The following is a 288358-nucleotide window of genomic DNA, read 5'->3' on the forward strand; positions in this document are numbered from 1 at the left end:
TGGTGTGTGATTGGGTGGGTGTGGAGTGTGGGTGGATGTGGCATGTGGGTGGGTGTGTGGTGTGTGGCTGGGTGTTTATGTGTGGTATGTGGGTGGGTGAGTTGCATGTGGCTGGGTGGCTTGTGTGTGTATGTGTGGCTGGATGGGTGTGGCACATGGCTGAGTGTGGGTGTGGTATGTGTCTGGATGTGTCTGCATGTGGGTACATGGGTGTGCATGGGGGGTGTGTGGCTGTGTGTGGCTGTGTGTGTGTGGCATTTGGCTGGGTGGGTGCATGTGTGGCTTGGTGGCAGTGGCATGTGGGCATGGTGTGTGGCTGTGTGTGTGGTGTGTGAGTGGATGTGTATGGCATGTGGCTGGGTGGGTAGGTGTGGGTGGGTGGCATCTGGCTGGGTGTGTGTGTGTGGCATCTGGCTGGGTGTGGATGGGTGTGTGTGTGGTATGTGGCTCTGTGTGTGTAGATGGCTGTGGGTGACGGGTGTCTGGGTGAGTGTTTATGTGGTGTGTGGATCAGTGTGTGTGTGTGTGTTGCGTGCCTGTCTGGGTGTGTGTGTGTGTGTCTGTGGCTGAGTGTGTGTGTATGTGGTGTGTGGCTTGGTGGGTTTGTGGTATGTGGCTGTGTGTGTGTGTGGCATGTGGCATGTGACTGTGTGTGTTTGGACTGTATGTGTCAGGTGTGGGGAGTGCATGGGGCTGGATACAGAGCTGGAGCAGGGGGTTGCATGCGGCCAGATGCAGAGTGGCAGCATCCCGGGGTGGTGGGTGGTGCTGCTCTGTCCCCACTGTCCGGCCATCATTCTTGATGGGCACTTTGCTATTTATTATATATTGGGCAAGGAAAGTTTCAGATATATGGTGACTTGCAATAATGTAGATGCTGGAGGAGAACCCTGGCAATGATAGTCTAATAATGGACAACAAACAGTAGTAGAAAATTACTCTAATATTTGGTTCCAGCACTGAGTCTGACTAGATGGTTCACTTGTTGAACAACAGACTACCACATGAAACATTCAGCTTCTGTTTTAGGGAAATACATTTCTAGCCCTATTACAGGGTAAAGCTTGGAAATGTCAAAACTCTGCTTGGGGTTTGACCCAAGATGTACGGAAGTCCAGGGGAGTCTTTCCATTAACAGGCTACGGGACTGAGGTCCATTGGCCCAATTCTGCTCCAATTGTGGTTAATGGCAAAACTCTTTGATTTCAATACAAGATCAAGTTCATGGAGCCCATAGTGGAATTTAAAGTTAACACCATGGCGTGGAACCCCTATAGAAAGCCATAAATAAAAACTGCTTTTCCTGAACTGTTTTCCATTTGGTGTATGAATGCAGACCCTGTTGTCCCATACAATATACTATGGTGTGTGTGTATGTGTAATACATATATATATGCTAGTAAATTGCCTGTCATGAATGACAGAGTGTTTAAGGGACTGTTTACATACCCTCCTCCCCCACGTCTGCCTCCCGCTCACCTTCTGAGGCTGGCTATGTAAACAGTTCTTCCACTGCTACCACCTCCTTCTCCAGCCTCCAGCATGGCAGCTCCCTCCTCCCCAGCCACCACCACCTCTGCCTCCTCCCACAAAGCAGCAGGGATTCCCCCATCTGAGGAAGCAGTGGCAGCTCCCTCCACCCTCGCGTACCCACCTCTGCCTTCTCCCATGGAGTAGTAGGGCTTCTATCTGCCTGAAAAAACAGTGGTGGCAGTGGTAGCGGTGGCTCCCTCCCCCCCGGCCCTCCTGCTTTCATCTCTGCTTCCTCTTGTGGAGCAGCTGGGCTTCCCTCCGCCTGATATATATACAGTCAGACCTCAAGTTATGTGAGGGATACATTCCTGAAAAGCACCACGTAAGTTGAAACTGTGTAACTTGAGACATTAAGTCAATGGAAAATAGGGGGATAGGGACCTTGAACCCAGATTTGATAACACTATTTTATAATAAAAGGATATTTAAACACAAAATGGAATTAATAGCCTTAATAAAACCTTTACTCCCAGTTACATGCTCATACAGAGACAGAGCTTTAGCCCTAATTGCCACACTGTCCTGCTCCTTTTGTAGTCATCATTTCATTGATCCAAAGATTAAGGAGTTTCTCAACCTTATCTAAATGAGGAATTCTAGTCACCAATAACATTCTTGAACTCACCAGGGTTGTCGTTTTCCCACAGTCTCTAATTTTTTGCTCACTTTTTTTAATGGTACACAGTTGATTCACTTAAACTGGGAATAGCAATGCAGTGCTATTGCCTTCTCTTAATTTATCAAGGATTTGTATTTTCTGGGCCAGGGTGATAGACTTATGTGCTCTTTTGGGCACAACGTCAAAGGCTTTCTTTGACAACATTTTCACAAATATTCAGGGGTTAACGTAACCAAAAATGATGGACAATCTTGGAGGAGACAACAAGTGATGCTAATGCTATGTAAGCAGACTTCAAACTAACAACGTCTCTACCAAAAACAGTGTAAACGTGAAGCAGGGTATCACACAAGTTGAAACATAGTCATGTTATATAAAGCTTGTATACTTGAATCAGTGTGACTCAAAACTATGTAACTGGGGGTCCAACTGTAATCCAATAAATCAAAATATTAATTTCTCACACTGCACACTACATGAGACAGATATTAAGACAAAATTCCTTCAAACTATATATACACACCATAAAATATATCGTATAGGACCCCATTGTCCCCATAAACTATAATCTTAGTACTTTCAGTCTGTTTCCACCATTGCTTGTGTCTTATCTATGGGAGAGATAAAAGTAATTATTAGCTTATTTTCATAATTATTGCTTTAACTTTTTAATATATCCAGTAATAAACTGGATAATGTGAGCAGTTCAGAAAGACTATGCAAACTACAAGAAATCATATAACTGAGGACTCAGCTGGTGTTGCTTATTTTGGACCTTTAGATCAACATAGATTTTAAAGTTCCACTTGAACTTAATTTTTTTTTTAAATATATAAATTAAATTAGCAAGAAAAAAGAGAAAAAAGAAATGAATTAGTGATTTAAAATTTTATATCTGAATACTTGATATTAGACTGGACCTTATGGGGAAGAGGGAGGCAAATAATACTTTATTGTCCTGTTGTCTCCAAACTATTTCTGAAAATTTTGCACTGAATTTACTGATTAGGTTTGGATAATTCTGTTTGCCCCCTCAATCCTCTGTGGATTTATTGAAAACTGGTATCTGGGCACCATCTCCTATACCTAATACATAGTTTCATAGTTTAATAATTGGTAGGGTCGGAAGGGACCTGAGCAGATCAGCAAGTCTGACTCCCTGCCATGTCAGGAAAAAGTACTGGGGTCAAACGACCCCAACAAGATGTTCATCTAACCTCCTCTTAAAGACCCCCAGGGTAGGAGGCAGTACCACTTTGCTTGGAAGTTGGTTCCAGATCCTAGCTGCCCTGACCGTAAAGTAGCGCCTCCTGATGTCTAGTCTGAATCTACCCTCTGCCAGCTTCTGACTCTTATTTCTAGTCACTCCTAGTAGTGCTCGGGGAAACATGGACTCCCCCAATGCCTGCTGGTCCCCTCTGATTAGTTTGTAACAGGCCACTAGATCTCCCCTCAACCTTCCCTTGTGGTGGCTGAACAAGTTCAGGTCCCTTAGCCTCTCCTCGTAAGGCCTGCACTGCTGCCCCCGATCATGTGAGTGGCCCTCCTCTGGACCCTCTCCATGTTGTCCACATCCCTCTTGAAGTGTGGTGCCCAGAACTGGACACAGTACTCCAACTGCAACCTGACCAGTGTTACACAGAGGGGGAGTATCACCTGCTTGGACCTGCTTGAGATGCATCTGTGGATGCATGACAAGGTACGGTTGGCCTTTCTGATTGCATCCCCATACAGCCGGCCCATGTTCATTTTGGCATCAATGATGACTCCAAGATCCTTTTCTGCCTCTGCACTGATGAGAAGGGAGTTCCCCATTCTGTAGGTATGCAGCTGGTTCTTCCTTCCTGGGTGCATCAGCTTGCACTTGTCAGTGTTGAAACCCATCCTGTTCTCATCTACCCACCCCTGTAACCTGTCTAGGTCTGATTGCAGCCTATTCCTCCCTTCTAGTGTGCCCACATCCCCCCACATCTCAGTGTTGTCAGCAAATTTGAACAGAGTGGTTTTTATCCCCTTGTCCACGTCACTGATGAAGATGTTGAACAGTGTGGGCCTGAGGACCAAGCTGCAGTGCCCATATCCCTCCAGGTTGAAAATGACCCATCCAGCACCACTCTCTGGGTGTGGCCCTCCAGCCAGTTAGCAACCCATTTGACTGTGTAGGTGTTGATACCACAGTTCCCTAGTTTTTTAATGAGAAGAGGGTGAGAGATAGTGTCGAAGGCCTTCCTAAAGTCCAGAAATACTATGTCCATTGCTACCTCTGCGTCTAACGATTTTGTGACCTGGTCATAGAAAGCCACCAGGGTGGTCTGACAGAACCTACCTCTAATTAATCCATGTTGGTTGCCCCAAGCATAATCTCCCCTGCTGGCCTCTCTTGGGCACGTGCCAGGATAATTCTAACAGCTTACCCAGGATCGAGGTAAGACTAACTAGCCTATAGTTTCCTGGGTCCTCCTTCCTCCCTTTTTTGAAAATGGGAACCACATTGGCCCTCTTCCAGTCCTCTGGCACCACACCATAGCACCACAAGTGCTTGTGAAGCCATGCCAGGGGTCCCACAATGACCTCAGCAAATTCTGTCAGCACTCTGGGATGGAGATCATCAGGACATGCTGATTTAAATATGTCCAGTCCCTCCAGAAGTTCTCTGACTAGATTCTCACTGACCATTGGCCTGGGTGCGCCTCCCCTGGGGCCTGAGGGGGTCTCGGGGGGGGGGGGGGACTGATCTGGTCCCTGCTCAGGAAAATGGAGGCAAAGAAATTGTAAAATAAGTTAGCTTTGTTATCTGGTGTGACGACCAGATTTCCTAGCATGTCTTGCAGGGGCCCCATGTTACCCAGTACCTTATTTTTGCCCTGTATGAATATAAAAAAATACATTTAAAGCAATGGTGCTCAACGTTTTGCTCAACCAGATGAGCAGCATGTGGCTGGCCTGTGGGCTGGATTGGACCCCATGTGGCAGGGCACTGTTGGTGCCTGCCACTTTAAGACCAAAGCTAAGCAGCCAGGAGGTGCTTGATTAAGGCAGCCATTTTCAATCTCTGGCTTCCTATATAAAGAGCTCAGTTTCCTGCTGGCTGGCCAGGTATCAACACTGCCTGGATGCAAGGCTGCTTGAATCATTCTGGAGGTAAGGGAGGAGCTGTAGAAGATGGCTAGGAGGCTCCTGGTCCTGGGCATGACCTAAAATTGCACCCTGCTGGGAGTTAGTGGCCTGGTGGGGCTCTCAGTGGTGTGGGAGCCCCCAGGAAATGCTAAGCCAGTGATCACCCTGGTGAAAGGCTGGAAGGGGAACCATAACCCTAGCCCTCACCTTTGGGTGGGTTTGCGTAACACCGAAGGCAGCTGGGGCCAGGTACGGCTGTAGCCATCTGAGCTCTGTGGGGTACAAGAACGCAAGAAGGGAGAGCCGGGGCCAGGCACATCTGTGGCCATCTGAGCCCTGTGGGGTGCAAGACCCTGTGGAAAAATAGTTGGGGCCAGGCATGGCTATAGCCACCTAAGCCAACTGGGGAGGGAAGCCCCATAGCCTTGAGTGAAGGGGGTGGTGTGGAGCCCCAGTGAGGGGGTGGAGATGAGGAGCCCCAGGAGGGGAAGAAGAGCTAGAGGACTGAGTGCCTAGTCTGTTTACATGTAAAGAGTTGCTCCTGGAAGGGTCCAGAGTAAGCTTACACCCAGTTGAGTAATTGGCTGGCCACTACCCCAGTGAGGGTCATGGGAAAGGCCCAACAGATAATATGTCTGCCACCTGAGGAATGGACCAGCTAAGCCTATGGCCTAAGGGGCCCGCTCCAAGAAGGAGCAAGGCAGCATAAGTTGGTGATGCATGAAAGAGACCCTGTGTGAGAGAGTGGAGTGTGTGAGGCCCAAGTGAGAGGAGAACGATATGAATATGCACGTGACAGAAGCCTGATGGCACAGCCTAGGCTTGGTCCAGCTGTAGGCTGGGAGCACTGTAACATCTGGATACCATCTGTGAGGCATGGGCTATGGTGTGGGGGAGGTTCAGAGCTGCAGATAGTGCACCCTGGCATGAGGTCATAAAATGCGCTGCCTCCCTCTTAATTAACATCCTAATTAATAAGAACAAGGCATGGCAGAAGAGTCAGGTTGGTGGCATGCCCAAAGGCAAGTGGTGAACCTAGCACTGTGTCTAGGTGGGGAGCCGCACTTTGCCACACCCCATACTATCTCCAACTGGTTCCATGTCCCTGGAGTGGATCCCACCCACTGAGACTGGGTTCCTGTGCCCTGTACTGCCCTTGCTCACCAGGACTAGGCCTTGCACTGCCCCTACACCCTGTGTTGTCCTGCACACTAGAGCTGTGCAAAACAGCACTCTCCTGTTTCAACTTCCATGTTGACGTTTTGATGGGACAGTGTTTCACTTTGAATTCTGTTTCATTTCAAAATCACTGTTATGTTTTGTTTTAGTCAAAATTGGTTTGCTGTATTGATGCTGTTTCGACGCTTCACCCATAGGCTATAATGGAGAGGCACAAAACTGCCTATAACTTTGTCATTTCTTTCCTGATTCAGATTAAACTTGCAGGGATGGTAGCCACATCAGATTCAATTAATCCTGCCAAGTTTCAAGGAGACAGGTACAGGGATTTCTGGGAAACTTTACTTCAAATGGCCATTAACAGCAAGCATCTCTCTGAAGCTCTGGGTGATCTTGCTCACCCTTGCAACGTGCCTCCCTTTCTGTCTGCCTTTTCCCCACTGTTCCAGGGTGGCCTGCCTCTGCTTTGGAGGCATGGGGGCTTTGGAGTGAGAGGGAGACTTCCCTTTGGGCACACTCCCACTGGTTCCAGGCTGAGGAGGAGGAAGGAGAAGGTGCATCAGCATCCCCGTGATGCTCGTGTGTTTTGTTCCCTTGCCCTAGCTGTTTTTGGCTCAGCAGTACAGGCAGATAGTGTATGTGGGATCATCTGCCAGTTCAAAATGACCCTAGGCTACACTACCCGCTCACTTCTGGGGTGCAGGTACATGTGTGGATGCTGCAACTTCTACCTCCTCAGCAGGCAGAGGCACAGCAACAGGAGGAGTGGACTCAGCTGAGCTGCTTGCCTCCACAATCTCTACCTCAGCCTCCTCTAAAGTGCCTTCTGGGGAAGACCTGGCTCAAGGGGAAACTTAAGGGGTGTGGAGCACAAACTTAGCAGATTCCCCCTCCTTCCCCAGAATTTCCCTTGCTAGGGCACTCAGATCCAGATCCAGCTCTTCCTCTGGCACTAGAAGGGTCAGCATAGGAAGTGAAATGGGGATGGAGGAGATCATCGTGCTGGTGCTACTGCTTCTTGTCATGGTGGTGGGAGGAGGTTATGGCTGGTGCTCTTGGAGGAGATAGAGACTCAGGCACAGGCAGTGGCACTGACACTGGTCCCCTCTCCTTGCTGCCTGTATAACTTGAAGCCTTATGCCTGCTAGTTGTAGGAAGGAGGCTGCATCTCAGTTTGGGGTGGGGAGGGGAGGGGAACTTACACCTCTCTCTCTACCCCCTCTTCTGCCCCTCCTTGATGGCTTGCCAGCTGCCTTTACAGCTGCCTTCATGGTGCGTTTCATAGTGTCTTGTCTTTATAAAAATATATAAATTTATATGTGCTTTCCTATATAAAGTTATATATTATTATATGCAGGGCAGGTCTTTTTTTACCACCAACCTCATCTCGTTTTATCATCAGGTGCCTTGACATTATATACCTTGACTTAAAAAGCTTTCGATATGGTATCCCACGATGTTCTTGCAAAAAAATTGAAAGACTGTGGGCTTAACTGTGAGACAATTAGGTGGATAGGAAACTGGCTTCAGGGTAGGACCCAGAGAGTTCTAATAAATGTATCTGTGTCATCTTGGTGGGAAGTGGCCGGTGGTGTCCTGCAGGGGTCAGTGCTTGGTCCAGTGCTTTTCAACATCATCAATGATTTGGACACAGGGGAAAATGAACTCACTGGCCAAGTTCACCAATGACACCAAGTTATGGGGAAACGTAGTCACGTTGAGAGAGAGAGGCTACAGATACAGATGGACTTAGACAGGCTTGCAAGTTGGGCAGACAGAAACAAGATGAAGATTAACATCAAGCAATGTAAAGTGTTCCACCTGGGGATGAATAATCCCCTCCACATGTACAGGCTTGTCAACACCAACCTGACTAGCACTACAAATGAAAAGAATCTAGGGTAATAATAGACCACAGTTAGAACATGAGCCAGCAGTACAATGCTGTAGCCAGCAAGGCTAACAATACCCTGGCATGCATCAATTGATGCATCTGCAGCAAAACCAAAGAAATGATTCTCCCACCCTACTTGGCATTGGTGTGACTGCAGCTGGAGTATTGCATCCAGTTCTGGGGGATGCACTTTAACAAGGATGTGGTAAGCTTGAGAGCATCCAGAAAAGGGCCACCTGCACGATCAGAGACTTGCACAGCAAGCCATATGAAGAGAGGCTGAGGGATTTTAGACTCTTCAGCCTGAAGAAAAAGGCTCAGAGGGGACTTGGTAGCAGCTTACTGCTACATCAGAGGCATATATCAAGGGTTCAGTGAACAACTATTCACCAGGGCACCCTTGGGAAAAGTAGGAGTAATGGTTACAAATTCCTCGAAGCCCATTTCAGGCTCAACCTTAGGAAAAACTGCTTCACAACTAGGGTATCCAGACTGTGGAATAAGCTCCCTCCAGAGGTGGTGCAATCATGTACTCTGAAGGTCTTCAAGAGGAGGCTAGATGGTCACCTTGCTAGGGTCACCTGACCCCAGTTGTCTTTCCTGCTTGTGCAGGGGGCTAATCCCAATGATCTTCTGAGGTCCCTTCCAGCCTTACAATCTATGAAAAAAAACTTTTTCTCTGTAAGGGTCACCAGAACCTGGAACAGACTCCCAGCCAAGGTTGTACATTCACCATCCTTGGAGGTATTCAAGATGAGGCTGAATAAGCTTGTTGAGCTTGTCTGAGCCTAATAACTTGCTGCCCATGGCAGGGGACTGGATTTGATGATCTTGCAAGTCCCTTGCAGTCCTTTTCTATGATTCTCAGTGGCTTGGATGTGAGGAGCCAGCACTAGTATTTAGAGCCTGACCAGATGCCAGAGTCAAGAGCTGAGAACCATTATCATTAGTGAGCAAGACAGACATGAATATAAGGGGTGTAGGAATTGGGTGCCAGAGCTGGTATCACAGCCAAAGAACTGGAATTAAGTCAGCGTACAAGCTCAGAAAGAGATTTTGTACAGGCAGTTCACAAGGATTCCTACTGGTTCTAATGCTCTATCTGGGGTAAGGTCAGTTTCTTGGCAGCACAGAAACCTATGACTGTCAAATGGGCAACTCATGCCAAGCTGAAATGATGGCTTACCGCACATCTTTCCTGTTAGCTTTGTTGAAGTACATAAATATTCTTTGAGAGTCAAAGAAATGTTATAGCTGGGGGCTTAAGACATTAATCTATTAAGCACCTGGGTTCTAGTCAATTCCTGTTCCAATGAGCATGAACTCCAGAATATCCTGTAGCATGATGGTTACAATGTTCTGATGAGAGCTTCATTACCCCATCAGGTGCTGAAGGAAATGGAAGTAGAATCGCATATTACTGGGGTGAGTGCTCCAAACATCAGACTGTTGAGTAGAAGGGGACTGCATGATCTATTCCAGGTTATGAATGGTGCCTAAGTCTAACTCTTCATTTGTAGTGCTTTATTTTTTATAAAAAGAATACTTGACAAAAATCCTTGTGTTGCGGCTCAAGAAAATACTTTGTTTGTTCCATGGTGTTTTGTTTGTTTTTTTGTTTGTTTTGGCTAGAAAAATCTTTATAAAGAAGTTTTAACCATACTTTCCCCATTTTTTTTCAATTTCAGTTAACAAACAAATGGAAAAAAACAACAACAAAGTTGTGCATAGACCTAGTCAGTACCCATAGAGACAAAAAGCCAATAAGAAGCATTCTTCATTATTCTTTCTTTTTGATGTGTAGGACTGAGATACCTTCCTAGTTGAGAGACAAGATTTTTGCCATCACTCTTAAGGTTTTGAGGTGCAAAACCCTGCACAACTCTTAAGGTTTTGAGGTGCAATCTGTCTCCCAGAAGCTTAGCTGTTGCCAAATTACCATGAGTAATTCTGATATATTTTAATTTGCTGTATTTCTATATGTTTTAAATGATATAAAATGACTTGGTTTCCCCCTGTAATTTGTATTTTCCCCTGATCATTGCTATAATGCTGAAATGCCTTCTGTCTCCTGCCTTTATAAGACCATCATCTCCCTCTGATGGATTTACAAGTGACAATCTGCTGGGATATCATTTTAAAGGACAAAATTATATTTAATATGAATAGGCAAAACTACTTGCAAGGTTCATATGTTGCCATAAGAAGTATCCATAAGGAGATATTGCAATGTTCAAACCCCATAGGGTTCTATTTTTTAGAACTGAATTCTCTTTGAACAGAATAACTTATCCTCAACTAGTAAAAATCATGCAGTGTCAGATCTGTATAATTGTGTTGGTAGATATACAATCTCATCACTTAAAAAATATAGTACTGCTGCTTCAAAAGCTGAAGTTCTGTTTCCTCCTCTGAGGAAAGGAGGCCTGCAGCTATGTTTGTAGTTTAAAATCTTCACTTTCATTGTTTTTAATTTTAAAATGCCTCCTGGTTTTAAAGCAAAATTCAAAGCAACATTTTTTTTAAATTAAAAGGAAGTATTTAAAATTTTATATATGACTACAGGGGATTCTCTGCTTGAAAGATTAAAACCACAGCAACATGGAGGATGCTCACAAGTTTATGGCCAAGCAGCTTTAAGTTCTATAGGAAAAGTAAGGGTAGGGTAGCATCTAAGGGACTCATTTAAAACTCTTTCCAAGGCATAAGGTTTCACAGGGGACAGGCTATTTCACCAGATGCCAGTGGCGATGTGTAGAGGGTGCACGTGCACCACCTGAGAGCGCTGGTGCACCCCCTGACAGCCGGCATTCCCCACTTAGGTGACGGGCAGGTGGGAGTGCTGGTGCCTCCCTCCTCCCTGCCCCCCAAAAGCACTGGCTGGGGACAGGAGGCACCAGAAACACCACTGGCACTTCTGGGCATGCCGCTGACACTTCTGGATCAGTGCAATTGGCTGTGGAGTAACCCCCTCCACCCGGTCACAGACTGACTGCTGTGGGGGCAAGTGCCCCCGCAACTCAGGAGGTACCAGTCACTCATGTGACTGGTCCCATTGGATGGTAGGCACCTGTGTTTCCTCCCTTCATGAAGATATGATAGTGAGGTAGCTGTCTTTGTATAAAATCCTAGACCATCTTAATTAGCCTTATGACTGTGTCTCCTCTGTGGGTATGTTGAAAAATGATCCTCATATAGGGTCCTTCTATCTTTTTTTGGTCCAACATAAACTTTGGGGATCAGGTCATGGTTTTTAATATACAGTACAACCAATACAAACATTATGTATTGCCAAAACCATAAATTTCTGCAGCTCTACAAGTCAAGATAATGAAAACTGCTGGTGCAAGAGAGGAAATGTTGATGAGGGTTGTAAATAAATAAGGACATGGTCAGACAGTTTGTGCACAGTAAACCAATTCAATGGGGACAAATCTGTGAATAGAAATGATCAGTGCACTGCATCTGCTATTTTTGTCACATCATCTCTGTCTGCCGTAGTAACAGGAACCTAGTTTTAATCAAGTGTAGAATGTTAAAATGGAAGACTGAATGGGTCAAGATGTGGTTTAATTAAAGTCTATTTTTTCATGTAGACTAGTCAAACTTGGATAAGATACATTTGTGGTGTACTTTGGAAGTCAATATATATGTGTTTGGGTTTTGGCAATATTATGTGCACAAATTGTGTCCTGTAGTTAATTAATTGCATACTGAAAATGCTTGTAACCATCAGGACCAATCATTACATTTCAGAATATGGCTACTGACTCTTAAGCAGTTTTATAGAAGGGTGGAAGATGGAAAGCTGTTTCTGAGGAAATAATTTCCTCTTTGAAATGGGAAGATGCTCAGAAGAGGTGTTTCTTTTGTTCTATTTCTCTAGATATTTAGAATAACTCTTTGGCTGTATCAAAACAAATACTTTCAGTGAATAGAATTTACATACATGGTTATCTATCAAAGACAGGTCAGTTGTTTGTAAGTCAGATGTATAATGACTACCAGGTTCAATAAACACAGGTGTAAATGAATGAGAAGTACTAAACAAGAGACTTTAATTGTGGAACAGTAGGCAATTTCTGCAGACCATTTGTCTCTAATTATCTCCTAATTACCAATTCTAAATTAGGGATCATTTCTAAATTATAACTTTTATCACTAGAAGAAGAGCTTCATACTAATGGAAATGAGGCTTCTTCTGTCAGTGGTTATTAATTTCCATTCCCCTTTTATAAAAAAAAAAAAACCCAAAACCCAACAACAAAAAATGAAACCATTAAGTCTGTACAATGAAGAACCAGGAATTGCCAAAACTAAAACCCTATGGTCCAGACTAACCTAACACCTTCTGCATGTACATTACAGTACAACACTGAATATTTGGATCTTATGCTATTTCTATATAACAAAACATATTTTATTTTAGGGAACAAGAGAGCATTGTTCATTACAAGACAGAATCATAGAAAAGACCTGGAAGAGACCTCAGGAAGTCATCAGTTCTAATCTTCTGATCAAGGTAGGTTCATCCCTTCACAAACTATTTTAGACAAAGGTTTATGTAACTTCCTCTTATATTTCCAATGATGGAAATTCTGCAACCTCTATAGGTAGCCATTCTAATGGCTGGCTACCCTTATAGAGAGAAGCTTCTTCCTAGTATCCAAGTGAATTTTTCCTTCTTGCAATTTAAGAACATTACTCTTTCTCCCATGTCTTCCACCTATCTTCAGATACTTGAAAACTGTTATCAAATCTCAGTGTTTTCTTTTAAACAGTCTAAGCTTTCCTTCTAAGTAATGTTTCTTAGAACTCTAATAATTATTGTTATTTTCCACTGAACTCTCTCCAATGTTTCCACATTTTTCTTGACATTTAGTACCCCAAAACTGAACATAGTGCACCAGGTAAGGCTGCATTGGTGCTGAATAAAGTAAAAGAATCACTTCCCTTGACTTGTAAGTGATGTTTCTGTTAATATAGCTGAATATGCTTCTTGCTTTTTCTTGTACCAAGATCACACTGGCTCATACTTAATCTTCAGTCCACTATAACCTTAGATCCTTCTCTCCAGCAATGGATACAGGGCATAAAGGAACTGCTCACCATAGTGTATAAATATTGCATGTCATCCACAATTTCCACAACCATACAACTTATGGTTGAAGGGCTCCTGTATGGTACCAAGTGTCCACAAATTTCCTTGATCTCTCAATATTAATACAGTCTTTGGATTTAGTTAAACAGGTGCTCATTTCAACTAGCTATTGAGAAGTCTGACTTTATACTATCCATATGTAATGAGGAGGTAGGAACCTGGGTGTTATCTGTATTCTGCTAGCATTTTATGCCATATTCTCTTATTAGAAGGTTTCATGTAACCATGAAAGTCCCTTTACACATAGTTTAGAAGAGGTGTTTGAGAAGGAGATGGCAGTGATTTCTTTTTGTTTTGTGATGCAGCATTCCTATTTATCAACAGAGAAAGTAAAGGAGGCAGTTCTTGCATTTCTTACACCACGCTCTACACTATGAAGTTCTTCCAGCAAAACTTTAAGTCCATGCGTACTAACCATCCCTCTAAACACATTCACTCTACAAATAGAGTTGCTCTGTCTCTGCTGAGTGAAGTAAAACTTCTGGAGCCACCAAGTAGCCAGTTAAATTCTGAGGAAAAAATGGATGATTAAGTACAACATTTCTGTTAGAAGAATAAGTGAAAAATTTGCCCTTAAGAAAACAACAACACATTTTTTTCCAAGTGACTCTTCTGGCTGAATATTGATTTCATGCAGACACCTTTGTACCTAATTAGTGACTGTCATCAATCTTAGAGTGCCATTTGTAGATCACAGGCAAGTGTTTGTTCTCTATAGAGTATGGGATCTCTAATTCTGGGTCACTAATCATTTCTAAATGAAACCATTAGTATATTAAAATTCACAAAATAATTTTAGTTTGTGAACTAAAATTGCATTTCTGTTTTTTTCTTTAGTGTAATATATCTTTAATTTCAAAGATTATTTAAGGGAAAAGAAAATTGTATAATGTGAAAAGATCAAAAAACATAGTGTCTTAAATTCTTTAAGTCTTCATTTCTTTTCTTAGAGAATATATTATACAGTTTCTAAACAAATCCCTTTGTCACATTATGTAGCTTTGATGGATGCCAGAAAAAGAGGTCAAGATAGATGTTTACAGATTGTTCACAGTAACAAATTTTTCAGCTGACAGTCTGAACAGGCTTCATTGGCTTGTCAAATTTATTTATATCTGACAGTCTTGATCCTAGACAAACAGCTTTAGTATGCTAGCAATATTATTGCTACAATTATATTTGACACTTTCTAATGTATATATGGAAATCACAAAATATTTTGCATTCTGAGTTCCAGTATATGCTTTTAAGCTGCTAAACTTATTCACATTTTGAAATGGGATGCTTTACATAAAGTTGTTTAGTGTCAGTGGATGTAGTACCTTGATAGGCTTTGGCAATAAGCACCCTTATTATTTATATGCAATACTTTAATTGTTGGTGATAGAGATCAATGAGAAACACACAGCTAACATACTTTACGAAGTTTGTTTGCTTTATGGAAAGTTTGAAGAGGAAAAAAGTAGCCTTGTCACTCAGACATTGGCTGAAAGTTAAATATTTGTTTCATATGAGACAAGAGAGGGTTTAGTGGTGAAGACAGATCTCATCAGCTTGTTTAGAATGCTCATGTAACTCAATTCTCAAATCTTCCAGTCAGCTCTACAGGTTGAACCACACGCGAAAAACACCTAGAAAATAAAGCCTACCATCTATTTTATATGTCAGTGTTACATAGTGGGAGGGGAAAATATTATCTCAGAGCAGCAGAATGCTATCAGTGGCTCTAGGGAAAACAGATAGGTAGACGAAGTAAGTTTGTTCAACTCTGTGCCAAATCTTGGAATCATAGGAGAGATTGTTTATAACAAGTATAAACAAAAGGATGACTTGGCATGCTGTAAGGACAACTTGGTGTGATGTATTTTGCTAGAAACAACTTAAAATGATGTTTCTTGAAACAGCTGTTCATGCAACTTAATTATTCTCAGAATAATACCTTCTCTCATTTAAAATTAATTCCATCATGACTTCATTTGTATAGGTAGTTGCATACTTCTGAAATGACACCTTGGCTTGAGAAGCATTTAATTACAAAGGAAAAACTCTGGTTTAAAATGCAGTAATATTCTAGTATTAACAGCCTGATTTTATCTCTTGGTCTAAACTCATTTCACCTTTTTTCTTAACAGTATAGATACTAAAATATTTTGAAAGACTCTTATGATGGTTTTAAAGTATCACAGAAAAGAACCCAGATCAACAATATTTTTGGGCTTCAATTGCATTCACAGTGGCTCACATTATTTGTTAAAGAGCTGTCAAGCACTTGAACCTTTGCTGTGGATCTAATTTATGAATTAAAGTATTTAAATGGCTTATCAACTTCAAGCAAATTCTTTTTTTGCAATTCTGAAATGTCTTTAGTGTACCTCTGTGTCTCTTTCAACTTTTCTGGTTTCCAAAAGGCCATCTAAGCAACAGATGACACCATTTAACTCCTGTGTACTTGACTCATTGATTCCTTAAATACTGCAGGTGTGCTGGCTGGACTGTGTAGAAAATGTTCATTCCTTTGGGCATGTTTATAATAAAGATTTTTTTTTTTAATCTGGCTTTTATATTACCTGCTCATACATTGGGGAAAAAAACAGTTTTGGAAGCTTCACGTAATTGCTAATTTTGGGAAGACTGATGCATTTAGAATAATTTTATAGACAGTACAACTTATTACTGTTTCCTCACTTTTGGGAAGGCCAGTGTGTGTGTGTGTGTGTGTGTGTGTATTTACAATTTACAACTTACTGTGGGTAGAGAGACTTCAGTGCTACAATGGTTAGCCTTGGAAGCAGAGGAGTTTATAGAATTAAGTAAATTGAAGTACTCAAAATTAAAAAGGTGCATTAAATGACCAGTCACTCATTTAGACATGGTAGTGAGACAAGAGAACAACAGTTCACACTGGGAAGTTAATGGCAAATTATGTAAAGTAATTGAAAAGGGAATGTTTTTATACAGAATGAAGTTACCCATGGAATTCATTACCCCAGGAGGTCATGGGGTCAAGTATCGGAGCAGGAATTTTTAAAAGGCTTGATAACTTTATGACCAATACTAATATTTGTAACCTTTTAAGCTGTAATGAAGTAATTGGATATCTTGCTTCCCAATGGCCGCTCAATGCAGCAGGTGTCAGGAAGGATTTTCTTGTGTATTACCAAGAAGTGTTAGAAGTTAGGTTGTGGCACTGAAGCCATGAAATGCTCGGACAGGAATAATCCATTCTCTGTAGAGAATATTTATCGAATACAGCAATTCACAGTTTTAAGCATAAAACAAAGACACAACAGAAAACTCTGCCTAAGTCAAGGCACAACAAAATGGGACACTGAAACAACCTAAACTCTGCCTCAGTTTAAAACACAGCAAAATAAGATAAAGAAACAACAGAAGATCTTGCTTAAGCCTTACATAGTCCTGAGGACAGAGCGTATCTTTACATCCAGGTATTCAGAAGGTTTTCTAGGGTCCACAGTTCTTCAGGGGAGGGCAGCAGTTCCAAAGGTTTTGTTTTTGCTTGTGTTTTTTATGGGCAATTCACACCCCTCCTCCCCCATGGTTGCCTTGATAACAGCACATCCTTTGCCCCTTCTGTCTTCCATATCCTTTGCTGTTCATTCTTGTCTTTCACAGGTTTCCCTTTGAAAGGTAGTCCCCTGCATCCTTCATCTACATAAGTTATCTATTCAATATTATCTTCCATCGGTCCCAAATACTTTGCCATACACTTGTCAACACCTGTGTACAACCTGAATACCTGTCCACCTATATCATGGTGATTTTTTTGGTCATCTTTGAGCCCTCAAATAAAATCCACTATGAAAAGGAGGTTACTGAACTTCATGGACCACTTCAAAACATTCACTTGTTTTTCCATAATCTTGGTCATTATATTTACAGGCTGCTGAATTGTTTGTGATCTTCTTGAAATAAAAAGTAACTTGCCCCCTTGTCACTAGTAGCACTTTGAATGAAGATAGGATTTTTCACCCAAAGTACCTGGATTGTTTTACAAACACAAATTAACTCTTAGAGTATTAGGGACAGAATAACTGAGGGGTGCATCAGACTCCAAACTATCTTTCTCCTTTAATTTTTGGTCACCAAAAATTCTCTTTTCTCATTTTCCTACGCTGCCCATGAATGCAGTTGAGAATTTAACTGTATTTTCCAAGGACAGAAACATTAGCGTAACTAAGGGTGTGTGAGGGATGCAACCATGCTAGGAACCAAGTTAGGAAGGGTGCCAGAATTGCCTTCTACCTCTGGTGAGCCTATGCCTAGCAGCATTGCTATGCTGGGAAATTAGTTCCCAGCTGCTGTTGCTTTAAAAGAAACAGAGCCAGGGAAGCCAGAGCACATATGGAGGCAGCTGCTCAACCCAGACTGTTTATAATTTCCCAGTATCAGTAGGGTTTCTGCCCCCTTCCCCCTGTACTTTAGGACTTGCACCATATGCCTTGCCACCCGCTTCCTCTACGCAGGAAGAGCATGTCTCCTCCATACTGTCCCAAGCACTGACTTGGCTTGTTATACCACTGCATAAGTGTCCAATGGTGGGCTTTCCCCCAAAAGTCCCCCCCATCTGTGGTAGTGGCTTGTCTCTATCGGTCTAGGTGTCATCAATCTCTGGAGCTCATCACTTGTCTGAGCTGCTTTTTTTCCTTTTCTTCCTTTCTGACTCTATCTTCTACACCAAGACAACTTTAGCACTTCAGCTAACAAGCCAAAGTCTACCTCAATGTCTTGATGACCCCTCCCACACATCCACGATCTCACCTGCCACGACTTGTTGTTACGGGAGAAACTAGAATGCCGGGGCATGTGGGTCTTGACGGTTTGGCTCTTGCAATTTGTCTTAGTGTAGTGAGGGCTCCACCAACCCCTACACCCTCACCCGTTCCACTGGGTAGTAATTCAATTGTCTCCAGAATCTGCCTTTGAGCAGTAAAAAAAAAAAATGCTCCGTGGGTCTCTAGGTCTGGCTACTCAGTATTCCCAATGGGCCTGGTTGTACCTCGCCTGGCTGACACCTGGCACAGACCTGCCAGTAATCACGGCCAGTCTTTTCCCTGGCTTATTGTCCTGATAACTGTAAATGCACTATCCGGGGTGACTTTCTTCTCACCCTAACTAAAAGGAGAACAAAAAAACACACTGGCACTTCTTCTGCCCTTGTGGTCCCAACTTTGTGGTACCCTTTTTCTTCAGCCCTGCTATTAGGGACTTTATAGTACCTTCTAACTGCCTCCTGGCAGTTTCTATTTCTCTGGGGGCATTTCCCTCAGGGTTCTGTCCCCTGGCAGCTCCCTCCACAGAGTTACTTCCCTTAAGCCCGATCTCCCTTGCTTCCTTAGCGCCTCCGGCTCTCCCTGCCATCTCACTACCTGAGTCAGTCTCTTCCAGTTTCCTGTGTTGTTCTTTTGCTTGCCCCTCGTCTTCTTCTATCCTGGAGTTCTGGCTGACTCCCTCTCCCCTCCTGAAACACCGGGTAAAGAATGAGCCCTGAGATGTACTTTGCAATACAGGTGGGGCCATTTTACTTCTCTGGGGCTTTTCTCTCTCCTCACAATGAGGCCTTGCTAATTACTGAAATACCTAACCATGAGTTTCTGTGAGAAATGTGTACATTTAAAAGTCAACAAAGTCAGTGAAAAATCTAAATTCAGAAGTAACTTTACAATGAAGAACATTATCAGTGTTATACTGGGGGACTACAAAGCAGCACCAATGTCCAGCTAATGGTATGTAGTGCTAAAAATTACAAATATTGGTGCTGGGACAATTGTTTAAAACAACTATCAGTGTGGTTTTACACATCAGAAAGATGATGGACAGGGGCTTTTCAGAATAACTTCTGTAAAGAAAAGTCATGGCAAGACTCCCAACATGAATACTATAAGTGCTCAGTGTACAGTTTGACAATATGAGCCATGTGAGGACTGATAGAGGCTAAGAACAGATTAAATTGAATCAGAAGTGAATAGACATTTACCTTTGACTCAGGAAATGCAGCCTCATCCCTGCAGTGGCTCAGGCCAGAAGCTGGGCAGGGGGTGGAGCACTAGAGCACAGCTCTCTGCCTGTGTTTCCACTACCTCTTCCTGCTGACCCCAAGGTTTCTGGAATTTGCAGTCAAAAATCAAAGCAGCAGGACTCTGCAAGTTTGCTCATCACTTCATTTTCCTGCTTCCAGGTGCCTCTGAGATTTGTAGTCCACAGTTGCAACCAGTAATAATTTTGAGTAGGGAGAGGGGTGTTTAACCCCCCTCCCTAACCCCAGACTGCAGCCACGTTTTGTTTGGGGATGGAGGAATCCCTTCCCACCGCAGACTAGGCTGCATCCCCAGCAGGGCTTTCCCCCCGACCCCCTTGTCAGCCACCCCTCACTGTTCCAACTAGGGAGCAGAGGGGCAGGGCCAGCCCTGATCTCTGGAGCAGACAGTTTCTGTTCACTTAAACCAGTTTGTGTAACTCCTGTCCCTAGTCAGAGAGAGTGAAAGAGCTTGAGATATGAATGAGAGTATACAGGCATTTTTCATAATAACAATAGAAAAATAACACTGAACAACAATGAGATGCACAATTAAACCTGAAAACTGGAAAGCCTGATATATTCCTGTACTGTCCAGAAGCCCAGGCTGAGACTTGCCACACTGGCCATGTCTATACTGTTTTTTTCCTTCCCACTACCTTGCCACTGAGGAAATAAGTCCTGCCAACCTACTTCCATTTGAACATACCAAAGATAAGTAATTAGGTGATGTAAAAAGCTCAGCTGCACTCTCCTGAGACAATGAGCCTGCAGCTCTAAGTAGGTATTCAGGTATGCACAATTCTGCTTGTGAGCAGTTTTACATTGTCTATTTTCTAATGCTTGATAGGCCCCTGTGGGAGTGAATAGAAAAAAGCTTATTTTTTCAGTGATATGCCCAGGGTCAAAAGGGAGGCAGTATAGATTTTGGTAGACACTGTATATGCATGTATGTTTCCCCCACTCATTAATTTTTGAATGTAAGTAGTGTTCTAATAAATGAGAGAGAAGTAATTTTGAAAGAGTTTGAGGCACTGACAAGAGAATGACCTCCCCAATTTCCCACAGCAGGTGAGTAGCCAAAATGGGAAAGCATCTATAGAAAGATTTGAAAAGGAATGGCCTGTTTGTATGCATTACCACATCCATAGCTGTTTGTAAAGAAGAAATACCAGTCTTTTGCAACTAGATCTAGTTCCATACCCAAACTTTTGAGGTATCATCTAACACATCCCATTTTATGCAAAAACTAAGGCTCACTTTCTTTTCATAAGTCCCACCTCAGTTCTGAGATGCTTACCTGTGCAGTCCTGATATATAATGTTTCATACAATGGCTATGAAGTTATATGAGTCCATAATGCATAATTCCAAAATGTATAGGTTCCAAATTTTAATAAAAGAAATACATTAGTCTAGGTAGTGATATATTGATTTGAGAGTTTTGGCACCTTTAAGCAAGAAAAAGTGAACAGGGATGTTTTAGAGCACAGAAGTACTCTGAACCATCTTTTCAGCCTCTTCAGCTGCCATACAGACTGAATATAAGCATGCTTCTAGGAAACAAATGTAAATCCAAGTAAAATGATGTCCTGGAGGACTAAAAGGGCAAGAGGTTTGTCAGCTGCTTAACCATGTGACTGACCCAGAAGTAGCTTCAAAGCTGCCAACACAAACTGCCTGGAGGAGCCTGCCAACATGTCAGATGGTGCTGCTAGAAAAAAGATTTTCCTAGCTTAGCAGCTGTGTCCTGTGATTGCCATTCAAAGGAATGGAGCAGAAATGTTTCAGTATGGTAAGAAAATTGTCTCGTCCCCAAGGTGCTTTACTTAATTTAAGAAAAAACAGAAAAGCAGTCTGAAAATATTACAGTTTGAGGAGAAAGTAGTGCATCAGGTTGTGAGTGCCTATAATAGTCTCTTTCCAAAGGTACAGAATAAACATATACTCTTCTCAGGTGACATAGGCATTTTAATGAAATACATAGAAGCTGAGACCTGAATGGCAACCCATTACTGCTGGGAATGGATTCTATAAAAAGACATTTCAAAACTTTTTTTTTTGTTTGCAAACTGTCACTTTCCACCTTGATTTTAAGGGTAAATGCAGAGATAAATCCCCTCCCTAAACCTTACCAGCCAAGGTGGTTTTTTTTTTATAGTGTAACATGCATCTTTGCACCATTCATAGTTCATGACATAATGTAACATGACTAGTAACACTCAACATGACAAGTGGTAGCTCAATAGCCTAGTTTGAACAAACAGAAGGGAGGGAAAATAGATTGAGGATAACCTATATTTTAAATAAAGTGTTAATTTTCATTTACCAGGATGTCTGTATGTTTGCAAGAAAATGGGCGCATGATAAGCAGCATCTCAATCCAGGTCTTAATTTCCTTACAACTTGAGTATCCCCACTGATTTCAGTAAGAATACTTTAAGTAAAATTTAAATTGGTAAGGGTATCAAAATCTGTTTATTAGTGGTAACGTTTACAACTATGCTTTATATAAAGTGTTCTAATCCAGGATCCTGTTTTTCTCTGTTTAAAAATTGCAAATTCTTTGATTAAAACCCAACATCTGTATTTTTTTTTTTTACAATTAAAATGAAACACACACACATATATAGTAGTTTCATTTTAATTGTGAAAAAACACAGATTTTGGGTTTTTATCTCTCTCTCATCTCTTGTAGACATGCTCTTTATTGCTTACAGTAAACTGAATCATCTCAAGAGTTTGGATCAAGAGATCTTATTTTCAACAACCAGTTCTAAGAGGCCTGTGCTACCTGCCAAAACAAGTTCCTAACATTATACTATACCATTTGATTATTAGTTATAACCAGGGATCTGGGTTTTCTGTTGGCTGTGGAAAGACATGGTAAAATGCAGATTTTTTTCTTTGTAAGGTAGGTGTAGGCTGTGGGTTGGGAGTAAGGGGCTACAGCAGGGCCAGGAGGCTGCAGGTTGGGAGTGGGGGCAATGGCATGGGCAGGGCACCTGCATATCAGGGCTGCTCAGCACAACAAAGCAGGGGGAGGGAGGGCAGTCACAGCTGGATACGGGTCCTGGTGAGTGAAGGGGGTGCAAGCCTTGGCGCAAGCAACCTGCTCCAGCTGAGCAGGAGGCATGCTTTATTGTCCCCCAGCTTCTGGCCTGACACATAAATGGCAGGAGAAGTGATTGTGAGATCACACATTAGATCATTTCACACATTACAGCCCATACAGGGGGCACCTGGGATTGCCATCCTGGGCACACCCTGTACCATCAAATAGGGGACTCAGTCTTGGCTGTATGGGGCACAGCTGGGACCGCATGTCTCATCAGCTGCAGGACTGCAGTCTCCCAGCTGCAGGGTGTCTGCTAGGTACCTTGCAGCTGGGAGTTTACAGTGGCTGCAGTCTCCCAGTCACCATTCACCCCTGAGACTAGGCGATGGCATCCATGCCCCACCACTGCTGGAACCCAGAGTCCCGCAGCTTCTAGCGCTGTAGGGGCTGAGTCCCCTCAGCTACAAGACTCCAGGTGGGCATGAGGCACCCCTGCAGCTGGGAGCCCTGTCTGCTGACAGAGCTCCCAGCCACAGGGGAGAGCCTGGCACTTGTGCAAATTAAAGCTGGATGGCAACCAGCTATAAAGTTAGTACACATTTTCAAGGTCTTACTTTATACTTGGTTGGACCGCTTATGGTTTGATAGGTCCTTTGCACATGTAGCTAGTCTCAGTGTAAATCAATATCTAAAACATGTAGAGGGGCCTTACAAAAGGAATATAACTTAAGGAGTGAAATAGGGCCATATAATAAATATTTGGGGCTTGTGCTTATGTGGACCTAGCTGACTTTTATATTCATCAGCTGCCTACAGATGTGAAAAAAACCAGAACAAAGAGCCAGTGCTTTACCAGAAGAGGCAGTCCATTAGTTTGATGCAGCTCTGTAGTGTCTGTGTAGATCAGGCACTTTAGCAGGATTTTTTTGGTACTTTTATCCAATAGCTGGTCAAATCAGCAGTTAGATAAAAGCACCAAAAAAACCGTGCTGAAGCACCCGATCTATGCAGATGTTGAGTGAGCCGGGTCAAACTAGCACAACAACCCTTCAGGGCATGCACTGGGCTTAGTGCATGCAATTAAGTTTTAATGTAGTTATATGCAAACATACTAGGATGTTCTTAACTTTGCAAACTATCTTAATCACTTATCCCCACACACAGCCCATGGGCATACATAGAACTCTAATACCCAGCTTCTGACTTCTATTTTTTAACCACAAAGGTACCTATACTCACCTCCCCCTCCAACCCCCCCCCAAAAAAAAGCCAAATTAGATGGAAGGGAATCCTACAGTTCTCTAATGCACATTGAAATGTGTTAGCAGTTGCAATTACTGCCAGTTTAAACTCTACTGTCACTACTAAAACACTGAGTGTAGTACTTGATAGCTTGAGATGGTTGAGGAAACTTCCATGGATAGAACAAGAATTATTAATGAACAATCAGGATAATACTCATCTTACTAATATGTAGATATTAGTACTATACATATTTAATAGAAGTTTTAAGACTTGCTAAGTTTTAAATAGATCCTGCAAAGTAGACAAACTCTGCTGAATATTGTAGTAAGATTATTCAAACATATGAGCTACAAAAGGCTTATCAGCACATCCACATTAGAACACAGCCATTACGAGGTTTTGCACTATCCTTGCTGTCAAGCAGAAATGTTGTGTGATCAATCTTAATTACATATTTTATAACAGCTAATAATGACTATTATATATAATTTCGAGCAAGAATATTTGTAATTAAATGGCCCAATATTTCATTTGTACCAAAAACACTTTAGGTAGAATCAATTTTAGTGTACTCATTACTGATTCAGTACGAGATTTTTAATCATGTCAACCTGTCAAATGGATAGGTATCATAATCTCAGTTAGTCATCAAGATGTCTTTATAGCTCAGATTAGTCAAACAAAAAAAAAATGATTTGCACTGTTACTTTCAAGTTTTTCCAGTTGACTGATATTCAGAATTTTATATTTTTTCCAGAACTAAAATTTATCTTTAGAATAGATTAAGGAAGTTTAAACTAAGATGTGCATCTTATTATCGGAAAATATATGCTACTTTTCAGGGGTGTTATTTAGTTTCAGGCAGAAGAGAAACAGAAAAATTACCATGAAAAAAATTTCCATATGAACATGTTTACATTTCAAAGCAACTAGATGGTGAAATTATGGTAACGTTGAGAAATATGAAATTCAGGGATGTGAAGTGGATATTAAGAGGGAAATAATGCAGGCCACCTTCCTGTTGCCAAATGTAAATGAATTAGATGAGCTTAAAGACAAAATTTCCTGAATGAAATGAACAACTTCTTTTGAATACATCAACTGCATTTAGGAAAGGATACTGACTACTCAATTGCATAACTGCTAAACCTTAGGCAGTCTTTAAATTAAGGAAAAGAAAAAGCTTTCATTTAATCCAAATGAACTCATGTGAACTTCCGACATACAAAAAAGCAGAATTTGAGTGTGTTTTTGAATGAAAGATCCTTGAATAAAAAAGGAATATCCGTATCTTAAAGTGTCTAAGTAGAATTTTACTACACAAAGAAGCAAGGAGCAAAAAGATAAGTTATGAGATTTTTATATTTTACCACGAATAATAGATTAATGGGAAATTTGTCATAACTGAATTATTAGTGTGTATGTAAGGACATATGATTCTATATAGAAACCTAAGAAAAGGAGGCAGAAACAAAAGGGTAACATTATATTTCAGGTGTTCGTGATGCTGGAAATGTCTAAGGGGAGGTGATTAGTTAGAGTTAAATTACTGGACTCTAGGACAAAAAGTTTGTGGGAATCTATTACTGGGGCCTAGCACTGGAGAGAGGTGGTACCTGAAAAAATACCTGAACCAGTTCTCAGTTGATCACACTAGTGGGAAGATTGAAATCACCTAGAGCTGACGAACAAAGAAGTATGTCTATACTGTATCTGTAGCAGTCATGAGAGCGCTGCTCTCAAGCCCACTCACCTGTTCTCTGCTTGCGCCAAGACCCTCTGAGCTGTCCCTTCTCACATCCATTCTTGGTATGTTCCAGATGTTTCTGAGAGCAGATTAACTTCAGTGCAGCTTCCCCACTTCATTTCTCATTTTTTTTGCATGTGAATGAGAAGCTGACGAGCATCACATGCTTGACGGTAGTGCTCTGCGGCCTGCTGTAGAAGTGGTACAGATATACCCTCAGCCCCACTTCTTGTATAGACCCAGCCTTCCTGAACAACTATGTTTCACCAATATGGACCATGAAAGCAGCACTCCTAAGAATGCTGTGGAAGCTCTGTAGGCATACTCCTTAACTAACCACTTCCATTATGTGACAATAGAAAGTCTATATTCCCAAAAGTAGACCAGACAAGAAGCCACTGTTTACTTCTTATTGTTATGGGGTTGTTCTAAAACCAGATTGTAAAATGTTTATTAGGTAACAAGATGGAAAATGTTTTTACCTTCAAAATTTAAAATGAAAAAGAAATCTTTAAATTGTACGAACTGATTATATTGGTACTAAATAGCCTCTGAAGTCTGCTGGTTAGGTTATGATATTATTATTATTATTATCTAGGCAACATATCTGGATGTTCTTAAAGTATCATGAATAGTTATCATAGGAACTGTGCCATGCTGTGACCTGGATGAGGCTGGGTGCACCTCTGGTGTGCTCACACCCTTAGGGACACCTTTCAGTTCCAAGGTCCACTCTGCTGTCTGTTGCTTGACTGAGATGCTCCAAAAGCAAGGTCCCTGACCTGTGGCACCTCACCTCTACCTATTTCACACAGGCCCAGCTAGTGATTAGCAAAGGATTTTTCCAGTTAGAAGAATAATACCATTGTCCAGTCCTGTGTTCAGAAAAGGAAGACTTTTCCCAAGCCCTTCTTTCCAGAAAAGAGGCCTCCCTGTAGAGGCAAATGCTTTGAGATCACGGTTAACACAATAAGTGAGTAACAAGAAGATAAAAATATGTGTTATAAGAACAAGCATAAATAAGCAAGCCCATGCTGAGATACAGACAGAGATATAAGAACAGACAAACACAAGGAAATATCAGAACAATAACCTGCTCTTATCCTCCATCCTCTATTCAGTTCAGCAAGTTAGACAGTAGTCCCTGCCTCCTCTTGCCATCAGGGGCTCCTGCAGTTTCTCCTGGCAGTCAGGAGACTCAGCCTGCTGGCTAAGGGACTCCAGTGTTTTCCCTAGAGCCAGGAAAATTGAATTCAAAACCCTGTTCTCAAGGCAAAGCTTGAGTCTTATCTGACTTTTATGTGGGCTCCCCTATTGGATATGCATATAACTTCCTGCTGCTCTCCCCCAGAGATAAGTGTTTACCAGAGCAGAAATCTTTCCTGATCTAATTAAGACCAGGAGAATATTTGCATCCTGTCAGACAAGGACTGCTAATCCAATATCCTGAAGATACTGCATCTCACTTAATTTCCCCCCACCATGAGTAATGTTCTTCCTGTTGCCAGGTGCTGCATATGTTAGGGTTTCTCCTTTTAAAATGTAAATTTGTCATTGTCTGGGAAGGCCTATTCATAAGTAAACTCACTCCTGTCAGATGCTTATTTTTGGCAATTATTGTTCTTCAGCCATTTAGGTTTTGAGCCTCTTCTAGGAGCCCAAGAACCTCATTGTTCATCACTTGAAAGTGATTACCCTGGCCTTAGCATAACAAATAAAATACATTTTATAGCAAATGCCACAATACATATAAATATAAGGATGATAAGGCTAAATGCAGTTTGGCGCTACTTATACATAGAGACTTCACATGCCATATTAATAAAACACCTGAAGAAACCATGCATGACACTCCTCAAACTGCCCCCATCTCACCCCCAGACCATCCTGGAACTCCTGACATGAACCATAAGCACTGGCTTTAAGTGACTGCAGACTCTTGAAAAACACTATAATGAAGGTCAAACACACAGTGCCCATGCACAGCCCCTGATCCTTACTCCCAAGTCACAGCCTTCCTCCCCACCCCCAGTCATGTTGCTGCCCCATACTCCTGCCCCACAGTACCCTGCCCCCACCCCTTCAACTATGCTGGTGCCCCTAACTCCAAACCTGCATCCCCCTGGCATTGTGTGTCAGGAGCAGGATACAGGCAGTCACCCGCCCCCCCTGGTACCCCTCACACCAAAGCTAGAGCCCACCCCATCCCTGCTAGTGCCCCTCAGTCCTGGCCTGCAGCCCCCTGCTCTCCCCAGCCCTGCAGTAACTCCCATTGTTAGAAATCACCTATGCTTTTAGTTCTGTAAACCAACACCTAAATTCACTCCCCCAAAAACAGCCTGTATTCATAGAGCAGTGTTTGTCTATTACAGCCTTGTTCCACATTCATTTTAGCTGGCTCCTGAAGTTCTTAACCACTAGATTACACATTAATGCCTAAAAACAAGTTTAAGCATACTTTAGACAGCTTAAAGTTATGCCAATCCAAGGCAGGTTTCTGTGTGATTCATGCTACCTAGCTCAGGTTCCATTAGAGTGTAGCTAACATATGAGCTACTCAAGTTGCAGTCCTCCAGCATCCCCGAATGTAGTGCCTCTCCCCTACACTCCTGTTCTGTGTGGACAAACTTTCTACCAACTGAACTCTACTGGCACCAAGGCAATGTCCCCTCCTGTTCCCCAGGGGTGGGATCTTCCCACCCCCAAGGGTGCAAACAGCCTGCCAAGCATATGCCAGATAACCAGGTCATCAGGCATGGACAGGTCCAGGAGTGAGGTTTACAGGGGGGAGGGGTGGGAATATGGCTGGGGGGCCAGATTGGGTCCCTATAAATTGGGGCAAGGCAGTAGTTCCCCCAAAAGCACCTTCTCTCACCACTTCTACTTCCCAGCTGCCCTGGGAAGCATGATCAGTAGCTGCCACACCCCAATCCCAAATCCTAAATTATTAAAACATGAGACCTTCTTAAATCTACTTCCTCCTTATATCTTTTTTCTTTTATCCTTCAGTGCCTGATTTCATTTCACCACCATTCCCATACCCCTATTTCCTTTCCACCTCTCATTACCTTCACCATCCACTGTAAAGCTGGCAAGTCAGTCAGCAATACAGAAGTTCTCAACTTCAGGAAAGCTTACTGTGACAAGCTGCGGAGGCTTGTAGGTGAGGCCCTAAGGGACCATGACCCCAAGGGGAGGGGAGTTCAGGATGAGTGGTTGCTCCTAAAGGGAGCGATCTTGGATGCACAAGCTAAGTCTATTCCGTCTCTGAGGAAAGACAGCAAAAGGGCACAGCAGCTCCTTTGGCTCTGCAGGGAACTAACAGACCTCCTGAGTCTAAAACGAAAGACGTACAAAGGATGGAGGACTGGATCCACCTCCAAGGAAGAATATTCTGCACTGGTCCGGACCTGGGACCAAACGAGAAAAGCCAAGGCTGCGACTGAACTCCAACTAGCTACAAGTATCAAGGACAATAAAAAGTCCTTTTTAGAAATGTGGGGAGCCGGAAGAAAAGCAAGAGGAACATTGGACCCCTTCTAAACCAGATGGGACAACTGACAACCAATGCCCAGGAAAAAGCCAAGTTGCATGGGTTTTTCACCAGTCTCAAGGGGCGCTCCTGCACATTACAGGACAGAAACGCCTGGGTGAGGATGATTTCTTACCCTCCATCAATGCTGACCTTGTGAAGAAACACCTTGAGAGGCTGGACACTTTCAAGTCAGCTGGCCCTGACAGCTTACACCCCAGGGTACTCAAGGAGCTGTCAAGCATCATAGCTCAGCCACTGGAACAGATCTTTGAGAACTCCTGGCGCTCTGGTGAAGTGCCCGAAGACTGGAAGAAGGCCAATGTGGTGCCGATCTTCAAGAAGGGAAGGAAAGTGGATTCAGCAAAATACAGGCCCATCAGCCTGACCTCTATTCTGGGGAAGGTATTATCAAAGAATCTATTCTTAACAGACTGGCCGATGGCAACATCCTGAGGGATAGCCAGCATGGGTTTCTTGTGTGTACATCTTGCTTGACAAATCTTATTTCCTTTTATAACCAAATGACCCATCACCTGGACAAGGGAGAAGAGATTGATGTCATATATCTTGAATTTAAAAAAGCCTTCAGTCTGGTATCCCATGATCACCTTTTGGCAAAACTGGCCAACCGCAGCCTCAGCTTCACCATGATCCGCTGGCTGGGGAATTAGCTCCGTGGTCAAACCCAGAGGGTGGTGGTTGACAGAAGTCAATCGTTGTGGTGTCCTGTGACCAGTGAGGTCCCTCAAGGATCTGTCCTTGGGCTGACACTATTCAACATCTTCATTAATGATCAGAAGTGGATTGGCCAAGTTCACCAATGACACCAAACTCTGGAGTAAAGAGTCCACACCTGAGGATAGGAGGGCAATCCAGGCTGACCTTGACAGGCTCATGAAATAGGTGGATGAGAACCTGATGGTGTTTAACACTGAAAAATGCAAGGTTCTCCACCTTGGGAGGAAAAATCTGCAGCATCCTTATAGGCTCAGCAGTGCTTCGCTAGCTAGCACTATGGATGAAAAGGACTTGGGGGGTCATGACTGACCACAAGATGAACATGAGCCAGCAATGTGATGCTGTGGCTTGTAAAGTGAGCAAAATGCTGGCTTGTATCCATAGATGCTTCTCAAGCAAATCCAAGGACATCATTCTCCTGTTGTACTCAGGCTTGGTGAGGCCACAGCTGGAGTACTGAATCCAGTTTTGGGCTCCAGAATTCAAAAAGGATGTAGAGAAGCTTGAGAGAGTGCAGAGAAGAGTCACATGCATAATCAAAGGTCAGGAAAACAGACCTTGTGATGAGAGGCTGAGCCATGGGACTCTTCAGCCTGGAAAAGCACAGGCTTAGGGGTGATCTGGTAGCCACCTATAAGTTCATGAGGGTTGCTTACCAGGATCTGAGGGAACTTCTGTTCACGAGAGCTCCCCAAGGGATAACAAAGTCAAAGAGTCACAAACTCATTCAAGACCATTTCAGGCTGAACATAAGGAAGAACTTCTTTACAGTCCAAGTCCCCAAGATCTGGAATAGACTGACACTGGTGATTCAAGCACCTACTTGGAACACCTTCAAGATAAATATGGATGTTTATCTTGCTGGGATCCTATGACCCCTGCTGACTTCCTGCCCCTGGGGCAGGGGGCTGGACTCGATGATCTTCCAGAGTCCCTTCCAGCCCTAACGTCTATGAAATCTATGAAGTCTTGTTACCCAGCCCTATCCCATTGACTCTCAGCCTCCCAGATTCATGTTACCACCCTCGATGCCCAACCCATCTCTCACATACTCCAACTCAGAGCAGAGATAGAAGCCTGTCCTGGCTCACCTGCCCTAGAGTGGCAGTAGCTGGAGCTCCTACCTAGGTCCCTGCTTACCAGCCCTTTAGTGGCAAGTTGCTACTGTGCAGGTGGGGGACAGTCAGAGAAGGTTTTTAGCTTTCCAAACTTCAGCTAACACAAACTTGGATCACCTTTTGAGCAGCTCAAAGTGCAATGTGTAACAAGGCCCTTAGTATTTCTAATTCACCAGTCCATGTAATGGTTAGGGCTTAATGTCAAGATTTAGTTAAAAGTGTATTTTGTTTCAATAAGACCAATTTCTTTTCCTGTATTAGGTCAGGTTTCCAACGAGCATTAATAAAATATCCTTATTTTATAGCTATCTTTATTAGCCATTTTGTTTTTTTTCCTCTTTCTTTAGAATTGATGAAGACTATCAATGATATTTTCAGTATCCATGGGCACTGGTGCCACCCTAGTCGGGGGGAGCATGTGCCCCCCCTGCAACCAGTCCCATTGACTGGAATGACAGATCACTGCAGCCAATCAGGAGTGACTGTGGATGCTTCTGGGAGCAGCTGCAGCAATCAGCTGGTGCTTGCAGGGGGAACAGTGGTGCTCCTGCCTGTCCCCCCTGCTCATCACCCAAATGCCAGTCAAGGGGTACACCGGCACTCTCAGGGGATGCACATGCATCCCTACAGGTCACCACTGTCAGTTTTTGTTTCAGCACTCTAAAAATGTCATTTAAAGACTGACTGACCTACTATACCAAATTTGTGTACTTGGGCCTGATATTTTTAACTGCCAGAGAATCCTCTCTCCTTTAAAGAGAAAAATATATTCAAGATCATTTACATTTTACAGAATCTTGGGAAGACCTGAGGATTATTCATTATTAGTGTTTAACTAGCTACATTGAAAAAGCTGGATACAAGAGTATATTCTCTTTGGCAGCTTTTTATGTTCTAGTTTTAGTCCTACATACGTTTTTTACTAATTAATAATTGTAACCAGGGTGTTCATCCCAGAGGGTGGCTGTGACACCCACTGGTGGTTGTTCAACCCTAGCCTGGTCTACCTTTCTGAAGAACCCTTTTGCTTTCCTGCTGTGCCTGGATGTTATAGTCCTTTGTAGGAAGGAGACTGCCCCAGGGATTTCCAAGCCTGGTCTGACCATCTGCCGTAATTATGGGCATCTCAGAGTTCCTGAGACTAAACCAATACCAGGAGACCCCTAGCCCTTATACACTTCACAAGAGTCAGCCTTTCCAGCTTCAGCCCCCTTTCTCTTAGCTGGTCCTTATAACCTAGGCCCATTGCATTAGACTGGGTTTCTCAGTCCCAACCCTGTCTCAGTCCTACTTGGGTACTAAGACTGTTTTGGCTCTTGTTAGGCCTATAGCCCCTTATTCTGATTTGAGCCAGCCCTGCAGCAGGGGGTGGGGTGGGGAGGGCTGCTCCTAGGATAGCAATGGGACCTCTAAAAACTACCTCTCACAGTCCTTGCAAGCCATCAGTATAACGTAAGATGCAATAAGCAACCACTTAACACACACCTTTCCTTCTGGGTAACCAAACATCAAAGGAAAACAGCACACTACAGCTTTAAAAAAGAAAACCCTTCTACCCCACAACAGGATAAGTAAGCAAGCACCCAGGATAGCCCTCCCTGGGTACCAAAATAACTCCCAGCTCTAGCTTATATCCTCCTGTAAGGTCTTCATGGTCTTGCTGGTAGTTCCCAGGCAGCTCAGCAGTCCACCAGGCATGCCCTTGAAGATTTCCCTAGCCAGGAGCTCCTTCCCATACAGCTAACAGAACAAAACTACTCTTCTCTGACTCAGACCTTGACTTATATCTCTCCCAGGCCCTGACACTTTCTGGTCAGGTGACTCCCCCAGGTTGGCTACATGCAGAGCCATCCCTAGGGGTGTGTGAGGTTTGGAGACATATCAGCCTTTTCAGGGCCTGGGTGGGGGGTGGTGAGCCATGGCATGACCCTGGGGCCTCCCGAAGTCCAGGGCCTGATTTGTCCCCCAGGGATGGTCCAGCTACATTTGCCTTATATTTAGGTTTGCTGCCTGGTCTCCATGGCAGTCCACTTGCAGCAGTACTTTGTCTTTCCTGTAGGACTTGAGTCTGCAGTCCTATATGGAGCAATTAGCATTTCAATAGGCTTTCTGTTGTCCTATTGTGCTACTGCAAAGAAACTAGATCTTCAGTAAGCATTCATAGTTCCTGCTTCCCTGGGCCAGTTGTCTTGCAGCTTACTTCCTTGAAGTCTCTCCCCTACCTAGCAGACAAAGTTCAGTTGTTCAGGTTATAATATGTCATAAATCCAATGTCTATATTTAGTCCATGATTTTTTGTAGCCTACTAAAAATAAATAGCCATCATCATTTACACTGGGAAGATATAGCTTACACAGCCATCTTAATGTATACTGCAGCTGAGTGAAATATTGTTCTTTAAGGATAATACATCAATATAAGTTAAGTAAACTAGTGAAGATCCAGCATGAACATATTTAAAATTCTGTTTCATTTCAGCACTGGTGTTGGCTCTCTTGGCTCTGCCTATGAAAATTGCTTTATTAGAAAGATGATAAAATATTCAAAAATAATTTGAATACTCATCAAACTATGTCACTCATCCTGGTGAGAAAGCATCAGCTACTTTAGTGTCAGTATTTTGTTTTTTTCTTCTTTTTAATGAATTCAACTTAGTCAATTGCTGCCTGAATTGGCAGAGAGCAATTGATCTGGAAAATGTGGATTTCCTCACTTGTAGTTTAGCCAAGTGATATCATTATACTGCTGACATCACAATTCACTATTTCATGTTTGAATCTGCTGCCACTAAAATCCTATGACAGAAGTTCCATAGGTTTCAGAGGGGCAGAGCTATGTCCTCAAGAATCCATAATAGCTCCTAACAGCTTAAGCCACTTTTGGGTGTGAAGTGGGGACTAACCGAGTGAAAGCACTGGGTAAATATTTCAAGCACTGAGTTCAGTGCAGGATTTTTCTACTTAGCTAACTTTTATGATTTTTAGTTACATCCTTGCTATGAGCATCCATCTCTTTTATAAGAGTATTTCAGGTTTATGAACAGCAGTGCTTTTTTTGAGGGCAAGGGCTGGTTGGTTTGTTTTACTTTTAACTTCAACTTTAAAAGGACGTGATTTTCTTAGGTTTTGTGAAATGTACCTCTTTTATTTTAAGTACATCTTTGCAGTGTGCAGGCTATGTTTCAGTGACACTTCACACTCATGGTATGAGAGCAGATGGGTACAGTAAATTAAAAGTACTAGGAAAGCTGTAGTGGTATAGGGTAGGGTTGTTTCTTGGTGGGGGGGGAAGTCTTCTTGTATTGTTTGTTTGGTTTTTTGCCTGCTCACCCTTTGGCAATCTTGTGATGTGCCCTCCAGCAATAATTGCTTTCAGGTAGAGGTTCCCAGATACCAATTCCATCTGTAAAAGAGCTATGGTTGAGAGTCTTGGGGGAAAAAATGTTTGTCCCAGTAAAAAGGAATGATAGGGTTGCCATAATTGCTTCTTGAGGGTGTGGAACTTTCTATAAGGCATTTCTCCGTCTGCTTGTCCTCTTTCATATTGTTCCACACCACTTCCAAATACTGCTTGATCAAATCCCTGGTCATAGAGAGGCCCGGTACAGCCTGCCCCTAAGTCAGAGGCCCTATCACATAGTCCATTTCAGCTATGAAAAACCCTTTCCATTACTGGGCAGCTCAGCCTCGCTTTTTGGAGGCTTTTGTACATTGTTCAGACATTCCCTTTTTATTCTACTTCTCCCATTCAGATATGGCTGATGTTGAGCAATTGATTCTTTGCTCAGTTTCCATGGCATCAAAGACAATTTTACAATGCAATGCACAGTGTCATCCAAATACTGAGGCACCTTGGATACGGTAAATTGTTTTAAACATTAGCTCCCACACGCCTTAAAGCCCACATGCAATGATGTCTCTGTACTCTTAGAGCATCTAATTAATGAATTAGCTGCTGTGGACAATTAGTCTGGACCGTCTGGTAGAGTGTTGTTTTGCATGTCAGCGGTAGTGAACTGATCTTTCAGAAGTATGGACAACTTGTCTGAAGGGGGCCAAGTTGGCAGTTCTGTGGTCCCTTTGCAGCAGTCCTGAGGTTTGATGACTCAGTGTTGCTTATCTATAAAAGAAGCAAAGTGCCTGCTTAGGAAGATTAAAGCAGTCCTTCCAAATATACATTGAAATTAGTAATTAGAATAGCCAGCTTGACTTTCTTCAAGATTAGAAGCCTTTTTTGGAACAAAGGACATGTAGCTCCTCCTCATAATTTTTAAGCTGTAGCAGAGCTTCTCCTATGTTGAAATTCCATTTTATATCCATTTTATAATTATTATTATATTATTATCTGGTTAATAATGTTCTGTGCCTTTTGCATTATTTAGTGCTTTACTATTTCTATTCATTTTCACATTTCCTAAGTAGAATTCTGCTACTGCTGCCTTTTTTCTTTTTTCTTTTAAATAAAAGCCCCCAGTGGAGCTTCTGCATTTTGCAATTGAAAGTCATTGATACATTTGATAGATATCAGTGGCATGGGTTCTGCCTTACCTGAGGACTTAAAGACAATTATGTACCATGTCAGGCCAAATAAGATTTCCATAGACTGCAAGTATCCCAAGTGGAACCCTTCTGGCATTTGAAGAAAGGGAAATCAAGTCAAATAGGATATACATAGCTGAAGGAAGTCACATAGATGCTATTTAATTTCATAGAAGGGGAGCTGGATTTAGGCAATAATATACCTATTATTTTTACTGCTAAAGGCAATAAATAAAATGCATCTTCTAAATTGCTTCTTTTATTTGCAGTTAATTGGACATGTAGTCATATTAGGCCAAATTCTTGGTTTGCGAAAACAATTAGGCACACAGCTCCCATTACTATCAATGGAAATTATGTATACAACTCCCTGTGCACCACAGAAAAATTCACCCAATTCAGTATCCTTGTACCCAAGATATTCAGTGTGTGCATGTTTGGTTGTGCTGCTGCTACACTGATTACAGGAACAAATAAGAGATTCATTATAGTTAAAATATGCAAATGAAGCCTTGGGATTTCAAATGTCAGGGATTTTTGGAATTTCACAATTAAATTTAGCAGTATATTGTTAGAGAGGGAAAGGCTGAGTCTCTTTTTGCCAGTTTAGCAGGACATGGCACACGTAGGAGGTTTGAAAGATGTATCATATGAAGAAGAGAGCTTTGTGACCAACCTTATTTTCAAGCTAACCAGGATAATAAGGCAACCCATAGATATTCCTAAGAGCAAAAACTCATTGTAATCATGATATATAAACACCAAAGAGCATTGCTTTATCATAAAAACCCAGATAAGTGTTTTTCTATTGATGTTAGTGAGCTTTGGATCCAGCCCTAATTTGAATTTAGCAGAAAAAAGAAACTTTATAAAATGACCACATTTGCAATGAAATCCTTGAAAAGAAAAATTTGATATTTTGAACTTCACCTTAAGATGTAAAAAAAATCAGTAGTTCTTTGTCTCCTTGTAATAGTGTTATCTTTTTACCATGATGTCAAGAAATGCACTTTAAAATACAGGTAGAATATGCAGTATTCTTTCTTCTGTAAACCAACTATTCAGACTGGGGGTTAACATACAGCTCTATTAGTAAATCACAGAAGATGTGTACTGTTCATAGAATTTGATCTGGTCTTAAAGCAAACATTCCCAATGTGCTGTCAGTCAAGTATTTGTTTTTCACAGTCTCTGTTTATAAAACAAATTGATGAAGACTCTGCAGTGGTTAGCTTTCCAGTACTCTCATCAGCTTTAAGGTTGTTCAAAACTTGCACAGATGAAAGTTTGTTTTCTCTCTTACATGACCCCTGCACAAGGATTACATGAAGGTCCAGTGAGTATTACAAAGCTGGGTAAACTCTGAGTGATATAAATTGGTTTGGAATGAGGCCAACTATAGACCTTGCTTCTCTTCATGTAGATACGGTTGATACATAAACTTCAGGTGATCTGAAATCCCATTGTAAGTTTCTGTTTCTGGTCCTTTTGCCTCAGCAGTTTTCATCAGGGTACTGAAATCTTTCAACATTTTGATGTGCATGGCTAGCCCCCCTTCTTTTGCAATGACTTTATTGTACTCCCTTTAGATGTTACAAAGCAAGTTGGGGACGAAGAGGAAGTGTTGACATGGCTTTTACAATTTAACACCATTCAGAAGCATGAGAATAGAGTAGGGGTGGGCAAAGTCTGTGATGGACTCCATTTCCCAGCAGCTCCTGCCTGCATTGTTGCACCCAGTTTCCATGGAGACCCCAGGAGGGGCAGCACTATGATAGTGAAGCCGGTGTTTCCATGGAAGCTGGTCCGAGCAGCACAGTATAGCATACAGCTGGGCGGGGAGCTGCTCTAGGGCAGTGGTGACAGTGTGGTCCGAAGCTGGGGCAGAGCTGTGATCTGCTGCCTGCATGCTCCATGTGGCACATAAGATGTGCAGGCAGCAGATTATGGCTCTGCCCTAGCTCTGGACCATGCTGTCAACACTGCAAGATCCCAGCCCTGGCACTGGAGTAGGATGCCCTTCAGCAGGAAGATTCCTTGAAGTGACTCCTCCATTTACTTTATTTTTGCATCACTTTTTAAATTAAATTAAATACAATTCTTTATGGCACTATTGCACTTTTGAACTACAGTAAGACTTTCTCTTAATCTTGAGTCTGAAGAGCTTTCTCTCCTGTCTGCATTTTGAAGCACAATGCAGGAGCTAAGTCTAACATACAACCTGAATAACACTAAATTCTCACCTTATGTTATTGGGTAAAATCTTTTTTGAATCCAAGTAGCAAGCTAGTGTTTTCTATAGCATTAACTGAGAGCTGGGAATTATATTGAGATCCTTACAGTTTAGATAAAAAGGTTCAGAAGGATTTGTTTGTAACCTTTTCCCGTTTGTTTTTCATTTACTGAATTTTCGGTGGTCATTGTACCAAGCATCCCTGCCTTCTGTCCAACTTCAGACTAACACAGCCAATTCATTTTATCATTCCTGTGTTAGTACACCATGTAAGGGGACATTGTTTGTCATAATTGCATCCAAATAGGAAGGGAAACGTTCCATATCCTTTCACATGATTTCATTGGACCTCTATTAACTTACAGAAGCTGGCTGTACTATACCCATCCAAATGACACTTACCACTTGTATCAGCTTTGAAGAATGTAATACATTTGAAAAATTTAGTAGTCAGAGAGGATATATACATAAATTCAAAAACTGCTCATTGCATGAATGAAAATGATGCATTATAAGACTTTCTATGGGCTTTTGGCACTGGATTTACAGACCAGTCCTGATAATTAGCACAACCTTCAGACTGACCAGAACTCCTCCAGTTGATAAAGCAAATTTTATTGATACACAGTGAAAGGAAATACGTAAGACTAATGCAGACAAAACAAGCAAGATGATTAAAAAATGTATTACCCAAAATCCCCAGTGCCCCGAATATATATAAGGCAAATGGTGGGTCTACCCACCTTGTGGTTCTTTGCTTGAATGTCTGTGTGGCAAATGTCTGGGAGCTCTGCAACCAGCCACAGTGCTGGTCTCCCACTGCCTCTGGGCATGCCCCCTGCCCATCTCACCTGCCACGCCTTGCTGTTAAGTAATTAAGATATTAATTAGGCAGGAGGCTGCCCATGCTGGGCCTTGATGTCTAGGGTCTTGGGTATATATTTCTACCTCCCCTTACATATCCCATGCCTCACAGTTGTTTCTAACAACTGTGTAAAGCTCTGGCCTGAGGCTGGGTCCAACTCGTTCCAGTATTAGACCTCTCACTAGCTGCCCTGTTATGGGCCACACTCACAATACCTCCCCTTCACCAAAGCCTCTCATAATCCACTGTCTCTCACATGGTCTCTCTCATACTGCCCTTGCTGGGCCTCACTTGTACCACCCTCCTTTTCCCTGGGGCCACACTCACCCTGCCCACATCCAGAGGGTCCTTGGGCTTGATTCCCTTTACTCCCCAGCCAGCAAGTCTGCTATCTCTATTATGAAAATAAGTTTGGATGTTTTTAATTTCCCAGGATGTGTATGCCCATTGGCCTCAGACACACTGTTTACCTAGAAAACTATGAAACTGTGTGACAAGCAAACCCCTAAATATTGTTTTCTAGCCACTAGGCTACATGTTCAATTTAAGGTGTAATACAAGCCACATTATGCGTGGGAAATCTTTGTGGGTGGCTTCTCATTTTATCATGCCTTAAATTGGCTGAAAATGTGTCATGGTAACTATTTATGACATAATTCACAAAATTATCCCATAGATGTAATGCATATCAGGGTCTTAAAAGTGTCAAAGCTGTCATGATTTTGCATGTGTCTTCTTGAATTTGATTAGAAAGTCTTGGTTATTTCAGAGGATATCTCTTCAGCATTTTATAAAAAAAATGATTATCTTTCAAGGAGTGTTCTACTTGACCCTCAAGATTGAAGAATAGTCAGTTTTGCAAGCCTTGAGCATAATACTTCATGGTTGTTCCTGAGGTGTCCAGATGCTTCATGGTAGAGTATTGGTGTTGCTCAAGAAAATGAGTAGACAGCAAATAGGAAAGATAATACAAGTTACGTAAACTTTTAGTAGAAAGGACTTATGCAAAAAAAGCAAGATAAACCAAATTGGCTTAAAGAGGCTGCTAGTCAAGACTTCTCACTATAATCACTTAACTGGTACTGCCTAAGTCTTTTCTAAAGCTCAAGTTTTCTTTCTTTGTAGTGGCCATCTATTCAAAATGCTTCTCATGCAATTTCACACCAAATATATTGAAATTATTTTATTTTTATCCTGACAATGTTTCCAAGGACTGTCCAAGTGGGTTAATATTCTTGGAGATTCAGTTAAAAGCAACATGCCTATTTTCATTTACCTTATGCTTCTCAACTTCCAGAACAATAGGGATATTTTATGAGACACTTGAAATAACTGCACAGAGTAAAAACTAAATCAAATACATTTTCTTTAGGGATGACAGACTAAAATATTTTTAAAAACCATAACAATCTAAAGATTATCTTTAGGGCATAGTTGATACCTACATTATTTTGCAGAGAACAGATCCAAGATCAGATTTTTTGGGCGTGGGTGGAGGGGTGGGGGAGCAGTGGTAGCATTGCACCCTGTTCCACCCAACCTTTAAAACCAACTGCCAACTGCATTTCTATCCAGGCAGGATTGAGAGTCAATTGGCTTCATGGTTCATCGTCTCCCTGATTCCTGCTAATCTCTACTCACTTCACTGTTCTTAATAACCCTTTCTCCTTTTTAATGGTCTTGAGGTTCCATTATTCAAGTGATGCTTTCTTCTGAAATGTTGCTGTCTTTTAGCTGCTCCTGGTAACATCTCTTGTCTAATTCATAGCCCTGCAGACTGTTTTTATTTGTAGCTAAAAACCTTAACTCAGGTGTGATAATATTATCTCTGGTGAACATTAACTCAGCTGTGGAAATGATCGAGAGCAAAGTGTTAGATGCACTGTCAAAATGCTCAAGGAAGCTAGATTTTGTTTTATGAATCTGAAGCAGAGATGCACACTTAACTATAATGACAGCATGACAAATAAAACAATATCTTTGGACTATTTTTGCCTAATTTGTTGTATTTTTAAAATTTAATATAAGCTAGCAATTCAGTGTATATTCCAATAAAGTTATATATGTTTTTTGTTTTGATCTTAAACTGAGTAATATAACATTGGGCTCCTAACATATTAGTAAGTCTCTTAGTTTCCCTTTAAGTAGAAAAAAGTGTGTGTTGTGTTATATGTGGTGATGCACCCCACCACCTGCATCCCCTTTTCAAAATTCTTATGTAAATTGCAAAGATCAAACTTATGCTTTATTTAACAAAGAGGGAAGCCCCCAAAATTACAGTGAACAGTTATATAAGATAATGTGACTTGATGCAAATGTGTGTGTACATGCATGTATTTAATCTGTTGTTTAACATTAGAGATTTAAATATCTAGCATAAGCTGGTGATTTGTCTGTTGCAGTCTGGAGCTGTTCCAATTTATGCTAGCTGAGAAAATGGCTTTATTCTCCTCAGAAAACTGCCATACAAAGCACACAATAAAAGTTTTAATGAGCAGAAGTACAGCGGATGAAATTATTAGTAATATGTCCTTCTGGTACAGTAATTGTAGGCAGTAATTTCATGTAGAATACCTAGAGAATGTGTGTATGTGTATTTTCCCTCTCTCTCTCTCAGAGATATATAATAAAATGTTCCCCCTTAGTAAAAGTATAATAATGTTCCATTATAACTGGCCCTTTTTCAATTTTATATTAATGGAGTGAAATAATTTACATCAGTGTGTCTCTCAGTAAATGTTCACCATGAAATATTAGTTCTTTGGCCCTTGCATTATGCTAATATAAAAAGCATATTCAACATTCACTTTTAGATTTGGTAGTATATAGTTGTTAGGAAGGGAAAACACTTGAAACAAACAGGAAGCAATCCAAGAAATATTAAACAAAGTATTAAGAAATGACAGGCTACAGTATGAGATCACCACCCATGAGAGAACATACCTTTTAGCAGTTCAGTTCAAAATAAGTGAAGGTGGTCCAGGGTGCCAAATCTTGTATTTTTCCAAGAGATTTTTCATTTGAGAAAAAATGGTTTCTGTTGGAACATATTCACTGGTTTGTATTAGTGTTATGTTCAATAAGCCTGGAAAAAAAACTTCATGTGAGACATCAGAATAACATATAGAAAGGAAAACCCTAAAAGATAGCATAATTAATATAGCTATGGCTTTGGTAGAGGTTGTGGAGCTGCAAATCCCACTCCCCCATGCAACAACATGCCCCCATTGCCAAAAATGTGTGCATCCAGAATCAGGCTCCTCAGTCACCTGAGAACCCATCAAGATTGACAGACATCATCCTTGACTTTGAGGGACCACTGACAAGCTTTGGCAGAGGTTGCTTTACTAGGTCATTTAAAAGAGTTTCTTTATGTATTGTTTTGGAACAACTCTTGATAAACTTTAGTAGCATGTTACACAATTGGTTGTTACTAGGAAAGAAGTGGGGATTGTGAAGCACTTTAATTCTTTAGGTGCAAATATAATGCTAAGGAATAAATAAATATGAGGCAAAAGTAGTTTATTTTTCAAGCCTGTATTTATTCACCCAGCTTTACTTCTGTGTCTTTATGATTTTATTACAGTTCAGAAGTCAGGGATGATTACACTGTTATGTAAACTGTTACAACACATCCAAATAGGTTTTGTGGATTCTTTTTGGTTTTCTATACACAGAAGTCAGATTCTTGACCTTATTACAGTCCCTTTTCACATGTCTAGTACTGTAAAGAAGATGTAATGCCAGCTTCCTGGCTTCTGAGGATTCCCCTAACTTTGGGACATTAGGAGGATGTCATACAGCCAATTAACAACAGGATGGTTAGAAGTAACTATGATTTCCTTTGTTTTGTTTTTTTTGGTTGAATATTATTTATGCCAGTTTTGGGAGGAAGTATCCTCCCATGGCCAAACCAAAGAAATTAATTATAGGCAGCAACTGGTGTGAGGAGCCCAGAGAAGGGCCTGTTGTTCATGAAAGGAATAATCAGTGTTCATACCAGAGATTGGGGTCTCCACCCCAAAGCAGCAGAGAGTCAAGGACTGTTTTTGTTTTGTTTTTCCTGGAACCCTTGGTGTATGACGCTACCCACTGCCATGTCCAGATGTTCGGGACATGGGATGCCAGGTAGCTCTACCCCTGCTCAGCTCATCTAGGAGTGGCCAGAGTCTCTGTGACATCTGTAGGTATTATAGGGCTTGCTCGTGCTGCCCTGTGCTTGTCTGCCTACAGGTGGTGACAGGGTAGACCTTGGCCCTGGATCACCAGGTCCACCAGGAAGTGGATCTTATGTTTTTCTTTCCTGCCACAACTTTGATGACCTATATTTTTTCCTGGGAGGCAGTGTCCCTCACTCCAAATCCCCAGCTGCAGCTCCACTCCAGAGATTCCTACCAGCCGCTTATTCGCAGGTCTCTGCCCGCGTTCCTCAGGCCCATTCTGCAGTTTCTGCCTGCCGAGATGCTCAGCCCCTTCCTGTGGCCTGCAGGGAAATGATCCCCCTCTGCCCCTCTCTAGGGACGGAAATACCTTTTAGCAGCCTCCCTATGCTAATCCTGAGCGAGACGCTGCTCCAGAGATTGGGTGGGTATTTTCCTTCATTTCTGCTGGCCCTCCAGGCTGTAAGTCCTGTCTTACTCCTTCACAGGGTCCCTGAGAGGAGGGGATGCCTTCCACAATGGAGAGACCTTGCAGACTCAGGAGTAACTATTTACAGAAATTTAATTATATTCAGAAAATAATTGCTATATGCAAGCAAATATTAAATACTAACAAAAGTTTGCAATACTCTACTTACAATACACAAGAATGGGTTTTAAAAAAAAAACCAGTTGATAACTATTTACACTTACAGAGTGGTCAAGATAATAAATACAAAACCAATGGCTTATGCATTAGGTTAAATACTCATCGTATTAATTAATCCCTTAATTAATTTTATGTGACTAATAGCCAGAAACTCCGACTACTGCTCAATGGATGGAGGGTGGGGCAGTCCCCCACTCCTCTCATCCCACACGTGCAGGCTCAGCTGCCTTGGGCTATCCCATGCAGGTCCAGGTGTTTTGCAGTCTGTAGAGGCTGTGTCTACTCAACACCCCTGCAAAACACAAATTCATAGATTTCATAGATTTCATAGACATTAGGGCTGGAAGAGACCCATCGGGTCCAGCCCCCTGCCCAAAGGACAGGAAGTCAACTCGGTTCAAAGGATCCCAGAAAGATAAGCATCTGTTTCTTAAAAGTGTCCAGAGTATGTGTACTGGGATGTGGCGTCTTTCCTACCTCAGCTTATCATGGTTTCCTCAGCATCTCCTGGTAAGTTCCTTTTCTTTATTTTAATACTCATGTTCCCATGGCAGGGTTCTTCAGCCACCCTGTCATACAGGAGTTTGTGACCATTGGACTTTTTCATCCCATGGGTAACTCTGGTGAACAGGCATTCTCTCAGATCCTGATGCACACCCCTTATGTGTGCCATGAAAGCTGCCAGAAAGTCACCCCTGAGCCTGCACTTCTCCAGACTGTAGAGTCCCACGGCTCTCAGCCTCTCTTGATAAGGCCAGTTCTCTTGCCCTCTGATCATGCACATGGCTCTCCTCTGAATTCTTTCAAGTTTCTCCACATCCTTCCTGAATTATGGAGCCTAGAATTGGATGCATTACTCCAGCTGAGGCCCCACCAAGGCCAAGTACAGTGGGAGGATGACATCCTGGATCTTGCTTGAGATACATCGGTAGATTCAAGCCAGAGTTTTGTTCACTTTGTCAGCTGCAGTATCTCATTAGTGGCTCATGTTCATCTTGTGGCCAGTCATGACCCGCAAGTTTCTTTCAGCCATAGTGCTAGTGAGTGTAACATTACCAAACTTATAAGTGTGATGCCAGGTTTTTTTCCCCAAGGTGACGCACTTTGCATTTCTCCATATTGAATGCCATCAGGTTTCCATCTGCCCACCTTGCAAGCTTATAAGGTTAGCCTGGATCACCACCCTGTCCTCAAGTGTGGACACTCTGCTCCAAAGTTTGGTATCATCAGCAAACTTAGCCAGTCTGCTTCTGACACCAGAGTCCAGATCATTTATAAAGACTCTGAAGAGTACAGGTCCAAGAAGGAAGCCTTGGGTGACACCACTGGTCACTGAGTGCCATGTTCATTTGGCTCCATCAGCTACCATTCTCTGGGCCAGTTCCCCAGCCATTGGACTGTAGTGTAATTGAGGCCACAGTTGCCCAATTTTTCCATGAGGACATCATGGGACACCAGGTCAGAGGCTTTTTTAAAGTCAAAATATATGATATCAACCTCTTGTCCTTTGTCCAAGTGATATGTCACCTGGTCATAGAAGGAAATGAGATTGGTCAGGCAAGACCTACCTGCAACAAACTTGTGCTGGCTAAGCCTCAGAACATTGCCTTCTGTTAGTCTGCTGAGAATGGTTTCTTTGAAGATCTTACCAGGGATTGAGGTCAAACTGATTGGCCTGTAATTTCCCAGATCTTCTTACTTCCTTGAAGATAGATACCACATTAGCCCTCTTCCAATCCTCAGATACTTCACCCAAGCACCACAAGTTCTTGAATATCCTTGCCAATGGCTGTGCTATGATGTCTGCCACTTCCTTGAGCACTCTTGGGTGCAATGTATCGGGACCAGCCAATTTGTGGGTGTCCAGCCTCTCAAGGTGCTCCCTCCTAAGATCTATATCAACAGTGGGCATATATTCACTCTTACCCTGGTCATCCCACATCATGTTAGGCAATGTGGTCCCTTCAGGCTGGTGATAAACCAACACAAAGTAATCATTAAGCAGATTGGCTTTTTCCTGGGTGTTGGTTGTCAGCTGCCCCAGTTGATTTAGTAGGGGTCTAATGTTGCCCTTGATTCTTTTCTGACTCTCCATGTGATTTATGCTTATTCTTCCCCATGCACCTCTGTGCACGCCTCTCTGCCTGTTCATGGCCTGTCCAACAGAGCAGTTACATAGTTGAGCCACAGAGAGAGAGCAAACTGCTGGTGCAAACCAGGTAGCACCTCTGGGGTCACTTCCCCCCTTTAAGGACACAGACAAACTGGAGCTTCTTTGTCCTCAGGTCATGCTTCCCTGGGTCTTAACTTACACCGGCATCCTGGGACCTTTCCCTAGCTGGGGTCTCTTTCTGCCCGGCTAACCCAGTCCTTTCCCAAACCACTCACACAGGGGGGTTTATCATACTCTTACCAACCCCCAAGTCTCCAAACCCAGTGGGAAATCGCTGTCCTATTCTCCAGGAACTTCCTGGGGCTGTGTCCCCACTCTAAGGAGTTGGTTTAGCTACTCACAAACTCCACTTGCTTGTTCTAGGTGTCTGCTCTGTTTTGCTTGACCCTTCATCCATACTTCACACACCATCTCTCAAGAGTGTTAGTCTCTCAGCATGGATGGATTTTAAATCCTCATGCTACAGGCACAGTGGCAAAGTTCTGAGTGCTAGAGTTATATGCTAGAGCTTAGGCAGGGGTGGGCAAAATGGCAGATCCAGCCAACAGCTAGACTCCATTTCCCAGCAGCTCCTGCCCATGTTGTTGCATTCAGTTTCCATGGAGAACCCAGCAGCAGTGGAGCCATGACAACATGCAGCCAAGCTTTCCATGGAGACTGGCCCAGGGTTTCCATGGATGGGTTCTGGGAAATGGAGTTCACTGTGGGCCCAATCCAGCTTGCAGGCTGGACTTTTCCTGGTTCTGGCTTAGGCCCTTACTACGTTATGTATTTTATGCAATTAACTGTTTAATCATACGATAAGTTTAGACCAGCCACATATACAAAGTAAGACTTACCAGAATTGCAAAGTAATTAGCACACAATAGAAATTACTATATAGCTATAAAGGTATAGAAAGAAGTGACATGTATCCAGGTTGTAGCTATATTGGTCTAGAGGAAAACACAATCAAGACGCATAGTAGAGATGATATCTTTTATTAGACCAACAAGATTTTTGCAAAAAAAAAATTCCTTAATTGCAAGCTTTCAGGCCTTAGGCATTAGAGAAAAGTTTGTAAAAATTCTCCTGTGTAGAAATGAAAGTTCTCGTATAATATCTTTTTTGTAGTATCTTGTATATTGTGGGTGCATCTGCATGAGACTTTCACTGCAGTCACCTAATTAGCTCCTCACATGAGTGGTCCTATTACGCGGCAGTAAATTAATGAACTCTACCTTAAGTTAGTACTTGTAAACAGAAGTACTATTCTGTGGAGATGTTATTTAGTGCACTTCAATGCACTTATAGATGCTGACAGGGCTGGCTGGGTCATAAGGGTGCTTCAGTGCAGGGGTTCCCTTCTGAGAAGCACCCTTATGCCCCAGCCAGCCCCTTCACAGCACGTTGAGCTGGGGCAGAGCAGCCTCAGGCAACCTGGGAATGCTCTGACCCAGTTCAATATGCTGTGGTCCTGGGTGCACATTCAAACTGTGCATCCAGGAGCAATAAACTCTAGTTTATTTATTTACATGAACAGCATGTGTAAATGTGGCTAGTGTTGATTAATTTTAAAAAAATCTAAAATCTGTCACTCTGCTAGTGTAAGATGTTGATACCAATTTCCTACTTTCTGCTAATGGTTCTAGTGAATTACTTAAATTCAGCTTAACTTATGTAATTGGTCACAGTGGGTTTCTCTAAAAGATGTTTTGTTCTTTAATAGAAATATTGACTTTTGTGAAGTCAAAAGCTCATTTCATGTTCTCAGGAGAACTAAGCAACTTTAAAAAGATCTCTAGCCAAGCACTAGTTGTAGGTTAGAGAACAATGTCAACTCTCTATACAGAATAAGGTGACATAGGAGCTATGCTGAACTATTTTTATTTTTTCTTTATATTTAAAACCCTGACTATTCAGGAGTTTGTGCAGAAGTCTTGGTAAAACTGGGAAGAAAATAAATATATTTAGGCTCAGTCATCTAGAAGAGAAGTGTCAAACTCACCTCATACCCTGAGCCCGATCCAGATGGTAGGACTCTTTGTGGGTTGAATCCAGCCTGGGTTGAATTACTTAAAACATACATGTGCTCCAACTTGTCTATACATTGTAATTATTTCCTCTGTGTAGTTTGGGGAAGGGTGTGCATGAAATCTTTCTAGCAAAATTAAATATATTTCTTTTGCTTAATAGTAAAATGCTGTTTTCAAGCAATCCTTTCGGAGTTCCACTCCAAAGGATTACAGAGGAGATCCATATTGCTGCCATTTGGCAAATATATGAAGATTGTTTTCTAGTCTAATTTGTTCAGATGCTATGCCAAATCCTTCTGGATTACTATACCAGCTGCTTTCATGGTTAGTGAAGCAAGGACATCCCTTATAGCTTTCCAATAGTCAGCACAAATTTAGAACAGGCATGTGTCTAGGTTGCACATATTCTATTCAGATTTCATTATATAATGAATATATAAAGAACCTAGACAAATCCCCATAAGTAGGGGAAAATATAAAGACAAATTGTGAACATCTTATTTTTGTCTAGTCAGATGTGATTGACAAAGATTTGATTAGCATAATATTACATAAAAAGTCCCTTCATCTTCTTTTACAATGTACCTACTGAAAATTGACCAGGTAAAACATCAACTGTCTTCTTTAGGCTACTGATAGTATAACTGCAATTAAATCCAAGAAAAAAACCTCTCTGGTGCAGTACTGTAATATTCAGTGGGGGTAGGCCTTTGCTACCCTTGCTTGAAATTTGCTTTCCAATAACTGTTGTAAATGAATTATATCTGCTCTTTCTTGGAAACTTCCTTATACACCTATCAAGAATCAAATTTACCTTTATTTCCCCTCAAATAGCCCTACCATTTATACTGAAGAAAGGGTTTATTTCTGGCAAAGAATTCACTTAGTAGCTTCCTTATTCATGTTTTATATTCCCTTTTTTATTCAAAGGTTTTATCTTATTATTCTGCTTAATACCAAAAAATTGGTATGTATTGGACTTCTTTATGTTTCAGCTGAACTTATGTAATTGGTCACAGTGGGTTTCTCTAAAAGATGTTTTGTTCTTTAATAGAAATATTGACTTTTGTGAAGTCAAAAGCTCATTTCATGTTCTCAGGAGAACTAAGCAACTTTAAAAAGATCTCTAGCCAAGCACTAGTTGTAGGTTAGAGAACAATGTCAGCTCTCTATACAGAATAAGGTGACAAAGGAGCTATGCTGAACTATTTTTATTTTTTCTTTATATTTAAAACCCTGACTTATTCAGGAGTCTGTGCAGAAGACTTGGTAAAACTGGGAAGAAAATAAATATATTTAGGTTCAGTCATCCAGAAGAGAGGTGTCAAACTCACCTCATACCTTGAGCCCGATTCAGATGGTAGGACTCTTTGTGGGTTGAATCCAGCTTGGGGCATGGAGTGGCTCCAGCCCAGGGCATGTGGCAGTAGCTCTGGCTCTGGCCCGGGACTTGCAGTGACAGTGATTCTGGCTCCAGCACAGGGTCAGTAGCAGAGGAATTAGCACAGATATGTGGCCAAGTGCCCACTTGCTGTGTTGGTGGTGGTGATAGGCCAAGTAACTTCAGGGAAATTGAGGCTGTATCAGCCATCACTCAGCCTCCTTCCACTCAAGGCCATGTTTATTAGGGCTTAGGGACAGCAAGGTTTGCAAGAGGCCTTACCTCTAACCCACTTTCCCAACTTCTGGTAGCTTAGTAGACCAAATTAAATGGCTCCATGGCCAGATTTGGCCCACAAGCCATATGTTAGACATCTCTGATCTGGAAATATTTTTCCTTTTCACCTTTTTTTTCTCTTAATTTTATAAATGTTGGATACACTAGCACTGGGTATTACCTCGCGGGCAAATTTACAGAGCTATTTGGGAGCTAAAATCTCTCTTGTTACACCTCACAATTCTATAACATGACAGAATGGTGCCCAAGAGCTGCTGTGATGACCTCTAGTGGTTGTCCTGATCCTGCCCAGCTCCCACTCCACCCTCCCAAGGGCTCACCCTGATTCCTTTTCCTGCGATGCCTTGATGTTAAAATAAGGGAGGCTGCCCTCAGCGGCTGGTGAGCCCAGGGTAATGTCTCTTGTTCTCTCTCACTGCTTGTTTTCTAGGGTCCTACTTGTCTTAAGGGCTAAATTCATAGCCTCGTTTTCCCCCACAGCCTCACCAATGCCTCACAGGTGTTCATCTATACACAGGTCATTCCATGTATAGAGTCCTCAGCCCTCTTAGTTTAGCCCCCTTTTCTCTGGCTGCAACCCTCTAGTCCTGAGCCATTTATTTGGGCCCAGCCCTTGCCATCCCTAACCCAGGGCAAGGCTGCTCCAAGGTCAGCTTAACCCTTCTGGCCTGCCTGACCAAGGGCAAGGCTCCTCCTGTTTCAGGTCAACCTCTTGGCCTCACTGACCAATGGCAATTCTACTCACAATTCAGCTCAAACCTACCTGGTGTCCCTGACCCAGAGCAAGTCTACTCTCTGGCAGCTCCAGGGAAAAGCTCAGGTGCCTGCCAGCCTGTCTGCTGCAAGTATCTCACTCAGGAGCTCCTGGCCCTGCAGCTTGCAGGGCTAGACTGCCTGTTCTGGCTCAGATCCTGGATTGACATACTTCAAAACCACACCTCCTTTCTGTCATGTGCCTTCCCTTAGCTCCACACAGGTGTTTTTCTCTCTTCATTTAAGTCCAGTTTGCATTCCTACAACCGTGGCTCCACACAGCCAGCTTAGCTTGCTACATCCTCATAAGATGGCAGGAGCCCCCTGCAAGCTCCCTCTTACAGTCCCCTGTTCTCCCCTTCCATTATACCTGACTAACAGGGTTTGGTCCCCTGTTACATATACCATATAATGCTATTAAAGATGCTATTTACCATGGGAAAAAAGTGTCATGATTTGGCCCATAAATTTTCGTACAGAAAGAACAGAAAACAAGTTAATCCTGAATTAAATTGAAAAACAGAGCACCTTTCTAACTTCATTAAAAAGAAAAAAACCTTTCTAATTGGTTTGACTTCTAATACTAAAATTAACTTCCTGACTGAGCAAAGAATAAGCTGCATCCTTGGCTGCAATGGCTGCTTATGGTACTAGGCTCAAAGATATGTATTTGACTATTTTGAACCTTTATTATATAAATTTAGGGAGATAGCTGTAAAATAAGCCATTTTTATTCATTGGTTTAAGAGAGATATTAAATACAAACTGGCTTGCAAGATTATAGGTTATTTAGTCTAATAATTTATCTTCTACATGCGCTTTTTGTAATATTTACTACTGAGACTTTAATGATGAAGAAAGCAAATTGAGGATTTGATTAAAAATGTTGCTGGGTGATTTTATTCCTAAATTGAACTGCTTTCCTAATTTTCATAAATTCAATGGGAATGTGAAATTTAGTCCATAAAATATCAGAAATGATCCTTGTACATTGCTTCAGGGTAGAAAATTAAAATAGGGTTTGGATAGCAGTCGTGCATACAACTTACTTCAAACTGTAGAGAGAGAACACAAGAGAAAGGGCTATATTTCACTTTTGAAAATACAGAATTAAGTTTCTTTGGAATTTTAAAGATTCTGACTCTGTTTTGCATTTCAGCTTGTGGGAGATGACTTTCATCTTCTGAGTATTTTAAGAAGGTATCAGAAGAGAAGCAGACCTGAAAAATGATTTTGTTTTGTATTACCAACTGTCCTCTCGAATGTTCCCATTGGCGAGAAAAAAGAAAAGTAACTTGTCCCTCATATTATGTCATAGAGATCACAAAGTTGGGAAATTTTTTCATACAAACTGTCATGGCTTTGTAAGATTTTCTGTTCACATTAACCAGGTGGTGCAAAGGATTTATAAAGCTTTAGGGAAAACAACAGGCCTCAGTGGGGAAATATGTATTACTAAATATGGGAGAGATTTAGGGGAAACAGCTGGAGGAAGATTTCTAGAATCAAAATCTGAACCTTTTAAAACCTCTGGTGTTTCCCTTTGGATTAGATGAAAATATTTATACATATGTATCTCACAACTGTTCAGATGCTCTAAACATAAGTAAATTAGTTGGATACATGCTGGACAGGGTATGGGCATGGAGTTTTTCATATCCTGAAGTAGTATAGTACTGAAGAGTTATGAATACATATGCTAATGATACATGCATGATTTATTTAGGTGGTTAGGACTATTACACATTATGAGGTGCAATGACAGCAAGGATACTCTACTGCAAGCAGTTTTTTATTAGCTGAAATGAATTACAAAAGGAATATTCTCCTTCAGACTTTGCCTTATGTTGGGAGAATTTACTTTTACAGAATGACTTGTAGATCTCTGTTCTAGTAATAACTTGTTGATGTTTAACCAGAAAAGAATATGTTGCCCTATCTCTGAGGTGTTAGCTGAGTGGTTTGCTTTTGCTATTTTCAAGGTTTCTACACTAACACTGGTATAGAAGTAATACTGAATCTTCTATATCCCAAGTTTATTAAAACAAGCTTGCTTTGAAAGACCATTGTAGGCAAATGGAAGAGGGTATGGTATGGTAGGGAATGCATTTTTAGCTGATCATCCAGTTGTAGAATGTTGTTGTATAACTGAAGCTTGAAGTTATGCCAGAGGCTAGGTGAGTCCACAGAACTGAAAATGTGCGTGTCAGGGGGAGGGGTATGGCTGTTAATGAGGCTTCATTACACTTATTCCTCAGCTATGACACTCATTTGTTTATCTCAACAAGTTACTGTTCTCCGCTTAACTATCAACACTAAGTGCAGATGTTCAGGAAGGTTAGGGAAGGTCATATCATATTAAAAATGGTGACCTCATCTAACTTATTTTGCCCAGGTATGGACCTTACACTTAGATTTCTAGTTAGGTCAATCTAAGTGTAAACTGTACAGAAGTTCAGGAAGGTAAGATCAATCTAAAACTGGCCTATCTCATTTAACTTAACTGTACCTTGGAGGTGGTCTAACTTAGATCAGGTCCTACAAGAGTGATCTAACTGAACTTTTGCTGGCCCCAGCCCTGGGGCTGCACTTTTCCTACACCAGGATATTTTTATCCCCTGGCTCCTCCCCTCCATGGAACAGCATGCCCACCCCACCCCCCAAGCCTGCCAAACCCCTGATCCTACAAGCCACCTCTGGTACTGATTTTTATTGTCATCAACTGGTGCCAGAAGCTGATGGAAGTAAGTTAGACTGGCAGGGTAGGGACTTACTGGTGGGGGGGGTGGGGTCAGGGGTTGTTCATCTGAGTGGGGTTTGGGGCTAAAAATATCCCCTGTTCCTGAGGCTGAGGAGAAAGCCCCCCAATCCACCCACCCCTCCCCACCCCACCATACTTCACTCAGGCTCCCAGAACCAGTGAATGTTGGTAAAACCAGCCTAAGGATAAGGTTGCAGGATATTAGCAGCAATTAAGCAAAGCTGGGGGGGAGGGGCAAACTGGGAGGGGCTGGGTACGTTTGGCAGGATTGGAGAGCCTCTCTGATCCCAACTGCCCCCACTATTCCCCAAATCCCCCATGAACCCTAGTATCCCATCTAATCCTGGAAAACCCTCATGGACCCCACCAAACCCTTACAGACCCTGCTAGCACCCCAGATACACCCTAACCCTCCCTGTGGATCCTGCTAGACTCTCTAATCCTTCCAAACCCTTACAGGCTACAGCAAACCCTCTGCAGATCCCACTAGCCCCTTTGATCCTCCCAAGCCCCCTGTGAACCCCGCTATCCCCTCCCCCACAGATCCCGACAAGCCCTTATGGACACCACCAGTCTCTCACAGACTTCACTAGCCACCCCCAGGACCTTCTGTAGGCCCCCTTTCCCCTCTGATTCCCCAAGATGCCCTGCAGAACTTTCTAGCCCCCCAGATCCCCTCAAGCCACCTGGCAGATGCTGTTTTCCCCCATGATCCTGCCAAGCCATCATAGATCCTATCAACCCCCCTCGTGGACCCTACTTGCCCCCCCGCCAATTTCCCCAACCTCCCCTGTGGACTCTACTAGCTTCCCAAGTCCCTCTACTAGCTTCCCCCATCCTGACTTAGCTTAGATTGCATTGCCATATTTAACTCAATCTTATGGCTCCTAACTATCATAAATTTACGTCAGTATGATAGTTTATTGGGGCAAGGTGTAAATGTTCATCTCAGAAATGGGGCTTTCTGAACTGATGAACGTACTCCATGGTATCATGAACAAGATCTAAGCATTCATGTTCGTAATGCCAACTTGTTTTTTTTTGCCACATCTCTGCCTCATTATGGATTAGTTCTAACATTTTTAAAGGAGTTATTTCTAGTTGTGGACATATGATGCTGATAACTGTTAAATCTCAATAATCTAACAAATGTTTTGTTCTTTCCTGTTTTGCAATTAACTTTCATTTTGAATGATGATTAGCAGCAGCATCTTTGATACTTTAATTTTGTGTGCATTTTCCCGTATGCATTTCCATCATGGGATCATAGCTAAGCAGCCTGAGAATATTTGGAAAGTTATCTCTCTGATTATTTCCAATCTTGCCTTCAGTTCTAACATCAACTGTAACAATACCTGTATGCTGCACAATAATATATTAAATGGGTGATTGATTCTAATATGGCACAGTGGTACAGCATTGAACATTGCCCTTTTGTAGGATAATTTGGTGCTTCTAATGATTTCCTATTGAATTTCAGAATGACTCCTGTACCAGGGTTTTATCTTACCTTCTTCATTCTTAAATCTCTCAAAATCCAATTCTGCCATACTGCCTATAATGAATCTTTTAGATTTATATAGAACATCTTCTGTTGTCATTTCCTTTCTCTGATTGCTAGCCTGTTCCTTAACTATGAGCTCCTTGGGGAAGGATGATCTTTCATGAAGTGTTTGGAAAGCTTCCAGCATATTGTGAGATTTTTAATTATTTTTAATAATCACGAGTAATTGATTACTTCCTGTCTGCAGATATTAGAAACTTCTGTTGCATTGGTTCGATTTTTGAAAACTGCTTACACAGACAATGAAATCTTATCTCAGTGCTTTAAATGACAAGAACCACTTCCTGAAATAGCTGATCTTTAGATTTGCAATAATTTTTTAGCCTTTAATTCTCTGATTAAAGAGTACCAAAATCCTAGTTCAAATTGCATCACTCACCTTTGGTCCACTTTTCTTTTCAGGGGAGGACAAACCTTTTATTTTAGTAACATATTTTTTTCTGATGGACACACATTGGATGATTAAGGTAGAATTAATAATGCACGAATGCACGGTCAGATGGGTGGCAAACTGGCTCCAGGAGCGCACCCAGAGGGTGGTGGTGGATGGGTCGATGTCGTCCTGGGAGGATGTGGGCAGCGGAGTCCCACAGGGCTCGGTCCTTGGGCCGGTGCTGTTCAACATCTTCATTAGAGACCTGGATGAGGGTGTGGAGAGCTCCCTGTCCACTAAGCTGTGGGGTAAAGTGAATACACCAGCAGGCAGGGACCGCATCCAGGCAGACCTGGATAGGTTAGAGAAGTGGGTGGATCTGAACAGGATGCGGTTCAGCAAGGACAAGTGCAGGGTGCTGCACCTGGGGAGAGGGAACCAGCATTATGATTATAGGTTAGGGGCTGACCCTCTCAGCAGCACAGAGGCAGAGAGGGATCTTGGAGTCAGGATTGACTCCAGGATGAATATGAGTCACCAATGTGAGGAAGCACTAGGCAGAGCCAACCGCACCCTGTCATGCATCAACAAGGGCATCACTAACAGGTCCAGAGAGGTCTTGCTCCCCCTCTATGCAGCGCTGGTCAGGCTGCAGCTGGAGTACTGTGTCCAGTTCTGGGCGCCGCACTTCAAGAAGGACATGGAGAACCTGAAGAGGGTCCACAGGAGGCCACTCATATGGTTGAGGGCCTCCATGGCCAGCCCTATGCGGAGAGGCTGAGGGACCTGAATCTCTTCAGTCTCCACAAGAGGAGACTGAGGGGGGATCTTGTGGCTGCCTACAACCTTTTGAGGGGCCAGCAGCAGGGACTCGGGGAAGGTCTGTTCACCAGGGCCCCCCTTGGGGTCACCAGGAACAATGGCCACAAGCTGAGGGAGGATAGGTTTAGGTTAGATATTAGGAAGACCTACTTTACTGTAAGGGTGGCCAGAGCCTAGAATAGGCTTCCCAGAGAAGTGGTGCTCTCACCTTCCCTGGAGATCTTCAAGAGGAGACTGGATAGGCACCTGGCTGGGGTCTTATGACCCTGCCCACCCCCAGTGCTCCTTCCTGCCCATGGCAGGGGGTCAGACTCGATGATCTGTCTAGGTCCCTTCCAACTCATTGATTCTATGATAATATTGTGCATTTGACTTTAGTGATACTATAGGATTTTTAAATATTATATATTTATTCTGCTTCAGATACAGGCTGGCAACTTGTATGATGTGGATGGAAGAGCCATTTATAGGCAGTATCTGCTTCCTAGTTATTCTGCTTTCCTTAGTGAGTTATGGTAGGAAATAAAGAGGTGGTAAGGAAGCAGTTCATATGATCATCTGTGTCATGCCCACATTGATATTTTACTCTGTAATAGACCAGTTTGTGTTGCATCATAATTCAAAACATCTTTTGTGCTTACCTGTTTTACTAGTAACAAAAATAACTGAACATTCCTGTACAGTTATTTTGATCTTATACATATTCCACCAGTTTCTTCTACTCCCGTTTGAAATTTCCAACAGACACAGTTAAGATTTTCCAGTCAGTAATAAGAAGACAAATGCCAGTCTCATAAAATAAAAAAAAGTTAGTTTTGTGTTAGAATTTTAAAAAGTGGCTATCCTTTCTTTTAAAATAAAGGTTATTGAGTTGTTATTCACCTTTTCCACTTTTGGAACAATTTCACTTAAGTGGAAATGCTTATATATATTTAGACAAATAAATCCTGATTTCTACATCCATATGTAATGGGGCCAGGCCAATTACTACAGGAAGAAGTATGTCTGAGGCACCTCTGACCTGGGATGGCTCCTCCCTGCTCCCCCCCCCCCACTGCTCCCAGATGGGCACAGCTGCCTCATAGCTACACTGGCCAGCTAGAAGCTGGTGCAGCAAGCGCAGCCCTGATAGACAGCCCCAGCTGGGGGAGTGCCCTTCAGCTGTCAGTCGTTGGCAACCTGACCATCTGGGCAAGCTGGAAGGCTCCTCCCTGTGGAGAGAGGGGGAATAAGAGCAGTCCAGAGTGGCTGCCAAGGAGGTCTCTCTTGGAGGTAAGAGACTAGTGGCCCTACCATGTGTGATCCTCAGATGGGGTTTCCCTCACCCTGTTAGCCCTGGAGCTGGCCCGCACCCAGATGAGCAGCTGAGGCACCAGTACCACAGCATGGAGTGCTGACTTGCGGAGACCCGAGGATTAGCACAAGATAAGTGCAGACTTTTTCATTTTTATTATTGTTGCTTTTGCATTTTCTAGTTATATACCCAGGGCTGGGAGTGCAGTGCCTGGGAAGGATCCTATAGCCTGAGGGGCAAGCATCAGGCTGGCTGCTCAGAGAGGCCAGGGTCCTGGTCAGTGGCTTATCAGCCAAACCACGGCAGCTAGCATAAAAGGGGATGGGATGTGGCAGTACACTTAAACAAACACACCCAACAGCACCCTTCCATGGTTGTGGTCACCCAGCTGACTCACACCCTGCAAGAAATTATGTCAAATGCCATTGTTTCATAACCATTAATACAAATGATAGCAACAATAACTTAGTTATGCTCCCACAAGAAAAGCATATTCAAATTGCTAAGATACTGTACAAAATTCTTGATCATATGAAATTAAGACATCTCTTGTCCTGTTTGACAACTGAAGCCCCAAAGTATGATAAGAGGAAAACTTCTGCCAAAAGTGCTCCATCCTGGCTCAAATAGCTGCTGTCCTGGGTGCGTGTGTAGATGGATAAATAAAGTAAATTAACCACCATTTTCAAATAAAGTTTATGAAAGCTATGAAACCTAGGACCAGATTCAAAGAGAAACTATGGTACCTGAAGCATGCTTTGGGCAAAGTGTAGATGTGAACCTTTATAGCATTAAATTGTGAGCCCTGCTTAGGTCTTTCCAAGAAAAATAATAAGCATCTACCCTTAGAAAAGGATTTCAGATGTGGTGTGTTAGGCAAGTTTGGGGTAGGTTCTTAGATATATGACCCTGGTCTTAGCATTTCCTAATGGCTAGTCTTAGATGTCTCCCAGCTGTTTGCATTAGTATTTCTAGACCACCTTTCTGAGATACCTTACTCTTCCCGGGCACTATACATGGGGCCCAACCTAACACTGGACTTTGGATTCCACTCTGACAGCCAGGTGCTTAAAACCAGAGATGTTTAATCTGGAGGCATCAAATCCTCCTTTAGATCTGGTACCAAACTAATTGAAAATGCAGAGAAATTAGGGAATTTTGTAATTATTCATGAGATAACCCCCCCCCCCTTTTTTAAATGGCATAAGTATCTCCTTAAATTTGTCTTAATTTTAGTGGGATTTAGTTCAGGCACTCGCATGCCAGAATCTGTGATTTGTCTTTGCAACCTTTGATACATTTCAATTTTCTAATCTTGGAACTGATTTACCTAATGATATCCTCCTGTACTGTATTTCAGTGTATGAGCCCCTTATTCAGACATCTGCTTGAATAAGTAGCTCCTTGTATGGGGTTTCAATTAAACTGATTAATTAATAAGGGACTTCATTACTACATTCCATAATTGTGTATGTGTGAAATGAGCTGGAGCTGGGGAGCACAGAAAAAGGGCAAGAAGGAAAAGAAGATTGCTGAGGGTGGATTCAATTATGTAGGTGATGGAACAACATTGAAGAAATAAGAAAGAGAAAAATGTGCAGGTTACTTATAGACTGTTTGCTGTACAGAATTCTGCCATTGCCTCAGGCAGACTGTAAGCATATTGCTTTTTTTATTTTGTTAGTTTTATTGTAAGAATGACCTTAATTTAACTTTTTTTTTACTAGATGTCTGATAGTTGTTTTTGGTATTATTGTTTGGTTTTAATAAGAGAGGGGATGTTACATTTTAGCCATGGGAATTCTTTTGTACAGATTAATTGCACTTGTGTGAATTCATCAGAAGGTCATTGTCTCATCTTCTACAGAACAAAGCTTTGTAATACAAGTTTGCATTTTAATGCTTAATATGTTTCCTTGGTAAATTGCATTTTATTTTATAATGTACTTTTCCTATTTTCCACAATAATGGTATTTTTTACATTTGATAGCTTTCTAGACAATCCCATGACTTTTCAAAGTATAGGTGTCTAGACTGATTTTAGGTTACAGTTGGAAGGAGACACATGAAAGGCACTTTTTGTAAAGAATAAAAAGCAAAAAAACAGTACTTTAAAACACTGATTTAGTCTTGCTCACTTCTTCATTTTAATAAACTTCTGCATGTAAGATAGAATGGCTGAGAGAAATTAGTTGCAGGATACCTAATCTTTCACCGTAAGGTCACTGATATAAATTTTTTTGCTAAATCTTATTGATACTCTGAAGGTTCCTCAGCTGGCTTTCCGAAATAAATTGCTGAACTTCATCTAAGTCCTAGAGAGTTGCTGTCTACATCAGAGCTGAAATGTCCTGGCATGTCCTTTCCACAGTGAATCCTGCATCTGTGCAAGGGATTTGATTAGATTATCCTTGAGGTTCCTTCCAACCTCATGATTCTATGATTCATGGTTGTAAGAACCCATTGGGAAACCAGAAAGCATAGGAATGTTTAATCAGGCATTCCACTTAAGATCTGATCCCTCCACCTAAAATTTAGAAACATCAAGAATGTGATGTAGGGATATTTTTGGTGCTGGGGCATATACAATTCCTGTTCTATGGATAGAGGACTTAGGGCAAAAAATTTAGATAAGTTCTATAGATGCCTCTAACTTGAACATCAGAAGGTCTGAAAGCATCTAGCCTCAGGAGGGTAGTTTTTAAAAGTAGAACTCTATATACTTAAGCACCTCTGAAGGTTGATTCTGAGGGCCCATGTGTGAACAGAAAGGTATCTATAGCTTGCCAATAGGAAACAATAAGTATTGAACATCCACCTCTCTCTGCAGTGCAGGCACCAAAGCCACTTCTGAGAGTAAGTGCCTAAGACTCTAGCACAGGAATGGGAAAAATACAGCCCGTGGGCTGGATCTGGACAACCAACTGACTATATCTGGCCCATGGGTCAGCGGCCACAAAGTCATAGGACCTGGCCTGTATGAAGCAGCAGTTCTGGCTGCCACATCATGCCAGGCAGGCAGGTACATCCTAGCCCCATCCACAGCATACATCAGCTTCTGTCCTATGTTCCCAGAAGCAATGCTGGGTGTACTCTACTTCAGCTGTGGATGCAGCCTGCAGGTTCCCACCAGGGATCAGGCTGACTGACAGGGACCACAGCTGATGCATGTAGCACAATGACCTATAGACCCAAGGGGAAGCTTCCACCTGTGTCTGTACCTGATACTGGTGCTCATATGGCACTGCTTCCAGCACATGGGCTGGAAGCTGGTGTAGGATGCAGGACAATGTTGCAGTTGCAGGACAGCTGGGGGAACAAAGGGGAGGGGGAAGAAAGAGGGGCAAGGGGGAGACAAAGAGAGGTGGCTCTGTCCATGATGAGTGGCAATGGCTAGTGCTGGGCATCAAGCAAAAGCAGGACCCAGAAGCATTTGAGATTTCCAGGCTCCTTTGTGCAGCGGCTGCCCACAGCCTGCACTGGGGCTGCTCTGTACCTCCTCCATGATGGTGCTTCCACCACCCCATGGGTGCGAGGTGGCTTGGAGATGTCACAGGATGGCAGCAGGAGGGAGAAACACCAGGGCCATCATGGGATCCGGGCAGCTGCTGCCAGAAGGGTCCTGAAAGTGACAAATACACTCACTGCCAGGTCCTGCTTTTGCCTGGTGCCCAGCATTGACTGCTGCCACTCATCATGGGCAAGACCATCTCTCTGTCTCCCTCTTCCCCCCTCCCTCTCACCCTCCAGCCATCCTACACCTCCAACACAGCCTCATAGCTTACACCAGCTCCTGGCCCATGTGCTGGAAGCAGCGCTGGGTGGGCAATGGCATAAGCTGCAGACACAGGTGGGGTAGAAGGGTGGGATGGAGGCTGAAGCTGCTGTGCCAGCTTCCCCCCTGCCTTTCACATCCCCATTCCAAATAAGGTTTAGTGAGCTGTTGCTTGGGGGAGGGGGGGTGCTGAGCTGGTCCATGACAGCTTCCCAAAATTCCCTGTGTGGCTCACACACTCAAGTAATTGTCCATCTCTGCCTCAGCAGGCATTATTTCCATCAAGCAACAAGTTATATCAGTCGATGGAAATGTTGTGCTTTCTAACCTACTCCAAGTTCACAGAACAACTTATTCAGAGGGGGGGAAAGTGCCCTGGAAACTTGGTATGCCAGCACTTACCAGCATGGAGGGCTGGAGAGTTATTTACACAGGCTGTCAGCCATCTTCCCACACCTTCAGCTGTGCTGCTGTTGCTCTGTGGGGTCAGGCTAACTCCCAGGATCTCAATATTGCGCTGTTAGGAGGGTGTGGTGTACAATTGCACATGCACACACTCAAAAATAAATTGGGTGCATATACACACTCTAGGTGCATGCACCCCCACCAGGCATGCACACACACACTACCAATCCAAGCACATACACATCCAAAATTACCAGCCTAGGCAAATGCAAACCTATCACCAATTCAGGCACCTACACACACTATACAGAACAAAAGAAATTAGACCAGAATCAATTACCAATACCTGCACACCCAATACACATACACGGCTCACTAATTCATATATCATGCACACAGTGATATACATGTATATCAGTTCACATACATACCACTCACCTACACATGCACATAGGTGAATTCCTAATTTGTGATGTTTATGTATGTGCTTGGTGTTCTTGGGATACCTGGGGGAAGGTTAAGGTAAGAGAGAGAGAGTGAAAGTTAGGGAGTAAAAGGTACCAGGACCAGAACCAGTAGATTTAGATAGAGCTGGGCTGAGAAGCTGAGGCTTGGGGTTACTTCGGGTTACTGCTGGTGGAGACTGAGATGAAAGTTGCCAGCGCCAGGATTAGAACCGACAGACTGGAGGGAAGTGAGGGTAACAAGGTTAATTGGCATTAATTAAAAGCAGAAAGCTGACAGAGCAAAGGAGTGATGCCAGGGAGAAGCCTGGAGGCTAGAGCTGAAGCAAGGAGACTACAGGGGAGCTGAGAGGTACGTAGGGAGAGGGAAACTGGGAACAGGGCTGAGAGCTTGTAGAAAAGGGGCAAAGAGGAGGCAAAAAGTGGTGGATGCAGGGCTTAGAGATTACAGAGAGACTGCAAAAAGCCACAGGGCTGAGAAGTTGCAAAAAGCCAAAGGGCTGAGAGATTGCAGAAAGTGGCAGGAGCGGGGCCAACAGCTTGCAGAAAGCAACAGGGCTAAGAGCTTGCAGAAAAGGGACAAAGAGGAGCGAGCTTATAAGTGGCAGAAAAGGGGAGACAAAATTGAGAGACTGGGAAAATTGGGGTGCGGGGGAGAACTGGAGCCAAGTGAAAGACAAAGATCAGAATTTGACATAGGGAAGGGACCAGGGCTCAGTAAAACACAACCCAACTCGGAGTTACAAATGATAGCAGTTTTATTGAACAGGGGTAATGGTGACATGATATTTTATTGGTTCCTTTGTGCGCACACACACACACACACACACACACACACACACACACACAGACAATGGCAGCAGGTGGTAAAGAGGCTTGGTGCAGGGACTAAAGTCTGGGAAAAGAGAAACAGAGTCCAAATTGGAGGAGTAAATATGCAGGTGATACCTACCTATCCCAGGCTGAAAGTGGGCCCTCAATGGCCAGTTGGGTCTCCTTCAGCTCAGTGTTGTCCATAGGGGGGGTTGCTGGCAGGGCCTCTGGGGTGGATAGGCAGTGTGATATGGAGCTGGTCTGGTCCAGATGGAAATGGCGTTCCCAAGGAGTCAGTCTACCTCTGATCTCTTATGGGGAAGACCTGTCTGGGCAAGGTCAGTCCTGTTCCAGAGGGTTCCAGGTATTCTTACTGAGCATGTGCAGCTTGGCACAATGGTGGGTTGCCTTATTTTTTGTTTCTTGAATACTGAGGGTGGTTCCAAGGGCTGGGTCATTGGTGCAGGTATTGGTGTTGATGGTTTGATCATTCAGAAGGAGCTATTTTTAGACTTACTGCCATTGTCTTTCAAGCACCTCATTCATCCCCATTCATTCAGGAACCAAGTTACATAAGAGGGGTAGTGTGAGTCATAGGTTACACAACCAGGCATGGGGATAAGATGGGCTTGACATTACAAGATGGAAACTTGACATGACTTACGTTAGCTTACATATATATAGGCCTAAAACAGTAATCACACAATATAAAAGCAGTACCAACATAATAATTATTACTTATAAAACAGTGGGTATCTATATCAAAATAGCAGGGCACTTATTTCCAAAGAGGGGAGAAAAAAATAAAACTTAACTACCTAACATAAAATGTTAAAGCCTATCCTATATCTTAGCTTACTTATAATTATCTATAGGGAATAGAGAAGGAGAGGAAAAGTCAGAAATAGTTGGGGAAGGGACTGCATATCTATATCTATATCTATATAAGAGAAAAGAAAAAAAAAAAAAAGAAACTGGGGGATTATGTTACACTGCTAGTGAAAAGTGAGTTCTGAAATTCCCCTGGGTGAAAGAGTTGCTCCCCTAGGCCTTGTGCAGAGCATGGGAGACCTGTATGAAGAATGGAGGGGGGACAGAAGGAGCAGAGCTTGAATGCTCTTGGAACCCTTTGAGGTGCTTTTGTGTATGTGCTTTTCTTTTCTCCCCATCTTGTTTCAGTCAGCTTTCAAAACAAATTCCCTCCCCTGTCTCAGATTATCATCCTGTGTAAGTAAAGTATGTTATGTTGAGTGTTTACATTTTGCATTTCACAGGAGATGGGTGCCAATGGCTCCTTAAAGAAGCAGCTTTTAAGGGAAAAGGCGTGATGAGTCATGGTGTACATCTCTGAGGCACCCTGGAGCAGCATGAGTTACAGAGTTTCCTTGCAGGAAGGGATGGGGTGGGGGATGATGAAGGACTTGGCCAAGCACTGTCATCCTATGTGTGATATGCCAGACATCCAATTAAACCTTGATAGAAACCAGCTACTAAAATGTTCTAAATTTTTTCAAGTGGTATTTTTTTTGTGGCTGGTTGACCATTTTTATTTTGTGATAACTACTTTGCCTGTGTAGCATATCTAAATGTATTGTGCAATTAACTAGTCAATTGGACAATAAATGTAACATATTTCAGGGGCCTATGACAGAAGGACTCTCATGAACTGTTGCTGCCTTTGCACAATCTGTTGGTTGCGCCAGAGGAAAAAACAGACCTCTTTAACCAATTCTTCACCTCCATTTTCTTATGTAGGGACCAGGACTTCCCCACCATGATGCAAGATGGACTTGAGGGGAATACCTCCAGACCTCAGGTTGGGGAGGACCTGGTTAGAGAGCTCCTGGAGGGGCTGGAAGTATTCAAATCAGCGGGTCCAGATGCTCTCCACCCCAGGGTGTTGAGGGAGTTAGCAGGGGTTATTGCAGGTCCTTTGGCACTGGTTTACAAGTGCTCATGGTGCTAGGGCCAGGTGCCAGATGACTGGAAGATAGCCAACGTGGTCCCCATTTTTAAAAAAGGGAGGAGGAAGCAGGACCTGGGCAACTATAGGCCCGTCAGTGTTACCTCAATCCTAGGGCAACTCTTTGAAAAGATCATTCAAGGAGCACATCTACGATGGGCCTGCTTCAGGGATGATGCTTAAGGGCAACCAGCATGGTTTCATTAGGGGCAGGTCATGTCAGACCAACCTGATTGCATTTTATAATGAGGTCACAAAATCATTGGATGCACGTGTCGCCGTGGATGTAGTCTTTGTAGACTCGAGCAAGGCCTTTGACACCATCTCCCACCCCATCCTCATTAAAAAACTAGGTGACCGTGGCATTGATGCCGGTACAGTCAGATGGATTGGAGATTGGCTGAAGGGTCGTACTCAGAGGGTGGTGGTGGACGGGTCATATTCAACCTGGGGAGAAGTGGGCAGTGGAGTTCCCCAGGGCTCAGTTCTTGGGCCCGTGATGTTCAATTTCTTTATCAGTGATTTGGACGATGGGGTGAAAAGCAATCTGTTTAAATTCGCTGATGGTACCAAAATTTGGGGTGAAGTGAGCACGCTAGTAGGGAGGGAAAGACTGCAGCAAGACCTGGATAGGTTACAGGGGTGGGCTAACAAAAACAGGATGCATTTCAATACTGACAAGTGCAGGGTGCTGCACTTGGCCAGTAGAAACCAGCAGCACACTTATAAGATGGGAAACTCCCTTCTTGAGAGCACGGAGGCAGAAAGGGATCTTGGAGTCATTACTGACTCCAAGATGAACATGGGCCGACAATGTGAGGTCACAGTTGGGAGGGCTAACCGGACCTTGTTGTGCATCCACAGGTGCATCTCAAGCAGGACCAAAGAGGTGATCCTCCCCCTCTACATGACACTGGTCAGGCCACAGCTGGAGTACTGTGTCCAGTTCTGCACGCCCCACTTCAGGAGGGATGTGGACAACATTGAGAGGGTCCAGAGGAGGGCCACTTGCATGATCCGGGGACAACAGGGCAGACCCTACAATGAGAAACTGTGGGTCCTGAAGCTGTTCAGCCTTCACAAGAGAAGGCTGAGGGGGGACCTGGTGTCCATCTATAAACTCACTAGGGGGGACCAGAAGGGTTTGGGAGAGACCTTGTTTCCCCTAGCGCCCCCTGGCATAACAAGGAATAACGGCCACAAGTTGTTGGAGAGTAGGTTTAGATTAGACATCCATAAGAACGACTTCACAGTTAGGGCAGCTAGGATCTGGAACCAACTTCCAAGGGAAGTGGTGCTGGCTCCTACCCTGGCGGTCTTTAAGAAGAGGCTTGATGCCTACCTGGCTGGAGTCATTTTAGTCCAGTTTTTCTCCTGCCCAGGCAGGGGGTCGGACTTGAAGATCTACAAGGTCTCTTTTGACCCTACTTCAATAATTCTATGATTCTTTTGCACAACAATTTAATCATTAGGAAAGTGAGGAAGTAGGAGATAGAGTGCAGAAAGAAATGCAGCTCCCTGCTTTAACTGAGAAAATTTTTCAGGAAGCGTTCTGAGTTACAATAATCCCTTGGAACAAACAGAAGTTCACTGTTGGCAAGCAGTACAGAGAAGTTATAGACGATACTCTGTTTTGAAATGCCTTCATCTGACCTGATTCAATGAGGGGTCAGATTTTCACCCAATCAGACATTTATTAAGCTGTCTGCAGCCATACACTTGTGTTTGGTCAGAGCTATAAACTACTTTCTGTGGCCAGATGAGGTGAAAATTGTCTTTTCTGTTTGCTCCCTTGTGTAAGTCCCTTCTCTAGAATGAGGGCATTTAAATTTATAACTTCCCCCCCACCATGTTCCAAGAGAGACCCCTAATCACCAGGTTGCAGAGTGGGTATTGAAGCTGTGGCCAGGTACAGACATTACACTTTTACTGGTATAAGTGATCAGATACTGGGCTATACCTGCAATAGAAAATAAGTTTGTCATGTATAGACTAGTTTAAAAATAGCAGAACCCAATTTAAGATTGCCCCCCCACATCAAAGTGTGAATGTGTGTTCTACTGATCTAAAGTACTCTGCTTACAGAAAACAGAGTAACTGAGATCAAGTCCTCCTCACGCTTTTTGAATGTTTGTACCCACCCTATTTGACTGCAGTGAAAAGTCATGGGGGATAGAAGAGAAATAGTGCAAAGAAGTTTAGTGTTATATTCTAGTGGTTAAAACACTTGACTGGGAAAAGGAATTCCAGTCTCTGTACTCAGTATTACTTGTTTTCATCCAATGACTGTCTTATAAAATACAGTGTAGCCATGGGGACTGGAAGGTTTGACTCTGCATCCCTTCCCTTACCAGAGAAATGCCTGTATTTATGCAAGAGGCAAGGATTTCTTAGAGTGATATTCCTTTATTGGACCAACTGTATAGTTGACAGTTAGACAAGTAAGATATTTGAATTATTTGTATTGCACTATTCCAAATATAGGCTTAGGTTGGCTTTCAATAGGAGAACAGAATAACTTATAAAATAGGAAAAAAATGCAAGTAAAAGAAGAGAAAACCCTCTAAACATTATCCCAGCCAGGCTTTGTTTCCTAATACTTTCTCCTACAGAACATTGCATGGTCTCTTTTTGACCCCATCCATGAGGAGAGGAGGGTATCGCCATACAAATGATTTTATATCTTGGTGATGAGGGTATTGCCCTGGGAAATAGAGATGGGTTTTAATCCCTTCATACTGCAGAGGGTCTAGCACCTATGTCTCAATCCCTGGGTAAATGAACTGACCACTAAGCTATTTATTTAAAAAAGAGGTAGTACAATCACTTTCTTTTTTAGCTGTTTTCTGAGTGAAAGTGGCTATTGATACAAAGCTTTGTACTAAGTCCAATACTGCTGGTGTGTGAGTGTGCAGATTTGGATTAAATCCCACTCATGAATTATGTGCAATTTAGGTGCTACCCTACATGTACTTCAGGACATGTTAGAGTTTAGCTGGGTAGGCTTCTGCCTGTGTCTAAGGATTTTTACACTCCAAAAGGTGTGAATCAAGTCAGTTTAGGTTCCTCAGGGGTTTTAAGGCCACTGGAATGGGCATGCCTGGGATCTATTTGCAACTTAGGCAACTAAATTCTGCTCAGGTGTGGAGTTTAGTAATCTGATTTTCATCTTTGGACACTGTAATGTGGAGTGCTGCAGAACCTACCTGCATAGCAGACTCTACAGTCTTGTACTAGGCCCCAAGGCTCCTTTGGCACAGGAAAAATGAACAGGTATCTTAGAATGAAGTTTGAAAGAGGTATTGTGCTGAATGGGCTGCTGCCTTTGTGAGCCAATAGGAAACTCTCAGAATTACAGTATATCTTAAATCCTGCTTTTCTACAGGATATAGAGAAAGTGCTCCTGGGAAGCACCTCCCTTCCTGCTGGACTCTCAATCTGATAACTTATCTTGAAGTATTAGGATGTTCCTGTGTTATATCTTTAAAACCCTCACAAGAGGTTATTCCTTTCTTTCAACAAACTGCTACCAGAAAAGGAAATGGTACCTGGCCAATCTTCAGGCTAGGCTATGACAAGTGGAACAGTTTAATTACCTTCTAGATTAACTAACAACCTCTCATAGGAGGTGTGTGTTTAGATCCCCTCATGAAAACCACACTCTGGGTTAATGCTGAAATCTCTGAGGCCTTCTTTAAAGGGATTCAAGCTTTATTAACTCTGGCAGGGACTACATTTTGAAGAGAACCACTGTGTGCTGCTGAGTTGTGTGCAGAGGCCAATCTGGAAGTTCATCTTTGAGGATGCTTACCAGATTGAGTCTCTCAAGCAAAATAGACTGAGTAATGTCTAGAGCCCAGTGAGGTTTTGATACGCACTCAGTTCTTTCTACATCAATGTCCTTTTGAAGATACCACAAAGCAGAATTCAGGCACAGGGGGATTTTAATGTTGAAAACGTATTCTTGTAGTCATCAAGTGTTCACAGGGTTTGCCGGCGCTTGGCCAGGAATTTGAAGGACATAGAATTGAGTGTCTGGGTCGGACCGTATGTGCCATTTGTGGATTTGAATTTTAGGCCAGATACAGACATTCCACATATTGTGCAGTATGCACGCCAAAAGTGCTCTGTAGGTGTAACCAAGGAAGTGGTCAGGACACATAGCGGTAACCAAAGAGATGGTCAGGTATCAGACTTCACCACTGTAAGTTCGAGTGCTGTAATGAACATCTGTGTCAGATCCCATCAACTCATGTTAGGATCTCATTCCACCAGCAACCCATGGGGCTTTGTGGCATCCCACTCACCCCCACCCCCCGCCCAACACACACACACACACAGGGCCGTGTTCTAGCCTCACCAGAGCTCATCGGATCTGCCCACTCTGCCCTAGGGCCACTCTTACGTCCACCCTCAGTCTGTCACTGACAAAAGCCAGCAAAGCCCCTGTCCCCCCAGGTCTGGGTCCTCCCTCTGGTTAGCACAGATACATCCACACACAGAAAAATTTTTATTGCTGAATTTCTCTTATTGTGTGTTGTCATGGGTGCAGTTAAGCAAGTGCTGAATGTGCTTCAGCAGCTAAGAATTGATTCATCTGCACTGATTTCTGGAACTGGATAAGTTTCCTAATGGATATGAGGCTTTTGACATAAAATCATGTTTAACTCCTGCCTATTTAATATGGTTCAGAACGTCATCAAGATAAGTTTGGTGATGGGAATGCCCTTCAAACCCAGCCAACTCACCACAGCTAGAGTAAAATGGGGTCGAGTGGGGTATTGTGCTTTTCAAATGTTCTTACAGGGCCCCTTATGAGGAAATAATGTAGGAAACATGGGGTGGGGTGTGGCAGTACACCTGACCCAAAGTGCCCATAAGCTCCCCTCTGAAGTCATAGCAAAACTCTTCTGCACAACTATTATGTCTCTCTTGCATAACTAATGTCTTAGATATATTTAGTTCCCTCTCTCTTTGAGAACTCTCAATTTCTTGGTTGCTTGTCATGTTCTCCTCTGCACAGGTCCCAAGCAAATGGTAATTGTATGCCACCTTGTATATTACTACTAATAAACAAAATGTGGGGTTCTCTGATCTTTGTTAATCTTCATACACTCTCATTCCTTTCCCTTAATTTTAAGTCTATGGGATGTTACCTGATGTCTTCAGGTATCAGACTCACTAACTCAGAGGCCTCCTTTGTTACTTCACTTCAGCTTCCCAAGTAAGTCTCTCTCCAGGACCTTCTTACATTTCCTTCTCTCTGTCAGCTGTTGTATCTCTTATAGTCTCTCCCTGTTTCTTCTGGGTTGCTTTCTTCTCTTTTCCAGAGCTAATTCTGGGTTACTTCCCCTTTAAATCCTTCCAGCCATCTGCTGCCTCTCATCCCACACTGGACAGGACTGCACTCCAGGCTGCGGCTGGGGCTAGCTGCCCAGAGTGTAGCCCTGGCTCCACCTGCTCTGCAGAGCACAGCCCAGTGGTGGGCACCTGGGGAAAGCCTCCCAGAGCACAACCCAGCCCAGTTCACCCCACAGAGATCCGGGGGCATGCACCCACTCCCATGTCCTCCTGAACTGGTGGCAAGAGCCGCTGCAGGAGCCACTGAAAGAGGAGCTCCCAGACTGGTGGTACAAAGCAGTATGCAGTGGCAGGAACCCGCCTCCCCAAGTCCCATGCCCCCCTGCCTCAGCTGGGCAGCTTGTCCAAGCCCCAACCCCAATCTCTCCCTCAATTTCATGATCTGCCCCCCTTCACACCCCTTCCCTCCCCCCTCCTCCCACTACAACAGACTTACTAGCTGGAAGCAGCTGTATCCAGAATTATCAAGGACTGCTGCCTGTTTAGACTATGGCTGAATCTCTGAATCAGCACCGCATCTCTCCGAATCAATTAGGAGGCTTCCAAATCCATTTGGACCTTTTAATGGGTCTCCTAATCCAGTTTTGATTTGGAGATTCAGCTGCTGAATTGGGTGAATCTCCTCTGAATCAATTTGGCTTCTGAAGCTTCACACAGATAATAGCTTAAGGCCCTGAGGGTGCATGCCATGACAAGCTGCTACTGTATCAGGTCCAGGTGGGTAGCTGTATTGTCTTGCAACTTCCAAGAAGATTTACACAGTGCAGCCAGCAGGACCTGCTGCAGTTCCTGGGTGTCCCTGCTTGCTTGGGCACACAGGCTGGGAAATCAAAGTTTGTGCAAGTCAAAATGGCAGGGGACTGGGGACATGGTGACCTCTGCCTAGCAGCCTATAGGGGTGGCTTAACTCTTTGGCTCTGCTCTGTTAGTCTTTGGCAGCCCAAGGAGCCAATGAGGCTTGCTGGGAGGTGTATGAAAGCACTCCCATCTGCTGCACTCAGCCCATAAAGATATGCTCCAAGCCCTGCCCCATTAAGGCTAAGTGCATGCAGATATAAAGCCCAGGCTGAATCAAGAATTTGCAGGTTAGTCTAAACTTCAGAGATTAAACTGACTAACAAGTGAATGGATGTTTACTTTTTGCAGGCACATTCCTGCAGGGATTCAGGCCAGAAGCCAGGAGATGCTAGAGCATGCTCTCTGGCACATAGCCAGCATAGGCTGTGTGTTTGCTTCCTTTCCCAGTTCCCCTCAGGTCTCTGGGATTTGCAGTCCAGAGTCATAGCAGCAGGACTGTGAAGGGTTGCTCATCACTTCCTCTTTCTGCTTCCAGGTGCCTCTGGGTTTTGTAGTCCACAGTCACAGCTAGCAGTAAGTTTAGCAGAGGCAAGATATCTCTGTACTTGAGGTAATTGGGGTTTAAACCCCTTCTCCCTGGCCCCAGACCCCAGCTAGGGTTTGCCTGGAGTAGGGGGGGGATGCAGTCCTTGCCTGCCACTCTGCCCCAAGCTTTCTCTGCTGGAGCAAACAGCAGAGCCCAGACCAGGGCTGGAAAGCATGCTGGGGGACTGTGATTTAATTTGAACCAGGAAGGGGTCTGAGACAGAAGTTTCATAAACTGGTTTGACCCAAATCAGTTAAGTCTGATACTAAATTCAACCAGGTTTATCTTAAACCAGTTTCACTCATTTTGAAAATAGGTTATGTACACTAAACTTCCATTCTGTTACAGGTTTAAACAAATTTCTGATGACTTAAGCTGGTTTATGTATAACTTCTGTCCCTATCCAAAAGGCCTAATGTCTGCTCTGCTTGCTCCTGACCTAACCTTGGGTGCTTACAGTAAAGCTTGTAGCAATCCCCCCAGTTTTTCTTTTTCTTTTTTTTAAATACATTCCCTCCCTTCCACAACTATTTCTGACTTTTTCTTTCACTCTGTATTCCCTATAAATAAGTATGAGTACATCAAAACATAGGATAAGCTTTTGCATTTTATTTTGGTAGCAATTTTTTTTAAACTTCTCTCTCCCTCTTTGATCTACTGTTTTATATTGTATACTTATTATGTTTATATTGATTTTTCAGCCTGATTACTGTTTACTGATTTTTTTTGTTTTTGTTTTACTGGTTTTGTTTTAATTGATACTATATTATTTAGGCCTACATGTGAAAGTTAATATAAGTAATGTCAAGTTTCCATTTTGAATGTCAAGCCTCCATCTTGTGTCCTCTGCCTGGGTGTAACCTATGACTCATATCTAACCAGTCTCATGTAAATTTGGTTCCTGAATGAATGGGGATGAATAAGGGTACTTGAAATACAATGGTAGCAGGCCTCTACTGAATAGTCAACTCAATAACTGGACCATCAACTCAACAACTGGACTATTGCCTTCCATTGACTCACCCAGGAACCACAGACCTAGCATTTGAAAGACAGACCCTGCAGAAATCAGGCAACCCACTATTGCAACACAGACACCTGGAACTGTACATCCTTGTCTGGAGTGCACATGCTCAGTACAGCAGGGCTCACCCTTGCCTGGGCATGCCCCTGTCACTAGGGTCACAGAAGGTCTGCCCCTATACAAAGGGGTAGTGAAGACAGACCCAGTGGGATGCCCTCACTATCTGGACCAGCACTACACCACAACACCTATCCACCCAGAGGTCCTGCCAGAGACTCCCTTTGGACAACACTTCACTGGAGAAGACCCCAACTGGCCATCAAGGATCAACTCACAGCACAGGACAGGTAGCTATCACCCACCTTCCTTCCCCAAACACAGGATCTGGACTCTGTTCCTGCACACTTTAACTTCAATCTTTCCACTAAATCTTTCTCCTCCCCTGTTGCCATTGTGTAGGGGTGTGTGTGTGTGTAGGAACCAATAACTCCATGAGCTGTACAGTATACTGTTTGTTTAATAAAACTGTTAATTTAGAATCCGAGTTGGGTTTTGTCTTACTGACCTCCCAGCCCTATTCCAATTCCTGCTCTATGCCCCTCTGATGTTCCTCCCATGTCTCTCTCCCCTTCCTTTGCCTTCTCCCCAGTCCCGGTGTCTTCCTCCCTTTTCTCCTTGATTTTTCCTGTCTCCGTCTCTGTGTGTGTGTTTCTTCCTGTATATATAGGAAAGAGCTATGTTTTTCACATTCCTGAAGCATAGACTTTAAGTACAATGCCAAAATCATGGGGGTTGACAATACTGGAGGCTGGGGAAAAGTGGTTTTATCTTCATTCTGCAAGACAGTTGGAGCCATAACCCTGTTCCCACATCCTTTACTAGATGTCTTATTTTAAATCCACTGCTGCCAGGCAGGGTCTTGCTACAGTCCACAGAAATCCTTAGGCAGCTCTTCAAGGTGGACCTGCAGTCCAGGGTAGCCCACAGGCCTTAAGACAATCATCTACAGCTGTTCCCAAGTAAATCCTAATTTACAGTAGCAGCTTTTCCCAGCAGATTAACTGTTCCACACCCCACACCCCCAGCTCTCTTGGTCACCTGTGGTAGTTTAAGTTTGACATGCCTTTCTCAACCTCTCTCTATAAAGGAGAAAGTATATCATTAAATAGACTCTTTTCAAGTCATTCTGCAGTTCAATAGTCTATATTCAGAGTACTCCTATGAGACCAGTGCTGCAAAGCACTTATTTTTCATCTTCTCAATAGCCAATATTACAATTAGGGTATGAAGGGGAAGATCCCCAGCTGCTGTATATCAGCATAGCTCCATTAAACTGAGTACTATGCCAATTTAAAGCACCTGGGATCTGAGCCAGGTTATGAAATCTGAATTCAGAAAGTTCTGAATCAAAAGGCAAAATAAAACTTAAAGTAGAAAAGAAGTTAGACTACAATGTAGATCAGCAGAACTTGCTGTGCACGCAGTTTAACCATTGCAGAATACACAATCCCAACACCCATGTCACAATTGACCACAATGATTGACCACATAATTGACCATCATGATTAACCACAAGATGAACATGAGCCTTCAATGTGATGCTGCTGCTAGTAAAGCAAGCGAACTGCTGGCTTGCATCCATAGATGCTTCTCAAGCAAATCCCAGGACGTCATTCTCCCATTGCACTTGGCCTTGGTGAGGCTGCAGCTGGAGTACTGCATCCAGTTTTGAGCTCCACAATGCAAAAAGGATGTGGAGAAGCTTAAGAGAGTTCAGAGGAGAGCCATGTGCATGATCAGAGGTTAGGAAAACAGACCCTATGACGACAGGCTGAGAGCTATGGGACTCTTCAGCTGGAAAAGCACAGGCTCAGGGGTGATCTGATAGCCACCTATAAGTTTATAAGGGGTGCTCATCAGGATCTGCGGAAATGTTTGTTCACCAGAGTGCCCCAGGGGATGACAAGGTCAAAAGGTTATAAACTCTTCCAAGACCATTTCAAGCTAGACATAAGGAAGAACTTCTTTACTATCTGAGCCCCCAAGGTCTGGAATAGCTTGTTATCAGAGGTGGTTCAAGCATTCACTTTGAATGCCTTCAAGAGAAATGTGAATGTTTATCTTGCTGGGATCCTGTGACCCCAGCTGACTTCCAGCCCTCTGCCCCAGGGGCAGCACTTGATGATCTTCCAAGGTCCCTTCCATGCCTAATGTCTATGAAATGACATTTTTTCTGGGTTTTCTTTAATGCATGCAGAAATTCCATGGTGTGACTCATGGGAATGGAACATGTGAATACTCAGATTTATTACAGTAGTTACTTTCCTCTTAATATACAGGGACAACTAGTGAATACCAATAGAGTGAAAAGCCTTGATACCTTGCTTCCAATATACTGGTGTCAGAAAGAGGGGATTCTATTTAATGTCCCTTTTAAAAGGACAGCATTGCATTATATGATTTGCTGAAAGGATCACATAAAATACATGATAATTTATTTTAAAAATATTCCATTAAACTATTTTAAATTAACAGATTCTATTATATTAGAAAAGCTTCATATGTTTGAATTCTATATTCTTATGGGGACATCAATGTTTTACCCATTATGCAAATATAATGTGGCCTGCTGGGACCACAAAGTCTGTCAAGTTTCAAGGAGATAAGTGCAGGGGTTTCTTGGAAACTGCACCTCAAGCTGCTGACAAGCAAAATTCATGTCGTATTTGAGTGTAAAGGTGCAGTGGGGTCAAAACAGCAAGAGCAGGAGCCTCTTCTAAGGCCATGAAGCCTGCCAGCTTTCAAGGAGATAGGTACAGGGGATTCTGGGAAACTGCACCTCAAGCTGCTAACAAGAAAACCTTGTGACGTGTGACTTTGTGTGTGTGTTAAGGCACAACCTCACTAGTGCTGGGGCCTCTACATGACCTGGTAGTGTGCCCCAATGAGGCCTTCACCTCCTACAGCCTTATTCCAGTCCACTATTTTAAATAGCAACAGGTAAGTAAGCAACACAGTAGCACTAGCAGCGAAACTGTCACAGACTAGAGCCTTTCTTTCCTTTCCTGCAGGAGCTTCTTCTCCATCAGCTGCCAGAGAACTCTCCCTCCAAGACCCAGCCTGGGTCTTAGATGTGCCCAGGCCCTGCCTCCTTCTGGTCAGCTGACCGTGGACAGGTGCTAGGGGTGTAGGCTGTAGCCATGTTGGTCTAAGGACATGGCACTAGCAGTCAAGGTTCTTTGTGTCAATCTTGTATCTTTTAGTAGACCAAAAGAATAGTTATAGAAATTAGCACAGTTTTGAGTTGAAAAAACCTTTGTCAGGCTGAGGAAGCACCTGCAGTTGGTGTGTGTGCTGTTCCTAGATGAAAGGAATAGTAACAAAGCCAGAGGCTGGCATGCAATGAAGGGGAGACACTGAGGTCCCGGAGGGGTGGGGACTTGGGAGTTCAAGAAGAGTGGTCGTTCCTGAAGGAGACAATCCTCCAAGCCCAAAGGGTGGCAATCCCAACACAGATCAAAGGGGGCAGGAGTGCTCAAAAGCCCTCATAGCTCACCAAAAGCATCCAGGAACATCTCAAAGCTAAGGAGGACATGTACACCCAATGGAAGGGAGAGGCCATCACCAGGGAACTATACTTCCATTGCTTGGGATTGTAGGGGGACTGTTAGGAAGACCACAGTAGAGATGGAACTGGGACTAGCAACCCCGATCAAGGATAACAAGAAATCTTTTTTTAAATACATAGGGGGCAAAAAGAAGGTACTGGGTAATGTGAGACCTCTGCAGGACACACTTGGAAATCTGGTGGTCTCACCAGATGACAAAGCTAACCTATTTAACAATTTCTTTGCCTCCATTTTTCTGAGCAGGGACCAGGTCATTCCCCGCACCGGGATCCTCTATGGTCCCAGGGGAGGCACAGCCAGGCCCAGGGTCAGTGAAATGTAGTTGGGTAACTTCTGGAGGGACTGAACATGTTCAAATCAGCAGGTCCTGATGATCTCCACCCCAGAATGCTGAGGGAATTAGCAGAGGTCATACCAGGACCCATGGCATAGCTTTACGAGCACTCATGGTGCACTGGTGTGGTGCCCGAGGACTGGAAAAGGGCCAATATGGTCCCCATTTTCAAAAAAGGGAGGAAGGAGGACACAGGAAATTATAGACCTGTTAGTCCTACCTCAGTCCTGGGGAGCTCTTTGAGAAAATTATCTGGGTGGGGCAAGCAGAGGAGTGTATGCTTACAGGTAACCAACATGGGTTCATTTGAGGCAGGTCCTGTCAGACCAACCTTGTAGCCTTCTATGACCAGGTCACAAAATCCTTGGATGCAGGTGTCGCAGTGGATGTAGTTTTTCTGGATTTTAGAAAGGCCTTCAACACTGTCTCTCTCACCCCATTCTTGTTAAGAAATTAGGAGATTGTGGTGTTGATGCCTACACAGTCAGATGGGTCGCCAGTTGGCTGGAGGGCCACACCCAGAGAGTGGTGGTGGATGGGTCATTTTCAACCTGGAGGGGTGTGGGCAGTGGCGTCCCCCAAAGCTCAGTTCTTGGGCCCACACTGTTCCGCATCTTCATCAGCAACTTGAATGAGGCAGTGAAAAGCACCTTGTTCAAATTCATAGATGACACTTAGATGTGGGCATGCTAGAAGGGAGGGACAGGCTGCAATTGGATCTGGACAGGTCATAGGGGTGGGCAGATGAGAATAAGATGGAATTCAATACTGACAAGTGTAGGGTACTGTACCTAGGGAGAAAGAACCAGTAGCTTGCATACAGGCTGGGGAACTCCTCTCTCATCAGCACAGAGGCAGAAAAGTATCTTGGAGTCATTATAGACTCCAAGATGAACATGGGTCGTCAATGCAGTTAGGAAGGCTAATTGCACCTTCTCATGCATCCACACAAGCATCACAAGCAGGTCCAAGGAGGTGATCCTTCCCTTCTATGCGACACTGGTCAGACCACAGCTGGAATACTGCGTGCAGTTCTGGGTGCTGCACTTCAGGAGGGATGTAGTCAACATCAAAAGGGTCCAGAGGAAGGCCATTTGCGTGATCAGGGGTCAGCAGGGCAGGACCTACGAGGAAAGGCTATGAGACCTGAACCTATTCAGCCTCCACAAGATAAGGTGGCAAGGGGATCTGGTGGCCATCTATAAACTGGCCAAGGGAGACCAGCAGGCAATGGGAAAGTCCCTGTTCCCCCAAACACTACTTGGAGTAAGAAGGAATGACAACCATAAGTTGAAGGACAGTAGATTCAGGCTTGATATCAGAAGGCACTACTTCACAGTCAGGGCGGCTAGGGTCTGGGACCAACTTCCAAGGGAAATGGTGGTCACTCCTACCCTGGGGGTCTTCAAAAGGAGGCTAGATAGACATCTTGCCACAGTTGTTTGATCCCAATACTCTTTCCTGCCCATGGCAGGGGGTCAGACTTGATCTGCTCTGGTCCCTTCTGACTTTACCAACTATGAAACTATGAAACTTATACCTCTCCCTCTACCCCCTCCTCTGCCCCTCCCTGGAGGCTTGTCAGCTGCCTTTCCACCACACTTCATGGTGTGTTTCATAGTTTTTTGCTTTTATACAAATATATAAATGTATCTGCATTCCTATATCAATTTTCTAGGTGTGTTGTTTATGCCACAAGTTATAAATGTATCTGCATTCCTATATAAGTTCCATAAAGTGTGTAGTCTATGCCAGTCATTTCTGGGTATGTATGGATGCTGCCTTTTTGTGGGTGCTGCCTTTTCCCAATCCTCAGCAGGCAGAGGCACAGTAACAAGAGGAGCAGACTCAGCTGGGCCACTTGCCTCCACACCATCTACCTCAAACTCCTCTGAAGTGCCATCTGGGCAAGGAGATCTGGCTCTAGGGGAAACAAGAGGTGTGGGGCACAAACTCAGCTGATTTCCCCCTCCTTTCCCAGAATTCCCCTTGCTAGGACACTCAGATCCAGATCCAGATCTTTCTCTGGCACTGAAAGGCTCAGCATGGGAACTGAAATCAGGGTTGAGAAGATGGTCATACTGGTGCTGCTGCTGCTTGTCATGATGGTGGCGGGGGGTGGTTGTGACTGGTGCTCTTGGAGGGGATGCAGACTCAGGCACAGGCATTGGCACTGCTCCCCTCTCCTTTCTGCCTGTAGAACTGGAAGTCTCATGCCTGCTAGTTGTAGGAAAGAAGCCACATCTCAGTTTGGGTGGAGCTGAGGGGAACTTACAGCTCTCCCTGTACCCTCTCTTCTGTGCCTCCCTGAAGGCTTGCCAGCTGCCTTTCCAGCACACTTCATGGTGTGTTTCATAGTGTCTTTGCCTTGGTGTGCTGGAAAATCTGTGTGGTCTTCTGTAATGTAATCTGGTTTATTTAATATATGTAGATAATTGTATATGCATGTGTATTTATGTAATAAATAAAATATATAAATAAATGCAGTATGTGTTCCTGAATAAATTCTATATTATAACAAGCAATATATGCTGTGCTTCCCTACACAGTGAGTGGAATGCACACTGTGAGAGAAAGCACAGATTTCTTTTCTGGAGGAAATAATCAAAATAAACTAAAAAAAAAATGAAAAGGGGATTTTTGGTGGAGGAATAAATTGAAAGGAATTAATGACTATAATAATAAAATAAAAAGGTATAGAATGCAAAAGGTATTGATGAATCCCACTTGCTACGAACAGGCTAGTAAGTAGGAAATGATAGCTTTTGTTGTCTGATGTTGCTGAGCTTTTGGAAACACAGCTCAGTAACTGACCCCAAGGCAGAAAGCAGCTCAGTTAAAACAATGTTTCTTTTTATGCTTTTTTTCCCATCCCTCCCCCAGAGCACTGGGATTAGAAGGGACCTCAGGGAAGGATCACAGTCACTGGCCAGCTACACAGTCAATATCAGAGCAGTCCTCCTCCCTCTTCTCCCTCCCTCTCCTTACTTTCTGTTTCCCTGCAGGCAAGCCCAGCTTCAGCTTTGAAACTCCAAAACATTTTGAAACTTTTGAAATGTTGCAACTGCCCTCATTTCATTTTGAGTCTGTTTCAAACCCTTTTGTTTCATTTTAATTTCATTGTTTTGAGCTTGAAATGAGTAAAAACAGCATTGAAATGAAACAGCCAGCAAAACTCTTCACAGTCCTAATGACTAGTCATGACATAGTAAATGCTTATTAACTATTTTAAAAGTGTATTCTCAAACTAAGCTTTCATGACTATCACATCTTTCATATTTTGTATTTAACATGATTGTCCAAGATTTTCAAAACTGGCTGCTTAAATTAGGCAGCTATATCTATATTAAGGTAACTCTATATTAAGGTAATTAAATGAGAACCTGAATAAGGAAGAAAAAGACAAGAGAAGAAACAGAAATTGTGTACCAAGAAGCCTCTATTTAAGAGACTTTGTGTGTAGAAATGTTTGTTACTTTATAACCCTGTAAGATGTGACAATGTGCCTGTCCACATGCTGGAAATTGATATCTAAAAAACAAATGAAGACAAACCAAGAAGTACTTAGCATTTCTTAGTCTTACAGTCTAAATAAAATTTACCAAGCTTCCATTCTGATAGCTCCTCTTAATAATAACTGAGAGGTGTCTATAAAACTGTCATCCTGCACAGTCCACCTAAAATGAGCCTACTCTTTATTTGGGATAGGTTGTATAAGTATGTATCTTCTTAGAGACCAACAGATACATGATCTATCTCTCTCTTTCTCAGGATTTGTCTGGGAGTCAGTCCACCTTAATCTTCATATATGCTAATAAGAGCTTTGGAATGACATTTGCTTACTGATCCGGTGAATGTTCTAGTTGGTGGTGGCTTCTTTCCTCATTGATGAAGCATTAGCCAGCACATTTATATATTTACATAGTCTCCCCCATCATTACTAACTATTCTATTCCAGGGGCTGCTGGAGGAAAATGTTGTATAGTCCAAAGTTCATGGATAGTGAGATAAATTTTCACCAATATTGAACCTTTTGATAAAGCACTAGAGTAATTAGCAGGTCATTCACCCTGTTTTTCTGGGAGTTTCAAAGAGTTAAATCACCCATATGGTCACTACAAAATTTTGGAAGCTGGCATACTTTGTACTGTAAAACACCACTCTGATTTTGTAATCAAGCAGACTACTCATACAGGGTTTAAGTATTAGAATATATATTTAATTGTATTCCCATGGAACATCAGGTCACAATGATGTTAACATTCAAGTAGAAACTACTGCACAAAAGAAGGGATGGCACTTACAGGAGAAAGCTATAGACAGCTAGGCAAATTGTTTGGAAGAGATTCTTTTGCAAGTCAAGCAAGTTCTGCCTTTTTATCCCTCATCATTCTGCTGCCAATCTGACCTCCTTCATTGACTTATTAACTACCTCTTTTTCTTAATCCTCAGCAGGCTTTAAACACACTCATTGTGAATTGATATGAAACAATAGTATAATGACTATAGTAATTAGTTTTCTCTTTTAATTATTCTCCTTATGATGGCAGACATTCTTGAATATTTTTCAGAAAGTATGATACAGTAGTTGCTTCGTTTCAGTACTAAGGATTCATATTTTAGCTTCAGCATGTAAAACTAAAATAAAAGTATCCAATATCTTAGGCACTTTATAATATGCTGATACATGTTGTACTACAATAGTTGATTACTTTTATCAAATGTGTTCCCCAGCTGTAGCTTATAAAGTAATTGTACTTGAAGGGCTGTCAAACACTTCCCCACTTACCAAAGCCCTGAGGTAAGTTGGGAAATGGATGACTTGGAGGAACAGCAAGCAGGAGGGTACAGCAGGGAAGGCATTCAAATTTTTTCCTGAAAAACTGCAATTGACTAATTACTTTAGGTGCCTGTACATGAATGCACAGAGCCTGGGAAACAAGCAGAAATAAATGGAAGTCCTTCCACAGTCACAGAACCATGACGTGATTAGAATAACAGAGACTTGGTGGGATAGCTTGCATGACTGGAGTGCTGTCATGGATGGGTACAACCTGTTCAGCAACCACAGGCAGGGAGAAGAGGAGGAGGAGTTGTACTTTATACAATGTAACCTGGGTGGCAGCCCAATAGTTGCCACCCCTGCCCAATATCAGGGATGGTGTGGTGAGAGTGGGATAGGGCTTCTGGCCAGCACCAATTTACTTTGCAGCCAGCCCCTGCTCCCCACAGAGCAGCCCGTGGTCCCACAAAGGTCTAACACTTAACCGATTTAACTATTTACACTTTATTTACAAAACAAGAATAATAGGAAGGCTATTTACAAGTGAACTTAAATGGCATAACCAGAATCACAAAACAAACCAGAGTGAATTAGTCAACCCTTGACTCAAGAACCACAAGTAGGGGAACTGGCAGCTTTCAGCCACTGCTGAGATGCTACCACAAGGAAGCGAGGTGGTCACTCCCAGCAGCTCCAACAGGCTTCCCAATAAGTGACAGACTGCAACAGGTTAAGCTCTCCTGGTGTGTAGCAATCAAATTGTATCAAACCCCAGCCCCACAAAGAGGCTGAAGGGTGACCCTTCGTGGTAATGAAAAAGTCAAGCAACAGAGTAGGCTCCTGCAACAATCAGCATGACCCAAGCACAAAGTTCCGGGACTCCATCTGATGACAATCAGCTGCAGAATAAGGGACAGGACTGAGACCCCTCTGAGGCAGTCAGTTAGCAGAGGGTCAGTAGCACAGGCAGCTCTCAGGGGTTGCTGCTCTAAAACCCTGCTTCAAATGACTGGCTGAGTGCTCCACACACCTCGCAGCTCACCAATCCTGCTCTGAGCACCGGCCTGCACCCTGAGCTCCTGGGGACCCTTGTTCTGGTGCTCTGCTGCTCCTCAGGATCCCAATGCTTTGCCTACTGCTGTTCCGCTTCCCCAGGGAAGGTAAGGGGTTTCCTCAACTCACCAGCCCAGCTCCCTGCTCTAAATAAGGACGCTGCCTGTGCTCCTGGCCACTGCTTTTTCTCTGCAGTGGAGTGGGGAGCCTACTGCCACCCCAGCCTCCGGGACACCCAGTACATCCAGCACACTGTGACAGGGCCTTGGGGCACCAGCTCTCCGCCCCAAGCCCTGGCCGCGGCTCCCTCTCTGCTGCAGGGCTGGAGGCACGGCCGGCTGCTGCTGCCTTCTTCTCCCAGGGCCTTTGAGACTCTTCAGAGGGGTCTCTGCTCCCTCTGCTGGGTCAGCTCACCCCAGCTCTTCTTAGGCCTCCTGCATCATTCCTGGAGTCACTGTCAGCAGCCCCCATGTCAGTTCAGCTGCTGCTTTTATCCTCTCCGGCAGTCCCTCCCTGGCTTGCAAACCGGCCAACCAGGGCTCAGGATGGTGGGCCCCCAATCCCAGCCATCCCCCTTCCAAGTGAATGAGGGGATGTAAAACCCCTTCTTTCGACTGGCTTCCCCTTCTCCACAGGGCTCCCCGGCTACACCCTTGGGTTCACCAGCACTGCTTCTAGCCCAGGGTAAGTCTCTCAAGCCGGTCTGGTGAGCCCATATTGGTAGTCTGTTACATAAAGGAGCTCTATGATTGCTCACAGCTCCAGTATGAAACTGGAGATAGGCCTGTTAAAAGTCTCTGGGTTAGGGTCAGAGGAGAGAGCAACAAAGTGATGTCAAGGGGGTCTGCTATAGATCACCAGACCAGGAGCAAGTGGAGGATGAGGCTTTCTTCAAGCAGCTAGTGGAAGTTTCCCAATCACAAGCTCTGGTTCTCATGGGGGACATGAAACACCCTGACATCTGCTACGAGGGCATTACAGCAGTGCAGAGGCAGTCCAGGAAGTTTTTGGACAGTGTTGGGGACAACTTCCTGGTGGAAGTTATGGGGCAACCAACTAAGAGAGTTGCTTTTCTTGACCTGCTGCTAACAAAGAGGGAAGAATTGGTGGAGAATGTAGTAGTGGATGGCAACTTGGGTAGCAGTGACCATGAGATGATTGAGTCTGGGCTCCTGAGGAAAGGAAGGATGGAGAGCAGCAGAGTAAGGACCTTGGACTTCAGAAATGCAGACTTCAACTCACTCAGAATTCATGGGCAAGATATCCTGGGAAGCCAGTCTGAGGGGGAGAGGAGTCCTGGTGAGTTGGCTGTACTTTAAGGAAGCCTTACTGAGAATGCAGGAACAAACTATCCTGATGCACAAAAAACCCAGCAAGTATGGCAGAAGACCAGCTTGGCTTAGCAGGGAATCAGTAAACTAAATCATAAAAAGGAAGCTTATACTCCTCCCTGGTTGTTTGACCATGTTTGTACATCTTATAAGAATATTTCTTGGGCATGCAGGGATGAAGTGAGGAAGGCCAAAATTCAACTGGAGTTGCAGCTAGCAAAGGATGTGAAGGATAACAAGAAGGGTTTCTATAAGTATGTCAGTAACAGGAGGAAGAGTACAAGGGAAAGTGTGGGTCCCTTAGTGAATGGGGGAGGCAACCTACTGACAGAGGATGCAGAAAAGGCTGAAGTAGTCAATGCCCTTTTCACCTCAATCACGGGCAAGGTCAACTCCCAGGTTAATGAATCAGGCAGCACCATTTGAGAAGGAGGTGAGCAGCTAAGAGTGGTGAAAGAATAGGTTAGGGACTATTTAGAAAAGCTAGATGTATACAAATCCATGGGGCCAGATGATTATAAGGCATCCTGGTTTTCTCAGATAAAAAAAATCCAAAATTATCTGTTTTAAGTAAAACCCCCAAATCCACATTTTCCCACCATTGAAACAAAATGCCATATCAATTCAAATAATATACACAGGCATTTTTTTAAATCAAGGAAAAATGTGGATTTTTTGTTTTTTTTTAAAAGCAGAGAATAGTTTTCTTTAGAGGTGCACTGATACATCAGCCTGATGTCAGATCAGTACCGATATAAAGAAAATTGTCTATATCAGATATGAGCTTATGGGACTGATAATTTGGCAGATATATGCCCATGCTGCATGCAGCCACAGTGCAGCATGAAGCAGAGATGGCAGCATGGAGAGAGCTGCCTCCAGCTCGTAAGTTGGAAGGGGAAGGGGGAAGGAAGGGGTGTGGAGGGGTAGTTTAACGCCCTTGTGGTGAGGGAGGGGGCAGGGGCAGGCCCAGCTGGGGCGGGGTGGGGGTGCAGCAGGATGAAGGCGTGGCTCATGGGGAGGCAGGTCCTATTGCTGCTTGCACCCTGGGAGAGAGGGGGCGTGCCCCCGGATCTGCGCAGCACAGGGTGAGTGGCAGCTGCAGGGTGGAGCCAGAATTGGTGCTGCACAGCTCTTCTTGCTGGGAGCTGGGCTCAGAGCGGGTTCTGGCGGTGCTGGGAGGAGGCTGCAGCCACCCCAGATTTTGCCACAGCTCCGCTCCCAGCCCCATACTGCTGCCCAGCACAGTAGCGATGGATTTTCCCAGCACTTGGGTGGAGCCTGGGCATTCAGCTGGGGCTGCACTGGGTGACAGCGTGGGGCTGGAAGCAGAGCTGCAGTGAAATTTGGAGTGGCTGCAGCCTCCTTCCAGCACCACCAGAGCCCGCTCCGAGCCCACTCCCCAGCCCTGCCTTTATGCTACACATCAGAGTGTTTTTAAGCCTTCCTCACAAGAATAGGGTGTTGGCTACAGCCAAGGCTAGGGACTTTGACTTGCATGTGTCAGTGCTCTGAATGGACTGAAGCCAGATGTTCCTGGCCAGAGGCCCTTGCCCCTCTCCCCAGGGTTAGTTCAATCACCATATTTGGGGTTAGGAAGAAAATTTACCTCATGGTCAGATTGGTATGGATTGTGAGGGGTTTTGTCTTCCTCTGTAGCAGAGGGCAGGGCCCTCTACCCAGGATCTCTTGAGTATCTATTGAAAAAAATTCATAGAAGCATGGATCCCCTGCTTGACCTGTGGCAGGTTAGGGTATTCAATCTGTGTTGTGTAAGGTGTAATGGGGAGCCTGCTCAGGTTCAAGTCTCACGTTGGCCCGCAGGTCTAAGCAGGACAATCCGCCTAGGCTCCCCTGCCATAACTTGCTGTTTCTTAACGTGGTGTAAAATGTGGGAGGCTGCCCATTTTAATGCCCTTATGCCACAGGGGCACTGTCCATGGCTCCATACCATCCCTCCTTCATGTCTCATACCTTGCAGATAGCATCCAAACAAGTTCTTAATCTTTGACCCAAACTTGGTCTCACCATGTCTGAGGACTTACTGGCATCTTGGCCTCTGGCCCACCTGCGGTCTTAGGCAGCTGTAGACTTACTTTGGCCTAACTTCCCCCTTCCTGGGAATTCAACTTATGCTCTCCTACTAGGATCTTCCACTTGTGTCCTCTCACTAAGGCCTTCCACTTTCTCACACTCATATGCTTTTGGGGGTTGGCCCATGTGCTGCCCTTCAGGATGTCTCTACAGCCCTAGTCAACATTCTCCCTGGTGCAGTCCTTCAGATCACCCCTGCAACCCTACTCTACACATTGCTTACACACAGTCCTTCAGGTCACAACAGTGTACCCTACTCTGTGCGGGCCCAACATATACTACTGCTCCCCTCTGGTGCCACTCTTCTGCTCTCTCTCTCTAGGCCATGTTACTGTCCCCTCACTGAGGCCTCCAGGCTCTTACACCCCTGTGGCGCTCAGGCCTCTGAAGACATGCCTGGCTCCTGTGCCTGGCCCTATGTCTTGGTAACCCAGCAGGATGTGGGGCTGGGGTTTTGAAGATGCCCCTCCCTGCCTTTCACTGGGGAGGCAACTGGCCTGGCATTTCTGGGGTGCTCCCCCTCCATGGGTAGCCCCACCAGGCCATCCTTACCTAGCAGGGTGCATTTTTCAGTCAGACCCAGAACCAGGAGCCTCCTGCCATCCCCACAAGTCCTGTCCTCACCTCCAAGGATGTTCTGAGCAGCAGCTCAACTGGATGATGTTTGTTTGGCCGTCACCAGCAGACTGCTGCCTCTGCCCTGAAGGCCTAGATCTCAACTGGCCACCTCATCAGGGCTGGCCTACACCTTTTATATGCCTGCTCCCAGCCATAAAGTGGCAGGCACCCAAAAGTTCCCTGCCACATAAGGGTTGATGGTAGTCTTATGTAGAGTTTAGATTATGGGTTGTATAGGAAGGCTTGGATTGGGATCATCCTGTTTTAGGCAGGGGGTTGCACTATATGACCTCTGAAGGTCCATTCCAGCCTTACTTTTCTATGATTCTCTGAATTCAGTCATTCTGTATGTAGCAGGCTCACCTCTCAGAGCTTGGGTTGAGGCCCAGGCTTGAGATCCTGCTGTTTTGATTGGTGGAGCCCATCCACCAACCAGGAGGCAGCAGAAAAAATAAAGTCACACCCCTTTCTTGAGGGGAGGGGGAGCAGACTTCTCCTAGACCTGATAGAAGTCTGTAAACTGTCAGGTCCAAAAGACTTCAGGGGTGGAGTCATGGAGCATATAAAAGAAGCTGGTGCCCAGCACAAGGGGCAGATGTGGCAGGGGGCTCAAGGAGAGTGGAGCCAAGAAAAGCTGGGGAACTCTCTCCCAGCAGGCAATAGGCCAAGGTTCCTGAAGCTGCCACCTTGGGAATGGTGCAAGGCCATTCAGGCTGTTAATGTGCACAGGGACGGTGAACGGAGACCTGGCCCTGGGAGCAGTGTGAGAATGCTTGGGCCAATCACAGTGTGTGGTTCGGTGCATGAAGCCCAGGCTTTGGGAGCTGCAAGTGGTGGCTCAGGCCTGCAACCCAGGCAGGGCCAGCAGGCCACACAGTGCGTGGGGCAGCACATGGGGCAAAGGCCTTGGGGCTGCAGTGAGGTGGCTCAGGCCCCATCTCCCAGCAAGCGGCCAGGTCCCACAGTGTGCAGGGCAATGCACAGGCACAAGCCTTGGAAGCCAGGGAGCAGTAGAGGCTGCTTGGGTTAAACCACCCAGCATGAGGATGGCTGGCTGGAGCCTGAAGGGCCTGGTCCATGCTAAGAGAGCCCTCTGTGCCAAGCCAGGGCACAGGGAAATGGTAATGCTGCAGTGGGAGGCCCAGCACCCAGGAGCCAGTAGCAGTGATGCAGCAACTGAGAGGAGCTGAGCCCTCAGTGCCCAGAGCAGGGCGCAGGGTGGGAAAGAGCCCAGCAGTGCGGGAGCAGCCTAGAGAGGTGCTCCAGGAGAGGAGACCCCATAGAGCTGTGCCCTGACCTCCGCTACCTGAGGGAGCGTGAGTTATTGGGACCTTGAGTCCCACAGGGGAAAGACATTTGGGGTGGGCAAGCCCAGAGAAGGGGGTCGGTGAGCAGCCCCCTACCTAGTCAAGTCCGTAAGGGGAGGGGCCTCTGGTGCTCCCTGGACACCCCACAAGGGATCCCATTGGAAGGAGGACTATTTCTTGCCATGGTCCAGGGACTATATTAAGGAATAGATGTTGTTAAGATTGTTCATGTTTGCACCTTTATATTTTGTAATTGAAATGTTGTATTGTGATGTTGTAAATAGTGTTATTTAGGGGTTGACCTTGGTTATTGCTTAGCGTTCACTGTGTAAATATATGTATATGATATTTAGTTTTATGTTTATGTATATTATAACTTAATACATTGTATATAGTTAAGAACTTTGGGCTTGGGCTAACTCCGTAGAGGAAAGAGGGATCTGCTTGAAATTCTGGCATCCCTCTCACAGCACCCCCCACCCCCCCGCCTACCCATCCCATTCAATTAAGAATAGGGTACACCCTTGGGTGTATCTAGGTTACATGAAAACAGAACAACTTTAAAGTTAATATGAAATGTACACAAAGACTGCTACAGAAGTTATATTACTTTGTTTATTGGCAGTTATATGCATAACAGAAACACTTTTTTTTCCCTCTCCAAAGCTCTAAAATACAGATCCTGGAATATTGTCCCTAGGAAAGATAAAGATACTGAAAATTATATAAACACCACTGTCCACTTCTAGCAATCATGGATATTAGGAGGCACTAACATTAGTGACAGCAAAATCAAATTCCATGTACATAATCACACTTAGTGGAGGATAATTCATATTATAACTAGAATCCCATTAGTAGGTACCTTTTAGTATAATAATTTAGAAGTCTTCACTTCCATCATTTATTTTTAATGACCTTCAAAAATAGCAGAAAAATCTCTTCCATTTTATTTTTTAGTATTATAAACTGTCACTGAACTAAATTAAAGTATTCTAAGTATAATTTCTATTAAAATTAATTTAAACAGCTTGTATAAATATAATCAGGGCACATCTGATTTATTTTTCAAAATATTTTACTTAGAAGATGATTAGTAATAAGTTAGTATGTTTTAACTGCAGTTTAAATGTCACTCTGAAAGAGAAAGCAAATATAGCTAAATCTCTCATATTTGTATTCAAGGAATTATAGAATCATAGAAAATTAGTCCATCCCCCTACTTAAATCAGGGCCATCCCCAACTAGATCATCCCAGCCAAGGCTTTGTCTAGGTGGGTCTTAAAAACCTCCAAGGATGGAGATTCTATCACCTCTCTGGGTAACTCATTCCAGTGTTTTACTATGCTCATAGTGAGAGAGTTTTTCCTAACATCTAACCTAAACTTGCCTTGCTGCAATTTGAGAACCTTGCTCTTTGTTCTGTCCTCTGCCACCACTGAGAACAGTTTAGCTCAATCCTCTTTGAAAACACCCTTCAGGTAGTTGAAGGTTGCTATTAAATCCCTTCTCAGTCTTCTCCTCTGCAAACTAAATAAGCCCAGTTCCCTCAGCCTCTCCTCAGAAGTCACATGCCCTACCCCCTACCCATTTGCATTGCCCTCTGCTAGACTCTCTCCAATTTGTCCACATCCTTTCTGTAGAGGGGGGCCCAAAACTGAACACAGTTCTCTACATGTGGCCTCACCAATGCCAAATAGAAGGAAATAATTACTTCTATTTGACACTGGTGAGGAGGCCACATCTGGAGTAACAGACACATCTGGAGATGTAGTATTGTGTCCAGTACTCCAGATGGGGTCTCCCTTGATCTGATGGCAATTGTCCTACTGATGCAGCCCAGTATGCTGTTAGCCTTCTTGGAAACAAAAGCACATTGTTGTCTCATACTCAGCTTATTGTCCACTGCAAACGCCCAGGTCCTTTTCTGTAGAGCTGCTGCTTAGTCAGTTAGCCCCCAGCCTGTACTAGTGCATGTAATTGTTCTGTCCTAAGTGCAGGACTTTGCACTTCTCCTCTTGAACCCCATGAGATTTATTTTGGCACAATCCTCTAATTTGTTGAGGTCTCTCTGAATCCTAGCCTACCCTCCTGCATGTCTACTAGTACCCTCTGCAAGCCTGCTGAGGGTACAATGTATTCGATCTTCCAAATCATTGATTAAGATATTGAACAAAAACAGCCCCAGGACCAAGCTTTCAGGGCGTTTGTGAAAAATGAAACAGTCCAAAAACACTAAGCAAATAAAATAAAATCCACTCCAGACCAAAATATAAGCACACAAAATGAAGTCCCATTTTAACCACTCTTCAAAGGTTTAAACCTACATTACTATATATTTTCTGAGTCCCAGTCATTGTCACCAGGCTGCCACTCCCCCTGGCTAGCCTCTGGTCTGTCTCTTACCCAACCATGGGGCTCCTCTCAGCCATTAGTGTCAACTGCTGCCTGCAGACTCATCCCTCCTTTGTCCCCCTGCTCCCTGGAACTCTTTCATAGCCTCTTTCCCAGCTGTTCTTCACGCTCTTCCCTTCCAGGGCATGTCCACCCCCTACTCTCCCTTCTGGGCTCTGGTGTCATTATGGTGGGGGGTGGGAATTGGCCATGCCCCCTGGGCATTCCCTGCCTCACTGCTTCCAAGTGTCTCTCCCTGGTTCGGGTGGGGGTTCCTCATTTGGAATTGATATTCACACCAGGACAGCCCCCTCCTCTCTCCTGTTTTCTGGCATTTCCAGTCTCCTGACATGGCTCTCTTTCACAAGACTGAATAAGACTTCTGGATGAGTCCTGATGTAGAGCTTTCTGTCAAAAGCACCAGGGCCCATGACAACTTTATAAACAGAAGTGTTTGCTGAAAGCAAAATATCTATCTGAAACTTAGTTACTTGCCAAAAATCTAGATATACAACATGACATCTACTCCAATACAAGTTCTATTAAGAGAAAAATGGGAAAGCAGACTTATACGTTTGGTTCTTACTAATTCTCCAAGTTATCTAAGTGTTATGTTCATTTAGCAGCAATACGTGATATTACATGTGAAGTGAATTGTAAATGATTTTCTAGACCATGCATTATTATTACTCATCTATTTTATCAGTGATGAAGGTTACTGCTGAAGTTAAGAGGAGTCTGAGTCAAGATTTCCAAGCTCAGAATTGTTATTGGTCATGTTTGTTTTCACCACTACAAAATACTGACCGGTACATCCCAGTACATTTGTCTGCTCTTTGAAAACTGAATTGAGGTTTCAAATAATGAGTTTTGTTCTGTGGATGTATGCACATGGTGAGATTTTCAGCTTTATCTGCCTGATCTAGCCTCATATTTAGATCCCCATCTTACTACATCTTTTCAACCAATAGGGGAAGGTAGAACGTGCCTTTGGCTCCTGATAGCTTAGTAAATGCCCTAATTCTCCTTCACCCATATACACATCATAAGTAGGTCCTCTTACAGACAACATGCCTTCCTAGTCATCATTGCAATGTATGTGAATAGCATTTCAAATATAATTTTACTCAACTGTTACCAATCTCAGCTGTTACCAATCCTGTTCAACTGATACTTTTCTTATCCTGTAAGTGGTAGTTATACATTTTATCATGTAACATTGAAAATGAGAGCTATTTCCTGCCTTATATTGCCAATTCTTTATTGTTGGGATAACAGAAGATGAGATTTAAGAATTGCATACTGGAACACTGAAATCTTGGAGACAAGGGTGAATATTTTTTCCAACTATTTGGCTTCATGAGAGAGCTACATTCTGGGTACAGCTACTCAAGATGCTTCACTGTGCATTAGACTAATCTAATGCACAGTAAATCATCAGTGTCTACATGTGAGCAGCAATTTGTGTGCAGTAGATTAATTTGAAGTGTTCTTTGCTAGTATCCACGGATACAGGTTCTAGAAAATAGCACTTTCAACTAGTGTGCTGAAGCAGACTTGCAGATGCTGACCAGGCAGCAGATGGCCACCAGGCAGCAGGGGGCTTGCTTGGCTAGTCCTGGAGCTCCAGGGAGTGGGCAGGAGCTGTCCCTGGTTCAGGGACAGCTCCCAGCCTCATGAAGCTTGAGATCACAGTCTAGCTTGGTGGCACTGGCTTGGGATGATGCCCAATGCCTGGGTGATAGCAGAGCTATAATCTCTCCCCTCACTTTGCTTGCAGATGGTGAAGTCCAGGATGAACTTGCTGGATCAGTTCATCCTCAAGAAAGGTAAGAAGGCATCTGCCTGCTCAGCAGCCTTGAAACCTGTTGCAGTCTCTGGGGCTGGCTCTCAGTAAGCACTGTCCTCTGCACCTCAGGGTCATTGAGCTTCCCAAGGTGCTTTGCCAGAGGGAGGGCAGCAATGAGCTGGGATCCTCCATCCCATGCACTGGCTCCTGCACAGTGCTAGGGGAGAGGTGGGAGCTGAGCAGCACAGGGACTAGGGGGAGAGGAGTTGCGCCCACTCCGTGGAGCTCAGGGCCCTGATCTCCCTGCAGCTGGAGGGAGCTGACTCCAGAATCTGCCACCACCCAGAACCCAGGCCTGCAATCCATACCCCCTTGCTATCCCAGGACTGCCCCAGAACCTCCTTTCAGTCCAGTATTGGCACCAGGGAGCCTGGAGTTCCCTCTGGCTGCTTCAAGTGAGTGCATCAGAGGAAGAGCAGCCCTGGACTAGGCTGCTCCTGTTTGGTTCAGTTTGCTCCCTACGCAGGTGCACGTACATACACATGCCCTAATGCAGCTGAATTTTCTGTGCTGAAAATTCAAGTCCATTAATTGCACGCATAGATGTGCCCTCTAACTCTGTCTAGTCTCAATGATCATTAATTTTTTTTTTATAAAATATTCATTCTTCACCTCTGGGGATGTGCATTTTTGTAGCATATCAAACAGTTGTACAAGTACATCTTAACATTACATATTTGGCAATATGATTATTCTCAAATAAGAATATAAACCACTGGCCCCAGGTACTGAAAAAGGTGATAATTTTTAAGAATGTGACATTTAAAGCTTTCCAATTTTCAAATACAGAAATTTTAAATGAATCCTGAAGATAGGTTTTGAATTAAATCAGAAATCAAAGTGTAGTGTTAGCTGAAGTAATATAATATATCCTCTGCTGTGAAAGGAGCTTCATGGGCTCTGATTACCTGTGGTTCAAACTAGCAGGTATCTTTTTAACCTTCATTATTACTTCCAGTGTCAACTTTTTAAGCATAAAGAAAAATATCAGGGACCAGCTCAAAGTTAGCCAACTAGCAATTAGGGGATGAAGTTTTCCTCACTTTTTGCTACAAGTAGCTTAGCAAAAGTATTTATAAACAAAATAGCAAGTGAAAATAATAAAAACATAAATGTGGTTAAATTGTTAGTAAGGTTAGGCAGGTCAGTGGTGCTGAACAAGGATTTGGGCACATGAAGAAGGCATTGCCAGGGTAGCTAGGGTGCGAAATTGAAATGTCATCTTCTTATTGATAACTGTCCATATAAACAGTTTTCTTTCAATACAAACTAGATAGCTTATTCTACATTGACTGGTAAACTGCTTTGCAATTACTATGAAGTCAGGCAGTTATCAGGGAGAAGGTGACACACTATAAATTAATACCCTGGTTCAGGGGTGCTTAACCCCAGGCCTGTGGGCCAAATATGGCCTGCAGAGCTGCGTCATCTGGCCCAAGTAACTTCTCGCAAGGGAGTGATGACATCCAGTTGCCACTCTACTGCTACCAAATTTCTGGATCTGTGGGGATCTGTGCATTAGAGTGGAGCCTAATCTGGGAGCATGGGGCCTGATTTGGACAGCATGGGGCCAGCCCTACACCACTCATCCAATCCATGGGCTAAAAGGTTGAGCAGTCAAAGAATCTCAAAATAAGTATTTCTGCAACAATCCTTTCACAAAGATTTGGGTTTGGATTCTAGAATTAAGAACAACATAGAACAAAACTTCAGACCAGTTTTACCCCAGTACTACACCTGAATCTCTTGTCAGAAGTTGTTTTAGAAGTTAATTATGTTTTTAACAATTTTTGTATTATCTCTAGTCTGAATCTGCTGTTTCACCTTCCATCAATGTCATTTTTCTTCTAGATTAGAAATATTTAGTCTGAATTATTTTTCAATTGGGTAGGTACTTCTAGACCATGATCATATGTTCTTTTTAACATACTCTTGGATAAACTTCATTTATTATTTTCACCTAAGTCTGCCTGTAAAGCTTTTTTTTCAAATGTTGAATCAATCAAGTCACTCTTTTCTGATTATTTTTCAATTCTTCAGATTGAAACATTGACAGGAGGAACAGATGCACTTTTTTTTTTAGCAACTCTGTCTATAACACATACAGAGATAAATACCTGCAATGTATTGGGACTTACTGCTCTATTCTTTATGCAACCAAGAACTGCATCAGCATCTCTGCTACAGCATCACATTGAGAACACATTGTGAGTTGCTTGTCCTCTCTGACTCCGATATTCTTTTTAGAGCTAGTGCTTTCTAATATACAGACCCCATTCTGTAGGGCCTTCATTTTTTGTTCTGACTGCATGACTTTGGGCTTTCCTGTAGTAAAACTTGTTTTATTTAAATGAACCCACCTTACCAAGCTAAGGTGCTCAGTATAACTGGCCCATCCTATCTCATTTACAACTCCACTGATCTATCTCATCTTCAGACTTTAACCAGAAATAAATTTATATTTCCTTCCAGTATAGTGATTGTAGATACTGATTTCATGCTAAGCCAAGAACAAATCTTCACTTGTTGATTTTCTTGTTTCTTCAAAAAATGTCAGATACAGGATACTGGACTAGAAACACAATCCATTTAGACCATACCAACATTTTGGGTGTGTCTACACAAGACACTTAATGTGCAGTAGCCTAATAACACTGTGCAGTACTGTGCCAGGCAAAAACCATGCTAATATGTTACCGCACAGTGTTAGGCTTCTACACAGTACACATCGGTAAAAAACTGTGTGCTGGTACTACTACACAGTAACTAGCTACTGTGCATTTAGTTAGTACTTCATTAAGCAAGTACTAAATTAAATGTGCAGTAACTACTGTGCATTAATAAACATGTAGACACACCCTCTGTATAATATTTGAGAAACCATGATCTGATTTGATACAGTAATTCCTATATTCTTAAATTATGAATTATGACTGATGCATAAAATGACTAGACATTATGAGGCATCAATTATCCAATCATCCACATTTCAGCGTGCCCAAAAGCAAATGTTATAAAGGATATGCTACAAAAGAAGTTTGTTAAAGTTAATGGGATTACATGCCCAGAAATATACTACCAATAATGATTAAGGGTCACAAGTTTAGCCCTCTACCTATTCATTTTTTGCAAGTGCCACTGCTTATCTTGCATGGCACCAATCATATATCTTTTTTACTCTTAATCATAGTAAGAAGTCTGCAGAATCTTCTCACTACATAATTTTAACAGCCACAAGAAAACGTTTATGGTGGCCAAAAAAAAAAGGGAAAGAATTGCTAATCTCCTACATATTCAAATATTTTGATTTAGAAGATGATAGTGAGTAATAAGGGGGTATAGAAAAATCACTGAGAAGAAAACAACATGCATAAGTCCAAACTACTTTTTTCATCAAAGAATGTGCCTTGTGAGAAGCCATAAGCTTCTTATAGTCAGTAAGCATGTGCCTGTGTTGGGAGTGTGGGTGTTTTTCCCACTTATTATTTGAGACGCCAGATCCTCAGATAATTGTGTGCAATTACATATTTACCTGCAAAACTTGAAAAAAAGTGAAACATGGCTGTTTGCACACTAAGGTAAATCCTTTTGAACTTTAAATTTGTTGTGGGTTCTATATGAGGATTCTCTTTCAGCATCAGGAACTTTTTTCAGGGATGAAAGTCTGGCACAGAGGATCCAATGCTATATGGTCAGTGTTGAACTGGCGAGGAAACACTTAGAGTAAGTGAATGTCTTCAGGTCAGCAGGACTGAATGGACTACACCTGAGAGCATGGAGGAAATTGGCTGGAGTCATTTTGGGACTATTGACAAAGGTATTTGAAAACTTGTGGTGCTTGGGAGAGGTCCCAGGAGACTGGAAAAAAGCCAATATGATGCCAGTCTTCAAGAAGGGGAGAAGGGAGGATCCAGGAAACTATAGGCTGGTCAGTTTGACCTCAACACCAGGTACATTTTTGGGAGAAAATATCAAGAAGTTCATTTGTGAGAGACTGGCAGGAGGCATGATGCTGAAGAATAGCCAACATGTTTTCATTGCGGGCAGGTTGTGTCTGACCAACCTCATCTGCTTCTATGATCAAGTAACAAACAGCTTAAATGTAGGAGATGTGGTCAATGTCATACACTTGGACTTTAAAAAGGCCTTCAGTATGGTCTCCCATGATGCTCTTATAAAAAGAAACTGGGGGAGTGCGGGCTGGCAGAGTCCACAATCAGGTGGGTTGGGAACTGGCCAAGGGGTTGAATCCAGAGAGTGTTTGTGGACATGTCTGTATTGTCTTGGTGGGAGGTGGGCAGTGGTGTCTCACAGGGTTCTGTTCTTGGTCCCATGCTGTTCAATACCTTTATCAATGGTTTAGATGAAGATGTGAAAGCATGCTGGCCAAGTTTTCGGATAATACTAAATTATAGGGAAAAGCAATCATGCTAGGGGATAGGAAGCAGATCGGAGTGGACCTGGCGAAGCTGGAAAGGTGGGAGGAGTAGAACCAGATGCAGTTCAATAAGGATAAATGCAGAGTGCTTCATCTGGGGAAGTAATCAGTGACATGAATATAGGTTAGGAAATGTCCTAGCCAGCATAGTGGCTGAGAGGGACCTAGGGGTTATGGCTGATCACAGGATGAACATGAGCTGCCAGCGCAACACTGTAGTCAACAGAGCTAAAAGCATACTAGACTGCATTAGCCAATGCATTGTAAGCAGGGCTAAAGAAGCAATACTTCCCCTTTACGTAGTATTGGTGAGATCTCAGCTGGAGTACTGTGGAAAACTGTTCACTAGGTGCCCCAGGGGAGGACAAAGAGCAATAGCCATAAACTGTTAGAAGATGGCTTCAGATTGGATGTAAGGAAGAATTTCTTTATGGTAAGGGTGACCAGAATCTGGAATACGCTTCCCAAGGAGGTGGTGCAGTCCCCCATCTTACAAGTCTTCAAGAGGAGACAGAACAAACACCTTGCTGGGATGATCTCAGCAGTATTACTGACCGGGGGGGGAGGGGCAGGAGGGTGGATTTGATGATCTCTCAAGGTCCCTTCCAGCATTTAATTTCTATGATTCTGTGATATTTGAAATTCCAATGGAGGTGATATGGCTAGGGAAAATATGCTTGCCTGAAACAGCACTAACTATGGTGCAAGTAACCAATATGGCAAGAATGACCTTTGGGGCTAAGGCATGAAAGAATCAGGTCATAATGGAAACTTCCTTTTAATGTCAACCAGGAATTGAAGGGTAGCAAAGAAAATTTTCCTTCCTTTATGCAAAGCCTATAAGGTCTGCATCTTGGCAATTCCACAGAATTGAGCTTTAATAGGATTTGGTTTCAAAGTACTTCTGGTTTAAGGCAGGGTTTTTGTTTGAATTCTGCACCAGTTTTGTCGTGAGGAATAATTATAAAATGTGAGCACATAGGTACAAAGCTGTTCTAGAAACAGGCATCTGAGCTTGCTAAGAGACCACAAAACTTTAAAATGAGCAGTCTACATATAACATCTATAAAAAAAGAATTAAAAGAATTCCAATACTCTATGGGGATTACATATAGTATTTCCAGTTTGACCTTTATCTTCAGTTCTCCAAACTGAAACTATAAAACATTCCTCCTCTGTAGTTTTATTAAAATGGTTCCTTCATAAAGATAAATTTAGTGGAAAGTTACTTCAAATGGATAAGCCGTTTTTGTTCTGATTAAGAAAAAAATACACTATTGATTTTTGTTCCTATAATGGTAAATACTGTGGTTTGTAAATAGTACCAACAGGGCATTGGTTGGCCACAATGGATCAATTTGTAGGAAAAGACCTTATTGCTGAAATAACCATGGACCACAGGTCCAACTTTAAGGTATAAGTGGACAGTGTATTTGAACTGGGCTTAGCTGTACTAGGTTATTTCCTGGCATGAGCAGGCATCACCAGGGCTATTGTCTCAGGGGGTTAGGCCCTTGCCATTCTTGGGGCTTCAGAGCCTGATCCTGCAGCTCTGGGTGCAGTGTCCTGTGCATCTACAAGGAGGGGAACAGGCTGAAAGTAATCTCCTTAGCTTATTATAAAAGATTACTTGAGGAAGGAAGACTCCACAAAGGCATATGGTAGAAAGCACATTGGAAAAATAATAACAGGTTGATGCCCTGAGAAGATAAAATATGACAATATGAGGTAACAGTGCATAGGTATGGAAACAGTTATATCAACTAGTGGGGTTTTTTTTTTTTCCTTTTCTGTTTTGGAGAGGAGCATACAAGCTGGGCAGGTGAAACACTGTCTCAGAAACCGATTTAAAAAAAGATGCTGGAATAGAAATAGAACTTTTCAGCACCTTTGCTGAATTAATGGCCAAAGGATCAAAAATGGTAAAAGCATCACATTTTTTTCTGATACCAGCTGCCTCATGCAGCATACCCAGCCTGACCATTAAGTATACAGTGATGATTATGAAGAATTGTTATTTCTAGGCAGAAAATCCCAGAGAAGAGCTATACTTTGATTTAATTATGCTATGAACTGAGAGTAAAAGGGAAGGTAGTGAGATCTGTGTCTGGGGAAAAAAGTGGGGGGGATAAAATATAATTATATCAGTATACAAGATTCCAAAATAGAAGAGAGGACAGACTTTTCAATAAAGGTCATCCTAGCAATGATTTTATCTTGCTTACAGGACACCCAGCAACTGCAAAGCTACCACTGAATTTAATGGAGCAGGACCTTCAAAGTCCCAGGCTAGTATCCTAAATCTTTCCTTATTAGTTAGGTCTGAAAGTAGAATCATCTCAGAAAAGTTCTACTATTAGATTTACTTTCCCCTCTCCCCATGTTCACTGGACCATTATGGGTACAAAGCCCAATTAATTGAAGTCAATAAGGTTGGAGTTAATGGTTAAAGGAGAATTATCTGAATCTCTGCCTCACTAACTCCCCTCTGATTTAGGAACTATTCCTTGTTATACTGTCAAAATTGACCTACTGATCTTTTTACTGGCCTGCACTTGCTCCATGCTGGATTATGTTAATGCTACAGTATGGAGGAAAGGGAAAGAAGCTCAGACCAGGCATGAGAAATTCAAGCAAATATCGGTATCCATGACCAGTTATTTATAGCTAATTAACATGTGCTTTAAATCCCGGAGACTGCAAGCGAGAGAGAAACAAGGGAAAAACCCTGGTCATATCCTGTTCACTCTCCCTTTCAGTGTCCCCTCTCTGCCACTGTGACAGAATAGGGGGCAGGGTAGACATACACTCTGAGCAAGTAAGTGGCAGCTCTTATGTTCTTATGTGCTATCAGGTCTGCACTTTACTTCAGTAAGTTACATTCACCTTTTCCTGTCATAGTAACTGTACTGTATGTTTTTCCCATCATTTTATATCATTCCAGATTAGCAAGGACAGAAGACAGTTTTATTTATTGCTCAATATCCTTTGACAGAAATCACAAATTATTTTGAAGAATGAAACACTGCATGTTTTATTTCAGATATATAGTACTTTCCTTTATCCTTTTTCATTCATTTCTGAAGGAAAAACTGTATAGGTTTAAATATTTAATCTTAATTAAAAATGTACCTCCCTGTCCTTTTCCTTCTGATGTCCTCTTATTTCTATCATGCTGAAAAGGAAGCTGCTTTTACATGTGGTAATGCCCTATTTTGCCTCCCATCCAGCAAACGTGTAAGTGATTGCAAGGTTTCATAACATTTAATAGGAGGAAGGAAAAGCAGGATCAGATATGTTAGTGCAGCTCATCACATTCCCCTTTCTTATCTGGGAAAGGTCAGCATGAGTTGCTACCTGTAAGCTGAGGTGCTGATGCACAAATGATGAAAAAATGAAGGCACAGCCTGGAATGGAGTTTGTTTTTCTCCTCCATTACCTCACTCAGAAGTCTTGGGTTGAAATGACTTACTAAACCAGTGGTGTGCAAAGCTAAATACGTATGCAGAAGGAGTTAATGTGGTGCTCCAGCAGAAATGTCAGGGGAAATGCAGTATTGCTGAATAGCAGAGGTCAGCACTCACTACACCATGTAGAGGATTAGCTACTACTAAAACGTTTCAAACAAATAAACCAGGGCATCATTGGCAAGTTTACACACACTGTTAAGTGTCAACGAACATAAAACAGAACCCAGACTTGAACGGCATTGTATTATAGTAAAATCTGGATATAAATCTCTAAACTGTTGGTTAAGCTTGCTTTGCTCTTGGAGCTGAAACCTTCAACCTAATCAATTCTGAACCAGGGAAAAGTTTGGATTTTACCGCTGAACTTTGCTTCTTGTGCTTACTTCTATCCTTCCCCAAAAATTGCTCCAGAAAGGGAATTTTCTGGTTCATGGGACTGCTAAATGGGTTGTACAAACTTTCACTTGTGGTTGTCAGTTTAAATCATGCCCAATTTTTTCCTTAGTTTAAAGTTCTAAATACGCATATGCTCTTCTAAATGAAACTGGCCTGATTTTCAGAGCACCTACAGCTCCCAGTGAAATCAATGCGAGTCACACCTTTGAAATAGAAAAGAGAATACAATATATATTCTTCCCTGATGTGATTAAAGCACTAATAAACTTTTGGTAAGTGGCCATATAGGGGGGACTTATTCAGTTACATCCTATAAAGGCAAAAGATTAGTACTCAGATTTTCAAGATAACCTGGATTATGATGTGTCAATGCCCTGGCAAGCCCACTGAGTTGTAGGACCTTTAAATAAACACTTTCTAACCTTAAAACTGCAATAAAACCTGCTGAATTTGAAAAAAAATTTCCTCTAACCCTTATTCCACAAACATAGAGAGCTTCAGGGTGAGGGAAGGAAGATGAGAAATGATGCATCTGTGTGACAGGAGGCTAGACAGTAAAGATGCTTTTCAGACTTTAAAACTGGACACCATAGCTCTGACAATGACCAGAGATCTAGAATAATAGTTTGAGATGAAAGTTGGAATGGAGAGAGCTCAAAATGGCTATATGTCTAGACAACAAGTTATAGCGCTCTTTCTTTTCTCCCATGATGGTGCCAAAAGCAGCATGCAGGACCTTCTCCACCTCTTGAAGCACAGGGTTGGGAGGAAAGAGAAGGAAAAAAAGAATGGTGCAGTTTCCTTCCCCCGAGACTGAAAACCAGGGGGAAGAGGGAAGTTGAAAGCAAAAGATTGACCTGGGGCATTGCCCCAGCTGCTTCTGCAGGAGACCTCATTTCTTTCTCCACGCCATTATGTCTCCAAGGATACTAGGCCCATCAAACCTACATTTATATATGGTCAGTTGCAATACAATCCTTCTATTTTAGCAAGCTCATAGATTTTTCAAGCCCTAGTCAGTCAGCTAAAATTTGATGCTGTTAGGTTCTAAATATTGACTACAAACCATTAAAGTACCGAAGCACATGCTCAGATGTGAGGGGCTTGTGCAGTCATATTATGATCATTAATTTTTAAGTTATCACATTATTGTTCGCTCTTAGTAGGAAAAAATGAGTGGTTTTTGTAGCAAGAGTTCTATGTTTCAAATAAAGGACTCTCATTTGGGGTTGAACATTACTGTTCTCTTAGTAGTTGAGTTAGAAATAATTGTGAACCATATTCAAGACGAGAGAAACAATGAAAAAGATAAATCGTTTGTTCGGTTTGCCTATCAATTTAACTGTACATGCAGTGTACTGATAAAGCTATTAAAAGAACACTTTTATTTTCAGTAAAAATCCAATATATTCAGCTTTGTCTCTCTCAGAAATATTAAAATATTTGCTCTTAAAGAACAAACAGCTCTGAACTTGTTTCATGTAATGAGATTTTTATCTTTTTCCAATTAATTTTTCTTTTTTTAACTGAGAACTGAATGTTCCCAAAAGCTAATAGGTTATAGATCAATAACTCTGGAGACTGAAATTCAGTAATTATACTCACAATAGGTGAAACAGAGCTTCTTCACACTCTCAGCCAATATGGGGCAACTCTGTAACAGCAGGACAACTTCTAAAATTGAGAGATAATTTATTCCCCAGGCTAGATACAGCTTTGGGTTACTCTAGCTTCTGACAGCGTAACAAAGTTTGTAGCATAACCAGTGACAGAAAATCCACTGGGTAGGGATTGCAGGCTGTTCATACTGACTACAAACCCTGTTCCACTACTCTATTTTACTTTGAGTATTTTTTTTAATTCACTTCAAAGAATACTACAAAGGTAATTAAGAGAAAAGAAATTCATAGAGAAAAATACATAGATCTAATGACTTTGATCATAATGTATTATATTATCCCTGTTATCTTAAATGGTGGCTCTTCTTGAATGTGGAGTGGCTTGTCAATAATGATGCTTGCCAATATTTAGATTAATTATTCTGACTTTTAAATATTGTTGAAAAATAGCTTTTATCTTGGTTTGAAATCTATTTTGAATACTGTGAAAATAATGGAAAAAAAGACCACCTAATGACCAATAACTTGAATAGGAACTAGGAATATCTGGGATACTTGATGTATGGTTTCTGTTTAAGATTAGTGAGGCACACATAATGCTCAAAACATTTAATTATTTATGGGATTCATGTGCTAGTACAATTACTGTATTAATTTTCTGAGCAGACCAGTTATGCTTTTCCCCCTCTATATTTTCATAGTACTGTAACCTGGGTTACAGGTGAGATAGGTGGACAGGCAATAGTGATGTGAGAGGGAGGCTGTCACTTGGGTTCAGATTCCTCTATCCTTTATAGAGCTGGGCCAGGCAAATGTTACTTAACTGTACACAATTTATTGATTCAAAATATAATTATAAAAATGGACCTGAAATTTGAAAATAAATATTTACAATGGATAGACAATAAATAATACTCCAAAATAATTGATGGTCTGGGAACTGATCTTCCACTGGGGTGTCACACCCAGTACCAACACCCAATAGGGAAACTCTATAAGCAGCAAGCAAGGTAAGTCCTCTAGTTACCCCAGGCACAGAGGAGTGATGGATCCTGAAATACGTAAGCACAGGTAAGCCAACACAGCAGGTGAATAACCAGGAATCCAATAGGCTAATAAACAGAATATGGCAATGGGAGGGTAAGTCCACACACAAGAAAGGTAACAGCTAAATAAGAATATATACCAGGTAAGACATAACAATGAACAATATGGTTAACAATGGTATATAAAATATACAGCGCCTCCAAAATATTAGGGGCACATTCACCCTGTTCTGGAAGCAAAGCATAGACACACTGGAAGCTACGGTCCCCTTCCTCAGACATCATGAGCCCTAACAAAGCTCTCGATAGCAACAATGGGGGCCCAGTACCTTCCCTCCTGGGCCAATGCTAAGACTGGGGCCTTTACTCACTGGCTGCCCAGTGGGGTCCCCTTTCCCAGAAATCACCTTCCCTGTGGGACTCGCTTTCCCCAGCAACTCATGTTCCCCTCACCGGGGCAGTCAGCAGGGCTCGTCCCCTGATCATTGGCTCCACTGCAGCCTCCCTCCAACAGTGCCTCGAGCTCCTCTCATGGTCTGGTGCCCCACCCCGGGCATCCAGACAGAGCTGCACCACCTCTTCCACTTCCTGGCCTTGCGCCAGGGTTTCCCTCTGCCCCACTCTGGGCACCAAGGCCTCTTTCAGCTGTGCGGGGACGCGCTCCCAGCTCCACCTGGCTAGCCTTGTGCCTGGGGCTTTCCTGCCACCCGCTGTGATCCACTTTGGGCACAAAGGAGGCAGGGGCATCTATTAGTTCTGCCAAGCCACACTACCATCTTTGGCTACCTGGCCTCATACCAGGATCACAAGCTTGAACCCCCTAAGTGGCTCCCAAGGCCCAAGGCTCCATGCATTGGGTTGTGCACTGCAAGGTGACCTGAGCAGTCTCGAACTGCTGCCAGGGCCAAGGCTCCATTCACCTGGTCATGCATTGCTGGAGCCTCCAGCTTCTTGAATCCCTGAGCAGCATCTTCAGGGGCTCTTCTAGGTGACAGCCCACTGGGCAGCTCTCCCCAGCTCTTCTGGGCCCTGCTGTTCTTGAGTCCCTCAATGAATATGTACTGTAATTTTATTCTCTCTGGATGCTCCACCCCCAAAGTCTGCCAGCCTAGCATGCCAAGCAAAGCGGTGAGCCAGCCACAGTACTAATATAAAAACCTAAGCTGTATGAGAAAATATATGTAGACAAATTGCCCTTGGCAGTAACGTGTTTCAACCTAGGTATCCACTCCCTTAGATAGGGATTTAAATTGTCTTTAACAACTAAATTCCAGAGAGGCAAGATTATAATTGACAACTTCATAGTTTTATAGTTTCTAGGGTAGGAAGGGACCTGAGTAGATGCATAGATTCATACACATCAGGGCTAGAAGGGACCTCGGGAGATCATCGAGTCCAGCCCCCTGCCCAAAGGGCAGGAAGTCAGCTGGGGTCATAGGATCCCAGCAAGATAAGCATCCAATTTACTCTTGAAGGTGTTCAATGTAGTTGCTTGACCCACCTCCACTGGCAGACTGTTCCAGACCTTGGGGGCTCGGACAGTAAAGAAATTCTTCCTTATGTCCAGCCTGAAGCGGTCTTGCAGGAGTTTGTGACCGTTCGACCTCGTCATCCCTTGGGGTGCTCTGGTGAACAAACGTTCCCCCAGATCCTGGTGGTCACCCCTGATAAACTTATAGATGGCCATCAGATCACCCCTGAGCCTACGTTTTTCCAGGCTAAAGAGTCCTATGTCTCTCAGCCTGTCATCGTAAGATCTGTTTTCCTGACCTCTGATCATGCACGTGGCTCTCCTCTGAACTCTCTCAAGTTTCTCCACATCCTTTTTGAATTGTGGAGCCCAAAACTGGATGCAGTACTCCAGCTGCGGCCTCACCAAGGCCGAGTACAAGGGGAGAATGACGTCCTGGGATCTGCTCAAGAAGCATCTATGGATGCAAGCCAGCATTTTGGTTGCTTTATTAGCCGCTAAATCGCATTGCAGGCTCATGTTCATCTTGTGGTCAATGATGACCACCAAGTCTCTTTCTTCTGTAGTGCTATCCAACATAGCACTGCCAAGCCTATAAGGGTGCTGCACGTTTTTCCTCCCAAGGTGGAGAACCTTGCCTTTTTCAGTGTTAAACACCACCAGGTTCTCATCTGCCCATTTGCTGAGCTTGTCCAGGTCAGCCTGGATCACCCGCCTGTCTTCTGGCGTGGATGCTTTGCCCCAAAGTTTGGTGTCATCGGCGAACTTGGCCAGTCCACTCCTGACTTCAATGTCCGCATCGTTAATGAAGATGTTGAACAGTATGGGTCCAAGGACAGAGCCTTGAGGGACCCCACTGGTCACAGGGCACCACGATGAGTGACTGCCATCAATTACAACCCTCTGGGTCTGACCACGGAACCAATTTCCCAGCCAGTGGATCGTGGTGGAGCCAAGGCCACAACTGGGCAGTTTGGCCAAGAGGTGATCATGGGATACCAGATCAAAAGCTTTTTTGAAGTCAAGATATATGACATCAATCTCTTCTCCCTGGTCCAGGTGATAGGTCACCTAGTCATAGAAGGAAATGAGATTGGTCAAACAAAACCTACCCGCAACAAACCCGTGCTGGCTGTCCCTCAGAATGTTAGCCTGGGCCAGTCCATCGAGGATGGCCTCCTTAATAAACTTTTCTAAGATCTTCCCCAGGATAGAAGTCAGGCTAATGGGCCTGTAGTTAGCCGGATCCACTCTCCTCCCTTTCTTGAAGATCGGCACCACATTGGCCTTCTTCCAGTCTTCGGGCACTACACCAGAGCACCAGGAGTTTTCAAAGATCCATGCCAGGGGCTGGGCTATGACGCTCGCCAGCTCCTTGAGTACCCTGGGGTGCAGATTGTCAGGGCCAGCTGACTTGAACGTATCCAGCTTCTCAAGGTGTTCCTTCACGAGGTCAGCATTTATGGGGGGTAGGGGATCCCCACCACCCGGATCTCCCTGTCCCATAGCAGGCATGGGCGTCCCATGGGACTGATGAAAGACTGGTGCAAAGTACCTATTTAATAGACCGGCTTTTTCCTGGGCATCAGTTGTCAGTTGCCCCATCTGGTTTAGCAGAGGTCCAATGTTGCCCTTGCTTTTCCTCCAGCTTCCCACATATCTGAAAAAGGACTTTTTGTTGTCCTTGATGCTTGAAGCTAGTTGGAGTTCAGTTGCAGCCTTGGCTTTCCTGGTTTGGTCCCTGCAAGGCCGGACCAGCACGGAGTAATCCTCCTTGGAGGTGAATCCCATCCTTCATCCTTTGTAGGCTTTCCTTTTTAGCCACAGGAGGTCCGCTAGGTTCCTGGAGAGCCAGGAGGGCTGCTGTGCCTTCTTGCTGCCTTTCCTCCGTGTTGGAATAGATTTAGCTTGTGCATTGAGGATCGCTTCCTTGAGAAGCAACCACTCTTCTTGAACTCCCATCTCCCTGGGGTCATGGTCCCTAAGGGCCTGACTGACAAGCCTCTTGAGCTTGTCAAAGTGGGCTTTTCTGAAGTCAAGGACTTCTGTGTTGCTGACTGACTTGCCAGCTCTACGGCGGATGGTGAAGGTGATCAGCTCGTGGTCGCTGTCACTCAGCTTCCCATCAATCACTAGGTCACCGATTAGGTTGTCCTCCATAGCCAGTACCAGGTCAAGCAGCGCTTTGCCTCTCGTTGGCCCATAGACTTCTTGAGTCAGGTAGAGGTCATCCACGCACGAGAGACAGCTTTGCGACCGCTCGGATTTTGCTGAGTGATCTTCCCACGAGATGTCCGGGTAATTGAAGTCACCCATGACAACCAAGGTCCTGGAGCAAGCGGCCTCAGTCAGTTCCCGGGCAAACTCCTGGTCAAGCTCAGGACTTTGAGTGGGAGGTCTGTAGTAGACTCCCACCGTTGTGTCCTCTGTGCCGTATTCCCCACGAAATTTACCCAGAGGGTCTCTGTCCATGGTGGTCACCAACATCAGCTTGCAGGGACATGTCGCTTTCCTTCACATAGAGAGCTACACCCCCGGCCCTTTGGTCAACACGATCCCTCCTGTAGAGGGTATAGCCCTCTATACCCGTGGTCCAATCATGGGTGGAGTCCCACCAGGTCTCCGTTATCTCAGTGACGTCATAATTCTTAGCACTGAGCAGGAGGATGAGCTCCTCCTGCTTGTTGCCCAGGCTCCTGGCATTAGTGTACAGGCAGGCAAGTGTCCCCTTGGGGGCTCTTGCCTTGCCCACAGATTGTGCCAGGGCTGGGGTAGGGGTGGGCTCCCTTAAGTGCCTTGGTCTGCTGGCTTTGCAAGTGTTTCTCCATGGGCCAGCAGTGGCAGTGGCAGTAGTCCCCCCATCCGCCAGCAGGCTTAGTGTGATCCTCTGCCATGGCAGGAAAGAGTATTGGGGTCAAAGGACCCCAGCAAGCTGTATATCTAACCTCCTCTTAAAGACCCCCAGTGTAGAAGCCAGCACCACTTGTCTTGGAAGTTGGTTCCAGATCCTAGCTGCCCTGACCATGAAGTAGCGCCTTCTGATATCTAGCCTAACTTCATCTCTGCTGAGATAATAAACAGTCAAGCCATGTGATCACTTAGTTAAATAGTAACTTTTATTTAAGATTACCATGCAGGTACATATAAACACAAACCATATGGAATTTTACCTTTACAGTGAGCAAAATTATATGGTGTTTGCTGCATTTGGAAAGGACCAATATAAGCAAATAATAATAACATCTTTCAATGCACAGTAAATCAACCTAATCAGACTGGAGCAACATACTACATACTTAATTCCCCTGTGGCAACTCCATCTTTTTGCCTGGGATAGAGTCTCTTGCTGATTTTCTTGTGCCTCAGTTGTGGGTATAAATGGTAGGATGTCCAAAATGTACAGATGACTCCTCTTCCCTTATTCTGGTTACTAGCTGCAAACACCTTCAAATAAAGTTCCAAATGTTGTTAGCACTACATACTCAAAATAATATTAATCTAGTTCCTGCAAAAATGGTCAGTTCCTACTGTATCTGTTTAAATAGCAAAACAATTTAACACACAAAAACATTCCTCTGAATACTTTTCCTTAGGTATAGTTGCATAACTGAAGTCATATAAGTTCAATGATGATGGGAATTACCACAAAAAAAGAACACTATTTGTATTAAATTACAGATTGCTACAGTTTCTCTTTTTAACTAATGGTACTTAGCTCCCCAGCTAACACAGGACTCACTCCACAAAACAATGACAACAAAACTATCATTATTTAGGTTTTGTGGGGCATCTAGCATGTCAATTTGTCAAAAATGAATGTATTTACTCTTCACAGCCTGTCTCTCTCTCTGGAGGTCAGTCAAATAATATGATTGTTCTTATACAGACTATTTCTTCCTCTGGCACTAAATAGCTTAGTGGACATACATAAAGCACAAAGAACCCACGTAGGAATCATCCTTAAAGAGTAAAAGCCTTTCAAAGGTTACATTATGTTGCAGCAAGTCATCCTCTTTAAACACAGCATTACATGGGATTATTTGTTTAGGCTTATCCAGTTTAGTCACAGTATTGCTTTTCAACAATTTCTCCACAGAGTACAGTGCTTCCCCCTTGAAAAAAATGCACTGACTGACCTTATAATAGCTAAAATTGCCTTCAGGTTTTTCTAATTCAAATAAAATTCATCTTATTGAAAACCTGGTGGTGCTCCTCAAACTATTATTTGAACAAAATGTTTGGAACACATACATCATCTTTCAGTCTTAAAAGGAAACTCTTTCCTGAATGTGGAAACGTTGAGCTCATCCAAGCACACAAATCGAGTAAGGTTCACCAGAACAATGAACCGTATTTCCCCCAGATGACAAATTTATGATGTAAAAAGTAACACCGTCTTGGTTTTCCCTGAACATTTTAAAGCAGTGTATCAAATTCTCAGTGAACTGTCATCTTGGGAATTTAAGATAAAAAAGAATACATCGTTCAGCATGGATTTGTCTGCCCTTAGAAAGGCTGGGTTTTGTGACACAAGTAGCTATCTTTATTCAAGAAAGAAAATGCTGACAAATGTAGTGCCTGACCCTGGAAGTACACTGTACTCTACCTCTTATGCAGGTTTTCAATATGCTTTCTTTGATTTCCACATCAATACTTAACACGTTTGCTAATATTATTGACAGGTCCTGTGCTCATGAGCATTAATTTGTAACTTTATATTGATGGTTCAGCAAAGGTATCTAATTGTGCAGTCCTCCTGTAGAAAAGTCTCATACAGTAGCTTCCAGAAAAAAATGACAAATGGGAACACAACAAGAAAGTAAGCCCCTTAATAAATAAAATCAGTTAGAATTGCTGAGTTATTGAACCACTTTTTCAAATGGGTCTTTAAGGTAGACTGTCACAGGCCGACTGGGCACTGTAAGTGTATCAATTTGGTCGCAGGCTGACTGGGTGCTGCAAATTTATTAGTTACTGGGCTGTTTGGTTTGGGATCGAGGAGGTAGAGTTGGGAGTGAAGCAAAGACAAGTTTCACTTATAACAGTAAAGATAAGTTTGACTTATAGCAACAAAATAGCAGCAAAAATGTTTTAGCAGCAAAATATGGTTTACACATGTAACAGTTAATAAAAAGGTTAATCTAATAAACAAATAATACAACAATAAGAGTTAAGAGTTGGCAAGGATAATAACAACAGACAGACAAATTGAAAAAGAGTTCCCACTTGGTTGGCCATTTATTGATAGTCCCTCAGTGCTGGGTACACACCAAGCTGATCCAGAGAAGTCAGGCGTCTCCGATCAACGCTGTCAGAGGGAGCGTCAGAGAAGGTCCCTTAATCAGGATCTGGTCCTTGTTCACAATGGGAGTCTGGAGTCCGGGCTTGGAACAGCAATGACCATTCTGTTCCATCCTTCCTACTGGTCACCTGACGTGCATGTTCTTTTATATCTTGCCCTATGCTAATCTGTTGTCTTCAGAGCCACTCACAATGTTACTCTAACAGGTGTTACCCTATGGGATTAAAAGCTGTTGGAATTTATCATAAAACATTACTGCCTAAACTTGGGTTTAACCAATTAGCAAATTATACCACATTACTTTGGGGTCTGAGATTAGCATTTTCCCTGCCTAAGTTCAACCCACTTGGTTACTTCCTCTTTGGAATTTTTTAGGAATGTGTTAATTATACCTTGTGGTCAGGTTTGTCAATTTTACTGACCTTTAAGCAAAAACCATTAGGTCAGCTAAAGTTTGAAATTCTGTTTTCTAGTTCTGCTTCTTGGGGCCCAGTCTAATTGTATGATTGGTACAGACAGTTAATTTTAACATTGTAATTAGACTCGTGACAGACAGGGTACATTTTGCGGGTTACAATCTTGCAAGCTTTTCCTTAGCTAATATTAACTGCCATGCCAATTGTCAGATGCTCCCAAGAAACAGATATTGTTTGCTGTAATTTGCTCATTAACCCCTTTGGTTCTGGCCATCACAGGTAGAAACATAAATCGAGGAAGCTGGAAACAAATCTAACAATAATACAGAAGTAAAACAGTATTTTGAAAATCATGAACTGGAACTGTCAAATGTAAGCCTCAGTATTATGCATATACCTACCTGTGGCCATTAAATCTATTCATGTAAAATATTATGCCAATGCCTATTTTTAAAAAATGAGGCCTAGATTATTAACTGTTGTTATTTGAATAAAAATTATGATAACACAATAGTTATATTTTATTTCATTTTTATATTGTTTGCTTAATTTAAAATTATAAGTAAGCACTGGTATAAATTCAGGCAAAGAAATAAAGTAATTATGAAAAACAAATTATGAGAAAATTAAATTTTAAATACATAAAAGTGTGAGGGAAAGGTTTAGGTAGTTGTTGCCTGTAAATATCAGAGTTTATCTTTATACAAAATGAAAGAAAATTAAAAGAGTAATATTTAAACCTGCCTACCAATAAACAATCAACCATTTCAACTCAGCTGTTAAAGGGACATGTCTAGATTTTTTAAAGCACAAATTATGGGTGTATTTAATACCAGGGGTCTAGACTGCATGACCTTGTGAGGTCCCGTCCTGCTCTACTTTCCTATGATTCTCTATCCTACAATACCAATAGTCTAACATTAATTAAAATATGTAGTACAGTGTTTCAGGAATGCTTTCTGGGGATGGGGAATCAAATTTAGGTTGGGCATAAACACTGAATTTTCTTGAAAAAAACCTGAAGAGTCATAAATAGCAAAGAGTTATATTAGCATCTTTTATGGCATATACTAGTGATAAAGACAATTATTTAACACTTTATAACATGGAAGAAGAAGATAAAATAATACTAATTGATGACTGTATAGTAGCTTTTAATGATAAAGTCCACTGAAGTGAGACAACGTTCACTAGCTTTACCTGTGTTTCATGCTTGACAGGGAGAAATAGTTTAATTAAATCCAATAGGCACATACTTAGCTTGTATGTTCTGGTCACACAAACAGCTCTAAATATCAAACTTTTGATAAGTTTCAATGAAATTTCACACTTTCCTTATTGTATGAACTTAAGTAAGAACTTTCAATTCCAGTTACGGAAACTAAATCAGATCTGCAGTAAAAATGTGATCCAGAGCCCACTGAAGTCAGTTCAAGGATTACATTGCCTTCACACATAAATGCATATGATCAAACTATAAACCTGAATTCATAAAATTAAATTGACCATGTACATCACTGTGGACATCTATCAGTGGAACATGTTGATATAGTAATTATCCCAAAACGTGATATCAATCAAATTTGCTCATTATAAAAATGTAGCTTGACAAACTAATACAATAGGATGATTAATTGTATATACCACATATGGTACTCCAATGCAAAGGTATGAAATATAGCAAAGGTATTTGTAAAATAATTGCTTTTATAATAGTGATGCAAGAAGTTGGTGGTAGTGGTTTATACAGTACAGTATGCTTTGTTAATTAACCTCTAGAACTCTAGTTTACAGACTGTAAATTAAGGTAATTATTGCTATTTTGGCATCTAACAATATTCCCTAGGGGAATAAAATGATTTTCAACTTTTACATTTAAAATATCTACATTATATCTGAGATTCAGGCCCTTCACAAGTAGATGTAGTTTAATGTTGCAGATTATTTCACGATGAAAGGAAATCTCCAGACAGTTTACAAAGGTTTCATTGAAGGGCAGAAGATTGCTGCAGTCCATTCAAAGCTTAGATAACTCTGAGGGTTCAGGGAAGCTTACATTTTTCTGATACCCTGGCTAATTTTAAAATAGGGGAGTTTTCTTCAAAAAACAGTAAAGGTTTTGCTTTTTAAAAATGGTTTAATCTTAATCTAATATTTTATGGTTTTCAACTCAAGAAGATGATAGTAAAATATTCACTAGTAGTATGTTCCCAAATTTACTGTGATCAATAGGAGTCTATTAAGCTAATTGTCAATGAAATAAATAGCAAAACTTCCATCTACCGCCGTGGACATTGGAGCCAAATTAATCCATTGAATAAAAAGCTTATCTCTATTAAAGTTATCAGGACTTTTCTCTGTTATCTTTTCTAAGGCCAGTGTGTAACATGAGATAGATAAGTCACTAAAGCACATGAGGCTATCTGTATGATAAAGAGTGGTTCAACCTCTCTTCAATGAGAAATGACAATCAATGGCACGATTTACATGGGGGAGCAGATGGGGATGACCCCCATAAAAGACAAGAGCCCCCCCCATAAATTTGAAAATCATAACCTGGGGGAGGGGTGGTCTCTAATTTTATTAGAGCATCATGATGGGCAGTCCAATTATTTTTGCAGACCCCCCCAAGAGTCAAAGTGTAATTTGAACCCCAATCAATGAGACATTGCATTCACTATATGAGGTTTTATATAGGCTGCATCTAAGCAGGCATGGCTGGTAGTTTCAATTTAAAGACAATTTGATCATTTCTAAGTGCTATTTATTCAAATGCAAAAGAAAAATTTCTAAAAAGTGCTGAATTTCTATTGCCTTTCAGAACACAATTTTTACATTTTACTAGCATCATGTGATATTTAAAATTTGAAAATCAAAATATATTGATCTCATAAATTCAAAACAAGTTTAGAAAGAAAGGCTAATGCCATAGAGAAAGTGCTAGACCTTTTTCTATTTTGACAGATGCAATTCTAAGCAGCTCTCAGCTCAAGAGCTCCTCTTCAATTAATGAGGGTCTCCTATTTATTTACTGTTCATCTGGGTTTCACCCCTGCTTTGTTTTCTTAATTGCCAACACTGCTGCTGAGTCTTTAACCTCCCTTGGTTCTTTTCTACCCCGCTCTTTGCTGCTTCAGTGTATCAAAGTGATTGTAGCTAGGGCTAAAACATTAATTAGACCCCTTAGTCTCCCCTAACTCAATGTCTAATTCCAAAACTATGATGATCAAAATCCTGCTCAGTTGCCATGTAACTATGGAGGGTGGATGCCTGAAGTCTGTAGCACCTTGTTTAAATAAAAAAATGAGCATCAGAAAATGTGATAGCCTCTTAAATTAAAGGAATAGAGTACCACATTACACATAGATGAAGCCATTACATTTATGCATCTTCAATGAAGTCATGAAGTCAAGGTATGAGGTGAATAGTTTCTTTGAAAATTGAAAATTTGATGTTTGGTGATTTGTGGTTAAACATATTAGCTCTTACTCAGATCAAGGTGGAGTAGTGCAATTACTGAGGTGTGAAAGCCCCTCACTAAAATTGTGGTCTTCACTAACTAGAGGCATTTGTTATTCATCAGGATCAGAACAAGGGAAAATACAGCATATTTGGTACCTGACATTTTAGACACCTTTCTTATTGTCAGTCAAAAATTAGTAATGGATTCTGAAATCAATTAAATCAAACCGTGTTAATGTTCAGAAATTTCAACATCGAATTAACTGTTGCATAGCCAAATATACATATGTTTTAATATACTGAAACCATGACTGCTGGGAGATAAAATTCATCATTTTAAAAACTACACTCGGATAGTAACCAAATCTAAGGATATTTCCTTGTCTGTTTCAGCATTCTAAGGTATCTTTCACTTTGGCATAAAGGGTAAAGTAGCCACATGTTCATAGGACTGATAGTACAATAAAACAGGAAATGAAGTACACATTTATTAGATAAAATATGTGTAATAACTTTATGGCTGGTTTCCATTGTGCCTCAAACTGAATTTATGTCAGGAACCTCCCTATGGCTCAAACCCCAAAGTGGTCCTGATCAGTTGATTGTCAGCATGACTTATACTTCCATAGTTTCATAGTTTCTAGGGTCGGAAGGGACCTGAGTAGATCATCTAGTCCGACCCCCTGCCATGGGAGGAAAGAGTACTGGGGTCAAACGACTCCAGCAAGGTGTACGTCTAGCCTCCTCTTAAAGACCCTCAGGGTAGGAGCCAGCACCACTTCTTCTGGAAGTTGGTTCCAGATCCTAGCTGCCCTGACCATGAAGTAGCGCCTCCTGATATCTAGTCTAAATCTACCCTCTGCCAACTTGTGACCATTATTCCTGGTCACTCCTGGTGGTGCTCAGGGGAACAGGGACTTCCCCAATGCCTGCTGGTCCCCCCTGACTAGTTTGTAACAGGCCACTAGATCCCCCCTCAGCCTTCTCTTGTGGAGGCTGAACAGGTTCAGGTCCTGTAGCCTCTCCTCATAAGGCCTGCCCTGCTGCCCCCTGATCATGCAAGTGGCCCTCCTCCAGACCCTCTCCATGTTGTCCACATCCCTCTTGAAGTACGGCACCCAGAACTGGATGCAGTACTCCAGCTGCTGCCTGACCAGTGCCACATAGAGGGGGGAGGATCACCTCCTTGAACCTGCTTGAGATGCATCTGTGGATGCATGACAAGGTACGGTTGGCCTTCCTTACTGCATCCCCACACTGCCGGCCCATGTTCATCTTGGAATCAATGATGACTCCAAGATCATTTTCTGCCTCTGTACTGACAAGAAGGGAGTTCTCCAACCTGTAGGTATGGTGCCGGTTCTTCCTCCTCCTCACTTTGCACTTGTCAGTGTTGAATCCCATCCTATTCTCATCCACCCACCCTTGTAACCTGTCTAGGTCTGATTGCAGCCTATTCCTCCCTTCTACTGTGCCCACATCCCCCCACATCTTAGTGCCATCAGCAAATTTGAACAAGGTACTTTTTACCCCCTCGTCCAAGTAACTGATGAAGATGTTAAACAGTGCGGGCCCGAGGACCGAGCCCTGCGGAACCCCACTGCCCACATCCCTCCAGGTCCAAAATGACCCATCCACTACCACTCTCTGGGTGTGGCCCTCCAGCCAGTTGGCCCCACGTTACCCGGAACCTTCTTTTTACTCCCTATGTATTTAAAAAAGGACTTCTTATTGTCCTTAATCTGGGAAGCTAGTCCCAGTTCCATCTCTGCCTTGGCCTTCCTGACTGCTCCCCTACATTCCCGAGCAACTGCAGTATAGTCATCCCTGGTGACGGCCCCTCCTTTCCATTGGGCGTACATCTCCCTATTAGCTAGGGGACATTCCCGGATGCTTTTGGTGAGCCATGGGGTCTTGTGTGCCCTCCTGCTCCCTTTGATCTGTGTTGAGATTACCTCCCTTTGGGCTAGGAGGATCGTCTCCTTAAGGAGCGACCACTCTCCTTGGACACCTGGCTCCCCTCCCCTCCAGGACCTCAGTGCTTCCCCAACTATTCTCCTTAGCTCATTGAAGTTCGCCCTCCTGAAATCTAGGGCTGCTGCCTTACTGCAGGCCTTTGCCACCTTGCGCTGGATGGTGAATTCCAGCAGGCGATGATCACTGTCGTGCAGGTGGTCGAGCACCCGCAGCCCCCTCACCAGGTCATCTTCCGTGGCCAGCACTAGGTCCAATAAGGTGTCTCCCCTGGTGGGGCTGTCCATCTCCTGGGTTAGATGGAGGTCCTTCAGTCTGGCTAAGAACTTACGTGAGCGGTCAGCTCTGGCTGACTGCTCTTCCCAGCCGATGTCCGGGAAGTTCAGGTCCCCCACGGCTACCACATTCTTAGACTTCACTACTCCATGAGCTAACCTAAGAATTCCTGGTGGAGCTCTTCTCCTTGGTTGGGAAGTCTGTAGTAGACCACCACCATTAAGTCTCTTTCCCCTCGACTGCCTTGTATTCTAACCCAAAGCCCTTCAGAGTGCCCTTTGTCTGATTCTTTGTTAATTGATGAGGATGGGTATTCCTCCTTAATGTACAGTGCCATGCCCCCACCTTTTCTTCCTATCCTGTCCCTCCTGTACAGCCTATAGCCCTTGACATTCACCGCCCAGTCATGCGTTGAGTCCCCCCACATTTCAGTGATCCCCACTATGTCCGGGTTGGTGTCAGCTAGCAGGAGGGTGAGTTCTTAGACTTAGCCTGAATTGCCTTGAGGTTCAAGACTTGGAGCAGTCTCAATCAGCTGATCCCAGGAAGGACCAGGAATAATCATCTGATAGCCAATTGAGATGGCCCAATCCCAAGGCTTCAATCCCAAGGGGGTCCCATTCCTAGCCAGGATCTGCTGATTGGGACTGCCTCAGTATTCAAGCTGACAGAGACCATCCTGAGGCTCAGATTCCAGTATCGTCCCAGTCAGCCAAGAGCAGACTGGGACCATTCTGGGGCTTAAGCTCCGGGATGACCCCGTCCTACTGACAATCAACTGATCATTCGCCAGCTCAGGGGACTACACTAGGGCTTGCAACCCCACTTCCAGGTCATTGATGAAAACATTGGCAAAACAGGGCTCAGCACAGGTCCCTGCAGGATCACACTTTTCACCTCTCTCCATCCTGGAAAGTCACCATTTAGCCCTATCCTTTGCTTCCTATCTTTTAACCAGCTCTCAATCCACAAAAGAATCTTCCCCCCAAACAAGCAGCAATCCAGTTTTTTTAAAAGCCTTTGGTGAGGGACCTTGTCAAATGCTTTTTAGAAATCCAAATATATTATGTTAACTTGTCCAAGTGCTTGTTGACATCTTCTAAGAACTCCAGAAGAAAGGTGAGGCAGGATTTCCTTTTCAAAAAAACATGTTGACTCTTCCCCAGCAAATCATAGTTGTCCATGTGACTGCTGATTTTATTCTTTATTCATAGTTTCATAGTTGGTAGGGTTGAAAGGGACCTGAGCAGACTATCAAGTCTGACCCCTGGCCATGGCAGAAAAGAGTACAGGGGTCAAACGACCCCACCAAGGTGTTTGTCTAGCCTTCTCTTAAAGACCCCCAGGGTAAGAGCCAGCACCACTTCTCTTGGAAGTTAGTTCCAAACCCTAGCCACCCTGACAGTGAAGTAGCACCTCCTGATGTCTAGTTTGAACCTACCCTCTACCAGCTTGTGACCGTTATTTCTAGTCACTCCTGGTAGCACTCAGGGGAACAGGAACTCCCCCAATGCCTGCTGGTCCCCTCTGACTAGCTTGTAACAGGCCACTAGATCCCCCCTCAGCCTTTTTGTGGAGGCTGAACAGGTTCAGGTCCCTTAGCCTCTCCTCGTAGGGCCTGCCCTGCTGCCCCCGATCATGCAAATGGCCCTCCTCTGGACCCTCTCCTTGTTGTCCACATCCCTCTTGAAGTGCAGCGCCCAGAACTGGACACAGTACTCCAGCTGTGACCTGAGCAGTGTCGCATAGAGGGGGAGGATCAACTCCTTGGACCTGCTTGAGATGCATCTGTGGATGCATGACAAGGTATGGTTGGCCTTCATGATGGCGTCTCCACACTGTCAGCCCATGTTCATTTTGGCATTAATAATGACTCCAAGATCCTTTTCTGCCTCCTCACTGTTGAGAAGGAAGTTCCCCAGCCTGTAGGTATGCTGCTGTTTTTTTCCCCACAAGTGCAGTACCTTGCACTTGTCAGTGTTGAAACCCATCCTGTTGTCATCCGCTGACCCCTGTAACTTATCTAGGTCCAATTTCAGCCTATTACTCCCTTCTAGCATGCCTGCTTTTCCTCACATCTTAGTATCATCTGTGAATCTGAACAGGGTGCTTTTTACTCACTAGTCCAAGTCACTGATGAAGGTGTTGAACAGCGCAGGCCCAAGGACCGAGCCCTGCATAACCCAACTGCCCACGTCCCTCCAGGTCAAATAAGACCTGTTCACCACCACTCCCTGGGTGTGACCCTCCAGCCAGTTAGTGACCCAATTGACTGTGTAGGTGTCGACACCACAGTCCACTAGTTTTTTAATGAGAATGGGGTGAGAGACAGTGTCGAAGGCCTTCCTAAAGTCCAGAAAGACTACATCCATTGCTACCCCTGCATCTAAGGATTTTGTGATCTGGTCATAGAAGTCCATCAAGTTGGTCTGACAGGACCTGCCTCTAATGAACCCGTGTTGGTTGCCCCTAAGCATAACCTCCCCCACTGGCCCCTTGCAGACATGTGTCAGGATAATTCTCTCAAAAAGCTTCCCCAGGGTCTAGGTAAGACTAACTGGGCTATAGTTTCCTGGGTCCTTCTTCATCCCTTTTTTGAAAATGGGAACCATATTGGCCCTTTTCTAGTCCTCTGGCACCACACCAGAGCACCACGAGTACTTGTAAAGCTGTGCCAAGGGTCCCTCAATGACCTCTGCTAATTCCCTCAGCACTCTGGGGTGGAGATCATCAGGACCAGCTTATTTAATTATGTCCAATCCATCCAGAAGTTCTCTGACTAGGTTCTCACTGACTCTAGGCCTGCATGTGCCTCCCTTGGGCCCTAGGGGGATCCTGGTGGGGGGGGGGGGTAACCTGGTCCCTGCTCAGAAAAATGGAGGCAAAGAAATTGTTAAATAGGTTAGCTTTGTTGTCTGGTGCGATGACCAGATTTCCTAGCATGCCTTGCAGAGGACCCACATTATACAGTACCTTCTTTTTGCCCCCCTTGTATTTAAAAAAGAACTTCTTGTTGTCCTTGTGCAGGAGCAGGTGAATCAGTGGGCTGTGAAGTTCGCTGGGCTGCCCCCTCCACGGGAATGTCCCCGCCTCGGCACCGGAAGGTGGAGCAAATACTTACCTCTTATAGGTGTGCGGCAGGAGCCTCCGGCTCAAAAGCTGCACCAGAGCGGGGAGTCGAAGCAGAAGTGCCACGGCGAGTGGCGGAGACTGGTGAGGAAGCGGAGGGGCGGATGCGCACTGCCCTAGGCCGGGTTTGCATGTTTTGGGGCAGCAGTAAGGTGCCGCTGTGGGGCACGAGTGAGAGGCAGTGACCCAGAGCGGTGACGGGTCGACCGCAACACGCCGGAGCGTCTGGCTTCAACGCGAGCAGGGCAAAGGCAAGCCCCCAAAGGGTAAAAGGGGCGGACAGACTGTCGGCAGGGTGTTCTCAGCATTGAGCCATGGGGGCGGGCCCAGAGGGCAAGCTGAGGATGCCCATAGAAGAAGGAACCTGAGAACGAAGCAGGATCCTGCTCGAGGAGAGAGTGGGACTTCAAGTACTGCTGCTTTAGGCAGTGGCAGCATTCACGTTATCCCTCCATCACTTCTCGTGAGGTTTGGACTCACACGAGAAGAGGGAGCCTTAGAGAGATTCCTGCTGCAGAGACACAGGCAAGGGTGTAGGGGTGGAGGAGCCCTCACCAGCTCCCTGACGGACACAAGGTCTCATTTCCGGACGTGTACGTGCCAGACAGTCCATCTGAACCAGGAACATCAAAGTCGTGGCAGGCAAGTTCGGGGCATGTAGCCTGGAGGGTGAGAGTCTTGTATCCTGAGGGAGACCTTTCGACCGAGCAGGACACTTCGGTAAACACATTTTTTCACAGTCCTTGATCTGGGTAGCTAGTCCCAGTTCTATCTCCACCTTGGCCTTCCTGACCGCCCCACTACAGCCCCAAGCAACATAAGTATAGCCCTCCCTGGTGATGGCCCCTCTCTTCCCCTCCTTTTTAGCTAGGAGACATTCCCAGATGCTTTTGGTGAGCCATGGGGGCTTTTGCGTCCTCTTGCCTCCTTTGATCCATGTTGGGATTATCTCCCTTTGGGTTTGGAGGATCGTCTCCTTAAGGAACTACCACTCTTCTTTGATAACTGATTCCTCTTCCCTCCAGGACCTCAATACCTCCCCAACTATTCTCCTTTCCTCATTGAAGGCCGCCCTCCTGAAGTCTAGGGCTTCTGCCTTGCTGCAGGCCTTTGCCGCCTTGCACTGGATGGTGAATTTCAGCAGGCGATGATTGCTGTTGCCCAGGTGGTAAAGCACTTGCAGACCCCTGACCAGGTCATTGCCCATGGCCAGGACCAGGTCCAACAAGGTGTCACCCCTGGTGGGACTGTGCACCTCCTGGGTTAAATGGAGATCATGTATCTCAGCTTGGAATCTATGTGAGCAGTCAAACCTGCCTGATTGCTCTTCCCAGCAGATGTCTGGAAAGTTCAGGTCGCCCATGATGACCACGTACTTTGACCTAACTGTCTCCATGAGCTGACTTAAGAATTCCTGGTCTAGCTCTTCCCCTTGGTTGGGTGGTCTGCAGTATTATAGTTTCTACTAACTTGACAGAGATGGAAGTGAGACTCACTGATCTATAGTTTCCAGGATTGTCTCTGGAGCCCTTTTTGGAGATGGGCGTTATGTTGGCAACCTGCCAGTCCTCTTTTACAGAGGCATTTGTAACAATTGGTTCCATATTATTGCCCTCAATTCTACAATTTCATCTTTGAGTTGGATGTATGCCATCCAGTCCTCGTGACTTATTATTATTCAATTTATCAGTTTTTTCCAAAATGACTTCCGCTGTTACTTCAGTGTGATTTTACTCTTCAGACCCATCTACTAGAAAGTGTTGATTTGCCATGGAAATTTACCCCAGTATCTTCTGATACTAAAAATTTGTTTAGCTTCTCTCCAATGGGCTTATCATCCCTGAGTGCACCTTTTCCATCCTAATCAACTAATGCTAATTCTCTAGCTGGCTTCCTGCTTCTAATGTAGTTTTAAAAGGTTTTGTTTTTAACTTAAGCATATTTTGCTAAACATTTAGCCAGCCTTTTTCACATTTACACTTGACCTAACAGATTTCATGAGCTTTCCTGTTTTCCCTGTTTGGGCACCCCTTCCATTTGTGAAGGATGCCTTTATATCTTAATGGCTTGCTTCACTCTACTATTGAACGATGTAGGGGTTTTAATAGACTGCTTGTTACCCTTTTTTATTTGTGTTATGCACTTTTCCAGATCCTCTAATATAGTATCTTTAAAGAGATGCCAAGCTGCCTTCAAGCTTTTTTAACATTTTTGACTGGTCCTTAAATTTCTAACTTCCTCATGTTTGTGTAATTTGCTTTCCTAAAGTTGTATATCACATGGTGAACTTTTTTGGATTACTATGTCCTGCTAGAATGTTCAATTGGATTATTTTTTAGTTTGTTTCATTCTGAAGTTATTGGGCCCATTTGTGCTCCATCCCCTAATCCTTTCAAATTCTGTGATGTGAAGTGGGTTACACAAAGTATATCAATATTTCTATTGCCACTTTTTAAAATGATTTTCCATGTGAAAAAAAGTGAGATTACCTGGCCTTCCAACCACAGTAAAAAAGTTAATAATATAATAAATGGTAGTTGTACATTTTATGTTATGGTTACTATTACAGAGTGACTCACCAAAACATTCCTCTTGAGCCAGGTCCTTTGTTGTACTCATGAATGGGTCTAGCATTGTTTATGAGTTCTTGTGCGTTCTAAGATGAGTTTTTCTAGAAAGCAGTCTTTTATCACATCTAGAAATGTAATTCTACATCTTGGCCTGATGAGGTCTTTACCAAGTCTATGTGAGGAGAAGTCTCCCTTATTATTGCTTGCTTCATTTTAGCAGTTTCTCTAAGCTCCCTGAGCATTTCATAATCATCTTCACTTTCCTGATCAGGTGATTGGTAGTAAATTCCTGGTACTATATTCTTTTTTTTCCAAGAATGGAATTCCTATTGACAGGGATTCTGCGGCAGTCTTCCTTTCAGGTAACGTTGTTATGCTGTTACTATCTATACTCTCCTTAGCATACAGTGCTATTCCTCCATTTGCACCTCATACTCTCTCATTCCTATATAGTATGGAACCTCTCAGAACACCAATCCATTGATTAGTGTCCTTCCACCTAGTCTCCAAGATGCCTATTATGTCAAAGTCACCATTTAATAGCTCACCTGCCTATTTATTTAAGCTTTTGGCATTTGTGTAGAAGCATTTGCATATTTTATCCTTGCTCAGCTGCCTGTTACTAACCAGGCTATTTGTTTGGAACTCTGAAAGTTGTGAATTTTCCTCACTATTTATATACAGTTATACTTTTTACTCCCCTACTATTTTTCTCAAGACAGTATAGAATCTGAATGACATCTTGTAGGAGGCTGCTGACATGCAGGGGCTTGTGGCAGCCTGCACTCATCAGGATGTGGCAGCCTGCACTCATCACGATGTAGTGGTCTCAGGCTCACAGGGGCGAGAGCCCAGCTGTGTATAGTGAAAGCTAATTGCAGACCTTCCAGGACTTAGTACAAATAACTGGCCCAAAATAACTTAAAGGGCCACCAGGGAAAGGAAGGGGGACAGGACACGATGGGGCAGGACAGGACAGGACAGGACAGGACAGGACAGGGGACAGGACAGGACAGGACAGGACAGGATGGGATGGGATGGGATGGGATGAGACGAGACGAGACGAGACGAGACGAGACGAGGCAGAAGATTGTGAGAGACAGAGAAGTACAAGGCTAGTGGTGGCAGAGCTGAGCTGAGCCAGGGTACTTTCTTGGGGTCTGGGAAAAGGCCCTGGGGTTGCAAGACTGGAAGCATCAGCACCAACTCAGGGAACTTGCTCCAGAGGAAGAGAGGAAAGACTGTTGTGCTGAGGGAGCAGCACAAAGCTGGAGACTCCTTCTCAGGATCTGGAGAAAAAAAGATCCTAGGCACTAAGTAAAACAGTAAGTGAAGTGTTACGTTTTTAATTGATTACTGATCAATGTTTGATGGTATTTCCTGTGTGGCAAGTATGCCCAGGAAAATAAAGAACTGTGCTATTTTTAAGGACTGTTTGAGCTAAGCAATCCCTGACCTGTTATGTATCCCTCTCTGGGGTTGTCTGTCTGCCTGTCCTGTGTGCACCAGTTAACTTTTCCCAACTTTTGTTTAGTTTTGAAATTGTTAGAGAAGCTTTTTAACTCTTAATGCGAGCAGTATGGATCTGTTCTGATTCAAATGAAGCTCATCTTTTTTTGGACAGCTTCCTCCTGTGCCAAATTTTTCCCCAACTCACAATAAATCTGAAATTGTCCTCCTTGCACCATTGACTCAACTGTGCTTTAAGACTCTGGAGCTCTGCCTGTCTCTCTGGCCCTGCTTATGGAACAGAAAGCGCTTGAGAGTGTGCTACCATTGAGGTCCTGGATTTTAACCTCTTGCCTAGAAGTCTAAATTTAGCTGCCAGGACCAAAGTTTAGGTGCCTAGGCTACCTGTGTACTAGAGAAGAGTTGGATACTCAAAAAAGTACTCTAAAAGCATGCACAATGAGTAAAGAGCCTTCTAGAATTAGCCAAGAGTAAGCATAAGATCTGTGTCTCTGAGATGTTGTTCTTTGATGCCTAGGGGCTTGAATGAAAGCCAGATTGGAGGCACCTCTCTCAACTCCATATTAAGAACCCAAATCATGTCAAGTAGGCATCAACACATTCTCAGAAAGAACTGAATCTCTTCACTTCTTTTTCCTGCCTTACAGTGTACCTTTTTATGTAATAAAATAGTGGCTGCCTAGGTACTTGTATATTCAAAACACCACTTCTAAAGAAAGTGTCTTCATCATAGTCTATAACCTGAGGAAGGGGAAGAGGCTCTTTTCATTCATAGCTGTACCACTACAGAACAAAAAAAGGGTGATTTGTTGGTCACAGTGACAGCAAACAAGAAGGCAACCGAGGAAGCATCTCTGATATTTATTTTATTTATTTATGGCCCCAGGTCCTGTTAATATGTTTTAGGTTGTTTGAATCCTAGAATAGTAGGATTGGAAGGTCATTCTAGGCAGGATTGTACCTAACCCATCTATTCCAGATATCTAAAATTCTTAAAACTATTCAAGGGTGGAGATTTTCACGGCCTTTCTGGGAAGCCAGTTCCAGTGCTTTAGTGTCAAAGTGAGAGAATTCTTCCGAATATCTAACCTCTTCATTCTATCCCCTGTGGCCAAAGAGCACCACCTGTCTCTACCCTCTTTATAACAACTCTTCAAGTATCTGAAGATTTTTATATAATCCTCCCCTCAGCTTTGTTTTCTGTGGACTAAATAATCCTAGTTCTTTTACATAGGAAATTAGGGGTCCAAGAAGGTGTCTAGTATGGTTATTTGCCTCCAAGTTTATTTGATCACTGAACAAGGGATTTTTGGATTGTAATGCTGGAATTAAATGACCAATTCCTGTTTTAGGTGTCTATGTCTTTTTTGGAGCAAGACTCTAGTACCAATGCTAGAACTATCTCCTCTAAATCTTTCTGTATACCTTATTTCTTTTGGCAACCCCCTTGGAAATAAGCAGTAATGGTTGTTGTTATAAGGTATAGTAACCTCAAGTCTTTTATAAAAGAGAGAGTGCAATCAAGATTCTCTGAATCCCTCCAGCAGGTGTCTGAAGTTAAATAAGAGAAAGCTCTCAGGCTACAGTGCATTTACTATTTTTTATGAAGTTCTATTAAAAACAAAAACAACAAAAAAACTTCTTTCATTCTATGTACTTGTATTCATCAGAAATATTTTGCAAACAGGCCAAACATACGTGAGCATGAAAATTTAAAAATAAATAAATAAAAGCTGTCATAATGCTTCTGCCAAAGCATTAGCAGCAATGCAGTGTACTAAGAATACTGTCGGAGCATCTCTTGGGGCAAGAGAGGCATAAGGAAGAGAGACAGGCCAGATCTGAGTGGCCTCTCTTCCCCCCCCCCCTTTAGGGGATACCATGTGGAGTTCACTATCTCCAGTCGGAAGGAAAAAGGCGACTGAGCCATGACAACAGGTCACATTCTACCCCGGCACATGATACCAATGACCCATTGTCACAGGAGCACTGAGGTGCCCTGTTCCGAGAACTGGAGCTGCCAATCTCCAGGGACAGCTCAGGTGCCGGTTGCTGTGGCAACCGGGCGGGCCATGTGACCAGAAGGGGCAGGGCCGGGCCTTTATAAACAGCCCAGGGCAGAGCCTAGGGAGCAGTTCCCTTCTGGCAGCTGCAGGAGCAGGAGCTCTGTGGGAGAGTAGAGCTGATGGTTGCATCATGACCACCTGAGCAGCTATGGCATGGTTAGAGAGCCAAGGAAGCATAGGCTGTATGTTATAAGCCAGAAGGCTTCTTGTTTGTTATGTTGCAGCTGTTTGGCTTATGGCTTAGTTATTGTTATACCGGAGGACCGGGTGAGGTTGTAGGGTGTGAGGAGGCCTCATGGGAGCTCCTCAGTGGTTTGGGGGGGTTCCCAGTGGCCTTTATGGGCAAATGAGTGCTGTCTGGAATGGCACAGCTGGTCAGTGCCGAGGCGGCACAGTGGGTAGCTCTGTGTGGGCAATAGTGAGAGGCCTGAGCAGGGTATAGGACCCCGCCCAAGGGTTGTAGCACCAGAACGAAGCCTGTAGGGACTCGTGTTGGGCTCCAGGTGTGGGACCCATGTGGATAAAAGCCTAGGGTGGGTGCTGTAAAGGCGACTAGCCTGGGGAGGGCGAGTCAGTCACTATACAGCGCCTGGAGAAGGTGCTGAGAAGCCTTGGGAGCGGGCACGTGTAGAAGAGGGGCCCCAGGTGGGGCACATGTAATAAGAAGCAACACCAAGAGGGGCGTAGATTATTGACAGTTGCCCCAAAAGAGGTGGGGGTATAGAAGGCGTTCCGGAGGGTTTCAAGGATAACAGGAACCCCGAGGAACCGAAGGGGCCAGGTAGGCTCTGGCCGTCTGAGCCTTATCTGGATACTTATTACTGACAGAACCCAGAGGGGCCAGGTAAGGCTTAGGTTGCCTGAGCCTGAGTGGATAAGTAGTATTGACAGGAACCCAGAAGGGGCAGGCAAGGCTTAGGCTGCTGACCCTACTGAGGCAAAAGACCCAGATGGCGTTCTAGGGGGCCAGGTATGACTACGGCCACCTGGGTCCCAACTGGGGACAGGAGGTGGATAATTATTATTGACAGGAACCCAAAGGGGCCAGGAAAGGCTTAGGCTGCTGACCCCAGTGGGAAGAACACCCTTAGTGAGCCCGATTGGGCTAATCAGTAAGAAGGGGCGCTGGTCGTGCAGCAAGCCCAGGGGCGCCAGAGAAAGGGCGCCAAAGGGGGAGGACCTAATAATGTCCAGGAAGAGCTGCGAGGCTTGGGACGTGCTGAAGGGGAGGTAGGAGGCACACATCACCCATAAGGCAGGGGTGCACTAGGGAACCCCAATTGGAACGGGGTGTAGAGCAGAGCGGTGTCCAAGGTGAGACAAGGCAGCCTCCCTTACTGAACTTATAACATCAAAGACATGGCGGGCAAGTAGAGGGTGCTGGATTGCCTGATTGACATGGCAGGGGGTGCTAGTGAGCTCACGGCTGCTCCTAGGCCCCACCCGTGACACCCATGGGATCAGCAGCTTTCTCAGAACACTAGTTAAGGTAGTCAGTCCTAAAACTCAAGTCATTCTAGTTTCTGGAGCACACCTGAAGGTTCATTTTCAGACCATGATGATGATAGTCTTCTTACAGCGGCACACACTAAGTTTTTGTTTTTTATGTTTTTCCTCTAATTTTTTTTTTTTTTTTTTAATAGACTAACAACTTGTTCCATATTTAAGTGCTTTACTATTTTGCCCTCCTTATTAGGTTTTTAATTTGCAACAAATTCTTCTTATTTTTAATAAGACTTTAATAATACTTCAAAAATATTACCTCACAAGAAGAAGAAAGGTATTTAATATATACACTACTGTGTTTATTATAATGCTGGTTTTAATTAAAAGTGCCGAGTTGTTTACATATGTTGAGACAAACTAGTTTTGAAAGAGTTGGTTTGAAAACTACAGCCGATAATCCTTTTACATGGCCTTGGCAAGCAGCTATAAAGAAGGGGAAATACGATCAATGCTGGCACTTTTCAATATTAAAATACTTGGTTGTTGTAAATGATATGAAAATTATATTGGGAGACTTTTTCTTCAAGGTTTTTTCATAAAAGTTGCTTTACCCTTATACAATATTTTTGCAGTTTTTAACTTTGCTATTTAACTGTGCAAAGTGATAGTTTCTCTGCAAGATGGAACATGATTGCAAAATGGAAATATACAGCTATTTAAGTTTTTGTATTTATGTAATTACAAAAACTCTTTAAAAGCTGGACTGTCCTTCTTTTGTAATAAACTAGAAGTAGTTTTAGCCTATGCTCAGTGATTAGAATATAAAAAATATCACCATGTGGTCATCGGCTTGTACTAGCCTATATAGTAGTGTTTGAAGTTTATTACCATTTAACTCTAGAAATTTAGTCCATAGCAGACTCCTGTGTTTCTTAGTTGCATTAAGTGACACTGGTGTAGTCACAAAATGATACAACAAATCAGAAGTTTAATGATCCTGACTGAAATTATGTTGCACTCCAGGGGTTCTCTTGTTTTTGCTCTTGAGCTCTGTTGGGGGTTATGTTGAAGAAATCTATGCTACCTCCCCTTGCTCTGGAAGTCAACAGAGAGAAAAGTTGGAAATAAGAAGAGAACTCATCTGTAAAGCCACTTCTTTTCAATTAGTGAGTCACAGGTTTAAAATTAACATCGGAAAGTACTTTTCACATGGTGCATAGGTAACTTGAAAAACTCATTGTCGCAGTAGAGGTAGCCAAATCAGAAAGGGATTGGATAAATGCATGGATGAAAGGTCTGTTAATAGCTATTGAACAAAATGTTTGGAGATGTTTCCTGTGGCATTGCTAACCCTGTGCTGAAGTACTGGATCAGATTACCTAGAGCAGGTTCTGCTTTGAGCAGGGGGTTGGACAAGATGACCTCCTGAGGTCCCTTTCAACCCTAATGATGGTGGATGCCGGGGGGAGTACTGAATATGGGATAAATTTATCCTAGATATATCCAGTTTAGTGCTCTCCCTCTATAGCTTCTGTCACTGTTGGAGATGAGATGGGATACTGGGCTAAATGGACAATTTATCTGACCCAGTATGGCACTTCTTGTGTTTTTTAATTATGGTACTGAAACCAGAAGGATTTGAAAGCATTCAACTTCTTGCAGTAAGTTTTTGTAAGCTCTTTGTTTGAGGGGACATTTACTAGTCTATAGTAGTTTGTAGAGTGCCTCAGTCAATGCAGTACACTTCTGGGTTGACCCTTGGACACTGGTGTAATAAACATGCTTACTAAGACAAAAATATACACCTCCATGCTATCAGACCCATGATTAGATGTAAAACTATTACTTCTCTCTGGATAATCCAATCTTCCTTAGTCTACATCCACTCTTGCTGCTTTCCCATAAAGTAAAGCCGCATCTGAATTCAATTCAGGTGAAACAACAAACTTTGCCAGTTCTATTTTAAAACACACCATCTGTGACAGTTCTGTTGTGAACGTTGACAATATGCTGATGCTGCATTACGAAAATGAATGAGACCTGACACGTGGAGAAGTCTCAGGTTGCTGTTCCAGTAAAAAAAAAAAAATAAAAAGGGAGAGAATTTGGCTTGAATTCAGGATTCCCCCCTGCTTTTGGGAAAATGACTACCGCTATTAATAGCAACATTGTAATTTTAATGGGCATTTTTATACCTGTTTAAACTCCCCTTATTCTGTCATAAAGTAAGGGAGGACATCTTGCTGAGTAAAGATTCTTAGCACTGTGTTGGGAAACACATATATATTTTTAATGTTAGTGCTGGTAGTGGCGCTAAGACTGAACAGCCCATAGCATCAATGTTGATTCAGGTGCCTTATCACAACAAATGGTCAATATCATTTGGTCACCTGGAAGATTCTAATCTCAGTAGTAGTTTTGGATGTTTTGTTTGTGCTCGCTCTCATTAAATACATGCATTTTACCATACGGTTGAATTGGTGTAACTGAAACCTGTCCTATCAGGGAAGAATTTTCATAAGCTGATTAGTTACCTGTTCTTTATTTCTAACAATTAACACAGTTTAGAGATCGGTGAACCTCTGCCTTTCATACCATGATATCTTCTTCAGGATAATAGAAAAGAAAAATGAATGAAAACCTAGGAAGCTAACAAATATTCACAAATTGAGGCAGTATTTACAATTTCACTTTATTCTCTGAAAATGTGTGCATGGCTAATAGTTCCTTACAAAATTACCCAATTCAGAAACTAAAAATGCCCCTTTTTTTAGCTGAATAATGCCAACAGGATTCCTCGAGGGAAGTGGGGGACAGGTAAAGAAACAGGGTTGGCACATCTGAAAATCAGACCAAATTTATTTAGGACCCTAAAGTTAGCAGCCCAATTTTAGGCATATGTTTGTAAACAAACATAAAGGGTAGATAAAACATGACCAGCATTAGATTCTGTCACAATAGCCTGTGGCTGTGCTGAAGGACCTTCCTAATTAACCAAGAAGAAGATTTGAAGAGTCTCTGGGCTCGGTAGCAGAGGCTGGGTTGGAACTGATGGCCAATCTCAGACCTGATCCAGGTTGTCTTGTTCTACTTCTTTAATAATTGGTCTAGGCCAGATAACCTGCCTATGGAACTGTAAATTCTTGATGTGCCCTGTAAGCAACCTGAAAAAACAATTTTTTAATTTTTAAATTTATTATTGCTCAGTCATTCCCAGTTCCTGAGGAGAGACATGGGTTGAGTTGTCAGGGCTGCTGATCAGGCATGCCCAGCAGGGCCAATCACCTAATCTACCACACCTTCCCCTGCTCCCCAGTTAATGCAACTGTCCCAGTTCCCTGCAACCAGACTGGCTGCTGAAATAACCACTTGCTCCTAATAAGCACATCTGCAGCCTCAGGCTGCAGGAATGGCTTTACACAGCCTTGGTCTGTTCTAGAAATCCTCAAGTTCACTGCTTTCTGCTTCCCCTGGCTCCTGACTTGGCTTTAGTTTTTTTCTGACCATGATCTTGAATCTCCTCTGAACCTCAGGCCCTGCTCTTTGGTTTTCCTGGTGTCCAGACTTAGCATGGCTTCCTTGGCCCTGGCCTTGTATCTTCCTTGGGACTCGGCATTGGTTCTTTAACTCCTGGCTCTTGACCTCAGCTTACATTTCAAACTACACGTCTTGGATCTCCTCTTGGCTCTGGTAACCTGTGCTCTAACTCTGTTGCCCCCCAGATCTTTCTTAGTGGCCTACCTTTGGCCTGGCCACCTATATCCCAACCAAATTCTCACAAGATGGTTCTCTGTCTCAAGCAGCATATATCTCTTAGTATGCATGTGAAGCTATGCTGTAAGTTATGCTGGTATCTCCAATCACTTCTTGCCCATACTTTCCCACTTTCAAAAAGGTCACTTTAGAAAGGCTGAATCATTCAATATGATTGACTGTGGGTTTTATTTTAGCAGTTCTGTTCTCAATGTGTTCATGTTATAATGTTGCATGCCTCCGTTTACCTAACTAGCTGGTACCTTGGGAAAGAAGGTTTATATGATCTTTCTCTCAAGAAAGATGCCTATTCAGATCATAAGATAAGACAGACCACTAGAATCAGCATAGAGTTGAAGAGCTTTGATGCATCAACAGAGGTGGCACTACTGGTGGCAGCTGGGAAGCTCTGGGATAGCCAATGAAATAAATATGGCAAAGGATAGATCGCTTGGGGGCTCAGGAAAGGGAACACTTTAAGGGAACACCTGAAGGGATTAGAAAGGGAACACCTTAATAACTCTGGGGTGCTCAAGGTTGTGTGGGCCAGACTAGAAATGAGACCTGATTACGTTTTTGGAGGTAGAAAACTTTTGGTAATGTGACACTTGCCCCGGTAAACTTACTGAAGAGGAGCTGTCTTTTTGTCCCTATTTTCAGGAGCTGAACTGGAAGGCAGCTCCTTGACTAGGGTGCATGGAGAAGTAGGGAGAGTTGGGAGCTGAAACCTCAGGGTTTCAAAGGAGCTAGGGCTCCCCTGTGCTCTATAAGCCATCTTCAGGGGACACTCTTAGGAACTAGAGAAGGCCACAGTGATCCCAAGGAAGCATCCACCTGGGGGGACTTGATGTCAAACTTACACATCTTTAATCACCTGGTTGGATCTTTCTTTTATTTTAATTTGGGGGGGGAGGGGAGAATCTCCAGGCTACCGCATACATCTTTCTTTATACATCGTAGATTTTTACAAATTCTTCTATATAATTGCAGAAGCATATACTCTTTATTTCTATGTAAAACTGTGCCTCTCAAATTCCTGTTCAGTGACTTTACTACTGTCTGCCCTTGAAGGTTTCATTATGTTCAGCTTATTATTTAGGCAAGTTGTGGAAAAAAATTAACGTTCCCACTGAAGTGGGAAGACCTATAGGAGACATTTGATATAGCAAAGATGATTTATTGCATTTAAATGTCCTAAAAGGTAACTGTTCAGAATGTTAAAACTAACTTTAATGTTGGCTTTAATTTTAGGGGAAAAACCTTATTTATTTATTTCCCATTGAATTCTTATAAGACCTAGGCAAATGTTAAATTATGTCATAAAATATACTAGAAACCTGTTATAGAACCTGTAATCTGGTTAGAAAACGGCACAGAAAAACTATACTGTTCTGGGTTTATCAGGTCTAAATGTAACTTCCATAAAATGCTATCTCCTAAACTGCTATATTCAGTTTTTATAACATTTCTTCTCCAAGGTAACCTTATTTTATAAATTGATTTAAAACTCATAAAGGATCTGTACTTATTAACACCAGGACAGGAGGTGCCTTGTTATTTGGGAGTGTTCCACCCTGGCTTGACATACCTCAGCGCCTGAGTGAAGAGGAAGCCAAGTGATATGTCCACAAGAAACTTCCTTCAACTTACCACAACTTTATCTTGGATAGAAAGGAGAGTCCTGGTATGGTCGAGACAAACTAGGCATGTTCTTGTCGTTGGTGCCTTTTGGGGCTCCTCCCTTTTACCCCATCTACTTGCCAGCAAGGCCTAATAGTCATCAATATTCCTGCCCCTGGTTGGACGCAGCCAGATGCCCCTCGCTCCTTTAGATTTGGGGAATGCAAGACCTGTAAGTGGTTCCAGTGTCTGCTTTCAAGGGTGTTCAAATTTAGCCAGCTTTAACCCAGGCACTGTGAGGGTTTTTCTAAATTAACAGTTTGTAATTAATTTGCAGGAGCTCTTCGATTCACATAGTTCATAATTTATTCATAGGCTCATGTGAGAAAATTAAATAAATCACTTAATTAACATGCAAGCATTCTTATATGAATCAAACCTGTTCAGAATTTAATTTGTAGTGGGTACCTGTCACAGCTCCCCAACCTCAGGCTTTAATTCATTCTCCCATCTGAATCAAGTATTTGGAACCCTACTTTCTTCCAGAGCCAGGACTTTTTATCCACATCAAATGGCCTCAGGCCCTCCAAAATAACATTGAGTGGATCCATTGGAAAACAACAACACCAAAAAAAACCACCCTTGAGGAATTGACAGTGACTTCGCTGAGCCCTGATGCAGGGCTAAGGCCACTGCTACACTCCAGCACCCTGACACTGAAGTAGGGAGCACAGGAGTCCATGAAGAGCCCTCTTCCAGACAGCCCTGGATCATCAGGTGGCTGGAGACTCCTCCGGGTTTCCAGACTGGGGGACTGGTTTACTTTATTTTCACTCTTATCGTTGAGGTATTGGATGCAGGTATGCCACTACCCTCTTTCCCCACTGCTCAGCTCTGCTGGCATCTTTCTAGCTGGCTCTGGGTGCAGATCTATGATGTCATGTCCTGCACACCCCTGTAGCCTCAGTCAACAGGTACTTATAAACTGCTGCAATGGTGCTGCTCACCACTCTGCTTGCAGCAGCTCCACACCTGCAGGTAAGTACCAGCCATTTCCCGTCCTTACCAGGCATTCTATTATTTCTCTCTGGAATCCTGCTTTGCCTCCCAAGGCCTTCCCATGTCAGGATCAGCATGTGCGGCAGGCTGTGCTGTGAAAGGATCTTAATTTCCCTTCTTTTTCTTTCATTGTGTTGTGGTGTACTTGGAATGTCAGTAAACCCAGCAAAGAAAATACTTTTGCTTCACTTCAAACACCTCCATAACCGATAGCTTAAGTATCATTGGGTGTGTCTGCAAGAGACACTAGAAATGCAGTAGGCTAATACTACTGTGCATTAGTGCATCACAGCAAAAGTAGTAGAAGACAACTCCCAAAGTATGAAGAACCCCAAGTAGTACAGCTTTTAAATCAAAGCAATATTTTGAACTGGACCAAAAGATGAACTATAAGCCAATCAGAACTACAAAGCAGAATTAGCATAAGGTGCCCATGGGAAGCCGCATCCTATAATGGACAAAATGTCCCTATATACAGGTACCATCAAATATAACACACAAAAAATAATAATATTTCTATAGGACTTCTGAAAATCCATAATAGACTTCATTATATATTATTATATCCTGACACAACAGTACTTTAGGATGTTTACAGAAACTTTTGGAGAAGATATAATTCACTCTCTTCATGTTCTAGATGGATGAAAAAAAGTAGCTACATATTTGCTTGATATTGTAATAGTACCCAACACTCTGACAGGTTCCCTCACTTCTGCTCCTAATCTTATATTTCACTCCTCTGCATAGCCACATACACATACAAAACATACATTGTTTTGGCTCCTGCAAAGAGATGAATTTCAGCCCCAGAGTAGGCTAAACCTGAATTTTGCTGCCAAAAGAAAAGCTTATCCAATTTCATCAAGTTGTTTCCATTAATTGCTTGGAATCACCTCTGTTTTCCCTTCATTTTAAGGTTTCTTTAAATCTGCTTCCCTTCAAGGACTGCAGTGAAGGGAAATAATTACAGAATGTAGCTTGTTTTTGTGATTTTATTAAAAGAAGTTGGATCATCCCAGATGATTATATAATGGAAATGTACAATAAGATATCTGCTCTGTCTGAATCAAACCCAGTGGTTCAACTTTATCAACTCTTGGGTAGTTTTTAGCGCACACTGACGAAATCAAAACCATTTTTTAAAAAACTCTTAAATGAAATAATGTGTCTACAATTGGGAACAAGAAGCTACCTTTTTAAAACTAAATTCAGGTAATGGAGGGTGTTGGCTTAGAAACTATTTAAAAGCCTTTTTTGGAATAGAGCTGCATGTATATCTATCTGTCTATTATAAGTGTTCAAGATGGTCAGCAGGGGTTAATTTATTTCTGAAGAGCTTGGGTTTGACACGCACAGAATTCCATATAGCGCTGTAAACAGACAGGCTGTCTAAGACAACTAGGCCAATGGGTGGACACAGCCTGAGAACTGAGGAGGGGCATCCTATAACACCAGATCACAGTCTTCAAGGCAGACAGGTTGTTTAACACAACAAAGACACGGAGCCTGGGAACCAAGGGAGTATATACCATACTGCCCATAACATGAGATAAGTGACAACAGCTACAGAGAAGGGGGGCCTGAGTTCCAGTTTTGGGGAACAGACCAAATTAAGAGAAGGCCCGGAAGACTATGTGGACGTGTGGCCAAAGACACGGCCCACCAGAGATAGCCAGGGATGAAGAGTCCTCAGTGGTCATCAAGGCGGAAGGAGAAAACAAAAGCAGAGACTTGAGAGTAACAAAGGGTCCCTTCCTGTCCCTCTTTCTCTTCCTTTCCATCTCTTGGTGTTTTTCCTCCTTCTCCCTGAGAGGGGTCCCCAAGGCCACCATGGACTGAGAACATACCAGTAGTCTGTCTCATATACCCCACAGGAGGGGGACTGTGGGCCTCAGCATCTCATCACCAGACTGCTGACACCTAAGAGAGAGACCCTCAGAATGAAGCCTGCATCCTGACCAGATGTACTTTGACTCTAACAGCCCTAGGATTGGTAGATACAGACTTGCTTGATTGTTTGTATTGTTGCTTTTCTTGTATTACTCTCTAGCAATAAATTTGCCTATTGACTGGAAAGATGGTGGTTGGTCTGCGGGTTGTGCTCACACAGAACAAAGGTATAAGGGCTGGGTCCTAAATCCAGTGCCAACAGAGGGTGATATTTATAGGTTTATTTGGGGAGGGTGGTATTTATAGGTTTATAGGTTTATTTGGGGAATAGGGCTGTCGGTAAAGTTGATATTGCATTAGAACAATGGTCCAGGGCAACAACAAGGGTTAACTGATTTCTAAAAGCCTGCTTAGTAACATTTCCTTCAAGGCCGACTATGTCTGACACAGGCTGGGCAACTGAAGACATGTACTGCACTCTTCCATAAGAGAGAGAGGATACTGCTGCGTTGGCCAGGTCACAGTGACCAGCTGTAGACCCCTTGGGATTTCCAGTTTTGGGAAATGGACCAAATTAGGAAAGACTGGAAAAAAAGCCCAAATTAAGATGAGTGCATTTTATGGGTTTGTGGAAACAAAGGCATATGTTGACATGACAGAACATGGACAGTTCTGTCATGACTACAGGGAGACTAGTCAATAATGCCCAAAGATGAAGTCATTGGAGGGGAGAGGGTACAAAAGGAAGGATTTCAGAGCAGCAGTGGATCCCCCAAAGGGGAACCTGAGGCCATTATGGACAGAGCCACCAGCACATCTCGCCAACCCCACTGGAGGAGGGTGGACCTTGGCTTTCAAACTCCAGGATGCTGACATCTGATATTTGAGACAGAACCTCAGGGTGAAGTTCACATACTGACTAGATGTTCCTTTGCCTTGTGACAACTCTAGGACTTGTAGCTATAGAATTTGTTTGCATTATTCTTACCTGCTATCACTGTGTATCAATAACATTTGCCTATTCATCAAACAGAAAAGTCATTATTGATCTGAGGACTGGGTCCACCTGGAACAAGCTATCTTGGTCATAAATTCAGTGCCAACAAGATGGGGGGGGGGCAGTAGTGGGGAAGGTGGTAGGGGCAGCAATAGAGGGAGATAATATCTGCCTTCCCTCCTACTAAGGCAGGAAGTTGGGCTTGACCTCTTCCCCTTGGTCTTCCACACTTTGCTCCCTGCTGCCTCTCTTCCTAAACCTCTCCCATCCCACACTTCCTCCCATCTTCCCACTTCCCACCAACCGCTTCTTCCCCCAACCTCTGCCCCCATGTTTGATCTGCTTTGGATCCAGCTATGGCAGGCTTGAGGCCTGCCTTGCCTGGGGCAAAAAGCATGTATTTGCTCCAGGCTCATACCTTGGTAGTGGCAACTCCAGCATTGGCTCTGGGGCCTGGGCCAAGCTACTACCACCTCCACCACTGATGCTGCTGGGCTTGTCTGGAATTGGAGTGAACAGCGCCTCAAGCTTAGAGTGACCATATGGGACAATGTGAAATCTGGGACACTCCTCTTTCCCCCCAGGTCAGTGGTGCTGCTGTAGGCAAAGGCAGGGGTTGGGGCAGCATGGTGCAGCTCTGGTATTACTATTCAAGGCTGTCAATGGTTCATTAATTATCCAGATAAGGGCACATCTGGAGTACTGTGTTCAGTTTTGCCCCCCCCCCCCCACTATAGAAAGGATTTGGACAAGTTGGAACAAATCCAGTAGAGGGCAATGGGAATGGTTTTGGGGCTGGACACACAACTTATGAAGAGAGGCTGAGGGAACTGGGTTTATTTCTTCTTCAGAAGAGAAGACTGCGGGGCAGAGGAGAGATCCAATAGCAGCATTCAACTACCTGAAGGGTGGTTCCAAAGAGGATGAAACTAGACTGTTCTTCAGTAGCAGCACATAATAGAACAAGGATCGTGATGTAAAGTTGTATCAAGTTTAGATTGGGTATTAGGAAAAACTTTCTCACTGGAAGGGTGGCAAAACACTGGAACAGATAGATAGGTAACCATTCTTGGAGGTTTTTAAGGCCTGTCTTGACAAAGCCCTGGCTAGAATGATCTAGTTGGGACTGGTACTGCTTTGAGTAGGAGGTTGGACTAGATGACTTCCCAAGGTCCATTCCAATTTTCTATGATTTTTCTTTACTTTAGAGGTGTTAAAAATCATCTCCTCCTTTTAATGGTCATTCTACTAATCAAGCTAACCTATTTTAGGGCACTTTGCTGTCTGCTAGGGCTTCCTATTTCACAGCTTGAGCCACTCCACCTCCTCATGCCTAAACCATTTGTTTTAATTTTCACTAGCTAGCCAGGACTGGCCTCTGAAATTTGGGACTGTCCCAGACAACTGGGATGTATGGTCACCTTACCCAGGCTAGAACAGAGCCAGAGCTGGAGTCGGGGCCAGAGACGAAGCAAGGTGAGCAGCTGGGGGGAAGAAGAAAGGTTTGGAGCCTGCCAGAGGCTGTGTAGGGGAAGTGGAGTCAGAGGATCAGGGATCCTGTGTCGGGAGGGGCAAATGTGGGAGGCGGAAGGGACTGAGGAAGGGGATGGGGAGAGGCAGGGAGACAGAGGAAGCTGGGTGACAGGCAATAGCTGCAGCTCTGGCCCCAACCCCAGGTTAAGGCCAGAGCTGGAGCAGTTCCCTTTTCCACTCCAACCTGCCGAATACAAGATGTTAAATGGTGGCGGGGAGACCCATCCATAAATGTAGCACCCGGGTCATGCTTTCCAGCTCAGAGCTTCCTTCTGCTAGAAGCAAGCCTGCTTTTCCTTCCCCTCTGCACCTGTAAGTTATGCCTGTACCAGAGAGAAAAGTTCATTTGGACTAGAAAATAATGATTTTCTATCATTGTTTTATTTTCATCTAGTTTTCTTCCCTTTTTTCTCTACCACTTTTGGTGAAAGGCACAAACAGCTATTTTGTGGCCCACTGCACTTAGGAACAAATACCAGAAGTGTTTCTCAGCCATGAAAATCTGCTCACATGTAGTAGCCACAAATTAGCATCCATGGATACTCTGCATAAAATACCATCGTATTGTTTTGACATCCATTTTGCCATTTCAGAGGGACAGTGTTTTGTTTTGTCATTTTGTTTCATTTTGAAGCACTATCTCATTTCATTTACTCAACTGTTTTGCTGTTGCAACTTGTTTTGATGTTTCACCTGTAGGCTATAATGGAAAATCATGACAATGCCTAAAATGTTGTCATTTGTTGCCTGATTCAAACTGCAGGGATGGTAGCCCCTTCTGAAGGCATGAAGTCTGTCAAGGTTTAAGGCGATTGAGGTGCAGTTTCCTGGAAACCTCTGTATCTAAGTCTTGAAAGCAAAATCTGCTGGCAGTGGCAGCCATCTGTCATCAGGCACACAGATCCAGGGACTTAGTTTCATAGTTTTGTGAACACCTGGAAGGGCTGTGCCAGACTCCTTCTTGGGGTGCAGGTTCCCAATCTGCACCTGATGACAGGGGGCAGCCACTGCTGCCTGGGATTTGTGCATGGGGCACAGCCTGCACCCAGCGCTGGGCAAGATGGATGCTGCTGCTGGCCACAGGGGGAAAGACAGAGGTGGAGGGAGGTGGGAAGACCTGGTGTTATGCTACATGGGGCTGCTGGAGCTGACTGGAGCACAGCCCGGCAGTGGGAAGTGGACAGAGGTGGCACAGCACTCTGCCCCCCCAGGGCTGAGCTACATGGGGCTGAGGAGCTTCTCAGAGCACAGCCCTGACTCTCCCCTGCCTCCCACCACCATGCTGCTTTGAAACTCAAAACATTTTGAAATGTTTCAAGTGCCATTTCATTTCAAAGAAGTTTTACTGCTTTTTGTTTTGTTTTGATTTCACTTTTTTGAGCTTGAAACACATCACTCAGCAAAATCCAAACGGTCGCAAAGCTTTCTCTCATGCGTGGATGACCTCTACCTGACTCAAGAAGTCTATGGGCCAACGAGAGGAAAAGCGCTGCTCGACCTGGTACTGACTACGGGGGACGACCTAATCCGCGACCTCGTGATTGATGGGAAGCTGGGTGACAGCAAGCACGAGCTGATCACCTTCACCATCCGCCGTAAAGCTGGCAAGTCAGTCAGCAACACAGAAGTCCTTGACATCAGAAAAGCCGACTTTGACAAGCTCAAGAGGCTTGTCAGTCAGGCCCTTAGGGACCATGACCCCAGGGAGATGGGAGTTCAAGAAGAGTGGTTGCTTCTCAAGGAAGCGATCCTCAATGCACAAGCTAAATCTCCCAGCCACGATCAGCTGGCTGGGAAATTGGCTCCGTGGTCAGACCCAGAGGGTTGTAATTGATGGCAGTCACTCATCGTGGTGCCCTGTGACCAATGGGGTCCCTCAAAGGTCTGTCCTTAGACCCATACTGTTCAACATCTTCATTAACGATGTGGACATTGGAGTCAGGAGTGGACTGGCCAAGTTCGCCAATGACACCAAACTTTGGGGCAAAGCATCCACGCCAGAAGATAGGCGGGTGATCCAGGCTGACCTGGACAAGCTCAGCAAATGGGCAGATGAGAACCTCATGGTGTTTGACACCAAAAAATGCAAGGTTCTCCACCTTGGGAGGAAAAACCTGCAGCATCCTTATAGGCTCGGCAGTGCTACGTTGGATAGCACTACAGAAGAAAGAGACTTGGGGGTCATCATTGACCACAAGATGAACATGAGCCTGCAATGCGATGCTGCGGCTAGTAAAGTGACCAAAACGCTGGCTTGAATCCATAGATGCTTCTCGAGCAAATCCCGGGACGTCATTCTCCCCTTGTACTCGGCCTTGGTGAGGCCGCAGCTGGAGTACTGTGTCCAGTTTTGGGCTCCACAATTGAAAAAGGATGTGGAGAAGCTTGAGAGAGTCCAGAGGAGAGCCACAAGCATGATCAGAGGTCAGGAAAACAGATCTTATGATGACAGGCTGAGAGCCATGGGACTCTTTAGCCTGGAAAAGCGCAGGCTCAGGGGTGATCTGATGGCCACCTATAAGTTTATCGGGGGTGACCACCAGGATCTGGGGGAATGTCTGTTCACCAGAGCGCCCCAAGGGATGACGAGGTCGAACGGTCACAAACTCCTGCAAGACCGCTTCGGGCTGGACATAAGGAAGAATTTCTTTACTGTCTGAGCCCCCAAGGTCTGGAACAGTCTGCCAGCGGAGGTGGTTCAAGCGCCTACATTGAACACCTTCAAGAGTAAATTGGATGCTTATCTTGCTGGGATCCTATGACCCCAGCTGACTTCCTGCCCTTTGGGCAGGGGGCTGGACTCGATGATCTCCCGAGGTCCCTTTCAGCCCTGATGTCTATGAAATCTATGAAACCTATGAAATCAAAACAGGTTTGAAATGAAACACTTGGCGAAATTTTCCACAGCCCTATTGGACACCTAGGGACAAGAGGAACAATGCTTTTTCTTCCCTTGAGGTTTTTCTGTTTTAATTTGGGCTTCTCATTCCCTAAATAAACAAAAGAGTTAAAGTTCAGTTCATTGAGTGGTGTGTACGATTCTATGGAAAGGCAAAGTGGCATGGTTAGATTACTTTCTCAACCTGAAATGCTGACAAACACATCTTAAGACCCATTTGAATACAATAGGACCTGTTTTTTGTAGTGAAGAATTACAGAGTTAGCACTATGAAGCACGGAAAGCACAGAAATGCAGGGAATTGGAAAGGCAGAGAAACTGCAACAAGAGCTGGTGGGTCAAAGTGTTATCAGTAAAGTCTGTATGTTTAAAGGCTGACCCACACCTGAAATTCCTGACTCAGTCATGATACTTGAAAGTAACTTAGAAATATCTGCTATTTTTAGAGTAACTGGATTCAAAGGCTCCCCATATAAACACAGGGGCCGTGTCCAGATGAGCATGGATTTGCAGTATGTGGCACCAGAAACCCATTAGCAATGACACACACTGCACATGCAGTTGTTTCCATGCTGCTACTTTGGGTAAAAATAAACCCAACAAACCACTCCAAAAAAAGCAGGGTGGTGTATGTGGTAGCAGCACATGCCACCCCAAACTGAAGCTCAGCCGGCCAGAGCCACACTCTGGTTGCTGCCCAGGCTCCATGCTGCAGGAGTGCTGTAGCTCCCAGAGGACCCTAGGTAAGGCTATTGGGGCCAGCACAGTTGCTATCCCCAGCCTCTCTTACCTGACCCCAGGTAACCTACCACACGCCAGAGTGCATGTAGCATGGGAATTCCTTGAGAACAAGGTTTGCTGCTGCTACATGTCCCTGGAGAAATATATACTCCCATTCATATGGACATGGCCATATGTGAAAAATAACTTTCCTGAATAAGAGTCAGGTATGTCTCATCAGTATTCAGCACCATGACCATACCTCAAAGTAGATGGAAACTACATAAAGGAACTAGAGAGTATGAAAGCAAAGATAACAAGAAAGCAAGGAAAGAAGAAAATGATGCTTATGCATCTGGAAAAGAGTGGAGGCAATGGCATAGGTTAAGGTTCCATGCTTCTGGGAGCTTTTTTGGCATGGTAGCATATGTGGTATGGCTATGTACTGAACGGGTCAATGCTTTACTAGTAGCAAGCAGCTTGAAATCTTTTTCAACTGTTCTGTAAGATGCTACCCCAGTATTTTAATCCTAATATGGGAAGTAGAGAATGAATATTAGAACAATATTTAATATATGGGAAAAGGTATCTTTTTACTTTAAAATATTTTTACCTTAAAAAATATTATTTATTGAGTACTCAAGAGTAGTGCAGGGACCTGGCAGAATTTGTAGGGTTGGATCTTTGACTGGTATAAATAATTTTGGTAAATTTCTTTTGCAAGATTGGGGGTCATTCCTACCTCTGATCAAGCTGGAAATCCTATAAGGCTCCTTGTCTAATACAATGGCAACCTGAGAGTAAACATGATAATTTTTTTTTAAAGCAATTTATAGCCACTTTGCATTCTTCACAAGCAGCGAGATCCTGGCCTCACTAAGGTAATAACAAAGGTCATATTGACCATTCTACTTACTACGCCATGCCAGTGTCTACTTTTCAGGGTTCGTATGCCAGTTTCACTTTCCCTGTTCCTTCAAAACTTACTGCATTCTAACTGGTTCCTTCCTCAAATGATGTTTCAGTCCCTTTCTGTGTCTCTCAGTTATTTCCATCCTAGTCTCACCACCTACACAATTCTCAATCCCTTTCTCCTTGTCCACCCAGTTCCATTCCCTGCCCTCAGTTTGTTTTTTCAGTTTCTGTCCTGTTCTCGCCAAACTCCTTGTTCCAATCTGTTCATTTCCCTTCCCCACATCCATTTTCTCTTACCTCTCCATTTTGAACTGGATGGTTTCATCCTTCATACTACTTATGTATTGTTCCGCACAGTTTGCATCAGAGTTCATTGCTCCCAGGCACTGCATTTGTACGTGCATCTGGGACCACAGCACATTGAACCAGGGCAGAGCAGCCCCAGCTGGCAGGGGGCTTTCTCCGGGGGACCCCTCGGTACCCAGCCCACATTCATTGCAGCAAAGTAAATAACTCCACCCTAGGATATCACTTGTATGGCAGTACTATCATACAGAAGAGTTAATTAGTTTACTCCATCCTAATAGCACTGCGCATGTAGATGATGATGTTTTATTGCAGAGCTAATTAGTCAACTCGGCAGCAAACACCTTGTGTAAATGTGCCCACTGCGGGGCTGATGCATGCATAATCTTGTCAGTAATGGGAACTGAGAGAAGCTTCAACATGCTAAGAGAGGACATAGTCTTCAGAGACTGTGTTGGCTGCTATGCTCAAGCAAGTCTTGCTGAGCATATTTACACTGATTTTTTTCAAAAGCTTGAGAGTTATGTCTGAGTCTTCCAATTTGGCTGGATGTTCACTGGGAAGGCAGGGGGCACATTGTCTGACACAAAAACCAACCTATAGTCAAATGTTAAGTTTCTACTAAAGGGAGCACTAGGGCATTCAAAAAAGGTCTCAAGAGTGTTTTAACCTGGGCATTTGTTTGGCTTCATTATCTGAAATAAAGGAAAAACAAATAACTAAAAAGAAGGATCAGCCTCAGGCACACAGAAAAATGAGATAAATGATTAAACTTTGACAAACTGGCTCATACTAGGAGATTTTTTAGGCAACCTTAATAGGCAGTGTTTCTCGTACCATATACTAGGTATTATTATGAGAGGACCCCACACTTGTAAAAACAAATTGGCTTTTATTAACATGGTTATATAAAGAGACATTTCAGATGCAGCCATCATTTCACCCGCATGCAAATTGACTGACTTTCTCTTCTTTCTTCCTGCTACCTGTGCTCCTTCATCCAAGTTACTACAGGTAATAATACCAGCCCAATTTCAGTCAGAATTTTTTTACTTCAGTCAGAATTACTTGCAATTCAAGGGAACTTTATGATTGGATCTGATTTTCATGGCAGAAAATTTGGGAGGCAAGATAAATTTGAAATTGCTTCAATTTAGTGAGCTCTTGTTTGAGAAATGATAGTCCTTCTGATCACCCTCTTCCAGTACATTAATTCATTAATTGGCAGTATGCTTTCAGGTTACAGAGAACACATGAATATAGTAGAAAAAACATCAGGAAGGGAAGACAAGCAAAGAGTGATAAGCAGCAAAATTATGACCTAAGAGGGGAAGTGTCAGTATATTAGCAAGTGCAGATTGAACAAGTTGCATTTTGTTAAATCAAGAAAACTTTTTAATTTGCAGGGAGTAAAGCCTGATTCCATTTATTTCAATGGGAGCTTTAATAGTTACTTCAGCAATATGAGGACCTTGCCTTAACGCTGAAGAAATGGAAGCAAGTGGGTGCTTACAAATTTATTTTGATTATAGAGATAATATTATAGTTGTTTTCACACATTCAAATGGCCTGGGAGTATTCCCTTGGATTTATTCTCCTGGTACAAAAAATTACCCAGAGATGCCTAAATAGACATTTGAAAGTTGAGCTCCTGAAAAGCAAAGAACTTGTAGTGCTGATACTGTGCATCCAGGGAGGGCCTCTGTGCATACATCTCAGCATGATCTGTGGGGTCCCTCAGTTGTATACAGCAGCCCTGATTGGGTGATCCAGACTGCCCAGAGTCAACTTATGTCTCCCTATAGCACATTGTGGAATTGTAAAAGGGATGTCTGATTGGATAGTGCATCTACTCCATCTTGGGAGGCAGGTGAGGGGGTAGGAAACAAAGCACTCTGGGATGCTGGGGGGCTATTCTATGGCTTCTTTGAGAAGGGGAAATTGTAGAGACATTTGCTGTCCCATAAGAAATTCCCCCAGGACTGTTTTAACCCTGGTTGTTCCCAGGTTATTTTTCTCCTGGAGCAGCTATTTTTGCTTTAGAAGAAGAATCCTGTACAACTGTACACTCCTTGGGGGAGGGGAGGGGAGAGCAGAAACTAGTCTCTTAGGAGAAGATGAATGTCTATGTATGGCATATATCTAGTCATGGCCCCAGCACTGAAAATAGAGAATACCTCTATGCATCTAAATGTACCTACTTTCTCTCTCTCCATCTCAACTGTATTTGCAAAGAAATTGGTAACATCATTTAAAAACTTGCTGCATTGTTTTTTGACACAGTTATATATTTTGTTTCAGATGAATATGTATTTTTAAATAGCAAAAAACAATGAAAATAAGAAAAAAAATGATATCTCAATGGCAGATTTGAAATACAAAGCTCTGTAGTGTTGCACTACAACAGAGATAATATCTTTACCAAAAGTACTACTATAATTTCAACTATCAGGACCCATAAATATCAGCTACTGTATTCATATCAGTTACCAAAATGAAGTTTAAACAGTCTGCAAGATGCTAATTTTGATTGACAGGAAAGACAGACAAAAAATGCAATCTGGTATTCTTACCTGACCTCACGTCTACCATGTCAACTATGATTTGATATTCCAAGGAGTACTTCTTCAAAATGGTGTGTGGGAAGTTACATATACATATCCTTTTAATATAAATGTGATTTGAGTACAAAAATCCCCAGGAGTAACCCTTTAGAAGTACCCCTGATCATCTGAGATGTATCTGAGTCAAAAGGAAATCTCTGAAGGACACAAAGTACTTTTTTATTATGCTAATTAAATACTGTAGGTCCTTTTTAATAGTTTGTTTTTAACTAGCAATATATCCACAGGGAGAAATTATATGGAAATTATGAGATAAATTCAGCGACTGTTAATTTAGGTAGGAGAAAACTGTATGACCATCTGTAGCTTTCCGTGCCTATCTGCCTGAGTGTCATGCTTCTGGGTCTACTATAAGCCTTGCCATCACCTTTGGGGCTGCATGGTTGGGCCACTGGGAGCGTCCTTGGGTCAGCTCCCCCGGGGTCTTTCCTGCCATGTCTTTGCTGGTAATTAGTCTTCTAGTGGGAGGAAGGTGTTTGGTCCCGTCTCCCCTGGAACCTCCCCTCGGTCGTCCTCGCGGCCTTTGCTTGTCAGGGCTTCACCTCCCCTACACCCTACCTAACACCAACCATGAAGTTAACCATCGGGGCTGGCCCTCACTGATGCCTAGTTTCTCAAGGGCTGTGGCTGGTGGGCTACAGACGGCACTGGCACTGTGTGTCAACCACCACCCTTCATGCTCCCTGGTTCATGCATGGTTTGGCTCCACCTGGGTTTCAGGTGCCCTGGGCGGCTTCCTCCATCCTTGGGTTTGGTACCTGTTGCCCATTGTCTATGTCCAGGTTCTTCCTTTGTTGCCTACATAAGTGTCTCAGTCACTGCTACCGCTGGCCTCCGTCCATGTCAGTCTCGTAGGTGACTCTTTGGGCCCTCGCTGGCCTGATTTGTCTTCTATGGCTCCCCCCCCGGGGTGCCACCACATCTTCTCCACTGCAGGACCTTAGGTCCTCCCTGACCTGTCTGGGCTAGTTGGGGATGCCACTTCCTTTTCCTTTTTCTGCTTCTGCTTCCTCCTCCACTTGTCCTGGCTTCCTTCCTGCCAGGCTTTTTATCCTGGTGCTAGGTGGCCACCTGGCCAATCACCCATGGCACGCTCTGACAAAGCGCACCCACACAGACATGGGAGCTGTTCCTGGCATCTCCTGGCTCCATCATGGGTTTTCTGTTTGACTTTAAACTGTGGCAGCTTCTGCTGCCATGGTTTCACTTTTGCTTTTGCCAGCTGCTGACGTGGTGTCCTGCCGCCTTTCTCCTGCTGCAGGTAAGTTTTCTCCACACCATCTAAAAATGTCAACAACTTAGATTAAAATCTTGGAGTATAACCATTATTCTGGTAGGAAGTGCAAGATGGCACCATTAAAGATTTTCTGTACAAGCAACTTTTTAAGCTTTCAAGAAAATATATATTGTTTGGGCTTTTGTTTTGTTTTTTTAAATTCAGAGCTCCTTTAAGAAATCAACAAGGACATGTTATACTTCGGTTGTTCTGCTTTATTTTCCTATAGTTTTAAATGATGGCTGGTACAGAGTAGCTGTAAGAAAACCAGTCATTGACATGCGACATGGGGCGAGTGACAACTGACACCCAGGAAAAAGCAAACTTGCTAAATGGGTACTTTGCGCCAGTTTTTCATCAGCCCCATGGGATGGCCCTGCCCACTATGGGTTAGGGAGGCCCAGGTGAGGGAGATTCCTTGCCCTCCATCAAAGCTGACCTTGTGAAGGAATGCCTCAACAGACTGGATACCTTCAAGTCAGCTGGACCTGATGGATTACACCCAAGGGTACTCAGGGAGCTGGCGAGCATCATAGCTCAGCCCTTACACAGATCTTTGAGAGTTCTTGGCACTCTGATGAAGTGCCCTATGATTGGAAAAGGGCCAATGTCATGCCTATTTTCAAGAAAGGGAGGAAAGTAGATCCAGCAAACTACAGGCCCATCAGCCTGAGTTCTAATCTGGGGAAGGTCTTGGAAAAGATTATCAAGGAGGCCATCCTTAACAGACTAGCTGAAAGCAATATCCTGAGGGATACCCAGCATGGATTTGTTGTGGGTAGGTCTTGCTTGACCAAGCTTATTTCCTTTTATAACCAGGTGACTTATCACCTGGACAAGGGGGAAGCGATCAACGTCATATACATCGAATTTAAAAAAGCCTTCTATCAAGTATCCCATGATCACCTCTTAGCTAAACTGGCTAACTGCGGCCTTGACATCACCATGATCCACTGGTTGGGGAACTGGCTCCGTGGTAGGACCCAGAGGGTGGTGGTCAACAGGAGCCAATCAGCTTGGCTGTGATCAGTGGAGCCCCACAAGGCTCTGTCCTTGGACCTATTTTGTTAAACCTCTTCATTAATGTTGTGGACATTGGAGTCAGAAACAGACTTTGGGGTAAAGCATCCACACCTGAGGACAGGGCGGGTAATCCAGGCTGACCTTGACTGGCTCAGCAAATGGGTGGATGAGAACCAGATGGTGTTTAACACTGAAAAATGCAAGGTTCTCCACCTTGGGAGGAAAAACCTGCAGCATGTTTATAGGCTTGGTAGTGCTACACTGGTTAGCACTAAAGAAGAAAGGGACTTGGGGGTCATCGTTGACCACAAGATGAACATGAGCCTTCAGTGTGATGCTGGAACTAGTAAAGCGAGCAAAACGCTGGCTTCCATCCATAGATGCTTCTCAAGCAGATCCTGGGACATCATTCTCCCACAGTACTCAGCCTTGGTGAGGCCACAGGTGGAGTACTGCATCCAGTTTTGGGCTCTGGAATTCAAAAAGGATGCAGAGGAGCTTGAGAGGATGCAGAGTAGAGCCATGCACATTATCAGAGGTCAGGAAAACAGACCTTATGATGAGAGGCTGAGAGCAATGGGGCTATTCAGCCTGGAAAAGTGCAGGGTCAGGGGTGATCTGGTGGTCACGTATAAGTTTATCAGGGGTGTTCATCAGGATCTGGGGGAAAGACTGTTCACCAGAGCCCCCCAATGGATGACAAGATCGAACTGTCACATACTCCACTGTGACTGGTTCAGGCTGGACATAAGAAAGAACTTCTTCACTTTCCGAGCCCCCAAAGTTTGGAACAGACTGCCACCTGAGGTGGTTCAAGCACCCACTTTGAATGCCTTCAAAACACATTTGGATGCTTATCTTGCTGGGATCCTATGATCCCTGCTGACTTCCTGCCCCTGGGACAAGGGGCTGGACTCGATGATACTCCGGGGTCCCTTCCAGCCCAAATGTCTATGAAATCTATAAAGCCTATGAAATGTAGGCTGAAAATTCTGCAAGAAAAGAACGTTGCATGGTTTCCAGAATGGTGCACACTTTCCTGGTTCCAAGACTATGGTATATGTAAGTCACATTAAATCTAAAGTGCCCAAAACATTTGTGGCTTATTTCTCCTCTGCTGACAAACTGACCTGAAAAGACCTAACTTTTTTCAATAACTTGCCAGAAGGTCAGTATTGGCAAGTTATAAAAAAGCTATTGGCATTGGGATCAGCATGATATATGAGCTATTGGCACTCGTATCATAAAATGCAATTTCCATATAAAATTAAGGCTTTACATGAAATTAATTTATTGCATCTTAATGTCTCCGTACATAGCTATAGATAGAAATACATATTGGTAGTTGGTCTAAGTAAATAAGCAAAGCATACTCATTAAGATAAATTCCAGATCCAATATTGACCTCTTTGTATATTCAGCCCATCCGTAAAGCTGGCAAGTCAGTCAGCAACACAGAAGTCCTTGACTTCCGAAAAGCCCACTTTGACAAGCTCAAGAGGCTAGTCGGTCAGGCCCTCAGGGACCATGACCCCAGGGAGATGGGAGTTCAAGAAGAGTGGTTGCTTCTCAAAGAAGCGATCCTCAGTGCACAAGCTAAATCTATTCCAACACGGAGGAAAGGCAGCAAGAAGGCATAGCAGCCCCCTTGGCCCTCCAGAGACCTAGCGGACCTACTGTGGCTAAAAAGGAAAGCCTATACAGGATGGAGGACGGGATTCACCTCCAAGAAGGATTACTCTGCGCTGGTCCGGTCCTGCAGGGACCAAACCAGGAAAGCCAAGGCTGCAACTGAACTCCAACTAGCTTCAAGCATCAAGGACAACAAAAAGTCCTTTTTCAGATATGTGGGGAGCCGGAGGAAAAGCAAGGGCAATGTTGGACCCCTGCTAAACCAGATGGGGCAACTGACAACTGATGCCCAGGAAAAAGCCAACCTATTAAATAGGTACTTTGCATCAGTCTTTCATCAGTCACACGGGATGCCCATGCCTGCTATGGGACAGGGAAATCTGGGTGAGGGGGATCCCCTACCCTCCATCAATGCTGACCTTGTGAAGGAACACCTTGAGAAGCTGGATACGTTCAAGTCAGCTGGCCCTGACAATCTGCACCCCAGGGTACTCAAGGAGCTAGCGAGCATCATAGCCCAGCCCCGGCACGGGTCTTTGAAAACTCCTGGCGCTCTGGTGTAGTGCCCGAAGACTGGAAGAAGGCCAATGTGGTGCCGATCTTCAAGAAAGGGAGGAGAGTGGATCCGGCTAACTACAGGCCCATTAGCCTGACTTCTATCCTGGGGAAGATTTTAGAAAAGTTTATTAAAGAGGCCATCCTTGAGGGACTGGCCCAGGCTAATATTCTAAGGGGCAGCCAGCACGGGTTTGTTGCGGGTAGGTCTTGTTTGACCAATCTCATTTCCTTCTATGACCAGGTGACCTATTACCTGGACAAGGGAGAAGAGATTGATGTCATATATCTTGACTTCAAAAAAGCTTTTGATCTGGTATCCCATGATCATCTCTTGGCCAAACTGGCCAGTTGTGGCCTTGGCTCCACCACGATCCGCTGGCTGGGAAATTGGCTTCGTGGTCGGACCCAGAGGGTTGTGATTGATGGCAGTCACTCATCATGGTGCCCTGTGACCAGTGGGGTCCCTCAAGGCTCTGTCCTGAACCCATCCTGTTCAACATCTTCATTAATGATGTGGACATTGGAGTCAGGAGTGGACTCGCCAAGTTCGCCGATGACACCAAACTTTGGGGCAAAGCATCCATGCCAGAAGATAGGCGGGTGATCCAGGCTGACATGGACAAGCTCAGCAAATTGGCAGACAAGAACCTCATGGTGTTTAACACTGAAAAATGCAAGGTTCTCCACCTTGGGAGGAAAAACCTACAGCACCCTTATAGGCTCGGCAGTGCTACGTTGGTTAGCACTACAGAAGAAAAAGACTTGGGGGTCATCATTGACCACAAGATGAACATGAGCCTGCAATGCGGTGCTGCGGCTAGTAAAGTGACCAAAATGCTGGCGTGCATCCATAGATGCTTCTCGAGCAAATCCCGGGACGTCATTCTCCCCTTGTACTTGGCCTTGGTGAGGCCGCAGCTGGAGTACTGTGTCCAGTTTTGGTCTCCACAATTGAAAAAGGATGTGGAGAAGCTTGAGAGAGTCCAGAGGAGAGCCACAAGCATGATCAGAGGTCAGGAAAACAGATCTTACGATGATAGGCTGAGAGCCATGGGACTTTTTAGCCTGGAAAAGCGCAGGCTCAGGGGTGATCTGATGGCCACCTATAAGTTTATCGGGGGTGACCACCAGGATCTGGGGAACGTTTGTTCACCAGAGCACCCCAAAGGATGACGAGGTCGAATGGTCACAAACTCTTGCAAGACCGCTTCAGGCTGGACATAAGGAAGAATTTCTTTACTGTCCGAGCCCCCAAGGTCTGGAACAGTCTGCCAGCGGAGGTGGTTCAAGCGCCTACATTGAACACCTTCAAGAGTAAATTGGATGCTTATCTTGCTGGGATCCTATGACCCCAGCTGACTTCCTGCCCTTTGGGCAGGGGGCTGGACTCGATGATCTCCCGAGGTCCCTTCCAGCCCTAATGTCTATGAAATAAAACCTTTGAGATCTACAAATCTCTCAGCAAGGAATGGAGAGAACTGAGCAGCAAGAAAAGTTTTTAGGTTAGATATTGGAAAAAAACCTCTCTCATTAGGAGGGTAGTAAAGCACTGGAACAGGTTACTTAGAGAGATTGTGGAATCTTCATTCTTAAAGGTTATATATTCCCGGGTAGACAAAACCTTGCCTGGGATTTTATAGTCTTACATTGAGCAGGGTGTTGGACTAGATGGCCTTCTAACCCTAATTGTCTATGATTTTATTTTTCTACGATTTAAAACATAATATTGGATGCAATACAGCTATAACCACTTTATCTTATAACTGATCTAGATACATTTCTTTTTGTGAGACTCATCTCCAAAGCCATTACTGGTCATCCCTATACAGCAGCATACATTGCACCAGGCTTGCAAATCTGGAGTTTGCTCAAATCACAAGAAACTAAGGCCCTGAACAGATGAGATAAACATGTCATTTTTTACTTTCTCTCATTTGGTATAAGAATATGTTAGATTTTTGTGAAAGTTATCTTCCAGACTAAGAGAATAGCACCAATATATCAGGCAGTCTAGTAGATTCAAAATTCTGAGTTCAAGAATAAAAAAATGACCATGCTCCATTGTTCTTGTGATTGAAATTTCTAGTTTGAAATGTCAAGAGACTAAACCATTTCTATTATTTAGAATGTACATCACTTAATTAAATTTGTTCTACATTGTACAATCAACACCCATCATTGTTCTGTAGCTAGAAATTGTATTTGGGTTATGAGTGAGATAGTTGGGGAGGAGTGGAAATATTGCAACTCTGTGACAAGTTTGTAAGACTTAATGTCTTTTTGGCTTAATGAACTGTCTTCCTCAGTGCTTCAGCCTTACTTTTTTACTGGGATGTGGCAAATATATTGCTACAAAGTAACTGCTAGCAAATAATGTGCATAGATCCATGGCATACATATGTTTCTGTTCTTGTTGAATATTTTGAAAATTAGATTAGAAATTGATTTCACAGGAACAACATTGAAAATCGTGGCACAGATTGTCAATGTGGTAATGCTAAAGCATATTTCAGGCAAAAACAATGTTTAATGTTCTATCTAGTATTTTATTGCAAGCATAATATAGAAAGAATTGCATACCTTATTAATTCAGTTTGCATAGTTATTCAATACCAGGGAAACATCAACCTCTCCCTGTGATTCATCTGGCAGCAGTATCTTATTTCAGTTCTGATACTGCCACGTATATGAAATCACATATGTAGCATTTTAACATATTATTTATTGTCATGTCACAGACCAGTGTGAAAAAAAAAATATAATACTTCATGTTGCAGAATAAATAATAATCACTTGTGGTGTAATCAATACAACACAGATGTCACTTCCAAACATCTTTAAAATATTAAACAATCTATATTTTCCTCTACAGCATGCACAAATATATTGCTTTTCGTGTGATAGCTTATTTGTAAATAATGAGGAATGTTATTTGCTACTCTGCTTATGTTTTAAACTATCAGAAGAATTACATTACCAGTATATTTGCTAGAACATCAAAACATGAAGCACAGCTCTAATATTTTGATGTTAACAGTGTCTGATCTGTTCAAAGAAGAAAATCACATGCTGGAAATACTAAACCTTTTTGAGTTCAAGTATCAGAGAAGCTGCTCCTTCATTCCTTGAACACTTAAAACTCGTATGGAGTCCTTGGTGCAAAAAATAAACTTGTAGCATAATAATAAAAGATGTATTCATCTATATTGACTATTTAGGATCAAATAGATTTCATAGACATTAGGGCTGGAAGGGACCTTCTAAGATCATCAGGTCCTGCCCAAAAGGCAGGCAATCAGCAGGGATCAAATGATCCCAGCAAGATAGGCATCCACGTGTTTCTTAAAGGAATCCAGAGTAGGTGAATGCACCACGTCTGGGGGGAGTCTATTCCAGGCCCTGGAGACTCAGACACTAAATAAGTTTTTCCTTATGTCCAGTCTAAAATGGTCTTCCAAGAATTTGTGACCATTGGACCTAGTGTTCTCATGGGGTGCCCTGGTGAACAGACATTCACCCAGTTCCTGGTGTATACTCCTTATATACTTATAAGCTGCCACCAAGTCACCCCTGACCCTACGCTTTGCCAGTCTAAAGAGTCCCATGTCTCTCAGCCTCTCCTCATAAGGCCTGTTCTCTTGTGTTCTCACCATTTGTGTAGCTCTCCTCTGGACTTTCTTAAGTTTCTCCATATCCTCTCTGAATTGCAGAGCCCAGAACCGGAGACAGTATTCCAAGGCTGAGTAAAGTGGGAGGATGACTTCCCAGGTCTTGTTTGAGATGCATTGCAAGAGATGCAGGCCAGAGTTTTGTTTGCTTTGCCACCTGCAGCATTGCATTGGTGGCTCATGTTCATCTTGTGATCAGTCATGACCCCCAAGTCTCCTTCAGTACTATACTTCCTTCTACTTCAATATGCAAGGAAATATTAAAATACCCGAAGCTTTTCCTTTTAGGGGGAAAAAATACTCTTTTAGAAATTAATTAAGAAAAATAAGACACATGCAGATTGCAATACAGAGAGGTGATTACATTGGGTAAATACATTGTTACAAGAATCAGGAGGTGATGGCAGGGAAGTTGCTGAAGAGCTCTTCAGAAACATAGAGCCTGTTTCTGTTTTAATGGCGGGGGGGAGGGGGCTCCCCATGAATGACTGGACTGCTGAAATTTCATAATTTCAAAGACTTTAGGGCTGGAAGGGATCTCGGAAGATCATCGAGTCCAGCCCCCCGCCCAAAGGGCAGGAAGTCAGCTGGGGTCATAGGATCCCAGCAAGATAAGCATCCAATTTACTCGTTAAGGTGTTCAGTGTAGGTGCTTGAACCACCTCCAATGGCAGACTGTACCAGACCTTGGGGGCTTGGCCAGTAAAGAAATTCTTCCTTATGTCCAGCCTGAAATGGTCTAGCAGGAGTATATAACTGTTCGACCTCGTCATCCCTTGGGGCGCTCTGGTGAACACACATTCCCCCAGATCCTGGTGGTCACCTCTGATAAACTTATAGGTGGCCATCAGATCATCCCTGAGCCTGCACTTTTCCAGGCTAGAGAGCCCCATGGCTCTCAGCCTGTCATCGTAAGGTCTGTTTTCCTGACCTCTGATCATGTGTGTGGCTCTTCTCTGGACTCTCCCAAGCTTCTCCACATCCTTTTTGAATTGTGGAGCCCAAAACTGGATGCAGTACTCCAGCTGTGGCCTCACCAAGGCCGAGTACTGCAGGAGAATGACGTCCCGGGATTTGCTTGAGAAACATCTATGGATTCAAGCCAGCTTTTTGGTCACTTTACTATCCGCAGCATCGCACTGCGGGCTCATGTTCATCTTCTGGTCAATGATGAACATGAGGAGGGCCACCCGCATGATCCAGGGACTACAGGGCAGACCCTACAATGAGAGACTGTGGGACCTGAACCTGTTCAGCCTCCACAAGAGAAGGCTGAGGGGGGACATGGTGACAGTCTATAAACTCACTAGGGGGGACCAGAAGGCTTTGGGAGAGACCTTGTTTCCCCTAGCGCCCCCTGGCATAACAAGGAATAACGGCCACAAATTGTTGGAGAGTAGGTTTAGATTAGACTTCCGTAAGAACTACTTCACAGTTAAGGTGGCTAGGATCTGGAACCAACTTCCAAGGGAAGTGGGGCTGGCTCCTACCCTGGTTGTCTTTAAGAGCAGGCTTGACACCTACCTAGCTGGGATCACTTGAGTCCAGTTTTTTCTCCTCTCCTGGCAGGGGCTCGGACTTGAAGAGCTATAAGGTCCCTTCTGACCCTTCTTCTATGATTCTATGACCCCCAAGTCTCTTTCTTCCATAGTGCTAGTCAGCATAGCACTGCCGAGCCTATAAGGATACTGCAAGTTTTTCTTCCCAAGGTGGAGTACCTTGCATTTTTTTGGTGTTGAACACCATCAGGTTCTCATCCGCCCATTCGCTAAGCCCGTCCAGGTCAGCTTGGATTACCCGCCTGTTTTCTGGTGTGGATGCTTTGCTCCAAAGTTTGGTGTCATTGGCGAACTTGGCCAGTCCGCTTCTGACTCCGATGTCCACATCATTAATGAAGATGTTGAACAATATGGGTCCAAGGACAGAGCCTTGGGGGACCCCACTGATCACAGGACACCATGATGATTGACTTCCATCAATTACAACCCTCTGGGTCCGACCACGGAGTCAGTTTCCCAGCCAGCGGATCGTGGTGGATCCACAATTGGCTAGTTTTGCCAAGAGGTGATCATGGGATATCAGACTGAAGGTTTTTTTGAAGTCAAGATATATGACATCAATCTCTTCTCCCTTGTCCAGGTGATAGGTTAACTGGTCATAGAAGGAAATGAGATTGGTAAAGCAAGACCTACCCGCCAGAAACCCATGCTGGCTATCCCTTAGGATGTTGGCATTGGCCAGTTCATTAAGGATGACCTCTTTAATAAACTTTTCTAAGATCTTCCCTGGGATAGAAGTCAGGCTGATGGGCCTATAGTTAGCCGGATCCACTTTCCTCCCTTTCTTGAAGATTGGCACCACATTGGCCTTCTTCCAGTCTTTGGGCACTACACCAGAGCACCAGGGGTTTTCAAAGATCCGTGCCAGAGGCTGGGCTATGATGCTCGCCAGCTCCTTGAGTACCCTGGGGTGTAGGGCCGGCTGACTGGAAGGTATCCAGCTTCTCAAGGTGTTCCTTCATGAGGTCAGCATTAATGGAGGACATGATCTACAATAGAATACAAATCAAAATCACAATGAATTAAAGAAATAGTTCCTTTTATTACATCACAGTAAAATATAAGGTAAATTATATTAGTTCATGTACATTTTATTTAAAAAGAAATATTGTAATTACATTTTAATTTATATTAAGCTACATGGAGGTCTAAAATTGCTACTGTCTACTAAAATCCTTTAAATGAATTAATAGTATGCCACATCATTGAGATTTACTTCATTAACTTTAACTAATGATTTAAAGACTGTATTTTTAGATACACCATCCAGAGAAAATATCTTAAATACATTTGGAAATTAAGATTTATAGAACTTGTGCAATACATAATGTAATCTTAAAGAACATATCTGCATGTCCCAGGAGCGGTTGTAATGTCCCCAGGTGGCTGCTCAGCCTTGCCAGTCTGGCTCCCCTTGGGGCCTTCTCTCTTTTACTTGCCCACCCTGCCTTAATGTTATTAATTTGTGATAAAGGGAAGACTGCCCCAGGGCTTCCTAAGCTTGGTCTTATTCTTAGGACCACAGGTACTAATGGTCACTGCCTTAAAGGGGTATTTCTTGGGCCTCATCTTCACCAATACCTACTGCCATATTTCACAGGTAATCTGCTCTCACAATTTTCTGGCCTCAGGTGCAGATTCAGCTGAAATGAAGGCTAGGGTAACCTTCAGATGTAGAATCATAGAATCATGGGGGAGGTGCTAGTACAAGGGAGGCTAGGGGACAGTGATCATGAAACGATCCAGTTTGCTATTCAGAGAAAGGTGGGGAGGGTAACTAGCACAGCGCAAATGCTTGATTTTAGGAAAGCCAACTTTGATGTGCTCAAGGCAGTAATCAGGGAGGCACTCGGAGCCCAAGGGGTAGCTAGTAATGGGGGTCCAGGAAAGGTTGTCCATCCTCAAGGAGGCTATCCTTGGAGCATACCAGGATGCAATTTCATTGTGCAGGAAGGTGGGAAAAGGGTCCAAGAAACCTTCATGGCTGAGCACAGATATCCAGGTTGGCCTGAGGGCAAAGAGAAAAGCATACTGGTGGTGGAAGCAGGGGGCAGGTACAAAGGAGGAGTACACCTCCCTGACCTGAGCTTGTAGGGATTTGGTAAGGAAGGCTAAAGCAGCACTAGAGCTTAGATTAGCTTCTAGGATTAAGGATAACAAAAAGTCCTTTTTCAAGTATACAGGTAGCAAGAAGAAGTCTCAGGGTAACATTGGACTCCAAAAAGGCAGGGCAGGGCAGTTGGTGACAGATGCGTGAGAGAAGGCAGAACTCTTTAACAAGTTCTTTGCCTCCATTTTCCTGTCTGCTGACAATAGGGTGCTCTTGGGTGACAGCATAGAGAGGCCCAGGAAGGATGCAAGTCCCCCAACTGTTAGTTCAGACCTAGTTAAGGATTACCTGGAGGGCTTAGATGTGTCCAAGTTGGTAGGCCCGGGTGACATTCATCCATGGGTGCTGAGGGAATTGGCTGGTTCATTGCGGAGCCATTGGCATGGCTGTTTGAGGACTCCTGGTGCTCAGGCCAAGTCCCTGAGGACTGGAAAAGGGCCAATGTGGTCCCTATTTTCAAGAAGGGGAGGAAGGATGAGCCTGGGAACTACAGGCCAGTCAGCATCACTTCTACCCTGGGGAAGGTCTTTGAAAAAAATTATCAAGGGCCACATTTGTGAGAGCCCTGCAGGGGAAGTGATGTTGAGGGGTAACAAGCATGGGTTTGTGCAAGGCCGATCCTGTCTGACTAACCTGGTCTCTTTCTATGACCAGGTAACAAAGAGCTTAGATGGGAAGGAGGAAGTCGATGTCCTCTTCTTGGACTTCCAGAAGGCCTTTGACACAGTGTCCCACCCAATTCTGGTGGGCAAGCTGAGGGACTGTGGCATTGACAAATGCATAGTCACATGGGTGCCAAACTGGCTCCAGGGGTGCACCTGGAGGGTGGTGGTGGATTGGTCAATGTCAGCCTGGGAGGGTGTGGGCAGCAGAGTCCCCCAGGGCTCGGTCCTTGGGCTGGTGCTGTTCAATATCTTCATTAGTGACCTGGACAAGGGTGTGGAGAGCACCCTTTTCAAGTTCGCTGATGACACCAAGTTGTGGGGTAAAGTGAATACAGCAGCAGGCAGGGACCACATCCAGGCAGTCCTGGATAGGTTAGAGAAGTGGGTGGATCTGAACAGGACACGGTTCAACAAGGATAAGTGCAGGGTGCTGCACCTGGGGAGAGGGAACCAGCATTATGGTTATAGGTTAGGGGCTGACCCTCTCAGGAGCACAGAGGCAGAGAGGGATTTTGGAGTCATGATTGACTCCAGGATGAATATGAGTTGCCAATGCGATGAAGCAATAGGCAGAGCCAACCACACCCTGTCATGCATCAACAGGGGCATTACTAACAGGTCCAGACAGGTCTTGCTCCCCCTCTAAGCGGCGCTGGTCAGACTGCAGCTGGAGTACTATGTCCAGTTCTGGGTTCCGTGCTTCAAGAAGGACATGGAGAACCTGGCGAGGGTCCAGAGGAGGGCCACTCATATGGTTGAGGGCCTCTGTGGCCAGCCCTATGAGGAGAGGCTGAGGGACCTGAATCTCTTCAGTCTCCACAAGCGGAGACTGAGGGGGGATCTTGTGGCTGCCTACAACCTTATCGGGGCCACCAGCAGGGACTCGGGGAAAGTCTCTTCACCAGGCCCCCCTTGGGGTCACCAGGAACAATGGCCACAAGCTGAGGGAAGATAGGTTTAGGTTAGATATTTGGAAGACCTACTTTACTGTAAGGGTGGCCAGAGCCTGGAATAGGCTTCCCAGAGAGATGGTGCTCTCACCTTCCCTGGAAATCTTCAAGAGGAGACTGGATAGGCACCTGGCTGGGGTCTTACGACCCTGCCCACCCACCGTGCTCCTTCCTGCCCATGGCAGGGCGTTGGACTAGAGGATCTATCCCTTCAGACTCTATAATTCTATGATTCTAGGGTATTCAGAGAAGCCTGAAGCCTAAGGGCTTAAAATCAAAGTTACGTAAGCCAACAGGATTGATTCCAACAGGAGATAGATGCTAAAGCAATATAAAACTTAGGGACTCCTATACACATGCTGAAAATCCAGTGTCAGAGCAGACTCGATTGAGGCTGCAGCAGTACAGAAATTTATGTGCTCTGGCAGACTTATGTCACATGCATCAGCGCTGCCACACTTCTCCCCGCTGACAAAATGGCAGTGGGGTGCTTTGAAATAAAACATGTCCAATGAGCTTTGAGCTTTAGTTTAGAGTGCTCTGCTGCCATTTTTTCAGTGTGGGGATGCACAGCAATGCTGATTACACGTGGTACACAATTGCTTTTAATTAGTACAACTTGCTAATTAAAGTGTCCGGTGCCACAGCCAGCAGCACGTGTAAACATGCCTTAGGTTCCTAAATGTTAGGTATTACAGGACCACACTTTTAAGTAGCTCTAGCTCTGTGAAGTGGAATCCAGAATCCTGAGTTAGGTAATTAGGTGACCTATACAGTATGTGGAGAATTAGTTGTCTCAGAACAGGATCTATAACATCCAGCCCAAAGAACCACCTAATGTCATTATGCAAGGGCCTAGAGCTGGCTAGCAGAAAACATTGATGGAAAGGAAGAACTCTAACTTCTGTCTGTAATCTTGTGACTCTTCATATAGAATTTATGTGAATTCCTGCAGAGTTTAGGCACTTCTGGTGTTGGGAAACAGCGGAGTGATTAGGAGTGCAACTTTTGGACTTAGACATTAAAGTTTCACTCTAGATCCTTAGTTTAACAATCTGGATTTTTCCATTAAATCTCTTTGTTTTTGATGTAGCAGTAGGTGTCTAAATACCCTGAATGATCAGTGTATAGGTACCTAATTCCATTAGACACCTTTGAAAATTGTAGTTATACTTGCTTACACTAGTTAGTCTTCAGGTCAGAAATAGTGTCAGGGGAAGCTTTAAAAATGTCCCTGACATTGTCACAGCTGTCCCATCTAATTAGATCATGGGCTCTTCAGTGCAAAAACTACACTTATCTAGGCACTGGTACATCAGAAAGTGCATTGGAGATCCAAACTTGGTTGGGCCTGTAAATGGTACTGTTATAAAAAACTGTATTAAGAATGATAGAAAGTTTAAATAATTCTAGTAACAGGACTTTGACCCCCCCACCCCTTGGGAGATTATTCATTACAGTCTAACGAGATCATTAGTAAGGAAACTGTTCTGCCATGATATACATCCTGCATATTCCTTGCTGAATCACTGCACAGTCTAAGTTATAAACAATAGGCTTATGGTGCTTTGGTGATGACTGACATTTAGGGTATAAAACTACTTAAAAGGAAAGGGGTCTTGTATTACTAGTTCAGTCCAATTTATGGAAGTTGGGTGTCCTATGAAAGAAGGATCAGACCCAAAGTATCAGACAAAAAATAACTTCTAGAGCACTGGTGTGTTTGGCATGTGAGCCTTGGGCACTGAATTAAAGGGGCTGTCAGCAACAGGAGTCAGGGTGGAAGTCAGAGAGAGAGAGAGGATTCAGGGTTGATGTTGGCAACACAGAAGCTGAAGGGGTAGGTGTTGCTGAACTATCAGAACATGGCAATGCTGAGTGACAGTATTCAGAAGCACTGGGCGATGATGGAGGCTGATTAAGAGTAGCACTAGTTCACCCTTTGGACATAACTTGTGCTGTGCTTACCAAAAAGGTTGTCCACTACTATTTTAGTGTTACAACATCCTGGTATATTACTTTGACTGCTTTGATTAACTTGAGCGTAAGTGATTTGAAGAGATCACAGCTAAGTATTAGGCAAAATAAATATAGGAAAATTTTAAGGTCATTCAAATGCAGCAGGAATTGGTGATGGTTCAATAAATCACACTTTTCTTTCTTAGTCAGTACTGAATTGGTGCCTATGCCTACTGTTAAGATGGACTTCATTGTTGCCATGTCTCCAGTCCAATCTTTCCATATGGTCTGTTCCCAATATTCTGTACAGACCACTACTTCTGGTGTTGCCAGATCTTGTGGGGTGCATTGTGCTGCTTCAGGACATCTTGGGAGATCCATAGTTTGCTTCTCCTGACAGACTGTAGCTCCTGAAGGTATGTCTCTGATGAGGTGCAAAGCCAATATCCCTGTGATCGCTTTTGTTCATTAAAGATGTTATTATTTTCTTGAAGCAGAAGTGATGATTGTATTCTCTGGACAAATTTAAGCATGGGTCATTTCCCTTCTGTTATTTCTATTATCTGAGATATTCTTTCTCTAAATTGTTCAGTAGCGTTGCTGCATTCTGTCAAACAGTTCTGTATTTCATTACAGAGTTGAGGTGAGTGCACTTCAATAGCAGGCAAAGTAACTGCATATGTAATATAATTTTGCTCCTTTCTTTGTTAGTGGGAGTTGTACCATAGGTTCAAGCATGTATGTTTTTCCTAATTAAGAACTTGTAATTTTTTTATTTTTTCTTCTGTATAACTGCTGCGCGGCACTCTCACATTTATGTAACCTTGAAGTCTTGACTGAATCAAAATGAACGCTTTGTACTTTTCTCCACTGGCATTAAGCTACACATGAGCATTTTGTAAATTTCATTTCTTATCTGTAAGTGTCATTTCTGCAGAAATGAAACTTATGTAGAAAATCTGCCTAGTAACTACTGTGTAAAAGAAACTGTCCTATCTCTGTATGCTTAACTTATATGATAGTTAGTGTCACAGAGGCAGTCCAACCAACATATATAAAAGAGGCAAAGAGGCAGGAAGTAGCAGAGACGACACCTGGACGATCCTGTAGGCCTGATCACCCTACAGCCAGTTCTCAGCCTCCCCGCCTGGGCGTATCCCAGCGAAAATCAAGGCCTTGAAAATCCGACAATCGACAACGATTCACCGTGTTACAGTTTTGTATTCACCATCCCATTTATGAGCTGTTGACCAGTTCTGGGACTTAAGGAGCAGGCAGCCGCACCTAGCATTGGACTGGTTCCAGTGTTGGAAAGCAAGGGCTTGCTCCGGAACCCCGTGAACCAACAGACCCCCTTTGTATCCGGCATACTGTAACTGAAGAAACATCGGAGACTCCACTTCTCGACTGCCTCTCTTCGTAGCTTAGACAGAATATCTATGCTCTCTATACTTATATTTACTGCAACTTCGTTCCAGCCGGCCTCCCCTCTTATTCATAAGAGGGTGAGGCCAGGTGAGTGAATAAAACAAATTTTACTTCACCTTATATCTACTCCGTAATAACTTCTACTACTAACATCCCATCTCAATAAGCTGTTAACCAGTTCTGGGACTTAAGGAGCCGGCAGCCGCACCTAGCATTGTACTAGTTCCAGTGGTGGAAAACAAGGGCTAGCTCCGGAACCCCGTGAACCAACAGACATCCTATAGACTTACTACAGAAAACTAACAACTTTAAGTCATCTACTTACCCCAGCTCGGTGAACCTCGAAGGCAGTTATAAAGCTACCTCCAATACCACCCCACAAGCCACGCGCTCACCCGCTCCGCAAGGCCTGTGGCTCCCCAAGCGGTGCCGGAACCGCTAGCCCGACATTCCGCCACAGAACTGAAGGACCAACCACTAAAGCTAAAATTTGTAAGCCTTGACCATGTCTTCACAAGACGATACTGTGCAGTGATTACTGTGCATTTATTTAGTGCTTGTATAAACAAGCACTAAATAAATGTGCAGTAACACAAGTTACTGCGCAGTAGCACTGGTAGACACCTGTTTTGTGATGTACGCAGTAGTATCGCATCATGATTTTGCCATGTAATGCTACTGCACAGTCAGCATCTTGTGTAGATGTTCCCCTTATATATGAAAAATCACTTTGGTTTTAGTGGAATTCAGTGGAAACTGAATAGTTATTGCAGACCTCTGCTCAATACCAAAAAAAAAGTATTCAAGTACTTGATGATGAGTAGCAAGATAGTTAGAAAATATGTTTAAGCACTTAGATATATAGAAAGATAATATATTCTTCTCTTGATTCTTGATTCAAATAACAAGGATAAAATTTGATCATTTCAATATGTTCTATCACTTATATATATATAAAAAAGTTATGTAGATTTTTAAATATCTGCAGTCTCCTTTTACTTCAGGCAACTTTAACTGTAGTTGCTTCTCATAAATAATATGACTAGAGTTATCTCAAAGAAATTGGGGGTAGGGAAATGGGGGAGGGAAGAGAGGCACCCCAGCTTTCTCTCTAAAGTGATGTATTAGAAATATAAAAGATTCAGAATTAAATAAGCATATTCTTTTCTGATTTTCATATCCCTCCAGTGGTAGAGCTTGACTCCTCAATGCAGCAAAGGAAGGTTCATGGAACTGATCTAATAACTTAGAAAGTGTGGTGTTTTTTTACGCACAGCAACAGTTAGTTTTAGTTGGAATATTTTTCCAAGGAAAAACAGGCAGAACAAAATTAAGATCTCCCTCTCATTTTGCAGTTTATGCATCTCTTCTACAGCAGGTTGAATACAAAATGGCATCTGCTGCTACTGTAGGGATGGACCATAGAAAACAAGCCACAACAGATACAAATTACATATTCCACATATGAAGTTTGTAATATTTAGTAGCTACAACCAATAATAATCAGTAACTTCCAGAACTGTGGTGACTTCGTTTACATTCATTTCTTTAGATACTTAGCCAATCTAATGTAGGTCTAGCAACTTCTCTATGTGACTATGGTTACAGAGATGAGTCATTCTCTGTTTGCATGGTATAATACTTGATGTGATGTGTGTTCAAGCAGGAAAGAAAAGAAAAGAAAAGTAATGACTGAAAAGGGTCATCATTTGATTTCAGTAGAATAATGCATGGAACACAAAATCAACAACACATTCAAATTATTTTGATTAAAAAACTGCACTAGGAATCGTTATAAACAAGGTACTTCTTGAGCTCTTATCAGTACCCTCTAGATTTAGCCGTAGCAGAAGTGATAACAAATAATATTTTCACATTACAATTCAGTATTTCTGTTTCTACACTCAGCAAAAAATACAGTAGGTTAAGAAGAACAGAATGTATGTTGAATGCTTGATTCTGATTTTATTAATAGGGTGGAGGATCCATGTAAATCTTGAAATATCTCAACTGAATGAACCATAAGCCATCTGACAGAAGACAGCTTGTAGATTACACAGGAAGGGTCCTATACTTTTGTTTTATATGTGAAGATGGATGCTAGATTTTGTGCTGAACCCCATTGGAGTTGGTGTGGGTTTCAGGTTATGGCACCAGAATCTTAATGAATGTAAATTTTACTCCAATAAACAAGATGTTTTAGGCTGAGATTACAAATTAGAATTAGATCATGTTAAGAGCACTTACAGCTTGAATGACCATACATTAAGGCTCATTAACTAGTACTAAGTACCCTTTTAGTAGTTTTAGAGTTATGCCACTTTGCCTGAAGATTATATTTGAGCCATGCTACCTAGCCCGAGTTCAGTTCTAGGTGTTCACTTAGAGTAAGAGTATACTTTATCCACCAAAGGAATTTGTCTATGAGCAGGACCAGTAAAAAATGATGTAACACTTTACCATTAGTAAAAGCTGTTTGGTTAACATCAAAATATTATGTCAATTGTCATGAATTTTTCACCTGAATTTTTAAAAATTATATGGAAATTAGATGGAGTATTCGTTTTATCTTTGTCATTTATCTCCAATTCTTTTCATCTTTGTGTTTTCATTCGAGCCTTATCTTCTTGTTTAATTTTATTTTAACTAATAATTTTGTATTCTATTGTTGTATATAAGAATGCCACACTTGATTTTTTTGGATGTAGACAGATTTTATTTTAAAAAGGTATTTTCACTATTTTTTAATCAAAACATGTTAGAATATTTTAATCCATATCATAGTTCAGGATATCAGTGGATTTGTACCAATTTTAGAATGACTTCCTGAATGGAAATTCTAGGTCTGTTTGTTAAAGAAATAACTGGTGTGATCATGTTGAAGTCACAATACGAACTCCCCTGTTATTCTCACTGAATAGCAACTACAGTGTTAGTTATCTGACAAGCCACTTTGCTAGAAAAAAGGACAGTTGTAACGATATATTTAATTCTAGATAAAGGTTTTATTAATTTGTCAAATGTTCTCAGACTTTAATTTGAATGTATGAGATTTCAAAGAGGGATTTAAAAAAATAAATTAAATAATATGAGGTTTCACTACTGAAGCTTTGGTTGTGAGCTGTATTCTGGATTTGTCTCATGAAACCATTTGCTCAGGAATGGGATGATCACCTGGAAGGAAAACAGGGAGTATGGAAATGTTTGTTGTGCCTGTTCTGTATTGGAGAATGTATGAGTTCAGGGAGAACTGAGGAAGTGAAATGAGTGCAGTTTTACGTAACGTAATAAGGCAAACACTGTGCATAAGATGAATAAAAGCACATACAGTAAGAAATTGTACGCTTAGAGTTATGCTAAAGGTAAGGAGCATAACTGTGCAGATGACCTTTTGGGATATTTTTCCTTTCAGTCCTATTTCCACCTATTTATTACTTTGCTTATTGTGCTATGTGGTATTTTGGCTCTGACCCTGCAAATACATATTCATGTAATCCTCTTTACTTATCTGATTAACTGAATTGATATAAAGATCTACTTAGTTTGCAAATTAGATCTCTTGAGTTTGGGAAGAAACTATCACTAAATATATGTTTGCATAGGACCTAGTGAAATGGGATTCATAATACTAAATGAAAATTTTGTACTCTGCTACTTCGATTTTTTTCAGCAACATTAGCTGTACACCATAAAGTGTTTTAAGACTGTTATATGGTAATATTGCTGCAAAATAATTCAAAAGAAAAAACCCTTGGGGATTCTACACTTTATTATAATGAGATGGGCAATATTACTGCAAGTGACAAAGAAATTGCTTCAAAACTTACCACAAAAAATGTTTACCAATTAGAAAGAGAGAAATTAAAGGTGCAAGGAAAGGAGGCAGACAGGAGGTCAGCAGTTTATCTCTTAGAGTAAAGATCAAAGAGAAACTAACTTAAAGACAATAAATTCCTAAGAAAGTAAGATTTTATAAAAATACCAGACCATTAAAGAGTTGCCTGTTATCCTGAAATTATCAAAGAAAGGCCAAAAAATACGTGGTAGTTATGAGCCATAAGCATGCTGTAAATTGATACCTCTGCTTGCATTTGTAAAATTTAGATGGTCATGACTTGAAAGCACCATAAAGTACAAGAAGTCTAAAGCAAATGATATAAATAAAGGGTTTCTTGTTGCATCCTGATGCTGTTATCAAGCTATACTTAATAAAATGCCCGTTGACTGTATCCAAGCTTTAAACATTTCTTGGATTGCAGAAAAAGCACCTACATACATTTTCTATAATTACAGGGCAAATTCCTACTCCCAGTTAAATTGCCTAAAGGTTCCATCATTTCTTTGAATGCAGTTGACAATGATCCATGTCACCTAATAGCCAAGAAAATATGTCTATACCATACATAATATGTATGGTGTATGGCTATTTCATCTTTTTCACCAGCCCACTTCATTTGGACTTTCCCCAATAGGAGATAAGAGTGGATAACTTTAACTATTTCCACCCCTTCCCCCCCCCAGTATATATATTTTTTAACATTATCTCTAGCACTGCATAATTGGACAGATTCACATATAGTAAATGATTTTCCCTATACTCTCTGTAAATTAGAGAGTTAGTATCCCAATTTTACAGATGTTAAAATGAGACATGGAAAGGTGAAATGTCATTCAAAACAGAATGCACTGGTAAGACCTTATATGGAATACTGAGTAAATCGACAAAAAAAGTCTATTGAGACAAATGGAGAAGTGGAGAACTTATTTTACAGTAGGGGCTTGGCTTGTATATAATGGGGGCAAAAAGGGCTGAGGGGAAATATGGTTGTTCTCTGTAAATACACCAAGAGGTAAACACCAGGAAGGAAAAAATAATTATTTAAGATGAAGGACAAACTAGATAATTGAGTGGAAAATAGCCGTGGATCCATTTGGGCAAAATTTAGGCAGAGGACGACCTGGAACAGACTTCCACTAAGGTGTACTGGGGACAAACACCTAACTGCTTTTAAGGTGGAGCTTCATAGAGTATATGCAGGTGTTACATTTACATTACTCTAACTGAGCTTAGGGCCAACTAAATGGCTGAGTGTACAAGTGTTCAGAGGATTTAAATAATGCTGAAGTGGTGCACCCAATCCGAAGTGAACTAATTTCAGATTGGCCTGGGTTAGCCCAATCTAAAATGGGTTAACCTAGCCTAATGAATGCCTGCATGAATTCAGAGCACAGCCCTGGGGCTTGGAAAGCCCAGACACTTGCCACAGCCCTGGGACTATACTGTTTTAACCCCTCCAAACCTCTCTTAGGACTCAGCAGCCCCTCTGCCCCCACAACCTACTATACCTCTGAAGACCTGCCAGCCCTCCTCTTGACCTGACAGCCCCTGTCATAGACTGTGACAGGGAGATAGAGGCTCCTGTCACTTTAGGGAGGCAGACAAAAGTGAAAAAATTTGCCCAATCTAGCAGCAGAAAGTAGTCTATAGCTGTGACCCTAAGTGAAGAGTGCAATGAGCTAAGCTTGCTGTGCAGTGCTGCAGCAGAGAGCAGGCTTGCCATTAGGAAAAGTGGGAACTCTTGGGGGAGGGGCTGAGCTGGGGAGCAACTTTATGAAGAAAGGGTGGTTTTCAGAGAAATAAAACTGGTGCCTAGAGCATGAAAGGTAGTTTGGCCTTGCAGGTTGTAGGGGAAGGAGCTCCTGAGATAGGAAGTCTTTAGGAAACCAGCCCATGTACTCCCAAGTTTATCCCAGGGAACTAGATGAAGATGGCTAAAGGGGAAGTATGGCTTGGAGTTGGTGGGATTGACCCAGAGAAGGGATATTTTTTTTAGTTGAAGTGGTTGCTTATATTTGTGTTATGTTTAATACTGGAGGACCAAGTTGCAGCCGCAGGGGAGGATTAGAGACCACCTACCAGGGTGCCTGGGTCACTCAGGGTTTTGAGTCCTCAAAATTGGAGAAGGAGAGTCAGAGAAAGAGAGCAGAGGTCTGAGGCAGTGCATCTAGGCTGTTGGGGAACAGCCAGAGAAAAAAGGCTGAAGCTGGGAAAGCTGAAGCCCACATATGGGTTTGAGGTCTCAGGTGGCCACATGTTGCACTGGGAACAGGGCTCCCCTCTGAAATAATACCAAGTAAGATCTGTGAGGCATACGTATAGCTAGAGGAGAGGATAGAGGTCACAAGTATCATCCCTAAGACAGTTTGTGCCATAAGGCATGGATAGGGCCAGGAAGGCCATGATTTAGCCAGGGTAACTGGTAACAGATAGGCATGTGGATTTCATAGATTTCATAGGCATCAGGGCTGGAAGGGACCTCGGGAGATCATCGAGTCCAGCCCCCTGCCCAAAGGGCAGGAAGTCAGCTGGGGTCATAGGATCCCAGCAAGATAAGCATCCAATTTACTCTTGAAAGAGTTCAATGTAGGTGCTTGAACCACCTCCGCTGGCAGACTGTTCCAGACCTTGGGGGCTCGGACAGTAAAGAAATTCTTCCTTATGTCCAGCCTGAAGCGGTCTTGCAGGAGTTTGTGACTGTTCAACCTCGTCATCCCTTGGGGCGCTCTGGTGAACACACGTTCCCCCAGATCCTGGTGGTCACCCCTGATAAACTTATAGGTGGCCATCAGATCACCCCTGAGCCTACGCTTTTCCAGGCTAAAGAGTCCCATGTCTCTCAGCTTGTCATCGTAAGATCTGTTTTCCTGACCTCTGATCATGCGCGTGGCTCTCCTCTGGACTCTCTCAAGCTTCTCCACATCCTTTTTGAATTGTGGAGCCCAAAACTGGATGCAGTACTCCAGCTGTGGCCTCACCAAGGCCGAGTACAAGGGGAGAATGACGTCCCGGGATTTGCTCGAGAAGCATCTATGGATGCAAGCCAGCATTTTGGTTGCTTTACTAGCCGCAGCATCGCATTGCAGGCTCATGTTCATCTTGTGGTCAATGATGACCCCCAAGTCTCTTTCTTCTGTAGTGCTATCCAACGTAGCACTGCCAAGCCTATAAGGAAGCTGCAGGTTTTTCCTCCCAAGGTGGAGAACCTTGCATTTTTCGGTGTTAAACACCATCAGGTTCTCATCTGCCCATTTGCTGAGCTTGTCCAGGTCAGCCTGGATCACCCGCCTATCTTCTGGAGTGGATGCTTTGCCTCAAAGTTTGGTGTCATCGGCAAACTTGGCCAGTCCACTCCTGACTCCAATGTCCACATCATTAATGAAGATGTTGAACAGTATGGGTCCAAGGACAGAGCCTTGAGGGACCCCACTGGTCACAGGGCACCACAATGAGTGACTACCATCAATTACAACCCTCTGGGTCTGACCACGGAGCCAGTTTCCCAGCCAGCGGATCATGGTGGAGCCAAGGCCGCAACTGGGCAGTTTGGCCAAAAGGTGATCATGGGATACCAGATCAAAAGCTTTTTTGAAGTCAAGATATAAGACATCAATCTCTTCTCCCTTTTCCAGGTTATAGGTCACCTGGTCATAGAAGGAAATGAGATTGGTCAAACAAGACCTACCCGCAACAAACCCGTGCTGGCTGTCCCTTAGAATGTTAGCCTGGGCCAGTCCCTCAAGGATGGCCTCCTTAATAAACTTTTCTAAGATGTTCCCCAGGATAGAAGTCAGGCTAATGGGCCTGTAGTTAGCCGGATCCACTCTCCTCCCTTTCTTGAAGATCGGCACCACACTGGCCTTCTTCCAGTCTTCGGGCACTACACCAGACCGCCAGAAGTTTTCAAAGATCCATGCCAGGGGCTGGGCTATGACGCTCGCCAGCTCCTTGAGTACCCTGGGGTGCAGGTTGTCAGGGCCGGCTGACTTGGAGGTATCCAGCTTCTCAAGGTGTTCCTTCATGAGGTCAGCATTTATGGAGGGTAGGGGATCCCCCTCACCCGGATCTCCCTGTCCCATAGCAGGCATGGGCGTCCCATGGGACTGATGAAAGACTGACGCAAAGTACCTATTTAATAGGTTGGCTTTTTCCTGGGCGTCAGTTGTCAGTTGCCCCATCTGGTTTAGCAGGGGTCCAACATTGCCCTTGCTTTTCCTCCGGCTCCCCACATATCTGAAAAAGGACTTTTTGTTGTCCTGATAGAGTGAAATAAGTCTCACTTTGGGGCTCTAGAGAAGCCTCCCTAAGTAATATGAGCTATACTGAGGTGTGGCAGGTAATGTAGAAAGGAGGGTATGCTGAGGAGACAGAATGGGACAGGAACCACTTGGCCACCAGGGGGCATCATAGTCACCCCAGGGACCTGGTCCTACTACATAACCCACTAGCCCCTGCCATAGAACTTCCATCTTCCTCCCCCTGATCCTTTCAGCTCCTTCCTCCTGACTTATTTTCCTCTAGTTGCCCACATGAACTTCTGAACATGGCAGAACTCAACCTGGATTTAGGAAGGTCAAAGTAAGCCACAGAATCTGAGTTAGGTGGTTTGAAAACTTGTTTGCAACCATTACCTTAAAAGATTATATAACGTAGTACATATAATATATGGGTACTGGACACAATGAACCGTGTGATTCTTTGTAGTCCTATGATAATAAGCTGTGACACTAGTGACTAATTATTTTTATTAACTTATGCATATCTGGCACAGCTGAAACCACATTGTTCTCAGTGACAGTTCTGTGCACTTAGGGCACAGACAGAAGTGGCAATTTTCATCTGATCTGGCCCCCAAAAGTGGTCTACACCCCTGACCAAACAGAAGTCTATGGCTGCAAACTGCTTTAAAAGGTCCTGATCCTATGAAAATCATAACCCTCGTTGCATGAGGGTTTAGGTGAACACACCTCAAAATGGTGTTCTGTAACTTCTGTCTGCTAAACTCCCAGCCTGTCACTGTTTTCAGAATGGGAGTTGGGGGAAAGGGAGCAGAGGGAGTTTGATGGCGGATTTTTTCACCTGGTGCTGGAGGGTGAGTCTGGTGAATTGGACCCCCCCCAACCACAAGGAGCCCCTCCACCTGTCCCATAGTCCAGTGCCAGCTAACCCCAAGAACAAGCTCCTTCTGCTCCCTGTCCTACCTCCCATTCTGAAAACATCAACTTGGCTGGGAGTGGGGAGTGGCATTGCTACAAAGACTGGGACGCAGGTTTACAGCAAGCAGCTGGAATCTCCAACTGTCAGACCCAACAATGAACTTCTTTTGGGTCTGGGGAATAGTTGCAACTTATAGCACTTCCTACAATGTGGGAGGGATGGGTAATGTCCATGCCCTTAGACCTCTTTCCAACCTGGTTAGGGGACATGCATTATAGTTTGTTCCCAGATATATCTGCATATTTGATGTTCCTTTGTGTTTGTTGGCACATCATTCCTTTGCCATTTATGCCTTGACCAGTGCATACATGATTTAGGATGCTAGAGAAGTGATGTGGTATATCAAAACTCAGGTGCCAAATGGTAGGATTTTAGACACGGAAGTCATTAGTTACTGCCAATACTATTCGTTCTCTCTGCTAGCAAGATGCCAGTGAGAAGTCATGGCTTGGTAAAGTAAACCATGCAAAACATCTATTTGAAGTGAGATGAAAGAAAGTTAGAGAGATCTAGATATAGTGGTAGGTTTTGACCTTTCCTAACATTTTGACAAATATGTAGCAAAGCAGTATTGCCCAGTGTTGACAGCTAGGATGGGAGCAGGGGATGCCCTGGCCATAATATAATATATAGTGTTGCATGCAGCTGTACGTTAACCAACTCTGTGTGGTCCCAGACTTGATCTCATGATTCTGCTATCAAATAACTGAGAAGAAGGGCAGGGTATGTGTGTTAGACCATCAAAGAAATTCAAACAGCTTCTCAGGTAAATTATTATGAGTCTTGATTTTGAAAGCCAATTTTATTAGATGTTCATAGTTAGTCACATACTGCAAGATTAATGCTGAAAGAGATCAACTATGAGCTGTGTTTCAGTGGTGACTGTCCCCTGGAGACATTCTCTGCCCATGTTCCAGAGGCATTCTAGGGATGGAAAATGAATCAAACTAATTCTGCAGCATTCACCTACAAGCATCAGTTATAGCACGAGTTGAATATAATTGCCAGATCATGTCTTCAAGATGAAAAAAGATCCAAGATTGAGTGCCCAAGCAGATGTCCCCCACTCAGACCACTGGTGTGCAAATTACAAGGAGTTGGCACCAGTACAGAACCTTTAAATTGGCTGTTTAGCTGGGTTGTGAGCATGGGCTGAGACAGGTATTAGATGTCTGGCAAGAGAATCACTTATCTCTTGGTAGAAATTGCAAATGTACAAGTGTTCATTTAATTTCTCCTGGGGAAATATGCCCTTCCAGGAGAAAGACAGTCTAGGTATCAACTTCCCCAGACTGTTTAGTCTAGAGAACAGGGTGTAGGCTTTGCCCTGCTTTCTCCTCTGCTTTACTCCCAGATATGTACCAAATGCAGGAAGATTTCCTGCCATGTGGCACATTAGGAATCATGTGTTCAGACTCCCTTAATTGCCCCACTATTGAGGAATAGCCCCTCTCCAGATTAGGGCTTGCTGGTCTGGGAAGTGGGTAGGGGCTTTGCCGTGTTACTCCAGTCCTTCTTGGACCAAGAGAAGTAGATCCCTACTCATTCCCTAGATTGGGGATGGGTCCAGACAAGGCACAAACAGGAAAGGAGAAGGGAAGCTGCAAGCTGAAAACCTATACTCCTTCCTCTCTCAGAACAATTTTTAGTAGTGAAACTTTCTCCAAAAAATTTGTACTTTTTGAGCTTGCTCCTAAAATAAATCTCTTATTCTAGGCCAAAGATAAGGACCAGCTATTTCTCTGATATAGCAGAAAAATCAAAAGTAGCAAACACCAAGCAATGAGATAGCATGTTATGTGTTTTGCTACTTGGATCTTTACCTAGTTTTAAAGGGAAAATGATTTTTGATTGAGTTCATATGTTAATGAGTCATCTTCTATAAGAAGTCTCGTGTAGAACTGGCTAAATCAGGTTCAAGTGCCAGGGCCAACACACTTAGGAACTCAGATGAAGCGCTGTCATAACCTCATGTACTAAATATTTTTTTCAGATCCTTCAGCACTTGGTCATGTTCCATCACTGAGATGGCTTCAGAGTAGTTCCATCCAGACTCATGAACTGGTATGTATTCTGTGACCGTAATAGAAGCTGGATTAAGTCTTATATTTTACAACAGGCACAATTACTGGTTTGTTGGGTTTTTTTACAATAAAATCCAGTCAATATTTTCTAAGGTTTATACATTTATCCTTGTGCTTAGTTTGTATATACTATTAGACAGCTTAAAGTAATACTTAAACTTCATAATGGGTACAAAAGCATGGTTCTGAAACTAGGGACCGATACGTAACTAACCATTCAAATTTTAGAACGTTTTTTGAATTTTGCTTTTAATGTTTTTTGTTGTAAAGTTAATTCAGGACAACATGGGGGAAACATTTTATGAATTACTTTGAAATGAAAAGTCAGCTTGGAGATAAAAACAAGTTGAACAAATGTTGAGTTGTGAATCAACCACTACCTTTTGACATTAAAGCAATAGTCCTGATAAATGTTAATATTCATACTTGGTTTGAATCATTTACCTTTTTATAGTAGAATTTTTAGGAAGGGAAGTTGAACAATGTTGTAGTCTCTAGGTCCCTTAAGAGTCAGGATATTAGAGTATCTCCAGAATAAATAAATAAAGCTCTTAGTACATATATTTCTATATGGAAAATAAGATGGGGGAGAAGCTAAAAGTAAAACACAATATTAAAATGAAATTAAGCTGGAATGTTTGAATCAGTAGTTTTACAGTAAAAAAAAAAAAAGTGTTACATAGTCGTTTTAATCATGCATTACAAACCCATGAAATAGACACCTAAGTTTACTCTTAAAAAATGCTAAAGTAAGAAATGCATTTGTTGGGTACCTTGACTCTGTCTGTTGCACGTAGACACAACAGACATACAATTACAATAAAGGTATTTTGTTTCTGCCCTGAGATGTGTGTAAATTAATTGTCCCAAACAAGATTATTTTCCTTTATATCAGTACGGCTAGGGACAGAAGTTGCACATAAACTGGTTTAAGTGATCAGAAACTGGTTAAAACCTGTAGCAGAACAGAAGTTCAGTACACATAAGCCAGTTTCAAAATGGTTGAAAATAATTTAAAATAAACCTGGTTGGATGTAGTATCAGACTTAACTGATATATGAAACTTCTGTCCCAGATGCCTTCCTGGTTCAAGTTAAACCAGAGTCCTCCAGCATGCTTTCCAGCCCTGAACTGGGCTGTGCTGTCTGATCCAGACAGAAGGGCTGGCCCTGCCTCTCTGCTCCCTAGCTGGAGCAGTGAGGGCTGACTCACTGGTTACCTCACTGCCTTTCCCCACCTCTTCCCTCCCTGCAAAACCAACTGGAGTCTTAGGCCAGGAAAGGGGGTTAAACTTACCTCCACCCCCACCTCCTGGAGTTGCTGGCTTGCTTAGTGCCAGGTGCGACTATCCCAGATGCACCTGAAAGCAGGAAGAGGAAGTGACAAGAAACCCTGTTGAGTCCTGTTGTTCTGATGCTGGACTGCAAATCCCAGAGACCTCAGGGGCAGCAGCAGAAGCAAGTGAACATACATTGCAGGCTATGTTTATAATTTTCAGTTTATAGTTTTTCAGAGAGACTATTCTTGTTCAAGCTTTTATGATTTCAGCACTATTACCTTCTCCCACCCCAGACAGACCACAAGCTAGGGCCTGGCCATGCCCACTCTGCTCCAGCAGGGAGGGGGAGCCTTGGAGTGGCTGGCAGGCATGCTGTAGCCCCCCTTGGCTTTTGCCTTGAGCCACTGTAGGCATGCGACCACATTTTTAAATGAGAAGTGAGTATGTGTTCATTTGCTTATTAGTTCAAACTCTGCAGCTTAGACTAACCTACAAAGACTGAATCAATTCAGCCTCTGGCTTTTTAACTGTCTCTACTTAGCCCAAAGGGCAGAATGAGATACTGAAAAGGGAGCTCCAGAGACAGAAGCAGGACCCTGCAGTTTGAGGTAAAGCACGTGAGTGAGAGCTTTCGTGCCCCTGTGCCCCAACTGCTGAGCTGGGTGGCACATAACACTCAGTGGATGTTTTTTTTACCTTTTCTGATGGTTTTCAGAGACGCACTCAAGCTTAAATAATTTGTTGTTTTAAATTTTGTTGACAGATTCACTGGTTCATTAGATCAGTGCAAACTAGTCAAAGTCTGTGGGCCAGTTCAGGTGAATTTACAGCTGTTTTGCATTGTGGAAGCTTTGGAAAAACACTGAAAAGTACAGGTGAACCTGATTCTTATTTTGCAACTCGTGGATTACATTAGAGGGCTCTGATACAAAATCTGGCTGTACTGTGAAAGGAGGAGCCGAGGGAATACATTCCCAGTTCTAATGCAGTTGTGCTTTATGATCCTGCCTGGCGCTTCTGTCTCCGTTTTCCGAGCTGTGTTCCCTCAGTGGACAGTAAAGCCACTGAGGTAGCAGCGCAATAGGAAGCCTGTTTAAGGAAGTGATACCCAAGCAAGGATATAGGTGCAGAATGTCTTAACATCAGTGGCAAATGGGCCAAACACTTTCCCAAGGAAGGAGCTCCTCACATATTTCTTGTCTCCATCCTGTTAGCAGCTCCAATGTAAGTGTTGCAAGCAGTGTGTTTGTGAAGGGAGAAAATGATTGCTTGTTTCACATCACTATGCTCCCTCTTAAAAGTTGAGATGGCAATCTAGTTCTTTCTGTTAATTTATATAATTGGAACAATACAGATAACATGATATAATTAATCTTAGTTAGAAATTCATTTCTTCAGGTATGGTCTATGCAAAAGTTGTTAGTCCCTTTCAACTCTATTAATAGATATAAGAGGCTGTTATTTCTTTATTAACAGGAAAAAGCATTCCATCTCGTTAATTTTAACTTTTGAATGAGTACAATTACGTGCATAGATAAGTTTGTGTATGCATACACACACATGTACATAGATAACATATATGTTACATGGGTGCTAGTCCCAACTCCATTGTGAAACAGTTCAAATTTGTTTTGCCTTTAAGCAGAGATTCTGTCTCATGTATGTAAGTGTGTAGAATGTGCAAACCAAATGCCCGATTGTCAGATATTAGAAAGCCCTTTAATCTAACAGAAAATGGTTTAATAAGATTGTATGACTAAAAGTTTAAATTCTGTCTATCTAGGTTCAATATTCTGTCTCTTTTGTTATGGTTGAAATTAGGAAACTGCAATCTCCATTTGGCACAGCTTGATCCATATAGTGCTCCCATTATGTATTCTCTCATTATGTGTTCCCATTACTCATTCTCTCTTGTAAGGAAATCTCAAAGTGACTCATGCAAGGCATAAAGAGAGGGCAGCTGTTCAGTGAAAGGTATCCACTGCTATCTTGGGGAATTGAGAGACCTTCTAGCTTTTGAAAGACCAGCACTCTTCTATAGCCTTCAGTCCAGGGCCCGACTCATGTGGGAAGAATCCTGAATCAGAATTTGCTAATCTTGGAGCTGTTGCTATGAATCATGCTGTCACCTCAATGCAGAAATTGTCATTCTAGAGCTACTCTCAGCATACAGAAACACAGAGTGGACTGTATTCAGTATTAACTTTGTGTTGGGGTGGGGGGTGGGAAACACTGCAGATTGTGATTTTCAAGTATATCATGTACCGATAGGTGCCACCATCACACTGTAACAATCACATGTTGTCTAAAAGAATAAACAAAATGGCCTGTTTTGATTTACATTTTACAAAATGCAATTTCTGAAAAAGAAACATTTTTTTTTTTTTTGCAAATGCAATTTTGGGGATGTAATTTGGCTGTTGGGCTTCGTTTTTTTCTTTTCCTCTTTTTAAATTCATTCTAACCAAAGTGGTACAACCTTGACATTTCTTTGTAATTATTTTAAGTCTTTGATCACAAGAATCTGAATGAATTAAGCTTTAGTAAATCATATGAATGTGCCTTTATATTGCTTTACTGCTGAGCAAACAGTACCACAGAATGACTTCATCTGATTAATTTCTCATTCTTTTGGTGACCTAAATATTTCTACTTTCATGCTTCTTTATTGAATAGTTATATACAAAAGTCAATTTGTATATACAGTTTCAAGTTACAAGGGACCATGTAAATCTCATTGATAAAAGAGTGGTTCAAGTTCTAATATTCCCATATCCCCTACCTAATGAATGGAAGTATGCCTTGTGTTTTTATTTCTAGCTCTGCTACCCACTTCATGACCTTGGCCACTATTTGCCATATGTAAAATGAAGCTAATAATGCTCACATCATGGAGGTGTTCTAAAGCTGAATCAATAAATAGTTTTAGATCACTTTGAAAGATGCTATGTAAGTGTAATGTATGATTATATAGACTTCCTTATTCAGAAGTGGAATGTCTGTGGTAAATAGTATGTGAATGGGGTTTGCTACCCACAGAGCAAAGGCAGCAACAAAGAAAGTTTCTTCCTGCTTCTCCCACCTCTTTATCTTGGCCTTGACTTATGTGAGAACCTCCAGGATAAAAAAATAATATAACTCGGCATCAATATTGATTCAGTTCTTCTCTTCCTGTCTAGACTTTGAAAAGGACTGGTAATTAGTTCTGATTTGTGACTTTTTTTGTATGAACTTGATATGGACAATGAAAGCTGGTATTAGTAAATTGATTTTTATGGAGGCCTCCATACAGTTAACAGCTGGCTAACTTTTAGGGCACTGACAGATGTGCAGCTCCCCACTGTAATTCATGACACTTTGCAGGAAGTGCCATGAGTTACAGCATTCCCACTGACCCAACAGACATTCACTGTTGGGTCCAGGTTGGGGGGTGGCGCTCCAGTTTGGAGCTAGTTGCGTGTCTGCAGACACTCTCTCATAGCCTCCCTCTCTTCACCCCACACTGTCCCCTTCTCCCCCCTCCCCTTTCCAGTTTTGGTGCTGTCTTTAGAAAGGGGGGAAGGGAGCTTAGGAAATTGTCTGGGGTTTGTCCAGCCTGCACGGGAGGGAGGGTGGGGTGGGGTGGGTAGATTGCTGCAGTCCACTCACCCTACCCTCCAGCGCAGGCTGAGCAAACCCCAGCTGGAACTTCCTCCCCTCCCTTCTCCCCCTCTGATTCTGAAGACAGCACTGGGGCAGGGCTGGATTCAACTGCCCAGCCCTGCAACCTGTGCACATAATGAGGGTTCAGTGTGTCATGGGACTGGGCACTTTTAAAATCAGTGTTGTATACAGTATGAAATGGTAAGCGGGACATAAAATGTAAGCATACAGGTTTTTCCATTCACTTATCCCTTTTCAAAGATATGTCAGAAATTAATTCTGCTCAACTGGAATGAGTGGAAGTTTCATCATTAACTGACCAATGTGATTAGGATCAAATCCTAAATGACTGCATGGACCCAAGCAAACCCAGTTATGACTAAAGGCAAGTCTGCACTGCAGTGGCAGGGTGTTCTACAGCTCCTGAGCATGGCGATCCTATCTGTTCCCACTCACAGCTCTAAACCCCGAAATGCTCTGGTGAGGTTACTGCTAGGATTCTCCTCCTGTTGTCACCCTTATAACCTTGGTATACAGTGTGCTTGAAAGAAGCGACTAGAGGCAATAATGAACTGCATATTTCCAGGTTTGGAGCATGTGAATAGGAGGTCAGTTCTTGCTCACGATTGTTCCTGTTGAACCAGGCTGCTCCCATATTGTAGGAGTGCCCTAAAAAGACTGTTATAAAGACAGAGTTGTTAGTAGGTTTAGGAGCATCTTTGGCTATTGTGTATTCAAAAAGTTGGGGGATAAACATGCTAAAGATATGAATATGCATTCATCACACCCCATCTAGGTCTAGGTGGATTACTTTAAGCACCTAGCCCTAGACCGAGAGTGGCGGGTGCAATTGTTTGCTGCTCCTGGGAGCAGCACAGGGAACCTGGTGTAAGTAAATCAGGGGGAGGGAGGGACGGATGGGATCAGCGGGGGCTAGCAGGTCCCTGGGAAGGCTGACAAGTCTATGTGGGGGCTGGTAGGTCTGCAGGAGGGGTTTCTGGGTTAGCAGGGAGGGATGAGTGGTTGGTGAGGGGGAGGGGGCGGGGGGGAATAAAAATAACCCAGTCAGACATGGGGAGTTGGGATGGGGCCAGAGGCTGGGCTTTCCCAGCACCAGGGCTGTGCTGCAAACACATACAGGCATTTATGAGATGGGGTTAACCCTTTCTCACATCTGGTTAACCAGATCTTGATCTAAACTAGTTCACCTACTGAGGTGACCTAACTTAACGCCCCCTCTCCCCCACCAAAGTCACACCCAATCTAAGCCCTCTATATGTCTGTTTGAAACCAGTTTGGTTGATCTAAATATAGTGCCTGTATGCATACTAAAATAGTTTTTTTTCCCAAGCTTTGAAAGAGCTGAACTCTTCTCTGCATTTCTCACTGAAGCCCCATACTATCTTAGCAACTACTATTTAACTTAAACCAGATAGGAAAACAAACAACAGACTGTCAAACCTTATGGGAGGTTTGAAAAGAGGATGGAGCTAGATTGTTCTCAGTGGTGGCAAATGACAGAGCAAGGAGCAATGGTCTCAAGTTGCAGCAAGGGGAGTTTAGGTTGGATACTGGGAAAAATGTTCTTACTAGGAGGGTACTAAAACACTGAAACAGGTTACCCAGAGAGGTGGTGGAATCACCATCCTTTGAGGTTTACACAAGATTCAGCTAGACAAAGTTTTAGCTGGGAGGATCTAGTTGGGGATGGTCGTGCTTTGAGCAGGGGATTGGACTACATGACCTCCTGAGGTCCCTCGCAACCCTAATTTTCTATGATTCTATGAACTGCTGCCAGTTCTACTCCACCCACCTTTCCTGCTTATCTGCGTCCACTTGATCCGCATCCTATCCTCTAGCATGACTGCTTTTCCCCATAACTTAATATTGTTTATAAACTTGGTCAGTATGCTTTCTACATTCTCAACTAAACTGGGGGGCGGGGGGGGCGAGGTCAAGAACTGTACCCTGCTGTTCATTACTTGAATATGGAAGATTGGAATGAAACCATGTTGGCTATCTTTCAGCATCATACCTTCTACCGGTCTCTTACAAATGGACTTCCTGATAAGTTTTTCAAAAAGTTAGACCTCAATACTGGGTAACAGACTGGCTTGTAGTTTCCCAGATCTCCCCTCTTCCCCTTCTTAAAGATTGGCACCACACTGACCCTCTACCAGTCTTCTGGGACCTCTCCAGAGCACCATGAGTCTTCAAATACCTTCACTGATGGTCCTGCAATGACTCCAGCCAGTCCCCTCAGCACTCTAATGTGTAGTCCATCCTGTCCTGTCAACTTGAAGACATTCAGCCACTCTAAGTTCTCTCTCACCAATTCAGCATTGACCATTGGTTGTCAATTGCCCGTCCCTCTACATGCATCAAGTATTTGACCAGGCAGACAACCATCATTTGTATTCAGGAACACTGACACAAAGTATTCATTACAGAGTTCAGCCTTCTCCTGACTGTCTGGTATCAGCTGCCCCATCCCATTCTGCAAGGGCCTCACATTTCCCTTGGTCTTCCTCCTGCTCGTTATATACCTAAAGAAGTGCTTCCTATTGCCCTTCCTTTTCACTGTTGGTAGAGTCAGAAGGGACCTGAGCAAGTCATCAAGTCTGACCTCCTGCTAGGTAATTATCAAGCCTTCTTTTGAAGACCCCCAGGGTTAGGAGCAAGCATCACTTCCCTTGGGAGTTGGTTCCAGATCCTAGTCACCCTGACTGTAACGCAGTGCCTCCTGATGTCTAGTCTGAACCTACTCTCAGTCAACTTATGGCCGTTATTCCTAGTTACTCCCGGTAGCGCTTGGGGGAACAGGGTTCCTCCCATTCCCTGCTGATCCCCTGTGGTCAGTTTGTAGCTGGCCACCAGATCCCTTCTAAGCCTTCTCTTGTGGAAGATGAACAGGTTCAGGTCCTGTAACCTCTCCTCATAGGGCCTGCCCTGCTGCCCCCTAATTATGCAAGTGGCCCTCCTTTGGACACTCTTAAGGCTATCCACATCCCTCCTGAAGTGCAGCATCCAGAACTGGACACAGTACTCCAACTGCAGCCTGACCAATGTCACATAGAGGGGGAGGATCACCTCCTTGGACCTTCTCTTGATGTATCTGTGGATGCATGACAAGGTGTGGCTAGCCTTACTGACCATGTCCTCACATTGGCAACCCAAGTTCATCTTGGAATCAACAGTGACTTCAAGATCCTTTTCCGCCTCTGTGCTGATGAGAAGGCAGTTCCCCAGCCTGTAAGTATGCTTCTGGTTCTTTCTCCCTAGGTGCAGTGCCTTGCACTTTTCAGTATTGAAACCCATCCTGTTCTCATCCGCCCACCCCTGTAACATGTCCAGATCTAGTTGTAGCCTGTTCTTCCCTTCTAGCATGCTCACTTCTCCCCACAACTTAGCATCATCTGCAAATTTGAACAGGGTCCTTTTCACCCCCTTGTCCAAGTGGCTGATGAAGATGTTGAACAGTGTGGGCCTGAGGACTGAGCCCTGGGGAACCCCACTACTGACATCCCTCCAGGTTGAAAATGACCCATCCACCACCACTCTCTGGGTGCAGTCCTTCAGCCAATTTGTGTAGGCATCAACACCACAGTTGCCTAATTTTTTAATGAGAATGGAGTGAGAGACATTGTTGAAGGCTTTCCTAAAGTCCGGAAAGACTACATCCACCACGACACCTGTGGCCAAGGATTTTGTGGCCTGGTTGTAGAAGCCAACCAGGTTGGTCTGACTGAACCTGCCTCTAATGAACCCATGTTGGTTGCCCCTAAGCATAATCTCCCCTGCTGGTCCCTCGCAGATGTGCTTCTAGATAATTGTCTCAAAGAGCTTCCCCATGACTGAGGTAAGACTAACAGGCCTATAGTTTCCTGGGTCCTCCTTCCTCCATTTTTTGAAAAGGGAGACCACACTGGCTCTTTTCCAGTCCTCCAGCACCTTGCTGGAGCACCATGAGTGCTTGTAAAGCCAAGCCAGGGGTCCGGCAATGGCCTCTGCCAATTCCCTCAGTACCCTTGGGTGGAGATCATCTGGACCTACTGATTTGAACACATCCAGTCCCATCACAAGTTCCCTAACTAGGTCCTTGCTGATCCTGGGCCTGGCGGTGCCTCTCCTAGATCCATCTGGAATCCCAGTGGGGGGAGGGATGTCCCAGTCCCTGCTCAGAAAATGGAGGCAAAGAATTTGTTAAAGAGGTCAGCTTTATTGTCTGGTGCAACCACCAGATTTCCAAGCGTGTCCTGCAGGGGCCTCACATTACCCAGTACCTTCTTTTTACTCCCTATGTATTTTAAAAAAGACTTCTTGTTATCTTTGATCTGGGTTGCTAGTCCCAGTTCTGTCTCCTCCTTAGCCTTCCTAACAGCTCCCCTACAGTCTCAAGCAACGGAGATATAATCGTCCTTGGTGATGACCCCTCCCTTCCATCGGATATATGCTTTTTAGCTTTTAGATGATTTTGAGAATAAAGTGCCAAGCAAACAGTCAGCTACTTATGTTCCAAGCTTATCTCCTGGATATTTTATTTCTCTCTGAATTAGGTGATTTTCAGATCCCCTGATCATTTTCTCAGAAACCTTATCAGAGGACTTTACCATTTCCATGCATACTATGCGAAGTTTAGATAGCATAAAGCAACCTCACTCAAGGCTCAAAAGTCCACTAAGTAGTGGTCACTTGGAGATTAGGCATAGCTCTGCTCAACCAAGTAGTACCTAAATATCTTTTGAAATCACCATATGCATTGGACCTGCTTTCATAAATTAGGTACAACAGCCTGTATCAGTTGCATTATATTCAAACTCAGGTTTTCTTCACCACCACAACTTACATTTTAAAACAAAAAATGAGACTGGAGAATTGTTGAGAGATTTTGGCAGGACTTTTTTTAATGCCCACTAGCTAGGCCCTCATTCTTTCAGGATGGAACTTCCCAACTTTGAAGAGCTTTATATTAATTTTTCTTGTTTTTTATTGTCTTAGGGTATACACAGATATTCAGGGAGGTTAGAGTGAGTTAAAAATGGCCAGTTGATCTAAGGTAAATCAGGATGGGGAAGCTAGTTGTGGGGGCTTGGGCAAGTAGGATCCAGTGTCTGTGGGGGGCTTGGAGGGATTGAAGGGTCACTAGCAGCTGGGCTTTCTCAGGCCTGGGGAAAGAGTGAGAAATATACAGAAGTTCAATTAGATCAGTCTTGCAGGACGTGATCTAAGTTAGACTGCTTCTGAGATCCAATTAACTTGGATTGGTTCAGCCATTTTTAGACTGATCTAACCTTTGTGAAATCCATTACAGTTAGTTCTTAAATCAGCCTAACTAGGAATCTAAGTGTAAGGTCCACACCTGAATGAACCAAATTGGATTGCGTGGGCATTTTAATGCTATCTAACCTCCCCCAACCATCCTGAATGTCTGTACCTAGCCTTATTGGTATCTTATTTTCAGGAATGCAGGGTTTTCCATGACAAAACAATGATTATGTGGAAAAAATAAAATAACCAGACTATGGTGCTTTCAGAGCCCAATTTAGAATTAATAAACCTTAACTTCATTTCTTTGTTATTTTCTTATGACCATAATTTGTAAATATATGGGAGCTGTTCTGCAGTCTCAGTGTAAATGGTTAATGCCTCAATTTGTAAAAACATTTTCCTGAAAGCATGTGGATCCCTTTCTTTTATCATCAATGCTGATTTCTAAAAAGATATCAGGGTCAGGTTTAAAAAAGAATCTGTCAGAGCAGATCACCCAAAAGAAGAGATGTACATTCTAAAAAAGAAAATAAATGTTGTAAGATATTGAAAAATAAATTGCATAGATTGTTGCTGCTCCTGGGCAGCAGTTTTACACAAATATTTGATCTGCTATTGAATAAAATTATGTTTTTACTAAAGCAGCTGTCACATCAAATGACAATCAGGCTTCAGAATGCCTGAATTGTATATCATTTTTACAGCAGAACTGTGTGACTGCCACTACCTTAACTTGGTTGCCTGATGTCTTTCACAGTTTTTTTAAAGGAACTTAGTTTCACTAAATTATCTTATTTGCTCAAGAATTACTATACCACATTACAGTGTGAAAATTCTTTTATAGACTAGAATATCAATGAAAAGTTGCACTTATTTATTCCAGGAAAATTGTTTTTTATGGATTTAATTATACAACAGTTTTGTGAATTTTTTTTTCATCTTATTTTATTTTATTTGACTGTCTTCTTTTGGCCCAAAGTCAGGAAAATATTTAAGCAAATGATCTATGACAACTGATAATATTTAAGCTTGTGCCTCAATTTTAGCACATGTTTACCTGCTTTACCAAAAAAGGTCCCAGTTATACAGCTACCTATTCACACAATTAACATTACAGCTGTGTATAATCCCTCTGTAATCGGCCCTATTGATTGACCCCTGTAGTTAAGTACATGGATAGGTACTTGCAGGTACTTGAGACTAAGTTTGCTTGTTTTTTTTGGTTGGGGGTGGGGTTCAAGGAGGTCCAAGGGCAATTCTGCATCACCCCAGGTTCTCACCAAGCCACAGCATCATCATCTTGCATTCCAACAAAATCCAGACTGTCCCTTGCCAACTGAAAAGTCACATGAGTGGGCATTTATATTGTTTCCTCATGAGATTCATTTTTTTTCATCCTGTTGGTTGGGCAAAAGGTGTGAACCACTGCCAATGGAAAATATAATTTGATTTTCATGGTGCCAGAAGGACCTCTCAAGGCCACTTTAACTGCATAGGAAGCCTTGTGCCAGAGCAAGAACTTTGGATTTTTTTTTTCTACTTGGTTGGAGACAAGGTATTTCCATGTGGTTTCTGGCTGCAGCAGCTAATTGGGGAGTTGCATAAATCAGGGATATATAGAGAATTTAATGCTAGCTGGGTATTTTATAGGTCTATGATTTCAAAATATCTTGGGAATGAATATATCAATAGGTGAATCATACGAAAATCATAAGAAGCACAAAAAAAAAAAAAATTGGCCACAAAAAGAATCAACACAGGAAATGAGTACCAGAATGAGTGAACTCCTGGCTCGGTCTTTTTAGGGAATTTTTCATCATTTTATTTTGAGGGGAAATGTTCTTATTTGGTAGAAAGCATATACTTTCCTGGGAAAAGAAAAGAAAGCATACATCTTCCTGTCTTCCAGCTGAAAAAATATCTGGTGACCTAAAGGAATTATCTAAGGGGTGGGGGAATGCCCCACCACCTCCACTTTGAGAGAGCTTGAGAGAGTCCAGAGGAGAGCCATGGGCATGATCAGAGGTTGGGAAAACAGACCTTATGATGAGACGCTGAAAGCAATAGGGCTATTCAGTCTGGAAAAGTGCAGGCTCAGGGGTGATGTGATGGCCACCTATAAGTTTATTGGGGTGTTCACCAGGATCTGGGGGAATGTCTGTTCACCAGAGCACCCCAGGGGATGACAAGGTCAAATGGTTACAAACTCCTCTGTGAGCATTTTAGGATAGCCATAAGGAAGGAACTCCTTTACTATCCGAACCCCCAAGGTTTAGAATAGACTGCCACCAGAGGTGGTTCAAGCACCCACTTTGAACACTTTCAAGAGAAATTTGGATGTTTATCTTGTTGGGATCCTATGACCCCAGCTGACTTCCAGCCCCTTGGACAGGAGGCTGGACTCAATCTCCTGAGGTCCCTTCCAGCCCTAATGTCTATGAAATTTATTAAATCTTTTGACCCCATTGATGTCAATAACAAAATTTCCATCCACTTCAGTGAGACGATTTCACCCTTTCTTATCTGTTTAGGAAGAAGAGGAGAAAACCTTGTCTAGAGCCTACAAAACATTGATGTGGCATGAAAATGAATCATAGAATCATAGAAAATTAGGGTTGGAAGGGACCTCAGGATGTCATCTAGTCCAACCACCTGCTCAAAACAGGACCAGCCCCAACTAGATCATCCCAGCCAAAGTTTTATCTAGCCAGATTTGAAAATCTCTAAGGATGAAGCTTCCACCACTTCTCTGGGTAACCCGTTCCACTGCTTTACCACCCTCCCAGTGAGAAAATTATTCCTAATATCTAACCTAAACTTCCTTTGCTGCAACTTGAGACTGTTGCTCCTCGTTCTGTCATTTGCCACCACTGAGAACAGTCCAGCTCCATCCTCTTTGGACTCCCCTGCAGGGGGTTGAAGGTTGCTGTTAAATTCTCCCGCCCTCCCCTCAGTCTTCTCTTCTCTAGGCTAAATAAGCTCAGTTCCCTCAGCCTCTCCTCGTAAGTCATGTTCCCCAGCCCCTGAACCATTTTGGTTGCCCTCCACTGGACTCTCTCCAATTCATCCACATCATTTCTGTAGTGGGGGGCCCAAAACTGAACACAGTACTCCAGGTGTGTCCTTACCATTGCTGAATAGAGGGGAATAATCACTTCCCTTGATGTGCTGGCAATGCTTCTACTAATGCAGCCCAGTATGCCATTAGCCTTTTTCACAACATGGGCACACTGCTGGCTCATATTCAGCTTATTATCCACTGTAACCCTCAGGTCTTTTTCTGCAGATCTGCTGCTTAGCCAGTCGGTCTTCAGCCTTTACCAGTGCATGGGATTGTTCTGCCCAAAGTGCAGGATTTTATACTTGTCTTTGTTGAACCTCATGAGATTTCTTTTGATCCAATCATCCAACGTTTTCTAGGTCTCGCTGAATCTTAGCCCTACCCTCCAGCATGTCTACTGCTCCCCTCAGATTGGTATCATCTGCAAACTTGCTGAGGGTGCACTCTATGCCATCTTCCAGGTCATTAATGAAGACACTGAACAAAACAGACCCCAGGACCAACCCCTGGGGCACTCCACTTGATACTGGCTGCCACCTAGACATAGAGCCATTGATTACTACCCTTTGAGCCAAATGCTCCACCCACTTTTCTATCTACCTTAGAGTTCATTCATCCAGCCCACTGTTCCTTAGCTTGCCTGCAAAAATATTGTGGGAGACTGTCCAAAAGTCTTGCTAGAATCAAAGAACACCACATCCACTTGCCTCCCCACATCCACAGAGCCAGTCACCCTGTCATAGAAGGCAATCAGGTGGGTCAGGCATAACTTGCCCCTGATGAATCCATGCTGATTGTTCCTAATCACCTTCTTCACCTCCAAGTGCTTAGAAATGGATTCCTTGAGGATCTGCTCCATTATTTTTCCAGGACTGAGGTAAGGCTGTAGTTCCCTGGTTCCTCCTTTTTCCCTGTCTTAAATATGGGCACTATATTTGCCTTTTTCCAAGCATCTGGGACCTCTCCTGATCACCATGAGTTTTCAAAGATGATGGCCAGCAGCTCTGCAATGATAACAGTCAACTCCATCAGCACCTTCAAGTTTATTTCATCTGGCCCCATGGACTTGTGTTTGTCCAGCTTTTCTAAATAGTCCATAATCTATTCTTGAGATCTTGCTTGATGTGGTCTTAGCTACCTTGGACTTTTTAATTTGCATTGAACTCCTGTGTTTGTATGTGATATTTTGTTCCTCAAGTATGTCTTTAACAATCTAATTAGAGCCCTCCCTCCACCAACTTTGTCTTGTGTTATATATTTTGAAATGTTTTGGATTTCCCTAAATCTACTGCTATATCCCCCAATTATGGCTAAGCAGTAACTCCTTAAGGAGACTCGTTTCTGTACCCAAAATTCACCTTTTTAACCTCAGTCTATTTTTGCATAGCCTTGTTTAAAGCAACATCACAGGATGTTGATATAATACAATGAAAAAAATAGTTCCTCAATCTTATCTATCTCACAAGAGTATTGTGAGTTGGGATGGGAGGGGTGCTGAATGATAAGTGGTTACACTTAAATAAAAGTTCCTCTGGCACAGATTAATTCTAGAAAACAGCTTTTCAGGGGGCTTCCTCAATGATTTAGTGTTTCAACTACAGTAGAGAATATAGCCTCAGAAGTTGTACATGCATCTGTACATACATACATGCATGTAAACCCATAAGTAACATTTATTCTAGCATAAACCCCACATAAATGTTATTTACAATGAACCACCCTGATAAGACTTTTATTATTGACAGGAAAGTGCTTAATGAATTGTTGTCTGCTTCAGTTTTCCAAAGTTTAATTGTCAGAACGCAGAATTTCTCTGTTTTCAAAGAGAAAGAATTAAGGAGTGTTATTTTAGTGCTGAGTGAAGGATGCCTTTATTAAATTTCAGGACTCTATTGAAAGCATCTGTGCTATGTGATAGGTTCACAAGGAAAAAACAAAATAATAATAATAATAAAGCAAGGCTTTGTAAAAAAGGGAATTCATTAAGTAGAAGTACTTCACCTAACCTTCAAAACAATTAAGCAATGAATGCTGACATCTCTGCATTATTAGAGAAATGTTTATTCCACCCTCCCTCCTCCCTCCTTTTTTAAGACAGCTGCTTCTTTATATTATTTTTCCTTTTTGAAAACTACATCAAGCAGCTGTTCTGCAGCTGATGACAAGGTTATTCTTTGGCAGAGTTCAAGAGAAAGAAACAGACAGGCTTTACTACTGTTTGTTGGAGAAAACACAAGAAACTCCAGCATACATAACTTCTGCTCAGAAAGACTGCTTGCACAGCAGGTATTGCTGCCTTTAGTTCTAGTGACTGGGGACTGACAATCTACAATATGAGGACAGCTGCATCACTACCTGCCTGTCATATAATACATAGATCAATTCTAAATAACTGAATGCAAAGGGACAAGTCCTTCTACAGTTGGGTAAAAGAATAAGAAAACATTATTCCACTAACACACTTCTTTCTCCAAATCTCTCTCTCTCTTCAACCTTCCCTGAGAGAAAAGATCACATTCTTCTTATAGTCAGCTTTTTCAGAATAAACAAATAATACCTTGAAATGCTGACACCAGAGTAAAAATTAGCCAGACTTGGGAGATAACACTTGCTGGAGAAAAGTGAATAAATTACTCTAGGGATTTAATATTTTTTTTTAATAAGACCATGAGTCCTTTGAATTACTTCTGATTTGAATTTACTGTATGATTTACTCCCACCCCCCAAGTGTTACAAATTCTTTGAATGGTCATGAGCATTCAATTATTGAAACAAGATGTCATTTCTGTTAGCTCAATGGTGTTGGACACACAAATCAGATCATATTGTAACTGTTTTCTAATTAGATCTGTATAACTCATAATAAGGGGCTTTCTCTGTCTTGAAGAGAGTTGTTAGTGAAAGGAAGTATAGCAAGTGAAAAAGGTTAGGGAATAGTAATATTTTATATCTTCTTTCCCCATTTCTTGGCCACGTAGTCCAACAAAGGTCCTATTCTCAAATAAAAATGTACAGCTTCATTATGTACAGGTTAGCATTAGAGCTCTGCAAAATTTTGCCAAATGTTTCATTTTGAAGCTCTTTTGATATATTTCAAGCTCAAAACAGTGAAAATGAAATGAAACAACAAGCTTCAAAATAAAATGAGGGTGTGCCCATGTCTGCTTGATGATCCAATCCCGTGCCACCTTTGCCTGGGCAATTGGTATTGTTGCCAAGGAATCTCGTGTAGACCCTGGAGGGTTCCCTGATTACCTTCTGAGTATCCCCCAAACTCTCCTGCCACAACTTTGGATGGTTCTTCAGTGGAGGGGGTTCCCTCTGAGGATGCCTCTAGAGTTGTCATGCATCTTGGTGAATGCCTACAGGGCGCCAACCTTCCCTACACCCAAGAAATACATCAACCTGTGTGATGAGCCTCAGGATCTTTTGCGGCTAGCCCCTTTTGATGTCTTTTTCAGTTCCCATGTGTCCTCCCTCGCAGACGGGCGCCTCAGGCTCTAGCCAGAGCCAGAGGGTCTGCCTTCGGGGCTGTCCCTCTTGACACCTTGTGTGTTCTCCAGTGGATGCTCTTGGTCGTCGCTTCATTCTCGCGTGGTCTTCCATCTCTGAACGGGTTCTCTAATTTCTTGAGTCTGGTGTGGTGTGCTAGGATTCCATAGATTTCATAGACATTAGGGCTGGAAGGGACCTCGGGAGATCATGGAGTCCAGCCCCCTGCCCAAAGGGCAGGAAGTCAGCTGGGGTCATAGGATCCCAGCAAGATAAGCATCCAATTTACTCTTGAAGGTGTTCAATGTAGGTGCTTGAACCACCTCCGACTGGCAGACTATTCCAGACCTTGGGGGCTCGGACAGTAAAGAAATTCTTCCTTATGTCCAGCCTGAAATGGTCTTGCAGGAGTTTGTGACCATTCGACCTCGTCATCCCTTGGGGCGCTCTGGTGAACAAACGTTCCCCCAGATCCTGGTGGTCACCCCTGATAAACTTATAGGTGGCCATCAGATCACCCCTGAGCCTGTGCTTTTCCAGGCTAAAGAGTCCCATGTGCTCTCAGCCTGTCATCGTAAGATCTGTTTTCCTGACCTCTGATCATGTGCGTGGCTCTCCTCTGGACTCTCTCAAGCTTCTCCACATCCTTTTTGAATTGTGGAGCCCAAAACTGGCCGCAGTACTCCAGCTGCGGCCTCACCAAGGCCGAGTACAAGGGGAGAATGACATCCCGGGATTTGCTCGAGAAGCATCTATGGATGCAAGCCAGCGTTTTGGTCACTTTATTAGCCACAGCATTGCATTGCAGGCTCATGTTCATTTTGTGGTTAACGATGACCCCTGAGTCTCTTTCTTCTGTAGTGCTAACCAACGTAGCACTGCCGAGCCTATAAGGATGCTGCAGGTTTTTCCTCCCAAGGTGGAGAACCTTGCATTTTTCGGTGTTAAACACCATCAGGTTCTCATCCGCCCATTTGCTGAGCTTGTCCAGGTCAGCCTGGATCACTCTCCTATCTTCTGGCGTGGATGCTTTGCCCCAAAGTTTGGTGTCATCAGCGAACTTGGCGAGTCCACTCCTGACTCCAATGTCCACATCATTAATGAAGAAGTTGAACAGTATGGGTCCAAGGACAGAGCCTTGAGGGACCCCACTGGTCACAGGGCACCACGATGAGTGACTGCCATCAATTACAAACTTCTGGGTCCGACCACGGAGCCAATTTCCCAGCCAGCGGATCGTGGTGGAGCCAAAGCCACAACTGGGCAGTTTGGCCAAGAGGTGATCATGGGATACCAGATCAAAAGCTTTTTCGTAGTCAAGATATATGACATCAATCTCTTCTCCCTTGTCCAGATGATAGGTCACCTGGTCATAGAAGGAAATGAGATTGGTCAAACAAGACCTACCCGCAACAAACCCGTGCTGGCTATCCCTTAGAATGTTAGCCTGGGCCAGTCCATCAAGGGTGGCCTCCTTAATAAACTTTTCTAAGATGTTCCCCAGGACAGAAGTCAGGCTAATGGGCCTGTAGTTAGCCAGATCCACTCTCCTCCCTTTCTTGAAGATCGGCACCACACTGGCCTTCTTCCAGTCTTCGGGCACTACACCAGAGCACCAGGAGTTTTCAAAGATCCGTGCCAGGGGCTGGGCTATGACGCTCGCCAGCTCCTTGAGTACCCTGGGGTGCAGATTGTCAGGGCCGGCTGACTTGGAGGTATCCAGCTTCTCAAGGTGTTCCTTCATGAGGTCAGCATTTATGGAGGGTAGGGGATCCCCATCACCCGGATTTCCCTGTCCCATAGCAGGCATGGGCGTCCCATGGGACTGATGAAAGACTGACGCAAAGTACCTATTTAATAGGTTGGCTTTTTCCTGGGCATCAGTTGTCAGTTGCCCCATCTGGTTTAGCAGGGGTCCAACATTGCCCTTGCTTTTCCTCCAGCTCCCCACATACCTGAAAAAGGACTTTTTGTTTTCCTTGATGCTTGAAGCTAGTTGGAGTTCAGTTGCAGCCCTGGCTTTTCTGGTTTGCTCCCTGCAGGACCAGACCAGTGCAGAATAATCCTCCTTGGAGGCGAATCCCATCCTTCATCCTTTGTAGGCTTTCCTTTTTAGCCGCAGGAGGTCCGCTAGGTTCCAGGAGAGTCAGGAGGGGTGTTGTGCCTTCTTGCTGCCTTTCCTCCATGTTGGAATAGATTTAGCTTATGTATTGAGGATTGCTTCCTTGAGAAGCAACCACTCTTCTTGAACTCCCATCTCCCTGGGGTCATGGTCCCTGAGGACGTGACTGACAAGCCTCTTGAGCTTGTCAAAGTCGGCTTTTCTGAAGTCAAGGACTTCTGTGTTGCTGACTGACTTGCCAGCTTTACGGTGGATGGTGAAGGTGATCTGCTCATGGTCGCTGTCACCCAGCTTCCCATCGATCACTAGGTCACCGATTAGGTCGTCCCCCATAGCCAGTACCAGGTCGAGCAGCGCTTTGCCTCTCATTGGCCCATAGACTTCTTGAGTCAGGTAGAGGTCATCCACACATGAGAGAAAGCTTTGCGACCACTCGGATTTTGCTGAGTGATCTTCCCACGACATGTCCAGGTAATTGAAGTCACTCATGACAACCAAGGTCCTGGAGCAAGTGGCCTCAGTCAGTTCCCAGGCAAACTCCTGGTCAAGCTCAGGATTTTGAGTGGGAGATCTGTAGTAGACTCCCACCATTGTGTCCCCTGTGCCATATTCCCCACGAATTTTTACCCAGAGGGTCTCTAGCTGTCCATGCTGGTAGCCAACATCAGCTTGCAGGGACATGTAGCTTTCCTTCACATAGAGAGCTACACCCCAGCCCCTTTTGTCAACATGATCCCTCCTGTACAGGGTATAGCCCTCTATACCCGTGGTCCAGTCATGGGTGGAGTCCCACCAGGTCTCCGTTATCCCAATGAGGTCATAATTCTTTGCACTGGGCAGGAGGACGAGCTCGTCCTGCTTGTTACCCAGGCTCCTGGCATTAGTGTACAGGCAGGCAAGTGTGCCCTTGGGGGATCTTGCCTTGCCCACAGATTGTGCCAGGGCTGGGGCAGGGGTGGGCTCCCTTAAGTGCCTTGGTCTGCTGGCTTTGCAAGGGTTGCTCAGTGGGCCAGCAGTGGCAGTAGTCCCCCATCCCCCAGCGGGCTTAGTTTAAAGCCCGGTGGAGTAGGTCAGCCAGCCTGGCTGAGAAGAGCCTCCTCCCCAGGGGAGAGAGGTGGAGGCCATCTCTTCCCAGCAGCTCGCTGCCTCTCTCGCCAAAGAGCGGGCTGTGGTCATGGAAGCCAAAGCCTTCCCAATGACACCAGCTCCGCAGTCTTTGGTTCACTGTGCATGGATCCTCCTCTCCCTCCTCACCCCATAGCCCGAGACTGGGAGGATCAACAAAAACACCACCTGAGCTCCCAGACCCCTAAGCCCTGCTCCCAAAGCCCTGTAGCACCTCATCACCTGGCTGGGGGTGCTCTGAGCCGTGTCATTGGTGCCCACATGAATGAGGAGCATGGGGTAGTGGTCTGTGGGCTGGAGGAGCTGTGGGATCCTCTCCACAATGTCTTGGATGCAGGCCCCTGGGAAGCGGCAGACTTCCCGGGCTAAGGGGTGGCAGGTTGCCCCCTCAGTGCCCCGCAGGATGGAGTCTCCCACAACAAGCACCTTTCACTTTGTCTTGGGGAGAGCGGGGGCAGTAGCTGTGGTTGAGCCTGGGTTGCCTGCGGGAGCTGGCAACTGAGCAGGCTCTGCTGGGGCTGCAATAGGTGCGAACCTGTTGCTAAGCTCTGGCGAGGGAGAGGCCTTGTTGCGGTGGGCCTTCGGGCCCTTGACCACCTTGGTCCATGCCCCTGACTGGGCAGAGCAGGAGGTCCCAGAGTCCTCCTTAGTCCTGCAGGGAGACGGTGCTCTCCCCTGCAGGTCCCGGGGGAGAAGGGCCTGGCAGTAGGAGTCTATCTCCTGCTCACAGTCCCTGATGGCACACAGTCTCTGGACTGTGGCCTGGAGCTCCTCCAGCTGGCGCACCATAGACCCCAGTAGGGAGCAGACCCCTCAAGGGGAGGTGGCCATGCTCCCGGGCTCCAGAGCCTGAAAAAGGGACAGGCAGCCCCTGCAGCCAAGAGCCAGGGGCTCTGTCTGCATGGAGCCCGGAACCATGGGCTCTGTCTGGGTGGCCGTCTCTGAGGTGCCCAATGGGGGGGGCCGCAGAGCCCTCGGGGACCTTCGGGGTGCAGTGCGTGCCCATCCATGTCATACCCCTGGTAGGCTGGCTATGGCTGGGGCTGACTACTCTGGGGGGGGTCGCAGGCAGGGTCTCGTGCCCTCCCGTGCCCTCTCCTGCGCAAACTCCATGCTAACTCGAGCACCTGTTTACACAGCCTGTTCACGCAGCTCCGGTCACGTGGCTCCCTGGGGGGGCTGGGCCAAGTAGGGGCCTGGGCGGGGGCTTGACCCAGCCTGGCACCAGGCAACGGCCTCCTCCCAGGGAGCGAGGAGTTAACCCCTTCCCACCACGAGCCCACTTACCTCCGGGTGTGCTGGGGGTCGGCGGGGGGCTCTGCGGCTGCTGAGGAGGTGTCTGGGGGGCTTCAGGGGAGCGGGGGCACAGCGGGCTTCACCCGTACATCTCTCACCGCTCTGGCGCCTAACTGAGCCTTTTTTTTTTTCCCCCTGTTTGGCGGGCCCTTTTAAACTGCGTGCATGCGCAGTGGGCCTGCCATTGGGGAACACTGGTTTCTCAGGCCAGGGGGCCCCTGCCCGGGATTGGGGGGGCCCTGCCCTACAGGAGGGGGACTGGTGAGTACCCCACTCCTCTTCTCGCTCCCTGGGGGGCTGGGCCAAGTAGGGGCCTGGGCGGGGGCTTGACCCAGCCTGGCACCAGGCAACGGCCTCCTCCCAGGGATCGAGGAGTTAACCCCTTCCCACCACGAGCCCACTTACCTCTGGCTGTGCTGGGGGGCAGCAGGGGCTCTGCAGCTGCTGAGGGGGTGTCTGGGGGGCTTCAGGGGAGCGGGAGCACAGTGGGCTTCACCCGCGTGTCTCACACCACTCCAGAGCCTAACTGAGCTTTTTTTTTCCCTCCCTGTTTGGCGGGCCCTTTTAAACTGCGTGCATGCGCAGTGGGCCTGCCTTCAGGGAACGCTGGTTTCTCAGGCCAGGGGGGCCCTGCCTAGGATTTGGGGGGCCCTGCCCTACAGGAGGGGGACTGGTGAGTACCCCACTCCTTCTCTTCTCACTCCCTGGGCGGGGACTTGACCCGGCCCGGCACCAGGCAGCGGCCTCCTCCCAGGGAGCGAGGAGTTAACCCCTTCCCACCATGAACCCACTTACCTCCAGCTGTGCTGGGGGTCGTCAGGGGGCTCTGCGGCTGCTGAGGGGGTGTTTGGGGGGCTTCAGGGGAGCGGGGGCACAGCGGGCTTCACCCGCACATCTCTCACCGCTCCTGAGCCTAACTAAGGATACCTTGCTCTAGGCAGGGGACTAAATAGATCCAACTAAGAAAGGAAAACACAAACAGAACACTCACCATCAGAAAACCCCACCCCATGGGAACAACCCAATGTGAAAGGAAAAGGGATAATGACAAGACTGCAAGGGGAAAGAGATGAAGAGGAGAAAAGAAGAAAATAAGGGCAACCAAGGGGAGAGTCCTGTGCTCCCTTCACCCCTAATGCCCCTAGACTAATACGTCCCCTGGATCGGAACCCACTCCTTCACCCCAGCCAGGGTTTATCTTATCCCCTTCAGGATCTGCCTCCTCCCTGGGGTGGTGGCACCCGCTGCCTCTGGCTGGAGCTCCCTTGCCGGCTCTTCCCTTTGCCGCTGCTGGCCTCCCTGCCGGCTCCTTTGATCCCCACCAGTCTTCCCTGGTGCGGGGGTCTCCTACAGCACTTGTGACCACCGCCGCTGCCAGCCTCGCTGCTGGCCCTCTTGATCACCGCTGGTCTTCCCCAGTGTGGAGATCTCCCTCAGCTCCCACTGCTGCTGTCACTGGAAGCTGCAGCAGATGGACTCACTCCACTCAGCGGTTCCCCGCCGCTCCTCCAGCACTCAGCATCCCTCTTCCCATGCTCTTGGGGCCAGTTTTTATCTTTGCAAGGTGACGTCTCTTCGTGACATCACCTGGCTCCAGCTGGAGATAGGCATGGCTGATAAACCGCTCGGGAAGTTTCCCTGGTATACCACATCACTTTTCCAGATCCATGCAACAGACAGGTTTTTTTCTTCTTTTACTTTCAACTGGGGTCTGCCTCTGGATGAGGCTTTCCCCTGGGTTGACCCTGCATCCCTGGGACAGAGGGCACTTGAAGGTTCGAAGCAGCCCAGTGGTGGGAGGCAGGGGAAAGCCAGGGCTGTTCTCTGAGCAGTTCTGCATCTCCATGGAGCTTCACCTGGTGGTGGGAGGCAGAGTGCAGCCCTGGCTCTGCCCGCAGCCCAGGAGCAGGAAGTGGGCAGAGCCAGGGCTGTGCTTCCCCTCCCACTGTCAGCCTGAGCTCCATGGAGTTTGGCGGTGGGCGTGGGCTGCTCCCAGCACCAGTCTCAGGCAACAGCGGCAGCCTCCTGTCATACAGCATAGATCTGGGGGCCCACATTGCTGGGGAGAGTCTGGTGCAGCCCTACAGCCCTCCTGGGGATGCAGGCCCCCTGATCTGCAGGCTGGATGACAGGAGTCTGCCGCTGCCTGCAAGTGTCATAAATTTTGCTTTTTGCACTTCGAGGTTCAGTTTCTGAGAAGCCTCTGCACCTATTTCCTTGAAACTTGGCAGGCTTCATGCCCACAGAATGGGCTACCATCTCTGCAATATTCATCCAAATCTGGCAAGAAATGACAAAGCTTTAGGCATTTTCATGATTCCCTATTATAGCCTATGAGTAAAACATTGAAATGCATCGAAACAGCGAAACAGTTTTGACGAAATGGGACAGTGCTTTGAAATGAAATGAAACACTCTTCCTCTGAAATGGTGAAATGGAAGTCAAAATGAAATGATGGTGTTTCACACAGCCCTAGTTAGCCTGGTGAGTCCTTTTCTTCTCAATGTAGTCCTACATAATATTTGTAGATGTTGCACTACATTGCAAGTGCTGCACTGCATGTAAGTGACTGTCAGGGCTCTGGTGAAAGAGAGGAGGGCTCTGGTGAAGACAGGGCTCCCAAAACCTGTTAAGTGAAGTCAAATTTTGCATAAACATACTTTGTACATTATTATATTACTGACCTGTAATATTCTTCCATCACCACACTGACACAAAATAATTGACTATTTATATGTGGTCTTAGCTGCAAAGGGCTGATCAGATTCTCACCTGGTTAATTCAGCTACTTCATTGCAAAGCAGAGTGGCACACATGGGGTCAGTGTATGCCAGTCAAAACTGGATCCTGACCGGCCAGAGCCACATTGCAGCTGCCATCCAGGCTCCAGGCAGCAAGTTTACTACTACTGCAAGCCTGGTAGGCCCCCAGGACCCCAGGTAAGGCTGCTGGGGTTAGCTCAGTGGTGGCCCTCCCCTCCCCTACCCCAGCCAGGGTAACCTGCCAAGTGCCAGAGCGCACACAGTACACATGTTCCCTGGGGATAGTTAGCAGTGACACAAGGTGCATTGCTGCTAATTGTCCCCAGAGAAGCTAACTTGCACACTAGTCTAGACATGGCCCAACTTTACAGAATGACACACAAAATGCTTTTAGTGCAGCAGTGCTCAACCTTTACCCCAGTAGGCTGGATGGGCAGTGCCTGGTTTGACCCTGGGCTGGATGGTTGTTCTGATTCAGCCACCATCCAACTATTTGGAGGGAGGTGGGGGGAGAACAGCTGAACCTAAGCCTGGCTGTGCAGGGGTGAAGGGATCTTCACTTGGCCCCATGGAAGAAAAGGGGCATGGCTTAGCCCAGCAGGGGAGAAGGGAGTGTGGCCAGGCCCCAACCTCTCCCCATGGGGGGAAAGTGGGAATGGCTCAGCCTCATGGGGGAGGGGGAGGGGGAGGTGGAGAAGGTGGGATAGCCCAGCCCCCAATCTGTTCCCAAGGAGAGGAAGGGAGTGGAGCCTGGCTCTGACCAGGTGCATGGAACTTTGGGTTTGAGGATTTGGCAAGGGTGAAAGTGGCTATACCACTCACCCACCAGCAAACTTCCTTACCGATTGGGAAACCTGTGGGTCAGCTGATATGATTCCATGGGCCACACTTAACCCATGTCTGGACGTTGAGCACCAGGCAGGTTTTAGTGGATTCTTTCTAACGATGAACAGACTGCTAAAGCAGTTCTGGCCTTTTAACTAATTTGCATAATTCTTTTATCTCCTTCACTTTATAGTTGCAAACATGGAAGAACATTTAAAGTATGTGCACTCCATCCATATCATTGAGACAGAATTTATCTCTAACGTGTATATTATTTTAACTAAAAGTCTTTGAAAAAGAAAATACTCTTTAAAAAAAAAATTCCTCCTGGGCAAAACTGAGCTACTTTGCATTTTCCCCCGATTATGTTTCTTTTCATTATATGTTTATTGAAGCGAGCTTTTACATTTGTGACTTCTGGTTACAGAGATGTATTAGGTTTTTTGGGTTTTTTTTAAAGATAGTGCTAACATTTCAAACCACATCACTACAGCCTGAAAAATCTTTGAGTTGCAGTTGCAGTAAAAAAAAGGAGAAATGTAAAAACATGGGTGAAAGGATAGAAATGGATTGAGCTTTATCTTCCAAATTACATATGCGCCTGCACATAACACAAGCTAAATGTTAACAGTAAAACCACAATCTATTTTGCAAGGCTTAGTGGGCATTGTAAATTCCTAGATGGATTACTTATAATGATCTTCCTTATCTTATCATATTCATATCTTTTATTCAAGGCCAGAAAGGATAAAAGGAAGGTGTTTCAACTGTACAAAGCCACATTCATGTATCTTGTCTGCTCCTGGCTAAAAGATTTGGATGATAGAAAATTGAAGTTTGCTCAAAGCTTTTGCTTTGGTTGGAATACTATGGGACATCTTTTGTGATTTATGGTTTATTTTTAGGTAAGAACTTACAAAATTCAGGCTTGATTGTATTTGACAAGAAAACTGGAGCTACAGTTAGCTTGTTAATTCACTAAAAAACATTCTAGAACTACCAGTTTTTGATTTTTTTGGTAGCATTCATGAAAGTTCAAATAGAAATTGTGAAAATCTTCTTCCTTGCTTCTGTAGTCTGTAAAATTTCAGGAAAAGATCATGTTATTAAAGACCAAGTTTTAAAAGGTTATTTTAAATGCCTTATTCCCATTGTAATCAATTGGAGTTAAGTGCCTTAATTCCATTGAAAAAATTGCCCCAAATGTTGATGATAAAAGTTAGAAGCATCATATCTCAGGATAAGCAAGGCTAAGTCTGGGCTTTTATCTTATTTTATTTTTGGAAGTATTTATTCTCCAGAAAAAATGTAGTTTTGGTTGGATCAAATCTCTTTGTGATGTTACTTTGCATGGATTACTTGAGCATTTGCTAAGCTGGAAGAGTGACTTTATGGTCCAGTGCCAGGTAGGACATATAAGTCCCTGACTCTATACTAATGGACATTTAAGTATGCTATGCAGAGTGGAAGTGTCTACAGTAGTGATTGATAGAGATCCTCTTGGAATGCCTGAGAGTGTGCTATAGTATAGTATTGTGGGAGATGGAGGGCAAGGTAGAGGACAGCTGTGTGCCAGTTCATCCTTCACCTTGGAAGAGTATTCTAATTCCTGGACTGTTGGGTATAGGAAACTCATTGTATGAACAAATTGTAAATCTGCTCCCTTGTTCCCTTGTTTTTTATTAAATATGCCAACATAGAATACGGAAAAAAAAATCTTGAAAGGGTGTGGGCTGTTGAGGTCAAACACAACACTTCTTTCACCCCCACCTGAATACTCTTGGTTTGTTTTTGGCAAGTTAAGAACTATGACATTTATAATCTTCCTGGTGCTGCTGGTGGAATTCTTCTTCTTATTATTATTTGGGGGATCAACTATTGCCATGGGCGCCTCTAGGATTCTGAAAAGGGGGTGTAGATGGTGAGGTGCTGTAACAAGGTGCATGGATAAAGGGCTAGATCCTAGCTGCAGGGGGTTGGAAGGTAAAAGCCTGGATGCAAAGGAGCTATGGCTAGCTGATGGGAATGATTGGTTGGCTCTGGAGGAATTCAAACAGCTCCCAGAGCGATGATGCTGAAGAGGGAGGGAAGCTGAGAAGAAAGTCTACACTGAAACATTATGGTGAAGTCCTTGACTTGAATTAAAGGACTTGTGCACCCACTGGATAAAATCTGACTCATGAAAAGCTGCAGAAATAGAGAAACTTGTGACTCTAAAGCAACTCTGCATCATTCTCCAGGTAGAAGCCTGAAAGTTGCTACTGGGTGACCCACTTGGAGGAAGCCACCAAGAAGTAGAGGACTTCAGGGAGGTGGAGTTGGACTATCTAGATCCCTTGGAAAGCCAGCAGGTCCCAGGGTCAGGAATACTGGACTGTAGAAGGAACAGGAAGGGTACCTAAAGAGGCCTACTACCTCCTTCTCTGAGACTCAGGTAGGGGAAGTGAACATAAGTGGCCCCTCTGGAGTGATAGCTACTTGGGGAATCCCCACAGACCAGGAAGAGGAAGGGATGCGTCAATGGCTCATTTACAATATGGAGTGAAGGGCTATCAATATTTGAACTGCCCTCAGATGGCTTGTGGGTATGTTCACATCTGTGTAAGAGGCATGGAAGGAGAGCCCATACCAAAAGGGATATGTGGTCCCAGTTAAGATATGGGATGTCCATGTTCAAGGGCTGATAGACTTGAGCTCTATCTCAGGGACAGGCCATTATTTCAGGCAGAGGGCTGTTTACCGAGTTTTGGCAAGCTGTCAAGGGCTGCATGAGTAGCCTCACCCCTGGACAGGTGCCCCGCCTCCTGGTCACCATCTTGGGACTGGGAGTCTTGCCCCCTTAACCTCTAACCTTTGCCACCAGAAGTCTCTCCCATGCCCCTGGAAGTACTCCTTTGGGGAAGAGGGTTTGCCATCTTAGAAGAAAAAAAAATTATATACTAAAAATCAAACGCCCATAACAATATATTTTAATTTAATTTACAATATATATTTTTGTCCTGATTTGTGTGTGTGTGGTGTAGATGTAGAAGTAATTGAATAATAGCTCAAAATGCAGTCTTACTCGTACATTGTGTGGGATGCAGGGGTGTCGGGAGGGTATGAGTGGGTATGGGGTTTGTGGGGAGCTGTGGGTGTCTGAGTATGGGGGTCTGTGGGTGGGTGGGTATGGTACTGTGGGTATGGGAGCCACAGGGTGCAGAGTGGCAAGCAGGCGGGCAGGGAAGTGGGGAAAGTGGTGGCGGGGGGGAGTGGAAGTGATTGGGCAGGTGGGCGTGGGGCCTACACTGATTTCCTGGGCCCAGAGCAGGGCAGTAGGAGCATGGGGTGCAGGCTAGCAGGAGTCTATGACACACGATCCCAACCTCTTTATACTGTAGACCTGCAAACTATATAATTTACAAATTTAAATTTACTTTACATGTTTAAATTTAACTCTTACGGGTTGGGGGTGGGGTTGTGAGGATCAGAATAGGTTAGGGCACCAGGGGAACCTACAGTCAAGGGGGAAGGGAAGTGGTAGTCCTGGGGGACCCAGCTGGGAGCTCCCCAGGAAGAAGGGGCTCTGTTGCTTTTCCTAGGAGCAAGCAGCAGAGCTTCCTCCCCATCCTCTACCACAGGGATTTCCCTTCCTGCTTCCATCCACAGGCAGGGCTTGAAGGTCCTGCCTGGTCTGGCACAGGCCCTGGTACTTGATGCACCTTATTGGGCATGGCAGCAGAATGGGGCACACAGAGCCAGCTGCCTCCCTGCTGGGACTGCCCCACCACCCACATGTGACGGCCAGCGGTGGAAGCCGTGGCCTGGTGCTTGGGAACCCCTGGTACATGGAACTTGGCTGGGCTGGGCTGGGCTGTGCCAGCAGGGAGAATGGGGAGCTGGTCAGGCTCCATAGAGTCCCTGCTGGCCAGGACCCCATGCTCCTGCCGCCTTGTTCTGGGCCCCACTGGTGCTGGCCCCGGGGCACTGGCGTGGGCCCTGCATTCCCATCTGGCTGCTCCATGCCTGCTCACTCCCAGCCCCACAGTACAGGTGGGGAAGACTGCAAGCAGCCCTGACCCTGTGCACCCTATGCTCACCTGTCCAGTCTGAGCAGCAACCATGAGGAACAAATGTGCTTAGAGCAGAAGAAAAGCAGCCCCTGCCTCCATGCTGCTGGCACTCCCTGCTGCAGCTGGCCAGAGCCCATGCAGGGCTGCCTGCATCTCTGCTGCATCACTGGCTCACCACGAGGCAGCAGTGGCAATGGAGAGCAGCACAGGCAGCTCCGTGTGGGATCCAAGCAACTGCAGCAGGGAGTGCTGGTGGCGAGGAGGCGAGGGGCTGCTTTTCCCCCATGCTGAGCACCAGTTTGTTCCCTCTTGCTGCTGCTAGCCTGTGCCCTGCAAGGTGGTTACAAACTGCTGCTGGGGTGGTGGAAATTGCCCCCTCCTTCTCATTGCTGCTGGGCAGTGCTTGCTATGGCTGCATGCCCAGAACCTGCATTGTGCTAGGCTGTGGCGTAGCTCCTTCATTACCACTTGTGAGCTTCCCTGTGGCTGCTCCACACAGCCACTGCTTCCACGTTGGACAACTTACAGGCGGCAGTGAAGGAGCTGCACTGGTGGCATGGTCTCCAGATGGGCAGCCACAGCCAACACTCCCAGCGGCTGCTCAGCCCACCCACTTCATTCCAGGTGGTGTTAAGGCTAGGGGCAGGTGGGGCAGGCCTTGCTATTGCAGGAGCCTACCATGGCTTCCCCTGGGTGCTACTGCCCCAGCGCTGTCATCTTTGACAGGCGACTAAGGGCAGGTAAATATTAATTTTGAAAAATGTTTAGGGGCCCTGCGGGCTGGATAGAATGGCCTGGAGGACTGGCTCTGGCCTACAGGCTGTATTTTGCCCACCACTTCTCTTGCTAGACCTTTATCCGTAAGCAGTTTGTGAATCTGACAGACACCCCAGTAGGTGAATGGGGTTATGTGACATATTCATAGAGATGCCTGAGGAGGGTGGGAAGCTGAGAAGAGAGAGAATGCCAAAACACCGAGGTGAAAACCCTGCCCTGGATAGTACAGGTAGTGGGGAGGGGAAGGGAACCCCTGGGAAGGAGGTTGTTGATGTTTTCTCATTCTGTTTAGTTTGATGTAGGAAAGGGTAAAGGCTGGCTCCTGGGCCTGGCTACAAGAGTAAAACACCTGTTACAGGCACAGTATCACATATGACACAACACATGATTTTCCCAAGTTAAAGAGAAGCTATATGTTTTACTAAAATACTAGGGAACTAGTGCTATACCAGTATAACTATTGGAATGGGCATTGATTTGCTAGAATATACATAAAGTTTTTAAAAAGCCACAACAATTTAGGCAAAAAATAGTTGAAAGATAGCATCATTAGTCCTGTACATTATAGTTAAATGTACATCTCTTATTCACACTCATAAAGCAAAATCTAGCTTGCTCGAGCATCTTGATCATGCATCCTATACTTCCCTTTTAGCCAGTTCTACACCCAAATTAATATTACCATTCCTGAGTTAAGATTTTTAGTTAGAAATGAAAATAGCTTGCAGGACTGTGACACAGCACAGAGGCATTACCAGGAATGGGTAACAGCAAGATTGCAAAAAGAGGATAGTTTGAATAATGGAGTACCAAGACAATTAATATGGATAAAAGGTTGTTAATACCTGTGGAATGGAGAAAGATTAGCAGGAATCAGGGGCATGACAATGAGCCATGAAGTCAATTGACTTTCTAAGCAATGCCTGAATAGAAATATAGCTATCCCTCCCAGGGTGCTAGTTTTAAAGTTCAGGTGGAGTGGGATGCAATTACACCACTACACCCTCCCACCACCCCATTCATACTGAAAATATGATTATTTGCACAACCTTAAGAATTACTCTTGGTGGTGTTAATAGTTTGTATTGATTTACAACAAAGATTCTCCTTTATCTTCTCAGTCAAGCTTCCTATTATTTTGTTTTATTGTTATTCTAGCATCCTCTGACCGCTGCTTGGTTTCACTAACTTCCCTACCTTCATGATCTAATCCACATGTAGTTGTAGGTCCAAATAATGGTTAAACAAATAAACAAACATACAAACAAACATGTTTTTAGTTTGTTTGTTTTTTTTTAAACTAAGTGCAGTTTGTGTTTCTGCCCGTGTAGAATTGGTCAGGAGCCTGTTTGCATGCTGGCCACACAAACCTCAGCTGGTCCTAATAGCCTGGATGTGATTGGCTACCAAGTGGTGCCTTCCCAAGTGTGTTCATTACAGTGTAAGGCATGGCTGCTGCATGTAAGCAATAGCCTTTGCAGTGATCTCTGGGATTGCATCAAAAGAGGTGGTAGTACTGTGCTCCCATGGCTGATTTGTATCCGTGACAGTACACAAACCCCCAGACTGGTAGCATTTGCTGCACAGCTGCCCGTATTCCCCTGATGAGTCCCCTAACCACTGGTTTTTCCCTAGAGTACATTATGGCTGCCTCCCTTATCTGTGTTGTGCCTTCCTCCTCCCTGTTCCTCTCATCTCTTTGGCTCTGGACTCTTAGCTTGTGGCCTTTGGCTCTGGGCTCCTGGTTTGTTACCATTGTAGCACCGTGTCCCCAACCTCCCATGTCCAGATTCAGAAGAGCAAGACTTGTGGATGTTAGAACTAGTACTTTATTCCAGGCCACTTCAAAACCTGCCTATTATCAGACAGTGACCCAGGATGTTCTTATTTCCATCATCAGTTTTTAACACCCAGGTCTTCCCTCACTGTGCCTAAACGTGCAGGTTTTTTGACCGCAGGGATGGTGCTTCATGTCTGAGAACACACTGAAAGGGAGAGTTGTATAGCTTAGTCTGTTTTCTTTTTTCTAGTTTCATAGTTTCTAGGGTCAGAAGGGACCTGAACAGATCATCAAGTCTGAACCCCTGTTTTGGGCAGGAATGAGTGCTGGGACCATAGTACCCCAGACAGATATCTATCCAACCTCCTCTTGAAGACCCCCAAGGCAGGGGCGAGCACTACTTCCCTTGGGAGCCAATTTCAGAGCCTGGCAGCCCTAACCGTAAAGTAATGCCTTCTGAACCTTGCAGTGTACTTTGAATTGTATGAAGTTTACTGTTTCTTTTTTAGTGGACATGTTTACATGTGAAATTAATTTGATGTAATAAACCCTGGTGCAGTTCACATCAGTGATTATTGCTCCTGGGTGCAGCATTTGCACATGTGCCTGAGACCGCAGCAAGTTGAGCCAGGGCCACACAGCCCTGGCTGGCATGGGGGTTGGGGCGATCAGCCTGTCAGCCCAGGACTTCTTCTGTTTGGCTCAACATGTTGTGGAGGGACTGGCTGGGGCATGAGGACACTCCAATGTGAGGCTAGCTGGCAGGCACCCCCACACTAGCACGCTTGTGCCCCTGCCAGCTCTGGTCACCATCTACATGTGTTGTAGCGGAGTAAATAACTCTGTTGTAAAATAGTACTGGTGTTGGGCAGTTCTAGCCTATGCCAGAGTTAATTAGTTTTCTGCAGCCTAATAGCATCACTTGTGTAGGTGGTAATGCTTTACTGTGGAGCTAATTAGGCAACATCACAGTAAGTGTTTCATGTAGATGCACTCAGTACATCTTCTCCCCAAGATGGCACGTTTGGCACATTAACTTCACTTCAAAGATTTCTTAAACTGAGAAGTATCAACTGTTATCTGTTCTAAATATTGTATCCACAACCATAATGGTCATGCACAAGTGTGCAGGCAGATGACTTTTTTTGCCATTGCTGACCATTTAAGCAAGAGTCCAATGTTAAATTCATATGGGCTGCTATAATTGTACCTCATTACTAAATGGAGTTTTCTTGTTACCTTTTGAAATTTAAATCCATCAAATACTATTAAGACATCAGTCAATGGTCTGAGGTCCACGATGGGAGCATTTTTTCAGATGCCATTGCTTTTTGCATTTGATAGGTTGTAATTCAGAAGAAAGTAATTAAACTTTAAATGTTATAAACTCTGGGTAGTGATATGTATTTCTAATTTTGCATAATACTTTACTTATAGTAAAAATGACAGCATTACTGGATTTAAATAATCTTCCTTCCTTTATCTGAATTATCATAATTTCACATCAATTAAAAAAAACAAAACAACCCAAAACTTTGTATTTCTAGATAAAACCCAGGTGATTACACCTATAGTTTACATGGCCGTTGTAATGCCATATGCTATTAAGATAACTGTTGCTTAACAGTATCTTATTATAAATCATTTTCAATTAAATATAATTTTAATTTTGTGAATTGTAAATCTTTATTACTAAGATTGGACTTACAGCAAAGGAGCCATTTATCAGAATTATAGGCATTTGGGACTTTGGAAGAAGTATGTAATTTTCCTGGGCGCACCAAGGTATTTGAATACTTCCAAATAGTTAATATAGGCATCTTCTCACAGTCTTTGAACAGTAGTAATAGTTTCCCACTTGTTTTTTTACAGATGGGGGAATGAGGTGCAAATAGGCTAAATGTCTTCACCAAATCACACAAGACCTCTGTGGCTAGATGAGGAATTGAAGCCTGTTCTCTGAAGTGGATTAGCTGTGCTGGGACATATCCTGGCACAGTTGACCCCACTCTAAAGAAGACATCTGTTTATAGCTGAAATATTGAATTAACCTCTCTCTTTTCAGGGTGGGTTGATAAAATGGAAGTAGGATCCTGATGGCCTTGGTCAGGAAGGAGCTTAAAAATGTAGGGATGATGTATGAATCTGCTGCTTTGCTTTGATTGCTCACCATTTTCATCTTCAAATGAGAAATGTTCTTTCCATAAAATATGATGCTTTTTTAAGTCACAGTTATCTTTGTCTTTCCATTTTTATACCACTGAAACCAAATCTGTATTATCCTTTCTTAGGGATGTATTTTCTCCTTTTATTTTCTTCATTTTAGAAACGTATTGAAAGAAATCTTTAATGAAGGTTGAAATACTCCCTGTAATTTTATGCTCAATAATTTTTGCTTTTCTAATTATCCTAAAAACCAGGTTCCTGCTTATTTTTATGGGTCTCTTGGCTTTCCTTCTTACCAGAGATAACTAAGTAATTTCAAAGCAAAGTACAGTCTTATAACACAATTAGAAATACTGTGAATTTAAATACTACACTAAATGAGCAAGGTAAATAACTATTTCTGCCTGAATATAACAACAGTATGAGGAAGTAATATCATTGATATTTTTTGTACAGCACATCAGTCTCGTGTTAAAAAAACCCCAAAAAACAGTTATTCAGACCTAGGGATTAATTTTCATAAATCAACAACTGCTTATTTCACAACCAGTTAGTTGGTAAAAATTTTCATACAAAGGCTTTTGAAGGCATTTCCTATTAAATTAGAAATATATAGGCCATAACATGTTCAATATAGAGCAGTCCCTGCAGAATAAAAAAGAAAATGCCTCTCTCAGTTCACTAAGGAAACATTACCAAAAATTCAAATCTGGTTGTCTGCAACCCATATTAATCTTGTGTTTATTAAACAGTGCTCTTTGGCATTTTTAATCAGGAAAATAAGAGATCTCTGTTCCAGATATGCCATTAATGTTACCACATTTAATTTTCTATTAGTTTTTAAAATGCAGTTCTGAGTTTGTGGGGTTATTACTTGATTATAACACTTTTTCTTAATTCTAAAATTCAGACAACCTTGGAAGAGATGCTGGGTACCTATGTGTGTGTCTGATGCCTGCTCTGATGTGCTAATTAGCATGCATCAGAGCAGACTTAAGAAGACTCCAGCAGCCTCGGCATCATGTGTATTCAACATCCCCTGCTTCAAAATGGTAGTAGGGACACTTTTTACCTAAAGCTCATCAAATGAGCTTTAGTTAAACCAGCCGCACTGTCATTTGGAAATGTGGGATGCTGAATACACAATATGCTGTGAGTGCTTTAATTAGAGCAGCTCCCAAGAGCCACTCTGAAGACCCTCCTTCCCACCACCCCAGAGCATTTGTACAGATGCCCATTAATTTTACATATAGGGTGAGACTTCTAGATTTGAAATGGCAAAAGAGAAATATTCAAATGTTGTTAATCATCATTCCACAGCAATTCTGCTACTAAAATAGAAGGCCTAAACCTCCATTCCTGAAAACCAAAGTATTCATTGACTGCAGTTAGGGGGCATCAATGTACTTCAGGCACCAGAAATTTGTTTACCTATGTGAGTAGAAGGAACAACAATCTAACAGTGTGGGTTGAACACTACAACTGGCTACATGCTCTGCTACCTTATTTACTGCTTCCTTATCTTCCTTGGGAATCAGGTTCCGTTCTATGGAAGCCCACTGGATTCTGGGTCAAAGTAATGTGATATTTATTAGGTATGACAGTGGCATAGTTTTTTTTTTTTTTTTTCCTGCTGCCAGCTTTCTCTAACATATACCACCTGGTGTCCACTTGTCATTAACTTAGGATATCCTGAGCAATTCATGGAGCATCACACGTATTTTCTTGAACTTGTTTAACTGACTTGATGTGAATAGTCTTTATGTACGGTGGTGTCAAGCAGTATTTAGCCTTATCTTTATTATGTTAGTATAACTTGGTTTATTTGATAGGAATGTCATCTTTGTGTGTCCTATTTTGGATGTTAGTAGGGCAATGATTAACCTAAGTGTTACTCACTTATCCACACTTGAGATAAGTAATCACTGTAAATTAGTATCTGACATAAGCATGTCTAATGGCCAATCAAATAGACCCTTGAAGATATGGTCTAAGGAACTTGAGTCAGGCTGTTTGATTTAAATTCCATTTGAAAAGAAGAAATGAGAAAGAATAACACCTAAGGGCAGGCTGTTCGGGGAAGGAATTTCTCACAGTGTTAAAATTGTGATGCAGGATTTTTGTCTGAAATGATGCAAATATTCACCTGGTCATAATTGGATCAAGAAAGAATTCTGGTCTGATAAAAACAGACAAACAAACAAAAACCCAAACAACCCTCCCACCACCAAAACCCCAAAGAAAATACGTTTTTAAGTGGCAGAAAGTTATATGAATTGTACATGCACACTAAGACTTTGATTAATATATGTAAATGGCAAGGAAAAAACCCATACTTAAGCCTTGTATGAGGACAACTACTTCTCTTTAGTTTGACCCCCAACATAAGAAATAACTCTAGGTCTTTCACCAATGGGCATCACCAAGGTCAGGGGCAGAAGCTGCTTTCTAATGTGTTGTGCTGAATAGAAGTTGCCTTGTTAGGTTTAAGATGCAGGGTAGGATCAGGTCATGGACCACTGGTCTGATATTTTTTTTCTTGTTTGGTTGGTTTTTATGTTTCTGTCTGTATCTCAGCATATGGCAGGGGGTCAGGCTTGAAGATCTACATGGTCCCTTCTGACCCTACTTCTATGATTCTATGATACGGTTACTGATTCATGTTTCCTTTTTTAATAATTTTTTTTATAACTTATTATTGTCTGTGATAACTGGGATTTTAGGGCATTTGACCACACAAACAAGTCTTTTCCAAAGAATGGGAACTCTGTTTTCTGAGCACGTGACCAAACAAGGGTTTGATTCTTTTAGTTAGCAGAACCCCCTTTTCTAAGAAACGGCAGACCTGTATGAGGTGGATAAAGCTGAAAGCACTGTTGGTCAAGGAGGTGATTGTTGAAGCATCTGTGGTAGGAAGCAGATGAAGTAGAGGGGTTTGGGGATGACATACACCTCTGAAGGTGCAAGAACACCCTTAGTGTGCATCTCAGAAGTGCACCCAACTGTATTCAGGCTTAGTGTGTGTCACACCCCTTAGTTTAGGAGCAGTGAGAAAAAATCTCTTTACCTTCTCCTTTTTGCTACTTGAAACTTTCTTTTTTTTGCTAGTATCCCCTCTCCAAGCACAGTAGGGAAGGAATTGGAAGAGTAGATGGTTGACATGAGCGCTTCCTTGGTGTGTGGTACATTTCACCCCCAGGAGGAAGTCGTGGTGCAAAAGAAGTGGGATTGGACCTGTACAAAGAAATTCAGAAGTTCAGATATAGAGAATGATGCTGGAGGACATTGAGGAAAAGACAAGTGAAAAGGGCAGAAAAAGCTAGGTGATAAAGAAGGAGAGAGGGGGGCATAGAACTGAGATCCAGAGAAAAGCAAAGGAAAAGAAGTACTAGGACAAAGAGGACGGATGGATTTGAGGCGAAGGAGTCAGGATCCCAAGTCCTTTCCCCAGACTTGCCACTGGCTTGTTGTGAAAGCCACTCCCTCCATTTATCTCTGCCTCAACTTGCTTGTCTTTAAATAAGCTCCTGGGAAGGAAATGTCATAATGGCTAATAAATTTATTTCTAGATAATCTGAGGCAGTCTGAATCAAAAAAGTTCCTTGTGCTTTACGGACTCATCCACACAAGTCACTCAAGGAGTTTCTTAGTCCTGGCAGTTGTAAAACTCCTAGCTGCGGTCGCATAACTTGGAGTGGGTGAGTGGGACACAATCGCCAGGTACCAACTTAGAGGTGGCACCAGAATGGTGGCTCCCTGGGGAGTCCATGTGGCTGCAGTACTGGCATCTCTGTACTGCAATATAGCAGCAGCTGGGTACAAGGGCTCTGCTGCTGCTGTAGCTCAGCACAGCACTCTTTACCAGCAGTACCTGAGGACTCAAAGTCCTTGGTATAGATAATTTCTTATGCTGTTTTGTGGCAGCTTATAGATGTAACTCCCACGCCCCCCGATAAAAACCCCCCCAAAAACCCAGCCCTTTACTTTAAACTTGGTACACACCTGTTTAGTTCTGAGCATGCCCAGAAGAGGCATTATATTAGTTTGACTTGGCTTGCCCAACGTCATCTGATCTATACAGACAGACACTGGGGAGCCAGGTTGAACTAATGCACTGCCTCTTCTGGTAAAGTGCATTATTGGGGGTGCTGGTGTTTTATTTATTGTTTTGTTTTGTTTTTTTCATGTCTGTCAGCAGCCATAATGCTTCCCCTGCTTTCCAGCTCTCAGCACCCTCCACAGTATTTAGCCCAGGGCTTGTCCCCCTCCCACAAGCCTTGCAGAGTTGTTTTGCCTAGGATGCAAATGTTAGCAATGTTATATGATGTGTTTCTCCACAATTATTTTGTAAATGCATGCATAAAATGTTAGCAACAGATTGCAAGATGTACATTGAAATGATCGGTTTCTTTATTCCTCAAGGCTCTGTTTAAATATCCTGTGTTGAAAGAATGGAAAAGCCCAAAGTTGATCTATGGTATTTTCCTCAATCTTATGGGAAGAGAGAAGTATATTGAGGAATGAGATTTTGTGCACAGGGGCTTGCAGACTGCAGCTGGAGTGGATTATGTTAATTGGAGAGTGAGGTTTATTTTCTTATTAGTCACTAGCAAACTGCCCCTTGTGGCGGAATGCCGGGTTAGTGATTCCGGCACCATTTGAAAAGTCGCGGGCTTTACAGAGTGGGAGAGTGAGCGGCTTGTGGGGCGGGATTGGAGGTAGCTTTATGACCGCCTTCGAGGTTCGTCGAGTTGGCACAAGTAGACGACTTAGAGTAAGTTGTTAGTTTTCTATAATAAGTTTGTAGGATGTCTGTTGGTTCATGGGGTTCCAGAGTAAGCCCTTGCTTTCTAACCCAATAGGCTAGGTGCGGCTGCCAATTCCTTAAGTCCCAGAACTGGTTAACAGCTCATTGAGATAGGGTGTTAATGGTAGAAGTTGTTACGGAGTAAATATAAGGTAAAGTAAAAATTTGTTTTATTCATTCACCTGGCCTCACCCTCTTACGAATAAGAGGGGAGACCGGCTGGAACGAAGTTGCAGTAAATATAATTATAGAGAGCGTAGATATGCTGTCTAAGCTATGAAGAGAGGCAGTCAAGAGGTGGAGTCTCCGATGTTTCTTCAATTACAGTATGCTGGATACAAAGGGGGTCTGTTGGCCCACAGGGTTCACAAGCGACCCCTTGCTTTCTACCCCTTGCGGGATAGGTGCGGCTACTCATTAGTTAGTCCTAGGGCTGGTCAACAGCTCATGAACGGGATGGTGGATGACAAAACTGTAACATGGTGAATCATTGCCGATTGTCGGATTTTTGAGGCCTTGGTTTTCACTGATATACACCCAGGCGGGGAGCTGAGGACCGGCTACAGGGTGATCAAGCCTCAAGGGTCATCCAGTCGTCGTCTCTGCTACTTCTTGCCTCTATGCCTCTTTTATAGATGTTGGTTGGACTGCCTCTGTGACACTAACTATGATATAAGCTAAGCATACAGGGATAGGATAGTTTCTTTTACATAATAGTTACTAGGTAGATTTTCTACATAAGTTTCATTTCTGCAGGAATGACACATAGATAAGAAATGAAACTTATAAAATACGCATGTGCAGGTTAATACAAGGGTGGGAAAATATAAAGCTTTCATTTTGATTAGAAGCCAAAACTACAAGGTTACATAAATGTGAGCGTGCTGCACAGCAGTTATACAGAAATAAAATAAGACATTTACACCCCTCAAGAATGACGGTGGGGATAGAGCACCACCATGATGGTAGGGATGGAGTGGGGCAGGGGGGAGGGGGTGGCACAGGTCCACATATAGAGTGGGGGAGGAGATGGCAGCAGCATGGGGTGGTAGCAGAGTGCTGCCATGACAGCTGGGATGGAGGAGAGGGGTGAGGCCAGCTCCACACTACCACCACCACCCTGTGCCACCACCACCTCTAAAGAGGGGCAGGGGGGTGAGGCCAGCAGTGCTGGCCTTGCCTCCCCCTGCTCCATCCCCTCTGTCCCTACTGTCATTTTCTTACTGCCCCTCCCCACCCTGCCAGTCCATCCCCTTGGTCCCCGGCATCATGGCAGCACTCCATCCCTGCCATCGTTCTTGATGGGCAGTTCGCTCCGTGCACAGCACATGGCTGGAGCCATTTCTCCCAAGAGAGTTAGACAGACAGATGCATGGACAGATGGATTAAACCCTATATATATAATTTGTGTTCATTTGGCTTGTTACCCTCAATCAGTGGAAAAATCTCTTGAGGCTTGATCCACAGTCCATTAAAGTCAATGGAAAGACCCCTCCCATGGACAAAAAGTAGGCATTAGATCAGTACAGGAGCCTTAGGCTTTTTATTAATTAGTAATATAAATAAACAGCATTAAATTACTTGGTATGAGAGTTTTTTCCTTATGCTTCAGTAGTATTATGATTGGACTTAATGTAGTGTAAGGCCAGGAATGAGCCATTGTATTCCCTTGTGGGTGTGTCAGAGTCCGCTTATGAAAGTCTCTTCTCTGGGCTAAGATTATTTATTATGACAAAAATTGGCAACAGTTCAGTAAACTGTTGTTATGTGGTTTAGGTGCCTCCAACGTGAGCATACTTCAATTTATCATCAACACAGCACAGATTTAGCCGTAAATGAGGAATTACAACACACTTTTTTTTAATATGCGTTTGCCTTTTTTAATGTGATTTAAAAAAAAAAAGAGGAATATACAAGCATTACAATTAATTCTTTGTTCATCCACAACAACTTTCAGCAGAGGAGCTCGGGGCAATTTAGTCTTAATTTTACTACATTAAAGGCTGATCAACATTAAATACTTAAAATATGCCAAGTCTATTTGAAAGATCACTGTTTTGCCTGCAAATTAGAATGGGTGTTTCAAGTTCAGTGTTTGCTAAAGCTTTTTTCCATTGAAAATGGCAATTCGCTGAAACTAAAACTTTTCTTTAGAAAGAACTTTATACAACTCTCCTGTTTTGAAGAAAGTTTTGAAATTATTAAAATGTTCCCTTTTGATTGGATTAATAATGAAAAGGGACTTGTTTTCTCAGAATAACTATTCATTTTCAATTACAATCATTTTATTATAAAATAATTTTTAAAATTGACATAAAACTGTTGATAAGAGCAACATAAAATATATGCTTTACTTTATCCAGTGCGTATTATCTTTAAAAAATTGAGACAAACAAATCTCTGGGAACTCAAATTTGGAAATCTCACCTTTTTCCTGGGATGGGAAAATAATTTTTTTGCCTGTCTCTCTCATTGATTGCTGGAAATACTGATTCCTTTTACTACTGACCCTGGCATTATAATCACTTATAAAATTAGGTAAAATAAGTTGTAGAAAGCTACTCATTAACATTGATAGTAGGGGGGAAAAAAGGTTGACCGAGATAAGAAAATGTGACAGTTGTACTGCCTACCTGAGTAACAAATTGAAGGCTTCACTCAGATATATAAATCAACTGAGGTTTTGCCCACAAAAGAGCAGATAATTAGTTTATTTAAAAGTCAGGCATGTTACTGGCAGATTCTAATGCCACAGTAGATTTATTTAGAGCTTTGAAAAGAGCTTTGAAAATGGAAAGTCCTAAGAAAGTGCTAAACTATTAATTTTTTTATATTTGAAACTCTCTGTATTTTTTATATGCCTGAAGTACTTAACCATGATATCCCTATAACAAATACAATGGTATTTGACTGAACACTTACACTGTTGAATCTCTCTGGTAGATGCTAGCTGACTATACCTTGTAATTGAAACTGTGAAGAACTACAGTGTTTTACCTCAGTGAAATTTGCAACTCTTATGACAGTCCCCTATTCACTTAATTTTGATTTTTCTGCAGACTCCAGCTGATTAAATGACAAATCTGCCCAAAACCCATAGAACATTTTTCAGGCAGTGATACAGAGTAGAGATGATGAAGTAGTTCATACTCAAGTTTTAAGATGCACTAGCTCAAATATTCCATTAAGGAAAGAAACTGTCATCCCCATGTAGCATAAGAAACCATGCAATATGAAGACTCAGTGCTGTTCACCATTCTTTTTTTCCCCTAAGAAGAGATAATTATCTGGTTTCAAAGAGAGAAAAGAAAATTGGGATTTTTTTTTTCAAATTATCCCAATCATATACAAACAATTGAAACAGCAACACCGAAAATAGTGAGGTCAGAATATATGAAAACTTTCTATTGTTTTACTTTTTAAGATATACTTATCTGTTTGTTAGTCTTTCTGAGGGGCCGATCATATTCCCATTCAATTCCGTTCAGTTAAACTCACATTGACTTTCATTGTGGAGGATTTAGGACTAATGCCCAAGGGTCTGATTTACGTCTGAATTATTTTGGTTTTACATTGGCATAGTGCCATGTACTTCAGTGAGGCTTCTATTTTCAGTAGTAAAAATGAGATTAGAACTGGTTCTTCTGAATTTTGTCACTGAGATTGAAGGGAGTTGCCGACCTTGTGCTTATGGACTAAATTTGTATTTAATAAATATGTTCAACCATGGTTTAAATGTATAATTCCTTAGACCATTGAAGATGGGAATTAAAAATGTATGTCAAAACCCTTGCCTTTAAATTATCCACTAGAAAATTATGATTGCACCAATAGTGGAAGCTTGCAGCGCTGTTGCACTATTCTTCACCAAGGGATAGTATGCTGTTATCAATTGGTTCCCTCCTCACTAGGTTAGCAAGCCTGTTTGTGAAGATGTTCTTCCCTCACTTCATCAGATGGATCCCACCTCTTCCTAGCAATTTTAAAAGTGCAGCTTTGTATGTGTGATGTGACATAGCTGTAGAGAACTTTCAGGGGCCAAAACACTAAACAGTGTCACTTATCTGCATCCTATGTGATCTCTGGTGGGGTAGGAGGTATAGAACCATAAAGTGTTGATATACTATGAACTTCTTCACTATTTCTTCCTAAGGATAAGAAACAACAAAAAAACAAGTATTCCTTAAGGAAACCAGTATGTGGAGGAACCTTGGATAAGAGTCAGAAGGCATCGAGAGAATTTAACTTTTGAAAGTCTTCAGAACCTTTTCCTAATACCGGGCCTTGTTGGTCTGCTTGGTGAAATGTTCTCTCCTAGGAACTAAATGTGCAGAAACCATATTTTTACACCTGTCCTTTATTTGGGAATCTGGTCAGATTAATAACCAGCTAAAATAGCAACCCCAGGGTTTAGCTTGCAGCGATTCTTTATAGTTAGCATATTAGTCATCTTCAACTGGAGATGAACTTGAAAAAATACCCAAAATATCTCCCAAATACCAGCCAGATGCCTAATTGCCACAAGTTATACTTATGGGAATAATGTCACAATGTCTGTTAATCAACATTTCTATTTCAGTTGTTTCTTCTGACACTACTGTTTTTCAAAGCAATATTCCAGGACATGATATAAAAAAATTTTGGCATCCCACTGAAGGTATGTAGGTTGTCATGTTAAAATTCCCACACCTGAACCATTCAAATACCTAATCTACATCTTTCACCTCCAAATGACAAATATAAGATTACATTTTTTTTTTTAAGCAAATTGTGTGGACTCCTTTTTAAGTTCAACTCATTTTGATAAAAGATGTTGTTTTTTTCTTATCAACAGACCATTGTGTTTACAAGTCAGAAAGGAACAGTATAAAAATGAGCGCCACTCATCTCTGTCAGTAAAATCTTTTAATTTTCATTAGGTTTGACAGGGCTAAATTTGCCGCAGGTAACAGACATTTATAAGCTGTATTTTATCAGCACATGACATCATGTTGCACTGAATTACATCTTGTCACATAGCATTAGTGTCACATCATATATGGCAGGACACAGCTTTTATCTAAGAAAATAATTACATTAAGACAATGAAAACTTTTTTTTCATACTTTAAAAGCATTTAGAGCCTCGAAAGTTGACAATGAGTTATGAAGTAAACAAATACTCAAAATACATCAACTAACTCTGTTTCTGACCCTAAAAATTTAAATCTTAAATGACTTTGTGAGGATTTTTTAAATCACCATTTTTTGCAAAGTTTTAATACTTGTACAGATATTACAATATTGTACCTCAATTCAATGGAAACTTTTTGTGATAGGTTTAGAGTAGAATAGGGATAGACTCTGGAGCCATTGATTTCTTTTCATTTAATACTCTAGAGCAGGGGCAGGCAATTATTTTGGGCAGAGGGCCGCTTACTGAGTTTTGGCAAGCCATCTAGGGCCGGATAGAATGGCTTGGTGGGCCGCATACAGCCCCTGGGCCACATTTTGCCCACCCCTGCTCTAGAGTATTAGACATTATTGTAGCTTGTACAGTTCCATACAAACTGCATCCTAGAATTTTTTACAGAATGGAATAATAGAATTTTAGAATTAAAGGGTAAGTATAACAAAAGGTAGAAAAATTAACAGGTACTTAAAGGTGGTAATTTTTTCTATAGATATTTGAAAAGAGTTGGTGAGTTTCTGGTTGCTTCCATAAGATACAGTTTGTGGTAACACTCTTGTGCAATGTAAGTTTTTGGCCTTATCAAAGTATAAGAATTATTATTCTTATGATTAAATATTTGTAATATAACAACAGCTAAGAGCCTCAGTCAAGGATCAGGCACTCTACAAACACTGAGGAAAAACACTTTAGCTACCCCAAAGAGTAATAATAATTAGATAAATAAATAATGAATATTAGGCAAGATACTAGCTATTGATAAAGACCTGAATAAACAACCAATTCACAGTCCTTTATACCAATAAAAAAGAGGTGTGCACACAAAATATTTAGCTTTCAACCAATGCAACTTGAATCCAGTGTTGAATTACCATAGGAAAAGTGAGATGTAAGATGACACACTAGTTTAAATTATACAAATGCGAGTGCCTCATGTTCACACATACACGGGAGTGACATTTTGCTACAGGAAGATTATTATTAGCTCTTACGTGGCTCTGCCACTTACGGGTGAAATGCTGTAATAGTAGTGCCTACTGCAAGCAGCTATTGTAGGTCATCTGTCTGCTACAGGTCCTGGGGTATGTACACTGATGCACAAAACCCACCTAAAATATGCCAGTGGAAATATTTATTGGGCTGAGGCCCAAAAACAGAGAGGAGCAGAAGGAAACAATGACACATTACAGGTGGGCATAGTAGGCAGCAGATCTGAAATGTACTTTACCCCACTTCATCCTTGACGAGAGTTTTCCTTCCCCTCTCTTCCAGAGATCCATTAATGATCACCACCTTTTCCTCTCGCATTTGGCTTAGCCCTTTACCACCTCTCACTTTGCCGGTTCTTCTCTGGTTTGATTATTTTCTATTCAGCACTCCAATTTCTCATTGTAAGGTTGTTAAAGCATAGTCCTTCATTTGTTTTGCTATACGCAACTCTAGTACTACATATATGATGACAAAATTTTAAAAATCATATTAACTAAGAACAATAGCTAATCTCACAAAATGTATGTAGAACAGTCTGTTAAATTTCAGTCGTTACAAACGGTTGTTCTGATTCGGCTTGAAATCCAAATCCGAGACCCTATACTAAGTCTTCTCTGCTTCCAAATAGAAAGAGACTCAACAAACATTATATGTAGTTCAAAAAATGTTTTAGGATCCTCTTGTGTGAAAAATGCTATATACGCCCTATCAACATTAAGCAGGAAAGGAAAGGCTTGGTGTAGTGGTTGTAGATGCTCATGAGTTCTGACACAGAATCCCACCGTGACTTCAAACTGTTATTATTATTATTTACTATTTCTGGTGCAATAATATCGAGAAGTCTTGAGTGAAATCATCATCCTGTTCTTTCAGGCTTTGTATGCCCAATGAGTAAGAGACAATTCCTGCCATAATGACTTTACAATCTAAATAAGACAAGACATTCAAAGGAAGAATTAGTGTCTATATTATACTTCTGTGAAACAGACCTACAGAAAATGAGACCTAATTTAGTAGAGCGCTATGCACACACTTAATTTTTAGCAAGTGCTTCCATCTATTCATATTCAGTAAAGGGTGTCTGTTCCAATGACAGTAATGGGAATCAGGTTATGATTAAAACTTTTAAGTATCTTTCTGCATCAAGGCCCAAAGTAACAGAGAGTTTTATGACAAAGCCTGGAATGAACTCTGCTATCTGTCTAGTCATTTATCCATAGGACCATTCTTTTTATAAATGTAACCTCTGTCCTATTTGAAAAGTGGAGGTAATGAGTTTCCTACAGTGCTGTTTTGACGAATAGTAAGAATATGTTTAAAGTAGCTTTCAGCATAAAAAAAATTTATATTATCCTTTTTATTTTATTTATTAAACAACTAATTATCTTCAACAGGTAGTGCAGATAGTACAAGTTGCCATTATAAATTGCTCTCTCTTTTACAGTTGAACTTTCCTGCATATACTTAGAATTTTTCATTTGGGCAGGATTAGTTAAAATAATTTAACTGAAAATTCTGGCTTATTAAATGCATTCGAGGCCAAGACTCAAATAATGATTGATGTGTGTTCCTAGTTTGTCTGATACAGATAATATTTGTCTGATACAGAGCGAGAAGCATCCATATCCTATATAACATGTTATCAAAGTATTTCTCTTGATCACACAATTTTCCTGTTGAAAAAATTAAATTAAATAAAAAGAGCAGAAGCCTCAAAACCTCATTATTAACTTGTGGGGGTTAAACTCTTAAACCATGTTGACACTGTTTAAAAAAACAGTGTTCCCAAAACTCTTTGCATTTCCCTGATGATATTGGAGAGACTGAAAGCATTTTTAAAAACAAAAAGAGATTAAAAGGCACACAATACAGTGAGCCAAGTGCACAATGTTCTTTTTTAGTTTCTTCCTTTCTTCTTCCTGTGTCCTGATTCATTAATTTTATTGGCATGCCTAAAGAAAAACATTCTAAATGTGAAAATGTCTACAAATTAACTATGGCTGAAATATGCGGAAATACTTGTGAAGTCTGTATTCAAAGAAGGAGGAAAAACAAACAAATAAACAAAACCTAGAGAATTGAGGTTATTTTAATGGTGCTTTTTTGAGCAAAAACAATTGCATTCTTTAAATTGCCCATTTCAATAAATTCCTTTCTAAGCTTTTCTTATGGAGGTGCACTAAGGGCACAAAGATATAAAATTGATAACAGTTTTAAAAGTACTGCAGAACATTTTGTTTTTCTTATTGTTGTTGAACAATCAAAAAGCAAAGCATTTATATTCCAAAGTGGTTTTCTCTCATGGAGCCAGAACTGTAGTAGATATTTAAAAATGATGGAGATGGTATTTCTCAGAATCCTTTTTGATGTTTTGTAATCTTGAAAACTTTAGCTAGAGTGGAATACCAGTCAGATGGTTGTATGTATTACTCTAATTGTACACTTTTAAATGCTAAGTGCTAGTGCTAGAACAACTTAGTCCCCAAGTTTATAATGTTCATGCACGGTATAAATACTGTCAATTTAGATTTAATAACAGTTGATTTAACAAGAAAAAGAATAAATTCTTTTAGTGGTGTGTATAACATCTTAAAAGGGAATAGGGCTATATTGTGAAAGTCATACTGAACACAAAGCACTTACAGTTATGATGGAACAGAAAGACAGTAGCAACGAAAGTGCACAGGGATTTGTGGTAAAATCTAAAAGTTAGAGAAAACAAATGGAAAACAAGATTTTGAACATGTCCCACTCCCATTTGACCTGTAATATTACAGAAGGTAGCAGATGGTTTTGTACCAAAGTGTTAAAACCATTTCCCCAGATAGTTTTACCCGTAGTTACAACAACAACAAAAGAACCCATTGGTATGGTAGCAGCCGGTAGGAATAAAGAATACTTGCCTGTCTCTGCCTTATAGCCTCAGGTTTTATTTTAAGTCAGGGGGTTTTTTTAGTTGTTTACTTTTTTAAATAATACACACAGGAGTATGCTCTAATTTCTTCCAAGGCTGTAGTATAAGTTGTATGACAGCAGTCAGTTAGAAGTTCTAGGTAGGATGAAATATGCCAAAAGCAAGTGTTTTGGGTATTGCAAAAGAAATAATTATATGTGAAAATCAAACTACAATTTAGGATAAAAGCTGTAATGCAGCAAATTAACGAAGGGCCAAATTCTCTGCTGATGTAAAGCTGCTCTGTACATTTAGTTTCAATATAATTTTGTCCTTTTACATCGGTAGAGAATTTTGTTCTATTTTTCTTCCTAAATTGGTGGCTGTGGGATGAGGGGTGTCCTGAATCCCAAAAGCCCTACTACCACCCTGCACAAGTTACATCTCACTACCAATGCCTGACTGAAGATAGAGAGCTAAAGGAGGAGGAGAGTTGTTATTAAATTACACATCGTCCTGGTTTAACCCCCAACTAATCTAATTATTTTTCCTCTTTCCCTTTTGAAGTGAGCGTTGCAAAATAAAGCAAATAAAAAAGCATATATTTGTAAAAGCAAATATATTCTTCCATTCCAATATGGGTGTCCATTGTAAATCATTTTTAGATTGCAACCCAGGCAGGAACAAGCAAAAGTACATAAGATGCCTTTTAATGGATGAGTTTTCTCACCTGTTCTTAGTATTTTTTTTTTTTTAATCTTTTATTGGTTTAGTGGCTTCTTCAAAGGAAGGAAAAGGAGTGGGAAGAATAGGACTTAAGTATAGGCTTGATGCATAGCCTAATATTGTCATTATAAAAACTCTAATTAATTCCACCTGGTTTCAGGTCAGCAGCATACTCTTGAAAAGCAATGCTTTTCATGTCCAAACTATTCTTTATAAAGAAACAAAATTTTAAATGAGTAATCATATGCAAATTTATATTTACTACTCCTAGATTATATTTTTTAGAATCATTAAAATGAGTTAATTAAAAAGCAATGAATTACATGTTTGGCTTCTGATGTGTTAACTTGGACCATATATTTCAAATATGTGCACCAATGTACTTCAAAAATGTTGGGGTGTTACTTGAGCGTTTTAGGCCTTGGCTTTCAGAAGTTCTGAGCATCTGTAGCTTGTGCTGATTAAGACTACCAACAGATATTCATTTTTCCCTAGCAAAGTTGCATCTCTCCCAGGAGCAACCATGTACAGATGTTCAGGGTTTTTCTCCCACCACAGCACAAAAGAGTGCTCCAGGAAAATGTAACCTAGAAGCAATCAGGATTAAATTGCTCTTGGGAGAGTTTGTCATGGGAGAGCAAATGTCTGCATAACTTACCCTTCTGAAAGAAGCCACTACATAGTGCTCCAGCACCCCAGGATGCTTTGCTTCAATTCCCCCCCCCCTCCTCCCCAAGACAGTGTGTCACTTCAGTTAGACTCCAGGTGAGCAGGGGTTAAAATGTGTCCCCTTCATTATACTTCAGGGAGATTCAGGCTGACTCTGAGCAGTCCAGATAAGCCAATTAGGGCTTTCCAATACACTGTTATTTGTCTCCAGGCAAACTGAGAGAGTCTTCAGAGCATACTGAGATATGTGCACACAGGCCCTCCCTGACTGTGCAGCATCAGCACTGAAAGGTGCCTGTTCTTAGGGGTTTGCCATTCAAATGTCTGTTTAGGCATCTCCAGGAAAGTTTTCTACCAGGAGAACACACCCAGGAGAATTCTCCCAGGTCATTTGAACATGTATACACAGCCTTAAACTGTTGTATTAAATCTAGAAACCACTCCTAATATTTCTTAAGCTCAGTGGCATATAAAGCTGGAAGAAAAATAGTTTGCTGCGTGACTGTTGTTGGAGGTGATATATCCATATAGGATCGGGGGTTCCCCATAGTTTGAAAGGGACAATTTTTGTGCCTCTTCTATATTAAGGTATCCTTCTAAGGTTGTGTCTTTTGGTGTTCCTGTGAAAAACTTATCACATTTGGCCAGATTACAAACTTCTCAAAAAAATCAAATTGTTTGCACTCATTACAGACTTTGTAAGCTGTTCAGCATTTTTGTGAGAAACTAGGTAAACTCATGTTATTGCTACTTACACTTCTCCATGTTGCTTATCTTTTACATAGCATCATCTGTGAGAGGATCTCAAAGTGTGGTGGGTGGTGGTAACTAATCTGTGGATTGGAGATGAAACCACGTGTGGCTGAAAATTGGAAACTTAAATCAAACTCAGGCATGTAAGGGTGGAAGTGACAATCTTCAACTGATATGGCCACAGAAAGCAGCCGATAGCGTTCACCAAACATAAGTGCAAGCTGTAGACTACTTGAAAATGGCTGATTGGGTGAAAAACTGAGCCCTTATTGGGAAGGATCAGATGAAGGCATTTCAAAATCTTCTATAACTTGCCTCTCAGCTTGTCACTGTTTTCAGAATGGCAGAGGGGGGGAAAGGGAGCAGATGGAGTTTAATCTGGGTTTTTTTTCAGCCCCCACTGCAGGGTAGAGTGGATATATTGGAGCCTCCCCCCCCAGGGTAGGGGGATCCAAATCACCCCCCATGCTCCAATGCTGGCTAGAGAACCCCTAGAACAATGTCCCTCTCCTCCCCCCTCCCTTCTGAAAACAGTGCAGGCTTGCAGGGAGGAAGGGCCACTGCTAGAGGAAACTGGCTGCAAGCTGTAGCCAGCAGCTAGATTCTCTTCCTCCCCCCCAGAACTAACAGTGACCCTCAGTTTCTGGGAGATCATTGTAACTTGGAACGCTTCCTGGAAAGCATTCTCAGTTATAGCGGAGAGCTGCACATGCCCTAAAAATATGGCCTAATATTCAGAGGTGCTGAACAGTTGCAATTCCTGTTGATGTCAATAGGAACTAGAGGTTGTCAGGATTTGTGAGAAACAAGCTATATGTTTAGATCTCCATATCAAAAGGTTGAAGTTAAATATTGTTTGAAGTGACTTCTCAAGCTAGTCAAACAGGAGACTGGAACCTCTGTTACTCTGCACATTGTGGAATTCTTTAAAATCATGCAAAGTGGATTTGAAATGCCACTCTTCTCATCTGAATACTCCTGACTGACTACACAAGAAATACCACAGTTAGAAACAAAATTTACGTATTTCAGTGGGTAGTTTTACACCTTAGTGACAAATCTGTCCTTGAATACTCTTGAAAAATAGTAAGAAAATTTAGAAAGAGATTTATAAGCTGAATTTCTACAAACGCATCCAAATTGCAGGTTTTGAAATCACCTCCTATTTAATCAAGTGGACAACTGTAGTGAAGCTTGAGATGAATGCTGAGTTACCTAAGTGTGGGAAAAATGCTCTTACTCTCTCTTGGTGAGAAACTGTTCCCACTATGGGAAAAGGATTTCCTTTGTGGGTGCTCAGACATCTCCCTTTTCCTAGAATGGGAGCATTTACACCCCCAGAGGGGGAGGAATGGAATTCATTCAACAAGATAGTCAGATAACTCAGATTTAGATGTAAGCTACACTTAGTGGATGGCCAAAGTGAAAAAGAGTTTTATATCTATGGCGTATGGGAAGGCTTAATGTTTATGAAACTTGCTAGACAGATCAGGCAGCAGGGCACAGACAGTCCAACAAGTTCTTTGATTATATTGCAGGTAACTTTTCGGTACTGTAGAAGTTCTAAGAGTCGTCTTGATTTGCTGATGTGGAAAGCTTGCCGGTAATAGCCCAGCTCACTAGCTGGAGCCAAAAGGCTCAGCATGATTGGTGGGGGCATTCCCCTTCCCCACCAGTCAGGAAAGGGAAGGGGAGAGGCTTGCCAAACCCTGACCTCGGGGCAAGGTCTGAGGGGGGAACTAACCTTTCAAGCTTTCCTATTGGTCTGCTCCCAATCCAGGAGTGGAGCCTTCTAACGGGATAAAAAGCCCGCGTGCCCAGCACATGGGTGGCTCCAGTGAGAGATGACAAAGAAGGGCTGTGAAGAGCTGGTTGAGCTGACCAGCAGGGTGGAGCAGTTGTCCCAGAAGCACCCTGAAGACACCATTGCTGAATGGGGAGCACCAAGCAGCTGTGTCCCCTGCCCTGCTGTCAGTGCACAGGCTGGTGCACGGAGGGTCCAGGAGTGGATGGGACCTCAATCGCTGCATGAGGCAGCTCCAGTCTCCAACCCCTGCACAGGGCAGGGGCCACAGTGCATAGGTCACTGCATGGAGGGTCTGGAAGCAAATGGGACCTCAGCTGCTTCATGAAGCAGCATGGGTCTCCAACCCTGTTTGAGGCAGGAATAAGGCTATTGGTGCCTGAGCAGAGTTAAGGGTTTCCTGTAGGGTGATGGGGCTCCCCACCAGGTTGTTATTTCTTTGTTGGGTGCAGCTGTGTGCCACAGTTGCATTCTGTTCTTTTCCCTATCCTGTTGGGATCTGTGGGGCAACCCTGTGCCTTTATTGTATTAGAAGAGTGTTGAAAGCTTCCTGGTGTTGGCATTTATTGTATGGAAGTGTTTTTTGCAAATGTGTTGTATTTGATGTTACTGCTTTTGCGAATATTTAACTATTGACCCATCACTGCCAGTCATTTTGTTGCTGCTCCATCAACTACCCCTGTTTTATGTGCGAATGCCCCCTCTCCCTCAGGCCTGGAGGGCACTGAACGAGGGTCAGGGGCTGCTGTCTAACCCAAAGGCAATAGGGAACCAGGCCTATGCATAGGTTTAGGGTTAATTAGAGTGTGTTTGGTGAATTCATAACTGTAAACGTATATATAATTGTATGTATGTGGGTATATAAATTGATGATTATAAGTTATATTTTTTTTATTAATATTAAACCTGTACATAGTTAAGATTCACTGAGTGCTTTGGCTCTCTGCTCTGTAGGAAGAGGAGGGGAGCTGGATGCAGCTAGGCAGCCATGCCTCCCAAACCATATCTGTACCTGCTGACCATCCCTTCATTTGGAGAAGGGGGTACCTTTCTACATACCACCCAAGTTACATTGATTACTAATGAGAAAAAAATGGTTAAGAATCTGAAGGTGGAATGGAACTTGTTGAGAATATTAATGAATTTTAAAGCAAGTGATCCTACGGAGACGACAGCAGGATAAAATAATTTGAGTTCATAAAAGTAGACTGGAATACCCGCCAATATCTGGTGAGCAAGATCTCATGGGAGCTACTTATAAGGTAAAAATGGAGTGCAGGAGAATTGCTTGTTCCTTTAAGAGGTAAAAGTACAAGAATATGTTGTCCTGATGTGAAAGAAAGATGGGATGTGTAGCAGGAGACCTGTATGGCTAAATGAGCCTTTCAGTGACTTGCAACTAAAAAAGAATCTCATGGAAAGTAGAAACTTATCCAGATGCTTAAAGATGAGAAAAAGACAATTATGTAAGAACAGAATCAGCAGGGCCAAGGTACAAAGGGAGATACAGTTAGTAAGAGATATTAAAAAAAGTAACAACAAAACATTCTATAAATATGTTAAAGTGAGTGGATGGCCAAAGAAACTATAGGCCCTTTATAACAGGCACTAACTCTTATTTTTGCTGGGGTAGGGCTAAGATGATGATCAGGTGGAAAGTTTTACACATTTCAGGTGATAGTCCTTTTCCTGAGGGAGGCCAGAGCCCTTGGGCCTCTATATACTTGGCTCCTGCACCCCTTATTGTAAGGAAGCTAATAATGGTCAATGTGGAGAAGGTGGATTTGTGTAATGCATTTTTTAAATTGTCTTCACAAAAAATGTCAACTATGAGATGCAGAGCCCTGTTAGCTGCAAAAAATGTGTGCTTGAGTGTGCATGCACATGAGCAGGGAGAGGGGCTGGGGAGATTCTTAATCTAGAAAAAAAGAGTTTAAGGATTACTAATCTTGGCTGTCCAAGTGGTGGCCTGTGGATTTGGATGCAGGATTTGGAGGCACCTGAACCACACAGTATACAGCCTGAGGAGTACACAGCCCACATAGTATGTGGCCTGCTCATTAAGTCAGCCCTGATTTATGTTAACGAAATCTTTCAATTCAAGAGTGCTCATGGAAATGATTGAAGTAAATGGAGAGCCATGAGCTATTATTTTTGAAACTCATGGAAGTTAGATGAGATCCTGAAGGACTGGCAAAGGAAAAAATAATTCCAACATTAAAAAAAGAAGGAAAAGAGGAACCCAGGGAATTCCAGCCAGTCAGTTTAATTTAGATTCTTGAACATGTCATCAGACATTCAAGATGGAAGCAGCAAGGAAATAAGGAAGTGATAAGGAGCAGACAAAAAGGGTCTGTCAAGAGAAAGTCATGTCTAACGAATCTGATTTTCTTCTATGACTAGGTTACAGGTTTTATAGAGCAGGTGAAAGCACCTGATGTGCTATACCTCAATTTTAGTAAAGGTTTTTTGGCCCTGTCCTGTACAACATCCTCATAAGCAAGCTAAAGGAATATGCTCTAGACATAACTACTATAAAGTAGATATATATATAATTTGTTGGCTAATCATTCTGAAAAAGTAGTCAGCAGTGGCTCAATGCCAAATTGGAAGGAGATATCAAGTGCAGTTCTCCAGGGGCCTGGTGTAGGTCCACAACTGTTCAGTATGAATTGTATCAGTTCATTTAATTACTCTGAAGATGGATTTGAGTATATCATTAGTAAATCTGCAGATGATACAATGCTAAATAGGGTGATAAGCACTTCAAAAGACTGGATTGTTGACCTTGATAAATTATAAAATGGTTTGGAATAAATAAGCTAAATTTCAATAAAGTTAAGTGCAAAGTACTAGACTTAGGAAAAAAATTAATCTAACACAAAACAGGAAATATATAAAATGGCTTTAGTACTGTAGAAAAAAGGCTATGAATTATAAGAAAATTCCAACAGTGTGCTATTTCTACAAAAAAAACCTAATAACACACTGGGTTGTATTAAAAGGACCACTGCATGCAACTCACAGGAAGTAGTTCAGCCACTCTATACAGCATTGATGTAGCCTTGCCTGAAGTGTATCAGGTTTTGAGCATTGTATTTCAAGGAAGTCATTGACAAATTGGAAAGAATCTAGAAAATGTGACAAATGAGAGAAATTGGAAGAACTGGGATTATTTAGTCTGGAAAAGAGAAAGCTGAGGGATCATTTGACAACCATCTTCAAGTACAAAAAGGGTTGTTATAAAGAGAATAGTTAGCAATTGATCTCTCTGTCTATTGAGGATAAGACAAGAAGTAATGGTTTTAAATTGCAACAAAAAAAATTACCAAAAACTTAGGAAGAACTTTCTAACTTTGAAAGTGGCTAGGTACTAGAATAGATTACCTAAAGACTTTGAGAAATCTTCATCATTTGAAGCTTTAAACTGCATGTGGGATGGGACATTTGTCTGGGATTGTGTAGACAGTCATAATCCTGCTTCGAGTGTAGGGGTTGAGCTAGATGACCTCTTGAGGTCTCTTCCAGCCCTATTTTACTACGAAACAATGTGTGACAAAACTAAAGAAGCAAAGAGATTCACTCGTGTATTTAATAGTGAGCTGGGTATTTCGAAAATTCAAGAAATTGTTTAATAAAATGAGGGACTGTTTTAAACATGAGTCACTGTGCCTGCTTCTAGTCTTATGATGAACATTCACTAAATGCAACAGTGTTGTGACTTCCTTGTATTAGTAGCTGCACAGAAAGACAATGCCTTGTTTATTAAATGGGAAGGCAGAATTTTCTTTTTCTGTCTTTGCCAAGGGTACCCAGAGAGTAACTAACAATATTGCTGATACCAGCATACTTGCCCAGTCCATGTGGGATGAGCCAAGAAAAATTAGAGTTGTGCTTTTAAAACATGCATTTTATCTTGAAAAGCTAACATCTTTCTTTGGTTCCTGCTTAGTTGGAGAAGGCTCTGGTGCTGGAAAGTAAGCTGTATGCTCTGTGTCTCATCAATTTAATTTTCCACACAGGAACATAAGCAGCCTGCTCAGTCCACCTTATAATTTGTCCCTGAATTGAGGAAGCTTCCAATGTAATTAATATCTGCAGAGATACCCTATGAGCTAAGCTGTATGTTATTGAAAGATTAGTGATTTGCTGTTAAGAGACTGCTCCCAAGATTAAGCAGATTATTTCATCTTGCATAAAATACTATATAGGATGAGACTGCATTGAAGGAGTTGATGAGGGAGTGAATGCCTGGGGCTTTCTTTAAAACAAAAAGCAGAATGATTTAAATGAAGACCTACTGTATCCACAGCCATGATGTGACTAACTCTATTTTATTATCTGTGGCAACTCTGATCAGGACAGCTACAACTTTATTATAGACACTCTAAGTGGTAAAAATCCTTTGCTTGCCCAGGAAGAGACTCCAGAGACTTCATCTGACTCATTAAGACAATCTTTGATTTTTAACATTGGATGGTGGGTACTTAGAAGTGAACAGCAATTTACAAGCATCAAGATAAAATAAATTATTTACCTGAAGCACCATGCCATGCTAGTCACTGAAGTCCGACCATTCTTAATCCTGGGTTAAGACACCAAAAGTCATGACATCTATGAAAAAGATGTGAATTTTTCAGTATTTACCTTTTATTTTTCATGTTTTTAGGTTACCTTTAGTTGCATTTACCTGCAACTATGAAGGTTAAAGACTTATCTGAGATTCCTACGACACTGCCTGAACATTTTAAGCAGCAAAATTTGAAGTTTAAAAGTAAAGTAGTGCATTCATGCAGGTATCTATGAGCTACATATTTTTAAAAAAATGACCTGGTAGGGGTAGTCTTTCTCTCATCAGCTATAATGGAACAAGCCTATCTATATTCAAAATTAATTCCAAAATTATATATATTGCCACTGCACTAACAGCTTGACAGAACGAATGTGGTGCTTCTTTGCTTACAACAGTAAAATCCACTTAATTGGATATTTTGTGGTTTTATATCTTAAATGAAAAGCTGCAAGAAAGGAAACAAACAAACAAAATCTCCCTTAGGTTATACCATTGAATATAGTATTATAGATGTATCCAGGATTTGGTCCTTTGAAGTTAATTGCCCCACAGTGAATCAATCTCTCTGTTCAGGGATATAAACACTAATGCATTCCTTTGCTTTGCTTGAACAACTCTGTTTAGTTATTATAGATGTGAAACAGTTTGTGGCTTAATAGATCACTGAACTAATTATCCATGCCTCTCATGAATTTTATGACCACTTGCAAAAGTTAAGGTGCCATGGGTGTGCTTGTGAGCTAATGTCTATTAAATTTATTCCAGGTAAATACACATAGTTGGCAAGTAAGGAAATAACAGCTCACATTTACAAGGGGGGGGTGTGTGTGTGTGTGTGCACATGTACACGTGTGTGTTTAAGGAAAGTGACTTTTCCCAAAATGCAGAAAAATTAATAACAAAGCTAATGTTCTTTCTACTCATACATTTAATATCTTATATTACTGCTTACCCAGATAGTCATCCATACTAAGAAAACTTCCATTAACAAGAAAATGAAATAAAAGTTTATTAATTTAAGTAAATAGAATAACAGTACATCTGAATAACACTGATAAAATCAAACACTGGATCAGGCTGTTCACTTACAGAATCATGGTATGGACTGATTGACCCCTGAGTCTAGTCCAAAGTCCTATAAGCCTTGTGGCCACAGTGTTTTTGTGTATAGCTACAAAAGACTAAAACAAAGCAGTGCCTTTGAAAAGTAAAGTCCCTGTAGCATAAAACAGATCAGCAGATTCACTCTAATGATAGCTGCAGTGGAAGTCCACATATACTTTTCTCTGAGACTTTCCTTCATCCTCCATTGATTTACTTCAGGCTAAAATAATTCATCCGGACTGAAAGTACATATTTGCCCTTGGTCTACAGAAGGAACTAACATGCACTTCCAAACTGTGGGACTCTGGCCAACCTGTAAATGAAACAGAGGACAGGCATATAGAAGAATATAAAAAATCCTGTATTTCTGTTGAACATTTTAAAGCTTTTGTAGCCAAAATACTTTTATCAGAACAAAGTAGTCATCTTCAACTGACACACCAACATGCAGAGATGATCAGAGCGGGGTACAGGGCCCGGGGAAAATCAGCCTGTGTGGGGCCCCGCCCCGGCTCCAAACAAAGCTGGCAGTGGATTTGGCAGCTGGGAGTGGTGGTGCAAAACACGAAGCCGGTGCCGGCGCAGAGTTGCCATGACTGCTCTGCCTGGGGCCCCCCAAAGCATGGGCCCAAAACGGTCACTCCAATTCTTGCCCCCCGCCCTTCCCAGGGATGGCCCTGCCAACATGACATCAAGTACACACATATGTGTTCCAATTCACTCATATGTGGAGTAAACCAATGTCATTTTTAAGCTATTGGATCTGTTCTAATTTATGTACTGAGTGGGTGTGTCTACATGTGCAATTAATGTGACCAAACAAACTCCAGCACAGTTCACACCAGAGTTTATTGCTCCCGGGTGCTGAATTTGTATGTGCCTCCAGGACTGCGGCATGTTGAACTGAGATGGAGCAGTCCCAGCTGGCAGAGGCTCCCAGGGTCAGCCTGTCAGCCTAGAGCTGCTCTGACCTAGCTTAATGTGCTGTGGAAGTGCTGGCTGAGGTATGAGTCTGCTTCAGTGCAGGATTAGGTAGCAGGCAGTCCCCACACTGAAGTACCCTTGTGCCCCAGCCAGCCACATCAGTGCCTATACTTGTGTCGGGCAGTACTGTCCTACAGTGGAGTTAATTAGTTTACTCTGTTGTAATAACACTGCACATGTAGACAGTGATGTTATACTGCAGAGCTAATAACTCAACTGCACAGTAAATGTTTCATGTAGATGTGCTCAGTATATGCACCGCAGACTGGTATTGAGTTCCTATCGCTAATCTCAAAATAGAGATTTTTCCCTTTTATCTAAGTTTGTTTTTAATTGTGTTTTGCGTGGTGTGTGGGTGTGAATGTAGTATATGTGGGGCTTAGATTTAAATCCAGTGAAGAAAATAGAGTAATAAGAGTCAAGAGTCCATTAAAATATAGTAATATATATTATTTTTAAAGTTTAATTCATGATGCTTTCTGAAGGGATCAGATTAATTTAAATTCAAATTCCACTAGCATTTCTAAAAGAATAAACATCTTTTTTTATAAAATCTTCTCATGGAGGATAAGGAAGGCTTCTAACCACATTTCTTGGCTAAAATCTGTCAACGTCAAGACTATTTTTTTCAGAACCCAGCTGACTGTGGAATTACATTAAACTCTGCAACTGAAATAAGCTTTTCCAGGTCAGTATAGCCAACTTCTGAAAACATAAATTCGCTAGGCAAATCTCAAAATGTTGGTACATGTAGCTAGGTAGGCTTTTTAACGTAGTCAAAAACTTAATTAGATAATATACTAAACATTGTAGTAAGAACCTTAACCTCTAAGTTGACAACTCTTCATGGGCAGATCTAGGATTTTAAAAAGGGGCTGGGAGGAAGCAGGTTGCAGATGAAGTGGTGAATAAACACACATTTTTCTCCAGTTAAAGAGAAACTAGAAGCTTTTACTAATATCCAAAAACTAAAACCCAGCAACTTTATTGGAATGTGCATAACTTTACAACTTGTGTATATATGTGTGGGGGGGTGTATGTATGTATATGTATGTGTATGTATATATGTATATGTGGGTGTTCATTAAAAAACAACAAACTAGACAAAAAATAGTATAAAGATACTGTTTCATTAGTCTTATAGTCATTATAGTTAAATGTACACCTCTTACTCAAACTTACAAAAGAAAATTTAGCTCCTCTGAGCATCTTGACAGTGCTTCGAATACTCCACTGTCAGTCATTTCTGCACCTGAGTTAACTTTAACTGAGGTATGGTAATTTTTTTATCAAGAGCTAAAAACAGTGTGCAGAGCTGTGAAATAGATAAGTCATTACCAGGAATGGCTAGCAGACAGAAAAACTGCAGAATAAAGGATAGGATGAATAGCAGAACTTCAGAACTATTGAAAAGGAAAGAGGGTTGTTAATAGCAGTAGACTGAAGAGAGATTAGAATGAATTGGGTAATTAGCAAGAATTATGAAGCATAAAGTCAATTCACACCCTCACTGCTGCCTGAATAGAAATGCAACTGCAACTGTGAGACAGGTGATTTTAAAATCTGGCTGGAGCAAGAATCAAAGTGTGGGGGGACATGCAATACCTGTACCCCGCCTCCACCTGCCCTCTCCCCCCGATCCACCCTTGACTGTTCCAAACTAGAGCAAATGTCAAAATTAGCTCTTCACTGGAGTCATCACCTCAAAGATGAAACAAGCTTCTGAATTAATGAATAAAAAAAAAACAAATTACTCAGGTTGGAAGAACATTATAGTTCTTAGCCTCACCATAATGTGTACTGATCAATCAGTTCTCTCACAAAATGGAGCCTTATAAATAGTTGAAAATCATGTACGTTGTCTAGAAGACTATCATCAACCTGTTTTTTTTCAAGGCAAAACTAACTCAATGGTTATAATTTTCATATAAGGATGATTAAAAGAACCAGAAAAGAAACTAACTCTGTAGCTGTCATCTCTTTTTCTCTTGCTTCTTAATATTGAAAACTTTTAGTATTGGTAACCGTTTAATAAACTAGGCCACTAGGTTTTCTTGCTCTGATAGACTATATTATCATAGTTAGAATTTAAGACATAAAATAACAGCTCTGTTAAATTAAGACTCCATCTGAGTAGACTATCTAAACCAGGGGTTGTAAACTGCAGGTATGCATGGCCCTGGGGGTACTTGAGAAGGCCCTAGGGGCTATGTGCAAACTGCTATCATACCCGTATTAATTACCTTTTCTGTAAGCTGATCATGTCTATTTCTTTCAACCACTCCTCATATGACTTGCCTCCCAAGTCCTGTTGTCCACCTTTAGACCCTCTCTAAGTTTTCCATGTTATTTTTAAAATGCAGATCCCCAAGCTGCAATACTCTAAATGAGGCATAACTAGCACCAAGTGGTACTATCACCTCCCATGTTTCATAGCTAATGCTCCTGTTGATGTACTACAAGTTCATTTTGAGTCTGTTATCTGCCAGGACTCCAAAATCTTTTTCTGCAGTACTTCTGTCCAGCCAGATGTCACCAGTTTTGTATTGGTGTTATTTATTTTTCTTCTCTAGGTCTAGCATCCTGCATTTGTCTGCAACAATGTATTTGTGACTTAGAATACTCATTGTCTATCACGTGTAGTAGTGAGCGATACACTAATACTTTTCAAGTATTTTATTGAAAGTTTGTCCTTGGCTTGCTGTATTGGACCTTTTTTCCATATCTGAAATGAGACTAGATATCTTCTCATCAGCTAAAATCTTATATTCTTAATCATTTTTTCAGCCTTCTACAGCCATTATTTAAGTACTTCTGTTCTCAACCACTCCACAAATAAACCAAGAAATGACCCCCGCCCAAATGTTTAAATATAAGTTATGTTGTTAGATGTCCTATCTTTTGGCGAAGGCTGTACATGAAGGAATCCTTCCAACATTTTGGATCATGAAAAAGTAGAAGAAAGATTATCGGGATGTTATTGCAACCTCAGAATTGTGGTGGAGTCAATAATCAGTATCTTCCCTATGGTGAAGGGAGAGAAGCAGGGTTCGCAAGCTTCCTTTCACCTCTCCTCTCTGTAGAGCAACAACTGGCAGTCTTTTCAAGATGCAAGTATGAACAACCTGGCTCTGATACAATGTGGGCCTGGTGGCTTCTCTAGCATGTCAGTAGCAGGGGGCTTTCCCAACACCTTTGTTGAGCTAGGCAGCTACATCTACTTTGCTGCTGCTTCTTCCTGTTGCCTGCTTCCTAGCTGCAGTGCAGGTGCAGATGGAAGCTGCCTGACCATGGTGCAGTTCCCCATTGGCTGGAAACTGTGCCCATATCACAGCCTGGGGGCAGGGGGAGGTGGAGGTTTGAGGAGAGAGAAACACAGATGCAACTCTTTCTTGCTCAGCCCCGGTCCACGGGCTGCATCTACCCATGGGTTATAAGTTGCTTACACCTGCTGTAGAGGAATCAGACCAGTTTTGTTGGAACAGAGATCTCCATGGATAGGGGAGAATTTGTCCTTAATAGATTCACCTTTTGTTTGAGGTGTAGTGATGAAGATTATCAGAAAGTCTGTTGATGGTGATTATCTGGAGGAACTCAAGCAGAAAATGAATTAAACCGAACAGATGAACATTTGAAACAGGCAAATTGAACTGTACCCTGGGAAGCTAAATAGGGAATTACAACCATTAAATGTTAAAAAATTAATAGTTTTACTGTGTTTCAATAATTATGAGAAATATAACCAGCTTTACATTCTGGTGCTATTGTCTCTTTAAATCGAGTATACTTTGTTAACTTTGTAGGAAGAAAGAAATTGTAATTATATAGGGAAAGTAAGCACCAGAGAGAGAGAAGCCAGTTGCCAGAAGGAGATTTAGTAGTAGGACAATAACTTGCACATAAAAAGACTGTATTACATTAGGCAATTCCTTGTTTTCACTGAGCCTTATGACCCCATCCCTAAACTGATGAGAGTGTGACTGTTCCTGTCTTATGAAGGGCTATAAAAACAAAAAAAAGTTAACTATTGGGAGGTACTCAGGTATTATAGAAATTGGGGGTCCTGAAAGTAAATGCAAGATGAAATGTGTGGGTGTTCTGTTTTGCCTTAAGAAGCTGAAAAAATGAAAATTAGAGGATTAGGAACATTAGAGCCATTGCAGCCAACTTCAACAATGAATGGGGGAAAAACACCAACAGAACTTAGATACAGTGAGCAACCTTTCAGCAATAGAAATAAGTTTTAATTAGAAACAAAGTCTTTTTGGTTTGTAGTGTTTCAGGGAGAACTCCAGGAGAAAAGGCATGCTGAAACAGTGGCCTGTTTATTTGCCGGATCAGCATCTTAAAGTTTGAGGGAACCAGCATGCTCTCATGAAATGTTTCCATTCTACCTAATTGGTGTGCCTGAGAGAAAACTGCCTTAGTTGGCACATTTTCCATCGGCTCTAGTCTATACCTCAAAACAAAATAAAAACAAACAAAAAAGCCCATCTTTGGAATCTCCTCATTTACCTTAGCAAATAGAAATGTTGCTATTTAATATGTTGATGTGTTAATAAAATCAACTTTTCACATAAAGTGTGAAATCACTGCAAGCCAAATAGCAGTCACTTGGTGCTGTTTACGGGTATAGATCTAATAACCAGATGAGAAATTCGATGCGGCTCTTGGACTATTAGCATCCATGTTATTGATCTTTTAATCTTTGACAGCTGGAGTTTTTGGGAGCCTGAGAAGGTGGGAATTCTTACTTCAACTTAACAAAAATACTTTTTAACTTTAGGGTTAAATTTTTTTGGCCGTATACTTTAAGAAAGTATGAAAATCTGTTTGATCTTAATTATATTTTTAAAATGCCATCGATTCTTCTAACATTATTGACTACCGTATTTGCAGTTCTCCTGTGAGATTGCATCATAGCTGGTCTAAAAATGTAAAGTGAATTGACTTTTATTCATTAATGTTGAACAATAACTTAAATGTCCCAAATTCAATAGCTATGTTTTTTTTAGGAAGTTCAGTAACAGGCCAAAGACTGTTAGTTAAAACCATTTATAAACACTTCAGTGGGACAGTTCTATTTTTCATCAGGAAATTCAGCTATATGAGAATAGAAAAAGGTGTATGTCGGTTTTGATTTTTTTTTTTTTACAGAAAAACAGTAGAAAAGTATTGTGTATTATTTTGTCTTTCTCATTTCATTTTTGTTTGTTTATATTGTTTTGGTTCAAATTTATGTTTAATTAATTTCATTTAAACTTTGTTGCCAACTATTTTTTTCAGAATTTTTGTTTGCAAAAGTTTATGAAACTCAGGAAAAGAAATCAGAATGTCAGACTTTTACTTGTGATGGAAATGTTACAAGCTCTGGGGTTTATGTGTAGTGTGTAACTTAATTACAAATTTCCAAACACCAAAAGCAAAAATATAACCAACAGCATAGGTATTACAACTTCTGTGAGAGTTAAAGACTGCTGGGAGTTGCATTTGTGTTTCTTAAAATTCAAATGACCACCTTAACTAGTGAGCTACCTTTTGGGTGGGAAAAATATTGAGAGGATAAAAACATGACGGGCTACATGTGCAATTAATGTCAAGCAATAAACTCTAAAGGAATTTGAACCAGAGTTTACATGTGCACCCAGAACAGCAGCAATTTGAGCCAAGGTGCAGCAGGCTTCCAGCTGGCTGGGCACAATTTACACACCTGGTCATCTGCACATGCTTTTCAGTGCAGTAAACTACTCTTCCATATGGATTTGAGAGTCATGATACTCAATGTGGAGAGTATGATGAGGAGAAGTGAAGTAGTGGCAGACTTGTTGGAAAGGATGAAAGTACATATTGTGTGTGTGCAGGAAACAAAGTGAAAAGGAAACAAAGTGAGAGATTGGATGAGGATTTCTATTGCAGTAGAGACAGAAGAAGACATGGAGTTGGGATCATCCTTTGCAAAGGATCCTTTGCAAAGAATTGAAGGACATTTTGGAAGTTGAAAAGAAGAATGAGAGGCTCATGAGATTGAGACTGGATAATATTAGACAATAGATGAGTGTGAGCATGTATGCCCCACAAGTAGGGAGTCCAGTAAAGGAGAAGGAGAACTTCTTGGAAAAGATGTATAAGGAGATGTAATGAGTACCAGGCATTGAAGTAGTCATTGTGTGGGGGAGACCTTAATGGACACATTGGGCAAAGTAGAAATGGTTCTGAGAGGATCCATCGGGGACATGCATTTGGGGATCTCAGTCCAGAGGGGGAAAGGATAGCAGACTTTGCAGTATTTTACAACCCCACAATTTCAAATACATTCTTTCAGAAACAAGAACATCTAATCATGTACAAGAATAGAAGTAGAGGAAGTCAAGTGGATTGTTTGCTAGTGAGGAAACAGGATTAAAAAGAGGTAAAAAACTGCAAAGTTATCCCAGGAGAGGAGGTTACCATGCAACATAGAATGGTAGTCATGGACATGTGGGTGAAAGGAGTGAGGTGTACTAAATACCAAGGAGTTCAGAAAATTAAGTGGTGCAGATTGCAGCAGGACAATCAAACAAGAGAGGTCTTCAGAGCAAGAGTGTTGTAAGAAATACAGGTTGAAGAAATAGAAGCCTCTGACAGTTGGTGGCAAGAGGCAGAGGACAAGATCGGGAAAGTGGGAAAAGATATCGGCAGGGTGTCATTTGGAAAAATGCCTGTGAGGAAGGAAACATGGTGGTGGAATAAGGAGGTCCATGAGCAGTAAAGGAGAAGGAGAAATGTAAGAAAAAGAAAAATACAAAGGACCCTCTGGAGTTTGAGCATGCCAAGTGGAGAAAAAGAGGACAAAGAGGACCATTGCTAAAGTCAAAAATGCAGCAATGGACAATTTCCACCAAAGGCTAGAAACAAAAGAGCCTCTTGCTGTTTGCCATCACGATAGACATATTTACTGAACAAATAAGAAGGAGAACACTCTGAAATATGATGTTTTCAGATGACGTGGTCATTTGCACTGAGAATCTAAGGGAAGTACAAGCTGGAATGGACCAATGTAGAGAAGAACTAGAGGGAAGAGGAATGAAGATTAGTCTATCCAAAACTAAAATATTTTCACTATGATTTCTATGAAGTACCTGATGTTGGAAATGTGATATTCAATGAGAATCATGTTACAAATGTTGAAATGTTCAATTTTGTGGCCTTGGCCTGACCATGATCTGTTGGCTGGGAAATTGGATCCATGGACCCAGATGGTGGTGGTTGATGGAAGTCAATTGTCATGGTGCTCTGTGACAAATGGGTTCCCTCAAGGCTCTGTCCTAGGGGCTATACTATTAAACATCTTCATTAATGATGTAGACATTGGTGTCAGAAGCAGACTGGTCAAATTCACCAACACCACCAAACCCTGGGGTAAAGCATCCACACCTGAGGACAGAAGGGTGATCCAGGCTGATATTGACAGGCTGAGAAAATGGGTGGATGAGAACCTGATGGTGTTTAACACCAAAAAATGCAAGGTTCTTCACCTTGGAAGGAAAAACCTGCAGCACGCTTATAGGCTCAGCTATGATGGCTAGCACTACTGATGAAAGGGACTTGGAGGTCATGACTGACCACAAGATGAACATGAGCCTTCAGTGTGATGCTGCTGCTAGTAAAGTGAGCAAAACACTGGCTTGCATCCATAGATGCTTCTCAAGCAATTCCCAGGACGTCATTCTTCCCTTGTATTCGGCCTTGGTGAGGCCACAGCTTTACTGCATACAGTTTTGGGTTCCACAATTCAAAAAGGATGTGGAGAAGCTTGACAAAGTGCAGAGGAGAGCCACACACATGATCAAATGTCAGGAAAACAGACCTTATGATGAGAGATGGAAAGCCATGGGACTCTGCAGCCTGGAAAAGCACAGGCTCAGGGGTGACCTGATGGCCACCTATAAGTTTACCAGGGGTGCTCACCAGGAACTGGGGAAACATTTGTTCACCAGAGTGCCCCAAGGGATGACAAGGTTGAATGGTCACAAAATCCTCCATGACTGTTTCAGGCTGGACATAAAAAGAACTTCTTTACTGTTTGAGCCCCCAAGGTTTGTAATAGGCTGGAGCAGGAGGTGGTGCAAGCACCTATTTTGAATGCCTTCAAGAGACATCTGGATGTTTATCTTTCTGGGATCCTATGATCCTTGATGACTTCCTGCCCCTGGGGCGGGGAGCTGGCCTCGATGATCTTCCAAGGTCCCTTCCAGCCCTGGTGCCTATGAATCGGGAGCTAGGAGCAGCGGGGAGAGGAAGGACACAGGCACACGTGTGTCTTACACACACGTGTGCCCCCTTACCTTACCCAGAGCGGAGGCGAGAGCAGCAGAGGTGAACAGAGCAGCAGCAGGGGCAGCAGCAGCTGATCCCCCTAAGTTAAGTGGGGCAGAGGGGCTGACGCAGCTGAGCCAGATCCACAGGGGAAGCCCCCCCCCAATCCCTCTTAGCTGAGCCGGTAGGGAGCCGCGCAAACAGAGCGCACAAACAGGGTGGGCTAAGGGGGGACTGTCCCCCAAGCCAGGCAGCACCCCCGGGGGTATCCCTCAGGGAGGCACCAGATCCCCCCAGCGATGGAGAGCAGGGGGCTGGGATCGCCGGTAGGCACTTCTGGTAAGTCTGGAGTGCCTGATTGGCAGATAAAGCGGAGGCGGGAAATTCAAACTGCAGCCTTTAAAAGCCGTGGTTTGATGTAGCTTCCGGCACTCGGGAGCTAGAAGCAGCGGGGAGAGGAAGGACACAGGCACACGTGTGTCTTACACACACGTGTGCCCCCTTACCTGACCCGAAGTGGAGGCAAGAGCAGCAGAGGCAAACGGAGCAGCAGCGGGGGCAGGAGCAGCTGATCCCCCTAAGGTAAGTGGGGCAGAGCGGCCGATGCAGCTGTGCTGGATCCGGAGGGGAAGCCCCCTGGATCCCTCTTAGCTGAGCTGGTAGGGAGCCGCGCTCCTGAGCCGTGTGAACAGAGTGCGCGAACAAGCGCAGTCTGTAAGAGCGCGCCGGCGTTTGCACCAGCATTTTCGCCAGAGGGGGAGCAGGAGGGGCCCAGAGGCCGACACGTGTTAGCGTGGGCCAGAGGACCCAAACTCAGCTAGAAACTCCTACAATGGTGTCAACATGGAGTGCTGCCAGGGCCCCTGCCCCGGGGGCGCGGCCTTCCCGGGGCTTGTCTGAGGCCTCCACCCAGACAGAGCCCATGGGGGGGGCTGGCGTCCCCCAACCTCCTGGCCTGTGGGAGCTGCCCAGCAAGGCCTGGTGGGGGCAGGGACTGGAGACCCCCACACCTGTCCTGCAGGCGCCCGCCTTAGGGCTCTGGAGGTGCAGGTGAGGGAGCTCCAGGAGGAGGTTAGCAGGCTGAGGGGAATCAGGGAGGCAGAGGAAGAAACTGACAGCTATTTTCTTTCCCTGCAGGGTTGTACGACCAAGGAGGATGCACCTCAAGATGAGCCCCCCACTGCTAAGTGGCAAACGGTCACCTCCCGTGCCAGGACTACTCAAGACATGGCAGCACCAGTTCCTACAGTCCAGCTGGAGAACAGGTACGAAGCTCTGGCAGCCTTGGAGGTGGAGGACGGAGAGGACGAAACCAGGGAGGAGGCAACTCCACGCACACCGCATCCCATGCAAGCTGAAGGAGGCAAGAAGGCCAGGAGGAAGAAGCGTCACGTGATCATCATTGGTGACTCCATCCTGAGAGGTATGGAGGGCCCCATCTGTTGCCAGGACCCCTCGGCATGTGAAGTATACTGCCTACCTGGAGCAAGGATTCAGGATGTGAAAGGGATGCTCCAGACCATAATGCAGCCCACTGATTATTAACCCATGGTCCTAGTCCATGTGGGCACTAATGATGCTGCCAGGAGGAGCCCTGATCGCCTGAGGGAGGACTACCACGCTCTGGGGTGCGTGCTGAAGGAGATGGGTGCACAGGTGGTTTTCTTTTCTATCCTGCCAGTGAGTGGACGAGGCAGATGGCATGAAACGTGCATCGCAGAGACCAACTGGCGGCTACAGGAATGGTGCTTCGAGGAAGGCTTTGGCTTCCTCAGCCACGACCGGCACATCACAACGAGAGACATGCTGGGATGGGATGGGCTCCATCTTTCCCCTAAAGGTAAGCGTGTGTTCTCTTCTAGGTTGGCGGACCTCCTCCGGTGGGCTTTAAACTAGGCTTGTTGGGGGAAGGGGAAGATGAGGGCAGAGGAAATATCAGACTGCCAGACCAAACAGCACCCACAACTACAGCCCAGCCCAGACCAATGAGTGAAGCGAACAAACAGGTAAGAGAGAGGGGCCAGGGTAATGCTGGGACTAGGGGGTCAGTATACACACCCACAGGAGGCCTCAAATGCCTCTACACAAACACTCATAGTATGGGCAACAAGCAGGAGGAACTCACCCTCTGGCTGGCTGACACCAGCCCGGACATAGTGAGGATTATGGAAACGTGATGGGACGAAACGCATGATTGGGCGGTCAGTGTCAAGGGCTATAGGCTGTACAGGAGGGACAGGATAGGAAAGAGATGTGGGGGAGTGGAGCTCTATATTAAGGAGGAATACACATCCTCATTAATTAGCAAGGAGTCAGGGGAGGGGCACTCTGAAGTGCTTTGGGTTAGAGTACAAGGCAGTCAAGGGAAAAGGGACTTAATGGTGGGAGTCTACTACAGACCTCCCAACCAGGGAGAAGAGCTTGACCAGGAATTCTTGGGTCAGCTCACAGAGGTAGTGAAGGCTAAGAATGTGGTAGTCATGGGGGACCTGAATTTCCCGGACATCTGCTGGGAAGAGCAGTCAGCCAGGTCTGAACACTCACGTAGGTTCCTGGCCAGAGTTCAGGACCTCCAGCTAACCCAGGAGGTGCACAGCCCCACCAGGGGGGACGCCTTGTTGGACCTAGTGCTGGCCACGGGTGATGACCTGGTGAGGGGGCTGCGGGTGCTCGACCACCTGGGCGACAGTGATCATCACCTGCTGGAATTCACCATCCAGCGCAAGGTGGCAAAGGCATGCAGTAGGGCAGCAGCCCTAGATTTTAGGAGGGCAGACTTCAACGAGCTAAGGAGGATAGTTGGAGAAGCGCTGAGGTCCCGGAGGGGAGGAGAGCCAGATGTCCAAGGAGAGTGGTCACTCCTTAGCGAGATGATCCTCCAAGCCCAAAGGAAGGTAATCCCAACGAGGATCAAAGGGAGCAGAAGAGCACACAAGCCTCCGTGGCTCACCAAAAGCATCCGGGGTGTCTCCTTGCTAAAAAGGAGGCTTATACCCAATGGAAAGAAGGGGTCATCACCAAGGAGGATTATTCTGTAGTTTCTTGGGGATGTAGGGGGGTAGTTAGGAAGGCCAAGGCAGAGATGGAACTGGGGCTAGCTTCCCAGATTAAGGACAATAAGAAGTCCTTTTTTAAATATGTAGGGGGTAAAAAGAAGGTCCCGGGTAATGTGGGGCCCTTGCAGGAGGCCATGGGAAACTTGGTCGTCACACCAGACAGCAAAGCTAACATGTTTAACGATTTCTTTGCCTCCATCTTCCTAAGTAGGGACCAGAAAAGCCACCTCCCTGCTGGGCCCCCCTTGGGCCCCAGGGGAGGCACAACTGGGCCATGGGTTAGCGAGGATTTAGTTAGAGAGGTTCTGGAGGGATTGGACGTACTCAAGTCAGCTGGCCCAGATGATCTCCACCCTAGAGTTCTAAAGGAACTGGTCAAGGTCATTGCAAGTCCCCTGGCACAACTTTACGAGCACTCATGGTGCTCTGGTGAGGTACCGGAGGACTGGAAGAGGGCCAACTTCAAAACGGCAGGAAGGAGGACCCAGGAAACTATAGGCCGGTTAGTCTTACCTTGATCCTAGGCAAGCTGTTTGAGAAAATTATGCTGGCACACATCCAGGAGGGGCCAGCAGGGGACTGCATGCTTAGGGACAACCAACATGGGTTCATCAGTGGCAGGTCCTGTCAGACTAACCTGGTGGCCTTTTACGATCAGATCACCAGATCATTAGATACAGGGGTAGCAGTGGACATAGTCTTCCTGGAATTCCGGAAGGCTTTTGACATTGTCTCTCATCCTGTTCTCATTAAGAAAGTGGAGGGGTGTGGTGTAGACACCCACACAGTCAAATGGGTCGCCAACTGGCTGGTGGGCCGCATCCAGAGGGTGGTAGTGGATGGGTCCTTCTCAACCTGGAAGGACGTGGGCAGTGGGGTTCCGCAGGGCTCGGTCCTCGGGCCCGCACTGTGCAACATCTTCATCAGTGATTTGGATGAGGGGGTAAAAAGCATCCTGTTCAAATTTGCTGATGGCACTAAGATGTGGGGGGATGTGGGCACACTGGAAGGATGCAACAGGCTACAATCAGACCTAGACAGGTTACAAGGGTGGGCGGATGAGAATAGAATGGGTTTCAACACAGACAAGTGCAAGGTGATGCACCTCGGGAGGAACAACTGGCACCACACCTACAGGTTAGGGAACTCCCCTCTTGTCAGCACGGAGGCGGAAAGGGATCTGGGGGTCATCATTGACGTCAAGATGAACATGGGCTGGCAGTGTGGGGAGGCAGTAAGGAAGGCCAACTGCACCTTGGCATGCATCCACAGATGCATCTCGAGCAGGTCCAAAGAGGTGATCCTCCCCCTCTATGCGGTACTGGTCAGGCCGCAGCTGGAGTATTTCATCCAGTTCTGGGCGTCGCACTTCAAGAGGGATGTTGACAGCATGGAGAGGGTCCAGAGGAGGGCCACTCGTATGATCAGGGGACAACAGGGCAGGCCCTATGAGGACAGGCTACGGGACCTGAACCTGTTCAGCCTCCAAAAGAGAAGGCTGAGGGGGGATCTTGTGGCCTGTTATAAACTAGTCACGGGGGATCAGCAGGCACTGGGGGAGTCCCTGTTCCCCCGAGCACTGCCAGGAGTGACCAGGAATAACGGTCACAAGCTGGCAGAGGGTAGGTTTAGGTTAGATATCAGGAGGCATTACTTCACAATCAGGGCGGCTAGGGTCTGGAACCAGCTTCCAAGAGAAGTGGTGCTGGCTCCTACCCTGGGGGTGTTTAAGAGGAGGTTAGATGAACACCTTGCTGGGGTCATTTGACCCCAGTATTCTTTCCTGCCATGGCAGGGGGTCGGACTAGATGGTCTGCTCAGGTCCCTTCTGACCCTAGAAACTATGAAACTATGAATCTGGGGTTAATCATTCAGTGGAATGCAGAGTTATATGAAGAGTTGTACCATCAACTAACAGCAGGGTGGACAAACTGGAAATTGGTGACAGGAATGTTATGTAACTGGAGAGTGTCAGTGAATCTGAAGGGGAAAGACGTGTTCGTCCAGTGCTATTGTATGGAGCGTGGAAATGACCCCTGAAGAAAACTCAAGAAAGAAGACTGAACACGATAGAGATGAGAATGCTCTGATGGATGTGTGAAGTGACAAAGACAGATAAAGTGAAGAATACTTACATCAGAGGATCAGTGCAAGTAGTGGAGGCATGTAAGAAAGTACAAGAGTACATGGTTTTGGCATGTTCAAAGAAGACTGGGAGAGAATGCTGGAAAAGAAGTTACGGAATGGCACTACCGGAGAGAAGGGAAAGAGAAAGAGCAAAGATGAGATGGAGAGAGAGCCAGTGAAGAACCTGGATCCACAAGAGCAGCCATTTTTAGATAGGGTAAGTAAGGGAAGAAAAAGAAAATACTCTATCTTAAAATAGTAGTGTCCCTGACAATATTATTTTATGATGAAGTTAATTAGTTTACTGCACCCTAACGGGCAGTGTAGATGGTGGCACTTTACTACAGAGCTAATTACCGTATTTTTGCACATATAGCTCGTGGGCTATACATGTTTTTACCAACTTGACAGAAGAGTGTGGGCTATGCAGAATCTTTAGAACAGCATAGCCTGTCCCCACCCACCCCCTGGCAGGGTTGGCTTGAGCGGGTCTGCCTTCCCCCTCCACCCCCCCACTCACAGCTTCTCATCCCTCCCCTCCCCTGCACCACTTTTAGCTGGCTCCAGCTCCAGCTCCAGCTCCGGTGGCCGTGCCCAGCAGAGCCCACGCTTGCAGCCATGTCTCAGAAGGAGGCTGCAGGTGGGTGGTGAGAGGCTGCAGTGAACTCTGGCAGAGCCTGCGCTTGTGGCCATGTCTCGGGGGGAGACTGCGGGCAGGCAGTGAGAGTCTGCGGTGAGCCCCGGCTCCAGCTTTAGCTCCAGCTCTGGCAGGCATGTCCAGCAGAGCCCACGCTTGCTGCCATATCTCAGGGTGCAGGGAATACATGGGTGCGGGGAATACGTGGACTATTTTACAAAAATACAGTTTTTTTACAGGTTATATATGGGTGCGGGTTATATCAGTGTGTGGGCTATGTGCGTGATAATACGGTAATCTATTCCACAGTAAAGTGCACATGTAGATGCACCTGGGTTATACTAATTTAAGACAATCCTGGAATTAAAACTAATTTAAATGTGAGAGCTGGATCTATTCCTGGTGAAGAGAAGGCTCAGGGGGGACTTGGTGGTGGCCTATAAATATATAAGGGGGGTGCATCAGGATCTGGGAGAACAGTTGTTTACCAGGGCTCCCCAAGGGATAACTAAGTCTAACGGCCACAAACTTCTAGAAGGCTGATTCAGACTAGATATAAGGAAAACTTCTTTACGGTCTGAGTGTCCAAGGTCTGGAACAGACTCCCCCCAGAGGTGGTGCAAGTATCTACTCTGGACTCATTCAAAAAGCATTTGGATGTTTATCTTGCTGGGATCCTCTGATTCTTGCAGACATCCTACCTCTGGCATAGGCGACGGACTCAATCTCACAAGTTCCCTTCCAGCCCCTAATGTCTACAAAATCTATTCATACATAATACAGAACTGGGAATGTATGCATTGTGAATGGAAACACATTCTTATCTTTATAACCTAGCTGTTTTAACATAAACAGATTTAATAGGACTCCTCCAACCTTTACCAGACATTTACTGTGGAAAGACAACAGGGTGGGAACAGTTCAGAGTCTACTGCATTGTCTCTAAGCAACCTGGAAATGGAGTGCTTAAGAGCAGTACTAGAGCTATTGAGTGAAAAATGTGTAGGGAATGGATGCAGCTTCTTACATATCTCCCTTGATACTCAAATGCTTTTTCAAATACAGCTTGCACAACAAATACTAGATTTCTACACCAGAGCCCATTATAAAATTTTGAGTGACTTCCAATACTCCTTGTATACTGTTTCAGCAAGAAAGAATAATTTTGTTGTTCAGTCATTCAGATGACCTGTATTCGATCTCCAGAAAGGTCATAGGGAATGTCTACACTGGAGTATTTTGCTGGCATAGTGATATCTGATAGGAGTCTGGTTAAAAACACAGCCCTAACATAGATACAAGATCCTCCTGGTGTAGATACATTTGTTGGCTAGCAAGAGTAGTAGGGAGGGGTGATAATATTAATTCAACAGATTCTTTAATGTGCTCTGTGTGCTTAGGCAGACAGAGAAAAAATATTTCATAGATTTCATAGATTTCATAGACATTAAGGCTGGAAGGGACCTCGGGAGATCATCGAGTCCAGCCCCCTGCCCAAAGGGCAGGAAGTCAGCTGGGGTCATAGGATCCCAGCAAGATAAGCATCCAATTTACTCTTGAAGGTGTTCAATGTAGGTGCTTGAACCACCTCCGCTGGCAGACTGTTCCAGACCTTGGGGGCTCGGACAGTAAAGAAATTCTTCCTTATGTCCAGCCTGAAACGGTCTTGCAGGAGTTTGTGACCGTTCGACCTCGTCATCCCTTGGGGCGCTCTGGTGAACAGACGTTCCCCCAGATGCTGGTGGTCACCCCTGATAAACTTATAGGTGGCCATCAGATCACCCCTGAGCCTGCGCTTTTCCAGGCTAAAGAGTCCCGTGGCTCTCAGCCTGTCATCGTAAGATCTGTTTTCCTGACCTCTGATCATGCGCGTGGCTCTCCTCTGGACTCTCTCAAGCTTCTCCACATCCTTTTTGAATTGTGGAGCCCAAAACTGTACGCAGTACTCCAGCTGCGGCCTCACCAAGGCCGAGTACAAGGGGAGAATGACGTCCCGGGATTTGCTCGAGAAACATCTATGGATGCACGCCAGCATTTTGGTCGCTTTACTAGGCGCAGCATCGCATTGCAGGCTCATGTTCATCTTCAAAAGCTTTTTTGAAGTCAAGATATATGACATCAATCTCTTCTCCCTTGTCCAGGTGATAGGTCACCTGGTCATAGAAGGAAATGAGATTGGTCAAACAAGACCTACCCGCAACAAACCCGTGCTGGCTGTCCCTTAGGATGTTAGCCTGGGCCAGTCCCTCAAGGGTGGCCTCCTTAATAAACTTTTCCAAGATCTTCCCCAGGATAGAAGTCAGGCTAATGGGCCTGTAGTTAGCCGGATCCACTCTCCTCCCTTTCTTGAAGATCGGCACCACATTGGCCTTCTTCCAGTCTTCAGGCACTACACCAGAGTGCCAGGAGTTTTCAAAGATCCGTGCTGGGGGCTGGGCTATGACGCTCGCCAGCTCCTTGAGTACCCTGGGGTGCAGATTGTCAGGGCCAGCTGACTTGAAGGTATCCAGCTTCTCAAGGTGTTCCTTCACAAGGTCAGCATTGATGGAGGGTAGGGGATCCCCTTCATCCAGATTTCCCTGTCCCATAGCAGGCATGGGCATCCCGTGTGACTGATGAAAGACTGACGCAAAGTACCTATTTAATAGGTTGGCTTTTTCCTGGGCGTCAGTTGTCAGTTGCCCCATCTGGTTTAGCAGGGGTCCAACATTGCCCTTGCTTTTCCTCCAGCTCCCCACATATCTGAAAAAGGACTTTTTGTTGTCCTTGATGCCTGAAGCTAGTTGGAGTTCAGTTGCAGCCTTGGCTTTCCTGGTTTGCGGGTTTGCCACTGCGTGCTGCCCCAAGAGCTGCACAATGCCATGTGCATCCTGCCGCCAGGTGGGCAGGGTGTGTGGTGTAGCCAGGCAAGCAGCAGGCACATGGCATTGCAGTTCCTGGGGCAGCTGCAGTTGGGCACAGAGCCCAGCCCTCAGTGATAGCTGCTTCTGCCCTGCACACAGACTGGTGGGCATGTGCCCCCTGGTCCTCTGCTGGGGTGCGCACAGTGATGGGAGCCACCCCCCCCGGACAAGCCACCCAGGCTCTGGTTTTCCTACTACCTGGCCTGGCCAGGGTCCCATTCACCCCAGCCCATGCCTCTGCCCCACTCCCTCCCTCACCCCAGGGGCCTTGACCTACTCCCCCCGGCTCTTTCCCCTTCCCAGAATAGATTGATACTTGTGTGCTGTGTTGGGCAGCCAGTGATCCACATGCTGGGCTGCTATCCTGGATGTGTGCCCATACCTCCCCACCCCTGCTACAGCCACCAGGTTCCCGTGGCCAGGCTGCCTTGCATCCCTACCCATTCCCTTGCATTTAGGTAGGCTGAGACCCATTAGTCCTGGCCTTCCGCCACCTATGTCTGCATGTGTGCAGTTAGTATTATAATTTCCTAATTCTACATTGGTAGTTTTGGATATAGCAGAGGCTTTTTTGGGGGTGATATCTTTGATTGGATCAGCCACATGGGAGAGATTTAGACAAGCTTCTGGGCATGAGCAGGGGCGATGTGTAGGGAATGCATGTGCACTCTCTGTGCATAGCAGTGCACTCCCTGAAAAAAGGCTTCACCAACACTCGCCATCCCGCCACTGATCTCTGATTGCCCCTGGCTGCCACTGCTGCTGGAGGCGGCACCTGTGGGTGGTCGTCAATGCATGGTCAGCACTCACCACCCCCCCACACCCCGCAGTGCTGGTGGCATCCATGGGAGCTCCCCACTCACCACTGCTGGGCTCCCACCGCTGTGCTTCCGCCACTGCCATGCCTCCACAGCTGCCAGGGGCATGTGCCATTCATTGGCATAAGGTACAATTACTGAAGGTAAAAATTCTTAACTCTGCATTAGCAGAGTCACTTTGGGCATTTATACACATGTTCCAGGAGCAGGGAGAGGGGGGACAAAGGGACCACTTTAATTAGAGCAGCTCTGAGTGTCTCTGTAATTGAAATGCCCAGACCGTCTCATGTAACAGTGTGCCTGTGCTTAAAAATGGTGGCAGGTTTGCTTTAACAAAAGCTTGTTCAACAAATGTCCTAAGGAGATCATCCGTGCTGTCAGTATCTCTTTCTCTCCTTTATGGTTGCTTTTCTTCTATTCTAGTCATACATTGCTTGATGAACAAGTTTTCTTTGAAGACCAAAAACATAAAAATAAGTACTATAACAAGAGCAACCCTGATTCATAAGCATAGACCTAAACAGAGTTCTGGTTCCCTGGAAATAATGAGGATGTGTAGGTCATAGCATTTATTACTACTTATTATTATTATGATTATTATTATTATTTATTAATAATTGTGAATGTAGTGGGTTAAGGTTTTGCAAACAAAACAATTTTCAGCATAAAATGTTGATTTGACAAAACTAAAACTTTACACATCAACTTACATATCAATTTCACCAAAAAAGATTTTGGGGGGTTCAAGATGGAAATTGTAGTGAAAACAATGTAGACCATATCACTACAGAATATGTACTAGGTTACTCAGGGTATTGTCCCAAGACGCGGATGACTGAATAGCCTGCTGTATGTGAACCCAGCCAGGAACAGGAACTTGTGTATCCTTGCTGACAACTCCTAACCACCTTGGTTATTGACCATTATGTCAAATTGCTCCCACAGTTTCTTTTGTTGGAGCCATTTCATTTACGTAAATAATTAGGAATATTTAGGAAAAGGATATATATGTATCATATGCCCAAGGTCAGTCTCCACTGAGTTCTGTGACTACTTTTAACATAACATACAATATTATCCCAAACTAGGGTGTAAAAATACAGCCATGCAATAGATGTGGCTGAATGTTTTGCTTTAAATGTTTTTGATGAAAAATAACATTCTTCAAACCTAGACATTTTGGGTAACACATCTGAATGTTTTAATTCACTGTTTTTTTGGTCAAAATATTTAAAAAAAAGAATGAGTCTTTCTCAGTTCAATTTTGTTTCCTTTTTCCACTCCTAGTGCCAAATACTGAAGAATGCTAGTGCGATATATATTACCATCTGCAAAACTTCCGTAACTTTGAAAGATAAAATAACAAAATGAAAAATTCAAAACAAATGAAAGAAAGGAAAGAAAAATATTCCCTGCTATCCCTACCAGAATATCCAGATTGCAGATTACAGACGTCATTCATTCTGCTGCCCTCAAAAGGATAAAAGGGAAAAATAGGAAGGGAAGAAAAAATTAAAACTTCAAGTAATTAACATTTTTACTGTGTTATTTGAAAACTGAGACATACTGTTTTGGAAAATAAATTAAAAAGTCACAAAAAATCAATTTGACATTTTCTGTGATTTCTTTTTGTCCAGTGAGCTCTTGTGGGGGATGGGAAAAGATCACCTAAACAGAGATTTTATGGGACATCATCCTTGTTTTTCTCCCTGCAGATCTCCTACCTTGATATTTTACCTTGATGATGGCATGTATAGCTAGTTTAATTAGATAACACTTTACAACACTTCTAACCACTCTAAACTGGTGCAACACTGGCAATTCCCTTTTTCCTTCGGTTAGGCCCCCTACTAGAGCAGCACGTATTTCAGGTGCCTACAAAGGCTATACGACAGAGCTAAACAAACAGATTCTCTTGCTCACCTATAAATAGTTATTTAGGGAAACTATACTGGTTGTGTTATAGTTCAGCATTTTATGTCCATAGGCCTACAAACACTAGTCAGAGGTCAGGACCCTATTGTGATATTCACAAACAAAGTTCAGACAGTGAATTTGTTTCATTGTATGGCATAAATGGGTTACATCACACCAAAATATGTGGTGAAATTAATTATAATTACAGTTACACTTCTCATCAGTATGAACATTATATGAACTAATCTCTATCTAATTAATATAGTTCTACAGGCTACCAGACAATTTAACTCCACATATGTGTGTAATAGTTGACTTGCATTTTTGAACTTGTCTGCTCAAAACTTTGTGTTCTTATGCCAAGCAGAAAATGCCAACTTTCACAGTCAGTAAAGCACGTTCTTTTTTTTTGTATGCTATACAGCAGTAGATTGTATCCTCAGCTTTGACATATGGTGCAATAGTAACGTGTTTCAAAGATTGCCTTAATATCATTTTCAATTTTCACCGCCTCAATCCAATATCCAAGATTTTTTTTTCAGGCTTTCTCACCATTTCTTTTTGTATTTTTTTTATCTCATTCACCTCTCTTGAATGGTCCAATATCTTCCCCGACATTGTCTGGTTTTGTTTTCATTAGAATCACTGTACAATCTTTCCCTCAATATGATACAAAATTCTAAATTAACTCTTTTGCTCGTGACCCCCTTACCTTAGTAGATGCCTAAGAATGTGAGACTCATCTGTATAGCCTTGTGCTATATAAATATAAGCTAAAAGACTTGTTAAAAATCATTTAAAAATCCTAGTCACTGAAATGCTATGGTGTTCTTCAAAACCATTTGTTTTTAAAACACCTACTTTTCTAGGTTTGCATCTTGACATTGAATTGAAGTTCTTTTCCTCGCACAGGCATGAGTTGGTATCTTTTTAAAGAATGAGCGCATGACTGAAAGATGTTGGTCTGATAGTCTCAGAGAACTCAACATTTACATTGGGAATTCATAGCATACCTTCCAGAAAGGGTGGCCATCACTGCTATAAGACATCATCAGCTATCACTTATAACATTTTTCATCTTTATATACTGCAAAACTGGCTGAATTTGTTGGATGGCCATAAGAGCCATAATCTCCTGATCCCTTCTGAGCCTCCCATTTGCACTCTTCAAAATATGATTTAAAATAATTCATTCCAATAGAAAGTAAAAGGAAAGGGGGGTGTTGTGTTATGTTTGTACTGTAGTACCATACATGCTGTTGAGCTTTCTTAGCATTGCTTGCAAAGCATAAATTTTAAGCTTGAAAATGCATTGGAAACATGTTTGAATGATGTATTCAACTGCAATATTTGGAGGATTTTTATGCCAGTATCAGGTTTAGTTACATAAATCATGTAATCACATAGATTGAAATCTACTCCATTTACATACAACCAGACATGATGATATCTATCAAAGTAAATTGCTTTGTAAGAGGTGAAATCTAACCGCCCACAACCCAGGGTTTGTTAAAAGGATTGTTGTGTAGCATAAGGATTTAGACAGGCAATCCATTTGCAGGATCTCTGTCATGTGTTGGTGCTGCTGGCTTTGTGTCCAGATGGGTCTCATGATCCCTGTTTTGATTTCCTCTTGTTGCCTATATAAAGTTACTGCAGAGACATTAGGTGCAGAAACACTCTTATCTATTTGATTCTTATGTGGTCCTTTCCTGTACATCCTAATCAGGGTTAAGAGTTGCAAAGAACTGTGTGTTAACTACACCATAAAAAGGGAAAAAATATGTTGGGAAGTTTCATAGATCATGCAGAAGTGAAACAACCAACAAGAAATTATTACATACAGCTGTCTTGGCAATGATATAGCTATCATTTACATTAGTAGTATGTCACTGGCCACAGCCTCTTTATTTCTACCTCCCCTCAAAAAAAAATAAAAAAAATCTGCCTGCAAGTCAGATATTGCTTTGAAATACTGATACATTGCAAGCCTCAGCTCCTAAACAAAAGCAAGTAGTTTGAATGCAATTATAAAGCTATTTCTGAGCTCCCCCTGGGCCCTCTCAGATTTTGTTTTTTTGATCTTCAGAATACATGGCATACTAAAGAAAAAAGGTGACTTGAGTCTTACAAGATAACATTTATTTTGCATAAGCAGCTACTACTGGACAAGCAGCTAGTATTAAGACAGTTTGTAAACGACAGCAAAAATATGAGCATTTATCTTCTTTTTATGCTTGTACCTGACTATGCAAAGGCAGCAAAGAGTATTGGGCACTGTCTCCCAACAACTTGAATCTTTCCTTTTGGCTAATCATATGCTTTCTGAAACACTGCTGTCTTTTTTAATATACAGCATAGCATTTCATTTCTTTGAACTCCTAGCACTACTAACCTTTTCTTTCTCTCGCTCTCTTTCCTTCTTTGCTTTATAATCTAATTCCTCAGGTCTACCTCATAGCGTGTCATTGTCACTAAGAGAGAGAGAGACTCCTAATAACCATTAAACCAGCTTCGTATCCATTTATATACTTTTTGTCAAAATCTATGTTTTCACTATTGAGAAGAGAAGTAAAAAAGCCATTATAGAAAACTAAGCAAACATTTTAGGGTTTCTTTCTCATTTTATGTGTTTTCTTTGTGCTCATACAAGTATATTGATGGTACCTTTAAAACCTATTTCTTCATTCAAATGTGATCCCAAAGGATCACATCAGCAAAAGATGGATCTGAATCAGCATTAAATACAATGAAATTGAAAATAAGACAAAACCACCTGCAGCATTTTCCAGAAACAGTGATCTAGAATTTTCCTGTTGGGTTTTGACAAAGCTCCAAACCATGGATTTGTCTGTGCTTTAACTAAAGTTAGAATTGCAGCATATCCCAAATATGCTGGTCTTGCTAGCATAGAAAACTAGAGCAGGGAAGATGTGGTGGGGCAGACTTGAGCATGGACTGACAGCCTCTGAGTACATAATTTAGTAGAGTTGTCTAAAATGTAGCAATTTGCCTGGGTGGGAAAACTGAATATTCAAATTTATCACGTGGACTCCAGTAGTTTGGTATCCCAGGCCCATTGCAGATTATTTGATGGCTGCTCTGAAGCTGCAGACCCAAAGAGCCTATTACAGGACTTTCAGAAAACTACCTAACTTCCAGCTGACAGCACAGATCTCAGAAGTCCAGAGTGGTGGAAATGCTGAGATCTAGCATGCACAAGTTTTCCGGGCTACTGGTGTTACATCTTGGCAATCTTGAAAACTCCCAGGGTTTCCTGTTTGTGGGCTTTTGGAATGGAGTCTGGAAACTCTCTAAAACTCCTCATTTGAACTGGGATTTCAGGCATCAGGGACAAGTTCCATATATACTTTTCTCTTATAGAGACTATAGAAAAGGAAATGTCAGAGAGAATTGACTTAAGCCTCAGTTCAGAAATTCTTGATGATTTCTTTTTGTCTTGATGGTGTCCAAGTGCCACAAGATTCTCTTCTATTTAGTGTCACTAGCTCAAGACTTGTGTTGAGTTTCTTTCTGGATGCAATTATCTTTCACTTTACCAAGTGTTGTTATTTTTTATAGAGACTTATTAAGGAATATATTGTTGTGTATTAGGGCTGTGCAAAACAGCACCTTTTCATTTCAACTTCTGTTTCACCATTTCAAAGGGAAACTGTTTCATTTCATTGTTTCTTTTAGTACTGAAGCACTGTTCCATTTTGTTTTGTCGCAACTGTTTCACTGATTCAATGTGTTTCGATGTTTTGCCCATAGGCTATAATCCGGAATCCTGAAAATGCCTATAACTTTGTCATTTCCTGCCTGATTTAGATAAACTTTGCAGGGATGGTAGCCCCATCTAGCAGCTTGAAGCCTGCTAAGTTTCAAGGGAATAGGTTCAGTGGTTTTTGGAAAACTGCACCTCATGGTGCTGAAAATCAAAACTCATGTCACTTGCCGGCAGCGGCTGCCTCCTGTTATCCCTCATGCAGATCTGGGGGCTCAGACCCCAAGGAAGGCTGTGGGGTTGTGCCAGACTCCTCCCAGGTATGGGCCCTACGATCTGTGCGCAGGATGACAGGAGGCTGCCTCTGCCTCTTGGGATCAGTGCTGGACACAGCTCGCACCCAGCGCTAGGAAGACTGGTGCTGCCAGTGGCCCCAGGCAGCAGCAGCAGCAGCCTCCTGTCATCCCACATGCAGATCTGGGGGCCTGCACCCCAGGGAGGAGTCCAGCAGTGCTGGCAGGGAAGGTTGAGCTCTGTGGGGCTGGTGGACTCGCTTAGACCACAGCCCTGGCTCTTCTCACCTCCCACTATCAGGAGCGGGAGCGCTACAAGCCACTCTGCCAGCCCCATGGAGCTCAGCTCAGCAGTGGGAGGTGGCAGGAGAGGCAGTGACAGAGCCGCTTGGAGCACATCCCTGGCCAGTGGCTCTTCCCTACCTTCCGCCAGCTGGCTCAGCTCCGTGGGACTGATGGAGCTGCTTGGAGTGCAGCCCAGTGGTAGAAGGTGGGGCAGAGTCAGGGTTGCACTCTGAGTGGCTCCACCAGCTCCCTGGACCACTATCTGGTGGCTTTCCCCCAGCTCCTGCCACTGGGCTGCTTTGAAATTTGAAACATTTAGAAACTTTGGAAATATTCTGAGTGCCCTCCTTTCATTTCAAAGCAGTTTCAAAGTCTTTTGTTTCATTTTGATTTCACTGTTTCGAGATCAAAACATGTTGAAATAGCTTCAAAACGAAACACTAATAGAAATTTTGCACAGCCCTTTTGTGCATACCATTAATGTATGTATATGAATATGTTTACTCTGCAAAAATATAAATACAATATAATAAACTGCACTTTAAAAATCTTACTAGAATGACAGGAAAGGTTTTAACAAGTCAGCTATTTCTAGTTATTACAAGCTACACTGCACTAAAAGTTGCATAGCTTCTGATTTAATTTTTCCTGTTTTCCTCCTAACTCCATAAGGTCAAATTATGTACAAGGTCACTAAGTCTATAGCCATGTTATTGGACCATGTATTTTTGCCTTCTAGCCCTTCTATATCTTATAAAATGAAACTATGACAGTTTGCACAAAAAGAGAGTCTGGTTTAAAAGATCAGTCTTAGATTAGTATTTGTATGGTAGTTTCTGATGCCATGTGGAAGAACACCTTAAAGCAAGTAAAGGGGAAATTTAGAAATTTAAATAATTTAATGCAAAACCTTTGCAAGCTTCAGTTTAAGCATCTGCAAATATGGGTTTTTTTTGGCTTTGCTCTTACTGCCTCTCTACATATATAGTTGCATCAAAACCAGTCAATGTAACAAAGCTGGTTGAATGTTTAGAGAATTTCTCTCACTTTAGTATATGTAAGGACATCAATGGGAGCTTCAAGGGAGAAAAAAATTCTCTCCCTTTCTCTATTGTGTGTGAGCTCCTCCTAGTACATTCATGGAAAAGTTGCTAAAACTAGTTGAAGGAGGACACAAAGTAAAAGATAAGAGCTGTTATAAATACAATTTACTTAAAGCCACTCGTATCTTATTAGGGAAGTGAACAAAGTTTGAAATTTTAAAGAATCTTTCTGAAGTTGGAAAGAAGCCAGATAATAGCTATGGCCATTTTGCGCTTTGGGTTCAATAGAAAGAAAGCTTCTGAGAAAAATCGCAACAAAATATTGCAGTACCAGAGTAAACGGTGCAGTTTCTTTGACAATTGTGTATTTTGAAGTGCCCCTTTTTTGTGAAGGCTATATATCCAACCTTTTTTCACTTATCACCAAACAAACAGTCCTGGGAAAAGTCTAACGCATAACTGCAGAATCCATGTAATTTGTTTCCTGGTTAAATTAAAAATTGTTGTTGGTGTCTTAAATCTACAAATGGAGCAGTGACACTTAACTTACTCAGTATGAAAATACCTCTGGTGTTACTTAAATATAGTTTAGTTATGAAACAGAATTCCCTCTATCTGTTAACTGCATGGAGTGGGCTCAAAGGGAGTTTCTCTTAAACAGGAGAATGGTTCAAGGTTAGTTTCATCACTATAACACAGGGGTAGGCAACATTTTTTTGGCCAGGGTGCCAAAAAAACCAAAATGTCTACCTTGGAAGGTACCAGAGTGCTGACATGCCAGAAAAACAAAATGAGGGCACAGGGTACAGGGCAGGATACACTGTATATTAGTATAGTTAATAATCATAAATGGTGCCCTGCTGCCCTCCCCTGGGCCCTCTGGAGGGCAGCATGTGTGACCCAGAGTGGCAGCACAGAGGGGCTGCACAGGGAAGCTGCCTGCTGCTGTGATCTCCATGCTGCCCTGGCCACACTTCCCCTGTGCGCACAGGGACAGCATGGGCGGTAGCACAGGGTTGTGCCCCTCGTTGCTGTCCCTGCCTGCACGGGAAGTGTGGCCAGGGCAGTGGGGAGCTCGGAGCAGCAGGCAGCTTTTGTGTGCCTCGCTGCTGTGCCTGCCCCGCCGGGTTCCACACGCTGCTCTGCATAGGCAGCGGGGGAGGGCAGCAGCGTAGGGAGCATTGCTGGCACCTGCTGCTTCCCCAGAGCCTGGGGCTGAGGCAGGGAGGCAGGAGCTGTTTGCAGCCTCCCAGCTGCAGGTGGCCCAGGCTGTGGAGTAGCTGCTGCCAGCCACGGTGGCAGCAGCCCTCCAGCTGCCTGCTGGAAGCAGCCCAGGCTCCATGGCTGGCAGCAGCTGCCTAGAGCCCAGGCTGGCAGTGGCGTGCTGTGTGAAATGGCACACGTGCCGGGGGGTTGCTGACCCCTGCTGTAACATAAGACTTACAGTAATAAGGAAGTGGATGGAATGATCTAAAAGATGGAGGAGTGAAAAAAAAGTAATTGAATCATAGAAAATTAAGATTGGAAGGGACCTCTGGAGGTCAGCTAGTCCAAAACCCTGCAGGACCTTCCCCAACTAGAGCATCCCATCCAGGTCTTAAAAACCTTCGAAGAGGGAGACTCCACAACTTCTCTGGGTAAGCTGTTCCATTGTTTTATTACCCTCCTAGTGAGAAAGTCTTTCCTAATAGCTAACCTAAACTTCCCTTGCTGCAACTGAAAACCATTGCTTTTTGTTTTGTCATCTGCCACCACTGAGGAGAGTCTAACTCCTTCCTAAAGTCACAGAATATTGTCAAGCTTCCATATAAATATATTCATGTTAATGACTGTTTGTAAATTAAACTAAATATATTTCTCATTTATATACAGCAGACATAAGGTAGAGACACGATTTACCTGATATCTCTTTTACATCACCATAAACACCTTTGTGGTGGCACAAACGGTGAGCTAATAGAATTTGCTCTCCTTTGCATTGCCACATGAAAGGAAAATCATTAGTGCGACAGAGGATAGTAATGATTCTGCTGCTTTATTGTGGCAGACATCTATTAGCCCTAGCTGCTGTACTTTCTAGCCACACTGGGCACATCGTCTGGGGGCTTGAGGGCCCAACAGTCCCTCAGGACACCTGCTCACTTTTCCGGCTTACAGAGGGCACCAAGGGGAATCTGGGGTGTTTCTTCATAATTAGAGAAGTTGGAGTTCCCTGCTGAGCCAGACCCAACCCCGACAATCACTAGGGAGTACATCTGCCTGAGCGGGGAAAGCAGGGCAAGATCACATCGCCCCTTCTCCTGCACCATCAAGGGCAGGAAAAGGATGGTTTGTATTTTGCCCAATGAAGCAGATCAGCTGTGTTGTAAATGTGACTTTAAACTCTGTGTACTCCTGTGTCAAGCCCAGCACATGCCCAGAAAAGGCATTGCATTAGTTGGACCTGGCTTGCCCAACATCTGTATTGATCAGGTGCTTTAGTGGGGCTTTTCTGGCACTTTAATAGCTGATTGAGTCAGCTTTAGCTAAAAGTGCCAAAAAGTCCTGCTGAAGTGCTCAATCTACAGGTGCTGTGGAACCAGGGCCAACTAACACACTGCTTCTTCTGGTAAAGCACATTGGCGGGGGGCGCGTTAACTTCTGTAAACAGCTTGAATAAATGCAGGGATTACAACTCTGACAACCAGGAACAAGCTTTCTAGCGGTGGCAAATTGAGATTACCAAAATAAAGAATCACAAAGATTTAAAATTTTAATCCAGTTCACAAAGGTCGCTTGTGTTAAAACTCAAGGCAGTGATCAGATGTTATAAGTCTTTCTGCAACAATTCTATAACTTTCTGAAGCATGTTTTTAACCTCAAAATGTATGTGCTTACTGTAGCTGTGCTGATATGTGGAAATTCATTTTATATTAGTTAGTATAGTTATGCATGCTTTATCTTTTTAGTTCTCTTTATTTATTGCAATATCAGTTGCATTTAATGTATGTGTTCATAGCATCTGAGGAAGGCTATCCCCTACAAAAGTTTATACCTTTCTGAATGAGTTACTTTTTCTGGTGTCTTCCTGCCTTGCTTTCTGCCTAAAATAAAACATGGGGGCCAAATGAATAATTCCTTTGAAGAAAATGGAGAGTTTAAAATAACAGTGGAAAAGAGCTGTACCTTTAACCATGAGATAGAAGTATTCACTAAAATAGACATCTTTTAAAGTTCAATCTGTGTGTAAGTCAGTTTAATACACAAGAAAGCTTCTTGCTGAAGTAGAAATTGCATTTTTGGGGGGCTTAATTTTATTTTTTATTTTTTCAGAGCAATCTGCAAACAAGAAGGCAATTTAGGACCTCTTTTTTCTGTATTACTATTCACATGTCACAATGATCTTGAGATATTTTCATAATGTTGTATTGTGTTAAAAAAAAGTAGGTTTTTCATACAGCATATAGTCTTTATCATACAGATAGTAAATTATTACATTTTTGTAATATTCTTATCCTTTCCATAACTAAGAATCATACCCTTAACAGTCAAGAGATTATTTCCATGGTGTTTTTATTAGATTAACTGTATCGTGCTAGGAAAGAAATCCCTTAGTCTTATATGAGCCTGTGGAAAGACTGAGGGGGTTTGCTTATTCTTTAAGGATTTGTGAAATATTTCATCAAAATGGCTTATTTGCCATGCACCAAAGCTCAGCACTAGTTTATTATTTCTTAAATATCGGATGCTCATTTGAATCCATGCTAAGAAAGTCAGCCAGAAATTGTATCTGAGGAAATTCAGTATTCAAAATAAAAAGTCAAATGTTATATTAGAGAAGCTATGTGGTAAGGAGTTTGCTAAAGGTTTCAGATCTCTGCAAGATAGGGAAGCTCATGAATTCTCTATAGCTCCCAAGAAAATCAGATTTATACAAAAAAAAAACTTTGTCAATGTTTGAAAGTCCAATTTGTGTCCCGTTTCTAGCATTGCTGATATTTGGCATTTTATATTGTTTGGAGGTTTTCTTATTGTAAGTCTTATGATATTTGATATTAATGCTATTTGACATTTTTCTTAAAGACTAACTGGTAATCTTGTGACTGTGAGAGGTTGTTTATTTTGGGGTGGATTGGTTTTGTTGTTGGGGTTTTGAAAAGAAAAACATCAAAACATACCCTAAAGGTTTAAAGGATTGGTGGGAGGGAGGGACTGATAAGGGAAAATGATAAAATTTGGGAAATATACTTAAGGACCTGGGGCTTGAAGTGGACAATAAGCTGAATATGAGCCAACAGTATGCCCTTGTTGCAAAGAAGGCTAATGGCATACTGGGCTGCACTGGTAGGTGAGTTACCAGTAGGTCAAGGGAAGTGATTATTCCCTTGTATTCATCACTGGTGCGGCCACATCTAGAGTGCTGTGTTCAGTTTTGGGCTCCCCACTGCAGAACGGCTGTGGACAAATGGAGAGAGTCCGGCAGAGGGCAACAAAAATGGCGAGGGGGTTGGGGGACAAGACTTCTGAGGAGAGGCTGAGGGGACTGAGCTTACGCAGTTTGGAGAAGAGAAGACTGAACTGGGATTTAAGAGCAGCCTTCAACTATTAGAAGGGAGGTTTGAAAGAAGATGGAGCTACATTGTTCTCAGAGGTGGCAGATGACGGCAAAAGGAGCAATGGTCTCAAGTTTCAGCAAGGGAAGTTTAGGTTAGATGTTAGAAAGAATTTTCTCACAAGAGGGTAGTGAAGCACTGGAACAGGTTACCCAGAGAGGTGGTGGAAACTCCCTCCTTGGAGGTTTTCAAGACTTGACTAGACAGGGCTTTGGCTGGGGTGATCTAGCTAGGGTTGGTCCTGCTTTGAGCGGGGCGTTGTATTAGATGACCTCCAGAGGTTCCTTCCAACCCTAATTTCTATGTTTTCTATGATTTCAATTTTAATACTAATTTCTTGGTTTTTTTGTGAGTAATCTGTGGTTGTTTTAATAACCTGGGCTAGGCAAATTCAATTTGAATTTGTCTCTTTCTCCCTAGTAGTAGAGGCAATGACATAAATATTAGGGTTGTGCAAAACAGCACTGTTTCATTTCAGCGTCCATTTCACCACTTTGAAGGAACAGTATTTCATTTAGACTTTTCATTTCACTTTGAAGCACTTTTCTGTTGTGTTTTGTCGAAACGGCTTTCACGTTTCGCCCGTAGGCTATAACGGGGAGTCACAAAAACGTCTATAACTTTGTAATTTCTTGCCTGATTTGAATGAAAATAGCAGGAACAGCAGCTCCTGCTGAGGCCACAAAGCCTGTCAAGTTTAAAGAAGATAGGTGCAGAGGTTTCTGGGAAACTATACCTCAAGCTGATGACAAGCAAAACTTGTGACGTGCGTGTGTGTTAAGGAGCAACTTTTTTTCTATCCCTCCCTCAGAGCACTGGGATTGGGAGGGACCTCAGTCACTGACCAGCTATACATGTCAATAGCAGAACAGTCCTTCCTCCCTCTTCCCCCACCCTCTCCTTAGTTTCTATGTCCCTGCAAGCCCAGCTTCAAAACTCAAAATGTTTCAAAACTTTCAAAATGTTTTGAGTGTCTTAGTTTTGTTTTGAGGCTGTTTCAAAGCCTTTCATTTCATTTTGATTTCACTGTTTCGAGCTCAAAACTAGTTGAACCAATGTTGAAATGAAACACCCAGCAAAATTTCGCACAGCCCTAATAAATATGCCAGGGCACTGAAAGAGGCAATAGTTAAATCCCTAAGACTGCTTGTACTGGTGACAGGGGTTTAGTCAGCAGCATAATGCACCTTAAATGACTTGGGGCACAGCAAACTAAAACTCCTTTGAGTTTGAGGAGTTTTAGTTTGCTAGCCCTACAGCTATGGAGAAAAGCACCAGCATCCATGCAGCTCTGTAGGAAGCCCTGTAGGCACCCTGGCAGCTGCCCAAAAAAGCAGTTTCCACCCAAGAAAAGAGCTGAGCATGATCTCCCCCACCGTGCCCTGGAGCCTGTCTGCCCGCCTGAGCTGCATAGGGCCCCAGTGCTTCCCTCTGTAGCTGAGGTGCCCCCTGGGACCTCCTGAGCCGGGTGCCGCCTGGGGGGAGGGGGCATGCACTGCTGCCATGAAGGAAAGCACCAGCCTCCCCACCAGAGCCAAGGACTGCTCCACCCAATAGCAGCTCACCCTCTCATCCCTGCCAGAGAAGCAGAAGCAGTCAGTGGGGTATGCACACAACACGGGGGTTTAGTCAGCCCTAAATTGAAGTGGTGTATTTTAAAACTCATGGGCATGTGCAGACAAAACAGGGGCCCTAAACTGAAGTGGGGGTTTTAAAAGACACGGCTTCAATTTAGGACCGATTTAAACTGTTGTCTCATGCACCCCCCCCAAATTAACTTCTTCTCTGGCAGGGAGGGGAGGGTGAACTGCCAGTGGGAGGAGCAATCCCTGGGTTGCAGGGAGGGGGGCTGGTGCTTCCCTCCATGGCAGCGTTGCCCCCCCAGGCAGCACCCACCTGCAGGCACCTGGCTTGGGTGATCCTGTGGGACACTGCAGCCATAGAGGGAAGCACAGGGCCCCCAAGCAGCTCAGGCAGGCTCCAAGGGGGAAAGAAAAAAAAAAAATCAGAGGCTCACTGTTTTTCTTGGGTGGAGTTGTTTTCTTGGGCTTCTGTCAGGCTGAGACCTGTGGAGCTGCATAGAGCCCAGTGCTTTGCTCCTTTGAGGATTTTTAGGTTGCTGTGCCCAAAGTTATTTAAGGCACATTATGTGGCCAAATTTCCTACAGCAGCTAGAATTAATATGCAATACACCACCAAGTCATGGAAACACAGACACCATTAAAGGGGTGCAAAAGCATTTAGCCTGCTTTAAATTGTTGTGCACCTTGTTTCATCTATACATGGTCCACCACTTCAGTTTAGGTCCCCCGTTTCATCTAAACATACCCAAGGGGTCAGTACAGCCTAGGGTAAATGAAGATTGTACGTAATACACCTCAAACCCTATGCTTCCACCTTTCCACTACATGGGAGAAAGACTTTGTCAGCCTTTTTGTCTACCTTAGTGCCCATCTACATCAAGAATACAGTCTATAGCTGTGCTAATTGGTACATGCCCAGACCACTGTCTAATAATAACAAATAATCATTGAAACTCAATCATCTCCTCTTCTGATTCAAGTTTTATCTCAGAAAGTCCTCATGAATATCATGCTGACATACACACACTGTCAAAATGGGGCTGATGGATAGTAGTTTGTAGTAGAGATAAGAAGATTAATATTGCTGTCTCTGACATCAATAAAAATGACATCATATTGCATATGAAGTCATAATTTTACCTAGTGTTTGACATCAGAATAATGTCGTCTGACTTGTGTAGAGGAGGGGGAAAGCTTTGCTTTCCTATACTCCATCCTTTTTAAAATTCTGGACTCTTTTAACCAAAATTGAGGCACTCTGTGTGTGTGTGAGATATCATGTATGCCACCTTTTCTACAGCTGTCATCTTGCCGTTGTCTCTTGCTAAACTGGGGGTCTTTGAGCAGTGAACACTGAATAAGTGTTCAGATTGGCAGATTGTCCTCATAGACAGACTCAGACTGAAAAAGTTGTATGGAATTGTTTTGTACTGTGAAAATTTGTCGGCAAACCCAGTTTCAGGAGGTCATTAATTTATTACCTAGAAGCCATAGCCCTGCAACATTACAGTAATGAACTCAAAGTACAAGTGGTGAAGTGCAGGGAAAGCATGTTTCTGTAGTTCTGGATCTGTGTGTGAGTTCTATTCTGCTGAAGTACAAGAGTTGTGGTAACTAAGCTTCCTAAACTTGCAGTACAAAGAAGCTTGCCTTTCCACAGCCAACCTCTTTTTCATTTTAAGGCATGATCAAGAGGCAAAATAATGGGTCATAAAGTGCCCCCTCTTTTAGTTAAAATTTTACTCTTGGGTATCCTTTGAAAGATACAAGTATGTGACCAAGTTATGGTGAGGTAGTTAAGGTGTGAATACACCATACTAGTTATTTCCAAGTAACTTTAGGTATGCTTATTCTTACCTTATGATAAATGAGAGGTACTTCACTGCACATTCATTATGGATAAATTGCCTCATGTTTCACGCAGAGTAAAAGAATGCACGTAGGTGGAGTAGCAGATGCACAGTGTGTTCACACCCAGCCTCATTTCAGAGTAATTTTTTGCATCCTTACTTGATCAAATCTTTTGCTCAAGGACAAGAATTCTAAACCTATTGCCTTACAGTTACAAATTCAAAAGCAACTATAAGCATCTCTAGCATGATGTATATACATAGAAAGAAAGAAGCAAAATGAGGTCGAATCCATAATCCCAGTAATTGTACCTCCTACCATACCAAATCCTGGCACAGCTCCTGCCGTGTGCCCAATTGCAAGTACAGGGGGATCCCAGGATTGTGATCCCATGCTCCCCCTGCACCAGCAAGTAGCAAGCTAGGTCCTTGATGTACCTGTGCTCTGGGCCTCAGGAGTGCAACGCAGTCCTGAAGGTCTCTGGCATATTCCACCAGTCAGCAAACCAGCACTTTCAAGGCTGGGAACACTCTGGCCACAGGTTTAATTTATGGTGCAATGGGAACCAAGCACGAAATTATTACACATATTTTGAATATTAATTTTGTTGCTTTTTCCTTGTTTTATTCTGCCATTAATTTCATGAATGTCTGGCCAGGTTGCTATTTAAGAAAGGATTACTGATTAATCACATCTTAAGTGTAGTGTCAGCCAGGGGCCTTGCATAGCCAAATATTCATTGAAGTAAAACCTACATCAGAAATATTTATTTAAAATTATTTTTACATGTAATTTGTTTTGGATACAGGAAGGAATATTATAATATTTAGCCTTGCTAGGGATTTTACCTTTAAAATTTGAACTATTATTTTTATAATAATTTTCTGTTGTTTTTTCTATCAGCAAAAATACATGTACTTGTATACTTCCTAACATGGGGTATAGGGTTGCTGTTGGATGTGATGCTAATTTCCCCTGGTTATGAAATATTAATATGAAGTCAACCAAGGTATGTTTTCAGGCAATAGCTGATCAAGAATTTGCATATTTAACTGACCTGTATTTTGATTTGATATGTGCTATTGTTGCATTTGCCACTACATTAGATGTTTTGAAGAGTAACGTATTTTCCATTTCAAATGTACTTTTTGCTGGGAAAAAAGTCTTATATAATCTACAAATAATGTACAGTTTTGGCAAGTGGATTTTTATGTCACACTATAGATATATTTGGTATATTTATCAGTGGTTGTCATTGTCTTAGTTAAAATTTAACTGCCATCTAAACATTGAAACTGGTCTGTGTCTAGCTGTGACAGGATTTCCCTTCCCACCCCCCAAAAAAAATACTGCCAAGCACCTTGAACTGAATTTTATGAGGGAATTAAATTCTTCCTATTGTTTGTGAAGGGAACAATGACAGTAGCAATTCTGCCCTTCTCTTTTACATTCTAATCACAGAATATGATTTCTTTAATTTGTATGGAGTTATTTTTAGTACTAGACTATCTTGACTTCTCATTACTCATTTCCTTTTGCTTTCTCTGGAGGGTTTTTATTCACTTTTTTTCTTCTCCAGTTGCTTGAGTATTTGGATTTGTTTTCCCTGGAGTCCATTTTTCCTTCGTTTAGAAGGTGCTCATTAGTTTGTAACTATGCATTTTATTCTGAGACTTCCCTTCAGTCATACACTTTTTTCAGGGCAAAAAGAAGACGAATTTATTTTGTATTATTCCATTTTTTTGTGTGTGCATATGGGACAAGGATCTTTTTTCTTATTTAAATTTGCACTTATCTTTGGCAGTTTATGACCTGTGGCTAAAACATGTTTTCCTGCTTGGTTGCCAGCTGATTTTGCTAATGCCTCTCATGCATCAGCCTGACCTTATGGGCCATTCCACTTGCTTTCATTCCTAAATGGAAACTTTAATCTCTTTGTTCATTTTTAAAACTACTTTACATTGCTGAAGCTGAGATCTAACCATTAACAGAGAAGGAAAAAAGAAGCAATAATAGTGTTTTCCTGATTCCCAAACTCTGGAAACCTATAAGGTTTATTTTTATAGACTATGCTAATTCTATCATAACAGGAGACCTTCATTGACATGTTCCAGGTAAAAATAACCTTTCAGTATGCCCCCATCCTCTTTTTTGAGATAGAATCATTATAGTTAAGCATCCCAAAGCAGCACTTACTTATTTGCAGTAGTGAGGAATGTGCAGAAAACCTTTCAATATCAAATACCTTATAAAAAAAGACTACTGATTTCAAGAAAAGGTCATTCCGTTTATTTGAAGGGAAAAAAGATGCATGAGTTTTCTTCTGTGTGTTTTCACCTTGCCCTTTCAATGATATCAGAAAAGTAAAGCTAAGTTTCATGCTTAAAAGAATATAGTTAAATGCTCTTACAGAGATGACAAATAACCTGTGCAAAACTGAAACACCTTTGCACTTAAGATCTAAAATTGAATAAAATAAAATAGAATAAAACAATCTGGTATAGCATTCCCCCAAGCCAGGGATATACCATGTCTAATAATGCCCCAAAGGAGAAAGAATATGCGGTTATTTCTAGTCAGCAGAGAAAATGCGCAAAAGAGTTAGCTGGGAGTTAAAAATAACAAGGGCCTTTCACGTACTTTAAAAAAAAATCTAATTTGGGGTTCAAGGTTATATCACTGTTCCTGCAAGAGAGGAAGAGAAAGAAGTTGGAAGCATACCTTTGCCTAGAGAAGCAAAATGACATATACATAGATCTAAGTGCGATGCTGTATACAAAGCCAGGAAGTTCTACGTTCCTATTTGTTTTTAGGTCATTTTCAAGCTAGAGCAGCATGTAAGTTTAGAAGCCTCTGAAGTGCTTAACATTTATCTTACTCTAGATTGCAGGTGAAAGGTGTTGTTGAACTTAAGAAGCCCTTAAGATAGTTAGCTTGGGAGGACTCCATTTTAAAAGGTTCATGTTAAGACCGTAGTCTAATCTCTGATTTATCTGAGACTCTATGGGCATGTCCACACATGCAGGCACATGTGCTTGCAGCAGCGCAAATAGAACTGGTGCAAATTTGAGCTTTTTGCGTGACCACACATGCTCAGACATGCACTTCATTGTGGAGCAAATCATGGCACTTGGGGCAAAATAACCCTTCCTGGCTCCTCCCAGAATTGCAGCCAGAGAGAGCTAGAGCCCAGGGCCAGCACCTGTGCTGTCCCCAGCAGTATAAAAACCTGCCCTGTCCTGGCCCCATAAGTACAAAAACCTGCCCTGGCAAGCAGCTCAGGCCTACTCACTCTCAGGAGCTCCTGGAGCCTGGCCAATTGGTATCTGGGAACAGTACACTTTGTGCTAGCTGGACTTTTGCAGCAGGATCCCAAATCCATTTTTAAATATACCCCAAAATCCATGTTCTTACATACACACACGCACCCACCCACCAGTTGGGCAATGCTTTATTGGTATATTTACCAGTGTTAAAGAAATTTGGAAGCCTACCAATGCCTCTATCATCATGATAAAATACATTCTAACTATTTATATGTGTTGATGTATGCTTTTGGTTTTCTTTGCATGTGATGGGTATGTGATGGGGGGGATGTGGTGTTTGCAGTGAGGGGATGGGAAGCGGTGTGGGGATAGGCAGGTGGGTTTATGGAGGTGTGTGGGTTGGTGTGTGGATAGGTGTGGGGCACTTGCTGGGGGGACTGGATGTGGGGGACCTCATGGGGGGGCTGCTCAGGAGGGGTGCAGCCCCTGGCCCCCACAGGTGCAGCCCCCCCGATGGCATATGGAATGTCTCCCCCTGCAGGTCCCAAGCTCCCACTTGGAGGGCCACATCCCCCCCACAAAGGGTCCCAGGCACCCTACAGGGCCACAGCCCTCCCCCGCGCAGGGCCCATAACTTACCTTCTGAAGCAGCAGAGTGGGGTGGTCTGAGTCCTACTGCCAGCTCTCAGGGACCATGCACCGAGCCCACCCAGGTCTTGTTGGCAGCCTGTGCTGCCTGGCTGGGCTGATCCTGGTGGCAGAACCCGCTGCAGCATGCAGGGACCATATGCTGAGCCCAGCTGGGTCCTGCCAGCACTGGGACTGCGTGTGTTGCCCAGCCGGGCTGGTCCTGCAGCACACAGGGACCATGCACCACAGGACCAGTTCAGCCAGACAGCACACGCAGCCCCAGTGCCAGCAGGACCTGGCTGGGCTCAGCACATGATCCCTGCATGCTGTGGCAGATCCTACCACAATGGGACCAGCTTGGCCAGGCAGCATTCGTGGCCTAATGCTGGCAGGGCCCAGCTGGGCTTGGCGTGCTATTCCTGCATTCTGTGCTTGATCCTGCCTCCAGCAGAAGCCTGTGAGTGGTGGAACCTAGCCTAGCTTGGTGTGGCTCATTATTTCTGCTTTGCACTAAAGCGGGTTGCATGGCTTTGGGAGGCACTGCTCCTGTGTATGGCTCTCAGAGCTGTGTAACCCGCTCCAGTGCAAAGCTAGACTAGCAAGCTGCACCGGGATGACTAGGTCCTGTTGTGCACCACCAGCTTCGCCACTGCTGCTCCGGCCACTCACACCCCTCCTCATCCTCCGCACCCCACAGACCCACATCGGCTACTATGCCTCTGGCCCCATACGCCCAGGGATGTCTTGGGGCTGCCACACACCTGCCCCCCACCCATCCCCTGTGGTGCTGGCAGCAGTAGGCAGCATGGCTATGACTCTGCTGCAGGCACAGCAGGCAGTGATGCCGTGCTGTGTGACCCAGGTTCCTACATGCTGAATGGACCCAGCCTGGCCCATCCAAGGCCACACACTAGTGGGCCAGGCCAGGTCCATTCAGCATGTAGGTGCATCGCCATGAATGGGCATGCCCATTCATCATGGGCACATCCCCATGAGCAGGAATGTACGTTTTCCCAGAGACAAATAGCACTGGCACGTATTTGTGCCATGGCTACTTGTTCCTGGGCATGCCCCTTCATGCATGCTGCATGGCAGATTACCCGAAGTGGGGTAGGAGAGGTCAGCACCTGGACTGGCTTCAGCAGCCATGTGCACTATACTACTTTTTTCCCATATTTTAAATTTTTTTTAGATACTTGGATATTCCAGTATCTAATTTTGTTGCTATGTTGCAAATATGCAGCATGGTGAACTGATCTGATCCACATGTAGCGTGTGTTTTATGGTGCCTCAGAAGACTTTAAGGTGCTGCAAACTGCTTGTTCCTGCTCATTTGGATGTGACATATGTAGACAAAAAGTTCAGTTTTTAAGGTGGAGGCCAAATAAATTTATAAACACATTTGTTTTTTTCCCCTCCTTTTCATCCAACAAAATTCCATGCACAAATGTAGCAGTAACTCAGTACTGAGGATAAGAAATCAAGAACTGCTCCATATGGTGGATGCCTTAAAATATATTTCTTGTATATATTTATATGAGTTTACAATATAAAATATAATACAGACTGCAATTTTTTTCATACTGGCCACATACTGAAGAATTTCCCTGAGGTTGATGGAAAAGTTTTGAGTAGGTCTTGAATCGAACCCTTATTGTACAATCTTCTGCATAATGCAGGATCTGAATTTAAAATGAAAATATTACATATTTGATTTTTGTTAGAAGTTCTAGAACATAATATTGACCCCCCCCCAATAGACCTCCCCATTTTATTTACATACATGATATAATAGTTCACAATCCATTGCAGTAGTGTAAGACTTTACATCTGTTTGGAGTTTCAAACTTATTCAGAAAGACAGGTGTCTATTTCTCTTAGAACAGTTGGAAATATATTTAAATACCAGAGGGGTGTTTTTGTGTTTTGTTTTTTGTGGTTTTTTTAAGTGTGAAGGTGTTTAAGCTAAAAGAAGTAATGATGGCTGTGAAATTTTAGAAAACAAAGGACCAGTTTCTCAGAGCTCTGTTGGCATTTATTCAGAGTTAATATTAGATATTACTGGAAAATGAACATTCTGAAGCATTTCAAATGTGGCAGACAAGTGGCAGACCAAAAATAAAGAAGGCCAGACCTTGTGTCATTTTCCATTTTTTGGCCAATATCTCTTGGAACTCCAATCCTAAGATTATTTTTTTAAATATGTAGATATGACAGATATGTTTACTACTTTAAACTATTTTTTGTAAAATAATTTTTGTAAAATAAATGTATTTACACTTCCTGCTAGTATCTCTCACCTGCTCAATTTTTATAATTATAAAACAATGTTTCTTCATGATTTCTGGTTTTACTTGTATGAAGTAAGGAGAGTGCTATGATATCTGATTTATTTCTCCAGACAAGTTGGAAAGTAATGAAGCTACACAGTAGTACGTATAGGTATGTTGATTTACATTTGGACATGTTCAAGTAAATTTTTTATAGTAATAAGAGTTGGGGTTCCTGTCTACCCCAGGCACTCTGGAACAGTGTTTGAAAAGCATATAATACACTTTGACAGTGTTACAAAACTGTTACGTACCTTGTTTAGAGGATGGGGTTAGAAGGCATTTTCACCACTAAACTTATCTTGAGGCCTTAGCCAGGAGTTAAACACAATATTATGTCAAAAGCCTCACTTTGACAGAACTCATCCTTTGCTAGAAATCAGTGCAGATGAATCTATTATTAAGATAAGTGAACTGTGAACAGAACCTACCCAGGTTTCCCCATCTTCCCTGTACAGCTTGAATTTCATTGGCTGAATAGCATTATATTTCTGTAAGCAGAAGTGGCCTTCATTTCTTTGAGTCTAAAATAGCAGCTAAACCACATTCAGTAGTTGCTCAGCTGCACTCATGATAATATGAAATAATAGAAATTCAGCAATAAGCCATTATCTTTGTGTGGATGGATCTAAGCTAACTGGAGGGAGGAGATGGGTGGGCCTGGGGACAAAAGCGTTGCTGATTTTTGTCAGTGATAGCTTAGGAGTGGGGCAGGCCTGGCATGTGGGCAAACCAGGCTAGTTCTGGCCAAAGCTAGTGTGTTGGGGTGGGGCAATGCTACAAAGCCCCATGGGTTGACAGCAGAATGAGACTTAACATGAGTCACAATGAGATCTGGTACAGATGTTATTTAGAGTGCTCTAACTTACAGTGCTGAAGTCTGACACCACATCCATCCAGGGTTATCTTAGAGGAGGATCCACCATTTTTAGTGTTCTATGTGCCCTGACTGTCTGCTTGGTTACGGCTATAGAGCACTTTCTATGGACTTACTGTACAATAAGCATAACATCTGTACCTGGACTATAATACATAGCTTTTAATACCTTGGGGCATTCTCACTTGTCCTCATGTTTTAAATATAGGGTTGAAAGAAACCTCAAGTAGCATCTAACCCAACCCCTTGCATGAATACTGGATAAGATATTCCGATACTACCACAGACAAATGCGTATCCAGCCTGTGCTTGAATGAGAACATTCTACAACATACCTTTTAGGATTGTAAAGAAGGTTATGCATCTGTTTTTTGGTTGTTTTTTTTCCCCAGAGATTTAATCTCAAGCTTTTTTGCTTCAGTTTAAACCCACAGTTTTATGTCCTGTCCTCTGTGGCAAGAAAGAACATTTGTTCTACCTTTTCTTTATAGCAGCCTTTCAACATGTGCTGATCTAAGGCACATTAGTCATTTTTAAGGCACGTTTAGGGCATGGATCTACACAGGCACACACAAAAGCACATGTAGACACACACACTGTCGTGTCTTCCTTAATCTCCTTTTCTCTAAACTAAAAATACCAAGTCCTCTCAATCTTTTCTGTACAGCTTGATTTCATTAGCTGAATAAGACTATATTTTTAAGAATAAAGGTTGTATTGTAAAAATAATAAATCCAAAATTAGTCAGGTTGTCCTCAAAATCTACTTCAGCAAGTTAAATACTGTTCATATCTCTATTTTGTTTAACTTACAGACAAAAAAAGTAATATATTTGCAAGATTAGAAATATATATATTTGTTTTTTTAGGTCCAAAGTGAGTAATTATAAGATGCATACATATTTAGAAGAAGCATCTAAGGTTTGAAAAAAAACGAATGCAGCTCTTTTGCAAATTATTTTGTTGTGATTTTTTTTCCAGTTTCGATATAAATAACCAAAAAAACCCAAACTAACACATCATTTACAGATGTAACTAATATGTCTGCAACTAGAGGTTAGAACTTCAGTTGCCTGATGTTGTGGGATTAAGTTGGAAAGACGGAGTGAAAGTGTAAACTGCATTCTATCAGGTATCCATGTTGTAGTCATATTGGTCTAGAGGAAAAAGCAATTTGGGATCATGGCAGAGGTGATATCTTTTATCAGACTGACCAGATTTTTGTAAAAACAAATTATTTAATTGTAAGCTTTGGGGCAAAAACACCCTTCAAATATGTACTTTCATTTCTACCCAGGAGAACTTTTACAATCTTTTCTCCAATGCCTGTTGAAGGGTGTTTGTGCCCAAAAGCTTGCAATTGAAGATAATTTTTTTTTGCAAAAATCTTGGTGGTCTAATAAAAGATATCACCTCTACCATGAACCCAAACTGCTTTATAGAATTAGGCCATTGGAAGACCCCAAAGTGAGTTTTTATAGCTAGTAGACTTCTTGTTTGTTTGTTTGTTTGTTTATTGCCTGTACCAAGGTTCAGGTTCCAGGGGTGTCTGTGATGCAGGGCACATGAAGAGTTTCTACAAGTATGAAAGCAGCAAGAGGAAGGTCAGGGCAAGTGTGGGTCCTTTACTGGAGGAAGATTTTTTTTTTTTAATCCAACTCTTCTTTTCCTTACCATCCCCCAATAGAAAAGGCCATTTAAATATTTGTCTTTTCCACCTCCAAAATATAGATTTGTATAAATAAAATGAAAAAAAAAGATAATAATAATATTTCTGTTGATATTTTTTCAACCAGTCCTAATAAGGAATTTACTCTGGAAGCAGAATTCTTCAGTTTTCATAAAGGAATTAACATAGAGACATCACATTACTTTTATTATTCCAGACTTTTCTGACTTAATGAAAGAAAATTCTAAGTGCTGAGAGTTAAAGCAAATTTTTTATAAAATAGTGGAGGAAAGTTAGTGTAGAAGTAATTAGCTTACTTGACTAGAAAAACAGACAAAGACCAGAAGTGCTGATACTGCTTAATTCAGTTAAATGTTCTGAGATAAGGAATCCCGCACACCTTGGGTTATCATTAGGTTATATTGATATCTTGCCCTGTGCATAGATAGTTTGTTTAAGTAAACTTCCTAAATTTCTGTGAAATTTACTATTGTTTTGTTTCTCCAAGGTGTATTTTTAATCTCTTTCTCTGTCTTAAGTATAAATACGCTTGTAACCTTAGAGAGTCTGAGAAATCCTTTGAAACAGACAGGTGGGTGATTCCCCTTGCTGTATGGAATTCTCCCTGTGATCACAGTATAGCCTTAAATAAAGAAAAGCTGGCTCTGTCAGTTCTGATTCAACCACAACACAAAGTTTGATTTCTTCCACATTAGTTTTGCCTAATAATTATAGGACACTGTTTTGTCAGTAGGTTCATCAAGGGATTTATAATAAGTGTTTGACTCCCAATGGGGAGTACTTTGATATAGTTCCTCCAGCCTTCAATACAGGTTGTTTTCCCTAATCCTAGCACCACTTCAGAGCAGACCAGCCATAAGAAAACAAAACGGTTACACATACCACAATGAAAAGGTATCAAGTGTACTGAAAAAATATTAGAATGACCAATTATTTAATTTTATTTTATAACACTTGCATGTTTTTTCAAATAAGGCTATAGGAAAATCACAGACAAGTCTTGCTGAAGAGGTTTTCAGTAATGGAAACTGAACCTTGCAAAAAGGTAGAATAATTACCAGGGATATTCTCTTGTTTTGTTTTCTCGGTTGGCTTTGTACTTTTTAATATCTGTGATCTTTATAGGACAAAAGGATATTATTTGTAACTAGAAATTACTGTAATTGATTGAACAGGATGTATTTTGAAAGAACATAGTAAAAAAGGTATAGCCTATTTAGAGAGTGGTGAAGAATTGCCTAAGGGCAAATTGAGCTGACATGAAATTTCAGTTTTGATTGATGAAAAGCCCAGGAAATTCCTATCCAGCTCTAAATTGGAAGTAATTTAAGTCAGTCCATTCTGTCAGTCTTTTTTTTTTTTTTTTGGTCATACCAATAGCTGTTAAGAACAAAGAAAGGATGGCAACAGTTCTATATTCTCCTAATCTGCTGCTATACATTCTATGGATGCAGAAATATTTTTACCCAAGCATTTTCCCAGTTTGTATCATGCAGACTAATCTGTTAAAAAATGTATATTGTATGAGTAAAGCAAAAGTGCTTGTTTATAATACATTTAACTTTCTTGAGGATTTTGAACTTCACTGCTGTGATCATAATACTTAGTAGTCTAAGAATCATTACTTTTTAAATCTAATATCCTCTGGGTTACATGGGACGAAGGTGGGAATGGTATTGCCTTGTGGTTGCTCTGGAACTCTGCTTCAAGAAAGTAATTGGTTGTGGTTTTGTCAATTCTTTGTTTACATGTCATAAACCCAGATTTACATGTAGGTGGTGTCTCTTTTTCTCATTCTCTAATAAATCACTAAAAATGGCCTCTAAAGGGCCAAAAATTTCAAATTCCTTTTCCATTCAGTGTTCATATATATTTCATAGACATTAGGGCTGGAAGGGACCTCAGAAGATCAAGTCCAGCCCCCTGCCCTGGGGCAGGAAGTCAGCTGGGGTCAAAGGATCCCAGCAAGATAAACATCCAAATGTCTCTTAAAGGAGTCCAGAGTAGGTGGTTGCACCACCTATGGTGGCAGTCTGTTCCAGGCCTTGGGGGCTCAAACACTAAAGAAGTTCTTCCTTATGTCTAGCTTGAAATGGTCTTGGAGGAGTTTGTGACCATTTAACCTTGTTATCCCTTGGGACGATCTGGTGAACAGGTGTTCCCCCAGATCTTGATACCTGTTACACTTTTAGGCAGCCACCAGGTCCCCCCTGAGCCTGTGCTTTTCCAGGCTGAAGAGTCCCATAGCTCTCAGCCTCTCATCATAAGGTCTGCTTTCCTGCCCTCTGATCATGTATGTGGCTCTCCTCTGGACTCTCTCAAGCTTTTCCCCATCCTTTTTAAATTGTGGAGCCCAGAATTGGCTGCAGTACACCAGCTGTGGCCTCACCAAGGCCAAGTACAACAGAAGGATGACATCCTGGGATTTGCTTGAGAAGCATCTATGGATGTAAGTCAGTTTTGCTCACTTTACCAGATACAACATCACATTGGTGGCTCATATTCATCTTGTGGTCAATCATGACATCCAAGTCCCTTTCGGCTGTGGTGCTATCAAGTGTAGTACTGCCGGGCCTATAAGCATGCTGTGGGTTTTTCTTCCCAAGGTGCAGTACCTTACATTTTTCAGTGTTGAACATGATCAGATTTTTGTCCACCCATTTTGTGAGCCTGTCAAGGTCAGCCTGGATCACCATCCTGTCCTTGGGTGTGCACGCTTTACCCCAAATGTTGGAGTCATCAGTGAACATGGCCAGTCAGCCTTTGTTACCAATATCCACATCATTAATGAAATTGTTAAAGAGTATAGGCCCAAGGACAGAGCCTTGGGGGACCCCACTGGTCACAGGGCACCATGATGATTGACTTCCGTCAACTACCACCCTCTGGGTCCTACCTCGGAGCCAATTCTCCAGCCAGCAGGCTGTGATGTAGCTGAGGCCACAGTTGGCTGGTTTTTCTATGAGATGATCATGAGATACCAGATTTAAGACTCTTTTAAAATCAAGATATATGGCGTCAATCTCTTCTCCCTTGTCCAGGTGATAGGTCACCTGGTTGTAGAAGGAGATGAGATTGGCCAGGCAAGGCCTGCCTGCAACAAACCCACACTGGCATCCCTCAGGATGTTGCCATCAGCCAGTTTCTCAAGAATGGTCTCTTTGATAATTTTTTCCAAGATCTTCCCTGGGATAGAGGACAGGCTAATGGGCCTGTGGATCCCTGGATCTACTTGCCTCTCTTTTTTGAAGATAGGCACCACAAGAAAGGTAGATATTCAATTACTTTAATTAATTAATTCTAAATGGAGCTCCATGAATAGCTGATTTTTAGGTATGGAAGCCATAATAGAAAAGTAGTGGTGGTATCTGTAGAAATAATGCAGGTGGTAAAAGTTTCAGTTTTCAGGCTAAAGTAAAAATTCAAAATCATTGTGGGTTGAATAAAATTTGTTGATTCTATTTTCAAAGCTGTGTTTTTAAATGCATTCCTTAATTTAAAACAGTAAAGATTCATTATCTTATTTCAAAATAAAAAAAATTAAAACTTTTAGTTCCTAGCATTGAAAATAAATATTATTTTTATAATGCTTTTCTCAAAGTCAAGGGCACATGTTGGTATTATCACGTATGCAGTGACAGACAGCAGCAAAGCAGCTTTTCCTATTCTCCTATTTAAATTATTTTTAACTTAATATCATTTTTGCTGTGGGAAGGAGTATTTGTATGTTTCTGAGGACATCCTCAGCCTCTGTGGAATAAGGAGTTGCTGTACCAGGGGGAGACATTGAGGGAGGGTGGAGCCAGTTCCCCTAAGTGAAAAGTAAGGGATTAGGAGTGGTTGGAAATGGAGACAAGAGGGGTGGTGATTGGGGGAGGGGGCGGAAATGGGAGAGACTTTCAATACCCAAAGGTGAATGGGATTGGGAAGCATAGTTGAGATGGGCCCCACAAGTTTATCTCCTGGATGACAAAGAGGAAGCAACAGTGGGTTGGGTGAGGTTTTAAAGTTCTGGGATGTTTGGGGAGTCTATTGTTTGATATCTTGGGGATCATAGAATCATAGAAAATTGGGGTTGGAAGGGAACAGGGGGTCATCTAGTCCAGCATTTCTCAACCTGTGTATCACAACTCAAAATTAGGTTGCAACAATATATGAAAGGGTCATGAACATACTTAAAAATGGATTCTCCTTTAAAGGAGAAAAATGTGGTAAACCATGCAGGATGGCAGAGTTCCGGCCAGCAAAGGGATGCTTGGGGCAGGGGGAGGGGCTATCCTACACACTGGAAGTCTTGGGGTGGGAGGAGAGGAGCAGGTCAGTAGTGAGGGGCAATAGGTTGGGCCTGGCCATTAATGTTTACAAATGGGTACTGGTACAAAAAAGGTTGAGAACCACTGATCTAGTCCAACACCCTGCTAAAAGCATCCTTGACTAGATCATTCCAGCCAAGATGTTGTTGAGCCGGGCCTTAAAAACCTCCAAAGATGGAGATTCCACCTTCTCTCTAGGTAAATTATTCCACTGCTTCACCACTCTCCTAGTAAGAAGGTTTTTCCTAATATCCAACCTAAACCTCCCTTGTAGCAACTTGAGACCATTGGTCCTTGTTCTGCTGTCTTCTACCACTGAAAATAGTCTACCTTCATTCTCTTTGGAACTCATCTTCAGGTAGTTAAAGGCTGATATCAACCACCCCCCCCCACCACCAATCTTCTCTTCTGTAGACTAAATAAGCCAAGTTCCTTTAGCCTCTCCTCAAAAGTGGGGATCGTGGTTTTCTCTGATTAAAAAAAAATACCAATTTTCATATTAAAAAAGTAACCCCAAATCCACATTTTTCCATGATTAAAATGAAAACCGTGTGTGTGTGTATGTGTGTGTGTGTGTGGCTTTCTCTCTCTAAATTGGTATTTCATTTTAATCGTGGAAAAATTTGGAGATTTTACATATATACAGGTTTATCTCACCAACCACGGTTTTGCCAACCAGGGTTTTGAGTATCCACACTTAATATTCTATATACCATTTTGGCTACCATAGTATACAGTTTTGAGTAACCACAGTTTTCCCTGGCCATGCATCAGCCCACCACCTGGCACTTCCACCACAAGTCTTTGGTCTTGCCAGTAACAGTTTTGCCAACCACAGGAACTTAACCCCAGTGGTTGGTGAGGGAAACCTGCATGTATATTATAGTGGTGTTTCATTTTAATAGTGGAAAAAATGTGGGTTCCTTTTTTTAATTTGAATTTTTTTTTTTTTTTTTTTTGCTAGATGCAAATCTAGTACTTTGGCTTTCCTGATTTTACCCCTTCATGCTTGGACAATATTCTTATACTCCTCCCTTGTTGTTTGTCCAGGCTTCCACTTCTTGTAAGTTTCCTTTTGTGTTTAAGCTCACTGAGGAGTTCTCCTAAGCCAATCTGGTCACCTGCTATATTTACTATTCTTTCTGTGCATTGGGATGGTTTGTACCTGTGCCCTCAATAAAATTTTCTTTAAAATACAACTAGCTTTCCTGGGTTCCTTTCCCCATCAGGCTGGCTTCCCAGGGGATCCTGCCCATTAGTTCCCTGAGGGAGTCAAAGTCTGCTTTTCTGAAATACAGGGTCCTTACTCTGCTGATCTTCCTTTCTTTTGTCAGGAACCTGAATTCAGTCATCTCATTATCACTGCTGCCCAAATTGCCACCCATTATTGCTCTTTCTATTAATAGTTGACTCAGTTCAGAGTTTATAACATTCCTCTTTGTAGTAGCCCTTTATGTAATTGAAGGTGGTATGCCACAAATGTCTGGTGATAGTGGCTTGACCTGACCAGGAACATTGATCCCCTGGAAGGCTTCCATTTGTCTCTGAAGTTCACTCTCTATTGGGATCACCTGGCTAAGGAAGGCATTGACAGCACTGAGGGTCTCAGTGGCCTTGAGGAAGGGCTTGAGGACCACCAAGATCTGGGAGATGGTATCTCACTCAACTTTGTTAAGGGGGCTGCTGATCCCAATCTACCTGAGCAACGCCATCTCATGGATAGCCTTATGTTGCTCCAACATCAGCATCTCAAACATCAGGTATGTGGAGTTCCACTGAGTCTCCACATCCTGCAGGATTTTATGGTGCGACATGTTCAGCTTTGCTTGTTTGTCCCACAACATTTTGCTCCCCTTCATGCTCCAGTGGAAGTAGCCTGCCACATTTCTGTATTTGAAAATGAGCTTGCTCATTGTGCTTGCACTGTCATCGGCAGCCCTGTCCTCCTCCAAGGCATCTCTGACAATGAGGTGGAACTTATATGTCACACAGCGGATGCCAATAAAGTTGGCATCATGGATTGCCTTGACAATATTGGCTGTATTGTCAGTCACCATGATGCAGTGAGTGAGCTCGCCTTGCCCAATGAGCCACCCCTGCACCAAGTGGCTTATGACCCCCATGACCTCTGTGGAACTCATCCATCACTTTGGCTTGAAGGAGAGCCCACTGATGGCCTGACTGATCAAACCAGTGTCCTATGAGGGAGAGGCAGGTGTGATATCCACCTTGGCTGCTCCAGATGTCTGAGGTGAAGTGTAAGGCCACCTGCAGACCTGCCTTGTGCAGCTCCTCCCTCAAATACTCTCTCCTTGCATGCCTCATACAGGGAGTGCACCACTGTCTTGCTCAAGGTGGTGTGTGCAGGTACTTGGTAGGATGGGGCCATGAGCTCCATCACTGAGGAGAAGGGCTGGCCATTGATGATAAGCATCTCCCCAGTGCTCTGGGTGATATTGCTTGCCCTTGGAGTGTGCCTCCCTTTCTGTCCACCTTTCCCCCACCGTTCCAGTAAGAGGGGGCTTCCCTTTGGGCACACTTCTACTGGTGCCAATCTGAGGAGAAGCAAGGGCAAGGGGGTGGTGCCTGCAGAGATGCATCAGCATCCCAGTGGTGCTCATGTGTTTTGTTTGCTTACTGTAGTTGTTTTTGGCTGAGCAGTGCAGGCAGATATTGTATGTGGGGTCACCTACCAGCTCAAAATGATCCAGATCACACTGCCCGATCATTTCTGGGGTGTGGGTGCATATGTGGATGCTGCAGTTTCCCCCTTCTCAGCAGGCAGATGTACAGCAACAAGAGGAGCAGACTTAGCTGATCTAATTGCCTCCACACCCTCTACCTCAGCTCCTCTAAAGTGCCTTCTGGGGAAGGAGACCTGGCTCTAGGGGAAACTTGAAGAGTGGGGAGCACAAACTCAGCTGATTTCCCCCTCCTACCTTTCCCTTGGCACAGCACTCAGATCCAGATCCAGCTCTTTCTCTGGCACTGGAAGGCTCAGCATGGGAAGTGAAATGGCAGTGAAGGAGACGGTCATGCTGGTGCTGCTGCTTCTTGTCATGGTGGGGGGGCAGTTATGGCTGGTGCTCTTGGAAGGGATGCAGACTCAGGCACTGGCAATAGCACTGCTCCCCTCTCCTTGCTGCCTCTAGAACTGGAAGCCTTATGCCTGCTAGTTGTAGGAAAGAGGCTGCATCTGGGTTTGGGAGGGGGAACTTACACCTCCCCCTCTTCTGCCTCTCCATGAAGGCTTGTCATATGCCTTTCCACCACATTTCATGGTGTGTTTCATAGTGTCTTGTTTTTATACAAATATATAGATGTATCTGTGTTCCTATATGAATTCCACAAGGTGTGTAGTAGGGCTTTGCGAAGCTTTGGTCACAGATTCTATTTGGCAGAGATTCAGTGGCTGAATCTTTGAATCTGAATCAGGAGATCCTTTAATCTCTCCGAACCCTCTGAGTCAATTCAGAGAGATTCTGAAAGATTCAGTGATTTGGACATAGACATAGGTTTAAATGTTTTTTCTTCATGCCTCAAGATAGCAGGCAGCTTGTGAATGCTGCGATGCTGGCATGGATCACGTGTTCCACAGAAGCACTGGGAGATCCCCAGCATACTCAGCAGGATTCCTGGAAGTGAAGCAGAAGCACTTCTGGTTCTGCCAAGGAGCATGCAGAGGGACCCCCTGTACCTCCTCCCCAGCTCAGCGACTGGTGCCTCCTGGGTCTGGATGGTACCCAGGGTCCTCCCATGGCTGATCAATGAGTTGGGAGGTGCAGGAGGGTCCCCCAGCACGTGACCTGGAAGTGGACCAGAAGTACTTCCGGTTCACTTTCAGGTTCATCACTGAGCATGCAGGGGTGTGGGGCACTCCTGTGGGATGCTCCATCAGCCCCACCATTGCAGCATTTATGAGCCACACCTGGTACTTCAAGGTATGTAGAGAAAACATTTAAAGCTGTGTCTATGGCTGAGTTGCTGATTCTCCAAATCAGCATCGAATCTTCAGATTTGGATTTGGATGAATCAAATCAGGAACAGTGATCTAAATCAACAAATCAAATCACTGATTTGGGCCAAATCTGAATCGAATAGGGCCTATTTCGTACACCCCTAGTGTGTAGTGTATGATGCAAGGTATAAATGTATCTGCATTTCAATATGTATTCTATAGAGTGTGTAGTCTAAGTCGTGAGGTACATTGGATTTATGACACATTATAACCTGCCTGACATCTGATTCCCCAGGTACCTCTTCACTATTCATCCCCCTTCTCACCCCCACCCAGCCTGTCTCTCACCCATTGACAACTCAATCTACATCTTCACTGACTGCCTGTCTTGTATGCATACCAGCCCAGCCTCTGGCTTTTTTACTTTTCAGTCTACCCAGGAAGAGCACATACCAACTGCTGAAACTCCCTCAGCCTGATAAAGGGTTTTTGAACCTGAAATATTGTTTTATTTTTTTTCTAACTATTTACGCTGGCCTAATAACAGATATAAATGTATTTCCCTTCCTATATAAATTAAATTCTATAATGTAATATCCAATATAATTATAAAATTGGAAAGAATAAATCAGTTAATATAATAATAAAATAAAAGGGTCTAGAAGAAAGCGAATTGTGGAATCCCAATTGCTAGGCTAGGCTAGCAAGTAGGAAATCATTCAAATCAATGCTAGTAATAACCTTTGTTGTCTAATGCTCCTGAGCTGCTGGAAGACACATCTCAGTAACTATCAGAGCCCAAGACAGAAAGCAGGCCAGTTCAAACAATGCTGCCTTTTGTGCTGTTTTTCCATCCCTCCCCCAGAGCACTGGGATTGGACGGGACCTCAGAAAAGGATCACAATCACTGGCCAGCTAAGTAGTCAATATGAGAGCAGTCCTTCCCCTCTCTTCCCCCTCCCTCTCCTTACTTTCTCTTTCCCTGCAGGCAAGCCCAGCTTGAGCTTCAAAACTCAACTTTTTAAAACTTTCCAAACATTTTAATTGCCTTTATTTTGTTTCAAGGCTGTTTTGAAGCCCATTGTTTCATTTCAATTTCACTGTTTCAGGCTCAAAACAAGTCAAAACAGTGTTGAAATGACAGTGAAATTTCTCACAGCCCTACTGAGTAGTTTGAAAACAGGTTTTTGGGCTACATGTTCAACTGGTGGCAATTGGTGCAGCTGCAGTATATACCATCTGAGGTTCTGGATTCTTGTATTTGTCTTCATGTTGATGGCAAAGGACATTAGCTTATTGGACACGTGTGCTAGATTGGGTATGCAGGTTTGCATGGGGCCCAATCCCAATGTGCAGGGCTGGGCAGATGTGTCCTGGGGTTCCAGAGCTTGATCCTGGCAAATGGGACTAGGTAGTGTCAGGACGGGGCCCCAGGATGTTATCCATGTGTGGAGGGCCACAGGGCCCTATCCCAGCATGCAGGATTAGGCAGAGGCAGCATGGGGATCATCCTGAGGGCAAGGGGCCAGCCAAGGTTACAAAAGGCCTGATGTAGGCATGCTGGCTCAACCCTGGCATGCAGGGTCTTTTAGTTATATTGGAAAGTTGGATTAAAGTTATTATGCCATGGTTGCCTAGGTGATATTTTATATTTATTAGTAATATCTGATGGTTTGAATAAAGTATTTTTTATTTTGTGTGCATAAACATATCTCCATGAGTGATGTGGCCCTTTGAAATTTCACAAACTAGGAAGGTTTGGGCTGATTTATTAATCAGTATTCAGAGACTCCCACATATTACTGAACCAGAAACACAGCATGAGGTATTGCAATTTGAATAAGATGTAACTAAATGCTTTGGGGGTTTTTTCCGCATTTTACAATTAGAGATATTAGTGTGGTTTATGCTACTCTAAGTGCCTAAGTGGACTTGGATGCATCTGTATGTTTCTATTCCAACCTGTTTGAGTCCTGAAAACCCACTAATGAATCTATTTTTGTAGCACACTATTATCTTACCATTAAGACTGGGTCTCAAAAAAGTAATGAGGAAGAGGAACACCTAAGAACACTTCCACAAATAATAGGTGAAAAGAATCTGGTCTCCCATGTCCTTGGATAATTCCAGACTGCAAAATTGCCTGTAGTGTAAAATATGAGCTGTTGTTTTTATCAAAAGCTTTCAGAACCTCTCCTAAATCTGTCACTCAGATTTGGTATGTCAACTTTCATCTCTGCTAGGTTTGTAATGCCATCTTCCACAGCCTGTTCATTCAATTTTTAAGGAAGCACCTTTTTGTTTTCTCTCAGGCTGTGCCTCATGCTTGGGAAGAATGCTCCATTTACATATGTAAAATAATCTTATCCTCCTTGAAACCTGTCCTTAAAATTTTCCTTGCCATGTTGCCAACTAAAGATTGAGGAAGGTTAGGCTGCTGATATGCTATGACTAATACCTATCATGCAAACCAATATGGTCTTTTTTTTATATTGTACTTCTCATTCTGTATTATTTATCTGTTAAGTCTTGCCTTATACTTGGATCATAAGCCTTTTGTGGTAGATTGTCTCTTTTGTGTTTGTATGATGCACTGTACCAGGGGTCACAAACCTTTTGCTGCCATGGTCAGTTGCCTGTGACCCAGTCCCCTTAGCTAAGGCGACAAATTCGCAACAATAAAAAGGGTTATGTTTGGGACACAGTAGTAACAAAGTAGCAGGATCTAGGCAGTCAGCAAATGCTCTGTAAAGAGTACAGTGAACCCTGTGGATGGTAACTCATGCCATAGTTCTCCAAATTACAATGAGAAGAATTCAAATTCTTCACAGGCCAGAGAATGGTGATCTCTGCCTTACAAAACTGAATCCTATTTCATAATTAGGGCTCTTCAGTACTACAATAATAATGCTATTAAAATATTTCTTCTTTGCTTACTCTATACTATGTAACTACATGAAGATATTTGTCTGTACAAAATGCTAGACTTGAACTAAGATTTTTATTACTGTGGTTACAGAGCCCATGATTTCCTGCATTTCTGCCAGTGTCTAAGTCTTTATTTAACCACCTGAAAAGTGGACCAATAACTTTCCTTGTTGATAAAGATCTAGCAAAAAGACTGAATACTCAGTAGTGGAGAAAATCATCGCCGCTTTGCACTAAAATTGGAGTGATGCCAGTTTCACTATAGAAGACAAATTTTTAGTGTAATACTTTTACCAGATTATCACCTGATCTATACTATTTTATTTTAAGGAAAGGATTTCTAAGAGTGATCTTTTATTGGGCCAGCTATTTAGTTAGGGTAGGTAAAGTTAGAAAATCTTTTGAATGCAAGACATTATTCATCAAGTTGTCAGCAGGAGGAAAAATATTATTTATGTTCTCCCAGCACCTTGTTTATCTTTTCTTTGAGTTTCTGTCCCATTTAAAAGTAGCTTTAAAATTTTGCTGCAAATGAAGATAATTTTTTTTCACAAACCTTGAAATTTCCCGTATGTTAGATGTTCTGTTCTCTGGCCAGCTCTAGTTTCCTTATTTCCAGGTTCCAGTCCAGGGTTTTCGCCACTGTTAGAGTTCCAGGCTTCTGTAATTTAAGAATCCACTATGCACGTGACACTTTGTATTAACCATCTTTTTGAAGCTGATTGGTTTTACCAGCATCTTGCAAAACCTGTTGATTACTTAAAGTAAAACTCGTTGTGAATCCATTCATTCAGATTAGAGTGGTAGACGTGGAGAAAACAGTGAGAGGAAATGGCAGTGCCTGTCAGTTTTCTCAAAACAAAGACAGATCTTCCAAATAGTTACTGTAGCTTTCATTCTGGGAACTAAGCAATAAATACTAAGCAATAAATAAGGGGTTTTTTTGTCAGAAGGTTGAGGCCTTTTCTTTTGAATGAGAGCTCTGTGTGCCTTTGCCATCTTGCATAATATAGATTGCTAGGATGTATTTGCATTAGTTTACTCACTGTGACCAAGCAGGTTTGTAGAACCTAGTTAGTTAAAGGGGTATTTAGTGCAGGGATTGAATCAAACCTGTACAGGTTTCCCTCGCTTTATGCGGGTTCTGTATGTGCGAATTTGCTCTTATGCGATGACCCTTCTCATACCAAAAATTCATTGCCTCACGCAAGGTAAATTCACTCTTTTGATAGGTGTGGTGGAAGCCTGCAGTCAGCTACTTTGTGCAGTGCATTGTGGGAGTGACGCACACCAAAATATAGTCTCCTGTGTGGATCTGTGCTCCTCGCTCATTGTTTCTGTAGTTGCCATCCCCATTATGTTAACATTCACCACTGCCTTGTGTTTGTGTGTACTGTCTGCTGTTGGTGAGTACCAAAATTGTCTTATAACAGTGGTAGAAATGGGTCTGGGGGTCAATACAGTCAAGGTCTTGGAACATATCCCTATTTGTTATATTGAAAAGTGGGTTCCCTTTATGAAAATTCAAGTTGTGTGTCATTTTCCAAGAACGCATGTACCGAACAAAGTGAGGGAAACCTGTATTGCCTGTTCTGCATTGGCTTCCAAGTGGCCTCCAAGTGAAATTTAGATTATTTTTTTATTGTATAAGACTTAGACTTGGAGTCCCAACAATTTAAGTGCTCAAGTCCTGTCAAATGTCAGTGGGAATTGAGTGGCAAAGCCTGGATGTGGCTACATTACATCTGGTTTACAAGGTCACTGGCATAAAGCAGCAGAACATACTTAAATGATGCTACTGGTAGACATGATATTTTTATTGTGAAGATATGGTTTGAGTCATTGAAGATAAAATCCTATTTTTTTTTTTAACAGGTAGCAACCTATATTCCTTGAGATCTTTAAAGGTAGACTAGGTCTCCCTCATTAGTTTGTTTACCATCCATTCATGGTATATGAAGTTTGTTTTCTTTCATATATTTTCTAGACAGTTAACAAGAAATAGTAAATGGGGGAGCACACTGGAAGGGTTCCCCTTATGGCAAATGTAGTGAGATTTAAGAAGAATTTAGTCTTGTTTGTCCTATTATTTCTTTTTTCCCTCCTCCTGAGAGTTGATGTATATAGAGCAGAGATATCATCAATTGAAAATGGAAAACAAATACATTTCCTTTATAGATGGTATGTGCAGAAAAATTAACATCCTTAGTCATCCACATAACCTAAATCTCCCCAATATTTTATTCATTTTATTATTATCCTTTTTGTTTATTTTTGGTGTACTTTTTATTTACTTTAAAATGTGCTGAAGAATACAAGCTAGGTAATTTCTACATGTGTATGAATTTGTTTATAGGTGTAAGTTGCACCTTTTCTAAAATATTCAAAACACACATCAGGTGTGAATATATTTCATGGTAAAACTACAACCGCAAATTTGCAATGTGGGGGCAAAATTAGACCCTTGGCTATCCAGGGGTCGGAAAAAAACTACAGGGGAAAAAAGTAGGGCAGGGCACAGTCCTGAACCATGGCCTGAGGTAACCAGAGGCTCGGTCCTCCACAGAAACACTCTGGTAGCTAGCCAGAGCATCTCTATGGCCCTCGCCCCAGTACTGAAGCACACTGCCTGCCCATGGAGAGCAGGCGGTGTGCCAGCTGCAGGGAGCTGGACTCGGGCTCTGTGCCAGTAAATAGGAGGTGGGAAGGGACCATGGGAGGACTCCTGCTGGTCTCGCCTGCTCCTCCAGCCCTCCCGATTGCTGCCCTGCCTGCCCCCTGAACCCCCCAATCACTGCCCTGCCTGGCCCCATCATCCTGGCAATTAAGGAAAAAAAAAAGGCAAACAAATGTATAGATAAAAAATTAAGTCTGGCACTCACCAGCAGTAGCAGCTGCTGTCGGGGTTACATGGCAGAGCGCCCCCACCGCACAGCGCAGTGCCTGGGTGACAGTACTACTGGCCCCTGCTGTCCGACAGCCCACAGAGCTGTGCAGCACCCTGCCGATCCCAGCTGCGCCCGCGCATTGGGGCAGTGGCACTGTGGGTGCCAGATGGCCAGGGCTGGGCCCCACTGCCCTATGCTTGCCTAATGTCTAAACAAGAAATATGGGAGGCTGCCCTCAGAGACCAAAGTAAGCTTGGGGTTCTTAACTCTGCCAGACTCAGGCTTTTCCTATTCTTCCTAATTAGTAGGCTTATTGCCTTGGAATTTCTCTTTACAACTGACACCTGCTTCTTGTCTCTCCTGGGAACAGACTTACTGCTTTGCAGCCAGCCTCCTTGCAACATTGCACCTATTCATTTCTAGGAAGAGGGGTGGGGGTCTTCTGGTATACTCCCTCATCCTGTGTTTGTCTTCAAATAATTCTTGTTTCCTCATACTTTGAGGAAAGGAGGAAAGGAGGTGGCTTCATTTCCCTTCTCCATTACAGAGAAGGAGGTCCAGGTTGCTGAGGCCTGAAGTTTATTTTTTTACTCTAAAGCAGATGAGCCTTTCACTTGGATCCTTAGAGTTGTTTTTGAGATGGAACATAACCTGCTTCTGAACAGGCATAAACATCTGTTGAAGAAGAAGGGAGAAAAGATATTTGTACTTTATTCTGGGAGCAATGCAACTTAATGGTAGAAAACTGTGCTACTGTAGGAGAGAACAGTATCTGTGGCCATTTTTATACATGCTTCAGGAGTGGGGGGGGGGGCAGAGGTGGTGGCCTCTAATTAGAGCGAGTCCAAGAGCCACTCTAATTAAAGTGCCTGGAGTGTCACATATATCAGTATCCCTGCATTGAAAAATGGCGGAGGGGGTACTTTACCTCATTGAACAAGTTTTAGTTAAAATGCCTCCGCCACCTTTTTTCAGTGTGGGGATGCTGATACACATGATGCTGTAATTACCATACTCCAGCAGACTCAATTAATCAAGTCTGCTCCTACCTCACTTAGCCTCTCCTACCCCACCTAGGACAACTTGTCATGTGCCAGAGTGTCACAATTATGTGCTGCTGCTAGTTTTCCCTGAGAAGGCATGTTCCCGCTCATGGGACTGCACTCTAGGATTCTTCTTTAAGGTAGCTATCTTCTGAAGGGGTACTGAAAGACAAAATGTGACGATATTAAGTATATTCAGTGTAGTCCAGTCTTTCCAGCAATTACATACGTGGAAGAGTTTATCTTATGTTCTCTACACTCATGCGTTGTTTCCATTGATGGATTTTTCATGCAGATTGCAAGTACATGAGGCCCCAAATTTCCTGGAAGTTGCACTTCTTTGTCTTTGCACTTTAATTTTATTACATACTGGTGGGACATGAGGGGAAAACATCCTCTACATTTTAGGAACATTTTTCTCCATTTTTTTGTGTGTATTTTTTAATGTGATGTTAGTAAATAAGTCTGGGCGAAACAAAACATTACCAATACCAGATTTATCATTGACTTCAGATATATATGTACTTAGTAATGGAAATGCTCCTTTCTTATCTTGTGTTGAATAATTACCATCTCCAAGATGACAAGCAAACAGCTAAAGTTCTTTTTAACTTAGAAATAAATGGTTCAATCCAAGCCCTTTTTCTTTTCCCATAAAACAATTACTTGTGCTTTCACATTGCAATGAGTGCATTTACGAATGGGCACTAGTGTGTGTACACACATTCAGCCTCTCATTGAAGATTCAATCTGTATGATTAAATACTAAGGATATTTGTTTAATTCTACTTAGGTTTTATTTGCTAGACTCTTCAAAACATAAAATATTCATTGCAGAAAATAACTCTCACTCTAACTGAGACTTTTAAGCATTTGTCAATTAGGACTGAATGCAAATCTCTCTTCTAGAATCTTAG

This window comes from Crocodylus siamensis, chromosome 3, assembly GCF_052110815.1.
Source record: "Crocodylus siamensis isolate JL-2025a chromosome 3, ASM5211081v1, whole genome shotgun sequence".
NCBI lineage: Eukaryota > Metazoa > Chordata > Crocodylia > Crocodylidae > Crocodylus > Crocodylus siamensis.